General features: G+C 45.3%; 8 protein-coding genes across 26 annotated transcripts; 3 read left to right on the forward strand and 5 right to left on the reverse strand.

Annotated features, from left to right (window-relative positions):
- The first annotated feature begins 763 nt into the window (after positions 1-763).
- Positions 764-7,447, forward strand: Idnk (IDNK gluconokinase). Of its 4 annotated transcripts, none has more exons than XM_013119272.3 (5): positions 764-867; positions 3,857-3,887; positions 4,082-4,168; positions 6,465-6,508; positions 6,867-7,447. In XM_013119272.3, the coding sequence occupies exons 1-5, from the start codon at positions 818-820 to the stop codon at positions 7,219-7,221; spliced, it is 567 nt and encodes a 188-aa protein (XP_012974726.1). In that variant the 5' UTR covers positions 764-817; the 3' UTR covers positions 7,222-7,447. The 4 variants fall into 4 exon arrangements, with proteins under 4 accessions (XP_012974726.1, XP_040612012.1, XP_040612013.1 ...); XM_040756078.1 differs by having other exon boundaries at positions 773-867; positions 4,001-4,168; XM_040756079.1 differs by having other exon boundaries at positions 773-867; positions 4,001-4,168; positions 6,870-7,447.
- Positions 7,448-16,184: 8,737 nt separating this feature from the next.
- On the reverse strand, positions 16,185-46,849 carry Ubqln1 (ubiquilin 1). Of its 2 annotated transcripts, XM_005078401.4 has the most exons (11): positions 46,526-46,849; positions 34,248-34,399; positions 33,097-33,212; positions 30,259-30,521; positions 28,917-29,075; positions 28,595-28,829; positions 23,180-23,322; positions 21,059-21,142; positions 19,841-19,956; positions 19,513-19,681; positions 16,185-18,013 (listed from the first exon to the last, which is right to left on the reverse strand). In XM_005078401.4, the coding sequence occupies exons 1-11, from the start codon at positions 46,676-46,678 to the stop codon at positions 17,861-17,863; spliced, it is 1,743 nt and encodes a 580-aa protein (XP_005078458.1). In that variant the 5' UTR covers positions 46,679-46,849; the 3' UTR covers positions 16,185-17,860. The 2 variants fall into 2 exon arrangements, with proteins under 2 accessions (XP_005078458.1, XP_005078459.1); XM_005078402.4 differs by lacking the exon at positions 21,059-21,142.
- A 12,260-nt stretch (positions 46,850-59,109) lies between these two features.
- Positions 59,110-94,117, reverse strand: Gkap1 (G kinase anchoring protein 1). Of its 5 annotated transcripts, none has more exons than XM_040756085.1 (12): positions 93,987-94,117; positions 86,722-86,976; positions 86,164-86,307; positions 83,801-83,878; positions 80,105-80,228; positions 75,256-75,278; positions 67,688-67,840; positions 64,802-64,903; positions 63,537-63,600; positions 62,366-62,436; positions 61,927-62,004; positions 59,110-59,413 (listed from the first exon to the last, which is right to left on the reverse strand). In XM_040756085.1, exons 2-12 carry the CDS (start codon positions 86,935-86,937, stop codon positions 59,366-59,368), a joined length of 1,101 nt encoding a protein of 366 aa, XP_040612019.1. In that variant the 5' UTR covers positions 86,938-86,976; positions 93,987-94,117; the 3' UTR covers positions 59,110-59,365. The 5 variants fall into 5 exon arrangements, with proteins under 5 accessions (XP_040612019.1, XP_040612017.1, XP_040612018.1 ...); XM_040756083.1 differs by having other exon boundaries at positions 93,871-94,008; XM_040756084.1 differs by lacking the exon at positions 93,987-94,117 and adding an exon at positions 93,257-93,359.
- Positions 93,691-112,602, forward strand: LOC106021801. The gene is made up of 3 exons (XM_040756087.1): positions 93,691-94,130; positions 101,147-101,260; positions 107,842-112,602. The coding sequence occupies exons 1-3, from the start codon at positions 93,818-93,820 to the stop codon at positions 107,862-107,864; spliced, it is 450 nt and encodes a 149-aa protein (XP_040612021.1). The 5' UTR covers positions 93,691-93,817; the 3' UTR covers positions 107,865-112,602.
- Positions 105,354-180,266, reverse strand: Kif27 (kinesin family member 27). 2 transcript variants are annotated; one of them, XM_040756081.1, is made up of 18 exons: positions 180,022-180,266; positions 176,280-176,663; positions 173,960-174,160; positions 172,108-173,066; positions 164,569-164,712; positions 149,365-149,571; positions 147,313-147,482; positions 145,838-145,941; positions 143,886-144,041; positions 140,222-140,427; positions 137,796-137,993; positions 129,396-129,509; positions 127,449-127,625; positions 121,590-121,805; positions 115,480-115,686; positions 113,799-113,997; positions 111,823-111,987; positions 105,354-109,223 (listed from the first exon to the last, which is right to left on the reverse strand). In XM_040756081.1, exons 2-18 carry the CDS (start codon positions 176,575-176,577, stop codon positions 108,757-108,759), a joined length of 4,188 nt encoding a protein of 1,395 aa, XP_040612015.1. In that variant the 5' UTR covers positions 176,578-176,663; positions 180,022-180,266; the 3' UTR covers positions 105,354-108,756. The 2 variants fall into 2 exon arrangements, with proteins under 2 accessions (XP_040612015.1, XP_040612016.1); XM_040756082.1 differs by having other exon boundaries at positions 179,957-180,266.
- Positions 180,267-196,654: 16,388 nt separating this feature from the next.
- Positions 196,655-204,250, reverse strand: CUNH9orf64 (chromosome unknown C9orf64 homolog). 3 transcript variants are annotated; one of them, XM_005078404.4, is made up of 4 exons: positions 203,891-204,250; positions 202,873-203,132; positions 200,368-200,563; positions 196,655-196,994 (listed from the first exon to the last, which is right to left on the reverse strand). In XM_005078404.4, exons 1-4 carry the CDS (start codon positions 204,222-204,224, stop codon positions 196,762-196,764), a joined length of 1,023 nt encoding a protein of 340 aa, XP_005078461.3. In that variant the 5' UTR covers positions 204,225-204,250; the 3' UTR covers positions 196,655-196,761. The 3 variants fall into 3 exon arrangements, with proteins under 3 accessions (XP_005078461.3, XP_040612023.1, XP_040612022.1); XM_040756089.1 differs by lacking the exon at positions 203,891-204,250 and adding an exon at positions 203,644-203,853; XM_040756088.1 differs by lacking the exon at positions 203,891-204,250 and adding an exon at positions 203,625-203,852.
- A 5,613-nt stretch (positions 204,251-209,863) lies between these two features.
- Positions 209,864-220,779, reverse strand: Hnrnpk (heterogeneous nuclear ribonucleoprotein K). 6 transcript variants are annotated; one of them, XM_040756097.1, is made up of 16 exons: positions 220,643-220,779; positions 218,665-218,749; positions 218,277-218,374; positions 217,694-217,750; positions 216,301-216,344; positions 215,387-215,459; positions 214,665-214,736; positions 214,054-214,167; positions 213,639-213,767; positions 213,012-213,319; positions 212,849-212,903; positions 212,645-212,728; positions 212,424-212,439; positions 212,262-212,344; positions 211,816-211,985; positions 209,864-211,046 (listed from the first exon to the last, which is right to left on the reverse strand). In XM_040756097.1, the coding sequence occupies exons 2-16, from the start codon at positions 218,720-218,722 to the stop codon at positions 211,016-211,018; spliced, it is 1,392 nt and encodes a 463-aa protein (XP_040612031.1). In that variant the 5' UTR covers positions 218,723-218,749; positions 220,643-220,779; the 3' UTR covers positions 209,864-211,015. The 6 variants fall into 6 exon arrangements, with proteins under 6 accessions (XP_040612031.1, XP_040612028.1, XP_040612029.1 ...); XM_040756094.1 differs by having other exon boundaries at positions 209,864-211,106; XM_040756095.1 differs by lacking the exon at positions 220,643-220,779 and adding an exon at positions 220,289-220,388 and having other exon boundaries at positions 209,864-211,106.
- On the forward strand, positions 219,488-229,987 carry Rmi1 (RecQ mediated genome instability 1). 3 transcript variants are annotated; one of them, XM_040756093.1, is made up of 3 exons: positions 219,488-219,590; positions 225,460-225,548; positions 227,796-229,987. In XM_040756093.1, exon 3 carries the CDS (start codon positions 227,823-227,825, stop codon positions 229,680-229,682), a length of 1,860 nt encoding a protein of 619 aa, XP_040612027.1. In that variant the 5' UTR covers positions 219,488-219,590; positions 225,460-225,548; positions 227,796-227,822; the 3' UTR covers positions 229,683-229,987. The 3 variants fall into 3 exon arrangements, with proteins under 3 accessions (XP_040612027.1, XP_040612025.1, XP_040612026.1); XM_040756091.1 differs by lacking the exon at positions 219,488-219,590 and adding an exon at positions 220,869-220,978; XM_040756092.1 differs by lacking the exon at positions 219,488-219,590 and adding an exon at positions 221,303-222,102.
- The last annotated feature ends 57,349 nt before the right edge of the window (positions 229,988-287,336 follow it).

Consider the following 287,336-nt stretch of genomic DNA (forward strand, 5'->3'; position numbering starts at 1 on the left):
GAGAGAGAGACAGAGAGAGAGAGAGACAGAGAGAGAGAGACAGAGAGAGAGAGACAGAGAGAGAGACAGAGAGAGAGAGAGACAGAAGAGAGAGAGGGAGGGAGGGAGGGAGGAGAGAGGGGGAGAGGGAGAGAGAGAGAGAGAGAGAGAGAGAGACAGAGAGACAGAGAGAGAGACAGAGAGAGAGACAGAGAGAGAGACAGAGAGAGACAGAGAGAGAGAGAGACAGAGAGAGAGAGAGAGAGAGAGAGAGAGACAGAGAGAGAGACAGAGAGAGAGAGACAGAGAGAGAGAGAGACAGAAGAGAGAGAGGGAGGGAGGGAGGGAGGAGAGAGGGGGAGAGGGAGAGAGAGAGAGAGAGAGAGAGAGAGAGAGACAGAGACAGAGAGAGAGACAGAGAGAGAGACAGAGAGAGAGACAGAGAGAGAGACAGAGAGAGAGACAGAGAGAGAGACAGAGAGAGAGAGAGACAGAGAGAGAGACAGAGAGAGAGAGAGACAGAAGAGAGAGAGAGAGAGAGGAGGAGAGGAGAGAGGGAGAGAGAGAGAGAGAGAGAGAGAGAGAGAGAGATCTCCCTGGCTCCACGTCGCTGTCCGTCACTGCCGTCCTTGTTAGTACAATGTTTCTACCGCTGTCCCCGGGTCCCAGGTGGCTCCCGCGTTGCAGAGCCCACGCCCCTGGAGACAGACGCCAGCAGCGGCTCCCGGGCCGCTCCACCCAGCAGTCTGCACGGGAGCCGGCGAGGGCGTGGCCCGTGACGTCAGGGCCGGGCGGGCCCTGTCCCGGAAGAGGGCGCTGAGGACCGAGGACCCGGGAGATGGAGGCGCCCGCGGTGCTGCTGGTGATGGGCGTGAGCGGCTCCGGGAAGTAGGTCTCGCGGGCGTGCGGGCGGGAACCGGGAGGCAGTGGGGCGGCCCGAGCCCTGGCGGCCCTGCCTTTGCCGCCCCTGCCGAGGTCCCCTGCTCCCCTGCCCCGCTGGCCGCTCCCCCGGGTCACCACGCCGAGGTCCTGCAGATGGTGCCTGGCATTCGGCCGGGCGCAGAGGGGCAGCTGGAGCGCAGGGCGGAAGGTTATAGCGGGGAAGACGCAGCCCGCCACAGCTTCCAGCTCAGCCTCACAAACCTGGGCCTGGCGGCACCTTGCAAGGCAAGGTGGAAGAGTGCCAAGTCCCAACCAAGAGGCGAACCTTGTCCTGGGTCTTGGCAAAGCTTTGTCTGGTTGGGCAGATGGTCTCCCTCTGCCCTGGATGAGTTTCTGGATTTTTCTGAATAGAGTTTGAAAAGTGGAGATCACCCTGCAAGGTATCCCCCCCCCCCACCCTCGACCGTGTTCCTGCTTACGCTGGAATGTTTTATATGGAAAATGCCAGAACTCTGCAAAATAGACAGTTTCTTCCCAGCCCAGCGCAGCCAGTTTGGAACTAAGCAAGCAGCAGCATTTGGTTTGATAGACACTACCAGTCTGCACCGGTATAACTCCAAAGACACCAAGCTGCAACACGAAACTACAGGAGACAAAATAGATGTTAACTTATGAACCAGAGCCTTTTAAATGTAACTGTGTCTGTCCTTCTAGGGACTCTCTTTCAAAACGAAAGTTTTATTTTTGTTATTTCCAAGTGTGTGTGGGTCCGTGTGTATGCCCACACCCGAACACAGGAGTGCAGGTGTCTTCAGACTTTTTTTTTGTCCTCTGGAGCTGGGTGGCAGTCAGCCAATTCATGTCGGTTCTGGGACCTGACCTCATGCCCTCTGCAAGAGCAGTATGCACGCTTAAGCAGTGAGCCATCTCCCCAGTCCTAGAAGGTAGCTTTATGTCCCCCAAATTACTGTTTTAGCCCCCACAGCAGGGTGTCTAAGTAGCATTTAATTTGAGATAGGATTTTTGATGTGCAGCCTTTCAAACCCAGGGATCTACCTGCCTCAGTGTTAACCTAACTTGATTATATATATTTTTTATTTAACTTTATTTTATGTATATTGGTGTGAAGATGTCAGATCCCCCTGGAACTGAAGTTACAGACAGTTGTGAGCTGCCATTTGGGTGCTGGGAATTGAACCCAGGTCCTCTGTAAGAACAGCCAGTGTTCTTAACCTCTGAGCCATCTCTCCAGCCTCACCTAACTTGATCTTAAGTATGATTTTTTTTTCTGTGCAAAACTCTGATTTGGATCAGGTATGGTGGCACTCACCTTTAATCCCAGTGGTTTCGTGTCTTTGTCTTCTGGGAACTACTAGGTGATATATTCAATTAAAAGCTGGCTGAGTTGGGACTGAAGAGATGGCTCAGTGGTTAAGAGCACTGGCTGCTCTTGCAGAGGACCTGGGTTCAATTCCCAGTAACCACATGGTGGTTCGCAATGGTCAGAACTTGTGACCTGAATGGGCACAGCACACATGTGGGTCACTAACTTTTTTTGTTTTTTCAAGACAGTGTTTCTCTGTGTAGACCAGGCTGGCCTCAAACTTACAGAGATCCACCTTCCTCTGCCTCTGGAGTGCTGGGGTTAAAGGCGTGTGCCACCAACGCCTGGCTGGTACACTAACTTACATGCAAACAAAACACACACACATACATAAAAATAAAGTTCTTCTAAATGTCTGAATAAACTGGAGGTTAATGCACAGACAGCTTGTGGTTCCGTTCCCCTGAGCAAACTGAGGATTTGAAACAGTCATTTAGTGACAGAATGATGAATGGGGCCCAGATCCCCCTCTTTGAGGCTCCAGCCCTCTCTAGCATACTTTGTGGGACCCCTGTCCTAACAGGTGTTGGCCATTCTTGAGTCACTGACCTTGTCCTTTAGGTGTGTCTTATGTGTGGGTTTTTTTGTTTTGTTTTGTTTTTGGGTTTTTTTTTTTTTTTTTTTTTTTTGGCCTGCATGTATAGCTGAGCATCATGTGGGTGCAGTACACAAGGAAGCCAGCAGAGGGCATTGGATCTGCAACTGGAGTTACAGATGATTGCAACCTGCCACGTGGGTTTTGGGAACCTAACCCAGGGCCCCCAGAGGAGCAGTCAGGGCTCTAACTGCTGAGCCTCCTCTCTGGCCCCTTACTTAAGTGTATCTCGGAAACTAAGAACTCTTTGATGTCTTTGTGGGCCCTGAACTTTACACAGTGCTGCTGGGGATTAAGTTAAGCGATAACTCTCTTACTGGGTGTACCAACCACACTTTAGGGCAGGCCCTGGAGTAGTTGGCCAGCAGAAAACAAAACCAACACTCTCTTGAATCTTTGGTAAGACTACCATTTTATTCATTTGGTATTCTCAATAGATGACCATCTATCTACACAATAGGAACTAAATGATTCTCTGGGTTTTTGTTTTGTTTTTTTGGGTTTTTTTTTTTTTTTTTTGGTTTTTACGAGACAGGGTTTCTCTGTATTGTTTTGGAGGCTGTTGGTCCAGCCTGGCCTCAAACTCACAGAGATCCGCCTGCCTCTGCCTCCCGAGTGCTTGTTTTTTCTTTTTTTTTGAGTCAGTGTCTTAGTGTGACATTCAAACTGGCCTAAACCAACTATCTTCCTGCCCCACCTCTCATATCCTGGAATTATAGGTGTGTGCCACCACAAAGAGCTGCGAAACACTGATTGTTGAGAAAAACCTCTGTGGTTAGTTGTTTGTTGGTTTCGTGGGCTCCAAGTGTTGGGATTACAGGCATGCCCCACCACACCTGGCTCAGTGGTCTAATGAGATCACTGCTTTCTGTCTTAGGGCAGTGAAGGCTGCCTCTGGACTCCAGGGTTAAGGACATCTCTGCTTTTAGGACCACAGAGGGACCTGGATTTTAATGTGGCAGCTGTCAGGCATCTTCTCAGAACGGCTAGCACTTACATCTGTATTCTTTCTCCAGATCTACCGTGGGCGCACTGCTGGCCTCCAAGGTAATTTCCCTCATCCACTGTGCTCTCGTCCGCCCCTCTCTCCTTTTCTTACGACCTCGGGTCTGCGCAGACGCCTTAGCGTGGCACTCCGGGTTTCTTCTTGGTCATGATAGGTGAAGAGGGAGGGGCAGGCTCAGACCCAGGATTTCTATAGCCTGCCTGCCAGTAAACCTCGCCTTCCCTTCATTCCTAAGCTGGGATGGAAATTCTATGATGCTGACGATTACCACTCCGAAGAGAATCGGATGAAGATGGGCAGAGGGGTACCGCTGAGCGACCAGGTAACGGTGGCTGTGGGTGTCCAGTACCTCAGTTTCATGCCTCCTTATCTATGAGCCTTGAACCTGAACTTTCCCATGAACTCAGCTCCAGGAGTGAGCCACAGCTTCGTTGCAGGATTTGAACCTCTAACCCCCAAGTGAGCAGAGGCGCCTTTGTGCTCACACAGGGAAGTTGGTGTCTCCCAGGTCCTCTCACCGCCCCCGACACCATCAAGTTCTGGTGAACTCCAAGGCCACAGTGATCATGCAAACTCAGATGTGGCCACGCATCTTAATTACTTTTCTATGGCTGTGCTAAAACATGGTGACCAAGGCATCTTGTAAAAGAAAGCATTTAATTGGGTTGACAGTTTCAGAGGGCACTGGGAATGCACAAATTGTTTGAAACCTCAGAGCCTGCCCTCAATGACACACCCCCAAGGAGGCCACACCTTTTTTTTTTTTGTGGTTTTTCGAGACAGGGTTTCTCTGTAGCTTTGGAGGCTGTCCTGGAACTCACTTTGGAGACTAGGCTGGCCTCGAACTCAGAGATCCGCCTGCCTCTGCCTCCCGAGTGCTGGGATTAAAGGCGTGCGCCACCAACGCCCGGAGGCCACACCTTTTAATGCCCCCCCACCCTCAACTGGGGACTAAGTAGTATTCTAACATCCGAGCCCATGGGGGCCGCTCTCACTCAAACGACCTCACCGGGCAGCACTGTGTCTGAGACCTTCTCGGCTTTTAACTGATCTCAAGTTTGCTGGGTCTCTTTTAGAAATATTGGGAACTCCTCCATTGCCACAGGAGCCTCTCACCTCCTTAGCCCCTCCCTCCCATGGCCATGTTCCTCCTCATAGGGCTTTTGTGTCCTCTGTGCCACCACTATCTGGAATGTCTCCTCCTTCACCGGGTGACCCCCGTTCATCTTTAATATCCCAGCTCCTAGGCCACTCCTTGGGGAAGCCCACTCAAAGGCCATACTTTCCCTGCTGAGCTGAAGGTCTTGATAATCTACCGCAGGAAGGCTTCCCCAGAAGTAAATCTGGGCCGTTTACATGCAGAAAGAGGGGGGTATATAGGTGGTGGGGTATGGCGGGTGTGGGTGACAACACTGTACAGAATCCCAGAGAAGGAGGTAGAACTTTCTTGGGTGGCGTTGGGACTTCCAGGCTGAAACACCTCCTGTTACACAGGCCGAGGGGCTGCTTCAGAGAACGTACCCAAGAGGCCCCAGTGGTTAACAGCACTTGCTGCTCTTGCAGAGATCTGGGGTTCTATTCCCAGCAGCCACCTGACGGCTCACAGTTGCCTGTGACTCCAGTTCCAGGGGACCCCCTCACCCTCTTCCTGCTTCTGTGGGTGCTGCATGCACTCAGTGGGCTTCTATACATACGGCAAAACACTCACATAGAGTAACTAATACTTAAAAAAAGAAAATATATCCAAGAAGCTAAAATTTAAAAACTTATAAATAATAGTATCTTCTTCATCTCCATTAGTGCTGGAATGTGGTAGGAAACCTTGGCTAACCACAAGGCATTATTGCAGGAGTCATTTTGAAAGACAAGTTCAAGTGTTAGATTAAGAAATTAACTCCGTGGGGCGGTGGTGGCGCTCGCCTCTAATCCCAGCACTCAGGAGGCAGAGGCAGCGGATCTCTGTGAGTTGGAGGCCAGCCTGGTCTACAAGAGCTAGTTCCAGGACAGCCTCCAAAGCTACACAGAAAAACCCTGTCTTGAAAAACCAAAAAAAAAAAAAAAAAAAAAAAAAAGAAAAAGAAAGAAAGAAAGAAAAAGAAATTAACTCAGTGGGGCGTTGGTGGCACATGACTTCAACCCCAGCACTCGGGAGGCAGAGGCAGGAAGATCTCTTGAGTTTGAGTCCAGCCTGGTCTACAGAGGGAGTTCCAGGACAGCCAGGACTACACAGAGAAACTGTCAGAGCTGGGGGGGGGTTAACTCAAGGGCTGGGATGAGCTCAACCTTAGCGCACGTGCTTGGCTGTAGGTTCGGGTCAGATGCACGGAGAACATGTTAGCTTCAGTACGAGGTGTATGAGTGTCAAACCCAGGGAGACATTGACACTGGGGAGGGTGGAGGGGTTAGGGTTATGCAGCTTAAGGGGACATAAAGAGCCACTGACACCAGAACCAGGGAACCGTTTCTGCGGCTGTAGGCCCTGGGTGTGGCCCTTGGCCTGCCTGTGCCCAGTTCCCACAACCACTAAGGTCTCACTGGAGTTGACGTTTGTGTCCACGGTACCACTGTGTCTGTACAAGCAACACTGGGACAGCTTCTAATTCCTGTTCTAATCTCAGGACAGGATTCCATGGCTCTGCAGCTTGCACGACATTTTGCTAAGGTAAGAAGTCACCTGGCCCTGGTATAATTCAGTAAATTTAAAAAAAAAAAGTCTGAAATTACAACTCGCTGCACCCATGGGGTGGAGCCAAACAGCTGTGCACACCAGGTACTCCGTGAGCTCTGTCCTCTGCATAGCTCTGAGGGGACATTTAACCAGTGAGCCCAAGATGATTAGTCCACCGATGAAAGACCCTCCACTTAAGGCTGAGGTGTGACACTTTACATTGGCAGAGACTAGTGTCGTCGTCGTCGTGTCGTGCCCCCCCCCCCCCCCCCGCCTAGGGTTGGCACGCGGTATCCCCATTCTGCAGCCTCATCTTTTTTTTTTTATGGGGGTGTTTCTTAAATTTTGGAAGCAGAGCTGTGGCCTCGGGACAGCGTGTTGTTCTAGCCTGCTCAGCCCTGAAGAAAACGTACAGAGACATCCTGACGCGAGGGAGGGGTGCCGTGCCCGTGAAAGGTGATGAGTCAGCAAAGGAAAGGCTGGCTGGCGAACAGCTCTTGGTGGTCTACCTCTGTGGGTCGTTTGAGACCATTTCCAGACGCCTGTCCCAACGAAAAGGACATTTTATGCCGCCCGAGTTACTGCAGTCCCAGTTCGGTGTTCTGGAGCCCCCGTCAGGCCCTGAGAACTTCCTCCAAGTCAGCGTGGACCAGAAGAGTCCCGCGGAGATCGCCGACGCCGTTATGGAAGCTCTGCAGAGGAAGTAATCTTCCGTCTCGCGCCTGCGGTTTACAGTGCGCTCTGGTTCCAAGCTCCTCACCGGTGGTGCACTCTAAATTCTTAATTGGGAGCAAACCACAGTGTGTGGAGACCATTGTCTGACGGTGGGTAGGAGTTTGTGGTGCGATCGGCATCCTGCTGGTGTGCCAGAAGAAGGGGGAAAGATGTTAGAAGTTAAGCTGAAATTTAAGCTTAAATTTGTGCATAATGCAACCAGACTGTGGTGACTTGTTCATGCTGTGACAGATAAAGCTTTCCTGAAGGTCAGGGTGCAGAACTAAGCCACACTAGTTAGCAACAGAGGCCAAGCCGTGGTGGCGCACACCTTTAATCCCAGCATTCGGGTCCTGACAGAGGCAGACGGATCTCTGTGAGCTCAAGGCCACCCTGGGATACACAAGACTGAATCTGCCTAAAAGAGACATAGCTCATGCAAAGGCGATCCCAGCACTAGGGAGGGGGGAGACGGGAGTGATACGGCTGGGTGGGAGAGAGGAATACAAGGTGGGAAGAGACAGGAGCTGAGGGGAGTCTGAGGACTGGACCTTTGGTCTGCGCATTGGTAGAGGTGAGGACTCTAGTGGATGCTGCTCTGCCTCTCTGATCCTTCAGCTTCCACCCCCCCCCCCCCCATAGCTGACTCCCGAGTTTCTGTTATCAAGACCAAAGAGAATCCGTGCTGCACCAGATGGTCAGCGGAGATTCTGTAATCCAAGCTAGAAATTACTAGTTTAAAAGAGCACCGCCTCGTGCCTATGTTTGTACAAATGAATGAAACATGCTATCCTGGAAATTAGTCTCAGCAATAGAAACCTGAACAAAAACCAGCCACCCACTGCAAGCCATTTTATACTGCCTTCGGTTTTTCGAGACAGGGCTTCTCTGTGTGACAGCTCTGGCTGACCTGTAACTCGCTCTGCAGACCATCCTCAAGCTTACAGAGATCCACCTGCCTCTGCCCCCTGAGTGCCAGGATTAAAGGCTGGCTTGGTTTCCTGAGAGGGTTGCAAGTAGCTGACTTGCTAACAGCATCAAAGGACTCCTTTGGTTGAGTAATGTGATGGGTCATCTTGGCTGTCAACTCGATGGGACTTAGAATGGCCATGGGGAAAGACCTAGGAGGGGCTTTTACAACCTTTTCGTACACTATGGATATGTGTTGCTCTCATTTACTAATAGGAAGCTGATTTGCCAATAGCTAGGCAGGAAGAGATTGAACACAAGAACCAGAGTAGAATTCTGGGGAGAGGGAGGGCGAAGTCAGAGTCACCGCCCAACCCAAAGGAGCAAGATGAGAATGCAGTCCTGAGAAAAGCCATGTAGCAGTGAATAAATGGAAATATGGATTAATTTAAGTGTAAGAACTAGCTAGTAACAAGCCTGAGCTATCGGCCAAGCATTTATAAGTGATACTCACCTTCTGAGCTGGTTATTTGGGACTGGGTGGTCAGAAGAGAAATGTTCAGTTACAGATTTTCTTTCTTCATCTTTTTTTCCCCAAGACAGGGTTTCTCTGTTTCTCTGGAGGCTGTCCTGGAACTAGCTCTTGTAGACCAGGCTGGCCTTGAACACACAGAGATCCGCCTGCCTCTGCCTCCTTAGTGCTGGGATTAAAGATGTGCGCCACCAACGCCCCGCCATCTTTTTTTTATCACATTTTTGTTTGTTTTTTTGAGACAGTGTCTTTCTATATAGCCCTGGCTGTCGTGAAGCTCCCTACATCCACCAGGCTGGCCTCAAAATCGGAGTGCTGAGACTAAAGGTGCGAGGGACTTTTTTAGATGAGTCTGACGGATGTGGGAAGACCCACCCCAGTATGGGCAGCACTAACCCATGGGCTTGGGTCCCACACTGAATAAAAAGGCTTCACCACTCTGCTTCCTGATCAGATACAGTCCTGGCTGTTCTGGACTGTGTCCTGTCAAATCATGAAGCTGTATGATCCCAGGCCCACTGGACAGGTCACGCAAACCCCCAGACACACTGGACAGGTCACGCAAACCCCCAGGCCCATGGACAGGTCGCGCGAACCCCCAGACTCTGGGTGAGAGCCCACCTCTGCAGCCATGCTTCAAGCTGGTGGTCAGGTGAAATCTGCCGAGTAGCTGCTTTTTGGCCGAGAACAAGATAGAAGGGAGCACAGAAAAGAGTGGGGTGAGTTGGGCTTGGAACAGGGTAGGCTGGGCTGGCGAGACAGTCTTCCCACAAGAGAAGGACACTGTCTGTCTCATGCCATCTTAGGAGGTCTTGGGCCACCCTACTCTCAAGTGGCAAAACAGCAGAGAGAAACAGTGAGGTTGAGAGTCGGAGTAACAAAGGGGAGATTGCATCCCGAGAGAGAGAAGGAGAGAGGGAGAGGGAGAGGGAGAGGGAGAGGGAGAGAGAGAGAGAGAGAGAGAGAGAGAGAGAGAGAGAGAGAGAGAGAGAGAGAGAGAGAGAGAGAGAGAAAGCGAGCACATTGGGAACCAGGCAGGTGGCAGAACCTGAGCTATCCAGGCTAGACTTTGTCCTAGTCAAAAAACATAACACTGTTTTTTTTCAAGACAGGGTTTCTCTGTGGCTTTGGAGGCTGTCCTGGCACTCACTCTGTAGACCAAGCTGGCCTCGAACTCACAGAGATCTGCCTGCCTCTGCCTCCTGAGTGCCGGGATAAAAGGCGTGCGCCACCACTGCCCGGCAAGACCACACTTCTGACAGGCCTTAAACCTCTGGCAGGCGAGCTGAGACATAATGAATCTTGTCACCCCCTATATTTCAGAGTGCAATACAGTCAGTGAGCTGCCATATTTAAAGGGGTCACTTACTGCTTGGGGCTCAAGCACTCTGGGGTGCAGAAAGCAAGCAGCAATCAACATCAGGGATCCTGGGACTCTGCCATTGGGTTGCTATGGAGACGGCCACAAAGGCAGGAAAGGGGGAGGACCAGAAGCAGACAGAGAGAGAGGCTGGAGTGCACTGGAGAGGGGAGCCTGGACTATAGAATGCAGGGCTCGTCCGCCTCCGTGGCCAGGGGCGAGCCCTCAGCTTGCACATCACCATGGAAACAGAGAGCTCTGAGTCCAGGTCTAGGATCCCGCATCTCTCCAGCCTCCTCCCGCCCAGGGCAGCTTGCTGCAGGCAGGGTCTCTAAGTGCTCAAACCAACAGGCAGAGTGTAAAGCCCCCTTCTCCCCTTCCTGCACGCAGAACTCAGTGTTCAGTTTGCAGACCCTAACTTCCAACACACTTCAGTTGGGACGTCTATGACCTCTGGGTGCAGAGGATGCTCTGAGGGAACGGGAGCCTGAACAACAGGGTACAGGCTACAAAGCCCACTGGAGCCAGCTGCTGATGCACGGAGACTGGAGAGCCATACAATTCCATCAGTGCTGATGCTGGTGGCTTCACACTGACCCGCCCAGGCCTCAGCCCTGCGGGAGCCAAGAGGGACTGCAGCAAACTCCATCTGCAGATGGGTAATAGATCTCTCTCTCTCTCCCTCTCCCTCCCTCTCTCTCTCTCTCTCTCTCTCTCTCTCTCTCTCTCTCTCTCTCTCTCTCTCTCTCTCTCTCTCTCACACACTCAACATTTTATCTTTTTATTATATTTTACGAGACAGGGTTTCTCTGTGGCTTTGGAGGCTGTCCTGGACTAGCTCTTGTAGACCAGGCTGGTCTCGAACTCACAGAGATTCGCCTGCCTCTGCCTTCCGAGTGCTGGAATTAAAGGTGTGCGCCACCACGCCTGACTACTGTTTTCTTTTTAATCATTTTTATTTTGTTTTGCTCTTGACACTCCAATAGCTGAATTCAATGATAATAAAAAGATTGAAATGCTACATAAAAAACTGGCAAGCCAAGCCGGGCATTGGTGGCGCACCACGACTTTAATCCCGGCACTCGGGAGGCGGGTGGATCTCCCAGAGTAGCAGGTCAGCCTGGTCTACACTGAAAGTTCCAGGTCACTCACTCAGAGCTACATAGTGAGACCTGTCTCCACAAAAAGGAAAAAACAAAGTCTGGGTGGATTTCTCAGGAGCTAAGAGTGTCGCCTGAAGAGGGCCTGCATTTGGTTCCCAGCACCCACAGTGGCTCACAGCCATCTGCACCTCCAGACCCAGCACCTCCAATTCCTCTTCTACCTCTGAAGGCCTCTGCACACACACGTACATGAACATACTTTCAGAAACACACACACATCGAATTATTTTGTTTGAAGGACGAGTGACCTCAGGAGACTTCGGATGAAGTCAATTTACAATTTGGATGAAAAACTCAACTTCAATGAGAAATCCAGAAAAAAGGATTCCACAAAAAAATTAAAATACTGGAACATAAAGTTCAATAAATCAACTCCATGGAGATCATTACCAACAGACTAGCTTCTTCTATACATGAGGCACGCATAATAAAGACCCAGAGACAGATACTGGGGTTAAGTTTCAAGCTGAAGATCAGGGAAGCATGAAGCAGCCAGCCACTAGCTCTTACCTCTACCTCAGACTGAAAGGCGATCCTGGCTCTACCAGGAGCGCTCTTCAAGGTGGCCGGAGAATCCCGAGACTGAATGCCAACTCTGAGAAAACTCCAAGTATACAAGACAGAGTCCTGTAGCCTCTGTTCCTCCATAACACAGGATGTCCCTGGAATGGGCTTCTGGGCCCCTCCCAGGTGTAGCAAATCAGTCCGGGTCTGCTTCAGATTACATGTCGCTGCTTTTGCTACAGATGACATTTCCAAGAATGGGTTGTCCTCGTGATGTATACAGCTGAACTTCCCTGTGTGACCCGGCCTAGCCCTCAGAATATAAATTGCTTGATTCCCTGAATACTATAGGCTATTGTATGACATCAGTCTCCCTGTGGGGCATGTAGGGACCACAGACGTTGTGAAACAGCCTCTGAAACACCTCGGACCCTGTATGTTAAGGATGGCAGAAGGAAGTATAGGGGAAATGGAGGAGGAAGAGGAGGAGGAGGGTCTAAATCTCACATGCTACTTCAAGCTCCAGTATCATTCCAAGTGTTCCCCAGTGTTGCCCAGATCATTCCTGGTCATCACGGGGTCCCCTGGGTTTACCATAACTACAATCTAACCCCGCCATGGCAAACTCCTTATCGTAGCCACTGTGACAACGCCATTCTTAGGCAGGTGGTCCCGATTACGAACTGGCCAGTGAGCCAGCCGTGTTTCTTCATGGTTTCGGCTGCACTTCCTTGATCTGAGGCGACGTCCGTCATTGATGGGTCCTGACCTGGCACTGTCAACTCAGCAGACACATCCTCCCCTCAGGTGCTCTTGATCTCACAGCGTCAGGAATGAATCTAGGATACGTGCTAGACAGCCCCTGTGCCTGGGACCTCTCAGCCTGGACTGCCACTCGCTACCTCTCCTGCTCCCACCCTGTTTTCTCTAAACCCTTGGCTCTCAGATACAGGCTGGGGAGGTGGCTCAGTGCAGGGTCTCCACCCAACCACGGAAGGTTGAGCTGGGTCCAAGGAAGGGTAAGTGAGCTGCTCGCCCCTTCCCCAGCCTCCCAGGATCCCGGAGACAATCAGACGCAGCAGGGAGTCTAGTCAAGCAGGAACTCATTTATTGTCCCACAGCAAGCATCTTCTAAAGGAAAAAACCACGGGGGGGGGGGGGGACACACAGCCAGCCAATGGTTTTAAAGGTCAGCCTATTGCATTCCTAGTCGCCTTATACTTTACCTAGGGAACACGAGCTGTTCATTCAGTGACCTCATGTGGTTCAGTCTAGGCAACCAATCATCTTTTTATTTCAAATTTATTTATTATGCACATATCATTCTACCTGAATATATACCTGCAGGCCAGAAGAGGGCACCAGATCTCATTACAGATGGTTGTGAGCCATCATGTAGTTGCTGGAAGAGCACTCAGTGCTCTTAACCTCTGAGCCATCTCTCCAGCCCACCAATCATCTTTTTTTGTAAACAGTTCAGGACTCAGCCAAGCTGACTTCCTCTCAGCGCCACCTTTGACTGGCTCATGTGCCCTACAGTTCAGCTGACAAAGTACCTGACACACAAGCATGAGGACCTGCATGCAGAGCCACGTGAAAACCGGGTGTGGCTCCCCAGCCTGTAATCGACGTGAAAAGTCTGCTGTGGCTACATGGCCTGTAATCCACGTGAAAAGCCTGCTGTGGCTACGTGGCCTGTAATCGACGTGAAAAGTCTGCTGTGGCTACGTGGCCTGTAATCCCAGGGCTGGGAAAGTGGAGACAGCCAGACCAGCCTCATCAATGAGTCCCAGGTTCAGTGAGGCTCTGCCTCAGCAAAGAAAGTGATCAGGGAAAGAAACAGACATTGGTCTTTGGCTTCTACACACAAGCCCATAGATACACACGCCCTTAACACAATTATAAACCCCAGAGATAGATATTGGGGTTCAAGCTGAGGATCAGAGAAGCAGATGGCCACTAGCTCTTACCTCTACCTCAGACAGAAACGGGTGATCCTGTCTCAATGAATCCTCAGAGTACAGTGCAGACTGCCCTGCTCTCCAGCAAGCCTCAGACTGAAATTCCAGACTGCTGCTTCTCCTCAACATGGCTGGAGACTAATTCTCAGACTGACTTTGCTTCTTTCTTATATACCTCAAGTTCTGGGATTAAAGGCCTGGGATCATCTTTGTGTGAGATCTGTTTCTCTTTAAGACAGGATCAGTTTCATGTAACTCAGTGTGGTCTTGAACTAACAGAGATCTTATCTGTCTGCCTGTCTCCCGAGTGTTGGGATTAAAAGTGCGTGCATGGAACCCAGAGGGACCTGTGCTACAACAGCCTTCCACGTATGTTCATTGGACAGCGCAGTAGGAACAGCCAGGGCAGGGGTGCCTGGCACCAGTAAAGAGGGCGTCTATTAAACAAGTCTTACCAGTGGGCTTAGCACACTTAATATTACTCCAGGAAGAATGTATAATATGCAGTTACTTCTCTGCCTTATAACCACTTTTTTTGATCATGCACACTTTTGTCAAATTGTTTAGTCAACTGTGCTACATTTTACTTTGTTTTTTCTATTAAATTCAAATAGCTGTCATGTTTCCTTTAAATTAAAAGTCCCCAGAGAAGTGCACAGGTCAGACAGTTGGGAATCCCTAACGTGAAAATCAGAAATCAGAAACCTCGAGAGTCAGCATACAACTTGCCCTCATGTTACAGACTGCTGTCAAGACACGGGTACAGTTTACCCAGCACCATCCCCAAAAGTCCCCTCTAGCCCTCTTCAGCTGTGACGGGCCTTTGTAGCAGATGCCCAGCTCCATGGAACCCAAACATGGTCCCAATATGCAGTAAAACGGCAGGCATACAGGTCCAACACATTAACAGTCTCCCTGCCACCCGCACAGCATCGAAACTTACAAGCACTCTTACTTTTTCTTTCTTGCTTTCTGCTCTGTGGTATAATGCTTTTGTTTAAAATGTCAGAAAGACCAGCAGATAGGACAAGATAAAGAAGAAGCATGTTATGTTCATCCACGGCACAGAAAGTCAGCCTTGTGGAAAAACTAGACAGCGCTGTGGTGTAAACCATCTTATTAAAGAGCACGGTCCGAGAATAGGGCCAGATGCGAGCTGAAGAGACAGAGACGGCTGAAGGTCTGTGCTGCCCGTGAGCCAGAATCAACAAAGATAAGGAAGCCATGGCGTAAGGTCTAAGAATGAAGTCCCCTGGGCAAGGGTCAGCGATGGGCACATGCCGATGGACGGTGTGCTGCCCGTCAGATACCAACGGCGTGTCACTGCTATCTCAGACGGAAGGGAGCTGGGAGTCAAAGGCAGACTGCAGAAGCTCAAAAGAAGGAATGGGCCAGCATTTTTTAAAATTTTTATTATTTATTTTTTGGGTCAGCATTTTAAAGGGAGTAGCCAAACAGCACCTGCAGCAAACAGCTCCACGGAGAACATGACTATTGAGGGTGTTCCGGACACTAGCGCCCGGCCAAGCACCAGGTTTCCCTTCATTTCACTCCCTAGGCCATGGCAAATAAAGCAGAGAGGCCGGTCCTGCATCAAGATGACCGCAGCCGCGATGAAGACAACGCTGTCAAACCAGTGCCTCCAGACACCATGGTGCAACCACCCGTGCGGTGGGCTTACTGAAGGCCGCGTGCATTCCTACCAGATGTCAAGTCGGTCACAAGAGAATTCTGAGACAACATCTGAAAAAGCCAGTCAGCAACATATTCCCACACCCCTCTAGAAGACCCACTTCCCAGCTCCTGGGCCGTTTTGGACGTTTCTCACCTAAAATAATAACCCAATGCCTAGTAACACTACTGAGAAACAGTACTGCAGCTGAGAACCGCAGGTTGCTGTTAAACGGCTGATCTGGCAAGTCTAGCCTGAGCATGTGGTTTTTCTCCTACTGTATTAGTATGTCATATTTTTTTCACTGCTTATGCGTTTAAAGAAATGGTTGCTCACTGGTAGCATGATGTCAAACAGCCAGACTGTCCACATAGGTCAGTGGACACAAACTATTTCATCCAGTGATTTAAGATACTGTGTAAGGTATGTGTGAAACATTCGTGAATTTTATATCTGGACTAGGGGAGTATTCCTTAATATCTCATTAGATACAAGTACTCTAAAACCCCAAACTGAAACTTTCGGCCTAGAGCATTTCAGACAAGAGATACTTACAATGTAACGGATTTCTGTTGGCTGTAGTGAATGTTTGTGCGAGCACACACACACACACGCGCGCGTGCGCGCACGCACGCACACACACACACACGCATGCACGCACACTGCGGACTTCAGGAGTGGGCTAGGTTCCCAGCACACTTTTATGACCTAGTGTGCAGACAGATAAACTGTTCTGAGGATGTTTCTGCTCCCTGTCACCTTGTAAAAAAATCCAAGATAAATCAGGCCAAATAGCCTTTGACGTTTTGAGAAAAGACAAAGACATCTTTCTACAAAAGAGGCAGGACAACAGTGTGAAAGCTGGGGATTTATTGTAATTTGTGATTCATAAATCAAACTGGTTATGACACAGCCCCTCCTGTGGTCCCTTCACCAGTACAGAAGTCTTTAACTCGGCAGACTGAGCGTGAGGCAGAGCAGAGACGCAGCACACCCTCGCCAGCCTCCTCAGCCTCGCTGCACCCCACCTTTGTACACGCTCTCTTCTTGGGGCAGTGTCAGAGCAGGGCAGTCTGGGGTCAACCTGGCCTCGCAACCTTTTAATAGCAAGCAAGTTACAGAAGTTACAGAATTCACCATCTATTTCCCTTGATTTTATTTGTCTGAACTCATTTTAGATTATTTATTTCAACATTATAATTTTGGGTAACTGTACAAGAGAGAATACAATGACCTAAGAGAATACTGAACCAGAGTCAGCCGCATATCTCACTGACCCTAAAGTTATATTTTAATTGGTCCCGAAGGAATGTATCACCCCAACAGTGTGAGAGTGAGGCAAACAGAACTTCTTTGGGAAGGAAGAAAGAGGCTGTCAGACAGCCAAACTTACTCAAAACTGTGAAAACGGCTCTTTGTCTCACCAGACTGACACTGCTTTACGCATGGAATCTTCACAGACCTTGGTTGCCAGTATCAGTTCAGGCTGGCCCAATCCAGAATAGATTCTGTCTTGTCCCTCCCCCACCCCCCTTCTGAGGCTCTGAACAGCACAACAGTCAACTATTTCTTAATAGAACTAGGAAAACACTTCAGAAACAAGTGGCTTACTAATCATTTTAAATGTGGGTATTGCCTATGAATGAGAGAGCTGATAAACCCAAGAGATAGCTCTACTTTTAATGGCAATTAAGACGGAAACGCCAGCACTTTGAGGGAAAACAACATTTCAATCCCACTCGATGCTGCTTGGACACCTCCGTGGGGCAGGAAGCCCAGCAAATGCACTGGAGCAGTTACAGCTGAACAAACACAGGTCATTTCCAGCCATTATGTCAATGCTGAGATATTGTTACATTATATTGTCTGTACAATTACATGTCCCTAAAGAGATAACCAGAATCAGCTTTTCTTTATTTTCAACAAACCTGACTAAACGGCACTTCTGCTGAGAGGTGTTTATCAAAGATGCTGTAAGATTCTACACAATTAGGAATCCTTATTTTACTTTTTTTGGTTACAGGAATTTTGCTTAGATGACCTAGAAATGTGCAGTAATTTGTACTGTATACAAATAAGCAAAATTGTCAGTAGTATAAACCTTACAGCATTATTTGCAAAAGTACATGCCAAAGTCACAGTAAGCAATATTGTACCACAAATCATGGAGCGCAAATGATCTGCTTTTAATGCCTTTATTCTACATAAATTACTACCATGGGGTTATGTTTAAAAAGCAAGTTAGACAGATGCAGGACAAAAATTTGTTCACCCAATTAGAAAAGGTGATATTTAAAAAAAAATTACAATAAATGCCAAGTGTTTGATGCATGCAGCAGCCTTAACTGAAAACATTGATTCCCACTGTTCCAAAGAACCCGCACGTGTGTCTCACTGCACCCCCTCAGGCGCTTCCTTCCTATCGGTCTCCTATAACAGCACAGAATCCCAATGAAATAAAGCAGGTTATTTAAAGATTTAAGAGCCGTTATCAAAAATAAATTACATTTTTTCAGGATACAGAAATGCTGCTATGATGGCTGGGAGCCCAGCAACCGCTCAATCGCTGCGTTGATGTCACCCCCAGTCGCTATGAGAGCTTGCAAGTTTGCTTCACGGTTCAAGAATCCCATGGCACTGAGCTGTTCCAGTTGTTGTTGGAACCTGACTTCTGGGCTCTGCAGCTGTTGAGAAGAACACAGAAGCACACTCTAAGGAGAGGTAGTCCACGCTAAACCCAAGTCCCTCTTCAAACACTTCAACTGCGTTTTAAATGGTGTATGCTGGTCGGCCAAGCTTTCTTTTTTTCTTTTTCTTTTTTTTTTTTGGTTTTACGAGACAGGGTTTCTCTGTATTGTTTTGGAGGCTGTCGGTCAAGCCTCGAACTCACAGAGATCCACCTGCCTCTGCCTCCCAAGTGCTGGGATTAAAGGTGTACGCCACCAACGCCCGGCGGGCCAAGCTTTCTTTAAATTGCTACCTGTGCCTTGAGATATGATATATCCACCATATTTGGTTATTTATTAAAGAGAATAAACTTACTCAACTAAAACATACAAGATCATCTACAATTATTTTATAAAGAAAGTGGACATTTCCAGGTACTATTTACTATGTACATAACATTTATCCTTACATATGCATGTGCTTTTACTTCAAATGAGTAAAATATGATTTAAAATAATTTAGTTATAATTTATAAGTACCATCATATTTAAAAGTCATTTAGCATTTTATTTTAGAATAGTTCATTCCTAAGCTATATAATTCTGCCTTAAAAAACTCTTATTTGGGGCCTTGGATATGATTCCCTGAGGCCCTCCCTCTCTCCTGCTCTCACAAAGGGTAAAACATGCTTAATAAATCCACTACTTCAGAGGCTTATGAACAAGCAGAAACTCTTTTGAAAGCCCATGTAAGGAGTAAGGACAGCTGACACCTTCTCTTGTACTGATGCCGAGTGTACTTCTATTACAACACACTAACTAACCTGGTGGCAGTTTATTTTGACTTTATCTTACGTGTTTGTGTGTGTTTCGCCTGTGTGTGCACCACGTGCATGCCTGATGCCCGCAGAAGTGAGAAGACCCCCGAGACTGGAGGTACAGACACTGTGAGCCGCCCGCCATGTGGGTGCTGGGAACTGGATCTGGGTCCTCTGGAAGCACAGCCAATGCTCGTAACCACTGAACAAGTCATTTCTCCAGGCCTCCTTAACTGTAAGTCTTGGTAAAGACAATAAATGCTCACAGCTGCAAGACCATGACTAAGGAGCCCACATGCATTCAGTTACTACAGGGTGTGCTGGGGGAGAGGACAGCCTACAGTTGGAAGCCTAGATATAGCTGTTCTGTATCACTGACAATGTTTTTAGGTTTTCTAGGATAAACCCTTAGAAAATAAAACTTATTTCAAATGACTTTGAAGAAAGAACTTAAAAACTCATATTTTATAAGGCTATTTCTAAACACTATGGCATTAGATTGAAGCATTCTTTCCTTTGGTATCTAATAAGCAGCAAAATTAACAATTCTGTAACACCTATTTTTAGATTTAATAGCCTTGAATAGCACTTTTCATTACCTGAACACTAAATGGCTGTTGCCTTCTTTTCGCCTTTTTTTTTTTTTAAATTCTATACTTAAGTTAAGAGTGCAAAATCTTTAAAGAAAAGCAATGTCACCTGAGGATTCACCCCAGCAAGAGCTTGTAGCATTTGCTGGATAAACTGCTGGTGGCCCGGCTCAGTAGCGCCCCCTGTGGGGCTCGTGTTTTCAGCAGGTGCAGTGTTGGGCGCATTGTTTGCCGAAGAGCCTCCCGAATTGCCTGCGGCCCCCACGCCAGGAGTAAACCTAGAGGAAGCACCCACAACCCATCAGCAGATGAACCCGTTACATTTTAAGTTATTTTCTTAAAAGTTACCAGATGTAACTTTGAAAACTGACCAAGAAATAACCCAACAACCCCAATAAAAGGCAGACCGGTATCAAATCTTTCCCAAATAAGCCTACCCTGGGATGAGGCCAGGGGCTTCTGTCGCCAACGTCTGCAAGCCCTGCTGGATCTGCAACAGCGCCTGCATAGCTCTAGGGTTTGACATTGCTGAGAGCGTGTCAGGACTCTGCATCTGAGGAAGAAGGAAAAACTGTGGTTACCAAAGGTTAAAGCAAGGTAGACACATTTTTTTCCAACTCTGCCACATTTTCGAAGAAAATCTAAAACTTCATTCCCAGACAGCAGTATCCCATTATTTCTTCCCCAAATACACACAAACCATCCTCTTTGGTAGTAAATTCCATACAGAAATCATTACTTGACTCAGTTGCAAGCCTACCATAAAAGCTGTTTTCAGAATGAAGACAGAATCCACATTTCCCCCTTCTCCAAAAGGAAGGAAAAAAAAAAAAGCGTTTCTAAACAAGTCCAAAAGCACACTTTATTGGATGGTGGTAATCTGGTGAAAGCTGTGTGTATCTCCTGACCATGCACTGTCTGCTGCTAATCTAACAATGTTACAGTTTACCATCTCAAACAATTGTTCCAAAGTTGAATCAACAGTGTCCCAAGCTTAATTTGTTACTTTCGAACACCCACGCCTGACTGACACGAGGGAGCTTAGACCACTCCAGCAGACCAAGGACAACCACTGACAGTGGATACCGACTGGCTGGCCTAGCAATCATTTCAGATATGACCCTGCAGCTTCAAGAGCACCAACACCACTCTCTTTTAAATAATAGTATGACAATCTTTGGGCACCACCTTTTTTAAAAACCTCCCCGATATGACAACACTGACGACTTTAACTTACTATTTCGGGTTTGGAGGAAATGAGGTCTACTCCTGGAGAACAAGCATTCTACTAACTTGGAAGAAACTGAGACATCACAACAAAACCCAACCTGTGAAGCAGAGAGGGCAGCGCTTCCTTCCCTGTCCCTCAAAACTAGTGCAGACTCTGGAGTGTGTGTGCTACGAGGCACTGTGCGGCTAGCGGAGGGAAGGGAGTCATCTGTGACCTCAACGCGGCACTCCAAACCCTAAATCCTCACGAGCAAAGACAACACGGTTCTCTCCTCACAGCAGAAGCACAGCCAGGAGCGACACGGGCTGGGAAGGTCGGCTCAGTGTCCGCAAGTGGGCAGAGTCACGCGTTCCTGCACACTGGACACGCTCACCGTCAGACCCTCCAAGCAGACCATTGCAGACAGCAGCGTCTTCTTACTCACTTGTTGGAGGAAAGTTGGGAGCTGTTGTCTCATTTGTTCTTGAAGCTGAGGGTTTCCAGCAAATAGGGGGTTATTCAGCATCATCTATGGGGCAAGGGTTCAAACAATTTTAACTGGAAATATCTGAAACAAGTAATGTACCTGGGTTAATATTCTACCTTCCTCCAAGTGCCTAAATTGGCACTTAAAGGGGAGGAAGGGAGAACATAAATAAAAAGGGGGCAGGGAAGTTCTATCCACAAGGAGCTGGGGAGAAAGAAAGGAAGAAGGTAGGCAGGAAGGAGGGAGGAAGGGAGGGAGGGTAGCTTCTCTTTCACCCAGAGTGGTGGATGATAGATGCCATGCTGGGTCCTAAAAAATAAAAGCAATTGTTTCGTCGCCTTTTCCTTGAAAGAAGGTGACCCTCTGCCTTTGAGGGGGGTGTGGGAAACCGGGCTCTCAGGAAGGTAGCGCTTTTGGCTACACTACAGAGTAAAAGACCATCAATATGTAAAAGCTTAAATGCAGACGGCTTGCTCAGAAACCTCAACACACAGACAGCAAGCAGAGAAAACGCACATCTGGAGCCACCATTACCTACCTGCCCACTACTAACACTTGATATTAGGTCCAGAATAACCACAAAACAGCAACCAATTGACCAGAGAAATGGAGCTGCTAGGTGAAATCAGCCCAAACTAGCACCAACAGCCCTCTGGGATAGTGCTAAAATACCCAAGACCCAAAGATGTAATGAGATCACCAAGATTAACATCTGGATTCCACCTCACTAGCACCACAGGTAGAAACTGGGGTACCACCTAAACTTCAAACTACGGTGTGACCGCCTGAAGGTAAGATCAGCATACACAGCCAGCAAACCAGAGACTGCTAAATTCAAGAGAGACAGATTGTGTATCACTCTCCAATGCTGGACTGACAGCCTGTTTACTGTCCAAAGTCTAGGGAGGAAATAAATGATCTTTGTCCTCAATTAGGTAACCACGCTGAAGAACAAATGCATGAAAATCCTGAAAAAAAAAAAAAGTGCTCCCCTCCCTCCTTCAACACCGTCAAAGCAGGAGACAGTTCATGTTTCATGGACACTGAGTGAGTGTTGCAGGGCGAGCAGTGAATAGAGCAGGAGCTGCTCCAGGCCAGGACGGCCTCTTCATTGTCCCAGACAAACACTGCTTAGCTGTGAGGTTGTTAGCCACTATCACACTCACTTTTCATTTTAAATTATTCAAAAACAGCCTGTCACAGAAAAATTACCTTTTCACTTATTATTTCTCCTAACTTACCTGAACCTTCATACCACAATTAAGCTTTCACATTTAAGATATTTTAAATACTGAAGCTTCAAAAGATCAACTATAAACCACCGGATGCCGGAGCACACTGTAAAAGTTGTAAAATATTCTCCCACGAGAGACACCACCTAGCATTGTCAGTGTTTTTGCTTAGCAGTTAGAAAACAGGTGTGTGAAGCCGCCAAGTCCTTGATAAACATAATCCCACATGGAATATGCTTGCTGAGGGTGAATTTTAAGAATGACATACACATCTAGTGTTGTCACTATATACTTGGAAAGACGGGAAAGGGTCACTTACACATTTCTACATCTTAGCTACCTAAGTGACACAAGCGGCTCAGGATGCATTCACATCAAGCACTTAGTCATAAACTCACACAGCCAGCATTCACAAGAACTACCCATACACACACATTTTAAGATAAAATTATCCAAGAGCCTTTACAAGTAAGTGAGAGGAGCTATAAAGGAAAGCACCCTAAACTCATAACAAGCAGGAGCCCTGGACAATCAGTCCGTGGCACACCCTCCAGGTGTTCAAGCCCAGCAGCAAGTGCTGCTCTGGGTGGTAGTCATGTACCAAATGACAAACAGGAGGAGTGCGATTACAGCAAATTCTCTAAAAGCTTCAGTGTGGCTTTTAAAGCACATCGCAGCAGCAAATAGCAGAAGTGAGACTGTTCGAGTATACAGAGTAAACACCCCAAAGCTGGAGGTGCAGTCTGTCCACTCCAGGATGCTGAGAGAGCACAGGACAATGTGCCAAGACAGACAGAGTCATGGGCTGTGCGGGTCACAATGCGCTGGCACACAGCTACCAGCTTACCTGTGCAGCAAGGTCAGGGTTCTGGCTCAGTGACTGCATCATGCTCCTCATGTACGGGGCAGACAGCATGTTCTGCATAAGCTGCGGGTTCTCAGTTATCTGCTGCAGCAAGCTTTGCATTCCTGGTGTGTTGAACATGCTAGCTACAATTTTATTTACAAAAAACAAACAAAACCCAGATTAACACATATTAACATTTTAACTGTATATTGTACTTAAATTTTAGCTACTTAAAGTGGCATATGGCCATTACCCCTTAGCAGTAAGTTCACTTTATGCAGTTTGGTTGCCCACAATCAACTATGGTCCCCAAATATGAAATGACAACCTTTACAAGTAGCTAAACAGCTAAGTTTCAAATTGCACGGTTTCTGAAGCATGAGAAAATGCCATTACACCCTAGCCACCCCTTCCTCCAGCATACCCTAGCCTAATAAGGGTCATCAACCCTCATTTTACTCAGCAATGTCTCCAAGGCACAAGAATTCTGACACTTGTGAGACCAGCCTAGTCTATAGAGAGAGTTCCAGGACAACCAGGACTGTTTCACAGAGAAACCCTGTTGTAGGGAGAGATCAGGTACCCTCGCCACTGACCACGCCCATTCTGGGTGAGGCTACAGGTGCGCGGGAGATAGGGATAAAAGAATGAGGAGAGGCGCAGGCCTGGCTGGGTCTCGGAAGCTGCTGAGACGAACCTGGGTTGCCGTTTCTCTTGTAAGTACCTTCCCACAGTAAATAATCTCTTATACCCTCACCAAGCGTGTGATTCTTATTTCCTTTTCACCCCGTCTCGACAAACAAGAAGAAAAAACAAAAAGAATTCTGACACTGGCACTCAGAGGCACCAGAAAGAAGTGAGCATGCTTCCCTCAGGTAAAGAGCAGTCCTAACATAACTGGAGGAAAGATAATGATAACAGAACTATTTAATTCTTCACTTCCATTCGAGGTTTTGAACTAATGTCCCTTTATCTGGCTTAAAGCACTTTACTTTTTCCAGTTACCCTTCTAATTTGCCCCAAGTCTTGTGTTTGTGGTGTACCTACACTATCAAGTTTCAAGTTGGCTTTCACAGCCTGTTTTTCATAGAGCCCACAAAGCGACCATCGTAGAAATGTGGAAGCTACTGAAAGCCACATTCAGTGACTTGTGTCATTTTGCAGGAACAGTTATGCTGACTCTTTGCTGTGTGCTCTTACACTACAAAGGCAGAGGACACCTAAAGGGATTATGGTGTCACAATGCTCCATATGGCTTTGTAGTGTGCCACAAGAAACCTCTCTAGCGCCCTATTTTTCTTAATTATAAGTGCAAATTAATTATATAAGTAAAATAAGAGAGGCAAACCATTTTAAGGCACAGCGGAGTATGCATTACTTTACCAATGAAATGGCTGTTACATATCAAAGAATAAAGCATACATAGACATGACCAGACTAAACATGTATCGAAACATTCCAGCCAGGCAGGAGATCACTCAGGAGGCCCAGGTAGGACGCTAAGTTCCAAGCTGCTCTGTGGCACAAGAGACTCAGTCTCAAAAAATGAAACGGGGATGAGAAATGACTCAGCGGTTAGAGTTGGTCCCGGTTTCAGAGGACCTAGGCTCCAGTCCCAGGACCCACATAACAGCTCACAACAGTCTATAACTCCTCCAGGGCTACATTGTATACACATGGCACAGACACACGTGCAGGCAAACCACCCATCCACATAAAATAATCTTTAAAAAATGATATTAGCTCAGGGATGCGATTAATTTTCTTTTAAATGAGAACACCCAGTCAATGTTATGAAACCTTAGATAGCTTCAGAAATTAGCTTTTACCAGAAACTGAAGTTTCTCCATGGACTTAGCATGCTAACTTACACTGACTAAAACTATGGCTGGCCTCAAACAAAAAAATCGCAAATCACTGACTCAGCAAGTCCACCCAATAATAAGCTAAGTAGACAGTTCACAAAAGACAAACAAATACTTGAAAAGTTGAACATCCTTGGGCATCAGGGAAATGCAAATTAAAACTGCTTTGGGATTCCATCTTGTTCCAGCTAGAATGCTTAGAAAAACACTGGCAAGAAGGATAGGTAAGATGAGACCTACGCCACTGCACATGGGCTATAAACTTATGCAGCCCCTATGGAAATCAATATGGAGCATCCTAGCCCAGACACAATCCATTCTTGGGTACAGACCTAAAGGACTCTTACGTGACATATTGTTGTGTTATTCACAACAGTCAGGCTAAAGGGCCAGCCTAGATGTCCACCAATCGACAAACAATGTGAGTTATATATACAACGCAAGTTTATGCAACTGTAAAAAATTACAATTTGCAGGAACATGTATGAAAGCAACTAGAAATCCTTATGCTGAGTAAAACAAGCCAAACTAAGATACATTTTCTCTCACATATGGAACTAGATATAAGGTTGTTTAAACCATGAAAAGGTGATCAAAGAGGGGAGAAAGATCTTAACAGAAGTGGTAAACAGCTGAACACATGCAATACATAAGCAGATGTTGGGATTAACAGGGAGAAGAAAGAAAATCAGTTTGGGAAAATGGACACGGGGAGGACAGAAGGAAAGGGGAGCATATAAGAAAAATGTATAAAGATTTATACAAAGCTGCCACTGTGAAACCCAATGCTATTTTTCAAAAGTTTTTCCAGACAGAGTTTCTCTGTGTAGCCTTGGCTGTTCTGGAACTCAATGATCTGCCTGCACCTGCCTCCTTGCCCAGCAACCCAATGCTTTTTATGCTAATCTAAAAATAGTAACTTCCTTCTGCCACAGATCTCATATCTTCCCATCGAAGATTCTGGTTCATGAGGTCTGACATCAAGACCCTAGAACTTGGCTTTTGGGGTGGGAATCAGTCACTGTTACCTCGCCTGGTCTCCCCACCTCAGTAGTGTCCCTGTTAGTTGGATTACGGACCAGAGTCTGGCTGCGAAAGCCTGCAGGTTAGCACTGCAGCCGCTCTGCACTCCAATTTGGTGGGACCTGGCCTTTGGACTGATATTGAGAATCCGTAGGTATAGATCATAAGACCAACTGAAGCCCAGGAAATAAAAACAACTTCTCTTGACACTATCTTATTAGGATGTGTGATTACAAAACTGCTTTAGAAATCCTCAGTAACAACACTCTTACTGACAATGTGCAATTAATCATCAGGTATACAAAGTTTCCCTCAGGAAAACAACAACAGCAAAACCTTTCATGTAACAATGGGAATGAACCCAGGAAGAAAAATTAAAAGACTTACAAACAAAATGTTAAGTGAAAAACAACCAGAAACCTGAACACCTCAATTCCCAGATTCTAGCCTTCATGGAATATTGCTAGACTCAAAAACAGATTCACATACCAACAGTACTGAAAATTCAGTTAAAAGAGCACAGAGGGAAAGGATCCCATCAACAGCAATGATCTAAAGGTGTGAAGTCAGGACCAATCTTTTCAGAGTACCACAGACATATCCTAATCTCCGACTATGCTAACACTGGAGCGGTAGTTCACACACATCATCCCACACACTCATTCCAACTCAGCAGAGGTCACAATTTTCAAGTCTATTCTGGCCTCTGCTAAGATTCAACTCTGCTAAGGTGCTTTCATTTTATCTGAGTCTCAATTCTGTTTTCCAGGCTCCATGCTTGTTGGGCCTAAAAAAGGCTCGGATGCGAGGCCCAGTGTAACCTCCTGAGCCTGGCTAGAGTGTGGCGACCTGTCACCTCCTTTGGGGGTGACTCAGCCAGACCTGATGTAAGACTGCCCCCTGCCTAGCTACCTGCCACCTTGGGGGGAGGGTCTGAATTGTCGATACTCACCATCCTGCTCATCAGCCCCAGAAAGAGACTGGCTGGACCAGCCGCCCCCCTGCCGGAGGACCCGGCACATGCCTAATCCTTATGCTTTACATATAGGAAAACTAGGCTGAAAGGACACACGCACGCACACACACACGCACGCACGCACGCACACACGGTAATGAAGGACGCTTATACCCCCAAAGGAAATACTTGTCAGCAAAACAAACATACACAGCATAAATGGATTTCAAAATGATTGCAAACAGACAAAAGAACTACACTCTGTGTAGTCTATGTCTATGAATACCTAGGACTAAACATTGCTTGCTGACTGAGAGAAAGAATGAATGAATGAAGCAAAAGATGGAAAAGTCTGAATTAGTGTGGCAACAACTTAGGAAAATGCAGATTTAGATGTCCATCGCCTATCTCACACCTTGTATCTAACAATTACAGTATAATCATGGTAATAATTAATGAGGGCAATTTGTTTTACTCCTCCATCAGTAAGCGGGTATGTGGCTTATTTTTATATTTTTGGTTGTGAGCCTAGCCTTTAACGACCGAGCCATCTCTTCAGCCCAAATTTTTTTTTTTTATGTGTATTGGTATGAGGGTGTCAGATTCCCTGGAACTGACTTAGAGGCAGTTGTGAGCTGCCATGTGGGAGCTGGGAATTGAACCCAGGTTCTTCCAGAGAGCAGTCAGTGCTCTTAACCACTGAGTCATCTCTCCAGCCCCCCATGGCTTATTTTTAGTCAGTCATATTTCATGTCCTGGGTCACCCAAATGACCTCAGAATCAAGTTCCTTTCATTAATTCTGACTCTCTCAACACATTAGTACTTTACATAACTGTGACAAAATATTGGACTTAAGACAATTGAAAAGGAGGGTTTATTGTGGCTCATGGTTTTGATGACAGTCCACAAAGCATGGAGATTGTAGCAAAGATGACAGTTCATATCATGGCAGCCAGGAAGCAGGGAAGGGGCATCCTACGACCCACCTCTAGTGACCTACCTATGCATCGCCTAAAGTTTCCAATACCTTCCAAAATAGTGCCCACAGCTGAGGTTCTAACACATGAACCTGTGAGGGGCATTCCATTCCAAACCACAACACCCAATACCTGGTCTCTGAAAAGTAGCCAGGTGATTTCATTATCATCTTAAAATGTCATGCCTGTTTAAAATTTTCCCAGGAATGAGCTCTGGAGATCTTCTGTGTAGCACGGTGACTACATACATTTAACCATTTCACAACAAATATGCAGATCAGAACATGCTGTAGGGGCTAGAGACAGAGCAGCAAGTAAGAGGGAGAGCTGACTGGTCTTATGGAGAACCTGGCTTAATTCTCAGCACCCACATGATGGTTTGCAACCAGCTAGAACTCCAGTTCTAGAAGGATCCAACATCCCTCCCTGATTTCCATGGACTCTTGTACATACTCAACAGAAATTTAAGGCACGTATGTTATACCCCACAGCTATATACAAAAGCCTGCAACAAAGAGTCTTCATGAAAGAGATGCACAGGAATGGGTAGGTAGCATCAGCAACAGTTTCATTAGCAATGCAAGGCACACACACCTCCCGCTCCGGGCACCAAGCCTGGTCCTGAGGTACTCTGCCCAGCTGGGGTACTGGTGGCACCCCCAGCAGAGCCGCTCACAGTGCTAGTGGTGCTACCAGAGGCTGGTGAACTCTGGGAAGTCTGCGGAGCCCACGGGTTGGGTAGTGGATCCCTATTTTCTGTTCGAGAGGGCTGACTTCCTTCACCGGAGGAAGTACTGCTCACTAAGGAAGCAAATGGATTACCACCAAACTGAAAGAAAAGAAAAACAGATTAACAGATATGGTGTCACTTTCCAGGGAAACAACTCTCCAGCCTGTGCCTTGGAACACTGGTCACCTGCTCCTGAGCAGCATTCAGCATGGGCTCCTGGATGTCTGTGTACATGCGTCGTAAGGCATTGTAGCCCCCAGGAATACTCTCTAGGTTGCTCAAGGCTCGGTCCTGGTTTCTCATCATTTCCTGCATCATTGCTGGATTTCTGGCAAGTTCCAGAGTCTAAGAAAGAAATCTCATTTTAAAAAAGATCACTGAAATAAGCAAGGAATTCCTTCAGGGTTTAACTAGCTAAAGTTTATGAAAGCCAATGACTTGGACTAGCATCTGCACCAGGCCCCAGAAAACTGAAAGGAGTCACTGGTGCTAAGTACCAGGTAGTCAAACTAAACTTTTAAACAGCCATTTTGAAAAATATAAAGCAGAGGATTCCAGTCAAGTCAAGTCAGCATCCTAGCTCTACCAGGAAAGTGACTGCTTCCCCACCTGGCTCTGCCTGCTAGAAATCCGGACTCATTTGCTTAGTTCTATGCCATCCAACTTTAGAACCATAAAAACCAATTAAGAATTTTAAACCAAATTTGTTATAATATTTAAATTAAGAAAGTACTTCTTAAAATTCCTGGTGGATTTCATCTCTAAAAACAATATATATTGCCAGACGGTGGTGGCGCACGCCTTTAATCCCAGCACTTGGGAGGCAGAGGCAGGCGGATCTCTGTGAGTTCGAGGCCAGGCTGGACCGACAGCCTCCAAAACAATACAGAGAAACCCTGTCTCGTAAAACCAAAAACAAAAAAAAAAACAATATATATTTATGGGATATCACAAAGCAGTTTGAGTGAATGGTCCATCTCCACAAATGGACTTTTGTTTGTTTCTTAAACCCTTACACCCTCCCCATTTTTTGATTCCTCTATGTAGTCCCTGCTGGCCTCAAACTCACAAGAGATCCTCCTGCCTCTGTCTCCCAGGTACTGATATTAAAGCTGGGCACCATCATGCCCAATCTAAACGTTTTTATTGAAAATTTTTTCATATAATATATTTTGACAGTGTTCCCCCTCCCCCCAAACTGTGTGTGTGTGTGTGTGTGTGTGTGTGTTTTTTAATGTATGAGGCAGGAGCAGGCCACTGACACCACTTCTCCACTCTGTACTCTAAGACCCTTCTCCCAGACCCACAGCACAGAGCAGAAATGGGCAATGAAGGTTTGACCTCTAATGAGTGTTTTTAAAATAATTTCCAAGCATTGCAGAAAGGTCAGAGTTCAAACAGACCAAATTAATATTAGTGTTTTGCTGACTTTCCTTAAACAACGTCTGGCATTCTCTTTAACTCTGTGATGCACACAGGTAATTTCTGAACCACAGAAAGTGACACATAGAAGTATTTTTCCATGTACCTGTCTCATTATGTCTGGGTTATTGAGCATGTGGCTAATCTCTGGGTTCCTCTGTACCAACTGCTGCATCTGTGGGTTGGCCATAATCAGCTGTCGCATCAGGTCAGGGTTGGAGAGCATGCTCTGGACGAAGGGGTTTTCCATGATCTGCACCATCATCTCAGGGTTGGACAAAAGCTGACGCTGCATTTGGCTCTGTAGTTCAGAGAAGTTGGTGGTGTTTAAACCCAAACTACTCAGACCTGCAAGTCCTCCAAGTCCACCTTATAGGATAAGAGGAGAAAACAAAAATGAAAATCAAAAGCTTGTGCTAAACACGAAGAATTATTAACTCAATAATATATAAATCATTTAAAACAAAGCAACTTCTCTCATTCATGTTTATGATATTAGATTATACTTACTATTATACTATTCAGCTTTAATTCCTATGCTATGGCTTAGATATGAAGTGTTGCCCCAAAGCCTTGATCCTCAGCTGGTGACACTGATGAAGGTGACTGTGGCGCTAATGAGTTCGTAGCTCAATAGACTATGCAGTGCAGTACATTTGAAGGGACCTCCTGCTGCTATGGATAGAGGACTTCTACATCTGTGTTATAAAGACACACTTGTACTCCACACTGGAGAGAAAAATCTGCAGAATACTCAACACCACCATACAGCACTCACTGCTAATGGTTTGTCCCAAGCTAATCTCACCCACAGCAGACCAGATGTACCTGTCATTACAGCACTGACACCAAGCAGACACTAATTACTTTCAGGGTTTCAAGACCTTCCTGAACCCAGGCACCCAAGGAATGAGAGGAACGAAAGAAAGGTGTGACACGGAAGACACAGACACTACCCGTCTCATGGCTGACTGTCTGACCCGAGAGCCAACCCTGAGCTCTGAAATGATCAACTACCTTGTTTCTGTCCTCCCCACACCACACCATCTGCTGGCAGAAGAGGAGACGCGGCCTCCCCAAACTACCAGCTCTGAAATGAAGCACAGCTCAATCTGCCTCTTCTCATTCATCTTTGCGGTGACAGGCAGAAGCCCCCAAGCTGCCGCTACACTTCCTTACCACACCACAGGTCTTAATGCAGCCGCTGCCCATCAGCTGAAACCATGTGCCAAAATCTTTTCCTCTTCTGAACTCTTCTTCCCTGAGTTTGCCACAGTGGACCCCACCTCCCACCCCACATACATCCTACAGTCGAACTTAGCAGATTTTCAACTCTGAGACTGAACAGAGCCAACTAGACATAATTTTTAACCTGCCTGTTATTAGACAACGTATTTGTTCCCTCACAGGGTTCCTAAAGGCCTAGGCATTTTGAAGCCTTTTGTTCTGACAGCAGGCCCTGCAGATGGTCCCACTGATGGAGGCTAAGGTGCAGGGTGATGGAGCTGGTTATCAGGAAGCCTGGGGATGAAAGACGGTGCTTACAGCCTCACCAATCAGTCCTGGAAGGAGAAGAGCAGCAGCTGGAGACTCCTCCCTGTGTGAACCTAAAAAAGCTCCTATTTATTACTAGTGTTGTGTGTTATGCAACCGTCTGCGCCATGTGCATACATGGCGCACTGTAATCGAGCTACCCAAAACTTCTCATGAAAAGGGCCAAGGGTAGGACGTATGGCTCCCAACGTGAAAAGGACCCTAAGAAAAACTCCAAAGCACTGTACAAGCTGTGGCCTTTGGGGGCTGATACTGACATTTAAGCAACTCTTCTATTTAGCCCAACTTTTGTTTGTTAGCTTCAGAAGGTTTTTCCTCACCAAAATCTCAACATATGCAACTGAATGAAGAATAGCAGTGTGGGCTGGAGAAGTGAGGGTGAGGTGCTTGCACAGCGTACAGGGACCCGGCAGGAGAGGAGGGCAAAGGCGCTGAGGTGAGGACCACGGGAGGCAGAAGGAAGGTTTGGGCTCAAGTATTAGATTTAACTATTTTTTATGTGCATGCGTGTTTTGCTTGCATATATGTATGCATGTGCACCATGTGCATGCCTAGTGTCCACAGGGGTCGGAAGACGGTGTTAGATCCCTGGGAACTGGAGTTACGGATGGGTGTGAGCCACAGTGTGGGTGCTGGGAACTGAACTGAACTGAAGAGCATTGAGTCATCTCTTAAACACAGAGCTATCGCTCCAGCCCCTAGGGCAGTTTCAAGTAACCAATGTAGGTCCAGAGTGATTTTTGTATGCCTGCAATCTCCACACCAGGAAAGCCAGCATAGAAAGACCCAAGTTCAAGGCAAAACAAAGATAACAAGTAACTAGTGTCCACCCAATACCTCTCTTGTACAAGAGAAAAATGATCAATCACTTGATCATACCGTATCATCTACTAACTATATCCTCATAGGCAATTATGTGGCAGTCCGAATACTAGGTACACATAGCATACATTTCTTGCATATAAAACAGAGGTATGTCATTTACTAAATACAAATGTAAGCCAATCAAACATATTGTATCCCAAGCTACTTTTTTTTTTTAACACAATTGAAGAAATAAACTATGAAAAGTTTTAAAAATTGTTTAAGTGAGCTGGGCGTTGGTGGCACACAACTTTAATCCCAACACTTGGGAGGCAGAGGCAGGCGGATCTCTGTGAGTTCGAGGCCAGCCTGATCTACCGAGCGAGTTCCAGGACAGTCTCCAAAACAATACAGAGAAACCCTGTCTCGAAAAACCAAAAAAAAAAAAAAAAAGTTTAAGTGATTTATGTTTTATCCTGTCATTTTATCTAAAACTATCCCTTGAAGAAAAGAACCTTTTACCCCATCCCTATTAAAAAAAAAAAAGAATAACAATAACAATATGAACCACCAGAACAGCACTCACCTAAGCCAAAAGGGCTGTTAGCAGCAGGACTAGATGTGGAGTTACTGTTAGGAGATGATGTATTGGTCCCATTGCTTCCAGTGGTATTTGTTTGCTGAGCTGGATTATCTTGTGGCCTAATGAAAATAATTAAATCACAATATAAGATGCAGAACTCATTATTTTTGAAGGAATTTCTAAAATTCCATAGCCAGAAACAAAGGGTAAGCTCTCATAACAGAACTGTCATCAGCACCCTGTCTAAAATGACTAAGCATCAGGAACAAATACTGGAAGCAGTAAACTTTATAAAATTACTACTGTCTGTCCTCTTTGAATATAACACACAGATGAGTGTTCCATTACTTTCATGGTGACTATGAGAAAGAACCAACAAGTCACCTCATAGAAGATAATCCATGGTCACTAACCCACAAAACTCGCCATTTTCTAGTTCCACAGGCAATTTAATTTCAGCCCACGACACTGTTAAAAGCAAAAAAACAAAAAACAAAAACAAAAAAAAAACCCCTTAAGAAGACACTTTAAGGGGCTGGAGAGATGCTCAGTGGTTAAGAGCACTGGCTGCTCTTCCAGAGGACCAAGTTCAAGTCCCAGCACCCACACCAGGAGGCTCACAACTATTTGCAACTCTAGTTCCAAAGGCATTGCACTCATGTACACGCACCCATGTACAGACAAACACGCAATTGTAAAGGTAACAATAAAGTCTCAAAAAGGACACTTTAATTATTTTAAAAGCTGGCAGCATGCCAAGGCATAGGCTGTGCTAAAGGAGAGCTCATGAGGGGTTGGTTCTGCAACCCTGTCCCAAGCGGCTCTCTTCGGCTGTCAGGCTCCTGTCGGTCCAAGGCATTGGCGTTTCCCAGGACCCCATGCTGGGAGAAGGAAAGGCTGGAGGCCTGTTGTCAACCAGAGGGAGAGCCTGTCTCCTGGGATGCAATTTCATCACAGTTTTGACAACTGGAACTGCCCTGGGTTTGCACCCAACTCTCCATAAAACATTCACCTAGCGAACACGACGGCACCAGTGCTGGTATGGAGTCACACTGCCACTTTTCACCTAAACGCTCTGCTATCAACATAAAGAAAAACACTAATGATAAGGAAAGCCCCTTAAAGCCGAAACTGGTGATTTTAAGAAAACATACCTGTTCTGTGTTTTGATGACAAGATGAACTGTAAGTCCGTCATGAATTCCATGCTGACTCAAAGTATCTTGATCTTTTAGAATTTTCCCAGCAAATATCAACACAAGTTGGTCAGTATGAGAATTGAAACGTTTAGAGATTTCTTCTTTGAACTGAGTGAGATAAAATAACATATGTATGTTTAGTAATAGGTGTTTGTGCAGCCAAGTCCCAACACTGTATAGAACTGCAGTATTTTCTTTGGTTGGTTTGGTTCTGAGACAGGATATGTCACTTGTAGCAAACTGCCTCCCAAGTCCTGGCCTCATAGGCTCAAGAGCACCTCCTCACCCAACAACCTGGATTTTACAACCTGCTTTCTCAACTCAGGCACACATACAACCGTCTGAGAAAGTCCAAGAAAACACGAAGATGCTACAGTAAATCTTCTGGACCTTTACCACCTGAAACTATACAATACATAGTCTTTTTTTGTCATTGTCTCAAAAATCAACTGTTTTAATCTTAAGCTCAGAAAGTCCTTTTAGTTTTATCTCCCTCACATTCTGAAGTAAATAATCTAAAATAAACAAACAATAAAATCTTTGGGCTGGGAAGATGGCTCAGTGGGTAAACACGCTCACTGCCAAGCCTAACAATCTGAGATCTACCCCTGGGACCTACATGTTGCAGGAGAGAACTGGCCTGACTTTCACATGTGCTGTGGTATGCAGCCATGCACGCATGCATGCACGCACACAATTAATAAATACAATCATATAGCATTCTACAGGGTTTGAAGATTTGAAGGTAGGATGCTAGATCTAAGGTGTGCTCCTACGTTTGCCTCCAAATTCCCATTAACATAAAAGGGTATCTTTAAGCTTTACTGAATTATAACTATGAAATTTGAAGCCAGCCTGGTCCACATATAGGGAATTCCAGAATAGCCAAGACTACATAGTGAGACCCTTTCTCCAAATATATATATCTCACATCCCATATAATGTGGCCACTTAAGTGTATAACTCAAAGACCTCTACAGTCTATTCAGAAAGGGATTGCAATGACTGCAATTTCACAACATCCTCATTAAGTCAAAGAGAAATCTGTACCCATAGAGCTGTCACCTCCCAATAAACTCACCACTTCATACCCATTTCCCAGAAAGCATCACTAATTTACTTCCAGTGTCTATAAACTTGCCTATTTGGGATCATTCATTCCTGTATGTAACCTACTGAACCACAAGTCCTTGGGTACTGACATCTTCCAGCACACCTGTACTCTATTGTAGATAATCATCTTTACATTTTTACTTTCTTTAAAAGTTATTCACTGACTAGCTTATCCAATTAAAAAACTAAGAAAGCATTATACAGTATCTGAAACCAAACGCAATTTCCCGAAAGATGAACACTAGCAAAACAGCCAATCTCTTATAGAAAACTCATTTCACAAGGCCCTTATTACCAGAGACAAAACTAGTAAAGGCAGTGAAGAAAGCCAGTACTTCTCCAGGACAGACCGACACCATCAGATCTAATTCAACTGTGAGCGCCAGGGCCTGGGGGCAGGGTGATGACATGATTGAATACATACATAAACACACAAAATATATAAAAATAAAAACTGTTACTTAAAAAGTTTCAGTGACCTACAATTGAGCTCAGTCTATAAATGGGAGGTTGGATCAACACGAGGGGGAAAGTCAGGTGGATCAATAGTGCTGCAGACGCATCACTTCATAGCAAAATTCGGCAAATTAAGAATTAAAAAAGCATCTTAGACTAGACAGAAGTATCCCTGCAAAATAATGGCAAGCGTATACTCAACTATGAACCACGAGCTGGCAAGGACGGGGAGCAGCCAAAGGCCTCGGCTGAGGTGAGAGTGCGGGATGACGGCACTGCAGAAGGCAGCCTAGCGTCTCTCAGGAAACCAAACATACACTCAGCATGAGGTTCAGTAACTACCCCTTTATCGTTACCACAAAGAACTGAAAGCTGTCACAATAAAACCTTCATGTAGATCTACAAAGGTTTCATTCATAATCTCCAAAATTTGGAAGTATCTAAGATGTTCTTCGGTAGATAAACTGTGGTGCATTCAGATAACAAAATGTTCAGCACTAGAAGTGAGCTCTCAGATCATGAAAGGATACGGAGAAACTTTCCATGTATGTGTGACTACAACTCACTGATGAAGGACCCTAGGCAAGTTCTCTACCACCGAGTAGCAGTAGCGTCACCTCCTAGTCTCCACCTACTTAACTGTAAACTCTGCTTTCAAAGAGAAAGAGAACTAGTGACCTAGAATTTTATGTTCAGTAAAAGCTCCTCAAAATTAAACTGAAATGTAAAGACAAACAAAACAGCCCACAGGATCTTTTTCATGCTCACACGAACAAAGAATGTGACACCTAACAGGCAAACAGGTTAGGAAATGTAATAAGTTCTCTCAGGCACAAGAAAATGACCATGGATGAAGGAATAAAAATGAAAAACTCTACAGACAACTCTTAAAGCCAATTTTACAAAGCCCTTATAAATCTTGGGTCATTTGACAGGGACCACAAGAGGCAATGGGAAATCCGGGGTTCTAGGATCTATGCATTCATTATTTTAGAAGTAGCGAGGACTTCCTGATTTGAACAATTTATAAAATTCATGGGGAAATCTCCAGAGGATATAAAAACAGTATACACCTGTCAACCTAATAAAAGGAGGCAAAGGGAATAAAGCAAAATACTTGATCAGAAAGGAAAAAGGAAAAGAAAAAAAAGAGTGCACAGAAAAGGCAGGATAAACAAAAAACAAATGTGCCTGGGATCACACAGCAGACTGTGTATACAAAGACTGACCACCAGACTGGTGTTAAAATTACCAGAGAGAAAATCAGGGCTGTGGATGCAGCTCACAGTTGGCAGAGCACTTGCCCAGCACACAGGGGGTCCTCAGCATCACCCAGCAGGCGATGATGGAGGGACGGAGCTGCTAATATGGACATGGCCAGCAGGTGTGGGGACACACCCCTTTAAGCTCAGCACTTGGGAGGTATCGTGGCCAGCCAGATGTACATAGTAAGACCCAGTCTCAAAACAATGCAAGTGACCTGCCCACTTCCACAAAAAGCATCTTTTGAAGCACATTTAACAAAATAGGTCAAACACCAGGTCACAGCTTGCTGACACATTTCAAAAATTGAATCTCACCAAGTATGTACTCTCTCTCTCTCTCTCTCTCTCTCTCTCTCTCTCTCTCTCTCTCTCTCTCTCTCTCTCACACACACACACACACACACACACACACACACACAACTATCAATCGTAAAGAGTGAAAAAGAAAGTTATAGGTAAAACAGGCCAGCAGAGGGGGTTGAGAGACCATGAGCACCCATGCACTAGGGGACCTGAGTTTGGTTCCTCATAAGCAACAAGGCAGCTTACAGCCATCTCTAACTCTGGTCCAGAGAGTGCAGCCCTCTGTCTGGGTTCCATCGTCAGCATGCACATGGTGTATACACACACGCCGGCAAAACATTCACACATATAAATTAATAGCAGTAAATCTTTTAAAAATAGCCAACAGAGAGCACAAACTCAGATTCGATAAAAGTGTCCTATAAATCAGCAAGATGCACAACCCAAATGAAGGATGATGAGAGGGATCCCTCTACGGCGGGAGAAGGTGCTCTTCCTCATCCACATCAGACAACTATAATCACAGCCAGAAACCATCATTAAATGATGCAGGGTTTGCAGAGGGTGTGCAGTAACTGGACACCACATAAACTCCAGGCTGAAGTGTAAGTCAGTCAGTTTTATAAACACATTTCATGATACATACTGGATTTGATTACCAAGACCTTACAGGTTCTATGGTCATGGTTTCACCAAGTTACATTCAAGGAAGTTCCAAACACATTAACCAAATAGTGAAAACAACTAAAAAGTGCCTCGATTGTACATTTACTTAGTAGAATACAGTACTCAAGAACAAATGAACAACAGCCACGTGTCATTATGGATATCTCAAAAGAAATTAATTACATGTGAAGATAAACTCTGGTTTTACTTATATAAAATTGAAGAGAAGGCACAAGGAATAAAATCTAGTGCTTGCCTAACCCTGCATGCACTAGACCCTACATTCAAAACTTAGCACCACACAAACTGGGCACACTACTTGCAATGCCAGCACTCAAGAGGTCTAAAGCAGGAGGACCAGTCATCTTTGGCTATTCAGAGTTCAAGGTCAGACAGTGTAGACAAACCTTGAGCCCCTCGTGCAGGAAGAGACCACATCGCAAAAAACTAAGAGAGAGCAACAAAGGATGTCAGTCTCAAGCCCTCACATGCACATACACACATGTACGTGTGCCTGTACACACATGTACGTGTGCCTGCACACACACACAATCCTTTATGTTAACCATCATTTTATTGCACAGCTAGTATTATTTTCATTCACCCCATTCAATGTTTATAACAAAATCTTGAAAACAACAACAACAAAAGCAGAGTCCTGGCAGACACATATGGAGTCACCTTCTCTCAATAAGTAAAGGGCTGGTGGGCGGGGAGAGGCAGAGGCAGGTGGATCTCTGTGAGTTCGAGGCCAGCCTGGGCTACAGAGTGAGTGCCAGGATAGGCTCCAAAGCTACACGGAGAAACCCTGTCTGGAGCCCTCCCTCCCCCCCCAAAAACGGGCTGTTAACAATTAGTGTTAGACAACAGAGTCGTGTCGTGTCCCCTCCCCCCCCCGGGCCTCTTGGTTTTGAGAGGACCCCTAGCTGTGAAGTATAGGCTCATGACACTTCATGCTGACAGTCAGAAGAGGGGCAGCTGTGGCTAAGAGCATTGTTTGCATTCTTCTCAAAGGGAAACCACTGGCTGACTCCCAGGACTCAGCTCTCAGAGAAGCTTCAGTGTGGGGCTGCACCCTCACAGCAGCCTGCAAGTCCAGCTCCAGGGGAATCAGACACCCTCTGTGGACACCCACACACTCACATTCACACATACACAATAAAGCACATCTTTAAGAAAAAAAACCACATTGCCAGGCTGTGGTGTAGCACATCTCTAATCCCAGCACCCGGGAGGTGGGTGGATCTCTGAGTTCGAGGGTGGCGTGCTCTAAGTTTCAGCCGGGGTGGGTGGGGGTCATCTATTTGTAAACTTGGTTTTAAAGCCTCTGGATACTGAACCAAAGAGAATGAAGGAAAATAAACTACCCCTGTGGGTTCAGGGGACAGAAGCACTTGTCATGCAAGTCTAAAGACCTGAGTTCAATTCCTGGGACTCACAGTGGCAGGAGAGAACTGTGTCTCAAAGTTGTCCCTTGCCCTACACACACTGCCTTGTATGCGCGCAGGAAGGACCCTGTGAGCAGCCAGCTCACACGTGCCTGCAACCCCAGCTCTAAGGGCTCCTACACCTCTGGCGCCTCATTCAGGTGCACACGCTGCAGACCTACCCACATGCATGCACATATTCGCACAATTTCAAAGTTAAAGAATGAAATCCAAAACTTTTAACCTTAACAAATTTTAAAAGTTCAGCTTTATTGTTTGCTAAGAAAATTTATTTGTTCCTTACACTGTTCTTTTAAAGAACTATTTCTTTTATTTTCTGTGCATGGTGTTTGCCTGCATGTAATTCTGTGTATCACGTGTACCTGGTGCCTGTAGAGGCCAGAAAAGGCTGTTGATCTTTTGAGAATAGTTACAAAAGGTGGTAAACCAGTGTGGTTGCTAGCCCACACAGCTCTTCCAGGTTAAATCCCCCTTCCAATTTCCTCACTGTTTCTACTAGGTCACTCTGCTACATAGTAAAAGATTTCCAGTGGACATTGTAACAAGCTGCACGAGCTTGCAGTTTCTGGAAAGGGTTACATAAAGTCTATCTTGTTTCTAGAGGCCAGACTGCTCTGCTGTGAAAGGAGCCAGCCATACCCAGTACAAAGGCAGGCAGGAATTGCCCCACCGTGGGTGCAGACCTCTGCCCAAGAAGCCCACTTAAGTAATAGCTTCTTGATTTTTAGGAATTTTTGAAGCAGTTTAATACTGGTGGCTTGAAATCTACCACTGTGAGAATATTTACTACATATAATCAAGTAAACACTTCAAGTCTGTGTGTGTGTTGTCCCCCCCCCCAGAAAACTGATTGATAATTATTTACCAGCTTAACACAGCTGTACTCAGGAAAAAAAAGTTTCTCTCCACATCTGAAAATTTATCAGGGGCCAGTGAGATGGCTCAGCAAGAGCTTGCAGTCAGGCCCAATGACCTGAATTGGAACAGGTCTGACATGGAGGACAAAAGGATAGAAGCAATTCCCATAGGTTGTCTTCTGAATTCCACGTGTGCCCTGTCCTGGTATACATGCCCAGACACAAAATGTAGTAAAATTATCACACACACACACACAAATATGATTTGTTTTCTCCAGACAGGGTTTCTCTGTGTAATAGACTTATCTGTCCTGGCACTCGCTCTGTAGATCAGGCTGACCTCCAACTCAGATATCCACCTGCCTTTGCTTCTTCAATGCTGGGATTAAAGACATGCGCCATCACCACTGCCCAGCTCACATGTAAAATAAGTTAAAAAGTTGAGCTGGGCTGGATATGGTGGTTCACACCTTAAAATCCCAGCACCTGAGGTAGAGATAGAAGGATCTTTTCTGTGTTTGAGGTCAGCCTGGTCTACATAGAGACCACATTTCAAAGAAAGAGTTCTGAGCTAGGAGAATTGGTTAATTAAGGGAGAAAAGCTTAAGATGAGTTTTCCAGGCGATGGCTGCCATTTGTATATGCTTCACTTAGTACAAGTTCTACAATGGATATTTAATATTAAATACACATTTCTGTGAAAAATGTTCAAAATTCATCCACAAACACAATGTTTATGGAGTTTATACTATGTACCAGGTTCTAGGAACAAAACAGTAAAAAATCACAGTCCTTTCCTAGCAGAGAAGCATTAAATAATCATAACTATGTAATTCTGAACTGTGCTGGCTGGCGCGCGCGCGCACAGACACACAGACACACAGACACACAGACACACAGACACACACACACACACACACTAATGGCATCTAGCCTGGGCAATTGGGGATACTTTGAGAGACTGACCTCTGTTCTGCAATTCAAAGGGTTGGTGGGAGCCAACAAAGAGTAGGAAGCTGGCTAGAGCAAGGAGGGAGGGAGCAAATGTAACAGGTCAGGGCATTCCTAAGACAGCAGGGCTGAAGGTCAAGGAGCCCTGCCATTAACTTAGACTTCAAGACAAGTAAGTTTAATTTTGGTGAGGAATTTTCAGACTGTACTCTGGGAATAAATGGGAGGGGAGAAATAAAGAGAAGTCAGAGACTACCAGTAAACTACAATGTAATTTCCAGAGAAGAAGCAATGGCAACTTGAGGGGGAGGGGCAGTCCTCCTATGCTTTAAGCAACTACCTGTCACTTAATTACACTGCTCATCAAAACACCATTTCACCCAAGAGCTGTTTATGCACAGCTCAGCTATTGGTATTATACTGGAAATTAAAACTTAAAAATCTAAAATGTCAATTCAAAAACTCTTTCCAATGACTAGTCTTCAGAAAGACAGTTGCAATTTCCTAGCAGAGAAAGCTGCACCAGAGGAGAGGAGAGAGCTCATTGCTGAGAGCAAGGGCTCTCTTATGGGGTCTGGGTTCTCAGAACCCATATAGTTCACAACCATCCAGAACTCCAGTTTTAGAGGACCCAGCACCTTTCCTGGCCTCCACAGGCACCAGGCACACGTGGCAGGTGCATCGACATACAAGCACAAAACACCCACATACATATATACATACATACATACATACATACATACATACAAAACACCCACATACATACATACATACATACATACATTTTTTTTGTTGTTGTTGTTGTTTTGAGACAGGGTTTCTCTGTGTAGCTTTGGAGGCTGTTCTGGAACTTTCTCTGTAGACCAGGCTTGCCTGAATTCACAGAGATCCGCTTGCCTCTGCCTCCCGAGTGCTGGGATTAAAGGCGTGCGCCACCAATGCCCGGCACATACATTTTTTAAAAAGCTGGATTTTGGGTTTTTTTGCACTGTTTTTGGTTCTACATTCACGAGGTGCAGGGAGGACACACGGCACAAGATGCACAAGGTGGAGATCAGAGAACAACTTGTGAGAGTCAGTTCTCTGCTTCCACCACCAGTAGCTGGGACTCAAGACTCTGGTTGTCAGTCAGGGCTGACAACAAGCACCTACCCACTGAACCATCGAGCCAGTCAACGCGTAACTTTAACAGGTGATAGCTGGGTTTTCCTGTGAGGCACTGAAACAGTCTGTTCAGAAACCACTTTGGCAACTACTCAGAGTCAAACATACAGTTACCATGTGACCCAGCAACTCTACTAGGTCTACAACCAAGAAAAATGAAACCATATGTCTACAAAAAAGCACAAGTATCATGAGGGTTCATAGAGACATTACTATTCATAACAAAACCAGAGACTTACATGTCCAACAGGTAATGAAGAAAACAAGATGTGGCGCACATCCACACAGTGGCATATAGGAAACGCGTGGGCAATTCTGAGATAGTTCACAGGTAAGGAAAGGTATTGGCCATCACATCTGGTGCCATGACTTCAACCCTTAGGACCCACACATTACCTTCTGATCGCCACACACACATTCACATGTGCAGAATAAACAAATGCCTTGTTGAAGGCCAGCCTGGGCTCTACAGGGAGAACTTGCTGCAAAAACTAAAACAAGGATGCTGGCGGCGGTGGCAAGGCATACTTTTAATCCCAGCACTCAAGAGGTGGAGGCAGGCGAATCTCAGTGAGTTGGAGGCCAACTTGGTCTACAAAGTGAGCTCCAAGACAGTCAGAACTATACAGAGAAACCATGTCTCAAAAAAAAAAAAAAAAAGCCCCAACCTAAAACAAGGAAGAGTATAGGTCTTTGTTTTTTTTTTTCTTGTGTGTGTGTGTGTGTGGGGGGTGTTACACAAGTCTATGAATGTTTTATGTATGAGACTTTTTCTGCTACTTATGAGCTCCTACAAGCAGCTTTGAGAATTCCAGAATTCTCAGAGAGAGAGAGAGAGACAGAGAGAGAGAGAGAGAGAGGAGAAGAGAAGGGAGGGAACTTGTGTACAACTTGTGAATGTGGGCCTTCTCTGATGAGGGAGGTTACAGTACTTCTAGGTCAGCATAACACTGACATAAGTCATGCAGGTATTGAACTCCCAGGCTCGTCTTGATACTAAGTGACACATGTGGGTGTTGTTTTTTTAAATATGATTTGCAGTGTGGGGGTGGGGTGGCAAACACCTGTAATCCAAGCACTCTGGCGCAGAGGCAGACGGATTTGAGTTTGAGGCCAGCCTGGTCTACAGAGGGAGCTCCACTCAGGACAGCCAGGCAACACAGAGAAACAAACCCCAACAAAAAATGTTATTTGCCTAACAGCATAAGCGTTCAGTATTCTTTCCCTTCCCTGCCCCACAAGTTAAGATTTTTCAGAATTAAATACTTCCCAACATCAACCTGCCATTTGAGAGGATGTGGGGTGCACTGGGGACTCAGCCAGGGCCTCCTGCATCTGAATCACAGGCTCCAACCCTGACCCCTGACCCCAGCCCCACTCACAATCACCAAGCATTTTTAAAGGAGATCCTACTGCTACCAAATACTACTCATTGACAAACTTTCATCTATAGCAAATATCAAACCTACTAAGTTCTATAAGAAAAAGTTACACAATGTAGACCTTGTCTTGTGCTACAAAGAATTTTACAAATAGAGCCCCTGGATGTGCTTTATCTTTTTCTTGTACATGTCTCTAAGTGTGCTCCCCTGGCTCACTCAGCAGTTTGATGTGTTTTCCGTTTGTGGTGCAGGGGTAAGCTTTCAACTTTTAGCACATTTTCAGTTTCCACAGAAAACAGGCAAAACTACAAACATTAAGCAATATCAGAACAAGTTACTCTAGGAAGCTTTACTTCTACCCATCAAATCATTTTTAGTTACAGCACAGTAAAATATATACTTCCATGGAATTTAAAATTTTAGTGTCACTCTTACAAAAAAAAACTTACGGATCTTCACATAAATACTTCTTTCATTTATAATATATATTTCTAATGTCCTGAAGTAAAATGTGGAAGCTGATGATGGACATCTAAACTGAGGGTCTTAGAAAGACTCAAGAGCTTCATAATTTAATATTGCTACACATTCATTAAACAGCTACAATAAAAAAACCCTGTTCACAGAAAATATTAGCAAGGATACAATACAAGAGAAACACACACCCATATGCTGTTGGTTGTTTCTTATAAAACTAGACAGAACAGGCTAGAAAAGGTGGCGTAGGCCTTTAATCCCAGCACTTGGGAGGCAGAGGCAGATGAATCTGTGAGTTCGAAGCCAGCCTGGTCTACCAAGTAAGTCCCAGGACAGCTGGGGCTACATGATGACACAGTCTCAAAGTAAAACAAAGTAAAGCAGGGCATGTTGGCGCAGCCTTCAATCCCAGCACCAAGGAGGCAGTTGCGAGCTGGAGGCCAAGCTAGTCGATGCGAAGAGTTCCAGGACAGCCATGGCTGTTTCACACAGAAACCCTTGCTCTGGAAAAACAAAAACAAAACACCACCACAAACAAAACAAAAACCCAAAAGTAAACAGAACTATTCTAATGCAGGTAAAGGCATACAGTCTCAAAATGACTTACATGAGGAACTACTGAAAAAGACCCTGGCATATTCACGCTATGGAAAACCACAGAGCAGTTAGGTACCGAGCTGGAGACATGGTTCGGTGGTGACTGGAGTCTGTGCCTAGTATGCGAATATCTGGGGTGGGAGGGGCACAAACATCCACAAGGATGAATCTCAAAAAAATGCTGAGTGAGGGAAAGAAATAGTCTTCCCCAAAAGACTGCATTACACACGGCTCTGCTTATGTGAACTTCTGGGCAGGCAAACTCAATCTCTGTTGGAGAACAAAATACCCCACAGAGGTGACAAAAAAGCCACACCAAAGTTTTCAAGTCAACTATAACAGGCTACACCTAGTTGTGTGCTGGCTGGGACAGGTGGACTTGTGAAAACGGGCTAGGGCAACCATGTGCACCTCATTGCACCTCAAATTTATGTGGAATAAGTTTTTTACAACAGCTGCTCTCAAGTTAACTAACGTGCACACACCTTACCAATATTAATATTTACACCTCAAAACTGTATTTCAGAAATAAGAGACGCACAACCCAGCAAGTGCAGGGAAATGTCAATTGTGGGTGATGTACACACAAGCGGGGACAGATGTTTTCAACTTTTTACAGCCGCGTGAACACGGAACGATGATTCAGTCAACAGTAGTTTCTCTCAGCTGATGCCACACACCCTCCTGTTTCACAAAACACGACTTCACCCTTGGAACTAGATACACGTTCAGAGACCCTAAAGGCACGTTCCAGTGCTTGTTAATTGCGTCCTCATAAAACTGTTCACAACGTTTGGGACTTGTCAACAATTCGAGCGCTCCAGAATGTGTTGGACTGATACATTTGGTAAATTCTACCAAGGCTTTTACTTAGTTGCAAAATTTGTCTTACTGAACCCGGTTTAAAGCAATTATTCGTTTAGTAAGATTTCCCATTAAAACCCATTTTGTTTGTCTTGCGTTCGGTAGCAACCACTAACTCCCAGCCAGGTACGGCTCTCGTCCCCCTGAAACCAAACAATAACCTGCGCAATGACCGGCAGCCGGGCGGCGACGACGACGACTGTGTTGAAACAGAAAGCAGCGAGTCGCCGGTGAGAATCAAAGCCATTTACTCGTCTCCGTCAGGCGCGAGCTACGACAACGTTGGCTGGAAACGACCTCCCCACGTCATAGTCTTTTTCATACATGTATTATGTATATACGTATAAAAGGGCTGAAAGGTGGGAAAGACTTCAGCGCTCACGGCCCAGAACCGGGCCTGCACGCGCTGCTCGCCCCAAACCTCTGCGGTTCCGAGCAGGTGAAACAATGCCCCCACCCCCCACCGCGCCGGGCCAAAGGACGGGCGAGCGCCGCCCTGCTCGCCCCGCTCGCCCGCAGCAGCGCCCGGCTCCTTTGTCAGCAGCCGGGTCCCGAGGCCCGGAGCTCGGCGGCCGCGGCGCAGCCCAGCCCAGGCCCGCGAGGCCCGGCCCGGCCCAGCCTAACCCAGGCCCCGCAGAGCTCCCGGGGGCCGCCCGCCCGCCCGGCCTCCCTTCCCGGCCCGGGGCCTCACCTGCTGGACCGAGCTGTCCTCGGGCACAGCGAACTCCTCCTTCTCCTTCGGCGTCTTCACCGTGACCTTCATGATCTTGGGCTCCGCGGGGCCGCCGTCGGCCGCGCCGTCCTGCGCGCCCGGGGGGCCGCCGCTCTCCGCGCTCTCGGCCATGGCGGTGACTCAGGCGACCGGGACGCTGGGGGCTGCGGCCGGGCCGGCGGGGCGGGGCGGGGCGCGGCGGGGCGGAGCCGCCGAGGGCTGCGGCTGCGGGCCCGGGTGAGCGAATGAGCGAGCGAGCGATCGGCCGGGGGCCGTGTGGACGCGAGCGAGCGAGCGAGCGGGGAGGGGTGGGAACTCTCCGCGCCGCCGCCGCCGCCGCCGCTTCCTCCTGCCGCACCTCCCCCACGCCCGTCGCCGGCGCCGCGCGGGGCACGCTGGGTAACGCGCTGGCCGCGGCGCCGACGCCAGGCGGCCGGCCGCGCGAGGCACGCCGGGTAGCGCGTCGGCGAGGGAGCCGACTCATCGTCGCCCGGCCCCTGCCTCTCTCTCTCTCCCGGCCGGTGGGCGGGCAGGCGGGCAGGAGCCCTGGGCCCGGCGGCGGGGGCGGGACACTCGTTTCGCTGCTTCCCCGGCTTCGTCACGGGGAGCAGCTAACCGGGGGACGGGGGGGATTTCGCTGGCCGGGCACCGCCGTGGCGCACGAGGATGACGTCACGGCCGGCGAACTTGCTAGAAGCGGCCTGGCTTCCCCTGGACGCCCACGGTCCCGGCGTCTCCCCCATGCCTCCCGCTCCCGGGCCTGGCCCCCTGGTTCTCGTAAGCGCGGTGTGGGCCCGGGACCGGGTCTGGGAAGGAACCACGGGACCCGGGACAGGACGCCGCCGCCCGCCCGCCCGCCCTGCTGGTGTCAGTGAGGCCGCAGCTCGCAGCTTCCCCTCCCCCGAGTGGAACCGGCTCGGGCAGAAGATTAGGGCCGCCCTCGTGTGTCCTCGGCGCTCCGTGTGCGCGCGCGTGTGTGAGTGTGCATGTGTGTGTGACACAGGGGGACCGCCCGCCCGGGCTCGGGGGGCCACCAGGCATAGTCGAGGCGAAGGCATTTCCAACGCCGCGTAGGCACAAATCAGCTCTTTTTACAAGTCAGCTCTCGATCTGTCTTTTTTTTTTTTTTTTTTAACGTGTGAGTCCCACGTCGCTTATCCGTAAAGGTGACTCGTCATACCTCCTGGCACTTTACGTCGACTGGTGTTGCACAGACGTGAGCTCTTGACAGCCTGCCGTGACCGACCCAAGTAACGCGCAGACATAAATAATTACGATTTTTGCTCTCAGGCCGTCGAACCCTGTTCCGTGACTCACCGCTGTTGCATAAGCCCTTCCTAGCAGAGCCCTTTGAAATCCGGGTCAGAGTTGCGAAGGTGCAAATCGCGAGGCAGCTATCGTTCGATATCCCCTCGTGCCTGCTGGCATTGTTCTGCAACAGGGAGAGGTTACACGGCTCATGTCCAGGTGTGAGAAGATGGTCGCTTCTTGGGGTAGGAAGTTCCACCATTGGGCGGCGAGCAAGCATTTTTGGACATTTCTTGTGTATATTTCAGTGAAATCTCTTCCCAATTGGATTAGCTCCCTGTTCCCGTCTGGTTTTCCTTCGGGCAGTATTTTCCCTGTGTTTTTCCCCTAGGCTGCCTCTCATGCCTACAGTGACCTCCGTTCCCTTCCCCTGCCCAAGTTTCTTTATTCTCACATCACATTTCCCTTGAAGTCTTTACTCCCCTGCCCTTTGGAAGCCTGACCTGTAGCTGTGTACACGTGGAACGGCCTTATAATTGTCTATATTGATTTTCCTATGCTCTGTATGAAAGTACAATAAACTCATGGCTTCTCCCAAGAGAACTTTGGTGGAATCATGCCTCGGTTTGTTGTTGAGACCTTGGAGGGGGTAGCCACTGCTGATGTTGTCCACTGGGAAGGAACATTAGCAAGACGGCACACTTTGTGGAGTATTTAGTGTATCAGTTGCTTCCTTCATTGCTTTAAGCAAAAGGCAGGAACAGCCAAGGATGAGAGCCTCATGGATGCCTTGGGTGTATGTAATCAGGCTGACAGTTAACCATCACAGGCGAGGTAGATCGCCATTAACTGTCCATCCTCCTGGTGTTAACCTGGCAGAACCATAAACTATGAAGAACCACTGGCAGTGTGGACAGGGTCTTTCTAGATAGATCTGTAAACTTGCTCCAAGGATTTGGGTCCAGTGGGCCATGCAGTCTCTGTCCAAAATACTCAATGTGGATACATTGCTGATCTTTGCTCCAGATGTCTATTTGAACCTTTTTTTCGTAGTGTGGGGGTAGCTTTTATTAAGTTGTTGGTCTGGAGGCAATTATAAGAATATACAAGGTCATTTGGGTCATAAAATACCTGGAATTTGACCATTCAGCTCTCACAACCTAGTTTGAGCAGCTCCAACAAGATAATGGCTCATGGCTTCAGTCCCAGCACGTGGGAGGCAGAGGCAGGCAGATGATCTCTGATGTCAAGGGCAGTTTGGCCTACAGAACAAGTTCTAGGACAGCTAGGGCTACACAGAAAAACCTTGCGTTGTGGGGGAGTATTCCTTGACAACATGAGTTAACAAGAATTTATTGAACACCATTTAGCAAGTTTATTCTAAGCCTGTGTATAAGAATTAATGTAACAAATACAATGTCATACATATGTCAGATAGGAGATAAAAGTATTATGTTACTCCCTGTGCTAGTTGTATGTCAGCTTGGCACAAGCTGGAGTCATCAGAGAGGAGGGAGCCTCGATTGAGGAAATGCCTCCATAAGATCAGGCTGTAGTAGGCAAGCCTGTGGGACACTACCTTTTCTTAGTGACTGATGTGGGAGGGCCCAGCCCACTGGGTGGGGCAACCCCTGAGCTGGTGATCCTGGGTTCTATAAGAAAGCAGGTTGAGCAAGCCATGAGGAGCAAGCCAATAAGCAGCTCCCGTCCATGGCCTCTGCAACAGCTCCTGCCTCCAGGTTCCTGCCCTGACTTCCTTTGATGATGAACAGTGATATGTAAATGTAACCAAATTAACCCTTTCCTCCCCACACTACTTTGGTCATGTGTCACTACAGCAGTAGTACCACTAACTAGGACACTTCTCTATTGTACAGTCTGTATAAAACAAACCCAAGAGCTTCAGGAGAGGCAGGAGGATCTTAAGTTCCAGATAGATCATCTTCAGATACATAATTTGAGGCCTACCTTAAAAGGAAAAAAGCAAAAAAAGAAATGACATTTTATGAAAACTTTTAGTTCCTTATCTGTGTAACACTCAAAATAAATCTTAGTGTGGTTTCCCCAGTCTGTGGTGGTGCCAAGATCCCATTATAAACTTACATTTAATTTCAGTTGTATTTCATGATCTTCTTTCTTATCTGGCTGGGATTTACTTGAGATGTGGGAAGAGGCCTAAGACTATCCCAGTGAGTCTTCCTGTGGCACCTTCTATTGCACACAGTGCTGCTGATTATGGGAACAAGACTGTAGGTGCTGCCCATCTCAGAAGTTGTCAGACTGGTTCTCCTGGAAACTGCTCTGTTAGATAGGCTCTGGCTCCAGTCTTTTTGGTTTTCAAAACTGCAAGCCTAGTAATTGCTTTGTAGATGACAGCTTTATTCCAAACAACTGGATTTAAAATGTGTTTCCTGATCTCCTCTACGTAAAGATTTTGCTGCTCTATTTGTGGAAACCATAAGCAGATAAGCTGTATGGAAATGGTAAATGCTCTGCAGTAACAAGTTTTCAAACGGGTTCATGAAGCAAATCTAGGATAACGAGGCGTCTTAGGGAAAACACATTTTCAGGACTGAAATCAGGTTTGTAAGGAAAGGAAGGCCTTTACCTCTCCCTGCAGCATGCTGGAGGATACCCACGTTCTAAGGAAAGAAAGGCCTTTACCTCTCTCTGCAGCATGCTGGAGGATACCCACGTTCTGCGACTTCTTGGCTACATCACTTAACCTCTACTTCAGTTACCACTTTCTGCTCTATTTGCTCTTTCTCTTCATAAGGGTGGTCGCCCACCTACATAAGCAGGCCTCTTCGCATGCAACAATGTAGCCAAGAATTCTGTAGACTAGAGTTGCACAGGTGTTGTGAAATAGTTTCCTCTGAGATTGAAACATTCCATCCTGAGGGGAAACTCCTTAATTAGGAAAGTAAACAACTCAAGATAGCTTGAGGAAGTCCCTGAAACAGACCAGATTCTCAGATCCCCTCCCTGCCAGAGTAAGCAATAGGAACAGTTGCAAAAAAGATTCTCAGACAAGCCAGGCTACAAAAAAGACCACCCTAGCCCAGCTGCCTGGAAGACGCCAAAACAGCTGGACTGCCTGGAAGACAACAGTTATTGTCATGACAACAGTCATGTCTACTGAGGCACCAAGAACACTCTCCAACATGTTGACATGCCTGTAGTCTGTGCAGTGAGCTTCAGGTTCCAGCTTTGTGAGCTGTCACCCGTGCTGAGGTGGGTGCTGATGCAGCTATCTGAGTCATTTCTGCTGCCATAAGTAACATCTCACACATATTCCTGTAAGTAACCCCAATAAAACTCATTGACTTACCAAATTGAACTTTGGTGGTATCCCTACTTTGATCTCTCCTGGGATCCCTATCTGGGGTGAGTAGATGTGTGTGTTGTGTCTCCCCAGGAAAGTTTTGTCACACAACAACATGCAAACAGGAGGACCCCATAAAGACGGATCTGTGTGAGTTCAAGGCCACCCAGGGATACATGAGATTGGATCAGTCTAAAAGTAACAGATCACACACCTTTAATCCCAGCACTAGAAGGGTATAAAAGATAGAAGCAGGGTCCTTCAGTATTCGGTAGGAGGCATTCATTCTCCAGCCACACATATTCCTACATCAATCGTGGATAAAGAAAATGTACCATAGGCCAACCTGGTGGGGGCATTTTCTTAATTGAAGTTCCCTCTTCCAAAATGACTAGCTCGGTAAAATTGACATAAAATTAACCATCACAATTGGTTAGAGATAATAAGTAAACCTTAAATCCTGCTCATAAGTGTAATGGTGGATATTTTTGGTTCTGTGTGTCAGCATTGAGACTGAACTGGCCCAGCAGATCAGACTTTCCATAAGGTTTCACCTTAGCTGAACCCTTTGAGTGAGACCAAGGACACATGGACACTGTCAAGTGACGGTCCTGCTGAACAAACAGCTTGCTTTGGGAGAAACATCAAAAGGACAGGGAGGAGAGAGATGAATTTTACTGATGACAACCCCCTTATGAAATCACTTTTGTCTGTAACAGCTTTGTACATATATATTATACAACACAATCACACTCCTCCCTGTCATCCTCCTTTTGGCTGTACTTCCTGCTTCAAGTCCCCATTCCATTTTGATGTCTTCGGTTTTGCTCTGTGACCCATAGCTTTAACCAGTGTCACTTATATGGGCATTGGTATAAGTTATCCACTGAAACATGAGTAAATCACCAACAACTACATCACTGAAGACAATTAATTCCTCTTCCCCTATGGTTGCCATTAGATGGGACCCCATGAGCCCCTACCCTTCTAGATTGTTTAGGGGCTCAGTCTTTTTTTTTTTTTTTTTTTTGGTTTTTCGAGACAGGGTTTGGAGGCCACCCTAAAACTCGCTCTGTAGACCAGGCTGGCCTCGAACTCACCGAGATCCGCCTGCCTCTGCCTCCCGAGTGCTGGGATTAAAGGCGTGCGCCACCAACGCCCAGCCGGGGCTCAGTCTTGTACAGGCTCTTATGCCGACAACCGAAGCTGTTTGGGTTCATACATGCCACAGACATGTCATGTGGTCAAGACCTTTCATAGCCCTGATCCTTATCATCTGGCTCTTACATCCACTGATTTTGCCTCTTCAGTGTTCCCTGGGCCCTGGTGTGGGAAGGTATGATACGGGTATGGGCTTAGCACCCAGCAGTCACTTGATCTCAATATCTCAACCAGCCATGAGTCTTTGATCAAAACTGAGGACTGTACCAGTCAAAAGGTTTGACAACATAACCATTTAGCAAAATAAAAGTGCTTCTGATCTCCCTAGCAAGGGTCTTTGATAAGATCCACAGTACCAGGCACAAATTCCCTCAAATGGAATGGGCCTCAAGAACCAATCAGAAACCACCTGGTCGCCCCGAAACAGCTGTGCCACTGTTATTTCAGTAAGCATCCCTTTTCTGGCAACTTGATATTGCAGTTTGCAAGGTTTGAAGCTGGGCAATACTGTTTCTGACTCCCCACTCCCCAAACTGCCTACATAGCAACTTCTGGTACCATAAATGCCTCCTAGCAGTGAAGCAGCCTCCTGCTTGGTTTCAACATGGCTTCTCTACATTCTGAATCCAAGATGTGTGGTTGTCATCAACAAGAGGGGTGTCTTACCGTGCAGTTCTGGTGGCAAGCAGGTGCAATGGCCATAGCCTTGCTTAATTTAGGAGGTACTTGGGACCTTCCTGACCAATAATTCCTGGCCAGGCATCTCATACTCAGGACTGGGAGTTTTGCTTAGTAACTCAGGGCTTTGGACTGGGAAATGCAACCTTTAAGAAATTATTTGACAATTTCATATGTTCTGATCACTCTCTCCTTTCATCCTCTCTTATCTTGCTTCCACCCCCGATGTCCCTTACTCTAGCAGTTATTCCTACATTCTTCACTTTGGCTGTTAGTGACCTATGCGATTCCACCAGGGCCACCTGTGTGGTAACTGGGTCCTGTGTGGTCATTGACAGGCATGCATGGTTCCTCCTCTCCCTCATCTCCCGGTGACGGTACTGCAGCTGTGGTGACGGTTCTTCGGCTGTGAAGAGTGGGGCCCTTCTTGTGCAGATCCATCTTGTGTCTTGCCCAGATGATAACACTTTGCTGTCCTCTCCCTGTCTTTTCTCTCTCCACCCACTCTTCTCCAGTGTCCCCTGCGCCTTAGAGAAGATTGTATGAATGTTGTCCAGGGCTGGCTCCATGTCACTTACTCTTAACGCTTCGAGTCTTTGCATTCACCACCAGTCACTGGAAACAACTTTTCTAATTAAGGTTGAAAGCAGCATTTGTCCATGGGTGGAAGCATAACTATTTAGAAGACAGCTTGCTGATATGTCAATTTGCCAAGCTATGGCATACATCATCTCCTAGGGCCTATAATTTCTTCCACCATGGATTTTTGACTAGGTTTACAGTCCTAAGCTGTTGATTCTCTCCTTGTTTCAAATCTAATCAGAGAGCAGAAAGCTGCTGGTTACCATCCTAACACTAGTGCACTATTTCATTTTTAAACTATCCTGGGGGTAGTGAGTGCACCACAGTGCACATGAACAGGAGACTGTAGGCAGAGGTTTCTGTTCTGCCTGGTCCCACTGCCCCTCAGCCCCAAATAAACACACAGAGACATATATTAAATATAAACTGTTTGGCCAATGGCTTAGACATCTTACTAGCTCTCTCTTAGTTATTAACCCATTTCTATTAAACTATTAAACGCATTTCCACGTGGTCTTATCTTACCAGAGAATGTCCAGAGTCCTGTCTTCCTGGTATTATATAGCCTCTCCTCTCTCCTCTACCCAGAATTCTCCTCATCTCATAAGCCCTGCCTACTCTTCCTGCCTGCCTATCTAATCAGTGTTTTATTCATCAACCAATAAGAGAAACATACATACAGAAGGACTTCCCCCATCAGAGGACAATAATCCCCTTTTGATGTTTTTGTTTTCAGACACAGTGTTTCTCTGTATAACATCCTTAGCTGACCTGGGACTCACTCTGTAGACAGTCTGGCCTTGAACTCAAAGATCTGCCTGCCTCTGCCTCCCGAGTGCTGGGATTAAATGCCTGGCTTAAGCTTTCCTTTTTTGTAGTTTTTTCCTTTAAAGATTTTTCATTGTATAAATGAATTGTTCATAGTATTAAAAAGAACATTTTCATACAATTATATAATGAACTTTGAGCACACCTAACCTTGGCTTTCATCTTCCTGTTTCTCATCTACCTGGAAGTCCCTTTTGCTCTAGACATTTTTCACTCCATATTCATGCCATACGCACAGGGTTTTAGACATCTAAAATCTAGGAATGAAAAAGGAATACACACACTACTTGCCATTCTGAGACTGGCTTAATTTATGATTATTTTGGGTTACAACCATTTTTCTGAAAACGTGACTTCATTCTGCTTTGTGGCTGAACACACATGACTATCTCGCACTGCTCTGCTGTTGGGAACCCAGGTTGGTTCCTAATTAGATGCTGTGGTGCTGCAATAGGCATTGACTCTCAAGTACCTGGTGAGATCCTGCCTTGGGGCCCCAGGGGTGCTGTTAGCTGTGTCATACAGTAGATGACTATTCTCAGGTTTCTGAGTAACCTCTATAATCATGTCCATGGGGGCTATACTGTTCACATTCCCACCGGCATCGTGTAAGGGTTCCCTTGGTCCACATTATCGCCAGTATTTATTTTTTGTTTTTGGTCTAGTTTTTACTCTTGGATAATGTGTATTACATTAACATCATTTAACCCCCCTCCTTCCCCCAAGTTCTGTCCTCTTGTTTTTTTTTTTTAATCCATGCAACAAAACCTTTATTAACAGTTCTAACAGAGGTTCAGCTATTACTGAAAGTTGTAATTTCTAAACTTAAATCGGGGTAAAAGGTTATAGTGTGGAGTAATGCCATGCTTGCACACTGGGAATGCAGAATGAAGAATAGCAAACACTCAGGTGGAGGACCAGGTGTCTCTTTCTGGATGTTGTAATCAGAAAGAGTGCAGCCAACTTCCGGCCACTAACCTGCAGAGATGAGTCGATGCTGGTTTGGGGGGCAGGGATGCCCTCTTTATCCTGGATCTTGTCCTTCACTTGGGGTCACTGGGTTTCATGAAGATTTGCATTTTGTTAATGTGATGAACCCACACACCCACAGGAGTGTAAAAGCACCTAGACACAAGGACCACGGATTGAGAAAAAGCTTCTCATCGCTTTTTGTTTTCTTAATGACCGCCATGACTGGGATGAAATGACAATTCAATGTAGCTTAATTTGCCTTAAGGTATTTTTTTAACTTTTTAAAAATTATTTTTATTTATTTATTTATTTTTTACGAGACAGGGTTTCTCTGTATTGTTTTGGAGGCTGTCGGTCCAGCCTGGCCTCGAACTCACAGAGATCCGCCTGCCTCTGCCTCTGCCTCCCGAGTGCTGGGATTAAAGGCGTGCGCCACCAATGCCCGGCAGAATTATTTTTAATTATGTGTATTTGTGTGTCTGCATCTGGCCATTTGAATTTCTTTGAAAAACTGTTCACTAGTCCATTTCTTTTAAGTGGTTGTATTTCTTTAGATTTGTGAGTTCTGTGACTATATATATTAAACAAATATATTCTCACTCAGTAGGCTGTCCCTTTTCTGTGCAGATTTTAACGCATGAGGCCCTGTTTGCCAGTAGATGGGCTCATTTCCTGAACAACTGAAATACTGTCCAGAAAGTCCTTGCCTTTGATTCTGTCTTTCGGTTTTGTTTTTTTTTTTCCTGTAACAGTTTCAAATTAAGGACTTAACATTCAGGTTTCCGAAGCATTTGGAGTTGAATTTTTTAGATGGGGTAAGAGGTAGGGACCTAGTTTTGTTTCATTTGTGGGCATCCAGTTTTCTCAGCAATGCTTGTTGAAAAGGCTGTCTTTTCTCTAATGTCTGTTTTAGCATCTTTCTCAAAACACAGTGTGAGTTGATACCTGCCTCCCGCTTTACTCTGCAGACCCAGCTGTCTGTTTTGGTAGTCTCACGCCCTTGCTGCTGCGGCTACCGTACGATAAGGAGTCAAAGAAGAGGACGCCTGCACAATCAGGACTGCTTTGGCCAATCCAGGGTTTTCTGTACTTCCATGTGAAACATGGTTCTTTGCTTTTGTCAAGAACGGCACTGCAATCTTCATGGGATCACACTGGATCTGCAGGTAGTTTAGCCTTTTCACACTATTCATAATCAAACTCTTGAACATGGGAGGTACTTCAAGTCTTTCACATTCTTGGTTAGGTTTATTTCTAGGTGTGTGTTGTTTCTTCAGTTGTGAAGAGATCCCCTCCCTGACTGCTTTCTCAGCATGGTTGCTACTAGTATACAGGAAGGCTACTGATTTTTGTGCCCACTTTCTCCTGTGTGTTCTGGGGGTTGAGTTCAGGAAGCAGATTTGACAGCAAGTCCCTTTCCTGCTGCGCCATCTCACTGGTCCACAATTCTGTCTTCTCCCACTCTGCTGGTGAGCATCCCTTTATCAACTCTGTCTTCTCTCTGCTAGTGAGTATCTACTTATCAACTCTGTCTTCTCCCACTCTGCTAGTGAGTATCTACTTATCAACTCTGTCTTCTCTCTGCTGGTGAGCATCTATTTATCAACTCTCTCTTCTCTCACTCTGCTGGTGAAAATCTATTTATCAAAGGGTCGGCTCATTCTCACTTAGGCCGGAGATCTTTTTTATTTCTGAAACATTTTTTTTCTTTCTGGCTATTCATTTCCCCTCCTTGAGGCAGGAGAAAGCAATATGGTGGGTGGAGACAGGAACTCAGTCTCTTTTCGGCTAGGACGTAGAGAAGGTAAAGGCTTGCTCTTTTATCTCTCTCAGCTTCCACTCCTAATATCTGACTCTGGGTTTATATTATTAAGACCTATTAGAACTCATGCTATGTTTTGGCGCCCAATGTGGGTCAGGAATCCACGAAAAAGCAGCTTGCCTGTTGCTTTGCAGTCACTGGCACAGGCCGGGCTGCATATGGGTCCTGCCTTGTCACTTCCTCTCTCCACCCAGCCACCTCACTTCCTGTCTGCCTGTACAGACCTCCAGACCTCTGAGGTTAACTAGTGGCTAACTCGGCATTCTGATCTTCAGGCAGGCTTTATTTGTTAGAGTATAAACAAGATGTCACCACATTTTTCTTCACTTATCAAATTCTGTTGATTTCTTAGTTTGAAGCTCAAGATGGACTGCCAGCTATCCACACACTGCCTCCTCCCTTTCTAATTACTATCCTGTGCAAACATCCACGCTGCAGTTAAAATGAAGGCCATCTGGGCACAGTCAGTGTAACTCAGTACAGTGTTCCCTGTTCACCCGGTGTGTGTAGGAGGCCCTGGGCTAGACCCTAGCATGAAATAACTTCTACCGCCTTTTACTCTCACCATACTTTGTTTATCGTTTCTTCTTTTATCCTGCTTTATTTCCCCTTTTCCCCTGAATATCTTCTCTATCAATTAAACACTGCTTTAGCACCTACTCTGTGCCGCACAACAGACCAGCACCAGGGATACAGGGAATGGTAAATCTCAGTTCTTTGCAAGGTTCATATAACCTGATGGAAGAAGTCAGAGAGAAACAATGACGACAGCTCATCTCCTTTCCTTTAACACTGCTTTTGTTGTTGTTGTTTCTCAAAAACTGTCCAGAAACAGAGCTAGTAAGTGGTTTAGGGCTGAGGGCGCTTGCCTTCAAGCTTGGCACCCTGAGCCTGAGAGCCAGGACCCGATGGGGGCGGGGAGGGAAGAGTCACTGTCTGTGCTCTCTAACCCTTCACATGCGCTGTGTGACATGCGCCACCCAAGCGCATTAGAAAAAGAAAAGAAAAACACTGTCAAGAAAAGGAACCTTGGAGGTCAGAGAGACGACTCTGTGATTAACAGCACTTGTGGCTCTTGCAGAAAAACTGGATTCTGTTCCCAGGACCCACATGGTGGCTTACAAGCATCCCTATTTCCGGTTTCAGGGGATTGGGTGCTCTCTCTGCCCTCCGCACGTACATATGGAGCAGTTCAGTAATACTGGCTCAAGAGGCCAAGGTCAGTGTTCATGGATTCACTTTTTTTAAAAAAAGGTTTATTTATTTCGTATACAGTGTTCTGTCTGCATGTCAGAAGAGGGCACCAGATCTCATAACTGATGGTTGTGAGCCACTATGTGGTTGCTGGGAATTGAACTCAGAACCTCTGGAAGAACAGTCACTGCTCTTAACCCCTGAGCCATCTCTCCAGTCCCCTCATGTATTCACTGAGATATTACACACTGCTTCTACCACTCAGCGATCTATTTCAAAGGGCAAAGACTATTTAATGACTCATACTTGTGTATCATTGAAAATACTAAAGACGACGCAGTCCCCATTTGCAGCTAATGACTCTAGTCATTTCACAGCAATGAAGACTCATCAAGACCCTCAGTGTGGCTGTGTCTGTCTAACTCTCACTGTGCTAGGCCAGGCTGCTATTTAGCAAATCTAGTGCAGATTTTACTCCCTCTTCCAGAATGCTTCTCATCAAATACACAGGAAAAGTTCTCTCTCAATGTCAGCTCTTGTAAGCTTCCTTAGCTAACACTGAGGCACACACGATGCCGTGACTACTCTTGGGAGAGCCGTGGTGATTGTTTTTGGCTCTTAATTTGCTCTCCACCACCTAAGGACCGGGGGCTTCCTTTCTTCCTGCCCTGGAAGGCTCACACACAGAGGTGCTGAGAGCTGAGCAACAGCAAAGCCACCCTGCTCAGGGCCTTTACAGACCAGGCGGGTGAGTGGAAGAGTAAATTAATTTTATTGACTGATGAAAAACTAAAGTCATAAGAAGTCTGGACAGAAAACAATAATCAAGTTCTGCTGGTATTCTATATTTTCTTTTAAGCCAAAAGAACATAAAACTGTAGACTATGAGTGAGCTAATTGCTTTTAGTCCCTTCCACAAACACCGCCCAGTGTAGCAGCTGCACAGCATCAAATGTTCACATTCCCGCACAACCCTGAAAGCGCTGTGTGCGATCTCAAGGCACCGTAATCACCTACACTGCTCAGACTCAGCGTTCCTCTTCCCTTTTCTGCCGCCCTGCAAGGAAAAACAGCACATTATTTTAGACACACCAGCTCAGCATTTTTAGTTTACAAGTACACAAAAGCAAAAACATAGCTAGGTATTCTACCCAGCTGCTTGCACAGTTACGTTTACAAATGCTACATAAAGTAATAATATTTCTGTATAGATCTGTTTAGGCTGATTATGTAAGATCACAAATATATCTCATTTTTCAGAGTTCACTTTGTCTTTTTTTTTCCTTGTATGAACGTGCATCTTTTTTTTTTTAAAGATTTATTTATTTATTATGTATACAGTGTTCTGCCTGCACATATGCCTGCAGTTCCGAAGAGGGCACCAGATCTCATTACAGATGGTTGTGAGCCACCATGTGGTTGCTGGGAATTGAACTCAGGACCTCTGGAAGAGCAGCAGCGAGTGCTCTTAACCTCTGAGCCATCTCTCTAGCCTTGCATCTTTTTTTTTTATTGTTACATTTTTTAAAATTAGAAACAAGCTTGCTTCACATGTCAATCCCAGCTCCCTCTCCCTCCCCTCCTCCTGTACCCCCCCTGCCCCCAGCCTCCCATCTAATCCCCACAGGGGATATCCAGAGTCTGTCATTTCATTCAGGGCAGGGCTGGCTACTTTAAAAAGTAAAAAATGAAGTTCATTCATTTCATATAATCAGAAAATTTGGAAATTAAATTTGCAGTTTATGTGTTTTAGGATTTAACACTTTAAATTTACTTTATTTTCTGTCTACGGGCGTTTGCCTGCACACATGTCTGTGCACTGCTTTAACGCCTGGTCCCCAGGGAGGACACAGGGCAGTGTCAGGTCTCTAGAGCTAAAGGTACAGAAGGCTGTGAGCTGCTGTGTGGGGGCTGGGAACTGAACCCAGGTCTTCTGGAGGAGCAGTTGGTGCTCTTACCTGTTGAGCCAGCCCTTTAGCCCTGGCATTAAAAATGTGATTTTCAGGTTGGGGCTAAGGACAAAACACCCACACACATAAAAATAAACCCTTCAAAGTCTAAGCATACGCTAGCAGTATATTTCTCAGCTGCATCAGGGCGTGTGAGGCTCGGCTGAGGGGCAGCAGCCTCTCTTCACCTCATGCACCCCTGGCCTACAGCTCCCTGTGAAGTCACATATATACATCAATCTTCTAAATGACTGAAAACCCCAAACCCTTGAGTCTATGAATCTGTGAAGTCACATATATACATCAATCTTCTAAATGACTAAAAACCCCAAACCCTTGAGTCTATGAATCTGTGAAGTCACACACATCAATCTTCTAAATGACTGAAAACCCGACACTCTTGAGTCTATAAACACTGCTCTCACTACTCATCACACACAAGGGCCAAAAAGATTTATTCATTTAGGGAAAAATGTACTGAATTTGTGGGAAACGATATGTGTAATCGCACATATTTAAAAAGAGATTTATTTCCTGTTAGTAGGAAAATAAAAATATGTTTAGAAAACATTCTTTTAAGGTAAACAGCCACTATTGTGTATCAAGCTTCTCAATGATAAGAATTACCAATAATACAGCTGGAATATAAGCATCACTGGCTATGATACTGCCAATGTGAAAAATTCAATGAGATTAAAACAAAGAATCCAAATAACGGACATACAAGGACTGCTTTCAACATCTCATTATGATCAGCTTAGCCTCCAACTCAGAGATCCGCCTGCCTCTGCCTCCCAAGTGCAGGGATTAAAGGCCTGTGCCACCATGCCTGGCTGGATTAAACAGCTCTTATATTCTCTATGCCACCAGTGGCTTTTAAGTCTTTTTTTTTTTAACCATGATTTCACATTGATGATTTCATGTATATGTGTAAGTATGTAAAAACAATCTGACACATTAATTAATGAAAATACTAATTATTCTCAATTGTTTCATACAGGAAAAAAAGAGCTATATCATCTTCTGAAGCCTAGCAAAATCCGAAATATCATCAAAATAATAATGAACGCAAAGAACATCAATGAACAGAAAAATCACATAATCTCACAGGGCCAGTGTGTATATCCAAGTCATCAAATGCATGATGCTGTGGTGTGTGTCATCTGAGCCTTCCCGCTACATTATCTACAGGGCTCTAGTGCTTTTCCTGAATCACTTCAGTTATTGTGCATAGCAATATCTAGAATTACTTTTATATTTTTGAAAATGTACATTATCTGGCCAACAACAGAAGCATTAACACGGGGCTGGAGAGAAGGCTCGGTGGTGAAGAGCACTTGCTGCTTCCAGAGGACCCGAGCTCAGTTTCCAGCCCCAGGCAGGAGGCTCACACGTGTTGCTAACACCAGCTTCAGGGGATCCAACACTCTCAGGTAGCTGCCCCCCATACACAAACTCAAACACATAAGTAAAATAAAAATAAATTTATTAATTTTTTACTAAACCATTAATATATCTGGCAAATAACATTTTGCTTAAAAACAGAATAGCATATTTATTTTTACATTGTATCTAATCGAAATGTAGCTATAAAGACAACTTCAAAATTATAAAAACATACCTGGTATTTGGCTAATTCTGCCTGCAATACTTTCACTTTAGATCTTTCTTGTTCCAATGCAGCGTGAAGTGACGTCACCTATAACCAAATGACGAGTAAGAAAACCCTTTCTGACTTTTTAGGCATGCATGTTAATTCTGAGCATACCCTGCATGATAACGTCTGATAATTGTCAGCATCAGACATGCCCTTCCCATGGTTCCCATCAGACTTCAGGCCAGGAACAGGGTAAGCTCTGCCCGCTGCTGGTGTTCATGTTACCTTTTCAAACTCTTTAGGACACACCCACCATCTTAATAGACACAAACTGTCTCTGCTGGTACACAATAGTAATGAGGACTTTCTGCTGCTGCCTTGCCTGCTTAGTGGGCAGTGTTTCTCTTTTGTGACCTCAGAATAGATATGGAGAGTGGCCCACAGGCAGCCCCACGCTCCTCACCTGGACCGTCAGCTCATTCTTGATGCTCTGCGACTCATCCACCTGCAGAAGGATCTCTGCCTTGTCTTTCACTAAGGGAAGGAAACAGCAGTCACTACTGCAGGCACTCCAGTGCTGAGCGAGGCAGACTTCAGGACAGTGCAGTCACAACAATGCACACCCTCTGCAGCCTGACCCGTCTTCTTCCTCACTAGTAAACTCTGGTCATTATTACAGCAACACTTTTTTTAAAGTAACTTAAATTTTTCCGTGGTGTTGAAATACTAGCGGCATAGATATGACCATTAATTTTCCAATTTATAGTACTAGGACAGGCATATAAGCAAGCAAAAAATTACAAGGAAAAAGGTAATATATTGAATATTTATCTATTTATTAGATCATGTTACATCTTATTTTTTTGTTACACTTACTCATTTACGTTTGTGTGTGCATGTGTGCACACACCACATTCTGAGCGTGTCAGGGTAACTTGTGAAAGTCCTTGTTTCATTTCACCATACAAGTTCCAGGGCTCAAACTGAGGGTTATCATATTTGGCAGCTCAGCTTTACCTGCTCTTTACTTGTAGCCCAGGCTGGCCCCTGGACTTCTGATCCTCTTGCCTCAGTTCCCAAGGTTCTGGGATTACAGACACAAACCATTACACCTGGCTTCTTGGCATAAAGCCAGATGCTGTAAGAGGCCGTACAGGGACAATAGTACAGGAAACTATCCAATTTGTATCATTCTGGGAAATTGTGTGTGTGTTGATAAAACATGTAACTTGATTATTTCTCTTCAGATATGAAGACTGTCTTTAATTCTAAGACACACACAAAGGCTGACTGGGGTGCATACCCAAGTACTTGAAGGCAGACACAACTCTGGTAAACACAGCAACTTTCAGGCCAACCAGAGCTACACTTATCCCTAACAAACAAACAAAACCAGGGAGCAGTGGCTGCTGTCATGGGAACCAGGTTCAGCTTCCAGCACCACATGGTGGCTCACAGCTACTGCGACCCCAGTTCCTGGGTTTCTGGCGCCCTCTTCTGGTGTCTGTGGGCACCAGGCACACTCGCAATGCACATACATACACGCAGGTACAACACCCACACACACGCAGGCAAAACACCCACACACATACAATAATTTCAAAAAAACCCCTAAGAGCACATGAATCACTTACTTTCTCCTTCCTGAAGCATTTTCAATAATTGTCCATTTCTGGCTTTTACTTCTTTATACTTTGCCTAATAATCAAAGAAAAGAGATTTTAACTTTTTAAGAGTAATTTATAAATTATGGTATACTTTTAATTTATTGGGCTGTATATTCTATACTTGCTTAAAAACATGAATCATTTATGAAATAAACAGAATAAAGGCAGATGTAATCAGGCCTACTTAACTAGACCTTGGAAAACTTAAAGGGGAGTTAGCAAGGGTTAGAGGGTAGAACCTGCTAACATGAGTTTGATCCCTGAACCGACACAAAGGTAGAAGGACAAACTGACCCCACAGAGCTGAAATCTACATGCATTATGGTATTTGCACACATACAAGCAATAAAATTAAATATAAAAATTCAAAGTAGTGGGAGATTTAAAAAGTCAAGAAAATATTAAAATTTCCAGACAGATTTCTCTTTCTTCCCAAATAAAAACTTTAATTCCAATTAAAAAAAAAACAAAAAAAGGCTCCCAGAGTTTTACAGGACTGCCCTGCAAGTTTTATCAGAGCTCCCGTGTCTGGAACTACTGGATTTTTTCAGTTCCTTTTCCCAAATTCCTTGGTTCTGTCTAGTCCTGAGAAGAGCTGTGCTTCCAAATGGACCATTTGAATTTTTGATAATTATTTCCCCAAACAGTCTTCACTGAGCATTTCTTTTAGTACTCTGAAATACTTTCAAACACTAATAAGCAATTAGTGAAAACAATATACATTAAATGTTGTAAAATGGTAAAAGCCTAAAAATGTCTGTGTAAAAAAGTTGTCATTTTTCCTCTCAGCATGTACCAGATTTCATTTTTATTTCTACAGTGCTGGGGACCAACTTAGGGCCTTACCAAACATACAAAGCAAGGAGCTACCACTGACGATGCCAGAGCCCACTGGATTTAAATATATTTTATTTTTTTGGGGGGGGGGCAGGGGTTGAGACAGGGTTTCTCTGTGTAACAGTTCTGGCTGTCTGTAGGCCAGGCCGACCTTGAACTCACAGAGATCCACATGCCTATGCCTCCCAAGTGCTGAGATTAAAGGTGTGCAACTCCACCTGGCTCACTGAATTTTACAGTATGTATTTTATGACAAAATTTATGCCACTATTTAGACTGTAAGTGAACAGTCAGTTTAAAAGACTGAATAACAATGACTATTCCTGGTAACTGAGTAGTAAACATATATAAAACCAGAAAAGGTAAGTCTTCTGTAGAAGTGAGTAGACACACACCTCCCACTGGGTGATCACAGCTTTGAGCTTCTGAATTTCAGCGTCTTTCCTTTCGAGTTCGAGCTTCAGCCTCTCAATTCTCCCGTCTTTCAGACCCACTTCCTAAAAAAGAAAAACACTGCTTTTGACCAAGACCGTTCCACCTGTCATTGTTCACAAATCTTGTGAAAAGAGCAAGAGAAAAGTAGACTTTATTTCTTCAACAATTTTGAATTACTGTATTTCTACCTTCGTTGGATTACATGATCCTAGTTATATATAGTGATAGCAAGTAAGATTTTTAAGATAAGCTATAAGAATACTCTAGAACAATATCCAAAAACGTAATTCTATCCTCGAGTAAACACATGCAGAGGTTCCCTGACAGGGCCTCTACACAGCCCTGGCTGTCCTGGAACTCATTTGTAGACCATGCTGACCTTGAATTCAAGAGACTCCTGTCTCTGTCTCCCGAGCACTGGGATTAAAGGTGTGGCCATCCATTTTGATGAATGTAAACTGGTTATATTTTCCAAAAAGTGGTGCGCACAGCTGCTCAATGAGTAGTTTCTAAGTGCAGGGAAAGGGGACTAGAACGTTTTTGTACGTGTCAAACTTGTCCAGCACCACATGGGGATTTCACATAGCGTGCACACGACAGAGGAGCCAAGGTTTAAGCTGGGGGGTAAACTGCTGTGCAATGTTATGAGGGAGACGGTACAAAAAGACTTCAAGCTGATTATGGTGACATGCTGCGGTTCTCGTGCCCAGCAGGCTAACGCCAGAGAATTGCTTGAGCCCATGAGTTACATCCAAGCAGGATAAAGGTCAGTCAGTCCTCACTTTCTGAAAACATCTGTTTAGGTGTCAGGCTTGGTGCTCTCTGTGGAAGGGTCTCATGTGCTGTGACTTTCCCACCCGGTGGTTTCAGTATCTTCCCATCTTGGGTAGGGGGATGGGATCCTTTTCTTGCCCAGGCTTGATCCTGGTACACTTACCAAAGCAAAATAAGTTGCCTCTGGGAGTGGCTTCTCTCCTCCCTGACAGGGCTAAGTGGGACGCTGTCCTGGCCCCCTGTGCTGCCTGTCTGTGTTCCAGTGCTTTCTAGTCTCCTTTTCTCTCTTTTGTGGGTTTCCAAAGCTGTTCCTCTCTCTCCCTGCCCCCTCTGGAACAGAATCTATTTCTCCTTACTCTGCTTTTCTTAAAAGCTTCCTGGCTTTCGCAGAGGCACTGTCAAGTCTATCATCTTGTCTGTGAATCTGATGGTGTTACTTATTGCGTGTGTTCACACATGCCTATGCATACGGGAACACGCTGAGGTCAGACGAAACATCTCAGCCTCCCACACACTAGGGTTACAGACCTGAGACATACCTGGCTTATTTTTAATATACATAGTAATCTCACTGAACTATTACTTAATGACTTTTCTCAGTACATGGCATATTTTTTAAATTCACTATACCCCGTATTGTTATTTATAGGTACAATTCATTCATTTTGACTTACTTTGCTACTATACACTGACTTTTACACATAAAATCATGTGTAGAATTATTATTACAGCAGCCAGGCATGGTGGTACATGCATTTAATCCCAGTGCTTAGGAGGCAGAGGCAGAGGCAGAGGCAGAGGCAGAGGCAGAGGCAGAGGCAGAGGCAGAGGCAGGCAGGTCACCAGAGTGTTCCAGAACAGGGAGAGCTGTTGCACAGAGAAACCCTGTCTGGAAAAACATGGAAAAGAATTACTATAGCATACGTCATGCCCATCAGCTAGCTTCAGGGTTAGGATAGTGACACACTGTTCTTCAAACGGCTACACCAGTCTTCATTCTGCCTAGTATGCTACACTATCCTGTCTCCTTGTAATTGTTATCCAGCCCCATGCACACTCTTCGTGTTCCTACAATTTTTTCAGGCTCTGCAATAAAATTATTACTAAATAAGAGTTTATTTTGCTCAAAAATTTCTTTCCTGTCTATTGACTAAATTACAAATTAGTCTTTGAATATCCCACAATCCTTTCCAATCTAACTCATTAAACTTATACAACACTCTCTTTTAGTTATGCTGGTTTCTATTTCACTCTGTCCATATTTTGAGTGAAGAATTCTAGTTTCTTCATCATCATCTGTATGTTCAGATACCTCTCTCCTGTTATCTTCCAACTCAAATTTTAATTTCTCTCTAGAAATCCACCATAATGTCCATTCTTTATTAAACTAATGAGCCTATTTTTGTACTCACAACTCTATATAAAACAATTATTAAATATATATTGTGTAAATATACTGTTAAGTATTTTAAATTGTAATTTCTAAGTATTAATAATCATATAAGAAAGGAAACAATTATGTTCCAGTGCAGTAGAGCGGATGAGCTGCAACACTAACACTAACATTGTCACACTGTTTGATTTCAGCATCTGTTCTTTTTCCATTACATCTACTGCCATTCAGGTTTACGTAGCACTAATGCCGCTCACCACCTAGTTATGGTACATGCTAACCCCTCACGTAGCACTAATGCCGTTCACCACCTAGTTATGGTACATGCTAACCCCTCACGTAGCACTAATGCCGCTCACCACCTAGTTATGGTACATGCTAACCCCTCACGTAGCACTAATGCCACTCACCACCTCGTTATGGTACATGCTAACACGACCAAAAGTGCAGGGCCTGAGAGACAAGGGCCAGCCTCTGCAAAACACCAGTCCTTCAATACCCATGCAGTGTAGCACAAACTCCAGTCTCTAGAAAATCAACTGCACATACATACTCTTTGCAGAATGGTGACTAAGATAATGTCACTGTATACAATCAGAGTTGAAGCCTGCCATTTACATTCCTCTAAAAAGAAAAAGGAAACTTCACTGTGATTTTTGGGGAATTTTATGTTACGTGCCTGGTTGTGCTCGGGAGCAGGACAATGATCTGTTCCATTATATTCTGTAAGTTGGTCTCTTCTTTTTTCTCTAATAAGAATCTTGTGAACATCATCTTCCAGTCTATTGAAGAATCCCCCATCATGTGATAAAGTCTGAGAAGAATTCGATTCCTGTCAAAACAAACCATGACTTACTATCACACACACACACACACACACACACACACACACACACACACACACACACACACACACACACAATCCCGCGAGTCACTGACGGACACCGAAAGGGAAGGAGTGCTAAGAGACGGCCCACCCTCTACTCTGTCTTTAAGGAGAGCAGGAGACACACACTTGCAGGGTCTTTTTTCTTACCCCTCCATATTTAGGAGTGCCATATAATTGGCATTTTCAGAGGCAGAGTCTCACTACAGAGCCCAGACTGGTTTGGAACTTGTGACCCTCCTGCCTCAGCTTCGTGCGTGCTGAAACTAGGGCTCTGTAACATCATGACCGGGCACTGTTTGCCTTTTACATTTTTATTATGCACACACTACACAGTTCACCCGTTAGCATGTGAAGGTCCCAGGTTTAATGTACCCAAGAGCTGTCCAACCGTCATCACAGACAGCGTCACGCTCTCCTCATTCTGCCGCTCATCAGCCGCCGCGGTCCCTGACGCTCTTCTCCACCCTAGGCGACACCCATTTTCTGTTCCTGTGAACTTATCCATTCTGACGTTTCATATAAACAGAATAACTGTGTTTTCTGTCTCACACTCTGATCCATCAATATAAGATTCTTCTATGTGACGACAGGGATTATTGCTTTATTTTTATTACCAAGTAATACCCCATTTTACATTGTTTCTCTTGTCACTGGTAGATGAACATCATGTGCTTACTGGAAACCTTATGATCCTTTTTGAGAAATGTTAACTTAGAGCCCTTGCTCATTTTTAACTGAGTTACTTGCCTGCTCACTTTCCAGCTATAAGGATCTCTGTCTCCTGGCTAGAGCTTTGGCTCCACGGTTAAGAGTGTCTACTGATGCTGCAGATTTGAGTTCAGTTCCCAGAACCCGCTTTAGGTTACTCATAACAGCCTATAACTCGCCGGGCGGTGGTGGCGCACGCCTTTAATCCCAGCACTCGGGAGGCAGAGGCAGGCGGATCCCTGTGAGTTCGAGGCCAGGCTGGACCGATAGCCTCCAAAAAAATACAGAGAAACCCTGTCTCGTAAAACCAAACCAAACCAAAAAAAAAAAAAAAAAAAAAAAAAAAAAAACAAAAAACAAAACACAAAAAACAAAAAAACAGCCTATAACTCCAGCTCCGGGGGATCAGACACCATCTCCTGGCCTCTACAAGCATGTGCCATACCTGTTCCTTAGACATGTCCCCCAGACATATATATCTACAATAAATACAGATCCAAAAGAAAATAATCTATGTATTCTAAAAAGCTGAGCATGGTGACAAATGCCTGTAATCAGAAAGATCTGTCCTGCTGAGGACATGTGACTTTGTGAATCTCTTCCGTCCCCTCCCATTCTCAAGTCTGTGAATGAGATGGTCTGACACCCCCTCAATATGGTAATAAGGTGAAGAGCCACTGAGGAAGACACTGGACACTGGCTTCTGCCCCCCATGCACTAATACAGACATGTACACACACAAAAGCTCATGTTTTTTATTTACATAGACATCTCTCATCAAATAATATTTGCAAATATTTTCTCTCATTCTAAGGATTGCCTTAGCAAGTTTTTCATGTCCTCTACGTAACACATAAGTTTTAGTTGCTTTTTTTAACTAGGGATTGAGTTCAGGATCACATTAGAGGTGAGCACTTCACTGCTTTACTTCCTGTTTCCTTCTGAGAGTTTCTGGGTTCCAGCGCTAACATTTAACAGACCTTTCAACTGTGGTGCTGGGCCATGGCCTTGCTGATGTCAGCAGTGGGCCGTTGACCACAGGAGCTGCAACTCCAGCCTGCCGTTTCCAACTCTCTGTCCAAGCAACCTCCCAGCCTTCAGGTAGCTGGGACGCAGGTGCACACACTCCTGCTGTTCCAGCGTTCACACACACGGTCTGTGATCCACTTTGAGTTAGTTTCTGTGTGGTGCACAAGGCATCCAAATGTATCCCTCTGCTCAGAGGTGCCTAGCAATTATTCAGGGAGAAGACTATTTGTCCACACTGAATTATCTTGGCACTCATATGCAAAAAGTCAAGCAAATACAAATACCAGGGTTTATTTCCATACTCTTAATTCCACCAACCTCTATGTTCACTCCCAAGACTCAATTCTCAGTATAAACTTGACTTGATTACTATAGCTTTGTATCTGCACTGTTTCACATTACATTTAAGTCATTTTGACAATAGGCAGTGGTGGTGTACACCTTTAATCCCAGCACTCGGGAGGCAGGGGCAGGTGCATCTCTGAGTTCAAGGCTGGAGAAACCCTGTCTCAAATCCCACCCCCAAAATTAATTTTGACATAAAATGTGTGTTATGAGCACTCTTTCCCACCAGCCTGGTCCCACAGCCACATCAGTCCCAGATGGACACACAGATGCTATATAAATTATGAAACTGTCAGCCGGTGGCTTGGGCTTCTTATTGGCTAGCTCTGTCTTAATTACTAATCCATACCTGTAGGGAGAGGCCTAGGCGCCTGCCACTGACCACGCCTATCTTGATTTCATTATAATGGTTGTCAGCCACCATGTGGTTGCTGGGAACTGAACTCAGGACTTTTGGAAGAGCAAGCAGTGCTCCTACTGAGCCATCTCTCCAGGCCCCTTTATTCCACACACCTGTACTCACCTGTAGCCATGCCCAAGACAGGTGTGGTCAGCAGCACAGGTGCCTAGGTCTCTCCCTACACATACCTACTAATCTATGTATTTCTGCATGGTCTTACCTTACTGGAGAACGCCTTACTCAGGTCCTCTTGTCCCTGGCTCGCATGACGACTCCTTCCTGCCTATACCTCCCAGAATTTTCATCTCCTAGCCCCGCCTGTCTTCCTGCCTGGCCAATCAGTGTTTTAGTCATCAGCCAATAAGAGAAACGTATTCAGAATAACATCTCCCATCAACTGTGCATACAAATAAAGACACTATACTAGAGAGATGTGATATTAGCACCGACTATCGAATTACTTAGAGGTTTTATAATTCTCTATTAGAAATATAATTTTTTCCCTCTTGTTATTAAGCACAGAGACTGAAGGAAATTTTCCTCCTTTCCCCACAGGTCTCCCCTCCACCCCCACCCTTAGGTTACAGTACTGAGTTTGATCAAGTTCAACTGTATTTGTAAACAGTGATACACAGTAAAATGGCTGCTCACTGCTCTACCTCCATAACACTTAAGAAAGTGAAATGTCTGAATGAAGATTTACTTGTACATTGATACAAACTAGAGCGTTAACCAGCTGTGGGGAACTTCATGTCCTGCAGAGAACTAGACACCAGGAGAGGCTGACAGAGCAGTAAAGCCTTGGGGTGCCTGGCAGCCACCGCCAACATTATTCCAAGTGTTGCTTCCTGAGACCTTCCCATTGTCTTCTGGTAAAGTCCCATTTAAAGCACGAGACAGTGCTGAGCTTCCATGGAAGGAACAGCAGGCTGACGACAACTGACCAGCTTCTGGACTCCCAGCAGCCAGTGGCCCTGCTGACTGAGTTTTGAGACAGATCTCACTGTCCACTCTGCAGCTCTGGCAGCCCTTGGGTTCCCAGAGACCCACACCTCTGTGCTGAGATCAAGGGCATGCACACCATGCCGACCAGCTTCTGATTTCTGCTCCTGTTACCAGTGTCGAGTCTCTCCCCCAAAACAAGTTTAGCCCCCCAGTACTCTGAACGACATACCCATGAAGCACACTTAGAACTGGCAAGAGTTGGGAAGACTGTTCAAGGGTGATCACAGAATTTTGATAAACACAAGAAAATATATTCATTAGTCATCATGAAAATAAAACTGAAATTCAATAAGCTACACTACATTCCCACTAGAGACAGCATTGGGTGCTGGCAAGGACGTGTCAAACTAGAACCTTTCATACATCACTGGTGGGATTAGTAAATGGCACATCCACTCTTTAAACAACCTGACAGGCTCCTAACAGTTCAACAGTTTCAACCAGGTCTCCTGGTGCCGCTAAAGCAGGGGGAGCAGTAGATCAAGGCTTGCCTGGAATACAGAATTCAAAGCCAGCCTAAATAACGTAGTAAGATGGTGTTTGAAAAATTAAAGGCCTTCAAACATAAACTTAGTAAAATGCTTGCTTAGCTGCTCAAGGCCCTGGGCTCAATCCCCAGAACATTACAAAGAGGCAAAAAATTTCAATCCCTACATCTGCAAAAAAAAGAAAAAATACACTATACAACCTAGCCATCTCAGCCCCAGACAGAAGTTAAAAATACAGAACTGCATAAATATTATCAATAGATTATAACTGAATATAAAATATTTCCAGTGTTCAGCAATAAAGCTGAATGAACTATTACTTGCTTGTTTGAGACAGGGTCTCACTCTGTAGCCCAGGATGGCCTTGTCTCAGCAGTACTGGGTTACAGTGTGCAACTATGTTTAGCTGAATGCTCTACTGATACATGCTACAACATAATCAACCTAAAAGCACCATGCCAAGTGAAAAGGCCAATCATAAAAGATTGCACAAAGTCTGTTCATAGGTTACCAGAAAATACAAATCTGTAGAAAACAGAAACAAAATAGTCATTGCCAGGAACTCAATAGGGGAGTACAAAGGAACTCTGGGGGATTAATGGGCAATTCTAAGTCTAGACTGTGATTATGGTCATAAACTACAAAAGGGACTGGGAGTTTAGCTCAGTGGTGTCTTTGTATCTGAGCCCGGGTTTGATTATCTGTCCTTCTGTTTTCACACTTATACACATGCAATGGTAAATGGGATACAAAGTGTGTAACTCAATGAAGCTGCCATTTGAAATTGTGCTCTGTTTCCTGAGGGGGCAGGGGCAGAAGGCCCAGAACTTCTTTTCTGTGAGAGTTAGTGCTCTTCTGCCTCGTGGGTCCCAGGGATTGCACTAGGATCATCAGTCTTGGTAGCAAGTGCTTTCCCACGAGTCACATTACCAGTCAGAAAACTGCTTGTAAAAAAGCCACCTGTGACCTTGTTTCTCTTGAAAACTACAGCATGACCTACCTGTGCCTGCACTCTTTGTAATCTCCCACACTCAGCTTCCTGCCTCCACAAAGTAACGATGACTCCGACTTCAGTGTTTATCACCTCCATCGTGTTATTAAGCAAACAGCATTAAACAACACAACTTCATTCTGTTTGCCTCACCTGGCTTAGGTATTTTGCAATAGGGACACCATGCATGATCTGAATAAGGCCTGCACATTGCAGCTGGTGATCTCTCAAGTCTCTTCTAATCTAGAACACACTCTTTCCACAGCCCACTTTCTCTTCACACATCCTTGTTGGAGAGACAGGTGAGTTGTTGGACAAAACACCCACCTGCCAGATTTGCTGGGAGTCAACACAGGGCCTTGTTTACAGTGGGCAAATGCTCTACTGTCAGCACCGTCTGCGGCTGCTCAAAGGGTTCCTGTTGACAGGGTTTCGGGGCACTTGTGAGCCTAAGCCCCGTGCAGCACCTATGCCCTCTTAAGGCCGACTCACACTAAGGACAAACACTGTCTTGAGCACACTCAGTTTTCTTATCCTTACGCTGTATTATTACTCCATAAAGCTCTGTGTGATTACCCTAAAATAAGGATTCTACCAAAGACAGACAACTAGGTTTATTCTAGTCTTTTTGAGGGTAAGATAAAGAGTAAGCCTGGTCATTGTACACGAAAATACCAACATTTATGTAAATGGTACCCAGGTGGTCACACATGTGAGTTTCTCTAGAATAGGTGGATCTGTGATGACCTGAAATATTATCTTGTGTGTATCTGTGTCTGTGTGAGTACTGTATGTATTTGAGTACGCGTGTGTATCTGTGTCTGTGTGAGTACTGTATGTATTTGAGTACGCGTGTGTACCTGTGTCTGTGTGAGTACTGTATGTATTTGAGTACGCGTGTGTACCTGTGTCTGTGTGAGTACTGCAGCACACTTGTGCAGCGGCCAGGACTAGATCTCAAGCATCCCCCTTTTGTCACACCCTCCTATCCTATCCTCAAGGCAGGCTTTCTCTGACCTGGAGCTTGCACCACCTCTGCCAGGCTGTAACGTGGCCAGCACGCTCAGACTCTCCTGTTCCTACCCCTCTCAGAGCTGGGGTCACAGGGTAAGCACCATCATGACATATGAACTTAGGCCCCATGACTGAACCACAACACTCCACCACTGAGCATTCTCCAGCCTATCATTTCCTCATTTCTAAGGGTTCCATGTAATCTCTTAGTGTCCAGCTTTATAATTGAAACATCTCTTAATGCACTACAATACAGTCTTCACAATGATCCATCTCTACTTGCCAACCCCACGCCCGACTAGTCAAGTGTTTGTAACGTACTCCAAGAAGCCACCAAATAGTGTTCCTGCAATGAGCTACCACAGATCACCCTAGACGGTTCTTCCCTTACCACTTGGCAGCAAGGCTCCGATTCAGGCTGTCAGGCTTGGCAGCAAGCACCTTCATGTGCCAGCCTTTTTGGTTGCCCACCCCCCCCCCGGATTTTTCTGTTGTTTTGACTTTTAGTCACAGGGTCTTGCCCTGAACCAAAATCTCCTGTGTCTGCCTCCTAAGTGTGAGATTTATAAATATGTGTCATCACATCTAGAAGGATAAACATTTTTAAAGATTATTTTTTTTCTGTGTACCACAAGTAGGGTGGCATGTGAACCATGCAGAGGTCAGAAGAAAAACCAAAAATAGTAAGGGTGAGTTCTCCTCTACCACATGGGTCCACAAGGGTGGACAGCACCTAAGGAACAACATCTGCACTTGTTTCCTGTCCCCCACATGAAACTGTGCACACACATACATGATCACACATGAACAAGCACCTGTGCACACACAACCATGCTCACACATGCATGAACACACACAAATACCTATGCACACACACTTGTAAACACCCACCCCCACACACATGCCTTCCCCAACACAAACCAATGAACACATTATAAATACAAAAATTAGCACCAGGCAGTGGTATCGCACTACCTTTAATCCCAGCACCTGGGACACAGAGGTAGGTGGATCTCTGAATTTGAGGCCAGTCTGGTCTACAGAGTGAGTTCCAGAATAGTCAGAGATACACAGAGAAACCCTTTCTTGAAAAATAATGATACAAAAATTAAAATACAGATTTGGAGACTAAATCATGTCTTTGAATTTTAAGCTTATAAGACACAAATTAGTTTAGTAATGCCAAATGAAACTGTAGTTTATGCAAATAGTCACTTTTATTCTACTGTATTTAAATCCTTATAATATCAGAAACATAATGAGTTTAGTCCAAACAAACCTTTGAGTGCTGTGTCTCTAGAAAAAGACTTACTGCTAATCATTATAGTACTATTCTTCAGTGTTTTCTAGACTGTAGGACAATCACAGTAAAACTTACCTCTGTCTTTTTACTAGTATGATCTGTAAATGAAAAAAGAAAAGCTTTACTGGAAAGAATTAACAAGTAGAAATATTTAACATGTAAAAAAAGAATTATCTGAAAGAATGTTAAAATTGTCAAGAGTTACAAACATAATTTTCTAAGATTCACGCCTGATTTACTTTCGGGCTTAGGATGTTAAGATCCAGCCAGACAGGGTAGTTTGTCCAGCAGATGCCACCACACCGAGGGATGTTATTAAGTTTTAAACATGTGAGTTTTATATATGACTCAGTTACCTGGCTTCATTTATTTCCAGGGGACAGAAATTTGAGGAGATATATCTATGTCCAAAATCAAATCACAGAGGATTATATTGTTCTGATTACTGCCTTTGTCAAATACAATAAAAACTATGATAGCAATTTATGTCCTTAAAAGCTACTGGCTATATTATTTTTAAGATACACATAGTGATTTAATTGTACTGTAATACAATCCTTAGCATATATATGTATATATATTTATAGATGTGTATTTATAGAATTCAACAATGGAACAATAACAGATTATAGATAAAACAAACCGTGGACAAGAAACTCCCACGTGACCCTTCTAGTCTGGAGTGACTGAGAGCAGGACAAAGGAGGGAACAGTTGAATCTAAAGTGCAAGCAGACTAAATACTGGAATTCAGGGGTGATCGGCATGGCAAGTACTTGCATCTAAGTCAGGGTGATCAGGACATCTAATTACTCAACACCGCTCCTGTATACAAACAATTACCCCTCCAAAGAGCATGAGTGAATTTTTTCTTTTCTTTTCTTTTCTTTTTTTTATAGACAGGGTTTCTGTGGCTTTGGAGGTTGTCCTGGAACTCACTCTGTAGACCAGGCTGGCCCTGAACTCAGAGATCCGCCTGCCTCTGCCTCCCGAGTGCTGCGACTAAAGGCGTGCGCCACCATCACCCCACATTAACTTTCTCATAATAAGCAATTTGAAAGTTGGCATCATTTTCTATGTCATTTGTTCATCAGAACAAGTATAAGACATGGTCAATATCAAAGCCATTAATTAACATCAAACTACCAAATGACCATTCTTCTGGTCTGTTCTACTTAGTAGCACGATGCCATAATTCAAGGAAAGACCACACCTGTGACCATCACAAAGTACACGGCTTACCTTCGCCACACTCTCAGAGCAGTTAATAAGTGTGCTTACATCCTGAGACAGTAAGCACACGGAAGGACATGTATTCTGTCTCCTGCATCCTGGGCTGACTTCCAAATCATTATGCCATTGAGGATGAAACTCAACTTTTTACCTTCCTACCTCCATCTTTTCAATGCTAGAACTACAGGCCTGTCCTGCAGAGCTCAGTGTGTGGGGCCGGGAATCAAGTTCAGGGTTCCTGCATGGTAGATGAGTCTACTACCGGGTGACCGCTTCCCCAGCCCCTACTAGTATGCTTCTGCTTCTATTTTCATACAGTTTCTTTTCTTTCTTTTTAAATCTGGGCTGGAGCAATGGCCCATTAAGAGCACTGGTTACTCTTACAGAGGACCTGGGTTAGATTCCCAGCACTCACACGATAGCTCATAGCTGCCTGTAATGTCTGTTCCAGGGGTCTGATGCCCTTCTCTGACCTCCACAGGGACCAGCACACATGTGGTGAACAGATATACATCCAGGAAAAAAGCATTCTTACAATGAAAATAAAGATATTTATTACATATATCTTAAATTTACAAAGTTAAAAATTACTATCTTATTGCATGTGCATGGGTGGGTGTTTTGCCCGTATGTATGTCTGTGCACCATGTCTGAGTGGTGCTCAGTGAGGTCAAAAGAGGGCATCGGAGTTCCCTGAACTGTAGTGACAGACAGCTGTGGGTGCTACTTAACTGCTGAGCCATCCCCACAGACCCAAAATTTATTATGTACAAAATTCTTCTTGAGCCAGGCAGTGGTGGTGCACGCCTTTAATCCCAGCAACCAGGAAGCTGAGGCAGAGGATCTCCGTGAGTTCAGGGCCAGCCTGGTCTATAGAGTGAGTGCCAGGTCAGGTTCCAAGGCTACACAGAGAAACCCTGTCTGGATAAACAAACAAAAAATTAAGTTCTTTTTGGTAAACTTGGATATTTTACTGTAATGTGCATGGTTCATCCCTAAACCAGGAAGCCTTCCTTTTTAGTATGCGTGCGTGCGTGTAGGTGCCGGCAAAGACCACTAGAGGGAGTCAGACCTGGCACTGGAGATGGAGTAGTTGGGAGCTGGGGCTGCAGCTCAGCTGTTCCCTAAGAGGAGCAAGCATCCACTTCTGAGCCATCTCTCCAGCCCCAGAGAGAACTTTCTTCATCCTCAAACGAAAGCAAAACCCCTCCAAGTTTACTCTTAGCTTCATAGAAAAGTTACTTTCTCAAAACTATATTTAGATTTTTCATATTTACTTTGAGATTATTGCTATGGCAGCATTATCCTCACAGAACAATGCTCAAAGTCTAACATTAAGGCCAGTGCACAAACAGCTATGATTCTAATGAGTGCAGGCAGGCACTGGTTAATAAAATTCCTGTAGTGAAAGTGAGTTCCAATAGACAGGATAATACAAAAGACACTAGTCACGTGTAGCTACTGGGCACTTGGTATGTACCTCACACTACTAAGAATTTATATTTGTAGGGTATTCATCACCACACGTGGATAGTAGCTGCTGTACTGTATATTCGTTCCCATATAATAAACAGCTTTGAGATGTTTCATCTTCGAGGCCAGTATGATCTTTGCTATTTGACAGTGACTACAATACTATCTCACTCTAAAATTTATATTTTCATTTTCTAAAATATAACTTGAAGAGGTGACCAATAATTGCTAAAACCAAAAGGCTACTATAAACTCAACCAGGTACTATGGCAATTCATTTTCATTTGTTTTACTTGAAAGAAGGTGTGGAGCTCACCATCTTCCTACCTCAGCCTCCCATGATCTGGGTTACAGACTCGCACCACCACAGTTAGAAATACCGCACTTAATTCCTCAAAGAATAACAATGTCAAATTTTACTTTCAGTTTTTAGAAAAGGGACAAATTCAGAAGTATAAAAAGGTTAATTTTCACTAAGTTTTATAGAGTCTTACTGACTTGTTTATTTTTAAGCCCTCAAATAGTTATTTCCAAACAGATTTCTGCTTTAAATTTTTGCTACTGTAAATTTCATGTTGAAATGTAACTAGCACTGGGAAATTATTAAGCAATGGGACTTTGATTTTAGCTTCTGCCCTGCTTGAGAAACAATCTAACAACCCACCACGATCAATTCAAGCTCTGGGAACACATTGTACTTTGTGTTCCAAGAAACTTTCACCTAAAATCTGGAAAGATGGTGGTGAGTGTCTGGAGACCAGGAGTTTGGGTGCAGAATGGTTACAATACAGAGTGTCAAGAGAGAAATGAAAGAGCCCCAGAAACAGAAATGGGACAGCCAATCACAGCCAGCAGCACACGCCACGTGGCGTGGCCTCTGTGAGGGAAGCACCATGACGGCACCTGGGACAGTGAGCCTCAGAGTGAGGGTGTGCACGGCCAGAGCTCACAGGAGCAAAACTCAATGCCAAGGAAGAAAGGACACCACAGCAGACCTCAAGCATGTGCTACAATGGACACAGGCATCTGAAACTGGGAAACAGCCACAGTGCACAATTCCCTTCTCCATGATAGCGCCCTGAGGGCAGGCGGTCTGACCAAGAGCAGGGACTACGTAAGGGACTGGAATGCAGAGGCAGCACAAGGGAGACAGCCAGGAGAGCTGCACCACTCACCTTGTGAGGAGCTCGTCTCCCCATCACAACCCAAAGGAGACTCACAGAAAGCAAATGTTAAGCAATGTGGAGCACAGGACTAAAACCTGAGGACACACACAACAGTTGCACAAACACAACAAAGACTCTCAAAAGCCACAACAGAAGATCCTCTTGGACACCACCACAGTTTCTTGGTACCAGAGAACAAGGATGACCAGGTTCCTGAATTGCCAAAAATACCTCAGAACCCCTCTTTAAAAAAAAGCAACCACTAAAGAAAATCCAAACAAAGAGATAAAGGACTTGAAGATGAAACAATTCCCTAGAGGGAAGAGGGAGACTCCTATGGCTCTGGAAGCCCCACAAGGCCTGTCCCTGAGGTGACATGAGCAACAGAAGCGGTTTAGACAGAGTTGCCTGCAGGTGAGATAGTGATATTCAGGGTGCAGTGTTTATGAGCTATCAAAGAGTCACCTGTGCTCCTATAGGTGACCTCTCACCCATGCTTCTGTAAGAAAACCCAACGAACTCACTGGCTCAGCAAGCTAGGCTGGAAGGCAGCCATCTTTCTGGTCTGTTGCCGGTGCACTCTCCTGACTGAACCAACACTTGTCGTCAGCTCCTGAGGAGGTCACTTTCTTTCTGTCCCTTCTGTCTTTTATCATGTAAGCAGCAGGCACTGCCAGATTCTGACACCTCGACACTCAACTTCCTCACCTCCAGAACCGTGAGCCAGTGTACTTCCGATGGCTGGAAACTACCTGACAGCAGTACAAAGTGAACTAACAAAGGCTTATACTGTTTTCATACCCTACATGGTGAACAAAACAAAGCTCAGTTGATAGATCCTGGGGCAGCTTTCGCAAGCTTCCAGTCTGACCCCCAGCACCACATAAACTAGACGTGCTAACTCCTGTGCTTGTGGTCTTGAGGCAAAAGCAGGAGGACCCTCGGCTACACAGTGAGTATGAAGTCATCCTGGGCAGAAGAGTCCACATCTAAGAAGAGACAAAACAACATGTTAGCACAGCTCTGGTGTAGTAGGCATTGTACATACTTTACCTTCACACTGAAAATCTTTTAGGGACACTGTGAGAGGTTTGTCTTTTCCCTGCTGGTTCTTTCTTTTATCTTTTTTATTTATAACTTTTGACTGAGTTGAAGCATTTTCAGCATTTTCATAATCCTAAAAAGAATTACCAACAGTAATTAAGTTTGGTTTATAAAGCATAACATCAACTCCTTAATATGTTTCTTAATGTTTTACTTTTAAAGATTAAAAGCAAATAAAAAACTGAAAACTTAGGCCAGCCAAATTGTATGAAAAATTCCTATTTAGTTATTGTGTATCTTCTCAACTGAAAACATAAAAGTAAAAACAGAGACTGATTCATAAACCTCCCCCACTGACAACTTCTCATTCTTTTCTTCAAGGCTAAATTTAAGAGAATAATCTACAGTTTCTAGTCTCACTCCCTGAACTGGGGAATCTGTTGTTCTGATACTAACATCAAGATCAGTTTTATTCTAATGACCAAATCTAAAAGACAATACTTTTTAGCCAACTCTTGTTTTTTAAAAATATTTTTATTTTACATGTATGGGTATTTGCCTAAACCTATGTCTGGTGCCCAAGGAGGTCAGAAGGGGGCACTGGATCCCTGGGAGCTGGGTTACAGGCACTGTGAGCTGCCATGTGGGTGCCAGGAATGGAACACTGGTCCTCTGGAACAGCAGCCAGTGCTCTTAACCACTGAGCCAGCCCCTAACTCCACACATTTTTAAAAAAGGTTTTCTCCATACATTTGTAATGACTCAAGTCTCCATTGCTGCTTTCTTTTCCCAATCCTCCTAGTAAGAACATAGCTGTTATCCAGTACACCCATTCTTAACCTATTCTTACACGCTCTTCATTATTCAAGTTTCCACTTTTTCACTAATGATTTTTCTATGTGCAAACATCGGTGCAGTGCTCAACACCCTCTGCCACTCTGTGCTTATCCTTCAACCAGCGACCCTGGCTTCCCACTTGATCCTCTACTACGTGCTTGGTTATGCCACCCTCTGCGCAGCTATCAGTCATAAGTCACATCTTATAAGCAAATAGGTCATTCAAGTCTTGCTGAGTTTTATCTCCTAAGGATCTCTTTGCCCTTTGTATATTTTGTCATTTTCTTTCTCTTCTTTTGCTTGGACAGTGAGTCTCTAATTTCACCTTCTATCATACTATGGCACAAATTTCTAAAATAAAACCCTGAAATCAAAAAGAAACAGCAGTATTTTGGAAGGCAAGCCCACGTGTGTTTGGAAGCCTTTTCTACCTATCCGCATTGAAGCTGTCCTGGTCACTCACTCGCAGCCTCATACCCAGCAGTTCCCTCACACATTACCACATCTTCCCTGAGTGCACCTACGTCTCTCCAGTCTGCTCTGTGAACACTGCACATCCAGGAAGACTAAGAAACCCTCTGAGAGGCACTGAGAGGCTGCCAATGCTTGACTCTCAGAGCTAACGGGCTGATCATTTATTTGCCTGTCTCTTGCACTAAGCTCAAGGGCTGAGACCACCTTCCCGTGCTAGGCAGTGCGCTCGCCTATGGAATAAGCACCTGGTGAGTGCGTAATGGAAGAGGACAAAAACAGCATCCCTCATTTTCTCTTCTCTTTCTCTGTTTGAGATGTGAGTTCATTCCGTGGCCCAATCTGGATTAGGACACACTATGCAGTCCATGTGGACACAGCCCCAACTGGCCTGATGCTGTGACATCCTCCTGGCTTTGTTTCATCAGCGCTGGGATTATAGATGGGAGCCAACGAATGGCCCAAACTTTCGTTATTTGTTATACAAATTCACAGGTGAGGATAGTCATGAGGAGACAGGCATGGACCAGTCGGTGTTTGCTGGGCAAGCATGAAGACTGGCACTCAACCCCTAGCCTCACGTAAAATAAGAACAAGGGTACTGTAGTGAAGCGGTACTGCAGTGAGTTCCTGTGATCCCGGTGGGGGTAGGGGAACAGCCCTGGGGCTTGCGGGCCACCAATCTAGTTGAGCCTGTGAGCTCTAGCTTTAGTAGAGACCGTGTCTCAAAATAAAATGGAGAGAGACTGAAGGAGACACCCAAAACTGATTTCTGGCCTCCCCACATACTTGTGTATGGGCACCAACATACACATCATACATACATGTGCTTGCATTTGTGTGTATATATATATACACATACACACACACACACACACACACACAAACAATTACGGTTATTTGATTGAAATATTGACTTGTAAACTCTATAAACACACTAACACAATTATATAAAACTGCCTTTACATACAAAAGTAACACTTCCATTTTCTTAGAGCCATTATTATCTGATAAATTCAATACATTTGTTGGGTGCTGTGCCTGTGAATTTAGCAAGAAAACTGGCTCGGATCATGACATTTCATCCACACCATTTGTTCCACTCCTGAACCGCTAATCATTTTAGCTTCAGAACAACAATAAAATCTTATGCATAATTCAGAAATAAAGGAGGACCTTGCCAAATATAACCTCCAAGTCCATTTAAATGGTTCAGTCACAGTGAAGTGTGCTGCAATCACTTTAATACTAGCTTCATTTTTATCTAAGTGAACACCTAACCATTCGGGTTACAATCATTCTTTTATTTTTCTCCTAAAATGGTTGTTTTTATGTGTATGGGTATCTTGGCTACAAGTGCAAGTCTACCCGTTCTGTGTATGCAGTGCCTCCAGAGACCCGGGAGGGTGTCAGATCCCTGGGCCTGGAGCAGCAGGTGAGCGGCCCACCCTGTGGGCGCTGGGAACTGAACAGTGCGCATCCTCTGCAAGAGCAGCGGTGCTCCTGAACTCTGAGCGTTGCTGCAGACCTGACTTTGGTCATGACTGTTTCAATTATTTAGCACACAAGGAATAAGGGCACGGAAAAGAGAGCACACTGGGTACACAGACACCTGACTGGCTTTTTTTTTCTTTCAGAGAAACCGTCTGCTGTGGGTTTTAATTCCTGTCTCCTTTCTCCTGGGACAGAGGCGCCAGCAGACTGTGACACTGCAAACATGACTAATCACGAGAGGGGGCATTTTTGATCAACCATTAAGTTAGTTATAAGGTGAAAGAACTAGTGAAAAACAGAGCCCTAAAAAATGTTACCAGTTACGTTACATAAGTCAAATCTCACAATCAGGGAACCGGAACCCAGCATTACTTTCCCCTTACTCTCCTCTAATCAGAGCTGCACAACGGCCAGTGCTCACGGGGAAGCCTTTCAGGGGACTCCTGTGCCCTGCACTCTGTTTCCTTAACTGTTACATCTGCTTCTGAGGAGGGAGCAGTACTAAGGGCTGGACCAGGGTCTCCTGTGTCCTAATCATGTCCACTGAGCATCCCTCAGAGTTCCCTAAATGGGCCTATACTCCATGTTCATTTAAAATGAAAACAAATCATCTGGCATTCATTTCATTTGTTTGCTTCATCTTGGCTGGAGAAACTGGACATTCCACGTCATCAGACAAAGTGTGACCCACTTTTTCTGTCCCTCAGGATCTGAGGAGGGAATCCTTTCATGAGTTTTTAAGGCAAACTTTATTTTTTTGTAGTTCTAGGGAATGAATCCAGCGCCTAACACCAAGTTACATCCCAGACCTAAAGGAGAAATTTTATAAAGTCCAGGAAGGACTGACCTGAGCTTTGGTCACTTAAGAGCTGTAAATGTTTACACTGATAAACATCTAAGTACCTGTTTGTGCTCTTCATATTCTAATTTACTCAGCAACAACGCCTTCTCAAGATCAGCTTCAAACATTTCAGATGTCAGCTAAAAAAGTATCAGAATAAATAGTTTTACATCTCATGCTCAAAATAACCATGATATATGATACTACATACAAGAAAAGAAAAGCAATGTACTTTAAATGAAAAGTTATCACTTCTCCAAACTTATTTAACCATGCTATCCTAGGACCCTGTATTGTATAAAAGTGTAACTCCTATCTATGAAATTTCTGTTTCCTCTTTCATTGCTAATTTGAGTTCATATCTGTGTCTACATATGCTACAGACATCTTCTATTTCTTCTCTCCTAAACCCCTCACTTATTCCAACATCCTTTGATTCAGCAGGACACCTGAGCACCCCACCATTCTAACGCAGTGCCCGCTAACACCCGAGCTGAACCACAGTGACACAGGCAGGGGAGTGAGCCAGGTGTTTTCTGCTCTTCCAGGCCTTGCCTTCAGAAATCTCAAGAAAGGGTTAACCCCTGATATCACTCTGCAGCTTGGGGTCTGCTAGCTCTGGCCTCTGAGTGTTCCAGAACTACTTAGTTTCCATCTTTCCTATGACCTAAGCTTTCAGGTTTTAATCACTCTTCAATAAACTATGTTGCTTAATGTTTAAAAATATGTAGACGTAGGTGGTGAACTACATCACTAGCCAGGCCCACTTTTGGGCATGGCTAGGGGCATTACGGAGGAAGGAATAAAAGACTGAACAGCGGAAGTCTAGCTCTCTTTTTCCGGCTTTCTGGCTTCCAGTTCGGCTGCGGAAAACTACTCAGCTCATCTGGGTTACTTGTTTGTCTCTTGTGAGTAATTTCTACAATAAATACTTTACTTTCAGTAAGTGTGCCGTTTATCGTTGCAGCATCACACATGGCTGCTCCCAATCATCTACAACTCCAGTTCCAGGGGATTCACCCCCTCTTCTGACTTCTGCAGACAGGAGGTACACATGTGGTACACATATATACATGCAGGTTTAACTCCCATAAACATAAAAAAACCCCTAAATCATTATATAGTGAAAAATATAATAAAGTAAAACTAGAATTTATGTATGTTAGCCACATAAAAAGAAAGTATAAATCAATATCTACATCTAAGCTGAGTACAAACTGTTCATAAATTAAAAATATGATGATCTTAACAAAAAAGTAACAAATCTTAATTTACTCTGAACAAAGCTGGTCAATCTGCTATTAAAACCCTATTTTTAACATTTAACTATGGAAGAAAATTTGTGGTTATTTCTAATATGTCATATATTTGGTCTGATATCCCAATGACCCAGACAGCAAGAACAGGTTAGGAAGCTTTAAGTCTTGCAAGATACTGTGACTTTCCACATTAAGTTACAGGACTTAGGTGTTAGGGCATTCTGATATCAGAGCAACAACAACAAAATGGACGAAACCAGCATTTGTTATGTTTTGTTTTTTGGGATGGTCTCACTGTGTTGTAGAATATTCCTTTACCCTGTGTGCAGATGTGCCTCTGTGACTGGCTCACAGAAGGAAGGTGAGGCCCCAGGCAGCTGCAGAGGGAGGAAGACAAGCAGGAGGAGAGGGAAAAGCCGCAGCCACGTGGCCGCATGCCGATGGCTAGACAGGGGTTCACTTAGCACGCTCCAGTGTCGCAACTGTTAGCACGTGGCCCTTACACAGAATGGGTCAGTTTTAGTTATAAGAACTCACGAGGCTAGCCTAAGCTAAAGCCAAGCGTTCGCTATTAATAATAAGCCTCCATGACAGTTTTTGTAAGCCCGACTACACTATGTATAGCTTAGCTGTTCCAGAACTCACTACATAGACCAGATTGGTCTTGGCATAGAAATGAAACTTAAAAGTGAAGAACAAAGAAAACAAGACCACAGCTCTCCCTGAAATCTGCCTGACTTTCTCATGGTGTAGGCAACTGGCCTGAAGCATGGTAAGAAGCAAAGACAGCCCTCCAAAATTTGAAATAAGGTAATTATATTTCCCTCTGCACACTCTCTTCATTTGTAAACAGTAGAAGAATAAAAAACAAAACAAAGCAAGAAAACACAAAGACCAGGGCCAGGGTTGTAGCTCAAGAGCAGAGCACATGCCACGTACGCCCAAGGCCCTGGGTCCAATTCCCAGAGCCCACAACAAGAAACACTCAACTGCTTTGCATGGACAAACCTAACACACAACACACACCAGCCGCAGCTTCTCACCAAAGCCGCACAGACGAATCGTCCAGGACTAACTGCTCTTTAGACAACGGTGACAGGACTCAGGTGTGCTGCCATCCTAACACTCCACAAATGCAAGGGACAACGCGAGGACGTCTGACGTACCTGTTCGTCTTTCTGTCTCCACTCTTGCCAGTTTTCTTCCCGTGACTCCTTCTGTGCTGGGGTCGGCAAGGAAAGCTCAGGCTGAACATTGCAAATGGTATGGGAGGACTTCTGGGGAATTTTCTTAAAAGCAAGGTTCCTGAGCTACAAAATAAGCACAAGATATATTAAATTCAGTGCATCAATACTAATGATTTTAATTTGAAAATATTTCTCATCCAAATACTCATTGTATTAACAACTTATAAAACTTAAAGAAAAGTTATTTCTGGGTTTTATTTATCTGTACTTATAAACTTATTAATTTGTTCGTTTTACAAAGGCTCACTGTGCTTTCTAGGCTGGCTCAAGCAACCCCGTCAGCTCAGGCTCCTGAAAAGCTGGGGCTCCAGGCACGGGCTGCCCCCTTTGGAGGCTTGTCTGTTTTAACACACAAGCTGCCCCGGGTAAGTGTTCCCCACATGTGGGTCAGGGGGGCGTGTTCTCCAGGCAGCTCTGCTCCAGAGACCGGGCTCCCACCATGGCTCAGTCCCGGGAGACCAGGGCTCCAATAGCTACCTCGTTTGCCTCGCTCTGTTGCTGCTCCTTCTTTTTCCTTCTTTTCTCTCTCTTTTTCTCATTTGTAGTTGATTTGTTTCCCAAAGTCTGAGACTTCCCATTATTCCGACCTTTGCCTTTTCCGGGCTCAGAATCAGAACCACTGCCGCTGTCGACTTGTAACAGGGCAAACCGAGAGGCAGTAGTGAGAACAGAGCTGAGGACTGCTGAAGCCATGGCTCAGACTGCTTTCTAATCGCTCTGTCAGCAGCACTCCTGTGGCAGGGAGGAGAGGAGGCAGAGCACAAGACACTGAAGAGAATACAGAATACATTTCTCCCGACATCAGATTTGGCAGTATTTGTATTTGTACCCGCATTTCATTGGCATTAACATACTTTTAGCTTAAGTAAACAACATAAAGTTAAGAAGATGTGGGTTTTATTTATCTCACAGGTAACAATCGCACACGATGCTCATTCCCACATCTGATTTTAACATCCTTGACTTTGCTTCTCTGTAAATGCTTCTGTGGTGTGCATGCACACACACTCATGGGAAAGCCCTCTGTGGTGTGCACACACACACACACTCATGGGAAAGCCCTCTGTGGTGCACACACACACACACACACACACTCATGGGAAAGCCCTCTGTGGCATGCACACACATTCACTCACAGGAAATCCCTAAAACACGGTAGGCTGCCGTGGAAGGGGAGGAACAGAACATTCCATTATACAGAGAACTGTATGGCAGTCACATTTATCCCAGACTTCCAAGAGAACAAAACAATAGAAAAGAACATTCTTATATTCAAAATGTGCAAATTTGATTATAAAGACCGAGGCCTGACAACTAATTAAAAAATAAAGAGCCTACATTCCCTCAAACACAGAATCCATGCCTAGTACTGTCTGTCACCTTTGGTCAAAGACTATGGCTGATAAGATCATAGGCCCTAGGGGGTACTTACTACGGTTGTTTTGCTGAAAAGGCATGCCAGACCACCTTGATCAGTGCTGCTCTTAGCCTTGGTGAGGGAATCTTTTGTTTAGAATGGAGTACAGTTAATAATTGGCCAAAATGCTAAGAGTAAGTGACTTGTCTGCTCAATGCATGCAGGAGCCGAGCCTGCAGAGGCCAGAAAAGGTCACTGCACCCCCAAGAAGTGCTGTGCAGATGTTGTGAGCCCCCCAGTGTGGGGTGAACACCAATTCTGGGTCCTCTGCAAGGGCTGCAATACCAGCTTTAAGCGACTCCGTGTTCTCTCCCTTCTTCTAAATTCCCCAAAGCATATGCCACACTGGGATGGTGCTGGCTCTTTTAGCCAGATTTCCAGAATCTGAAGCCACAGTGAGTTAACCCTTTAGTAACCTGCATGAGGCATGTGGTGTGAACCAGACAGTTGTGCTGCTTTAAGCTCTTGGGATTTTCTGACTGTTACTGCAATATAACCTAGCCTCATGGTGACATGTTTTAAAGGCATTGCCTTTCCATTCTAGAACTGATAGTAAACCCACAAATTTTGTGCTTGGATTGTTCTATGAGTTAAGTGTTTACAAATGTTTATTCTAAAACATTTCTCCAAGGCTCAGAGAATTTTCTTTCTGTGGCATAAAGCAGTTTCCAGTTTATCTTCCGATAAAGTTTCTTTCAGATCTCTGAGAGACCCAGAAAGCCCCAGGGAAGTAACCACCTCTGGGGCGGTCACCTTCAGACACCGAGCCTCGTCCGCTCGGTGTTGGGTGGTTGGTGGTTGCTCCTACACATGCTGTCCTGTCTGTCACCTTGGACAGGCACCTGATCTGGCAGCTGGGATCACGGCAGGCCCTGAGCCTTGGGGCTACTAGAGTTGATGCTGCAGGTGCCCAAGGAACAGAGCACACAGCACAGGGAGGAGCGGCTCAGGGTGCAAGCCCCATTGTCTGTGAGCAGACTCTAAGAAATGGGCTAACCTCTACGTGGTGCTACGCTGTTTATGGTTCTATAAAGCTTGCCTGAGGGTTCAGAATGCAAAGCTAGCCACAAGTCATAGAGACCAGGCAGTGGCCGTCACACCTTTAATCCCAGGGCTCAGGAGATAGAGGTCTCTGTGAGTTCAAGGCCCCAGGGCTACAGTGACTCAGTCTAAAACGAGGAGCAGCTCACACAAAGGAGATCTCAGCACTTGGGATCACAGGCCTTTAATCCCAGCAGCACCAGGGAGGTATTAAAGGAAGAAGCAAAGGGTCTCATGTGAGATTTGCTTTCCAGACCGGAACTCAGGGTTACAGACTTGCTGGAGAGCAGGGCAGTCTGCACTGCACTCTGAGGATTCGTGGAGACAGGATCACCCGTTTCGGTCTGAGGTAGAGGTAAGAGCTAGCGGTCTGGCTGCTTTGCTTTTCTCATTTTCAGCTTGAACTCCAATATCTGTCTCTGGGTTTTTATTATCCGTGTTGCACATCTACACTGACATTTTCCCTCCTTTGCTATTACCATGCCCTTTTAATAGCACAGAAACCTACCTACAAGGTCATGCTTAGACAATACAAACATACTCTGTCAACCAGAGCTTTGTTATCAGTTTGAAACACTTGATGTTAGAAACTCTGATTAAATTTGAATAACTGAATTTATACACATTTAGCATTTAGTGCCTGTCCTAGTAACTTATTGTTCTATTTCTCCTGATAACATTCTTTAAAAAATGTGAATATATTCTTGTATTAGCTCTATATGTATCTCTTGCCAGTTTGGATAGTAAGATGTCTTTTTCCTTTGTGTTAGAAACACCGATGTCAGATAGCAGAGGGTACTAAGCCAAGAGCTCAGCCTGGAGGCCAGGGAGCTGAGTCAAACCCAATGTGTTCCTCAGTGTGCACCCAAGGCAACCGCTATCGTCCTCCTCTGTGAAGAGGGGAGAGCAGCACCGATTCATGGTGTTGCTGTGCAGTCTGAGTAGGTCAGCATGTGCGCACTGTGGACAGCACTTGAACGTCAGCACTTACTGTATGCTTAGCTGCAGTGTCTTGTAAGAGTTAATGCTCATAAATATCTATTCTGAAACACCCCTTGAAGAGGAGTTAAGATCTGGGACAACTAAAATGTGACTACACATGACAATTCCACTGCAAAATATGTTCTGAAATTCAAACCAACATTTGCCCTATGTAGAAACTAAGGCTTTAACCTTTGAAGTGAAGGAAAACAGGTGTTAGGTATTAAGTGGGAATTGGGTACTCAGCAAAGCTCCATCAAGACCTGTGGAGTGAGCTAGCGAGTGTGCCGTCCATGAGCACAGGTCTGCCTAAGACCAGCAGCTACAGCTGCACCGTCTTTTTTTTTTTTTTTCTGAAACAGGATTTCACCATGTAGCCCTGGATGTCCTAGAACTCATTTTGTAGACCAGGCTGACCTCAAACTCAGAGATCCACCTGCCTCTGCCTCCCGAGTGCTGGGATTAAAGACGTGCGCCACCACTGCCCAGTGGGACTAGGCCTTTACAACTGGACGAACAGAGGTATTTCCTGAACAAGGGACAATAACGAAAGGCAAAGCACAAAGGAACATTAAAATAAACTTTTCTACTAAGGAAAGCCAGCAGTAACTGCCAACAGACAAAGCACTGTGACTAAGGCGGCTATACCACAGCAACAGCTCTCATGTTAAAGTCATTTTAAGAGGGTAGGGTACGAAGAGAGAAAAGCTCATGAGTAACGGCGACTCCTTGTTTACTCAAGGTTCAGGGTGCAAAAAAGGACAGTGGCAGTCACCTGAGCAATAATAAATTACTTTAAATATGCTAAATATTTAATATAGTAAATATATTCAAGACAAAAAATGTTCTATTTAGTCTTCCCAAGCTAAGTTTATGTGGTCCTTGTTCTTTTTGAAAACCAGGATTCTCTAGGTAACTAACCCAGGCAAGCTGAGAGGTTACTCTGGCTCAGGTTGGCCTCCAGGCACTGGGATGGTAGGTGTGTTCTGTGACTGACTGTACTCAATATCAACAGTGGCATGTCCTCTACCCCAGCAGCTCCCACACACACATCCCAGGCTCCCACAGCTCCCCCCCCACACACCCCAGGCTCCCACAGCTCACACACACACACACACACACACACACACACACACCCCAGGCTCCCACAGCTCCCACACACAGACACATCCCAGGTTCCCACAGCTCACACACACACACACACACACACACACACACACCCCAGGCTCCCACAGCGCTCTCTCTCTCTCTCTCTCTCTCTCTCTCTCTCTCTCTCTCTCTCTCTCTCACACACACACACAGGCGCACACACAGGCGCACACAGACACACACACAGATAAATTTGTCAGTTGTAATGTGCATATCTGCAGTCTCAGCACTAGAAGGGATAAGGCAGGAAGGTGCTATGTTCAAGGCTAGCCTGGGGCTACACAGCAGGAAATCAGCTCAGCAAAAAGAAGCGATAATGACATCAAGCGTACTGGCTGGGCCTAATTACATTTTCCAGGTACCAAATGCTGCACCCAGGTGTGCACTGAAATGCGTGCTGAACTGGGAAGGGGAGGGTGCAAGTGCACGCACCGGAACAACCGTCAGGCCAAAAGTGTGCAGTAGAGGCGCCGTCACAACCAACTATCCCCAACTGGTTTCCCAGGAATCTTTTTTTTTTTTTTTGGTAGGAGGTTTTTGGCTTTGTGTCAAATGCTGATTTTTAAAAGGTGCGGGTTTGGGATAATCTAAGCTGCAACCGGCAAGACTGACATGCGTTCTGTCTTCTTGGTGTCTGTCTGGGAAGGGCCACAGCCATCATGGATGACCTCACTGGAGTCAGGAAAGAACTCGTCCAGGGGAACTCAATTACATAATTCCCACTCAGGAACCATCATTTTTATCCCTCGTGAAAATGACCAGTAGTTGCGTTACCGTCTATTAATGCTATCAGCCAGTTAGCCTGGTCCAAAAATAATTCGCAATGTAAATGCCTTCAGCGAGGGCGGCTGTATGCTTTGAGACAGGGTCTCACTGTGTAGCCTAGGCTGGGACCGAACTCTCAATCCTCCCGTCCCAGCCTCCCGAGTCCTAGGAATGCAGGCGCACACCACCACATGCAGCTAGAGGCCCTGCTGAAATCTAATGGATCAAAAACAACAAACGGTTGGATTAGACTATGAAAGGTCCTGGGTTTGATGACAAGCATCCCCTCCCCCAAATGACAAATGAGCATGAAATGAACTCTGTTTACCTATCATCTTTGACTTCTTAAAATGTAAGAGTCACAGGCACCAAGGGCCAAGTTTATTCTGAAGCTTTGCTTCCAACACTTACTGCATACCATGAACCCCCCCCATACACACACTTACTGCATACCACGAACCCCCCCCCCCATACACACACACTGATTAGTACCGCCTCCCCTCTTGGAGCTGTTGAAAAACAATCATTTTTATTTAAAAAAAAAAAAAACCAAACACTGTACTAAGGGATTCTGTCACGAAGAATTTTCACAACATCCCTCCGGCCCACGTGGAGGCCCTCGGTCTACCGTGTTTGCTAGAAGGCCCGGGGTTAGTACAAGCAAACTTACTCGGATCTTCAATGATAAATCTCACTACACGGGCTTTTAAGCGCCCACCGAGTGCGGCGGTAGAAACCCAGTGTAGGGAAACCCTAGAGTCCGGGAAAGTTTTTTATCACGAATTTTCAGAGTGTTCCCCAAATGTGTTTGGAGCTACAGGAGCTCCACGTCACTCGGGTCACCGGCGCCAAGGTGTGTCCCAGCGTGTGTGTGTGTGTGTGTGTGTGTGTGTGTGTGTGTGTGTGTGTGTGTGTGGTGGGGGAGCCGGTCTTTTCGCTACAACTCTCTCCAGCGACATCAACCGAGACACGCGGGCCGCGAGAGGGGGCGGGGCAGACAATGGAATAAACTTTGGTCCCAACTGATCGCGTCCGCCGAGCGCCCCAGGGCCGGCGACCCCCGCCGCCGAGGCGGCCGCGGCTCGGAGCATCGCCCGAGAGCCCTGCCCGTCCCGTCACCTCTGCCTGCCGGGGGGCCGGGGGAGGGGGCGACAGGGCGGCGTGCTGTCCCCTCGCTCTCCTCCTCCTCCTCCTCCTCCTCCTCCTCCTCCTCCTCCTCCTCCTCCTCCTCCTCCTCCTCCTCCTCCGGGGGACCAAAGCCAAATCCCACGCGCGAGCGAGCGAGCGAGCGAGCGGTTCCGGGTGCTCCAAAAATAAATAAATAAAAAACTTGTTCGCCGAGTACCCCGAGAACGAGCCCCCGCTGCAGCCGAGACGCGGCGTCCAAGCCTGCAAGCAACTCGGGGCGTCAGGTGGGCGCCCGGGAAACGGGCGAAGGAGCGGGCGAGCGGGCGAGCGAGCGGGCGGGCGGCCGCACCTGTCACTCCCGCGGCCCCGGCGGACGAGGCCTGCGGCCCGCACTCTCCCCGCACCTCCGCGGCCCTCTCACCTTCCCGCCGCCCGGCTCGGCCCGGCCCGGCCCGGCTCGGCCCCCGCCTCAGGCCGCACTCGGCCGCGTCGCCTCAGCCGCGAGCTGCGGGGCTCCGCGGACCGACTCACCGGGCCTCGCCGCGGCGCGGCCGCTCTCCTCTCCCCGCCGCTCCCGCGCAGCCCCGGGCGTTGGGCGCGGGGCGCCCGCAGTAACGGGCCCGCGGCCGGGCGGCGGGCGCGCGGAGGGCGGGCGGAGCGGAGCGGCAGGCCTGGCGCTCGCCCGCAGCGGCGCGCGGGACTTCTTTCCTGAGAGGGGGTCGCGGCGCGGCGGACGCGGACGCCGGACGCCGAGCAGCGAGGTCCGCGGGTGACGGGCGGACCGCGGAGGGCCAGAACCACCTGCTGGAGGAGCCGCGCGCTACGGGGGCCGCGCAGGGTCCAAACGGCTCGCGTAGGCGGCGGCGGCTCCGCGGTCCTCGGGGTCGCCCGGCCGGGAAGGCGGGAGGCCTTCCGGGACGGGATCGCGGGGCTCCCGGGAGGCCCGGGGGCGGGGGAAGGGGGGCGGAGGAGGACCTCCGGTCGCAGGCGGAGGGCGGTGTCGCGAGCCAGGATGCAAACAGCCGGGGCGGCCCGGGATTCCCGGGAAGGAGACCGGGCTGCGGCCCCGGACACTCACCGGCCCGGGGCGTTATGTGCGTGCGTGCGTGCGTGCGTTACTTTTGCAAAGTTAGGCGGCGGCTTACCCACACCCCGCGGCTAGCGGCGGAGCTGCAACCGACGCCGTCCCGCACGGCTCAACTTGGCACGGGTGAGATGCTGCGGGGACGCCGAGGGGAGCCCGAGTTACCCTCGCCCTCACCGGGGAAGGAGCGAAGCGGAGACGCGGGGGATAGGAGACGCCAAAGGCTCGGTAGGGGCCTGGTGGAAAAATACCGACTGCTCCACGGGGATCCGAGGACGGCGAGCATCCGCGGGGCAGCGCCGGGGATTGGCCTCGGAAGAGGTGGAGTTTTGCAGGGAGACCTGGGGCCTTTAGACCGAGGCCATTGGACGCTGCGCCCCGAGTGCAGGAGACGACAGAGGTTGGGGCGCGCTGGCAAGGGGCAGGGACAGCTGCAGACGGAGCACTGGTGGAAGGATCTGTAGTTATAAGGGAGCAGTGTTTTGGTTTTTAGAAGTTTGGAGAAGGAAAAGAAGGACTTTTTTTGCTTTGTGAGCCCTGTCTGCAGGGAAGCAAACATTAGGGACGGGAACCGGCCGGCCCTCTGTAGCCTGGGCAGGAGGCAGTGTCCAGCTGTGACAGCTGTAGAGGTGTGCACACACCTGTGGTCCCAGAGCCTGGGAGGCGGATCCAGAAAGTGAGTCCAAGGCCAAAGGTTACACAGAAAGATTGATCTGTGTTAGGGACCAAGGGGGGGCGCGTAAGACTGACATAAATGATTGAGAGATGATGTGGAGATACATTTTACAGGATTTGACAGCTTGATTAGGGAGAGAGAGAGAGAGAGAGAGAGGGAGGGAGGGAGAAACAGGGACTTGAGACTGGATGATTGTAAGAGTGAAAATAATACTTAGAAGAGAAAGGCAACAACTACTTTGAATTTATTTATTTATTTTACTAATTTATTTTTTACATTCAGGGCTTCCCCTCCTCTCCCCCAGCCCTCCCCATCACCACCACGCCCTGTGTCCCCAGCCCCCCAATCCACTCCTCCATTTCTGTTCAGCAAAGGTTACATCTTCCATGGATATCAAAACATTCCATATCAACTTGCCATAAGACTCTGCACCTCCCCATGTGTGAAAGCTGGGCAAGGTGACCCAGTATTCAGAGTAGGGTCCCAAGAGCCAGGGAAAGAGTCAGAGACAGTCCCCAGACAGCTACTTTTATTTAAAAATGGGCCTGCGTGCTTGTCTGTGTGAGGGTGCCGGGAGCCCAGGGACTGGAGTTACCACAGCTGTGAGCTGCCATGTGGGTGCTGGGAATTGAACCCTGGCCCCCTGGAAGAGCAGACAGTACTTGAAACTGCTGAGCCACCTCTCTAGCCCCCAGACAGCTGCCTTCTAAGATGATTCATTTAGATTTGGGCATTAGGAGGGGTTGGAAGCAGCCACATAGATAGGGTCACTAAGAAGTTAGAAAGAAACGTTCTGCAATAGGCAGAAGAGCTGAACCAGGAAATACACTGGGGGCCGGGGAAATAGTTCAGTGGATAGTTTGAATTCTCTTCCCCAGAGTGAATGCGAAATCTCCCAACACGCTAGCATGCTCTTGTCACAGTGTTCAGCAGGCAGGGACAGGAGAATCCCTGGGTCTTCCTAGCCAGCCTGTCTCAAAAAAACAAAACAAACAAAACCAAGGTGTACAGCTCGAGGAATAGTAAACACAGTTGTCCGTCTACCTCCACATACTCAGGTACACACAAGAAGTAGACTGGAGATTCCTCAGCCAGCAGTCTGTTGCTGTGAGGGAAGTGGGTAGACTCAGTCTTCAAATATATTGAGAGTCTTGCTACCTCAAGTGTGCTCATATCCGTGTCACCAGCAAGTCTGTTAGAAATGGGGGACTCTCAGGCCCCAACACAGACCTGCCAACTAACATCCTCAGCTTCAGAGAAATTCCAGGAGGTGACCAGCATCAGCATTTGGGGACCTCGGATGAGAAGAGCAGCAGAGGAGGAGGAAGGGGAGCACTTGAGTGGGCCAGAGCACCAAAGCAGGGGCCACCTCAGTCTCAGAAAGCTGGGCCTTGCCCGGCAGCAGCGGTGGTGGTGCATCCCTTTAATCCCAGCACTCGGGAGGCAGGTGGATCTCTGTGAGTTCGAGACCATCCTGGTGTACAAGAATTAGTTCCAGCCTCCAAAGCCACAGAGAAACCCTGTCTCGAAAAACCAAAAACAAACAGATAAAGCTGGGCCCGCAGGAGTGCAGGTCAGTGCCATAAACTGTAGAAGCTGAGAAGGACGAGGGACAGCGGTGAGGGACAGCGGTGAGGGACAGCGGTGAGGGACAGCGGTGTGTATGGTCCGAGATTCCATGCTGTGAGCACCCTGCCAGCCATATTCTCGATGGAAGCTTCCGGACTCTTACTTTCTGACTGGGGGATTGCCTAGAGACAGTCCTTGCCGTGGGCTCACCCTTGGGACGGGATGACGTAAGCGGGTGGACTGATGGGTGGATGGCCGAGCGTCTCTAAAGGTGGCTTCTGCTGTCTCAGCAGAGCGAGGAGCAAGGCCATCTTTCGTCTGTCACAATTCGTGTCCCTGGACGCAGGCAGCTTTTCTCCTCCTTTCAGTGAGTACCAGAGCAGTCCGTGCCTGCGCCGTCAGATTGGAGCCCTCACTAGAGATGGACTTCTGCAAGGTGTTTCCTCTTCTGCCAAGTGAACCCTGGACACAGCCGCTCTGCTCCCATCATCTAGATTTTCTCAGGCTCCTGGGGCTGGCAGAGCCACAAGAAGGCACCCAGATGAAGAACAGCTTCCGACTCAGAGCACTGATTCTGTGAATGATGGGGCATGGACTTGGCCTTTGGGGTCCTTTCATTGTAGCCATTTCTACTTAACATGGCACCACCTAAAACTCGTAAAAGAAGAACAGAATCCGGCGTGTCTGAGTGGAGAAAAGCGATCAGACTGAGCTTTCTGGACACCACTGAACCCTTTCGTGAAGGACCACGAATTTATACTGAGGCTACTCACCCAGTCGTACCCTCTCCTGCAGTCCTTGGCCAGGCACCGAGGAGACAGCAGGGCCGGGAGCTGGCCAGGGAGTGTAATAGGGAAGGACACAGTATTGGAAGGTCGACACAAAGGAAGCGTTATTATGTGGGGTAGGGTGGGAGGCAAGGTTGAGAGTAGAGTGAGGAGTGGCTAGAGATATGATAAGGTTGGGCTGGAGAGGTGGCTCAGTTGTTAAGAGCTCTGGCCGCTCTCCCAGAGGACCTGGGTGGGTCTGGTTCCCAGCATCCACAGGTGGCTCACTGGCGTCTAACTCCGATCCCAGGAGATCTTCTGGCCTCACAGGCACCACGCGTGGATGTGGTGCACAGATACACATGCAGGAAAACTTCTGAAAACATTAAGTAAAACAAGGTTTCTAAACTTGTGTGTTTGATCAGGTGAAATCGTTTTTAGAATTTGGGTGCTGTAGAACAGCCTTTGTGCACTGTAAATACGTGTTGCTCTCATTGTTAATAAAAAGCTGATTGGCCGATGGCTAGACAAGATTTAAGGGGCAGAGAGAATGCTGGGAAGAAAGAGGGTGGAGTTGGAGTCGCTGCCTGCCAGATGGAAAGGAAGGACAGGCAGGAGAGGTATGTCCTTGGGGCAGCACATAGACAGAAATGTGTTAACTTAGGCTATAAGAGCTAGTTAGTAATAAGCCTGAGCTATTGGCTGAGCCTTTATAATTAATAATATGTCTGAGTGGCTATTTGGGAAGTGGTAGCAGAACAGAGCTGTTTGTGGTCCCTATGCAAAGATCCTATGGGGCCAAACAGAACAGTCGAAGAGTAGAGTCTGCACATTAAAATGAAAAGGGGATCTGTGTCGAGTCCTTTGTACTGCCCACTCCCGAATAACGACATGACTTTCTAGTTATGAACTCTTAGGCTTGACCCCAACTAGCTCGTATAACTTAAAGTATCCTGCTCCTATTAACCTATGTTTTTCTATGTGGCCTTTGTTTGTCTGCTTGCCTCTCCTCTATTCTGTAGGTCTGATTTGGTCTGAGTGTCGCTGGGTCTCTCTTCTTCCCAGAGTTTTTTCTCTCCCCGTAAGTTCCACCTATTCTCTCCTGTCTAGCTATTGGCCATTCTGTGGTGATATATTACTTATGATCTAAAAAAGCAACTGGAGATCAAATTGCAAAACTATGCAGAGCCACAGAGGTCAGGCAGTGGCGGCACACATCTTTAATCCCAGGACTTGGGAGACAGAGGCAGATGGATCTCTGTGAGTTCAAGGCCACCCTGGGCTACATGAGAGTGAGCCAGCCTAAAAGAGAAACAGCTCACACCTTTGATCCCAGCACTTGGGAGGTGGAGACAGGAGTGATATGGCTGGGCAGACAGAGGAATATAAGGCTGGAGGAGACAGGAGCTCAGGATTACAGACTTGCTGGAGAGCAGTGCAGTCTGCACTGTACTCTGAGGATTCGTAGATACCCGTTTCAGTCTGAGGTAGAGGTAAGAGCTAGTGGCCTGACTGCTTTGCTCTTCTGATCTTCAGCTTGAACCCCAATATCTGTGTCTGGGTTTTTATTATCCATGTTACACCATTCAGCTCTTTATTTAGTCAATTGGAAGGTGCCTTAGGCAGAGACACATCTTTACAGCGTAAAAATGCTCTGTAACAGATCTGTAGTTAGTAATAGCAGGGTGTGGGGGATGGGCAGGCACTAGAGCACACAGAATGAACTAGTGCTAATATTTTCTCTTTAAAAGCTATCGGGTGGGGGCTGGAGAGATGGCTCAAGGTTGAGAGCACTGACTGCTCTTCCAGAGGTCCTGAGTTCAGTTCCCAGCAACGACATGGTGGCTCACAACCATCCATAATGAGATCTGGCGCCCTCTTCTGGTGCGCAGGCATACATGCAGGCAGAACACTGTATATATAATAAATAAATCTTTAAAAAAATAAAAGCTGTCAGGTATTTTATCATACTAGCTGGCCCAAGGTCCTTTGAAGAGATGAAAGGATCAAGGAATCAAGAGGCAGGAAGAGTGTAAAAAGCATTGTCTATTGTCAGTAGCAGGCTCTTTTGGATCACTAACCCCAAGTCATAACACAGAGACTTACATTAATTATGAAAGCTCAGCCTCTAGGTTAGTCTTGTTTCACACTAGCTCTTGTAACTTAAATTGATCCATTTTTATTCGTCTACATGTTGCCATAAGACTCGCTGTTTTGTTGTTGGTGGTTTTTTTTTTTTTTTTACCTTTCCTCCTGCATGTTTTGCATCCTCTGCGTCTGGCTGGCGCCTCCTTCTCTCTTGTTCATCGAGTTCTCTCTGACCAGATGTCCCACCAACACCTCCTGCCTAGCTAATGGCCATTCAGCTCCTCATTAAAGCAATGACGGTGACGCATCTGCACACGGCATAAAGGAATATTCCACAGCAAATACCCATGTGTTACTGTTCATATGTAGTCACGTGCTGTCTTGGTTATCCACATGCCTTTCTGTTCATATGTAGTCACGTGCTGTCTTGGTTATCCACATGCCTTTCTGTTCATATGTAGTCACGTGCTGTCTTGGTTATCCACATGCCTTTCTGTTCATATGTAGTCACGTGCTGTCTTGGTTAACAACATGCCTTACTGTTCATATGTAGTCACGTGCTGTCTTAGTTATCCACATGCCTTTCTGTTCATATGTAGTCACGTGCTGTCTTGGTTATCCACATGCCTTTCTGTTCATATGTAGTCACTGCTGTCTTGGTTAACAACACACCACACACAGCAGTTGCCTCATGAGATGAAGTGCACGGTGCTGTACAGCTGCAGTCCCAGTACTTGGGGGTGGAGGCAGGGAGATCATAACTTTGCTCCCAGCCTAAGCTTACACAGAGAGTTTGAGGCAAGCAGAACCCCATCTCAAAGAAATAAAAACACAACCAAACGACAGCCAACCAAGGTAATGTTGCCTAATGACATGTAGCTGTGCTCGTCTGTGTGAGGGCCCTTCGTGCTGTGCAACAACTAAAACACGTCTCCGTACTTTGTCAGAACATCCGTTACTATACAATATCGGACTTCCCCATACATGTCTGTATGAAAGGGCTCCTCTTTTTCCCCCAAAGTCCCCGTGTTAGAGGCTTGGTTGCCAAAGCAGTGCTGCCGGTGGGTGGTTGAGCCTTAAAGACATGGGGCTTTAGGTCGATGGGGGCAGCTCCTGAAGAGGTTGGTAGAACTCCACACCTTCCCTCATTTAATCCCTGGCAACGAAACAGGAGGTTTTACTTCCTAAATGCTCCTGTCCAAAGGCAGTAGGGCCAGTCACAGTCGGGGACCTCCAAACCCGGTCAGAAATCACTCTTCTCCCTGTAAGTTGTCTATGTTAGGTACTCACTGCCACAACTCAAGGCTGGTTAGCATGCTTTGGGAGCCAGCAATTCCAAGTGAAGAGATCTCTCAAATAGGAAGCTTGCCCACTGCAGTGAGAAGGTGTGACTTTTTAAAAAAGAAAATCTCTTATATAGTGAAGCTATCCACACTATATGAGATTTCTATCACTGACTCTTAAATGTAGGTAAAAGATTTAGGCTATGCATATGTTTGAAGACACCCTTTGCATTAAAGACCAGCCTAAGGGAACAAACATGAAAGTTTAGAAGAAAGAGATGGGAGGGTTGTTACACCAGTGCACAGATAACAAAAAGGTACCAGTTGTTTTTAATTGAAAAACCCAACACGATTTCATGTATATGGGTGGTTTGCTTGCATCGATGTCTGTGTACCATGCACAGCGTCCTCAGAGCCCAGAACAGGGCACTGGATCCCTGGAACTGGAGTTGGAGATGGTTGTGAGCTGCCGTGTGGGTGCTGGGAACCGACGCCTGCTCTGGTAGGCAGAGTCCTAGTTAGGCTTGCTGGGATGAAAACACCATGACCAAAGCTACTTGGGGAGGAAAGGGTTTATTTTACTTACACTTCCCTATCACTGGACAGGAACTCAAGCAGGGCAGGAACCTGGGTGCAGGAGCTGAAGCAGAGGCCATGGAGGGGCGCTGCTCACTGGCTTGTTCCTGATAGCTAGCTCCATCCACCTTCTTATAGAGCCCAGGATCATGAGCCCAAGGATGGCCCCATCTACCATATGCTGGGCCCTTCCCTATCAATCACTAATGAAGAAATGCCCTAAGGCTCATCTACAGCCCAGTCTCACTGGAGGCATGGCCTTAACTTGTGTCAAGCTGGCACAGACTAGCCCGCACGAGAGCACAAGTGTTTATAACTGCTGAGCCGTCTCCCCAGCCCCAAATCTTAGCTATTCTGATTCCTATCTGTTTTGTCCAGGAAACTGCCCGAGAGTACTCTCCACAAATAAGGACACAAATCAAGAAACAGAAACACGAGCATCTGATGAAAAGAAGCTAAAGAGAGGACGGGGCCGAAACTCCCCTGGCCTAGGTAAGAAGGTGCAGCCGGCTCCGGGAAGACCTGGCCAGGGCAGAGACCAGCTGGCCCGCCCTGATGCTGTGGCACAGAGGGCTCCAGAGAGCCTGCGTGGGGTAGCAGTGTGCTTGACCCATGTGAATGAGACTCTCTGACTCTGGTGGGACACACAGATGACTAGCTGACAGGAGGCGAGGAAACTAGGCAGACTAAAAAGGGGCGGTTATGAATGCCAAGGAAGCAGGCGTTCCCAGCAAGTCTCCTGCTCTAGGGTATCAGTTTCATCCATTAGCCAAGGGAGCTGAGGCACCGCTCCCCTGTCTGCTCTGCCACGGCTCTGCTGCTCAGGAATGGGGGTAGCACAGAGCAGACCTGCAGCTGTGCCGCTGCTGGCGTAAGGCATGACTGAAGGAATCCGTTATTGTGGAAAGCTAATCTAATAACAGTGTAGCTGGGGGGCTCTGTGGTTGTCAATATGGTGCAGAAATGGGTCGATGTACGTGAGTTCAAGGCCAGCCTGGTCTACAGAGCAAGTTCCAGGACAGCAAGAACCAAAACTTCAGCAGGGCACTGTCTCCATTCCTACAGAGTACGGGTTTGCTGTAACTTGGCCAATTAAAGTCAGTCATCCCTTTAATATCTAGTTTCCTTGCTCATGGGAGACACTGAACTTTGTACTTTTAGATACTGGGGATTTAACTTAGGGCCTTATACATGCGAGGCCAGCCCTCTGGCACTGAGCTATAGTCCCTCACCCAGGAAGTATCTAGAAGTCGTTCTCCCCCTGTTGGTTCACAATCCCACAGAACTCTTCAGACTGTAGGTTCTACAGCCTGTCTTGTCTTCCCTGTTTGTCTCCTCAGGTCACAGACACTCCAATCTAGAGATGAAGCATTTCTTAACGTTCTAGGTACGCATAAACTAACGGGAAGGAGCTCCCTCTGAACCCATGCCGGACAGGCTGACCTGGTAACGTCTAATTTGATCTGATTTCTTCTCTATCTGGTAGCATAGATCAGGACATACCAACTGAAGACAGGTCTGACTACCTGTCTGTGAAATGAGCTGCCAAATGAAGCAGGCTTCTTCAGCTTCAAGAAATGCCATTTTCCAGCTAGGGTTCAGTTATTCTGAAGCAACTATTGCTAAAGGAAGAAATACAGATAGCCAAAAATGCTGGTCACGATCCCAGTAAAAACATAGTTTTTCACTCATAAACCAAGGGTAGTCGCAAAGTATGACTTAATGCTTATGAAAATGGATTCAGCGAGTTTTAAAACTCCTTTCCTGACAGAAGTCACATGACAATGCAGAGAATATGGCAGCTACTGCTGTTAATATATCTGACTAAAGTGGACATGAACTCATTCAGAAAATGCTTTGCTACGACTTTGGGAAGCTGTGGAAAATCTCATCCTAAACACACAGTGTGCTACTTGTGAAAGTGCTTTTGTGTACTTATCTGGTAAAGCAATAGAGTGCTGTATATAATTTAAAATGGCCATTTTTCCTCTCAAAGTGATTAAAATGTTGTATTTGAAATAGCATTTAAGAGTAAAGGGGTGATAAGTGGCCCTTTTGTTTGCAGGCAGGCTCACTGGTGGCTTAGAAAATAGCACTAATGTCCTCTATTAAGATCATAACTGGGGTCTTGGTGACTGGTGATCCAGAGCCTACTGAAGAAGCGTCCAGTGAGAGGGGAGGCCCTGGTGCCGAGGCCCAGAACTAACAATCCAGACGCTGCTCCAGAGAGACTGGCTTCAGCACAAGAGGCTTCTAGTTCCCGTTCCTTCCAAACAGAGAATGCAACCACGCTAAAAAATAACAAAACTGACAAGTGCAAAACTTACCAAGAGTCCTCTAGTTTCCCATTCCTTCCAAACAGAGAATGCAGCCACATTAAAAAAAACAAAAACAAAAACAAAACTGACAAGTGCTAAACTTACCAAGAGTCCTCTAGTTTCCCATTCCTTCCAGAGAATGCAGCCACATTAAAAAAAACAAAAACAAAAACAAAACTGACAAGTGCTAAACTTACCAAGAGTCCTCTAGTTTCCCATTCCTTCCAGAAAATGCAGCCACGCTAAAAAATAACAAAACTGACAAGTGCAAAAGTTACAAATTAAGAGAACTAATAAATTCTGCTAGGTTCTCAGTCTTGCAGCGCTGGGAAATGCCACTGCAAGCAACAAACAAAAGTGGGCAGTGAGCTCAGCCTCTCAGGACAGACGGCTACTGGCTTTAGTTAGCTCCCAGTGAACCCCTTTCTCCACATGGGTATTTTAATGAAGGAAAAATTAAGCAAAATAGTTGGGATTACACTGGTTAGTAGAGATGAGTCATCGGTTGCCTAAGTCAGATATTTGATCGATCCTTTCTGCTTCTTCACTGTAAAATCACTTCAGTCTTAATGAACTGCATTAGTTTATATCCGACTGTTTCTTGTGTGTGAACTGAATGGCTTCCTGTTTCCCCCAGTTCTGCCTTATCGGGCTTTTTATATAATACTGAGCAAATGGTAACCACAGGAAAAGAAACAAGTATAAAAATGCACTGTGTATTTTCAAATGACAAGTTTAGTGCTCATTATGAGTCTTGAGAGGGGTGCTTGTGTCTGTCTTCTGCAGGAGGGGTACTGTGTGTCTGTCTGTCTTCTGCAGGAGGGGTGCTTGTGTCTTCTGCAGGAGAACCTTTCTGCAGGAGTCTTCTGTAGGCTTAGAAACACCTGGATGTTTTTACGTTTCTGTTCTTTTTGCCAGTGAATCTTTCTGTATTGTCCCTGCCGTTCCTGTCCCTAGTTACTTGTGTTCTCACTCAGCTGGGCCCCAGTGGAGGTCAGTCAGGGTAAAGCACCACAGGCCCCCAGTCTGCGGCTGATAACTGGGGGCATGGGGTCCACGTGGCGATCCTTTAAAACAACACAGAAGATGCTTCTTAGGCTGGTACAGTGACGACTGCCTGCACTCCCACCCCTCCAGAGGGCCTAGACAGCGGAGTTAAGAGCTTGAGGCAGAACTTGCCAGAAGAAGGAAAGAAGGGATGGGGGTAGAGAACAGGGATAGGGTAGGAGAGGAAAGGAGACGGGAGAGGAGAGAGGGGAGGGGATGGGAGGGGTGAGGGGAGAGGAGGAGAGAGGGGAGGGGAGGGGACGAGAGGAGAGCAGAAAGTGAGGGGAGGGGAGAGGGGAGAAGGAAAGGAGAGAGTGAAGGGGAGGAGTGGAGGGAGGAGGGAAAGGAAGAGAGGAGAGCTCTGGGGGAGGGGAGGGGAGGGTGGGGAGAGGAAGGGTGGGGAGAGCTCTGGGGGAGGGGAGGGGAGGGTGGGGAGAGGAAGGGTGGGGAGAGGAAGGGTGGGGAGAGCTCTGGGGGAAGGGAAGGTGAGGGTGGGGAGAGGAAGGGTGGGGAGAGCTCTGGGGGAAGGGTGGGGAGGGGAGGGGAGAGGAGAGCACTTGGGCACTTCTGGAACTGCAGAGATGGTTGGGCTGTTCCCAATGTCCCTGTCAGGCAGCTCACAACTGCCTGTAGCTGCAGAACCGTCTGGCCGACTTGGGCACCTGCAGTATTTGCCTATTCTCTCTCTTACACACATAAAAATTTAAAATCGTTAAAAAAGACACTTTAAGCTCTGTAGCACACACAAGGCCTTGGGTTTGATTCCCCTGCACTGTAAAAAGCAGACACCTCAAATCAAATGGACAATATTTACCTATCTGGGTTTGAAAAAGTCATACTTTATTTTGTATATACTGTAACAAGCTTAAAACATAAAAACATGAATAATTTTAAGGCAATTTCCTTTGTTCTGCTTTAATGACACAAGCATTTAAAAAAAGGTTTTAAACTTTTTACTATTTTCTGAGTGACTCTATTCCTTGAGCACAACGGATCTTATACATTAGAATGAAATCTATGAAATGGTTCTGTCTCTCTTAAAGCAATGTAGTGGTAACCGGGTAAAGCTCTCTGTGTTAAAATTAGTCGATAGAATATAGGACCAAGTCTGCTTTAGTATCTTTGGGTTCAGATTGCATTGCTTCCACTCCAGACAAAGGCAGTTCTGTGACTGAGGACTGCCGTGGGGATCCACCAGGGAAGACTGCTCAGACATGGGGTTAAGCCAATAGAAAGTCTTTATTAGCCAGCTGGTGACTACATGGGGTGTTTGAGATCCCAGTGTAACCCTGAGCCTTTCTCAGGGGGAGCTTTTAGGCACAAAAACCATATTCTGGGTTGTCATACTTCGTTAACAAGACGAGCTAGCCAGAAGCAGAACAGACTACAGAAGCCAAAAGCAAGGGTTAGTGCATTTAAAGACTTGCCACAACTGTGGACTTTGATAGTTTGACCCTGTGACAAAGTTTTGCTAGTGGTGCTGTCTACATGCGGAGTTTTACAGCCTGAATGGAGCTTCCATCATGGAGTCAGTTGTGCTAAGGTCTAATAAAACTGTCTGGAGTGGGGTCAAATGAAAACTACTGGAAACACGAAAAGCTGACATGGTAACCTGAGGTTTTCTTTTTTATAACTTCCCTTGTTCCGGAAGATTCCTCTCACGCTCACACCGGGTTCAACTCAAAGGATGGCATAACCATGAACACCATTTTCTAAGTATCTGGTGGGTGTGAGCAGCTCATCCTAAGAGAAGGCCATAAGCAGGGAGCCCTGTGCGGGTGAGCCATGCATTTCTGTAGGGCCCTTGAAAAGTCAGTTACTAGCAGCAGCAGCAGGGTAGCATGAGACACTGTCTGCCGGGTGGGCGGGGTAGATGTGCTCCTGCTTGTGATAAACTACAGCCCACACAGGCTCAAAACCAGTGCACCCTCAGTGTGCCAGGGACAGCCATCGGGATGGAGACGGCCCAGAGCGCGTTACAGTTTTAGATGTGAAACACACACGGTATCTTTAAAACACCAAAGGAGTGGGGAGAATTGCCACGACCAATGGACTTCTTCTCGGACCCCTGCATATCATCCCACATGTGATGTCTGAGGAGCCGTGCCACGACGGCCCCGCCTGCTGGTCTGGTTCCATTATAGCACCTGTTCTTACATAGAAGAATAACTTCATTGCTGTGGGTTATTATAAACGCAGCGATAGCTAAAGAAGAGAAAGTCTATGTCACTGAAAATCATGTTTCTGCTGACTCTTTGACTCCAAGTTTTTAAGGGTATGAATGAGTGAGCGACCCAAGAGCTTACATCAGAGAAGTCAAAGCAGAGCAGTCTGGGTGCAAAAGCCCCTCCCTCCACCACAAACCTCTCCTAGCAATACTCCAGTTAGGGAAGGGAAGAGCATTGTAAAGAGACGGACCTTTCCCCTTTAAATACTCTGTTACATGTAGGAAATATAAGAATAAAATGAACAACAACAAAAACCTGTTTTGTATAGATTGGGCAGTATTGGTGCACGCCTTTAATTCCAGCTAGGGAGGCAGGTGGATCCCCGAGTTTGAGGTCAGCTTGGTCTTTCCGGACAGCCAGGGCTGAACAGAGAGAAACCCTATCTTGAAAAAAACAAAACAAAACAAAATAAAAAACCCCATTTTCTACCGAGAAAGTCAGGCGGGGGAGATGCTCAGGGGTAAACAGCGCTTGCTGGGGAGATGCTCAGGGGTAAACAGCGCTTGCTGCTTCAGTGTGAGAACCTGGGAGGAGGCACCTTGTGTTCTGATTACTCTATAAGCCAATGACCCGGCTAGAATGGATTGCTCACACCTAAATTACCTGTCTGGGACATCAGCTATGTATGTTTGATTATGTGGATGAAATCTATCAAAGCATATACAAGATACAAATTAAATGTTTACCAAAAATGGGGAAAGCATACCTTTGTTACTTGACAATGAATTCACATTTGTATTATACGATGAAACCATTTTAGTTTTATGTAACTTCTGTTGCTTTGTTAGTGAAAACGAGTTTTATATTTCCATACGTAAAGTAAATGTTTTAATTTCTTGGGCAAGAAGGATTCTTGCATCAAAACACAATGGTATGAATTACTTAGTAAGGCATAGCACGCTACTTAATCTTAAAAGGATTTACAATTATGACCTTCATTAATAAAGATATTTACTAATACATAATTTTTGTTTGTTAATACAGGGTTTCTCTATGTAGTCCTGGTTGTCCTAGAGCTCACTATGTAGACCAGGTAGACAGAGATCCACCTGCCTCTGCCTCCAGAGTGCTGGGAGTAAAGGCATGTACCATACTCAGCTTAATATATAACTTATGGGTAATTGAAGGCACTGACTTTTTACCATGAGATTAATATATGATATAGGGTGTGTGTGTGTGTGCGTGCGTGTGTGTGTGTGCTTGTGCACGCACAGACATAGAGACACTTAAACCCTCAGCAAGGGAGAGGACTCCGCAGGAACTGAGCAAGCATCTGTAGGGTAGCTTTGCTACTGGTGCCACGCAACTTTAACTAATCCAAAACAAAACAACTTTGGCTTACACGTGAAAGTGTGGAAAAGAAATAATACTTCAGGGCAGCATAATGGGATGTTGCCTGTGATAAATATTGTAGGAAAGAATGAATTGCTCGTTTAATTGAAACGTAAAGGGTTAACTAGATTTCATGTCGTATTTGCAGCCCAGTGCCACCAAAGCCTGTGAAGCTGGACGCCAAGGGGGTCAAGTCTCAGCTCTCGCCTATCAGAGGGACATCACCCACGCACTCCACCGGCCACACCACTCGCAAGTGGCATCTTCCTGAGGATGCTGGGATGTTCTGTGCGGCTCTGTGGTCCTTCCCTGTCCCGTTCAGGAAACTGCAGCCACGTCTCACAATTCTGACTTCGTATGAGAGGGAATGTGAAATGCACAGGGCGGGATAAAGGTGGAGATTAGCGTTCTACTCTATTGTCCAACAATATAAGCTAACTATAAAAGCGAAGACACCATGCTAGAGTTAAGGCTGATGTGCCACCTCTGTGGATCCTAACAACTGTGACGCACCCTTGGCCCACAGGCTTAATTCCGGCAAACACACACAGTAGGAAGGTAACTCTTAATTCCGGCAAACACACACAGTAGGTAGGTAACTCTTAATTCCGGCAAACACACACAGTAGGTAGGTAACTCTGGCACAACCGGGATTTATCTGGAGCTTAAAAAATAGCAACATACGGATACTTTAACATTCCAATACTTAAGGATTATAATGTACTTCTATAATATGCCTTTATATTATATAGAACAATATACATTTGAAGAGTGTTTTAGTCTTTGGTTAGTTCTCCAAATGTACTTTAAAAAGTAAAGCAAACATGCCTAGGAAAGAACTTAAATACACTTATTAAGTAGTTCAATGTACCAAGCATTCAAAAATGCATTTATGAAATAGGAAAGCCCTAACATACACAAGAGTACCACCAAGCCCCCTTTCCTGGGTCTTGTGAAGAAGCTGCTGACTCTGGGCTCTCATTCTCCAAGTTAGTAAAAGGGATCTTTTCACATATGTACTAAATTAAAAGTTTTATTGTCCAATGTGTATACTTTGAAGTCACTAGGTTTCCTCAGGTACTTCAAGGGAATCAACAGTCACTGACCGGACCCCAGCTCCCAGACTGGAGCGTCGTAACGACAGCTCCAAGGCAGAAATCTGACGTAATTCTTTGCGACACAGTTTGACAGGTTTGACACCCTGCAGCGGCCCCGCAGTCTTCCCAGGCTGAACGTGGGATGGTGGTGGACTCTGAGATAGTATGAAGGGATGGGTCTCTGGTTTATCGGCGCTGCCCAACAGCTGGCCACTGGAGGGTGCCAATGAGCCCCGGACTGGAAGTGCCTCCGGGCTGCCTTCCAGAGTCTGTGGGGGCAGCGCTGTGGTTTTTAAGCTGCTTGAAGAATCGTCTGCTTCTCTTTCTCTTCCATTCAGCTTTGCATTTTCAGTTCCAGTCGCCCATTTTGGTTCTCCACAAAGCCCTGCCGCCTCTCCTGGGTTGTTCAGGGCTCCATCTCCAGCATCACCGGCTAAGGAGAATCCACATAGAACAAAGCAAAGCAAAGTCTTCTCAGAGCCAGGTACTTTTGCTACAACATCCTAACAAGCTACAGCATTTAACCGAGCATACACACTGCTTTCAGACTTTTGCTTAACGACTTCAGATAGATGTGTGACTACCAATCTTTACTCACTTATAAACATCTGGAAATGGGAATAATGGATTTTTTTTTTTAACTCACTAAAGTTGAAAACCATGTAGTGATTTTTGTACTCTCTAGAAACCTGAGTACTTTGTGCGTCTCTGAAATCTTTTTAAAGGAAGTTATTACTTTTTTAAGTTTAATGCAACGCAATTCAGTATTTTATTTCGTGTGTGCGGGTGTTTGCCTGCATGTGTGTCTCCATACCTAATGTGTATGTGTGACGCCTGTGGAGAGCAGATGTCACACCCTTTAGGACTAGAGTTAAAGTGACTGAGAGCCGCCATGTGGGTGCTGGACCCACACCTGAGTTCTTTGAAAGAGCAGGCAGTGCTTTTCACTGCCAACTCAGTTATTTATTTTTATGTTCGAGTGTTTTGCCTGCGTGTCTGTGTGGGCATCACGGAGTCCCAGGCGAGCCACCTGACACGGGTGCTGGGAGCTGAGCTTTGGGTCCTCTGCGAGACCAGAGAGCCGTCTCTCCACCCTTGACATCTCTCACGTCTGACCCCCGCTTGGCTTGGTACTGGGCAATTCCAAGTCCTGGCCAAGGCAAGCTTGGTGAGCCCCTGTGTTGGGGCATGCGTCATCACATGTATGGAAATCTGGTCTTGGTTGGTGCCCTAACATGATAACAATATTCTGTTATCCATCTGTAGTGTATGATATGCACCGCATCTCCCACTATGGGAATGGAGGTCAGGACATACACCTTCAGTGAGCATAGCCCCTTCAGTGGGCATGGAGAGTTGAAAAGTCTTCAATCGTAACACATCTAATATTAAAAAATTGTTTATGGGAGATCCACATAGTTAGTAGTGATAATAAGTGACATGTGCTGTCAAGTGCTTGGTGCACTTTTCTATCTAGCTTCTCCCTCAACCTGGAGCTTGCTTTAGAGTGACCCACACTATGGGAGGAGAGACCTGACTGCTGCAGGTTGTGTCTCTGCCCCCCCCCATGCTCACACACATGAATGCACACACTAAGTAACAATGGAAGCATCCACGTGGGCTTGCCCAAGTCTTAGTGTGTCTCTCTCTCTCATGTATGATTGCCTAGAGTAAGAGAGCTCGCTCTGTTCACCAGACTGCCTGGGGCAGGAGTGTTAAAGCTTACTGGTGACTAGAATGCTCACACTTTAGGAGCAACTACTTATTGTCAACTTTGTGTCTGTTCTAATTCCATGTGAAGATCTGTGTCAGCGGCTACTTCATAGTTTCTGGTTTGGAGAGATTAAAAGGTAGACAACAAATTCTGCAATGTTTCCTTAGTACCAGAGAAGATCAAAGCTTTGCAAAATCAGTTGTTTTAAACTCTGAATTACAAGATAGGTTATGGTTGTCTAATATCTCCTTTAGTCATAGAAATTATTGTTAAAAATCAGCCCAAGTGTTTCTTTTGTAAATTTCCTAACTTTGAAATCTGGGGTCAAGTTATTTCAGAAATATTGACTGCCCTCCTATTTTAAGGTCTTATAAAAAAAAACCAATATGTTACCTTCCAGGAGCTTTTGCCTTCTGTAGACTACTTTGTCATGTTAACTGTTGTGAAGAATTTAATTTTACATATGTAAATTTAATTATTATACAAGGAAATATCTTTGAATCTGGTCATGTTTTAAATGTCTGGAGGAAACGCCTTGGGACTGCCCTTAGGAACACACGATTTTATTTTTACTTGTATTATTCTCCTTTGGAAAATTCTTTACAATCTTGCTAAAAAGATTTAATTTTTCTTTAGTATGTGTTTGCATGTACTTAAATTGTTCACAATTTTTAAATGTTTCAGAGTCAAGTATATTCTGCACTGGTTAGTAAGAGAATGTTAAGTCTGTAGCTGCAATCATGACTAGAACTTGAAGTGAAATGAACAATTTTGTAGCTTCTCTTCATATTGATAAATGCAGGGCAGATTCATGAGTCTGAGCTGAGGCTAACCCTCAAGAGTGTATACTTGCTCGGTATATGTGAGGTGCAATACTCCTAATACAAGAGGGAAGACGTTTAATTCATTAATTCACTGCACAAGGAAGAATTAAGCCCAGCATTTATACTACCACAAGATATCATTTGAAGCAACCTTTATTTGTAGTTAATATATTCTTTTGAAACATTGAACATATTATACTCTCTGAGCATATTATACTTTCTTTTTCAAATTTGATTTCATATTTTCCATAATGAATAAAACCTTGACCATAAGAAAAAAAATGATCACCAGATATGGCGGTGGTGTACCTCTTCAATCCCAGCACTTGGGAGGCAGAGGCAGGTGGATCTCAGTGAGTTCAAGGCCAGCCTGGTCTACAGGTGAGTTCAAGGACAGCCTGGTCTACAGAGCCAGTTCTAGAACAGCCAAGACTACACTAGGCAGACGTCTGGGAAGGGAGCAAGTTAAGATGGCAGGTGACACAAAGCCTTACGATCTGCTAATGACAGCTGCCATGGCGATGCTCCTCGGGCAGTCTCTTTCAGTTTCTTCTTAAGATCTCTGCTGGTTTTCTTATAGAAGTAAAGATCTTTTTCCAGCTGCTGGATTTTATCTTCATATTTTTTTAAGGTTTCTATAATGCCTTCTCCATCTTGCTCTACAAAGCAAGAATTTACATTTAACCTTAGCTTTAAGCAAATGATTCAAAATTATAGTTTAACATAGCTCCAGACTCACTTTAAAGGGTCACAAGTATGTTACACATATCTGTTACCTGAAGGGGTTTGTTCAGCCACAATATAGATTCTTTTGGCTATAAAACTTTTCCCAAAGGATCAACCCCTTCATTTCCTTTTCTACCTACTCTTGACCAGCCACTTCCTGCTCACAACTCAGCATCTGTGCCATTGCTCCTGAGAAGGCTCATCAAGAAAATAGAAATGGGCGTCTCCTCTTACAAACAACTCTACCAGCCATGTGTGATACATTACTTCAAGCTTGCATTAGGGTCTGTGGATATATGGAACGTTATATGCCAGGGTTTATAGGCCCAAGAAACTAGGAAGAGTAAATAACGAGGAAAAACTCTATGCAATGGGGGTGGGGAGCTTTGGTGGTTGTTCCAGGTAACTTAAGACTTGTAATTATTATTTGTGAATGTGTACCATTGTTCTATAACGGTAAAGTCCAGCTTTCTGAGCTTCAGAAAACACATTCAGACCATGCCCTCCTTTGTACAGCACATATAAACAATAGCTCTATTGGTTTTCAATCTTTTGCTGTTCTTATATCTTATTTAACCCATCGTCTAGCTTTAAGAATTACTTAAAATCGACAACATTCCAATAGTAGAATGCATGACTCACATGCAAAGCCTCAGGCTCTGGTCTTCAGCACCAAAACCAAAAAGCCAACCAATCAAAAGCCACACAGCTTATTGCCTTTATTTCCCATATGAATACAGCTGAAATTAGAAAATTCTCACAAATTGTTAATAATTTTAATTATAGCTATTGTATATAATCTGCATGAGTTACTATAGAAACAATTTGATTTTTATTAGTTTTTTTGTGACATAGTGTCATGAGAATAAGAGGTGCTAAGAATGGAACCCAAGGCTTCATGCATGGTCTGCAAGCATTCTACCCACTGAGCTACGAACTTGCTATATAATCCTGGTCATCTCAAAAAAGCACACAAAAATCCCATTCGGTTACAACTACAGAAAGAACAGGACATGTTTGGATGCAGTGCTATGTGGGATCCTGCCGAGGGAAATCCTGTTCATTAGGTAAAGTGGTTGTTAATTAACATTGTAGAGTTAATGTACCGTCATTTCCTCAAGACACAAATTTGTTTTCCAATTTTCTGTTTCTCTCAAACCCCTTCAGCCCATTGCAGCTCTGTGCTCGTGAGCGTCAGGGCTAAGCAGTCTGATTGGAGCTGCCGCAGGTTCAGCTAGGAAGGACTGTGTTGCCACAGTCCCTGTTCAGACACCAGCTGCGTACACAGGGAATGGGCAGCCAGGCACCACGGCAGCTCTCTCTGCACCAGAGCCTCCTGCTGAACTGCTGCTGGCCACTAATATATTATATCATGAACCCATCAACTGTGGCCTATGATGTAACCCTCATGTATCCAATTTTATAACCAACTAAAACTGTAACAAGAGATATAACCAGGATGACAACAGGATCCATCCCTTCATCTGCACATGAAACAGCCACAAGTTGTCTTACATTTCCACAAAAAACCAGACCAGCAACAAACCAACAGGATGACAGGAGTTCTTGAGTGCCAGGAAGCAGGCACAGGGACAGCACCTCAAGCATGAGTCATCTTGCACCACAACTCCACAAACGAGGCAGCCACACATGTAAGGAGTAACTGTGCACACACACTAGATCCCATTCTGGACTGGCTTCCTGCCTCAGCACTTCCCCTACCCCAGCTGCCACCCACGGTCACCTTTGAAATGATGCAACAGCAGCTGCATCTTCTGCTCATGCTCCTTCTGCTGCAGGGTCAGTCTCCGGTCACACTGCAGTCTCAGGTGCTCCAGGGCAGATTCTAACTCGTGGACCATAGTATCCCGCTCCAGAACCTTCATTTTCATCTCTTTGTTCTGCAACTCTTGTTTGCGTTCAGCTTCTCGCAAATTAATCACCTACCAAAGACTTTTTTTTTTACTTTTAAGTATATTTTACATAGCCTAACACAATAGATCAGTCCAGTTTTCTTGGACTACATGAAGATGTTAACATCGGTATCATCTTCAGTGCCTTTAAAAAATGTTGGATGCCTGGGCAAATGCGTCAAAACATAGCTATAAAGTAGCCTAACAACGTTTTGAATTTGTTGAAGTTCTGAATTGGTATTTTCATTTTCAGTACAATATTGAACTAATGGTTACCCCTCTAAAACTTCTTAGATAAGATCTCTGCAGTTCAGGTTTTATGATTCTCTTGCTTTTTCTTTTGGAGAAATGATTTTTACTCTATAGGTCTGGAGGGCCTTGAACTTGACTCTTGAGTGCTGGCAATGTATACACATGTGCCACCATGCCTGGCTACAATCTAACTCGGTTTCTCTCGTCCACATGGATACTGGGGGTGTTTTCACTTTCGCAACATCTGCTCTGTTTTAAGCTAAAGAATATCAGACCGTGCCTGTGTCTGTCAGGTCTGCTGTGTTGCTGGAAGCAGAGCACTGTGGACAGTGTCTGTGCAGTAGAACTAACAGCACTCTCTAGGACTCCACAAGCAAAGCCCACTTCTACACGGCGGCTTTGGCTACAGCTCCAGATGCCATCAGAGACTCTATCTCCAAGCCTAGGCTACATGCCACCAAAATCCAGCCTTATCAGAAGTAGCTCCTGACTGCTGACTCCTTACATAAGCCTCGGGGGACTGTGCTTAGTATTTTCATTCACTTTTGTTTTTGAAACAGGGGCTCACTGTGTAGCTCTGGCTGGCCTCAAACTCACAGAGATCTACCTGCCTCTGTCTCCCGAGTGCTAGGATTAAAGGTGTGCACCACTATGCAGAGCTTTCATTTACTTTTTGTGTCATACAATTAGACCTTGAAAAAGTCTTTGTTTTACTTCGTATCAACTATTGAACACTCTCGTTAATTCAATTTTTTTAGGGGAAAGCCATTCTTCATGATATATATTTTAAGTGAAAAATATTAGAGAAAATATGAACACAGTTCCCTATGATACAAAAATGTCTGTAACTGCCAATTTTCGGTATGGTGATCTAATTAAAGTACATTCAGATTAGCAAAACTGTCACTGCCACCAGTGCAGCACTCCATCTCCACTTAACTAGTATGTCACGGGGAGAAGTGCACAACTTCAGTCTATTCACAGCAATGGAGGAAAGAAAACTTGAGGACCCTAGACTTTTCATGAATAGCATTTAAATTTAGAATGGATATAAATTAAACTGTCTAAAACAAGACCTCCTATCAAGAGGACCTGCAGTTTTAACCACCTCATAAAGTTGGGCTTATTTGGATAATTCACGAGACTTTTTGATAAACAGTGCTTAAATTTAGACCACCAAATCTTTCAGCCTTTCACTGAGTATAAATAAGGATACCTTGACCCTTTTTGTAAGAAAAGTGTTGTTCCTTGGAAACATACCTTATTGAAATATTTGAAAAGAATAGCTCTAATCTCGGTAAGATTCAGGCAAACTAGTTTTCCCAGAACTTCTGCTTCACTCTGGGAGAGACTCTGCAGCGACGCTCTGAGTGAGTCCTGGCGGCTCCGGATGCTTTCGCTCTTGAATTCAATCGCAGCTTCCAAAGCTTCTATTCCTTCTTCAAGTTGGAAAAGAAGATGCTCTTCCTAGGAGACCATAGAGAGCATTCATCTTTAGAAAATCATAATCTGAACTCTATTGCATGCTCATCTCCCATCTTAGCATGTGATGGAGTCTCTGTCTAAGGGACTAGTCCCGTAGACGCTCACTAATGTTAAGGGTGCAGTGTTTGGGATTTGGCTAAGCTGTACGATGTATCACGTGTCAGTATAAAGCAGGATCATCGAGTCTTCACCATAAACGTTACATAACAAAATGGTAGCTGTAGAAGCTAAGTGAGTTCCATGATGTTCCAAGGTTACACAGCAAACACTGACTACCTAATCCAAAGGGTACACCTCAACATGGCCTCAGCTCTCAGGCTACAATCTGTCATCTCCCTCCAATATTTCTAAAGTGCATTTAAATGTAGACTCCCCACTGACGAGACCTCATGGAGCTGATGTACCTCCAGAGACCTAGCAAAGCCGCCCAGTGCTAGGATACAAGAAAGGGACTCCTGTACTTGGAATCAGCAACTAAGAACTAGTGATGAGAATCGAGTCTCTGGAGAAAACTGCAGCATGGGTGACCAAAGTAGACAGGACTCAAGGGACTGGAGCACTCCCTAAGATCCCTATGAAATGAAACAGCCATCGAAGCGGATGCCTGAAATTCTACTACTTGGAAGGCTGAGGCAGGAAATCATGAGCTTAGCAAGGCTGTATAATGAGACCCTGTTTTAACCCCCCTTCAGAAAAAGAAAAAAAAGATCCCTATGAAATGTTATTTAAATGGTGGCACTATAATATCAGTTAATGTACTATTTGTGTTCCAAGACAAACTAGTTCTTTGAGTTGTCCAAATCAATGCTATCTGGGAGAATGTGTGTGTGTGTGTGTGTGTGTGTGTGTGTGCGTGTGTGCGTGTGTGCGTGTGTGTGTGTGTGTGTGTGTGTTGGGGGGCTCAGATTCTTGGCAACCAAGATGTGGATGTATCTCTGCTCCTATGTCTGTGCTGAGGTCACCCAGAGCAAGTTTCTCCAGGAAGACACGTTACCCGTACTCTCATCCTTGCTGCTGAGCACACTGTTTATCAGGAAATTTAAACCTAGTATTTGTTTAATGAGTTAATGAAAACTATTTTTCCACCACTCCTAAGAGTTGTTAGTGATTCCGAGACCTCCGTTTTTGCAGCCCAAGAATCAGATAATGACCTCATCTAGTAGGAAGTCCAATACTTACTTTAGAAAGCCAAACATTCAATGGCATTTCTCTGTGCAGTAACCATCTTTTGATTATATAATTGTTCTAAAATAAGCAAAATAATATTTTGAAATATTTTTATAATTTTAACATTATGTATGTATGTATATTGTCTGTGCATGTGAGTGCATGTGTCCTGCAGAATCTAGAAGAGGATAATGGATGTCTTGGAGCTAGAGTTACAGGTTGCTGTGAACTGCCCAATGTGGGTGCTGGGAACTGAACTCAGTCCTAATCACTGAAGCTATTTTTTAAACCCCAATAATCACATTTTTAAGGGGAAAAATAAAACCACCTTTAAAGGCACTTAAGTGAATGAATAAAAGGAATCCAGATATACTAGTGAGTTGTCTAAAAAGAATATATCTTTCAATTGATACTCTGATTTATTTGATCAAAAATAAATATGAAAGGTTTGCTGAGAACTATTTAGTGTAATTTTAGTTTCCATAGTTTTGGATATAAGTTGAGGAACTGCTAAGAAAGTATGACACCTAACTGTAGGACGCGGAGGATTACCCATCACTGTTACTTTTAAACTCTGATTTGAACTGAGGCTGCTGATACACTCTTAGATAGCAGGTCTGGCTGAGTCCTGAGGGTCTACTTTTCTAACGGGTGTCCCAGAGGACAAGAGCCTAAAGCAGTGGTCTCTAGTAAAGAAGTAAGACAAAGACCAACAAAGACTCTCATGCAAGTACTGAGTTGTGTACGTTTTGGGTAAATGAATGTTTAAACATAAAAGCAGGAACTAAAATATAAGAGATGGAAGAGACACAGAGGTTTTTATATTTTCTTCCTGTGCACCACTTACTAGAGAACAACTCTGAATTAACAAACTACAGTGTTTGCCGTGTGATCTGCAGCAACATGGATAGAAATGGGAAGAATCAAGTTAATAAAATGAGACAAAACTGGTACGTGGAGAGGACGGTGAGAGGCTAACAGGCACCCACTACAGTTGGCGAGATCTAGTCCTCCCTCATGCTCACAGCAGAGTAGGTGTCCCAGTTAGGTTTAACTGTCAGCTTGACGCAGCTAGTCACTTGAGAAGGGCATCCCAATGGAGGGGTTTCCCAGGCCAGACTGACCTGTGGACAGATCTGTGTGGAACTGTCTTGGCGGCTAATTGGCTGGCACAGGAAGGCTCAGCGGACTGCTGTTCTGGGACGTATACAAAAGCAGGCTAAGTGTCATTCCAGCAAGCAGTGTTCCTTCATGGTTTCTGTGTCACGTCCTTGCTCATATTCCTGCCCTGACTTCCTGCAGTGAGGACTGTGGCCTGTTAGCTGAAATAAACCCTTTCCTTCCCTGAGTTACTTTCGATCAGAGTGTTTCATCAGCAACCAGAGACGTGGGCTGTTGCTGTGGTGACCTGACGGCACAGTGTGAGAAGAATGTACATCTTCCACTGTGGGCTAAAAGCTGCTGGGCACTCAGAGCTTAAGTGTGTGCTGCAGGCAAGGAAGACGTGTGTTATGAGAGATGCAGGGGATGGAGGCCAGAGGGAGCACGGACTCTGCTCAGCCTGGGGATGAGGTCATTGTGGGGCTGGGAACCAGCTATGGTTAACGAGATCACGCCACGGAGTGAAGTATGTCCCGTGGGAGAAGCAGGAAGAAGCATCTGCACAGGGTCACCACACACAAGCTGCAGCCCAAGGGGGCCAACACTGTGTCTCAATTGGCAGCCAAACCTAGCAGTTTGCAAGAGTTCCACAGAGTACTGGTTTGGAAAGCATGAAAGATGCAAGCAAGCCTGCGGGACTCAGAGTGGATGAAGCCTGGTGCCGCGTGGCAGGGACAGAAGGGCCAGGAGAGCCCATCACTGAAGCTGCATCCTCAGTGTTGTAGTGGAGAATAGTAAGAGATGCCAGGACTGCGAATGTCTGCCAAGGAGAGTGGCAGGTGCATAGTGGTTAAGTCACACTGTGTGCCGTGGGTGGCAGAGATGATGAAATGAGACTGCGCAAGCCTTTTGGAGCTGGAAAATGGCAGTGAGTGAGTCCCAGGGGCCACAGGCCAAGCTACAGGATCTCATTTACACTGCTGACTGTTGATATGCCCTACTTCTCTCCTGGGGTAAGAAAGTGTATAACTTTATTCCCCAGGAGCCCACAGTTAAGAGACTGGGCTTCGTATTTTCATTTTAACTTATATGTACATGTATGTGTGTGTGTGCGCGTGCCACGTGTACAGGTGCTCACAGAGGCTAGAAGATGACACAGGTTCCCCAGCAGCTGGAGTTACAAGTGGTTGTGAGCCACTTGAAATGGGTGCTGGGAACTGAACTCGGGTCCTCTGGAAGAGCAGCAAGTGCTCTTAGCCGTCGAGCCATCTCTCCAGTCCTAAGAGAGTTTTAACTTCATTTTTTCCTTTGGCTTTTCAAGGCAGGGTTTCTCTGTGTAGCCCTGGCTGTCCTGGAACTCGCTCTGTAGACCAGGCTGGGTTCAAACTCAGAGAGACCCAACTGCTTCTGCCTCCCAAGTGCTGGGATTAAAGACATGCACCACCACTGCCCAGACTCAAATATATAATTTTTAATTTTTGGAGTTCATCAAAAAATGGAAGTGTTGTTTTCAGTGAATTGTTGGGCAATCTGCTACTAACATGATCTAAAGTCTATTACTTCTTGAAATAATGTAATTAGAAAAATACTGTAAAGTTTAAAGATATCAAAATAGCAAGTTATCCCATACATAGCCATGTCTTGGGCCGCTTTAGAGTCTCCTTCCATTAACTGGCTACCTGCAGACCTATTTGAGAACATTAATCTTGGCTTTAAGAAACACAGCACTGAGGGCAGAGTGCACTTCAAAACTAAAGAAAGCCAAAGAGGAGCTTACAAGGCCAAATGGAACACTACTGTGTTCCACCTGGGACGGTGGTGTTCAGGGAGTGTTGTTGATGTTATCTGCCACAGACCTCCACATCACCATGCAGCTGGCCTTGAACTTGTAGCCATCTGTCCACCTCAGCCTCCCAAGTGCCAGAATACAGGTGTATACTACCATGGCTTCGCTGTTCACTAATAATGGGCTTCTCACTCTTCCATCTGTTCTACCTGATAATGTCCTATCAAAATGTTTACCATGTTTTTCAAAATCTAACTTCTGCTTGCAATCCACCCTGGCAGCATTGACACAGCTTTCCCCAGATGACCTCTGCACTGTTTTGTGCAAAGTATTATTTTGTAGTAAGTACAGCTTTACTGCATCACCTGTAATAGTCTTTTTACTGTTCTTTAGGATTCAGTTTCCTTGTATTTCCATTTTCCTGTTAATACATAACTTAGTGGTTTGTTGACTTCTTTGTTCCCTCTATATGGCTACAGACAGTCCCGGGCAGACAGAACCCATCCCTTAATGTTTACGCTTCCTGTGTTTAGGTGCCTGTCCCTTCCTAGAGGTTCAGGGCTCTGGGGCCTCTGCAGAGTTATCCAAGCTAAGTCATAAAATAGGGCAACCGATGTGGGAAATGTCCCTTCAGCCGCCAGCTAAGACAGCTATCTAATGCAGTCCTAATTCCTCAGTTCATTCAATAGCAGACTCACAGCAGACTCACAGGACACCCTTTCTACTGTCTCTAACATGTCACTCAGTCTAAAACACAAGATCAGCAAGGCACAAGACCCCTACAGTTCACTGTCTTTCAGCACTTGACCCTGCTTTGGAATGATAGGCCCTAATGATAAATATGTGGAGAGAAATTTCAGGTTCAGAACCTAACATGAAATAGGGCATTGGGATCAAATAAAATGTGTTTGAAAAGGCTAAGTCTGGGTACTTTAAAAGCCAATGAATGAATCATCACTTACACATTAAAAACCAGAAAAACAGAAACAGGCCAGGTGGCGATGATGTATGTCTTTAATCCTGGAACTTGGGAGAATGTCTGCGAGTTCAAGGATAGCCTGGCCTATAGCACTAGTTCCAGGATAGCCAAGGCTACACAAAGAAACCCTGTCTTGAAAAACAAAAACAAAAACAAACAAACAAAACAGCAATATGCCCTCTCAAATGGAAACTGTAACTAAAAAGGTATTTTATTGGAAGTTGTATTTTGTTTGAATGGTGGAGAATTTTCTCTGAAAAACCAGCCCTTTCTCAGTCAAATTTCCATGGAAAGAATCAACTCTTAATGTCATAGGCATGTTTTATGTAGTGAACACCTAGCAAAATTATCAAAGGTGACAGATGAGCTGAGGGTCAAATATGACCCATTAGGACCACAAGGTAAAGGGGGAGAGCCAACTCCTCCATGTTGTCCTCTTACTTTACAAACACACCATGGCATGTGCACGTGTACACATGTGCACACCCCTCAAAGTGTGAGAAAGAAAAAACATGTTATCTGCTCTCCTTGAAAGATAAAAGTTTTCAAATTATTTTCTGTGATCAGTGGTATCAGATGAGAAACAGCTGAGGACACCCTCAAGGGCTGTGTTGGTTCCCTAGTGCCTGGCGATGCCAGGAAGAGTCCATCCATGCAGGTGCTGTTCTGTGAAGACATCTATCTCTCATCAAAGCATGGCTTATAGAGTACCAAAAAGATGTCAGATGAACTCATTAGCAGACACAGTCTTGAAACGGTTTATCAGGTTTATGATCATATGACAGGAGTCCAAGAAAATCACCCACATCAGCCATCATACAGCAACTCCAGTTCCAAAGAATACTGACTTACTTTGGGGGACAGCACTCTACCATTCTTAAGCTTTTCGTCCACAATGTTTCTCTGTCTCTGCAGCTGATCCTTTTCTTTCTGGAGAGCCTGAACCTGTTCTGAGATCTTCATTTTATCCTCGGTTGTGCTGCTCTCAAGCTGCAAACTTTTTTCCGACAACTCTTGCTCCAACAAGTTCAGGCGAGCTGATATTTTCAGACTGTCTGTGCTTAAGTCCTAAAAGAAACCCCACCAGATAAAAAAGTGACAAGAAACTCAGACAGCTTAAAAAACAGGAAAAACATCATTAGGATACTAAATGGTTCTATTTTTATCTTTAATTTTCTTCCATAAACTTTCTAAAGGGGTACATCCACTAAAATCGTAAATTTAATGGTTCTTTAAAAATATACATGTCTGAAGTATGAGGTTACGGGAGCTAGAGAGGTGGCTTGGTGGTGAAGAGCACTGGCTGCTCTTGCAGAGGATCAGGGTTCGGCTCCCAGTACTTACTTGGTGGTTAACAATGTCTGTAACTCCAGGTTCAGGGGATCCAGTGCCCTCTTCTGGCCTCCCTGGGCACTGCACACACATTATGCACTATACATACAGGCAAAAACTCAGGCTCATTTAAAAAAAAAAATCAAAGGTTTTGAGAGGCAGTGTTTTCTTTTTATTTCATTATTTTATTCCTTAGCTCGTGACTGTTACAGTTTCTTAAGAGATTTATATTTGGTGTGTTTCAGCATACTCTTTATTCTTATTTCATTACGGTCAGAAAAATTAAGAATCTGGTCACGTTTATGGAGATGTCCATTATTAAAATGATTTGTAAAGATACTGTATTATATACTTTCATATGGTTTCTAACATACATATAAACCTTCATAAAGTTTAATTACCATATCATAATAAAAAGCAGAACCATTTTCCAATAAGTCTCCTTAAGTTCTTTTAGTCTGAACAACCAATGTCTGACACTGTCTGTATACTGCAGGAGTAAGAATTTAGCACTCACACCTCCCCTGCTGTGTGCCATCCCTCTTCTATTTTCCCACTCTAAGTTATATTAGAGCCTCATGAACCCATTATGAATTTGTCACTATTAACTATAGCTGATAGGTCTGTAAAAATCCTACTTCGCCTTGATTTTTTTTGTACAACTCTCCAACAAATATTATGTATTGTTTTATTTTTACATTTATTTTTATTTACCATGTGCATGCACACACATGTTCATGTGTGTGTGTACGTGCATGCGTGTGTGTATGCATGTGTACATGCATGCGCGTGCGCGTGCAACAGCACAAGTATAAGAGTCAGAGGACAACTGAAGGGAATGGTTTCTTTCCTTTGATCCCGTGAGCTCTGGGAATAGCGTTCCTTCTTGAATGCCCACATTGAGTAATGTCCTCAGACACTGCACACTTCAGCAGCTTCCTGAGGCAGGGTTGACGGGAGACACTCTACCTTCAAACTCATTAGGAAATTAGACTAAGAAGAGGGATAGTTGGGATTGTTTTCCTCATGGAAGACTGCTTCAGATGTTTTAACTTCCAATGAAGAAAGTGGAGAAGCCAGTGCCATTCTGGCTTCTAAGATTGACAAGTGACTAGATTTTTCTAGTTGGAGTGCTGAAGATTTGTTTTTCCTCAGTTCACCTAACGCTTTGCTTTGGACACTTTTGTACTGGGTCCTTGATGAGCTTTTTCATTCTAGACTCTCACATTACATTGGGAAGCTTTTCTTTTTAATTTACAATTTATTTTTATTTTTATATGGATGTTTTGACTGTACGTATATATATGCACTGTCTTAGGGTTTCTATTGCTGTGAAGAGGCGCCATAACCATGGAGACTCTCAAAGGAAAAGATTTAATTGAGTTGGTGGTTTATAGAGTCAGAGGTTCGACAGTTATCATGGCGGGGAGCATGGCAGCAGGCAGCTGCAGAATTCCCCATCTCCATCCAAAGGCAACAGGAAGTGAACTGTGACACTAGGAGTAGGTGGAGCAAAGGAGACCTCACAGCCCACCCACCCACCCCCGTGACACACTTCCTCTAGCAAGGCCACACCTACTAACAGTGCCCCTCCCTTTGGGGTCACTTTCTTTCAAACCACTGCATGTACCAGGAAGTACCTGAGGGTTAGACAAAGGCACAGGATCCTGGAAGTGAAGTCACGGATGGTTTGTGAGCTGCCATGTGGCTGCGGGGATGGAACCTGAGTCCCTGCTGGAGGAGCCAGGGCTCTGACCCACTGGGCCAACTCTCTTTGAGGCTGTGTGTTTTCTGATTCATTTGGATTTCCTATTACTTCAGTGCTGGGCTGCCTATATTTATCTGAAAATTTCCCCTCTTCATTTTCTAATGATTCTTTTAATTCACTTTCAAATATTTCAGCTTTTTGTTTACCTTTTCAATTCCTAATGGTTCCTTCATGTCTTTAATGACCTGTACTTCCTGTTTAAAGCTACAGTGTTTTTGTTTTTGGTTTTTTTTTTTTTTTTTTGGTTTTACGAGACAGCGTTTCTCTGTATTGTTTTGGAGGCTGTCGGTCCAGTCTGGCCTTGAACTCACAGAGATCCACCTGCCTCTGCCTCCCGAGTGCTGGGATTAAAGGCATGCGCCACCACCGCCCGGCCTACAGTGTTCTTTTTTTAACCACACTGAAGACATGAAAGTCATTCCTGAAGTTTTTCAGCTTTTAGTTCTATTCCTAGTTCCCCCAAGTTCCCCTTTCCTTCAATTCTAGTGCTTGCATAGCAGGCAGGCAACCCTTTTATTATCAAAGTTTATGTCTCTCTCAATCTCTTACCAGATAGCGAATTTGCAAATGCTTTCCTATATTCTGTAAGCTTTCCTACTTTCTCAGTTGTCTTTTAAACCTCAAATATCTTTATTATTAATTCCAGTTTATTAGTTTTTTTTTCTTTTTCTGTTGTGTTTTAGGTGTAATATCCAAGAAAACACTACTCAAAAGTCACTGAGAGGGCCCAAGAGATGGCTCAGCAGTTAGAGCATTGGCTGCTGCTGCAGAGGATCCCACATGGCTCCCAGCACCACATGGTGCTCCGGACATCTGTGACTCTACTCCAGGGGTCTAACGCCCTCTTCTTGTTTCTGTGGGCACATACATGTAGAAACACACACATAACTAAAAATAAATTATTTTTAAAGATTTATTTACTTATTATGTATTCAGTGTTCTGCCTGCATGGATCCCTGCAGGCCAGAAGAGGGCACCAGATCTCATTACAGATGGTTGTGAGCCACCACGTGGTTGCTGGGAATTGAACTCAGGACCTCTGTAAGAGCAGCCAGTACTCTTAACCTCTGAGCCATCTTTCTAAGCTCCTAAAAATAAATCTTAAAAAAATGCTATAAAATGGTTGCAGTCTAGACTGTGTGTTGTTCTAACAGTTTTATAATTTTAGCTCTTATTTACAGGTCAGTGATATATTTTAATTTTTTGTTTTGTGGCAGGGTATTCTTGTATAGCTCAGGTTAGCCTCAAACATGATATGTAACCCATGTGGGCCCAGAATTCGTAATCTTCTTACCTCAGGAATACTAGGTTTACAGGTGCTAAAACCATGCTTGGCTTGAGTTAGCTATATACAATGCATTTTTCTTTTTCTATCATTTTAGATAAGTATTCAACCTACCATGAACCTTGTATGAAATGCATAATTCAAAGCCTTGTAAATATTTCTCAAACACTAGAAAAATGAAACATTTTAATGTTTTTTTCTTCTGAAAAGAATCAAGTGGGATAGTGTATTATATTAAAAATTTCAAAGAATCAAGATGGTTTTCATTCATTTATACTTCCTGTTTATCTCAGTGAGTCCTTACTTTTTAAAATTATATCTTTAAAGTCTGGAGAGATGCTCAGTAGTTAACAGCATGTGCTGTTCTTGCAGAAGAACCAAGTGAGGTTCTGACACCCAGATGACAGTCGCCTGTAACTCCAGCTCCAGGGGCTCTAACACCCTTTTCTGCAGGACACCTGCATTACCCCTCACACAGACACACATATGCACCTAATTTAAAAAAAATTTAAATTACAGTGCTTTTCCTTTCCCATCTCCTAAAGTAAACTTATTTAAGAAGATATTTCCCCATCTTCCTTTACTTTCTTCTCTTTTCTGAGAATAGAGCATATCTTAAAGACGCAGGTAGTTTTCTCCTATCATTCACTTACATTTTTAATCTTTTGCTGTTGTCTTACATATTCTGAGGGACTGGTTTTATAACTTGACCCTGACAGTTTAAGCGAGTTTCCTGGATGTGCCATCTGGAATCACGTTTGTCAGAGGGGCCAGCCAAGCCCTGTATTCAGTGACCAACTGGACTGAGAAATGGGTGACACAGCAGAGTCAGATATGGGTCCTGATGCGGCAATGCTAGGAACACAGCACCATCAGCTCAGACCCTCAGTCTACATGCTTACTGACAAGTGGTCACTGACCCTGTGTTCTGTGACACGGGTATAGATCCATCTGGACCCAATACCAACTCTAGGTTAAATTATATTTTCAAATCTGAGCAAGTCAGCTTCATTTTTAGATGCTATTAAGTGAAAATGCATGCAGGTAAGTCAAGAAATAGTTCCTGCTGCTTTTACTTCTACAATCATTCCTTCTTGAAAATCTGGGACTGAGGCAGACCTGTACATATAACTACTAAGTCACATAGGAAAAGTATGACATTTCTCAAGTCTTTATAAGTAATAAAATACAAGCTATCATTCTATAATCCCTTTTCTCTTTTATATGAATTTTGTAGCCCCCTAATGTTGATTGGTAGTGACGAAAACATTTTCCAAATTACCAATGTCCACTATAAAATACCATATAGTTGAATTTATCTAAAATGTCTGCTGGCATTACTAACAGAGGGCGACAAGGGAGGAAAGAGGTTACTGTGGAAGGTTGCAGAGCTTCTGCCTTGGAGAAGGAAAAAGTTTTGGAAATATATAGTTGTGACAGTTAAACATTGTACGTATTAATGTCACTGAATTGTAAACTCAAAACGTGGATTTTAAAGTAAATTTTAAGCCAACCATGACCATAGGCACATTCCTATAATCCTAGCACCAGACACTCAGGCAGAAGCTCATGACCCAACCAGGCTACACTGGTAAAGGACAAAACAAAAAAGGTAACCTTTATGTTCTGCATATTTTACCACCGTATGGAAGTCAATGATAAGTCATACTTGAAGAATATTGACCATGTCACTTTTGAGCAGCAACGTTTTGATGACTATCACTTGATAAAGTAACAATGCACTGGGAATAATAACCTTCCTTTGGCTTTGAACTACAGTTCATCTTTATGTGTCTGTGTGTACACGCGTGTGAACATGTGTTTCAAGGCCAAAGGTCAGCATCAGGTGTCTTCCTAAATGACCTTTTCATATTGTGTTTAAGACAGGGTCTTTCAGTGGGCCTGGAACTCAGTGATCCAGCCAGCCCACCCCAGGAACCCCGCCTCTCCCCACCTCCCCAGCACAGAAATTACAAGTGAATGCTTCCATCCCCACTTTTTATGTGGCTTCTAGATATCTGAACTCAGGTCCTCACCCTTGAATGGAAAGCAAATTACTGACTAAGTTTGTGTTTATGTTTATGGGTGTAATAATGTATGTCTGTGTTCCATTTTCATGCCTTGTGCCCAAAGAGGCCAGAAGAGGGCCCCCAGGACAGGAGGTGGATATAAATGGTTGTAAACTATCAGCGGTGTGCTGGGATTAAACCTAGGACCTTTGGAGGGGCAGCCAGTGCTCTTAATCACTTAGCCATTTATCCATCTCTGGGTTTACCTTTCAGAGAGAAAATATCCTAGAAGTGGAATAAAACGACAAACAGGGTACCTGACTAGACCGCAGCTTCTTATTCTCTAGGTGACTCTTCTCCTGTAGCAGGGCTTCCTTCTTGGAGACGATGGCTTCCCGCTTCTTCAGGTCTTCTTCCAACATCTCTAGTTCTTGGCGTTGGTTCAGAACTTTCTCTACTTCTTCATCTAACCATTTCTTTTGCTCATCCAATTTCTATATTAAAAGAAATACTATGGTTTGTTTCTCCTCCCTACCATAAAAGTATATCATTTTAAGTGTCTGAAACCTTTAAAATGAACATTAAAATTATAAGAGCAACTCATACTCCCATTTGGCTCTGGAGATTCTGGTTAACATGTTGCTCTTGCTGTTTTGTATGGAGAAAATTTATTACCCTGCAGTGTTACGCTCAAGTTATTGCTGCCTGACAAAGGCATCACAGTTTACATCTACTGAAATCAGACTGTGTTTTCATGTGTCGTAGAGGTCACGCTCCACCATGCCTCCAGGGGCGGCTGTCCTGACCTGCCGTCCTCTACCCGAGCTACCGACAGGCTGCAAGAGCGGTGCTTTTCAGCTTCCGCCTTGGCCTGCAGATAGCTTCAGATACAAGATCAAACGAGTAAATAAATGTAGTCAGCCAACGGAATACATATTCCATGAAAAACAAATCTGCACTGTCGATTGTCAACTTTAAATACTGCAAGATACAGTGAAAGGGTGGAAGGATATACAAAGTGTGTTAATACTCTGCTAAACACAGCCAGAAGCAAGTACAAACACAAATGAAATGTGACTAAAACATATTCTATCGCAGGCACACTGAAATGCCATTAAGGCCACTAAAACAACAAATAAATTTAGAATAGTCTGACTAGTACTAGTTTCCAGTCCATCATGGGCCCCAGAGAAAACCTAGACATCTATAGTAAGACAGTGAGAAACCAGACATGGTGTCCCGAGCCTGTAAAGCCAGCCAGCACTCTAGAGGTGGAAGCTCGACGATCAGAAGTTTAGCGTCACCCAACTACACAGGACAGGTTTAGAGTAGCCTGGGTTTACCCGAGACCCTGTTACAAAACAACAGCCACAAGATGAGGTGATAAAAATACACGAGAAAAGAGAGCCAAGGCAACAAAGACGCAAAGCCAGATGACCTACAGCAGACCTATGAAGTATGACCTTGTAGGCACTATCAACCCATGCTACAGTGAAGTCCACAGTAGCAGCAGGCCCGCAATTATCAGCAGCGGGAAGGCAAATGTTCAAATACTTCAGTTTAGCTAGACCCAGGAGGCAGCCTTAGGAAGTCCACAAATAAGTTCATATTTACAGTGAATGGTGTGTCCAGGTAAAAAAAAAGACAATTACAATTGTTGAAGATGTTTCTGAGTGCAAATGGTATGTGTGGGAATACATCCATACTCTAAATGTCTCTATTAAAATATGTAAAATGTAAATATTTTTCAAAATTTAAATAAATATATTTGTATTCTGAATATGATTGCAATTTTAAATACACTGTTTTTCTTAGATATCTGCAATTTATTTGACCTTTGAAATTAATTTATGGGTTGTGTTTTTATTTATTAAAATATGACATTAGAATACTCTTGAGTATGCTTAGTACATACACAATATGGTTCTGTTTGAATGTAGAGCTCTGAATTTTAGAAATATACCTGTCTCTCTGCGAATAAATCTCTCTGTAATGGGAATAAGTACTGTTTAGTGAATGTGGATTTTACACAATATTCAAATAAATAATTTCTGCCAACATAAGAAGATAACACATTTCACATTTCTGGATAAGAAATCATTTAATAAAAATTTTTGAAAGAAATACAGGGCATTTTACAAACAAGCAGCAAAAAAATAATGTTTTAAGATTTTATTCAGAATCTGCTATTTTTTAACCTATACTTACTTAAGACTGTCATAAAAACTGAAGAGAATTAGAAACAGTGAACAGAGCTGACCGACCTGGAGTTGGTCCACACTTCTGAAAGGACCTGTTCTTCTGTCCGAGTTAAACCTATCCAGGTCCTCAGCCTTTGAGTTCAGACCATCTCCTTGACCTGTTTTTAACTGCAGCTCCTGTACAGAGAAATTAAAAACGCCTTATTCACTCGTACTACCCATCTCTCACTTAATACACAGACAGACACTCTTTCTTCCCTCCTCCCGCTGTCCTGATCCTTTTCAACGCTAGGTTAGACCCGAGTCACACATGCGCCACGAGCTGCTGATTTCACAACAGGGTTAGAGCGATTTTCTTAGCATTCACACTCCCTGTTACAAGAGTGAAAATAAGATGAAGAGTGAGGTCATTTTAACTTTAAGGCAAAAAGGTCAGGGTTTACTAACAAAACTGATGCTTCTCATTCTTGGTGTTACTAATTTCCACGTGTTTTTCTGCCTTTCTGAGACTGTGGCCCTCACAGGCACCCATGATACCTACCTGCCATGGGTGTGTCTGCACTTACAGTGGAAGTGCAGGCTTCCAGTGCAGAGCAACTCTCGGCCTGGAGCAGTGGTCTGGTAGTTAGGAGTGGGTGCTCGTCTTGCCGAAGTTCCCAGAACCCATGTCAGGTGGCTCACAACCACTGTAACTCAAGCTCTGGGGGTCAGGTGTCTCTGACCTCTGTAGGAACTGTGCTCATATGTACCTATACACCCACATATGCAAAATTAAAAATAAGAGCTATTTTTAAAATGGGGGCCTGTGGCTTAAGAATAAGTCTTATGAGATCAGGCAGAACAAAGCCTTGAAAAGAGCAGTCTCCAACTCCTTTAGCTTCCCTTTATATCTTAAGGACCAAATCAAGAAGCCCAGTGCTCACGGTGTCCCCACAACTGACCCTGGAGTCAGGAAGGAAATACAGGGAGGAGAGACTAAGGGACCTGGCCTTCTAATTCAGAGACCTATGGATCATTTAAACGTTCAGGGTAAGGTCTGAGCAGGTGCTTGATAAATATGGGTTTGTTACTGACCTATGACAGTAATTATCAAGGTTGAAAGTGTTTAGTTACTTTAACAGCAATCCCACCTCACCAGTTAAACCTTGTGCTTAGTTGAGCATAACTTATGCCTACAGTCTTACTACTTGGGAGGTTGAACTAGGAGACTCACATGTTTGAGGCCAACCTGAACAATACATACATACATACATACATACATACAGAGTGTGTGTGTATTCAGTTTTTTAAGTGAACCTTTAATCCCAGCTCTGGGGAGGCAGAGGTGGGCAGATCTCAGTGAGTGAATTCAACCTGGTTTTATACATATCGAGTTCCAGGACAGTCAGGGCTACATAGTGAGATACTGTATTTAAAAAGGCACTGGGCATAACAGCAGCACACACCTGTCACCTGACCCTCAGCCATGAATTTGAGATCAGTCTGAGGTCCTGTTGCAAAAACAGACAAGTAGGGCAAGCAATTGAAAGTAGGGGGGGCTTTTATTAGTATAATTTTACTTTAGTTTTCTGTTAATTTATGTTTTACAAAGTGTTGGGCTGTGACAAATGTATAAGGAAGTAAAAACTGCTTCTCAAAGATAATTTCAGAGTGTTATCAGAAATGAAGTAAACGAAAAGATCAAAACTTCTGAGTCTGAGCTCTGAGAATGAAATGATCAAACAGAAACAACAAAGATCTGTGCTGTGACTTTGTCTCCTGAGTTCTGGCACAACAGGGTAGGAAAGGGATCAGGGGAGCAGAAAGGTGTAACCCCGGGTGACAGCACAGGATGCAGCCCACATGGGGCGCTCAGCCTCAGGGAAGGAGAAGACCCTGACAGACTTCTTGGCAGCGTGGCACAGATTCTGAGTGGAGAAGCATGAGGCCAATCATTAGGGACAAACAAGGACACAAGATTGAAGGCAAGCAAAGACTACTGGGCTAACTAGATAAAAAGACTCAGTGGCTTCAACACAGCTTACAGTGCCTTTGCAGAGAAGAAGAAATAAAGGCGTGGTCTAAAGCAGAGGCCAGAGCTGTCTGTAAGTTATTCCAGCAAGGGCCCCACCATCAGGAGCCAGGGCTAACAAGGCCCGGTGGGCCAGATCCTAGCCAGAAACAGCCTCAACTCTGTGGGTTGCAGCCTGGGAGATCCATACAGTCCGCTACCAGATAAGAAGACACCATCAAGGGCAAGAAATACAGGGCAGCTAATGGACTGGACCTCCTTACTCAAGAGAACTAAGAATTAAAGGAAATGCTTGTGTTTCAGTGCACGCTCTGAGTTCATGGTGTGTGTAAGTTCTTATCTTGTTTCCAGCATTAGCGTGGCATCGAGGGCGCTGCAACACTGAGCTCACAGAGAACCTCCCCTTTGGTTCTGGTTCCCAGTGTTAATTTACCGTCATACCCCAGGAATTGCAGAACTCTGAAAGAGGCGTCTTTTGAGCAAAAGCATCTTCACCAGGAAGTGAACCTCTACCCCTATTCACCTCTCCCAAGTGATACTTTAGAAATGACTTTTTCTTTTCTCTCTTTTAAAAGATTTACTTATTTTGTATACAGTGCTCTGTCGGCATGCATGCCTATAGGTCAGAAGAGGGCACCAGATCTTATTACAGATGGTTGTGAGCCACCATGTGGTTACTGGGAATTGAACCCAGGTCCTCTGGAAGATCAGCCAGAGCTCTTAACTTCTGAGCCATCTCTCCAGCCCCTACTGCATTTTTTGTGATAACTGTAATTCCTGTCACAATACAAAATAATGATGAGATTGGTGCCTGTGACAGACTTGAAAAACCAACCACCGCATTATAGTATTTTAACTGTTGCATAATATTTGTACACTGTGTGGAGACGTATTGCTGTGATTGGTGTGATGAAAGTTGAATGGCCAGTAGCTCGGCAGGTGGTATAACTGGGATTTCCAGGCAGAGAGAAACTGGGAAGAAGAATCTAGGCACTCAGAAGACACCAGGAGACACAGAACAAGTCAGACACACAGAAATGGTAAAGAGGCTAAAAACTCTACATGGTAGAAGACAGATTAAGTTATAAGCGCTTGTTGAGGGCAAGCCTAAGGTAAAGGGAAAGTTTTCATAAAAGTCTCCGTGTTATTATTTACAGGCTGCAGTCCAAAGATAGTCCAACAAGAAAGTTTGCTATAGCTAACCCTTGCAACGGCAGCATGAGAACAGGGCCACTGTAAGCCCTATGTAAGAAGGGACAGATGCTTATAAACAAAAGCCAGGGTCACAACACAACACAAGCTTTTACAGACTCCCTTACCTCACTGCATGAGCTCAGTATGCTGCCCTCTGGAGGCTGGGGCAGAAGGAACGATGCTCTCGGCCAGCCTGAGTGAAGAGACACACTCTGTCTCAAAGCCAAACATGGGACACATCTTAGCCATGGGGATGTGGCTCAGGCACTGAGTGCCTGCCTCATACACCAAAGACCCTGGGCTCCAGCTCTAGTGAGGACAAGACAAAACACAGACTAAAGGCTATCTCCAACAATTGTCAAGGAATTCTTTGGGACTGAGCATGATTCTTTGTTTTACAGGAATGAATGAAATGTTACTACACTTGGAGCAATCTGTTTCTTACCTACAATGAACAATTGCTGTGAGTGTGAAAGTTTAAATTATAGGTAGGTTGCATTTCAGCAGGTTATAGCATGGAGTTGACAGCACTATGTCTGAGGTAAGCCATGGCCTGAGTTACATGAGATCACCAAACCACAGTCTGGACATAGGCAGGCCTGATCCTTATACTGATGGAAGAACGTAGAGCAAGATCCTGAGTTGCTCACAACAGAGACAGAATTAGAAATGCTACAAACGAGCAACTGACATTCCGGAAGACGGAGGATGGCAGCTAACACCCACTCAAAGCTACATCATTCTTGAGTCCACCACAGGGACAGTTGGAGAGCAGCTGCCCTCTGAGGTGGTGTGTAATGCAAACATGGGTTTCAGTAGCAAAAGAAGAATGGAAGGGACTAGAAAACAGAACAGAGGAGAAAGTGTTGAGTGTCCTAGGGGGCTTGTCCCTGACTGGGTGCTGTCTTTCTGGTTAAGGACAAGCACAGGCCACAGAACACAGAGCAGGACAAAAGGAAAAGCCCCAGAGACTGAACACAGATAATCCTAAAGGAGAGGGTGGGGAGGAGGGAGGAGGAAAGGAGGGAAGGAGAGGGGGAGGAAGAGAGGCACTTGCAGGAGCCACAGTGGCAGCGGGAAGGATGCCAGGAAAACCCTCTGCTCTCGGCACCCAAACCGCATTGGCACGCAGCAAGTTGGCTGTCAGGCACATTAAGTGGCAAAGGTCCCTCCTAGGATGCCTCACCCTGAAAACCCAAAGCAAATGTCACAGGACTGTATTCTGGGACTTGAGCTGGAGAACGCCTCTAACTAAAGAGGGAAACTGAACCATGGTGTTCCATGAGGTGGGGATCTGACCCAATGGCATCCAGAGAGAGGTGCGGCACCCATGCTCACATGAAGAATTAGTCAGGGCCAGCACCTGAGCACAGCAGGGGACAAGTACAGACTTCGCAGCACGGCATGCGCTTCCCATTCCTTCATGCTCGCACCTCCCACCTTTAACATGGAGCTGTGAGGCAGCACGCCAGTGTGTAACCGCACAGGGGCTGCTGCTGTGTCTCTCCCCTCTGCCTTCCACCTCTAGCCACCTCGTCGTGTCACAGACCTGCTTTTCTCTTATGTCCTAACACCGACCCTGAGCTCTGTCTTCCGGCCCTCCTAACCCTGGGAACCAGGATGAGTACACTGTGCTACCTTGTTCCCTTACTCTTCCAAATCACTGGAATTGGACAGCCAAGCTTTTAAAAGCAGGATCTCAATCTGTAGCCCCTTTTGACCTTGAACTTGCAATCCTCCTGCCTCAGACCCTTGGATATGGGGATTCCAAGTCTGAGCCATCAGATCCAGCTTACGTTAAAGACAACACTCTGACTGTCGTCAGTAGTCTACCCACTGGATGTCTAGATTTATAATCCAGCCTTTTACTCTTTAACCAGCATTCCCCATTTACCAATCCAAACTCAGTTCCGATAACGCCCTTGTCAGTTGCATCAGGAAGAAAGAGCAGTGTCCCCAAGAGGTGGAGCTGGTACAACTACGTCTACATGCAAAAGAACGAAGCCAACCTGTGTGCCACATCACACGTAAGAACGGACACCAAGGAGATTAGCAATCTGACATATAAACTACAACCAGACAACTCCTGTGAGCAGAGACAGGCTAACTTCTTCACCACCTTGGACTTGACACCAAAACCAAAAGCAATTTATAAAGTGAACTTCAAGATGTAAAGTTTTTGTGCATCAAAAACATTACAGGGATGTAGTGAGGATGTAGTCAATTGGTAGAAGTCATGCCTAGGCTGCAGGACGTCCTGGGTTCAGCCCCCAGAACCACATAACTGGTCATGGCTGCACATACTTGTAATCCCAGTACTCAGGGAGTGGAGCCTATATGATCAGAAGTTCATCAGGGCTGTCTTTGGTTACATAGTGAGTTGGAGGCCTTGTCTTAAAAAAAAAGTGACATTATACCCCATATGATTGGGCCTTTCAGCACCCTCCCATGGAAAGGGAAGGTACTCATGGACCCTACTCCCAACAAAGATTTATAAGCGGCTAACAGTTGACGGTCCTTCAGTGGTGTAGCCACTGGTAATAAGTACATGCTCCTGCATACAACCCAATGAGTCACTGAGTAACAACAAGAAAAAGAAGAGACATGAAAACGGCGGTGGAGTGAGGTGAGGTTGGAAGGGGATTAATGGAGTGAGACGGGGTAAAACAGGGTAGCAGCGGGGAAGGGGGAAGACATTCAGATACAGTAGGTTCATGTGTGAGAGTGTCAAAACACTCACCAAACCCACATCTGAAAGAGGGCCGTCTCCAAAATATATAAAGAACTCAAGAAACTAGACATCAACAAACCAAATAATTCAATTAAAAAAATGGGGTACAGATCTAAACAGAGAATTCTCAACAGAGGAATCTCAAAATGGCACGAAACACTTAAATGTTCAACATCCCTAGTCACCAAGTAATACAAATCAAAACAACTCTGAGATTCCATCTTATACCTGTCAGAATGGCTGAGCTCAAAAACACAGTGACAGCTCATGCTGGAGAGGATGTGGAGCAAAGGGAACACTCCTCCATTGCTGGCGGGAGTGCAAACTTGCACTGCCACTTTGGAAGTCAATATGGTGGTTCCTCAGAAAATTGGTAATCAGTCTACCTCAAGACTCAGCTACCCTATTCTTGGGCATATACTCAAAGGGATGGAGGAAGAGAGTACTGAGAGAGACAACTGGAACTAGGGTGGGGGGCACTTGGGAGGACAGTGTTGAAACCTAGAGCAGTGGAAACTCCTCAGAAGGCTAAAAGAGCGCCAACACTTGTAAACTGAAAAGACAGCAAATGCCATGTCAATGATCTTAGCAGCACTGTGTGCCACAGTAGAAGGCACAACCTAGCATTCACTGATGGATAAAAATAAAACATGAATCAAAAGGCTGGGCACAGTGGCGCACACCTTTAATTCCTGCCCTCGGGAAGCAGGGGCAGCCTGGTCTACAGAGCAAGTTCCAGGACAGCCAGGGCTACACAGAGAAACCCTATCGGGGAAAAAAGATGGAGTCTTGCTATGTTGCCAAGGCTGCCTTCAAACTGGCAAGGAACCACCCTGTGTCAGTCAGCTTCAGAAGCTGGCACCACACACAGATGCTACTGCAACCAGTGTCACAGGGAAAGTGAGGCTCTGACAGACCCTACAGCACCAATGAACACAGAAAACATGCTGCGTAAGCAAGCCAGATGCCAAGGGACCAATTATCCCACATGGATAATGCAAATTCACAGAGATAAGATATATCAGAGCTTATCAGAAGATGAAGGAAAGTGGGGACATAGAATTATTATTAATAGTTACAGTTTCTCTTTGAAGTCCTGAAAACATTCTAAAACAACTATGACAGCTTGTACCTCACTGTGAATATAATTAATACCACAGAATTAAACATTTATAAGGGTAGGATGGTAAGTTTTATATTATATGTATTTTGTCATACTTCATTAAAATTGACAGGGCTAAGAAGCTGGCTCAGTAAGTAAGGTCCTGTCATTAAGGAGAAGCAGAAGGAAAGAGCAGACTTCTGGGCCTTGTCCTCTGACCTCCACTCATGCACTGTGCCACACGCTCACACGCTCACTCTCTCTCTCTCTCTCTCTCTCTCTCTCTCTCTCTCTCTCTCTCTCTCTCTCACACACACACACACACACACACACATACAGAAAAATACGCGCAAAAATATCATTTAAAATTATAATAAAATTAAATACAATAACAAAAAATTTAAGAATGAGCAAATACTTTCCAAATTCCATAACTAGGTTGTGTGCTGGGTTTTAAATGGTCTAAAAGCAGATTAAAACTACTGTTAAAATATCTCTAATCTGGGAATGCTGATAATGGAAAAAACTGTGTTTCAGGAACAGATGGCATCTTTTGTTTCCAAAGACTCTAAAACCAATCTAAAAAGAAGTCTTAATTAAAAAAAAATCCTAGGGAGTTTCTAAATGTGTTGTAAACTTGGGTTCTGCTTGCTGTTTAAATGGAACAAAACTGGGCACAGAGTTAGGAAGTATTTTTAGGATTGTCTACTTCTTATCCAGAGAGTCCCACAGCTAAGTATAATGAAGGCAACTTTAGATAAGAATAAACAAACTCAAAGAGGGCTAATACATCTCCTGCAGAAACAGAGGAAGCCGGGCTTGAACACAATGCCAGCCTGGCTCCAGACCCCAGGCTGACCATGCTCCTCTCCGCTACCCACGCTGTGGAACCACTGGGTGCACAGACTAGATCACTCGCACTCTGACGGGGTGCTAGCACTCCATGTGGAACTTCTCCCATACAGCATCAGGAACAATGAGCAACCCTCTACAAATGATACTGTGTAGAAAGTAACCTTTATAAGCTTAACTCTTGCCGGGCGGAGGTGGATCACGCCTAGGCAGAGGCAGGCGGATCTCTGTGAGTTTGAGGCCAGCCTGGTCTACAAAGTGAGTTCCAAACAGCCTCCAAAGCCATAGAGAAACCCTGTCTCGAAAAAACCAAAAATAATAATAATAATAATAATAATAAGCCTAACTCTTTGACATCTGTGATCAAAGATCTGAGGTTTTGCCACTGTAACTTATTTGTGATGTCATAACCTTCAAGAAAGTGCTCAGAATTGAGAAAACAGGTTTTACTATGTGGCCCAGCAAAGCTTGACAGGGATAAAGACAGCACTGAGACACTACTCAGAATGGCTGAGTGAGCCCGAGCCTGCACAGTTTCACACAATGCTAAGCAGGAAGTATGGACAGGATTACTTTGATTTTTTGCTGCTCTCTCTTAACCTCTGCATCCAGGTGCTGCTTCTTCTCGCTCTCTTCTCGAAGCCGTCTCTGCAGCTGCGCTTTCTGGTGTTTGAGGTGGCCCACGCTCTGCTCCAGCTCGCTGGCACGCTTCTCGCTCTGGATGGACAGTGATGCCAACTTCTTACTATCTTGCTGCTTTTTCTGTAAGACCTGGGATCACATGGAATATTCCAGAGTGAGAAGGAGTTTTCTCTCATTTCCTAATGACAGTGGTGAGGGTGGCCATCTTCTTGGATTTACTTTAATTTTTTGACAGGCTCATCAACGCATGCTTACTTTTGTACACTTTTTAAAACTTTTTGTGATAGCATCTCTCAGAACCTCATTTTTGTAACTGAAGAAAACATTGTACTTATTATCAGACTCACAAAGAATGATGAGATTTTTGTTGCCAGAGGAAACAACCACTTTCACTTTTTTATGAAGAATTTTAATCTAAAATATATATAGCATGAAGTGTTTAGTTACTGCCTGATCTACAAGCTCTTGGAATGTATTTACTAAACTATATCATACACATATATGCACACACGCACACATGCACACACGCATACACACACATACTATACACACACACAGAGACAGAGGTATACACACACATATTACCACACACACACACATACACACACATACTATACACACATACACACAGAGACAGAGGTATACACACACACACACACCACACATATATATACCACACACACACACACACACACACACATACTATACACACACACACAGAGACAGAGGTACACACACACACACACATACTATACACACACAGAGACAGAGGTACACACACACACACACACACACACATACTATACACACACACACAGAGACAGAGGTATACACACACACACACACATACTATACACACACACAGAGACAGAGGTACACACACACACACACATACTATACACACACAGAGACAGAGGTACACACACACACACACACACATATATACACCACACGCACAGCAGTTCACAGGTATAATCTCAACACTGAAAAAGCTGAGCCATCCTAGCTTCAGAAGGCAAAAACAAAAGGATGACCACAAGTTCAAATCCAGCCTGTCCTACCCAGCAAGTTCCAGGCTACCCAAGGCTACAAAGCAAAACTCTATCTCATAACCAAACCAACAAAAATTAAGGAAATTATTAATAAATTATGCAAGTCATGAGTAATTATTATCTTTATTATAGAATAGATTGTTAACAAACATTTTGTTCTGATTTAAATATTCATGAAAATAATGAAGCTCATAGCAGTGCTATTCAAAGTCAATCAATGGACCAGCATTAGTCAGACTGTTGCCAACACTGCAAAGTATACTATTAGACTTAGACAATATTATTTCCATGCAAGATATGTTGTTTACTTCAGATAGAGAATAGTCCAGGTTGGGCTTGAACCCATAACCCTCAGCATCTGAATGCTGAGGTATAGCAGTGTGCCATCTGATCACTCTTTTAAAGACTTTTTCTTATATAGTTTTTAAATTAAAACCTAATCGCATCATTTCCTTCCTCACCTCCTCTGTACTCCCCTGATCTCTCTCAAATTAATTGTCTCTATTTCTTTAAGTGCTGGTGTGTGTGTGTGTGTGTGTGTGTGTGTGTGTGTGTGTGTGTTACTCTCGGAACTGAACTTAGAGCCTTGCACATACTCACTAAGCAACACACCTAACCCTAGAAAAGAAGGTTTTAACTCTTCCTAAAGTTGTAGCTAACTACAAAGAATTTGGAAATGAAATCTGAGTTGTAGTACTCCAAGTTATTAACCTTTTAAAACCAATCAACTATACTGAAATAGTTCATATTTGCAGACTATCTACAAAGTACACTGGTACCTGATCAGCACTTAACTTAATCTTTTGTTTTGCCCTTCAGAAAAGAATACAATTTCTGTTACCTTCATGTCTCATTCTATACAATTTTATGTCAATATTTAATGTTTACAGAAATACACTACCCAGACTGTAAATACAGAAAGGACACACTAGGCAATAGGAAATGTCATACAGCTCTGATGACTGAAAAGTGAATCCCGTTTCTCTCAATACACGAATCAATTCCTTTTGTGATGCTGGGAATCAAAACCAGGGTCTCACACATACTAGGTAAGGACTCTACCCCTGAGCTTCATCCCCAGCCCAGAAGGATTCAGAGTTAAGAAAAGATGGTTTGGCCAGGCATGGTGGTGCACGCCTTTAACCACAGCACTCAGGAACCAGGCAGGCAAATCTCTGAGTTCCAGGCAAGCCTGGTATATACAAAGTGAGCTCCAGGACAGCCAGGGCTACACATGAGACTGTTTCAGAAACACAAACTAGACAAAGAAAAGGAAGGATGGCTTTATGAAGTTTTGTGACTTACCTGGGCTCGCAGCTTTGCAGCATCCATCTTTCTCCGGAACTCTTTCTGTAGTTTGACCTTCAATGCAACGTCAGAAAGGTCTTTGCTCTCTAGCTCCTGCAGCTGCTTTCGGGTTTCTGTGAGCTCCACTCTAGCCTGCTCAGCTTCATGTTCCAGTTTCGTTACCTTCAAAGAGTACTGTCTGCTCACAGACTTGGCATTGTTACCTTCACCGAAGCACAGCAGTAACAACAGTTACAAATGACAATTCCAACCGTCTACTCTACACGGCGGGCACTTACAACTAAGGTGTAACATTAAACACCCCGCTTGACCTCAAGCACTCCAGCAAACCCAGACTGCGAGCATCCCTCTAGATGACTGCTCCCATGTGGTTCTAGCTGATCTCTTCACTGGTTTACCCTTCGTGGTTTAACGCTCTATGTGAGATCCATTCCCTAATGAACGAGTGTGTGTATCTGTATATGTAGATGCCCATGTCTGTGGCACCCACTGGGGGACAGGAGAGGTCATCTGCAGCTGGAGTTACAAACGGTTGTGAGCCACCCAGTGTGAGTGCTGGGAAGCACACCCAGGCCTCCAGCCCCAGCGAGCTGCTTTTATCTTCCGCATCTGCAGTTGAGGTTTGTTTGTATCAAGCTTCAATTAAGAAATGAAAAGGCCAGAAAGGTGGTTCAGAAGTTAAGGGCACTGGCTGCTTTTCTAGAAGACCTGAGTTCATTTTCCAGCACCCATGTGGAGGTTCACAAAAATCCACAACTGCAGTCCCAGGAGACGGAGGCGCGCTCGTGGCACGCGCATGCGCGCAGCTGAAACGCCTCACACAGTGAAATAAAGGCTATCAGATGGAGGCGCACTCGTGGCACCGCATGCGCGCTGAAACGCCTCATACAGTAAAATAAAGCTATCAGAAGGCGCATTTGTGGCACGCGCATGCGCGCAGCTGAAACGCCTCACACAGTGAAATAAAGCTATCGGGAGATGCTTGTCCTCTCACTCAGGACACCTGAGCTTCTTTGCCGTCCATGATCTGTGTTCTTATTTTAAAAACAATTACTATGAAATATTTTTCTTAAGAAACTTTTTTACGCCAGGTAGGATGGCAAACACTTCAAACCCAGCCAGCCTGGTCTACAGAGCAAGCTCCAGGATAGCCAAGGCTGTTATCTAGGGAAATCTTGTCTCGGAGGAAACAAAAAAATCCCGGCTGTTGCTTAAATTAGCAGAAACAATTCAATAGACTTTAGAATCTTGTTTTTTTTTAATAAAATGGACTTCTTAATCTAAATGCACAGTGAAACATCTCACTCTAAAATTCTATAAATATATAACAATAATATACACAATTAGAGAGCTAGCAGTCTCGCTTAGAGATAGAGCATGTACCTATCGTGTATGAGGCTCTAGGTTTAAGCACCACATGGCCCCAATAAAGAAACTATACACAGCTACTGCATATTTTACCAAACTGATTGGTTGTCCATTAATCAGTTATTAAAAGGCTAATATTTTATGAACTACTCATCAAAACAGTCATAGGGCCGATTCTCTCATGAACCATGCTGAGCTGCTATGAATTATGGCACACTGGCCACGCATGGGGGTGTACGCCTTTACTCCTTGCACTGCCTTTACTGTCTGCACTGCGCACTCCTGACTGGGGACATCTGAATAAGCGGTCCCCACAGGCGCATGTATTTGAATGTTGCTTTGCAGTTGGTGAAACTGGGAAGAATAAGGAGGTGTGACTTTATGGAGGAGTTGTGTCTCTGGGGGTGGGCTTTGAGGTTTCTTGTGCTTGTGAATCGAGATGTGAGCTCTCAGCTACTAGTTCAGCGCCATGAGTGCCTAAATGCTGCTATGGTCCCTGCCTTGACAGTCATGGACTCATCATCTGAAAGCATAAGCCTCCATTAAACACTTTCTTCTGAGTTAACTTGGCCATGGTGTCTCTTCAGAAAAGTAACTAAGACAGCTGGGAAGGCAGTAGATCTCTATGAGTCTACATAGTGAGACCTTGCTCAAAACGGAGAGACACACACTGATTTCATAAGATACCAAGGCATAAAAAGCATATTGGAGTAGATGAGGTACAGTACCCGTGTCCCTGTCATTACTAATGACTAGCGCCGGTGCTGTTTGGGAGAAGTCTTCACTGGGAATACTAAGAGTAAGCATGCACCATTGATTTTCCTAATTTCCATCTCTGAAGATCTTTAGGGCTATAAAAGCACGGTGAGCTCCAGGGTGAGTCCCCTCTCTAGAGATCATTTATTCCGGGAGGTAGTAATTGTCTCAGGCTCCCCACACTCCTGAGGGGTGTGGCTGCACATCACGAGGGAACAGTCCCTTAGTGAGACATCTGTGACCATGGAGTGAGGGTGACACAGAGCGTGGCTGTCACTAACAATGAGGGAGGAAACAGACTTTGGAAAGCAGAAGGAGGACCAATTGCTAGACAAGCTTACAAGGAAGAACATGGAAATGGGGAAGCCACACTTTCCCTGCTGGAACACATCTGTGATTCAGCATAACTTACGCAGTTGATAAAAGTGCTGGCCTTGCACGGAGGACCTCAGTCTCCAGAGCCCTGTAATGAGAGCTGGTATAATGGCATTCACTTGTGCCAGACTAGCCTACTTGTGTGTTTCAACAGTGAGAGACTCTCAAAAACTAGGCAGAAATGCCTCAAGAACGCCATGGTTGTCCTCTGGCCACCAGAGTTAGTTTGCATCACAACTAGGAATAAGTGCTGGTGTCTCTTACACCTCCAATTCTTTACTGAAGTTCAAAGTAGTCATAGCTGATTGTTTAGACTACCGGGAAGAAAAAGACCAAAGAGCCTGAGTTGTCCTTCTTTAAGGCAAATGTAAGCTGCCTGATGATGGACATGGTATCCACCCTAACCTGACAAAGGTCACACAGTGGACAAGAGCTAAAAGCTTGGCTCACTAAAGAAAATAACTCTTAAGAACAAATCTTTACATTTCAGATAAATAAAAATCATCTATATTCAAAGTATAATATTTAATGTTAACAGTAAACTATCAGGCTAGGGATACAGCTCATTGGTAGAATACTTGTGTAGTGTGTTCAAAGCCCCAGGTTCAACCCCCAATTCAAAAAAAAAAAGAAATTAAAAGTGAACTATGTAAGTCAATGGTGACTAATAATTAAAAATAATTGTTGTTAAGGCATAGCTTATTTGACAGTTGCCAGTGCATGCAAACACCTAGGCTGCTTTTGCTTTGGTTTTGTTTTTACTGTTGTTTTATTTTATAGGGAATGTCACTCTGTAGCCCAGGCTGGCCTGGAATTCACTACCTAAGCCAGAGTGGCCTTGAACTCATCTTCGAAAGTGCCAGGGTTACAGAAGTGAGGCCCTACTAAGATCCTGGGTTTAATCCCCTGCGCTATAGGAAGAAAAGAAAAGTAAGGTAAATTGTTCCTTTTCAGTACACACATTAAGTACCATAAAGTTTCATCCAACACAGAGCTAACACTAGCTGGAATAATTCAAAGGTGAGTCCCAGCCTCACAAAAGAGCGCACGCTGGCTCTGAGACACAGCAGAGCTGCCGAGGACAGCTGGGAGCTGTGGACCGCCACATCATGGGCAGTATCAGGCGCTTTTCTTTCTCATAAGTACAAGCCACTATTATTACCTGTTTTTATTAACTCTTTGATCAGATCTTCTTTCATCCTGATGTTAATTGTAAGTTCTCTCACTTTTTGTTTAGCTTTATTAAGTATGAGTTCCGAAGTCCTTAATTTTTGCAAATTTAACTCCTGACTCTCCTGGAGACATTCCATCTTCAAATCTTTAAAAACAAAGACACAAAAATTCAACTGAAGTAGAATTTTAAAACAAAACAGAAAAGCAATTAGGCTGTCCTAGCTACTTTTCTATTGCTGTGAAAAACATCATGACCAAGGCAGCTTATAAAAGATAGCACTTAATTTGGCTAACAGTTCCAGAGGGCTCCAGCTATGACGTAGAGCAGAGGCATGGTGGAGGACGGCTGAGAGCTCACTCTGACCAGAGCAACAGGCAGGGAGAGCAACGCGGATGGTGGAAGTCTTCTGAAACCTCAAAACCTGTCCCCAGTGACACACCTCCTAATCCTTCCCAAAGAGTTCCACCCATGGGGACACCAAGTGTTCAAATAAGCCTATGGGGGTTGTTCTCATCTATACCATCGCATGGAGGAAGCAGAAGAGCAAACAAAAAGAGAATGAAAACAGGAACAATGTACAGCAATTGAGGTCTAAGCTGTGGCTTACAGGAAGTTTGTAGTTTAGAAGTTTTTAAGTTATGATATACACCCTTACACACACATACACACAGCTATGCATGTTTTTATCATAAGCCACTAGGGTGAAAGATAGTTTTCATCCCCTTTACTCAAAGTTATTTGAGTTAGAGATGAGACCTCCAGGTGAGTAGAAAGGTGAGCGTTGTCCTATTAATCTCTTTTGCTGTAAGCAGAGAATGTTGCCTTTAGTTTGCTCTGTCATGGAACAATCTTTTTGTACACTACGAGGATTGGTTTAATAAAAAGCTAAATGATCAATCACTAGGCCGGATTTAGGGGGCAGAGAGGATGCTGTAAAGAAGAAGGGCAGAGACACGGAGAGTCACCAGCCAGAGACGGAGGAGGCAGGGAAGCAGGATGGGCCATACAGAGTAAAGGGAATAAAGCCATGAGTTGGAAAGTCAATGAATAGAAATGAGTTCACTTAAGTTATAAGAGCTAGTTAGAAACAAGCTTAATCTATTGGCTGAGCTTTCATAATTAATAAGAAGTCTCCATGTCATGATTTGGGAACTGGCAGAGGGACAGAGAAAAGCCAACATTGCTCTTCAAGAGTGTGCTCCAGTACAGTATGCTAGCGTCCTGAGCAGAATACAGAACATGTTGTCTTTGTCTGGGTTACTTCATATTCATAACCTGACTTTCAAAGAAGAACCTAGTACATGCACTCATGTACATTCTGGCCTGAGTTTCTTTTGTTGCTGTAGACCAGGGGCAAACAACTCAAGGATGGGTACTTGACTAGGACTTATCTTTACAGTTTCCACATTTTAATTAAACTCTTAATCCTCCTGCCTCAGGGGCCTGAGTGCTGAGACTTCAGGTGTACTAGTACATCTATGCTTAAAAAATTATTAAGGTACCAGGCAGTGATGGCACACATGTTTAATCCCAGCACTTGGGAGGCAGAGGCAGCGGATCTCTGTGAGTTGGAGACCAGCCTAGTCTACAAGAGCGAGTTCCAGGACAGCCTCCAAAGTGAAACCCTGTCTCGAAAAATCAAATATATATATATATATATATATATATATATATATATATATATATATCCCAACAATCAAGAGGCAGGCGGACCTCTGTGAGTTCAAGGCCAGCCTAGTCTACAGGGTGAGTCTAGAAAAGCCAAAACTAAAAAATTATTAAGGAATAAATATCTTGAAAAGACAGATGCTGACTGAGAATGTAGAATTAGCTCTACCAGCACAGAGAGCTCTGCTACCTGCTGGTCCTGAGGCACAGATGCTTCTAAATGACCTGGAAAAAGCACCACCATATCTACCCCGTCTGAGGAAAACACACACCTCCATTTTCCAAATAGGACTTCTGTGTTTCATCTGTAGTATCGGTTAGTTCAACAAGAGAGCAAACAGAGCCTGGCTCTTTGACCCATGAGTGACTTCTAGATCTAAAAGAGAGAATTTTTAAACAATTAGGATTAAAGGCAACTTCCTTGTCGGCATATCCTAGGCTCTCAAATCCTCCAAAAGGTAACCCAATATTCTAAAAAGGTAATTGTATGGAACAAGCAGATTTTTTAAAAGAGATTCATCTCCCTTTCTTTCTTTTTTTTTTTTTTTTAAGATTTATTTATTATGAATACAACATCCTGCCTCCATGTATGCCTGCACGCCAGAAGAGGGCACCAGATCTCATTATGGATGGTTGTAAGCCACCATGTGGTTGCTGGGAATTGAACTCAGGACCTCTGGAAGAGCAGTTGGTGCTCTTAACCTCTGAGCCATCTCTCCAGCCCGGAACAAGCAGATTTTACTAATATTCTTTAAAATAGAGATCACCTCCCATCTTGGATCCAATGTTTGCAGCCACTGTAACAGAATACAGAAATTTAAGGAAAAAACTCCAAATGCTTAAATCTAGGGGCTCAGATGCTGAGAGCCCTTGTTGCTCTTGCAGAGGATCCAGGCTCTGCAAGATTCCCCCACCAACATGGCTGTTAGCAATCGCTGGCATCGCAACTCTAGGCCCAGGGAGTCTGAAGCCCTCTTGTGACCTCCTTAGGCACCAAGCAAAAACACTCACACACACATAGAACAATAAGAGTAAATAAACACTCACACAATAGAACAATGAGTAAATAACTCACACACATAGAACAATGAGTAAATAAACACATACATAGAACAACAGAGTAAATAAACACACAATAGAACAATGAGTAAATAACTCACACAATAGAACAATGAGTAAATAACTAACACACATAGAACAATGAGTAAATAACTAACACACATAGAACAGAGTAAATAAAACTCACACACATAGAACAGAGTAAATAACACTCACACATAGAACAATGAGTAAATAACCCACACACATAGAACAATGAGTAAATAAACACACACATAGAACAATGAGTGAATAACTCACACACATAGAACAATGAGTAAATAAACACACACATAGAACAATGAGTAAATAACTCACACACATAGAACAACAGAGTAAATAAACACACAATAGAACAATGAGTAAATAACTCACACAATAGAACAATGAGTAAATAACTCACACACATAGAACAATGAGTAAATAAACACACACATAGAACAATGAGTAAAACACACACATAGAACAATAAAGTAAATACATTTTTAAAAATTAAAAACATGACTTCTGTTCAAATACTAGTTTCTTAATAAATTAGACAGCAGATTTAGCAGAAACTACCCACCGTTTTATTAAATGGAAAACACTACAATGAATCAAACCATTAGCAATTATAATAATGGTTACTAAGGATTTCTATACAACATACCTAATTCTAGATTTATCTTGGCCTTCTGACTCTTCATCATCACTGTTGTCAGAAAACTGGCAGTGGACAACTTCATCTTGTTCTTCTAAGTGACCCATGAGCATCTGGCTTCGTGTCCGGAACCCATCGAATACTTGGTCCAGAGTGTATATAGGAGGACTTGAGTAGACCTTGCAAGTGACCCCACCCAACAACAAAAGAGGTGACTCTTTAAGCCGACTTTTATCCTAGGACTCAAAATGGTTTAGAGGAGATATAGGTAGGTACTCTTGGGTAGCCAGTACTGAAAATATGCTCCCTGCAAACACCAAAATTAATTCTACAATACTATCATGTTTCACAGACACACATTTCTTTTAGATACTATACAGTTCCTTCTTCTATTTTCAGTGCTGGTTTTATGGAGAATAGTATTCAAAAATAAAGTCGAAGAGAAACATGATCACATTCTCTGGCATAGCAGAGAAGGGGTATCATTATATTCATGTATGAAAATTCAAATAGTAAGTGAAAATTTAAAAATTCAGTTAGCTGACAGTAGAGCCCTCATGGACCTCATTCCTAGGGTACGTACTTGTCACTTGTCACTGATTTTTGTGTTCCTGTGGTTGGTCACCTAATGGGACTATCAACAATGAGGTGGACAGGAAAGAGAGTTTGCTGAGGCACAAGAGAGGGCACCTGGCCCTTCCCTACAGTTCCCTCCTCACACCCCTCCCACTGTGGCCTGCAAACATCAAGCCAAGCAAGGACTAGAGCCCAGACAGAGCGAGGCAGAAGCCCGGCACTCTTCTGTAAGAGCCCATGGAGACTGTCACATATCCAACCACAAGGCAAATGCAAATTGCAATCAGTAACTAACGTGGTTCACAAGACATAGCCCATCAACTTAAACCCGAGATGCTACAGGCAAAGATAACATTTGCCCTGCAGCAGCACAAGCCTGGGACGTGTGTGGTGCTGGTAGAGCGTAGCAGCACTGTCAGAGTCACACTCCCATAAACTCTGTACCCACCAGGGTCCCCATGCTGGCTCTAAGGAAGCTGCCATCACTTAGGTTTATCACATCCACACCTGCCTGACACAAAGTCCATCCCTCACTTACTCCTTGCTGCTTCACCTATTTCTTATCCTGCTGACTAACTTACTATACAGATCTCAAACAAGTTATTTCCATTCATAAAATTCAATCAGATAATTGCATCTTCTTCATAATAAATTCTTTGATGCTTTAGTCAAGGTAAATCTGCGCTGGTGCTGGAGATATGCTCAGTGGTTAGAGCAGTGGCTGCTCTTGCAGAGGACCTGGATTTGGCTCCCAGCACCTACATTGCAGCTCACAAGCAACACAACTCCAGCTTCAGGGGCTCTGATACCCTTTTCCAGCCCATGCAACACCAAGCAAGCATGTGATGCACATACACGTATGTAGGCAAAAACACCCATACACACAAAATACAAACTTTAAAAGATAATTAATTCTGCCAGGTGTTGGTGGCACACACCTTTAATCCCAGCACCCAGGAGGTAGAGGCAGGCAGATCTCTGTGAGTTCGAGGCCAGCCTGGTCTACCAAGCGAGTTCCAGGACAGCCTCCAAAACAATACAGAGACACTCTGTCTCGAAAAAACAAAACAAAAACAAAAACAAAGATAATTAATTCTACATAGACATAAATTTGGTACCTATATCTTTACAAATAAAAATTAAAACTAAGTTTCATGTGATGCTTATGCCATCTTATCTTGACTCTCAACTTTACAATGCCGAATGACACAAAAGTTTAGCTTTGAAAACAAAGGCAGACAAATTCAATAAAACAAACAAGCAAAACTGCTGGAAGCCATAATGTCATAAAAACAGGAGGTTATTCAAGGTGTCAACCCACCAGGCACCCTCTTATTTACTAATTTTTATCTGAAAAAGAAATGTACATACAGAAGTGTCCATGAAAACAAAAGGAGAGAGTAAAAAAAGACCTCCCAAGACTTCACACTCTGATATGATAAGTAACTTGCAGACCTCAGCAGGACTGATGAAGGCTTGACTCACCTGCTTGGAATCCTGCCTTGGTGGGATGTAAACACGGTGTCCCCAGTGACTATCAAATGGTACTGTGTGAGGTCTGTTTTCAGAGATTCTGGCATCAGGCCCGTCTCCACAGCTCTCTTTAACTGACGACGTCATCGACAAGTTAAATTTTGCTAGTTCTTCACTCAGCTGACTGACAAGAAGTTGCTGTTTTATTATCTTTTCATTCTTTGTAGATGAGAGATAATAAGAAACAGAGATCCTCAGTATCCATGCAATGGCGAATAAGAACTAAGTTCACGGGTCAGAACCACGGCTGCCCAAACGGCACCTTACCACGTCCCTCTGTACCCATCAGTAACAAGTGCTGGTATCAAACGCAGTCTCTTGTGCACACCAGGCAAGGCAAGGACCCTGCCACTGAGCTGTAGTCCCACCCATAGAAACTTACTGGATAGTAAGCAGAAATAGGCAAAAAAAAAAAAAAAACCCCAAAAAACTACAGAATAATAATGTTCCATTAACTGTGATTGCATATTTGGACAATGTGACTTTAAGCATCTACTTAATTAGCCATTTTTACAAAAGTCTGAACTTTCTGGGTGAAATACAAGATGTAGCAGACAAAGCTGAGAAGCACAAAAGTATTGCACACAGGAGATTACAGCAAAGGAGACAGAAAATGGTAAGTTCAGCAAAGTGAAACTATGTGGCAAATGAAGCCCGATGCACAGAGGCAGGAGACAGTGAGCTGACAGCACAGCCGGGAGAGACTGGACTGTGACAGGAGTGTGCCTCCGGCCTATGGACAGTTTGGGTTTGAAGCATGGCCAACGCAGAGACTCTAATGTTGTGTGAGATTTTGTTTGTGTTCTTACAAATAAAGCTTGCCTGTAGATCAAAGGGCGGAGCTAGCTAACCACAGCAGTCTGCAGGTCTGTACAGACAGGAGGCAGGAAGTGATAAGGCTGGGTGGAGAGACGTGGTGATAAGGTAGGCTGTAGACATGACCTCGACCCCTTTTCGAAGGAAGGATTCAGAGCGGTTGAGGGGTGACTGTGGCTGCTCCTCCTTTGTTTCTCTGATCTTTCGGCTTTTACCCTGATATCTGACTCTGGGTTTTTATTGCTGTCATTTCTGGGGTCCCATGGCCACCCACATTGCCATCACCATTCAGGTAAGATGCCCAGTCATCCCAGGTGTTAGTATTTCTGGGTTGGCCGTGCAGGCATTTTGGACTGATCCGATGGGACAGGTATTCTAGCACTTGTGAGTCACAGAATACTGAGTGCTACACAGCTCAGGTGGAAAGGTATCCTGAGCTCGGGAGCCAAGGACTACCACAGGCCACAGTAAGCGTAGCAGTTTACAGCCCTGCTTCAGGGAAAGGCTTCCCCAGTGTATCGGCTCCTTCCAGCTGGGGATGTTTGCCCAGTGTAGCAGTTTTGCTCCAGCAGGAGAAGGCCTCCCAGCAAAGTTGCTACAGGAGAGTGGAGTCTGGAGTTCAAAACTCCGCTCTGTCAGGGGAAGGCTTCCCCAGCAAAAGTGTTACAGCTCTGCTCGCTCTGCTCTGCCCAGGGTCGAAAAGAAGGTCTTCACCCAAAGCTCATCAATGGGGTTTATTGGGAGGGAAGGATCCAGGAGAGTGGCTGCCTCTGCCAGAGGACAACCAGGCAGCGCAAACAGCTGCAAGCTGAACAGACACAGGGTTTATATAGGGCTTCTTAGGGGACAGAGTTTTCCAGGGTGGAGACTGGTCAGAATGCAATCCCTGAGTTTAGATCTCCTGCTCAGGGATTGGTTAGTTTTCTGCACAGAGTTAGGATCAGATTTGGCTCTGATTCCAGGGACAAAGTGTGTTCTTTTGGCACTGGTTTCAGTGTCAGGGTACATTTCTTTGGTTCTGGTTGCAGGGCAAAGTGTGTCTCTTTGGCTCTACTCAGGGTGTGTTTCTTTGGCTCTACTCAGGGTGTGTTTCTTTGGCTGGACCCTTTTCCCTACAGGCCAAGCATGTGCTATTAACATTCAGGCAAAATGCCTAGCCATTGCAGCATTTTAAGCCCATGCCCAGTATGGCCGTGCAATTCATGTGCATGTGTGAGGTAGCTATGTAAACCCCTGTATGCATGCGCTAAGTGACCTTTAAAAGAAGATATGCCCCACCCACTTCCTCTCTCCTGCCACATTTCTCCAGACAGGCCTGTGCACACCCCCTGTCCCCACTCTTTACTAATAAAACTCTAAAGTGGGTTTGTGTATCTGGTGGTCTGCTCTCGTACATGGTAAATAGTTACTAAGACTAATTAGGGTCACACTTCCATCTAACTTCAGTATTTCTCACAACCATAGAAACTGCACCAGTGGTGGCACGTGTCTTTAGTCCCAGTGCTCCGCAGGCACAGGTAGCTGCATATCTGTGCGTCTGAGGCCAGCCTGGCCTACAGAGCAAATTTCTGGTCAGCTATAGCTACATGAGACCCTTTCTTAAAAACAACAAAACCACAGAAAGTATGTGAACAAAAACTTATTAGACAAGGCTGGGAACGTAGCTCAGTGATGGGACTTTCTGAGCACATACAAAGCCCTGGATTCGATCCCAGGGCCACATAAACCAGGCCCAGTTGCTCCTGCCTACAATCCCCACACATGGGACATTGAAACAGAAGTTCAAGGTCATCCTTGACTATGTCATGAGTATGAGGCCAGTCCAGGCTACATGAGACCCAGTCTCAAACAACTGAAGCAAAGGTCTGCTAGGTGTGGTGGGTCCTGCTGTCTGAGAAAAAGGAAGCACATGTTCGAAGTCAGCCTCTCACTGTGTGATCTAGTCGAAAAGAGCGAAACAAATAGATAAAAAAAATGTCACTCATCTCAACTTCACAGAGAGACATTGAAACTTCATTTTGTTGCTATAGAATAATAAAATACAATCTTTATTTTATTTTAAAATCTCCTTGTAGGATCATTGAACTATGCAATATGAGGGCTGGGAGTGGTGGCTCACACCTTTAATCCCAGCACTTGAGAGGCAGAGGCAGGTGGAGCTCTCAAGTTAGAGGCTGGCCTGGTCTGCATCTGGTCTACATAGCAGGTTTCAAGTCAGCCAGAGCTATAGAGTGAGATTCTGTCTCAAAATCCAATAAACAATGAAAGGACTGGGGACAGCTGGATCTATGTGGTGGTGCAGGAGACGGAGACAGGAAGACTGATTCCGAGCGCAAGGCCTCTCTGCATATAAATGAATTCAAGATTGATCTTGGTGATGTAATAAAGTCATGGCTCAAAATAAAAAGTACGGTGTTAGAGAGATGGTCACCCAGTTAAGAGCAGCGGCTATTCTTCAGGTGAATAAGTTCCATCCCCAGTGTCCAAATGGCCGCTTACAACTGTCTATAACTGTGCTCTCCTGGGGTCTGATGCCTCTTCTGATATGCACACATGCATGCAGACAAAACACCTACACACATAAAACACATAATTTACTAAAGTAAAAAGTAAAAAGATGATTGAAGAGTATAGCTTAGTAGTAGTGTTTTTCTAGCATGTAAACATGCTAGGTTTAGGTTCAGTTCCCAGTAACACACACACACACACACACACACACACACACACACACACACACACACACACACACAGAGAGAGAGGGCAGGGGAGGGAGAGATGAAAAGAGGAAGCTGCGGACTCATGTACAAACGTAGAGAGTGTTTGTCTAGCGTTCATGAGGCCCTGTTCAGGTTGCTGGGTATGTATAAATGTATGATAATCAACACAGTTCCACATACCAATAAATAATCAGAAAGATGAAATTTTTGTAAGGCTGCATTGGCAGTTACACTTTCAAAAAGCACTTAAGAATAAATCTAGCAAGGCACGGTAGGTCACATCTCTAACACCAGTACTCAGAAGTCAGAGGCAAGGAGATGTCTTGAGTTCCAAACCAGCCTGGTCTGCACAGTACATTCTAGGATAGCCAGGGCTACATAGTTAGGTCCCATCTCAAAGAACAGAAACCATCAAAATGAGACTAAAACTAACAAAATATGTATAATACTTACACAAAATAAATTATTGGGAAGAGAGGAAACATAATATAAATAAATGGAATAAGATGCTTATTCTTGCCAGGCATGGCAGCCCAGGCCTTCAATCCCAGCAGAGGCAGGCAGGCAACCTCCCACATACATGAATAAAAATGAGTCTTTCTGTAAAATGATAATTATAATCAATTTCCTTGATGAATATAGTCTTAGTTAGGGTTTCTATTATTGTAAAGAGACACCATAACTATGGCAACTCTTCTAAAGGAAAACATTTAATTGTGTAGCTTAAGGTTCAGTGGTTCAGTCCATTATCATCATGGTGGGACACTGCATCTTGCAGGTAGACATGGTTCTGGAGAGGCAGCAGAGAGTCCTATATCTTGTGCAGGCAACAAGAAATGGTCCCACACTGGAAGTAGCTTGAGCATAGGAGACCTCAAAGCCCACTCCCACAGTGACACACACTTCCTCCATCAAGGCCACACCTACTCCAACAAAGCCACTCCTAATAGTGGCACCCCCTTTGGGTGGCATTTTCTTTCAAACCACCAAACACAGACACAAAAACACTCAATAAAATATTTGCAAACAATTCAAGAACACAGAAAAGGAGTATCAAATCCACATATAATTCCACCACCACCAACCATTCCAAAACAAACAAGAATGAACAATTAATGGTCATAAATATCCCTCAATATTAATGGCCTTTTTTTTTTTTTGGTTTTTCGAGACAAGGTTTCTCTGTATTGTTTTGGAGGCTGTCCTGGAACTTGCTCTGAAGACCAGGCTGGCCTGAAGACCAGGCTGGCCTCGAACTCAGAGATCTGCCTGCCTCTGCCTCCCAAGTGCTGATTAAAGGTGTGCACCACCAACGCCCGGCTAATATTAATGGTCTTAACTCATCAATAAAAAGACACAGGCTAACAGAATGGATTCGAAGACAGAATCCATCCTTCTACTGCATACAAGAAATACACCTCAGCTTCAAAGACAGACATTACCTCAGAGTTAAGGGTTGGGAAAAGATTTTCCAATCAAATGGACCCAAGAAACAAGCAGGGGTAGCAATCCTAGTATCTATCAAACTAGACTTTAAACTGAAATCAATCAAAAGAGATGAAGGAGGTCATTTCGTACTCATCACAGGAGAAATCCACCAAGATGAAGTCTCAATTATGAACATCTATGCCCCAAACACAAAGGCACCCACGTTCGTAAAAGAAACACTACTAAAACTCAAACCACACATAAAACCTCACACTATAGTGGGAGACTTCAACACCCAGCTCTCACCACTAGACAGGACTACCAGACAGAAGCTTAACAAAGAAACAAAGGAACTAATAGAAGTTATGACCCAATTTGGTTTAATAGACATCTATAGAACATTCCATCCAAACACAAAAGAATATACCTTATTCTCAGCACCACATGGAACCTTCTCAAAAATCAACCACATACTTGCCAACATAGCAAACCTCAACAGGTACAAAAAAAACTGGAATAACTCCATGTATCTTATCAGACCACTATGCTTTAAAGTTAGAATTCAACAGCAACACAAATTGCAAAAACCTTAAAAACTCAGAGAAATTGAATAATGCATAATTGCACCACTCCTGAGTCAAAGAAGAAATAAAAGAAATTAAAGACTTCCTAGAATTCAATGAGAAGGAAGACACAACATACCCAAACTTGTGGGACACTTTGAAACCAGTGCTAAGAGGAAAGTTCATAGCACTAAGTGCCCACATGAAGAAACTGGAGAACAGTCACACTAGAGAATCAATAGCACAGCTGAATGCTCTACAACAAAAAGAAGAAAACTCCCCCAGGAGGAGTAGATATCAGGAAATAATCAAATTGAGGGCTGAACTCAATAAAGTAGAAGCTAGGAAAACAACACAAAGAATCAATGTAAACAAGAGTTGGTTCTTTGAGAAAATCGACAGGACAGACAAGCCTTTATCCAAACTTGTGAAATGGCAGAGTGTGAACATGCAAATTAACAAAATCAGAAATGAAAAGGGGGACATAACAACAGACACTGAGGAAATCCAGAGGATCTTCAGGCCATACTTTGAAAACCTGTACTCCACAAAATTTGAAAGTTTAAAGGAAATGGACAATTTTCTGGATAGATATCACTTGCTGAAATTAAATCAAGAACAGATAAGAAATTTAAATAGACCTATAACCCCTAAGGAAACAAAAACAGTCATCAAAAGTCTCCGAACAAAAAAAAGCCCAGGTCCAGAAGGCCTGAGCGCAGAATTCTACCAGAAATTCAAAGGTCAGCTTACACCCATTCTCCTCAAAGTATTACATGAAATAGAAGCAGAAGGGTCTTTGTCAAACTCTTTTTACGAGGCTTCAATAACCTTGATACCCAAGTCACACAAAGACATAACTAAGGAAGAGAACTTCAGACCAATATCCCTCATGAACACTGATGCAAAAATATTCAATAAAATACTTGCAAATTGGATCCAAGAACACATCAGAAAACTCATCCACCATGATCAAGTAGGTTTCATCCCAGGGATGCAGGGATGGTTCAACATACAAAAATCCAACAATGTAATCCACCATATAAACAAACTGAGAAACAAAAATCACATTATCATCTCACTAGATACTGAAAAAGCCTTTGACAAAATCCAACTCCCCTTTATGATAAAGGTCTTGGAGAGATCTGGGATAACAGGAACATATCTAAACATGATAAAAGCTATATACAGCAAACCAATAGCTAACATCAAACTAAATGGAGAAAAACTCAACATGATTCCTCTAAAATCAGAAACAAGACAAGGCTGTCCACTTTCTCCATACCTCTTCAATACTGTACTTGAAGTTCTAGCCAGAGCAATAAAACAACAAAGGAGATCAAGGGGATACAAATTGGAAAGGAAGAAGTCAAGCTTTCACTATTTGCAGATGATATGCTAGTTTACATAAGTGACCCGAAAAACTCTGCCAGGGAACTCCTGCAACTGATAAACACCTTCAGCAGAGTGGCAGGATACAAGGTTAACTCAAAAAAAAATCATTAGCCCTACTATATTGAAAAACCTCCATACACCCCCCCCTTTTTTTTGAGACTCAGAAGGTTGCCTCAGTGAAAAATTCCCCAAGGTCCCCTCCCCTAGGCAGGGAACAAGGTCTGATTAGAAAGAACATCGGGTCCAGAGTGCTAACGAAGGAAACCGGCAGGCTGTAGAGATAAGTGTACATCTGACCTTGTGGTTTCTCCAGGGAGGATGAGTTATGCCCGCGCTTCTCACAATCCCCTAGTGCTTGCCCAGATCTGCATCTGCAGTGGCTCCGCTTTTTACAATACCCCTATTGCTTTGCTTGCCAAAATTATGTACATAAAAAGAAAACTGTCCTAAAACCTGGGGCTCTCAGCTTGCTAAAGTGGCTGGAGTGCCCACAGACACCTGTGTAAACAATAAAACCTCTTGCAGATTGCATCCAACTGTCTGGTTTTTGAGCCCGGGATGTCACGAGGCATTCAGCCTGACAACTTCAGGTCTTTCAATATACAGACGATAAAAGGGCTGAGAAAAAAAAATCAGAGAAACATTACCCTTTACAATTGCCACAAACAACATAAAAAACCTTGGGGTAACACACTAACCAAACAAGTGAAAGTCCTGTATTGTAAGAACTTTGAGTCTTTAAAGAAAGAAATTAAAGAAGACACCAGAAAATGGAAAGATCTCCCATGCTCTTGGATAGGTAGGATCAACATAGTAAAAATGGCAATCCTGCCAAAAGCTGTTGGGCCCCAGTCCCACAGGGGTCTCTGTAAGTTGCTGGTCAGCCTACAAGTGCATCCTGTTTTCCAGTCCAAGTGCATCCTGTTTTCTAGTCCTGGCTTACTGCTCCGGCCTTGACCCACTGACATCAACATCTAGCAGGAGGAAAACACACGCTCTACCTCCCGGGGTTTTTCCACTGTGCTGTAAGCCTGTATATAAAGACTGCTCCCTCCTTACAAGAGAGAGACCTCTTAGCACTTGCAATAAAGACACACACACACACACACACACACACACACACACACACACACACACACACACACACACACACACACACACACACACACAGTGTTCTCCTGGCAATAAAGACAGCATATGCATTCTCTTAATACAAACAGCTGGACGTCTTGTCTTTCTTTTCCTGATCCCGTGGACTTGCTTGTGGCACAGGCGCCACAAAAAGCAATCTACAGATTCAATGCAATCCCCATCGAAATCCCAGCACAATTCTTCACAGACCTTGAAAGAACAATTCTCAACTTTATATGGAAGAACAAAAGACCCAGGATAGCCAAAACAACCCTGTTCAACAAAGGAACATCCGGAGGCATCACCATCCCTGACATCAAGCTCTCTTATAGAGCTATAGTCCTGAAAACAGCTTGGTATTGGCACAAAAATAAAGAGGCAGACCAATGGAATCACATTGAATACTCCAATATTAAGCCACACACATATGAATACTTGGTTTTTGACAAAGAAGCTAAAATTATACAATGGAATAAAGAAAGCATTTTCAACAAATGGTGCTGGCATAACTGGATGCTGGCATGTAGAAGACTACAGATAGATACATGTCTATCACCATGCACTAAACTGACGTCCAAATGGGTCAAAGACCTCAACATAAATCCAGTCACACTGAACCTCTTAGAAGAGAAAGTGGGGGGTACCCTTGAAGGAATTGCTACAGGAGACTGCTTCCTGAACATAACACCAGTAGCACAGACTGAGTTTGAGGTCAGCCTGGTCTACAGAGTGACTGCCAGAATAGGCTCGAAAGTTACACAGAGACCCTGTTTCGAAAAACATAAATCTCCAACCCAGGGTACCACTAGTACCCGAGTGACCCTTGCCTTTCCCAAAAGCCCCACAGTGCAAGTCAGACCAGCCTGGCCCTCCGCTTGCGTTTGTCTTGCTTCTTCAGGGAAGACAAAGACCACGACATCAAGGACCACCATCTTCCGGTGGGCCCTAGGTCCACCCAGAAGCACACAGTGGCACGTGTGCGCACATACACACAGTGTGGGGGTGGGTAGGGATAAACAAACGCGAAAGAAAAGGAAAGGGCAGCAGTGGTGACAAGAACATGGGCAAAGGGCAAGTCTTACAGCGTGGAGCACATCAGGGTGGAGATGTCTCAGAAGGGATAGCAGAGCCACTGTGTGGCCCAGCCCTACTACTCCTGAGTGTTCATCAAGAGGAACTGTAGGAGGAAAACAATGCCGCCATTAACCATGTGACTTATTAGAGGCGCACACAGATGAGGTAATAAAAGAGCGGTTTACCACACCGCTAACCACACCCACTTTAGGCGTGACTAAAGACATATATGGACGGACATAAAGACGTATACGTATGTAGGCGATGAACTATGTCACTAGCCAGGCCCACTTTTGGGCATAGCTAGGGGGCGTTACGGGGGAAGGTATAAAAGACTGAACAACAGAAGTCTTGGTCTCTTTTTCCAGCTTTTGGCTTCCAGTTCGGCGGCGGAAAACTACTCGGCTCATCTGGGTTACTTGTTTGTCTCTTGTGAGTAATTTCTACAAGAAATACTTAGTTTTATTTTCAGTAAGTGTGCCGTTTATAGTTACAGCATCAAGGAGCCAAACTACAGGACGGAGATACTTACACATCCATGCTCGCTGCTATGCTGTTCACAATACCTGGGAAACAGAATCATCCTCCACACCCATTAACTGGTGAGTGGGTAAGCAAAATGTGGGGCACATACACAATTGGCTGGAAGGAAAGGTGAGCTTTCTCAGGAAAATGGATCCAACTGGAAAATATTACACTGAATGAGGTACCCAAGGCCCAGTAAGGCAAAGTCCAGACATTCTTATACGTGGATCCTAACTTCAAAACCTTCAGACGTATGTGGTCCATTTGGAATGAGTACTTGCACAGGCCAAGTATCAAGAAAGATCCATTAGAGGTGGGCAAGAAGGTAAGCTCTTCATGGGGGTGGGAGGAGCAAAATCATCTGCTGTCAGGAGAAGGGAGGAGTATTAGGGGTAGAAAGACTGAAACAGGGATGAGGGTATAGAGATGGGGAGAGGGTAGGGCTGGAGAAAGGGGCAAGCAAAGCTAAAGATGTATGGAAAGTCACTGTATACACTAACCAAGGATGTAATGTAAGAAGCTTGAATGCAGGAACGACCCTGCAGAGGTGGAACTGCGACCCTAGGAAGCCATGGCTCTGTCAGCAGACATCCCTGTGCGATACTGCACCCTGCCCTTGGAGGGCTCTCTACCACACAGCTCACCGCTACTGCTCTTGGTTACTTGGTTACTAGATGAAGACCCTAAAGCTGAAGGCACCACACTTGGGTTGCAAAACAGAGAAATCGAGCTAGAACTGAAGTGGACCTTCGCCCCTGTGGCCTCGTTCTCATAGTGTCACAAGTGCCCGGCATGCTGCTAGGAGAGAAGAGGGAACACTGGTCTTTCCTGGCTGCGAGCCATTGGTGCTACAATCTGACTTTCCTGGCAAGTATGTTTTGGGTTAACCAGTTGTTCACAAGTGGATTTGAGGCACACCCCATAGGAAGAAATTCACTTACTATTGACAACTTGGTCAAAGCCTATGGCTGGGGAGGTTAAATGCCTTAGGAGAGAATATGCTGCTGACACTCTCTCTTCCCAACAGTAGCTCCTTTCAGCAGAAGAGACAGCCAATGCAGAGGCTCACAGTGCTCAAAGTGACGAGAATTAGTGATTGCTGAGTGCTCAGCCCTACACGTGGAATCTTTATCACACCCTCCATAGCTCAGGGACATCACAGATGAGGGGTGAGAAAGATTACAAGAACCAGAGAATGGAGAAGAGTGCTATCAAATACTGTGTCACATTAAAGCCACAAACTCATAGCAGCTGTGGCTACCTGCACAAGTGCAGTATACACACACACACACACACACACACACACACACACACACACACACACGGGAGAGAGAGAGGGAGACAGAGGGAGAGAGTAGGAGGGAGGCTAGTTGAGAGGAAGGTATCAAGAAGAGTGGGAAAGTGGCAAGAGGGTGATGGATATAATATGATCACAATACATTCTATACCTATAAAATAACAAAAAAATTAAAAATTTTTACAGAAAATGGAGAAATCAAATTAGTCATGCTTGTAAATACTGTGATCTTTTAAAGATTTATATGCATATATGTGTTCTTGCATGCATTTATGTACTGTGTACACAGGTATCTGTGGAGGCTAGAGGGTGTCAGATTCCCTGGAACTGGAGTTACAAACAGCTGTGAGCTGCCCTGTGGATGCTGGGAACCAAACCCAGATCTTCAGCAAGAGTAGTAAGCACTCTTAACTAATGAGCCATCTCTCCAGCCCTAATGTGATCTTATTCTTATATTTTTGGCCTGGAAAAACTAATACTCCACAGTACCCTAAGCAGTCTATAGATTCACTGTAGTTCCAATCCCAATAGCAGTAGTATCCTTCACAGAGTTAGAAGAAACACTACTAACCTGTACAGGACGACAAAGACTGTGTAACCAAAGTAATTCTGAGCATAGGGTCGAAGATAGGGACATTAAACAACCCTGACTTCAATCCAGCCAGCATGCTACATGCATAAAAACTGAATGTACGTCTATTTAAACCATGGGGTGGGGTGTGTAAGCTACACAGAACAATGGGACAGAGTTCTTACAGCCAGGGTGTTTACAGACAAGTGATTTTTTACAAAGATAGTGTGCTGGCTAATCTTATGCCAACTTGACATAAGCTAAAGTTACCTTTTAGGAAGTAAACTCAATTGAGAAAATGCCATTATATTTATAGCATTTATGCCATCTATCTGTAGGTCATTTTTCTTAGTGATTCATGCCAGCCAGGCGTTGGTGACTCAAGCCTTTAATCACAGCCCTCGGGAGACAGAGGCAGGAAGATCTCTGTGAGTTCAAGGCTAGCCTGGTCTACAAAGTGAGTTCCAGGACAGTCAGGGTTACACAGAAAAACCTTGTCTACAAAAACAAAAGCAAAAAAATAAACAAACAAAAAATTAGGGATTGATGAAGGGCCCAGCCCATGGTGGGTGGGGCCATCCCTGGGCTGAGGGTCCTGGGTTGTATAAGAAAGCAGGCTGAGCAAGCCATGAGGAGCAAGTCAGTAAGAAGCACCCCTCCATGGCCTGATGCAGGATATTTGATCACACTATAAACATGAAGGTTTTGTTATTTGCTGAAAAAAAAAACTTTTTCTAGTTGTGATATGGTTCAACCCTAACACACACCTTTAATCCTAGAGCTTTATGCTTGAATACTGTAAACAGGATTAAATAAAGTCAACTACAGGTCAAGAGGCAGAATAAGCAACCAGCTGACAGCAAGTGAACACAGGATTGTAATTGGAGATTTTTCTCCTGCCCTCTGAATAATTACCCAGAGGCTTAATATTAATTATAATTGTTCGGCTAATGGCTCAGGCATATTACTGACTAGCTCTCACAGTTAAATCAACCCATTTCTATTATTCTATATTTTACCACGAGGCTTGTGGCTTGTTACCTCACATCTTGCTTCCACATCATTTGCTTGGCATCTTCCTGACTCCATCTTCTTTCTTTCTCTATCTGTTTGGATTTCCTGCCTAACTATAGTCTGCCCTGTCATGGGCCAAAACAGCTTTATTTATCAACCAATAAAAGCAACACATATTCACAGCATACAGAAGGACATCCCACATCATAGGATGGTTAAGGAAAAAAAAAAACTATAGCGAGTAAGGGGGAGTCAGGAGGCCAGATGAAGATACATGGGAAGTAGAAGTGGGGGACACTGAGTTTGAGAAGACTTGTGTGAGACAGTAGGAGAGAGGAGAAGTCCCTGGGATGAAGAGGAAGGTCAGCTGCGTGTTTCCTTGCCTCTCTGGGCTAACAGGCTTTCACCCCAGCATCTGGCTCCTAATTGTTTATTGGTAAAATTGAACAATTGAGATTTTGTTAAAAAGAACACACCTTTAATCCCAGCACATGGGAGGCAGAGGCAGGCAGATCTCTGAGTTCAAGACCAGCCTGGTCTACAAGAGCTTGTTCCAGGACAGCCTCAAAAGCCACAGAGAAACCCTGTCTCGAAAAAACAAAACAAAAACAAGAAGAAAGAAAGAAGGAAAGAAAGAAAGAAAGAAAGAGAGAAAGAGAGAAAGAGAGAAAGAAAGGAAAAAAAGAAACCCTAAGATAGAAGTTGATATCAGTAGTGGGTATCTGTGACAGACCTGACCATGTTTTTGGGAGGACTGTGGATGGACTTTGGAACTTGGGGCTAGAAAAGCCATTAAATGTTAAGAGCAATGCAGACAATGGAAGCCTGGCTTATGAAGTTTCAGAGAGAAATTTAAATACTCTATCAGGGCCTTTTTCTATTTTGAATTAAGGGTCTATTACGCTGGTCAGTTGGAGCTGAAGAGTCTGCGGTGATTATCTAAAACAGAACCTTAAGTTACTGGGACAACTGATGTTGTTCAGCTGGAGTTAAGAGACCAGGGGTGATTAAAAAGAGACCATCATCAATCATTGAGGGGAGATCTTCCGGGAAGTGTGTTTTCAGAGTCAGCACACAGAAGCTGTGTTACAAAAAGGTGGCCAGGGTTGTACCTCATGCTGGCAGCCGAACTTAGGTATTGTTAAGAGTCACCCATGTGGTCCTGGTTTTGAAGGCATGAAGGGGTCATGGAGAGCAGCTGAGGCTTGGCACTGTGAGGGGTCAGGAGAGGCTACTGGTGAAGCTGCAGCCTCAGTGGCAGTTGAAGACCCAGGACTGAAGGAGTCACGCAGAGACACTGAGGCCTGGCCCCATGAGGAGAGCCTAGGGGGGTCTATTAGTGAAGTGCGGCCCAGTTGCCCCAGATGACCCCAGCAGTCTGAAGACGCCAGGACCAGGGGACAACCACCAAGAACAGCAGCAGCAGTGGAGTGGAGCCAGGGGAGCCTAGAAGACAGCTGTGTGTGCTGCAGAGGGCAGAGCCAGAGAGGTGACCCAGAGCCCCTTGAAGGAGCCCAGATGATTGTGAGTGAATCTAGATATTGGATGCTGAGTTATTCACACTTTTGGAGTTTGTGTTTTGCTTTGATTTGATTTTAATTGTGCCTGGTTCTTTGCTGTGGAATATTTGTTTACAATGTGAAGATGTGTCTCTACCTAAGGTGCCTTCTGACTGGTTTAATAAAGGGCTAAATGGCCAATAGCTAGGCAGGAAGCCTGGGGAGAGAGCGCTCTGGGAAGAAGAGAGGCGGAGAGATGCCATCGAGACTTGCAACAGGCTGAATGTGCTGTACTGAGAAGGTAAAAGCCACATGGTAGAACCTAGATTAATAAAAGCAGGTTAATTACGTTATCAGAGCTAGTTGGGGAAAAGCCTAAGCTACAGGCCAAGCTTTCATAATTAGCAAGAAATATTTCAGTACACTCACTAGTCTGAGCAAAATATTGTGTTTTGTTTTTGAGACAGGATCTCACTGTGTAGTCCTGGATGGCCTAGAACTTCGTATGAAGACCAGGCTGGCGTCTAACTCACAGAGACGACTTGCATCTGCCTCCTGAGTGCTGGGGTTAAAGGCATGAGCCATCATACTTGGCTTTAAACAGGTATATCTGTGTTATACTCATAGGAATTCCAAGATAGAGAATTTGAAAGACTTAACTAAAAGAGCAAATCACCCGTGTAGTGTAAGAGGATAACATCACAAATTATGAAAGTTTAAATTTTGTGATTACCTTGTGCTTTGGGGTTTGAGGAGAGGAGAGAGAGTATGTGTCACGAGAGACTGAACCCATGGTCTCACATAAACTAGGTAAGATGTTTACACTGCTTTCCACCACCAGTCCTGCCTTGCAGTTCGCAGTTCCTAATATCACATTGCCTAATAATTTGACAAAAGTGAATGGCAAGGTCTGAAGACAAGACAATGCATGAATCGTAAATCAAGTCCACAGGTAGTATTTTCTTTGTCTATGAAACAGACGCCAGGCTAACAACAGAAATGGTTTCCCTTACGGTTTTTCAGCTGCCAGTGTCCACAGCTACCTACCTGAGGCCCCCCTCTGTAAAGTTACACGCTTTTCCCTTCGCCCAGGTGCTCAGCACAGAGGCGGTGCACTGGGCCCTACCTGCAGTCGGTTGGCTTTCTGTGCTTCTTTCAGGGACACCACGTGCCCCTTGTTCTCCTGCACCATGAGCTGCACCTGGCCCCTCAGCTCCTCCACCTCCAGCTCCTTCTGTGTGAGCAGCACTTGGTCGGCAGCCAGGGCACACTGCGCGGGAAGGAAGGGAGGCAGAACTCAGTTACTCGCAGAACTCCATGATGTGAAACTCAGAACGACAGCTTGACGGTGTCATTGGTGTTTGCTTAGCCTTTTCCCTTCACTTTTCTAGATTTCTTTCTGAGGAAGGCAGAAATAGAGGGGCTTCTCACTGTGATTCCATGAGAATTAATTACCATGAAAACAAGATTTTCTTGGTAATTTTTGTCTGTATATAAAAATTAGTTATCTAGGTTCTAGAGTATAATCAGTAAGATTTTGTAACTTTGCTAGACTTGTCATGAGATTTTAATGTGTTTTTAATAATCAAAGTTCTCATGTTTTCCTATAGGACCCATAAGATAAAAACTTACTTTGGACATTTAAATAAAGTTTCCTTGTAGAATTTTTTTAACACTTTCACTAGCAAGAGCAGATACTAAAACCTGGAAATAAAGTTTAATGTCTTTATTTCTTAGGCTTAACATAAACTTAAGATATATAGTAAACACATTTTAAACTAAATAAACACAAAGAAATCTGTCAGCCAGGCTGGTTGGTTTTAAAACGTGGGTGGGTCTTGAAGGTTGTTTGTATGAAGGCCTGAGGAAACCCACTCTAAAGGTGGATGGTACCATTGCATGGGGATAAAAACAAGGAAACCCTTGGAACACCAGAATTCATTTGTGTTCCTCCAGATAGCAGGTGCAACATGACTTGTAGCTATATGCTCCTGCCACCACGGCTGCTGTGCCGTAATGGGCTGCGCCCTGCAACCGTGAGCAGAGAGAACCCTTCTTTCCTTAGGCGGCTTGCCACAGGTATTTTGTCACAGCAACAAGAAAAGTTTAACAGAAAAAAACTGTTACTAAGAAGTGGGACCAAGCTGGGTGTTGGTGGCTCACCCCTTTAATCCCAGCACTCGGATGTAGAGGCAGGAGGATCTCTGTGAGTTTGAGGCCAGCCTGGTCTAAAAGCGCAAGTTCCAGGACGGCCTCCAAAATCACAGAGAAACCCTGTCTTGAAAACAAACAAACAAACAAAAAAGAAGTGGGACCACTGCTGTGTTGAACCTCATCACATGACCTGGCTTGCCAGAGGACTATGAAAGAGTTTTGAAAATTAATGTAGAAAAACAGTAGAATAAGCCGAGCAATAGTAGCACACACCTTTAATCTCAGGAGGCAGAGGCCGGTGGATCCCTGTGAGTTCGAGGCCAGCCTGGGCTACAGTGTGAGTTCCAGGACAGCCTCCAAAGCAATACAGAGAAACCCTGTCTTGAAAAACAAAAAAAGAAAAAAGAAAAGCCCTAGAATGCTGTATGTAGAGCTTAAGGGGCCATTCTGCGGCAGTTTGGTAGACCAGAACACCAAAACAAATGTGGACAGTGGAGACTCAGTCAACGAAACTTCCGAGGGAAACAAGGACTCCAATGGGAACTGTTACAGGCTGACAAAGACTTAGGGTGCAGTCTGTCCATGAGAACTTGCATGAAGCAGAACACAAAGCATTCTGAACTAATTTGACTGGTGAAGAAAACTTCAAAACAGGCTAGCATTCAGGATATGGAGTAGTTACTACTCACTGCTCTTACCCAGGTCTATAGTAAGAGAGGAAACAACAAGAACATATACTCATCAGAAAAGTGCATTGTTTGGCAGGTGAAAAATGGGAGAAAGTTATTGATGGGGTGGCTACAAGAAGAGCTGTAACTGTTGGAGAGGTTGGCACCATCAAAACCAGTTCTCTGCACTAAGGCAACAGGAAATGTGCATGGATGGCAAGATTATACACAAGAAAAGCTCCATCTTTTAAGAAAGAAAATTCATTTGAAAGAGAGAACCTAAACTGATATTGCTCTTGAAGGGGTTCCCTTCTAAAACCAGCTGCCTGGGACAGTGTTTCATCAGAAGGTGAACACAGCTGCAATACAAAGGAGCCAGGCTCCACTCTCAAGCTAGCAGCAGCATTGGTGGCATTATCCAGGAGAGACTGATGCCATATGCAAGACAGATGCAAGAGTGAGGAGGTCCTGGAGGAGGTCAAAGTTTCTAGAAGGCTACCGGGGCTAGTCAATGTATTGCAGTGTGGAATTCCCTGCAAGGAATCCCAGAGAGGCTGGCAATGCCTAAATTGTAATAGAATCCCAGCATATCGGAGATGCCAGGACCATGGAACACTGATTAAGGAAAGCTATAAACAAGGAGTAGCATGCCAGGAGCCATAGAAATGAAATTCCTTCATCTTAAAATCTGAGAGTTCAAACCCACTACTGCTCTCTCAAGGTTAGGCCACAAAATGTTTGAGCTAAGGTGTGGCTACTGTGTGTCTTGCCTTGACAACAGGATATTTGGCCTAAGGAGTAACTAATGGATGTCTTACCTTAACAACAGGATATTTAGTTTAGGGTGTGGTTGCTTGATGTTTTGGGTACTGAGAAGATAATTATGTTTGCTTGTTCTTTGTATCTTGGTAAGGAACTCTTGCCTTCCCCCACTTTTGATTGGGGTACATAAGGACTGTGTGTAATAAACTTGGGGCTTTTCCCAGGATTCACTGGAGTGCCCTTCTAAGTCTATCCTATGTCTCTGTCTTTTTAAGATCAATAATTTTTCTACTTGCCATTTCTTAATCCATACGCTTCCATCCAAGCACGGACTAGATGAACAAGCTGGGTAGGGCCTGGCTGCTATTGTCTCCCGGACTCTGGATACTGCAGTAGGACAAGTCCAAGACACACTATCTGTACTAAAGCAGGAGGGTTGCAGAGGTGTGGTGACCCAAGCCAAAAGCCCCAGATGCTGGACATGAAGCTGCACGATTTGGTGTTCTCCCTGCTGGGTCTCAGCCCTGCTCTGGATGAAGCTGCACGATTTGGTGTTCTCCCTGCTGGGTCTCAGCCCTGCTCTGGATGAAGCTGCACGATTTGGTGTTCTCCCTGCTGGGTCTCAGCCCTGCTCTGGATGAAGCTGCACGATTTGGTGTTCTCCCTGCTGGGTCTCAGCCCTGCTCTGGATGAAGCTGCACGATTTGGTGTTCTCCCTGCTGGGTCTCAGCCCTGCTCTGGATGAAGCTGCACGATTTGGTGTTCTCCTTGCTGGGTCTCAGCCCTGCTCTGGATGAAGCTGCACGATTTGGTGTTCTCCCTGCTGGGTCTCAGCCCTGCTCTGGATGAAGCTGCACGATTTGGTGTTCTCCTTGCTGGGTCTCAGCCCTGCTCTGGATGAAGCTGCACGATTTGGTGTTCTCCTTGCTGGGTCTCAGCCCTGCTCTGGTCCCACTCGCTTGCATGTACCATTACTCCCTCCTGTAATGCACCATTGTGAGCCTAACAGCTCCACATCAATGCTAAAGACTCTGCTAGTGAGATCACTGGTGGCATTAAGAAATGTAAAATAAAAATGTTTAAACACTAAATTATTTTCCAAATGACCACTGTATAGTCATTAAACTCATAAGCAGAAAAAAGATTCACTTAAAGGTCAAGGCAGAGACCAGTAAGTTCTAAATTATAAATCATAATATAACAAAATAATTTCAAATCACTCCTTGTAATCAACGGATAATTTTCACTAAGTTTTGGTGTAGTTTCAAAGAATGTCCACAATTATCTCAAAAGTTATTGAAATGCTCATCCCTGCCAATTATAAATCTACATAAGGATATATTTTAACTTAGACGAAATCTTGCTAATCACAAGAAAATGCAAGTATCTTCTACTAAGTCACATATCAGAGACACCTACCAAAATGCAAAGAGTTCTGCTGAGCTGTCCCCAAGTGCTGGGGATCAAACCCAGGGCTTCACAAGTCACAGGCAAGTGCTCTACCACTAAGTCACACACCATCCATGTTTGCAAACATTTATGGGGAGATTACAGACTTTAGTAGTGGAAAAAACCTCTGAATTCCAAAAATTTGAGAAGAGCTTTTTTGTTTATTTTCGGACAGGGCTCAGTTTCCACCTCTGGATCCTCCTGCTTCAGCCTCCTGAGTCCTGAGACATCAGCATGTGCCATGGGTCCAGCTTGAAATAGCTTCTTCCTAGCACATGTAAAAAGGTATTTTGCTGAAATCTCTAATTAAAAAGACGGTTTTTCATTATGTTTTCCTGCTTTAAAAAAAAAGGAATGGGCATGGTGGCACATGCCTGTAATTCTAGGACTCGGGAGGTGGAGGCAGGAGGATCCATCCTCAGCTACAAGTCCAAGGCTACCTTGGGCTACCAGAGATCCCTCATCAGAAAAAACAAAAACAGGGCCGGAGAGACAGGGCTCAGAGGGTTAAGAACACTGCCTGCTCTCCTAGAGGACATGGGTTTGATACCCAGAACCCAGGCAGTCCAGAACTGTTTGTAACTCCAGTTCCAGGGGATCCGATGCCCTCTTCTGACCTCTGTGGGCATCAGGTACACATACACACATGCTTGGGTCACCACACCTCTGCAACCCTCCTGCTTTAGTACAGATAGTGTGTCTTGGGCTTGTCCTACTGCAGTATCCAGAGTCCGGGAGACAATAGCAGCCAGGCCCTACCCAGCTTGTTCATCTAGTCCGTGCTTGGATGGAAGCGTATGGATTAAGAAATGGCAGGTAGAAAAATTATTGATCCTAAAAAGACACATACACACATGCAGGCAAAAACACTCATATACATAAAAGGATAATTATTGATCCTAAAAAGACACATACACACATGCAGGCAAAAACACTCATATACATAAAAGGATAAAATAATAAAAAATTAAATACCTCAAAAAACTTTAAAAAACAGCAATACCATGAAGTTGGGCTCCATGTTACTTAAGGAACAGCTGAAGGCTCCCCTGGCTGGCATGTGCTTGTCACCTCCACAAAAGCAGAACTGATTTTATCTTGTTCTCCGCTAGCTCCTATACATAATCTTCATTGAAAAAGACGGGGAGCTGGGCGTTGGTGGCACACGCTTTAATCCCAGCACTCGGGAAGCAGAGGCAGGCGGATCTCTGTGAGTTCGAGGCCAGCCTGGTCTACAGTGCGATTTCCAGGACAGGTTCCAAAACTCTGTCTTGGAAAAAGAGAGAGAGAGAGAGGTGGGAGTGAGATGGCTCAGAGGGTAAAGGTGCCACTAAGCCTGATGACGTGAGTCAAGCCCTCAGATCTACACGGTGGAAGAAGAAAACTGATTCCTGCAAACCTTCCTCTAAGCACACACACACACACACACACACACACACACTGTACATACCCACCCACAGTTTAAAAATCAGTATGTAGACAGGTAAGGTGGCACATACCACACCTTTAATCCCAGCACCCAGGAGGCAGAGGCACACAGATTATTGTGGGTTCAAGGTCATTCTGGTGTCATTCTGGTCTACAGAGTGAGTTCCAGGACAGTCAGGACTTTACAGAGAAACCCTGTCTCAAAAGAGAAATGTGTAATCCAAACTCAAGGGATAAAGTATTTTCTTCTTTCAAGAACCACGGTGGGAACACTAGGGATGTAATTCAATTGATAGAGTGATTGCCTAGCATGCATAAAACCCTGAATTTGATTTCCAGCAATGAATAAAACTTGTTGGGGGGAAGTCCTGTGCATTTGTCAATAAAGCACTGCTGGCCAATAGGAATCTAGATAGGTGGGACTAGGAGTCCAGGAGGACTCTGGGAAGGAGAAACACAGAGAGTCGAGATGTAATGCCATGGGGTAGGAAGCCCAGAAACTTCTCCGGTAAGAGACATACTTAGATTAACAATTATGGGGTAATTACTTAAGTCAGAGCTAGCTAGTAAGAAACAAGCAAGGCCAACAGCTTCATAATTAATATAGCCTCCTGTGTGTTTATTTGGGACTGATGCGGCTCTAGAACCAGGCTGGCGGGAAGGCTTCTCTCAAGGAAAAAGCTTCTCTTTACAAAAACTAAGTGTGGTTGACATACTCCTACAATCTCAACAATGGGAGGTAGACGAAGAAAGACTAGAAGTTCAAGACCATCCTTAGCTAACAAGATGGAAGCCAACCTGGGCTACTCCATACCCTGTCTAAAAACCAAAAAGAAACCACAGACCCAGCAACCCAGCCATTGTGACTCATATCTGTAATTCCAACACTTGGGAGACTGAGGCAGAAGATTACTCCAAGTTCCAGAAAAGGCTAGACTATCAAGGGAGTTTCTGGCAAGTCTAGGCTATCATATGAGACTGTCTCAAAGATAAGGAAACAAAAAATGACTTGAGGATGCAGCTTAGTGATACAGAGAGTTCAAGACCCGGGTTGAAGTTTGCAAACATACACACCCAAAGGAGAAAAACTCAGTGCAATGTAACTTAATTTTGTGTCTAAAAATGTTTCTTTGATCCTCTAAGTTGCTATGGAAGCTCACAAGGTTCTATTTAATTACATAATACCTTAAAATGTACTTTAATCACATCCCAGGAAAGAGAAGGAAACTAATAAAGAATAAATTGCCGGGCGTTGGTGGCGCACGCCATTAATCCCAGCACTCGGGAGGCAGAGGCACGTGGATCTCTGTGAGTTCGAGACCAAGCCTGGTCTACAAAGCGAGTTCCAGGACAGCCTCCAAAGCCACAGAGAAACCCTGTCTCGAAAAACCAAAAAAAAAAAAAAAAGAATAAATTAAGGAGGAATAGGAAATGAGTCACAATGAGATGACAAGGAAGAATGAGACGTTTATATTATCCCCCCCCTTTTTTTAAAGACAGGATCTTACTATGTAGCTCTGGCTGGCCTAGATCTCACTGTATAGACCAGGATGGACTAGATCTCACAGAGGTTGACCTGCTTCTGCCTCCTGAGTGGTGGGATTAAAGAAGTCTACCAACATGCCCAGCTAATTTTTACATAACTCTTAAAAAAGAAAAACACCCCCAAAAGTTGTCCTGACTTCCACAAATATATGTCTGCACTCCTCACTCACCATTCACAAACCACCCACACAGTAATAATAATTTTTTTAAAAAATGTAGAACTTCTGATTCCAAAATGGCTTTTAGAATTTACTTGTCCAAATAAGTGAAGTCCTTAAATAAATTCTGTCTATGATCCAGGTGTGAGAGCTCATACTCACAACCCCAGTACTTAGGAAGCAGAGGCAAGAGAACTGCCCTGAGTTCAAGGCCAGCCTGGATAATCAAGTAAGACCTTATTTCAAAGAAGATAAAATAGATCTGGGAATGTATCTCAGAAGGTACAGTACTTTTCTAGTATATGCAAGGCTGTATTCAATTCCCATTATCACTAGAGTGGGGAAGAGCAAGTCAGGTAGGACCACATACTCCCATAATCCCAGAAACAAGGCAAGAGCTCAGGCCAGCCTGGCTGGTCTATATACTGACTTCCAGCCAGGGTTACAAAGCAAGACACCATCTCAAAAATCGCATTAATTAATCTACGTAATGTGAAGTACCTGGTATTTCTTAAGCTCTCTCTTCAGTTGGAGAACTGTCACATTCTGGGGTCCTTCTTCGAGGTTCCCAACACCCTGGTGTCCTGGAAATGGGGTGACGACAGCCTTCCTGACTTCCTGGGTCCTGCTAAACCATTCCTGTAGCTTGTGCTGCTGTTTCTGGTTTAGCCTGACAGCATCTTTTAAGTCCACTAGGAAGGCGAATGCTTGCTCTATGCAGTCCTGGTAGCCCAGACATTCCTCCTGGAGCTGAGCTACCTGTTCCTCTAGAGAATGGATCCGATTGTGGTCAGAAGCACCCTCTGAGGGGGTCTGGCTAGTTTGACTGATACTGGCCTGATGGCTCTGCAAAGCTTCTCGAAGCAACTTAATCTCAAATTCCATCTCATCCATCCGGTCTGACTCAGGGCTAAAGTTTAGAGTAGGCTTGTTTCTAATGTTCCGTGCTCTGTTGGCATATTTGAGAGAATTTAAGGACTCATCAAAGTCTGAGGAGGATGGGCTGACGCACGTGATCATGACAGTCTTGGCACTGCCTCCCAGGGAATCTTTCAGAAGACGGGTAATTTTAGCATCCCTGTATGGAATATGAGAGCTCTTCCTGCGCGGGTCCCCAAGGGCACTTATTACGTTTCCTAAGGCAAGCAGCCCACTGTTGATTTGAATGGACTCTTTGAATCGTTCACCAGTATTCCCAGTTTTGGTCACTCTTTCTGATCCAGCCAAATCCACAAAATGGAATTTGGAGACAATATGCCGATGTGAATACCACTCTCCATTCTCAGCTGCTTCTGTGTTTTTCTCAACTTGGCAAATGCTTATTGTGAAAATTGCATGGGATCTGCTGGAGTGCTCGTTCATCTGGGTGGTGCTGGTGTGCCTGGCAGCATTCCCTGCCTCCAGGAGACTCATCACTTCATCCGCGCTCTCCACTTGGCATTCTTTGGCCCCAACAATCACTTAAAATACAAAGTTTTAAAACCATGTTTTCATCAAAATCCAGCACAATTAAATTAACCACACAACAATTACCCTTTGCTAAGCAACACAAATAGTCCCTTAAAGAAAGCAGCAATGTTGTTTCAAATACCAGCATCAGTCAGTATCATTAGATAATTTCACAGTCAGGTGGTGGCGCACGCCTTTAATCCCAGCACTTGGGAGGCAGAGGCAGGCGGATCTCTGTGAGTTCGAGACCAACCTGGTTTACAGAGTGAGTTACAAGACAGCCTCCACCGCTACAGAAAAACCTTGTCTCAGAAAAAGAAAACAAAAACAAACAAAAAAACAGTATTAAGTGTAAGCTCTAAAAGATGTATTTTATTTGTTAAGATCCAATTGGTGCTTTTAGTCAAACATCATGCTTAGGTCTTTAAAATGACTAACAATCAAAACCTCTGGGGCTGGGATTATACAGCTCAGCAGGAGAGTTGTACAAAGAGCATTGAAGGCCCTGGCTTCAAGCTCTACAGTTATAAAAAAATAAAAAAAATAACAAAAAGCAGACAGAATATTTTGTTTCAATATTTTGATTGTAATTATTACAAGAAAGCAGGAGCCATGTCTGGTGACACAAACCTGTGACCCCATTTACTACTCATGAGGCTGAGGCAGAAGGGTTAAAGTTCAAAGCCAGCATAGGTGAATTATAGTGAGACTCTGTCCCAAAATCTTTTAAATTTAAAAATGAAAAAAGAAGGCTGCTGGCACAGCACTTCCTTAGCTAGATGATTTCCAGCATGGCAAAGCAAGTATATGAATAAAGAGTAAAAGCAAATTTATTGTGCACATATTTTTAATTCTTGGAATACTGCCACTGAAGGCATTCAATAATTTCACTGAGTTAATTCACCTGTGTTTCCCTTGTCATCTTCTCGGATGTGAAGGTCCTTCATGGACGTCTCCAACTCTAGAAGATCTCTTAGGTCTTCCTTATACACTTCTATATATGACACTTTGATTTTAAAGTCAATGCTAGGGTTTTCAGAGATGCTTTGAAATATCTCTTGGATAGCTCGAGGAATGATACCCTTTTGGCCCTCCACAACTGATGCTGAAAATTTAGAAACAGAAAGAATATCTGAGACTTGAAATATAGGAAAAACTATAATCCAAAATTTATGCTTAACATATTTTTCTTACATTTCTATTATAAAAATTTAAAACTGGGCAAGCATGGTGGCTCACACCTTTAATCCCAGAACTCCAGGGGCAGAGACAGCCTGGCTGACCTACATACAGAATTCCAGCCAGGGTTACATAGCAAGACACAGTCTCAAAATGTATGGGAATTAATTGAATTAATGAATGCAAGGTCAGCCTGGTCTACATGGCAAGTTCAAGGCCTGCCAGGGCTAACCCATACAACCATAAAACTCAAGGGAAAGGGCCGGGGCATGACTCATTGGGTAAGAGAGCATCTGCTGCATAGGCACAGGAACCTGGGGTGACAGCCCCAGCACCCATGTAAAAAGTCAGGCATGGCACAAGTGTGTCTGTAACTCCAGAGGGCACAGGCAGGAGGATCACTCCAGATTCAGTGAAAGACCCTGTCTCAAGGGACTAGAGTTGAGAGTGATACACGTGTGTATACATACCATGTACACTATACCAAACACATATGTATCCCTCATGCAGAATGTATTCATTTAACAAATTTAGTATCTGCTACATACCATGCAATATTCTAGGGCTCTGGGAAGAATCAATCCCCCCAAAAAAACAGAGGACAAATTCTCTAATACTGTGGGGGTACTCTGAGAAGGAGAATCAGTAGGAATAAAGAACTGTAGGCTGAATGGTGTATTAAAATGCTGGTCGCACACAGTGGTGCACACCTCAGGTTCCATTGGGGTGCTGAGCTAGGAGTATTGAGAGTTCACAGTCAACCTGGGCTATAGAGCAAGGCTATCTCAAAAGTAAATAAACCAGCCAATCCAAATAAATGGAAACTGGAAGTGTTTGGAGGGCAGGGTAGAGAGACTGGAGTGAGACCTAATTGCAATTTTAAATAAGAAGATCATGAGCAAACCCTGAGAGTGGAAGGACAAGTGTTGAAGGCACTGCCTGATGTGATCACAGAGTCAGCATGGCCAGAGCGCAGGGAGCGAGCAGAGAGGAGGAGAGATGAGGTCAGAGGGATCGCACACTCCATCATGGGAGTCCTTGTAGAGACTGCGGCACACATGAAGTCATGCTGGCAGAGGCCAGAGCCACCAGGGTAGAACAGTAGCATTATTGTCTGAATTTGTGTTTGTTTGTTTTTTCAAGACAGGGTTTCTCTGTGTAGCTTTGGAGGCTGTCCTGGAACTCACACTGTAGACCAGGCTGGCCTGGAACTCACAGAGATCCACCTGCCTCTGCCTCCTGAGTGCATGTGCCACCACTGCCTGGTCTACTGTCTGAAATTTTACACAGACTATTCTCATTGCTGTTTTTTTTGCAAGAGTATGAGTGGACACACACACACACACACACACACATAAAATACATGTACAAATGTGTGCTCACAAAACCAGAAAAGGGATCATGAGAAGGGAGAGATCTAACAGGAGTTGGGAAACAATGTAATGGAACATGAAATAAGAGCAGAAATGGGAACTAACTAAGGAAGAAAGAGATCAGCTAGAGAGAACGGGGCAGTGAGAGGGTAGGTGACTGAGGCCAGTGACTGAGAAGAAAATATGCCCTTTCTATACAAAGATGCCTGAGGAAACCTATGAATTTGTATATTAACCTCCAAAGCTAATTTTAAAAGGCTATGGCAGGGTAGGGCCTGGTGACATATCCTTGCAAACCCAACTCTAGTGAGGGCTAAGGCAAGGAAATAATTTCAGGGACTACTTCTTGAGCTGCAGAGTGAATTTAAGGCCAGCATGGGCAACCGTGGCCCCTTGAAACAAAGAAGTAAAAGGAAGGCTTAGGGACGTATAGCACGGCGCTGACCCAGCAAGCACAGCAGCCCAGCTCTAGCTCCAGTCCTGTAGACACAAAACAAAACTTAAAATTTAAGGTCTATTGCGGACTCAAACAGATGGCTGTACCCCAGTGTTTGCAGCATCTGAACTAGGAGACAAGCCAAGGTTCATCACACCCAATAAAACAGTGCTCAGTCACCAAAAGAAACAAAGTCTTCATACATGCTGTAAAACGCTAAGTGAGAGTAATCTTACCCACATGGCCTCCTCCAATGGTGTACGTCTTCCCAGATCCAGTTTGTCCATACGCAAAAACCGTTGCATTATAGCCCTCAATGAGTGACAACACTAGGGGCTTTATGCATGTATTATAAACTTCATCTTGAGTGGAATTTTTGCCAAAAACAAAATCAAAAGTAAAAACTCTGTCTCTCCCAATGATAATCTGCTGGGTGTTTGGAACATCCCTCACACACACTTGATGGTTATGAAGAACTTCCTTGCAAAGCAGAGGTCTAATTCTTACAGCGACTTTTACTGGTATTTCTTCCATGGCAGCTTGGATTTTACTGAATAGATTATATACTTAATTTTCAGTAACAGTGTAAGAAACACCCATTTTATGTAAGATCTGGACTCCTGCATATCAAAGAAAGATATAATTTAATTACTGGCTCCATTTATGAAAATAAAACCACACATGTTTCAAAGTAAAGTCATTTAGAACAGATTCTTTACCAGTAAAAATTAAATTACAAAGAGCTTATCTGACTTGTAAGGTGCTCAATTTAATAATGAAACAATTCAGCATTTAGGTTTGCCTCAAAGTAACTGAGGGGACTGGGGACCATGCACCCGTTAATTACAAAGTTAAGAGGTAAATACAAAGGATTCCATTTACAGAGTGACATTGCTTTCTAGTTCACTAATCTAAATAGTGAATAATTTCTAACAGAGTTAGAAAATTCAGGCAAGGGGCTGGAGAGATGGCTCAGCAGTTAAGAGCACTGGCTGCTCTTCCGCAGGACCAGGGTTCAATTCCCAGCACCCTCATAGCAGTACACAAGTGTCTACAGCTCCAGTTCCAGAGGACCTGACAGCCATGGTAAAACATCAATGTACATAAGATAAAAATAAAAGTTAAAAAAAATTCAGGCAAGGAGGTAACTGAAGAGCTCTAAAAATATTAAAAACAGATATTTGGGAAAGCATTGAAATGGCACTGAGAACATTTACTGCTCTTCCAGAAGACGTGATTTAATTCCCAGCACCCACATCAGAGAACTCACACCTGCCTGTAACTCCAGTTCCTGCACACACGTGGTACACATAAACTCATGAAGGCACACACACATCCACATAAACAAACACATAAATAAAATTTAGCCAGGTGGCGGTGGCACACCACTAGCACTAAGGAGACAGAGGCAGGCAGAATTCTAAGTTCGAGGTCAGCCTGTTCTACAGAGTGAGTTTCAAGACAGCCAGGCCTATGCAGAAAAACTGCTGTCCTGAAAAACCAAAATAAGCAAATCAATTTAAAATAAATTATTTGTATTATATTTGCAGGTATTAAAAATAGCATTTCATCTCACGAACATCAGGATTAAACCATGAACGTGGTTTAAGGGTTACTCTGTGTCGGTATGATTTAAACTAATTGGTCCAAAAACAATCAAACCTATGGGCTATGGCAATGACTCAGCAGGTGAGCACTCCACACACAAGCCTTGGAACACGTGCACAGGTGAAGCCGCACAGAGCTGCCCTCTCGCTCCCACTGTGCTCCATGACTCTCCCCACCCCAACACACACAATGAGAAACTTTGAGAAGTCCTAACAAATAGGAAAGTGTCTTCCCATCTCCAAACATCGCCTTGGTTACTTCTCCTGCGCCGTGGTGAAAACCTCCCATCAACAGCAGCAGTAACGGTACAAACTGCTGGCAGGGAAGTCTAGGCAGCAGCTGAAGACAATAATCACGTGATTCCATGCCTGCTGGTGCTTGGCTTGCCTTCTCCATTTTCTTTGGAGTCCCTGCCCAGGAAATGGTCTTTCCCAAAATTAAGATGGGTCTCCCAGGACAGCAAAATGGTTCAGCTCTAAAGGTACTTGCCACCAAGCCTCACAAACTGAGTTTGATCCCTGAACCCACATGGGGAAGAATGGGCTTCCGCAGGTGTCCTGATTGTCATAAACGTGTCCACACATGCACACGATGTGAAAAAGTAATTAAAGGAGTCTTCCTACACCAACTAACATCGGATAACCTCCTACAGGCATACCCAGTGGCCCAGACTCTGCAACTCCACCATGGTCACACGTATTTTGGCTTCAGAATAAACTATTTGTTACTCCTTTCTGAGGTGGCAGCCTTGTTTGTATTAACAGTTTCTGATGCCTTAGTACGGGGTCCCTAAGAATGATCCACTTTCACGGGAAGAGTCACCCAGTTTGGCGTTGGGTGCCTCTTTCGCCCAATGTACAGGCAGTGCCTCCTCAAGTGTGTCAGGGAGTTCTTTCTGGGGCGCCTGTTTTGGCCATTGGTGCACTGGTTTGCTCTGAGCTGGTTGTTTGGTTTGGGCATCTCTTTTGCTTTCCAGAGCAGTTGTTTGAGGAGTGTGAGGCAGTCGCCTGTTGGGAATGGGGCATATTCTTTGGAAAAATGGTTTTTAAGATTATCACCAACCTAGAAGACCGCCAGACAACAAATGATATGAATACTTGGAGTGGAAATACTCATTTTGATTTTACACAGGTTCCACTCTGTAGCCAAGGCTGCTTTGGAACTCACAGCAATCCTGTTGCCCCCACCTCTCCGGCTCGGGCATTACAGGGGTGAGCTACAACAGGTCACAGCTATGGAAATGTTAACAACGATAAATTAATACTAATCCTTAAAAGACAAACTGAGCAATGGTACAAATGGACACCCCAAGAGGATCACAACAGAGACCTTTCACGTCACACTGCTAACTAAACACTTGGTCTGCAACATCCCAGAGTCAGCAAACCAGTGCGGTGGAGTGGATAGCATATAGTATGACATTTTCAGTAACTCTAACCAAATCTTGAACACAAAGCAGCACTCATACATTTGGTAAAACCCGTGTATCCTAAAGCACTGTAAAACCTCAGGGGTACAGTGCTTGTGACTCTTCCAACAGTCATCACGCAAATTAGATTACTTTTTTTTTTCAAAAGTCATTTCGATATGGCGAAAGTCAAGGTCTGGGCCCGTGCAATGGCTCAGCTGGCAGAGGCAGTTGTGGCCACGGGCCTAACAACCTGAATCAGATCTCTGGAAGCCACATGCAAGAAGTAAAGAACTCACCTCCATATGCTCACATTCACCCACACATAAAAAATTGTTTAAAAAAAATGAAACTTCTCATAAAAAAAATCTACTGTATTTTTTTAACTGTGCCCTAGTGGTACACGGCTTTAATCCCAGCACCTAGGAGGCAGGGGCAGGCGGATCTCCAAGTTAGAGGCCAGCCTGGTCTAGAGTCAGTTCCAGGTCATCAGGAGACACCGAGAATCAATCAATCTCTCTGTCTCTCTGTCTCTGTGTCTCTGTCTCTGTCTCTGTCTCTGTCTCTGTCTCTGTCTCTCTCTCTCTCTCAAAGCCAACCAACCAACCAAAACAAAACACCAACTGTAACTGGAGTACTTTCAGCTCACTGGTTTTTCGGAAGGCAACGCAGACAAGTGTGGCCACGTGCGGCTGAAACTCACTCAACGGGGATCATTTTAAAAAAGATGCATAAGCAAAGGGCTCATAAACAATATTCAGTCAGGTTTTATAACATAGCCTGTACCTAACAGTCATTTTTTCAGATTCAGTTTAGTCCTCGGAAACCTCCACACCGTGAGATTAAAAATAAATAAATAAATAAACAAACAGCAGGGAACTCTAGCTGGCTGCTCACATTTAGGGACAGCCACTGGGCTTTTGAAAAGTGACCAAACGCGAGGTCAGCACTGGGCGTCTTGCCTTGTCATTTGCCAGGAACAGGGTCTCAACACCGGCGTCCCCGGACGCGGCGCCACGCTCGGGAGGGTAGGGGCTGTGGACGGTGGGCTATCGGCTCTCCCAGGGAAGCGTCCCAGCCGATGACGAGGCTCGCAGCATCTCACGACGGCATAAAGGAGCCTGAGCGTGAGCGCGGACCCGGCTCCGGGCGAGCGGCGGGCACCGGCCCTCGGCGCCCCGCCGCGCCCCGCCGCCGCTCCTCCGAGGCTGCCCCCGCGAGGGCAGAGCACACGGGACGCCCACCTCGCGCGCCCCGCCGCCCCTCCGGCCCGCGCCCTGGCCGGGCTGCTCCCTCAGGACCCCGCTCTGCCCGCCCGCCGCTCGCCCGCCGCTCGCCCGCGGCTCTCAGAGGGGCCGCCGCAGGCAGGCGCGCTGCCCGCTTCGCGCCCGTCGGGCCCGCGGCGCACCGTCCGGCTCCGGACAGCCCCGGGAGGTCTCCGCAGGCCCGCGCCCCACAGAGCGGCCTCCTCCGCCCCGCCGCGCCCACGCCTTTTGTTGTCAACAGTTCTCACAGCAACGGCGCAGCACGCCTCCCCGACGCCCCCCGAGGCCCCGCCCCAAGCCGCCCCCGCCCCGCGTAGGCCCCGCCCCACGAAGGCCCAGGTTCACCCAAGAGGCCCCGCCCCTCACCCACGGGCCCCGCCCCAAGCCGTCCCTGCCCTACGAAAGCCCAGGTTCACCCAGGAGGCCCCGCCCCCACCCGCCGGCCCCGCCCCAAGCCGCCCCTGCCCTACGAAAGCCCAGGTTCACACAAGAGGCCCCGCCCCCACCCGCGGGCCCCGCCCCAAGCCGTCCCTGCCCTACGAAGACCCAGGTTCACCCAGGAGGCCCCGCCCCCACCCGCGGGCCCCGCCCCAAGCCGTCCCTGCCCTACGAAGACCCAGGTTCACCCAGGAGGCCCCGCCCCCACCCACGGGCCCCGCCCCAAGCCGCCCCTGCCCTACGAAAGCCCAGGTTCACACGAGAGGCCCCGCCCCGAGGCCCTGCCCCCTAGGCCCCGCCCTCGAGGGTCCCCACCTTTGCCCCTGCCCCAGGAGCGCGCTCCGAGCATCCCAGAGAGCGCCCCCGCTGTGCGGTAGGGCTGTAAATGAGTAAACCTAACTCCAGCTACTCTCGCCGTAGTTTGTTTTTGAGACTCCGCCTCACACAGCTTGTGGAGAGCGAGGACGGCTTACGGGGTGCAGGGAACTGACCCCGAGGGCCCTGTCCACGCTAGGCGGGAGGGATCCCAGACCCTGACCCGGGAGGGGTGCGCCCCAGTAACTCTCAGCGCTTTGGAGACCTGGGCGAGGAGACTTGAGTTCTGCTTCAGCCTGATCTCCGTAATGATGCCCCCTCAGGAATTAAAAAAAAGGGAAGAGAGAGCAATGGCTTTCAACTTTGGCCTTGCTCCATTAATGGAGATAAATTTGAGAACCCAACACACTGGAAGCAGTATGGAAAAAAAAAAGGAAATTTGCCATGTGACTCAACACACATGGGTAAGTACACGGACGAAAACAGGTTTCGTGAAACAAGAGTTAGCTCTGATCGTTTTCTAACTTTTCTAAATTTTATTTTAATTATATGTGCTTTGGTATTTTGTCTTCATGTGTGTCTGTGTGAGAATGTTGTTCCCCCGGAGATGGAGTTACAGACAATTGTCAAAAAATTAGCAATTCATAGGTGTGTGGGTTGATATCAGGGTCTTCGATTGCATTCCATTGGTCTACCTGTCTGTGTTTATGCCAATACCAACCTGTTTTCATTATTACAGCTCTATAGTAGAGCTTGAAGTCAGGAATGGTGATGCCTCCGGAAGCCCCTTTATTGTTACAGGCTTTTTTGTTGTTGTTGTTGGCTTTTTGTTTTTTTGTTATCTCGGCTTCTTGTTTTTCCTATAAAGTTGAGAATTGTTCTTTCAAGGTCTGTGAAGAATTGTGCTGGGATTGCACTGAATCTGTAGATTACATTTGGTAGGATTGCCATTTTTACTATGTTGAAGCTACCTATCTAAGAGCATGGGAGATCTTACCATTTTCTGGTATATCCTTTAATATCTTTCTTTAAAGACTTGAAGTTCTTGTCATACAGGTTTTTGACTTGTTTGGTTAAAGTAACTATGATATTTTATGTTATTTGTGGCTGTTGTAAAGGGTGTTCTTTCCCTGATTTCTTTCTCAGACCGTTTATCATATGATTTTTTTTAAGTTGATCTTGTATCCTGCTACATTACTGAAGGTGTTTATCAGTTGTAGGAGTTCTCTGGCAGAATTTTTGGGGGTCACTTATGTAAACTACCGTATCAGCAGCAAATAGTGAGAGTTTGACTTCTTTTTTTCCAATTTGTATCCCTTGATCTCCTTTTGTTGTCTTACTGCTCTTTCTAGAATTTCGAGTGCTATCTTGAATAGATATGGAGAGAGTGGACAGCCTTGTCTAGTTCCTGATTTTGGTGAGATTGCTTTGAGTTTCTCTCCATTTAGTTTGATGTTGGATGTTGGGTTACTGTATATTGCCTTATTATGTTTAGATATGTTCCTTAAGACTTTTATTATGAAGGACTTAATGAGATGATGATGTGGGTTTTTTTCTCTCAGTTTATATGGTAATTACATTAATCGATTTTTGTAGGTTGAACCATGCCTGCATCTTTGGGATCAATCCTACTTGGTTATGGTGGATGGCTTTTCTTATTTGCCAGTATTTTACTATTTTTGCATCTATCTATGTTCATGAGGGAAATTGGTCTGTAATTCTCTTTCTTAGTTGTGTCTTTGTGTGGCTTGGGTATCAGGGTAACTATAGCCTCATAAAAAGAGTTTGGCAATGTTCCTTCTTTTTCTGTTGTGTGGAATAATTTGAGGAGCATTGGTATTAGCTCTTCTTTGAACATCTGGTAGAATTCCGCACTAAAACCATCTGGGCCTGGACTTTTTTTTTTGGTTAGGAGACTATTGATAACTTTCTATTTCCTTAGGGGGTTTGGTGTGTTTAAGTTGTTTACCTGTTCTTGATTTAATTTTGGTATGTGATGGGAGAGGTCATCCTGTAAATCTCTCTCTCTTATTGGTTGTTGAATAAAGCACTGTTGGCTAATAGGGAAACAAGATAGGTGGGACTAGGAGTCAAGGAGGATTCTGGGAAAGAGAGGCAGAGAGAGACACCATGTAGCCTGCCAGAGTAAGAGGTCCGGACCCTTTTCTCCGGTAAGAGAAACACTTAGATTAACAATTATGGGTTAAGCCAGGCAGTGGTGGCGCACACCTTTAATCCCAGCACTCGGGGGGGGCAGAAGCAGGCGGATCTCTGTGAGTTCAAGGCTGGGCTGGACCCACAGCCTCAAAAACAATACAGAAAAACCCTGTCTCGTAAAAAAAAAAAAATATGGGTTAAATACTTAAGTCAGAGATAGCCAGTAAGAAACCAAGCAAACAGTCAGCAGCTTTATAATTAATATGGTGTCCTGTGTGTTATTTGGGGGTTCAGGCAGAGCGGCAGGGCCCAGGCCAATGGTGGGTAAAACTACACTCTACTGGTATGTGGTACTTATCTAGAAAATTGTCCATCTCCTCAAAGTTTTCCAATTTTGTGGAGTACAGGTTTTTGAAGTATGACCTGAGGATTCTCTGGATTTTCTCAGTGTCTGTTGCTATGTCCCCCTTTTTCTTTCTGATTTTGTTAATTTGGGTATCTTCTCTCTGTGTTTTTGGTTCCTTTGGATAAAGGTTTGTCTAGTTTGTTGAATTTCTCAAAGAACCAACTCTTTGTCCTGTGCCACAGTCTCGCCAGCAAGAACGACACAGGACACTCGGATCCTTCTGCAGTAAAGCTTTAATGCATCTTGAGAGACAGATGATCAGCTTCTGAGGGGGAGACCCCAAGCTAAGAAACCCAGCCCCTTATATAAGCCTAGGAGCTCCGAGTGAGACGTGTAGAGCCAGGATTGGTGGTTTGCTCATCACCCCAGATGACGCCACGGGAGAGGCAGAGCTTAAGCAGTGGAAAAACACCTAGCACATGCGCACCAAGGTTGTTTACTCCAACTGACAACGGATGTCGGCGCCATCTTGTAATGGCGATAGTGATAGCGAGGGCGGCTCCTCACATCTCCCCCTAGTCATTTATTTTTGAAGCCATAGGACACCCACAACTTTGGAGTGGAGATAGAGGTCAAATCCCCATGTGCAAATTTGGAACATGTACAAAGCTCCTCTCCAGGGTCTTACCCCCAGAGGCAGCCCTGACCAGTCCCGATGTCGTTTTTCTGGGGGAAGGAGATCATGACATAGAACCTTCATGCAAGATGACTTATCTCCCAGGAGAAAGTCGTTATACCGCAGACCTCTCCTGTGCAGTGCTTAGCCTTGCAACTCCCTGGGCTGCTGAAGCTTACCCACTCTATCCCGTGCAATGAGACTAGCCTCGTGGGGTGCAAGAGCCGGGAGGCCAGCGACCTATTGCTTTAACATGGTTAACCAAATGTCAGGGGAGGCTCCGTGTTCTAAGGCAGCAAGTGCTTGTGCCACCACCACTTTGTCTCTTTTTGTTTGGGCTCTGAGCTTACACACCATCCAAAGCATCAACACTATTCCACAGCAGAGAACTAGGCTAAATGATCCCACCCCCACCCATTCCTTAAAATAAGAAAATGCAGATGAAATCCAGGAGGAGAGGCCTTCCGTCAGAGAAAGATCCAGACGCGTCGAATTCACTTGCAGGATCGCCACTCTCAACTCACGGAGTATCTGCTCAAACTCAAAAGTCCAATTCTGTAATAAATGTTGAGACAGAGCTTTTGACAGGTTAGCTGCTCTTGTAAAATTCTCATATTGTACTGAAGTGACACAAAGGCCAGGCAACTTTTGTTCACATCCCAATTGGGCCATCTGCCATAATATATCCAATTGTTCCTGAACCAAATTAATCCGTTGGTTTACCAACATCAGGCCTCCTTGTATCTGAGAATTGGCAGTGGCCTGTTTATCTAGGGCCATGGTCATAGTGGCCGATAGTTCATTAATGGTTTGAGCTGTCTGCAAAGTGGCGGAAAGTGCAAGGGCCGAGGCGGTAACCGAAGCAGTAACCGCGGCGGCGGCTATCAGGCCCACAATAATAGCAGAGATCCCAAAATCTCGCTTTTCCCTAAACAAACTCAAATTACTTGGCCTCTCAACAGGAACTGGAACAAATCGAGGCATGCGCATTGCCAAAGCAAAAGGGTGCTTAATAGCATCCCAGCATAATGCATAAAAACAATTCTAAGCAGAGCAATTTATTTCTTTCTGATTCTTACCTAAGGTATCATTACTCACAACCCAAATAAAGGGCAGCCAAACACAAACCGGAGCAGCTGAATAATTAGTTCTCTTAAAAGGGGTATACTTAACATTGGAGGAGGACCAATCAGATGATCCAGAGCTCTGTCCCTTACTCAGACTGTTGCCTAATGCCCCTTTCCAATCAAAAGTAATCTGTCCCTTCTCACTATATCCTCCAGCAATCATTGCCATAGGAGAAAGATCAGTACAGCTTCCATTAATCCCGCAAAGCAACCATTGATCAAAAGGATTAGCATTAGATCTTTCTGGATCCATATGGGTAAAATTATATCCAGGGAAGGTTTCATTAAATTCATGACTAATGTAAGGAGAAAAGGAAAAATACCCATCCACTGCCCAGGTTGGATATCTGGCTTGACATCCCGTCCAGGGGAGTGTCAGCTCTTCCTCAAGGGTACCTTTACAAAAGGGTGCCATCCTTGACTGCTGCGGCAGTAAGTCCTTGCTAGCCTGACTAGGCCACCATCCATATAGGATGGAGGCATTTGTGGCTATATCAGTAGTGATACCAAAACTGGCTTTTCCCAGCCAAGCTGCTGATTGATTATATAGCATGACACAATTATTCTTTTCCTTTAGTGAAGAAATCACAGTAAAGCACAAGCTTCCTACCAATGACAAGGTTCTCTCATTCTGAAAACTCTGTATCTGAGGATCCAAAGGCAAAAAGGCAAGCCCCAACTCTTTATTAGTTGTAGAAAAATCTAGGGAACACCTGGGCATTATGCATCACTGGCATCGGTAGGGGGAAGGTAGACATGATGGCCCACCGTAACTCGCCCATCATACTAGGAACCATCATCCCGAGTAGGAGAGTCTTCATCATCCACTTGGCCTCCATCCTTCTTATTCTAGAGTAGTGAAGGAGCTCTTCCAGTGAGTCTTTCAGGGATCCACAGGGGATTTTCTTCCTCCTGTGGAAAACACACACAGCTCCCCTGGATCTTATAAGAATAGGATCCGGGCCTTTCCAGAGACCAGTCAAGACATCTTTCCATTTTACCATTTCTTTTGGCCTATCAGGCTCTAAACTGTGACGATCGGCCGCAGTGTGGCCTTGGGCATCAGAGTTCAAGAAATTAAGGGTAAAAAGTGCAATGGACACAGCAACTCTTGGTTCCGAGAGTAGAACATCCTCAATACTCCCCTTTTGTTTAATCAGATATGATTTGAGTGTACGATGGGCACGTTCCACAATGCCCTGTCCTTGAGGGTTATAAGGTAGGCCAGTTAGATGGGTAACATCCATTTGCCGACAAAACTGTTGGAATTTTTGAGAGGTATATGCTGGTCCATTATCTGTTTTTAAAATTCTGGGTTTTCCCCAAGCACTCCAGGCCTCAAGGCAATGTTGAATCACATGTGAGGCCTTTTCCCCTGTAGGGGCGTGGCGAACATTACGCCAGAACAGGTGTCAACAGAAACATGAACATATTGAAGCCTTCCTAAAGAGGGAATATGAGTAACATCCATCTGCCACATCTGCAATGGTCTAATGCCACGTGGGTTTATTCCCACGTGGGGAGCAGGTAAGAATTCGCAGCAATTCTGGCATTGAGTAACAATTTCCCTAGCCTCTTTCCTGGATAGAGCAAAACGACGGCGCAAGGTCTCAGCCGTCACATGAAAGCGCTGATGGAATTCTTTTGCTGCTTGTGCATGGGTAGACAAGGCAGCGGCCACCAGCTTTGTAGCCTTGTCTGCTAAGTCATTCCCTAAGGACATGGGACCTGGGAGTCCAGAATGTGCTCGGACATGGGTAATGAAAACAGGAAATCTCCTATTTAACAAGGCAGCTTGTATCTTCTGAAAGATGTTAGCAACTCTGCTGGAGGATCTTATTATTCCAGCTATCTCAAGGAGATTAACTGCATTAACCACATAAGAGGAATCTGATACAATATTGAGGGGTCCTGGAAAGGCCTCAAGAACCTCCAGTACTATCAGACATTCTACAACTTGAGGTGAAGTTTCATTATATTGTTTAGATATAACCCTATCCTTGACCACATAAGCTCCCATACCAGTTTTCGATCCATCAGTGTACACCACAGTCCCATCTGGGAGTGGGTCTTTAGCTGTCACTTGTGGAAACACTATAGCCTGGTTTAGGGCAAACTGTAAAATTGGATGCTTTGGAAAATGATTATCAATTTGTCCTGAAAAGGAAGTAACTAAAACTGCCCAATCACTAGATGTGGCTGCCAAGGTCTGAACTTGTGCAGCAGTATAAGGCACAATCAAGGAATCAGGATCCCTGCCAAAATGCGTAACAGCTGCTTTTATTCCGCGAAGCACGAGCTGTGCAACAGCATCAGGGTACCAGTCAATAATCTTAGCAGGGGAAGCATTTGGATGAATCCAAAGTAATGGTCCATGTTGCCACAGGACTGCAGTTGGCAATTGAGCTGTCTTAAAAACACACAGATTAAAAGGTAGTGACTCCTCAATACGTTGTAATTGTGCTTCCTGTAAGGCCTCTTCCACCATCTGTAAGGCTTGGTCGGCGGCAGGGGTAAATATTCTGGGTGAGGAGATATGAGGCTCACCCTCCAGGAGATCAAAGAGGGGTTTTAGATCAGCAGATGGAATTTTTAAAAAGGGCCTCAACCAATTTATATCTCCCAGAAGTTTCTGAAAACTATATTTTTGGGAGTAATCATTGAGCCCAAAAAGAGGCCTGTATCTGCAATTTGAACCTTTTCTGAGGCAATCTCTAATCCCCACTGTTTTAATTCAGCCACCAGCATAGGAAAAGCCTTTTGTAAAACATCTAACTCTTTGCGACAAATAAGAATATCGTCCATATAATGGATCATGATTAAAGATGTAAATTGCTTCCTAATTGGCTCCAAAGCCTCTTGCACATACAGCTGACATATCGCTGGGCTATTGGCCATGCCTTGCGGCAGTACCTTCCACTGAAATCTCTTGTCTGGTTCCATATGATTAAGAGAAAGGATAGTGAAGGCAAACCTTGGTCTATCCCGTGGGTAAAGTGGAATAGAGAAGAAACAATCCTTAATATCTATAATAATAAGCTTCCAATCTTGAGGAAGCACAGAAAGCAAAGGAAGGCCTCTTTGAACAGGGCCAAAAAGATGCATCTGATTGTTAATGGCCCGCAGGTCGTGGAGTAATCTCCACTTCCCAGATTTCTTCTTAATAACAAAAATTGGTGTATTCCATGGGGAGGTAGAAGGCTCTAGATGCCCCAGCCGTTCCTGTTCTTGCACTAATCTTATGACAGCCTCTAATTTTTCAGAGGATAGAGGCCATTGAGAGACCCACACCGGCTCCTTTGTTTTCCATGGTATGGGTCGTGAAGCCTCAATGGCCCCTAAATAAAACCCAGTCCTTTTCTACCCCGATTTCCGTGTTGCATAATGGGTTCTATTCTGCCTTGTTCTTGCCTACCCAAGCCTCTACCCTTTGTATACCCCATCTTTGCCATAATGGCTGATGCCTGGGGGGAGTATTCATTAGTTAGGGTCATGCCCATGGCTTGTAACACATCCCATCCCCATAAATTTACAGGGAGTGGCAACACATAGGGGGTAAAACAGCCCGGTTTGCCCTCAGCGTTCCGACAGGTTAAGGCTGAGGCACTGATGGCAGGAGAGGACTGGTATCCAAGACCTTGTAGAGAATGAGATGAAACAGTGGGCCAAGACTTCGGCCACCAATGGAGTGAAATAATGCTTTTGTCTGCTCCCGTATCCATTATCCCTTCAAATTCTTTTCCATTAATTAACAATTTTATTGTAGGTCTCTCATTTAGGGGTATAGCCAGATAGGCTGAATCACTTCCAGAAGATCCCATAGCCCTTTTTTGTAAAGTGTAGGTTTCTCCATCCCCGAGGGAGGGCAGCAACACCAGTTGTGCAATTCTATCTCCCTGCTTTATAGAAAATACGCCCCGAGGGCTAGAACAGAGAACTTGAATCTCCTCTTTATGATACGGGTCAAGAATCCCAGGATATATAATGAGTCCCTGTAAAGTTAAGAAGCCTCGGCCCAGAATAAGCCCAATGGTGGCAGGGGGCAAAGGTCCAGGGGAACGGACTGGGACCGGTTGAACATTCATTTGGGGCATGAGTAAGAAGTCGGAGGCGGCACGCAAGTCCATTCTGGGGGTTCCTCGGAAGCCTCTACCTTCTCTTGATTGCTTTTCTGAAATCGGTTCTCATATTTCTGAGGGCCCTGGGACTGACCTGCATTTGCTAGCCTTATGATAACCTTTACCACAATGACGGCAAAGCTCCAGTTCTCTTGTTCTTTCAGGGGCTTGACAATCTTAAGGTGCCCCATTTTCCCACAATTAAAACAAGCTTTTCAATTTGATAAATCTCTACGCCTGTGCGTTTGTAAAATGGCGGCAGCTAGTCCTGCATTGGTTAGGGGTCCCCCCAGCTCCCTGCACACTCTGAGCCAATCTTGTAAACCTTTGCTTTTGCCAGGGGCAATAGCCGCTCGACATTCCTGGGTTGCTTGTTCATAGACAAGTTGCTCAATCAGCATAGCTTGTTCTGAATCACCAAAGCGGCCTTGGTCATTCTGGCCACAAAGTCTGAAAATGGCTCTTGGGGTCCTTGGACAATCTTTGTAAGGTGTCCGCCGGATTCTCCCCTTTTTGTGAGGGCCTTCCATGCTTTAATAGCGGCGGCCGACACCTGAGCATAGACGCCCCAGATGTAGTTGGTTTGATTAAGGGCATGTTGACCCTGACCTGTCAGCATTTCAAATGTCCACTGCCTCTGAGTCTCATCTCCAGCCGTGGCATTAACTCTAGCTTGCGCCTGGTTGCATCATACCAGAGAGCCTTCCATTCCATGTATTGTCCCATGTTGGGAAGCACTGCTTTCACTGTCGTCTGCCAGTCAGTGGGAGTCATGGCAAAATTAGCAAGCCTTTCCACCTGTATTGTGATAAAGTTAGCATTGACCCCATAATTACGAACGGATTCGGCCAATTCTTTGATTTGATTGTAATCTACGGGGGTATGTACTCTTCCGCCTTCTCGAATACTGGAAAAGCCACTTGTATTTTTCTCCATTCCTCGAAAGGTAAATAGGAGTCAGTACCAGTATTCAGCCGGAGCTCATACGGCGGAGGCGCCGAGGGGCGCCATCCCGCTGGATTTATAGGCGGTGGCCTCACATTCATTTTTGTTTTCAGCGGCCAGTGTCTATCAGGGTGATATCTTTCTTCCTCATACCGTGCCGCCTCCTCCTCTAGATCAGCTTCTTCACTAGAATCCAGAGTGTCAGAATCGGAATTATCTAGCTCTAACGCTTCTAGCTCTACCGTAGGGTATAGGCTAGATTCTGGCTTTTTCTTTTCCTTAGATTTGTTAGGGGGTGGATGATCACTCCCTTCTTTCTCTCCCTTTCTTAACTTCTTGAGGAGGGCCTTTTTTCTTAGACATGTCTTTTCTTTTGTGAGCTCCCATTCTCTCACTCCGTTCAGTTTCTGACATGCTATCCTGAACTTCCTCTAGAGTCCCCTGACTTTCTACTATAGCAGGGTGACAGGCCTCATCCTCCAAGAAGTTTTTAACTAGCTTCCAAATGGCTTTGGTACCTAAGCGGAGATCTCCTTCTACATGCTTCCTGTTTAGGTCTTTACCTAGCTTGTTCCACGAGGCCACAGTGAGAGACCCGGAACAAGCATACCATGGTGCCACTCTATCTACCTCCTTCACAAAATTTTGAAGTGTTCGTGGTGCAATTTTAAGATCTCTTTGTTTTAGCACAGTCTGTAGGGCAGTAACCACTGACTGTGACGACCCCATCGCGCTGGCGGCTTATCTACGTGTCTGTCTAATGGCGCGGCTGGAGGCAAAGCAAAAGTAAAAAAACGGCGCTCGACTCCTTTATCTACAGGAGATTTAACAAACGCTAAGATGCTGCTGCTTATCTACGTCAGACTGACCACACCGTTCTATTAGCCCCAGCCACGATGAACACAGTATGAAATCAAAATGAATAGAAGAAGGACAAACAAGACTAGCACCAAAGCCTCCACTGACTCGTCCCACGGTGGTGACAAATTAAGGCCAAAGTCGAGAAAGGGGGTGTTCAGGATCAAGCATACCTCTCCAAACTTACCTCCCTGCAGTTCTGAATCCGCCCCGTCTTCCGAGGGGTCTCCCGCGGCGCCGGCGATGTTGAAGAGTTCCCGGGTTTTGGCACCAGATGTCCCGCGCCACAGTCTCGCCAGCAAGAACGACACAGGACACTCGGATCCTTCTGCAGTAAAGCTTTAATGCATCTTGAGAGACAGATGATCAGCTTCTGAGGGGGAGACCCCAAGCTAAGAAACCCAGCCCCTTATATAAGCCTAGGAGCTCCGAGTGAGACGTGTAGAGCCAGGATTGGTGGTTTGCTCATCACCCCAGATGACGCCACGGGAGAGGCAGAGCTTAAGCAGTGGAAAAACACCTAGCACATGCGCACCAAGGTTGTTTACTCCAACTGACAACGGATGTCGGCGCCATCTTGTAATGGCGATAGTGATAGCGAGGGCGGCTCCTCACATTTGTCTCATTGATTCTTCGTATTGTTTGTTTCTATTTTATTGATTTCAGCCCTCAATTTGACTGTTTCTTGCCATCTACTCCTTCTGGGTGAGTTTGCTTCTTTTTTTTTCTAGCACTTTCGGTTGTTCTGTTAATTCACTAGGGTGGGATTTTTCCAGCTTCTTTATGTCGGCATTTAGTGCTGTGAACTTTCCTCTCAGCACTGCTTTCATTGTGTCCCATGAGTTTGGGTATGCTGTGCGGTCATTTTCATTAAATTTTAGGAAGTCTCGGATTTCTTTCTTCCTTGACCCAGTGGTGATTCAGCTGATCATTGTTCAATTTCCATGCTGTTTGTGGACTTTCTGAGGTTAATGTTGCTGTTGAATTCTAACTTTAAGCTGTGGAGAGCTGATAGGATACAGGGGACTGTTTCTTTTCTTTTTTAAAATCTGTTGAGGTTTGCTTTGTTACTGAGTATGTGGTCTATTTTTGAGAAGGTCCCATGAGGTTTTGAGAAGAAGGTGTATTATTTTGTGTTTGGGTGGAATGTTCTATAGGTGTGTGTTAAGTCCATTTGAGTCATAACATCTGTTAGTTCCCTTATTCCTCTGTTATGCTGTATGGCAGACCTGTCCAATGGTGAGAGTGGGGTGTTGAAGTCTCCCACTATTAGTGTGTGGGGCTTGATTTGTGACTTAAGCTTTAGTAATGTTTCTTTTTTTTTTCTTTTGGTTTTTTGAGACAGGGTTTCAGTAGTGTTTCTTTTACAAATGTGGGCACCCTTGTGTTTGGGGCATAGATGTTCAGAATTGAGATTTCCTCTTGGTGAATTTTTCCTGTGATGAATATGAAATGCCATTCTTTATCTTTTTTGATTGATATTAGTTTGAAGTCCATTTTGTTAGATATTAGAATAGTTACACCAGCTTGTTTTTTAGGTTCATTTAATTGGAAAACTTTTTCCCGACACTTTACTCTGATGTAATGTCTGTCTGTGAGGCTGAGGTGTGTTTTTCAGTAGCAGAATGTTGGATTCTATTTTCATATCCAATCTGTTAGCCTGTGCCTTTTTATAGGTGAATCGAGATAATTTATATTAATGGATATTAATGACCAGTGATTGCTGCTTCCTGCTATTTTTGTTTTTGTTGGTGATGGCTTTGTGTATTCAATTCCCTTCTTTGGGATTTGCTGCTGTAAGCTCATCTATTGCCTAGGTTCTTGTGGATGTAGTCTAACTTTCTTGGGTTGGGGATTTTCTTCTAGTACTTTCTGTAGGGCTGGGTTTATGGATAGGTATTGTTTAAATCTGGTTTTATCGTGGAATATCTTGTTTTCTTCATCTATGGTTATTGAAAACTTTGCTGGGTATAGTAGTCTGGGCTGGCATCCGTGGTTCATTGGTGTCTGCATAACGTTTGTCCAGGACCTTCTGGCTGTCATTGTTTCCACTGAGAAGTCAGGTGTAATTATGATAGGTCTGCCTTTATATGTTACCTGACCTTTCTCCTTTGCAGCTCTTAATATTCTTTCTATAGTCTGTGTGTTTATTGTGGTGAGGGGACTTTTTTTTTTTTTTGCCCAGTTTATTTGGTACTCTGTAAGCCTCTTGTACTTTCATAGGCATGTCCTTTAGGTTGGGGAAGTTTTCTTCTATGATTTCGTTGAATATATTTTCTGTGCTTTTGAGTTAGATTTCTTCTATCCCTGTTATTCTTAGGTTCTGTCTTTTCATGGGGTCCAAGATTTCCTGCGTGTTTTGTGTCAAAGATTTGTTGGATTTAAATTTTTCTTTGGCCAGGAGATGGGGAGGTTTCAGGAGGAGGGGAGGGGCAGGGAGCTGGGGTTGACATGTGCAGCAAGCTCTTTTCTAAAACAATGTACTAGAATTCATCATATAGCACAGACTGGCCTCAAACTCCTCCGCCTCTCGAGTTCTGGGACTACAAGCACAACCCACCATGGCTCCCTCAGAGGCTCCTGTTGGTGGGCTTTGAGCTCTGCCACAGGAAATGTGTAAAGCTACTCGCGACCTACGGTGGCCTGGCTTCCAAATGCACACCTGCATTTGTGGCCTAGAGAAAACAGTTTCTGGAAGCAGCCTAAAGACAGCGCACCCCGTGCTTTGATGGAGCAGCATCATGAGCGAGTGGTACCATGCAGGCAGACCCGTGAGTAGAGCGTTCGAGAAAACTGCTTTCCGCAAGGGGCTGGCTGGAGCAGCGAAGAGCGCTCACTCCTGTTAGAGGGCCTTGGTTTGGTTCTGGGCACCTGCAGTGTATAACCCCCCTGTGACTTAAGCCTTCAGCTACACAGCTGACAGCTCTGGTCTCTACAGGCACCTGCATACACATGGCACACACAAACCTATCCAGACGTGTACACACACACACACACACACACACACACACACACACACACACACCGCACACACACACACACACAGTCCCATTAAGTCTTTTAAAGAATTTATACCGGGTGTGATGGTTCACACCTTTTACCTAGCACTCAGAGGGCAGAGGCAGGTGGGTCTCTGTGAGTCTGAAGCCAGCCTGGTCTACATGGGTTACCAGCCCAGGCTGAATAGAGATCCTGTCTCAGAGGTGTTCAGGTCCTTTCTGTACGGAAGGAGGCAAGAGTACAAAGGCTAGGTTGAACACTATCAGTTACAATGTTTTTGAGTGTAAGTCACGGAAAACTAATTGAGGGTGGGTGAGACGGCTCAGCCCCTAAAGGTGCTGTTACCCAGCCTGATGGCTGCCATCGGACCACGAGGACCCCGTGTGGTGGTAGACACTTAACACCTGCCAGTCACCCTCTAAACTCCACACACGTGCCATGGCAAGCACATGCATGTGCACACACAGCAGCGGCAAAACAAAAGTGAAAATGTGATGTGTTTTTCTTATCTTAAGCAGGAAGCTCACAGACAGGACAGGCTCCAGAGGTCCAGCAGAGCTCTGGGTCTTCAGACTGGCTGCAGTAGGGGAGGGTGTGGCTCTGTCGTAGCGTGCTTGCCTACAGAAGGTCAGAGGCCCTGGGCTCCATACCTAACACTGAATGGAATAAAAGCAAAGGCTACTATGGTCTCCGCTGCCATGCTCTGGACAGACCATCCCTCAAAGAGGAGGGGCTCCCCTGCACCCCTTCCTGATCACAAGCAAGGAGACAGGGTGACCGAGACTCACTGAAAATGCACCACACCTTCCTCTGGATGGGCAACAAGATCACCTGCCCTCAGTCACACAAGGAGGGAGGGGCAGATACCAGCTACTCAGAGTAAGCTGTGCACCGCTCAAGTCAGGAGACCTTCCGCGTGCAGTCACCGTGTCCAGCAGATGGCAGTAAGGTGCCCAGAGTATCCCTGGTTATGTGTGGTTACAGTAAGGAGGTAGGGTTGGGGGCGTGATGGGGGGAATGAGAGGATGGGAGGGGGAGAGGGAACTGGGGTTGGTATGTAAAATACCATTGCTTTTAATTTGGATAAAAGTTAATTTAAAAAAGAACGTAGGGTTGAGGAGAGTGAGGGCAGTCACCTCCCATGCTAACCAGCTGCACCAGAGCTTCAGCGCTCATGTCTGGGACAGGAAAGCATCCCACCGTAAGTCTCCTAAAAGTATACCTGGAAAAGTCTATCTTAATGATAATATGCCACTCCAGGTTTAAGAAAAGTTTCAAAGGTCTTAATTCCAGTGAACTCTTAAAAACAATCACTTAGGCAAACAGATATTCAGAACTGAAAAACTTCTATGTTCAAAACTCACTATTATTACCAATACAAAGCCCAAAATAAAAAGCTAAGCTTGACCTTTGTATTTTTTTCCCTAAGACAAGGTCTTGGGGGGGGGGGGGGGGGTGAGGTGACAGAGAATGTGGGAGGTGTTGGGAGCGGATTGAGGGGATAAATATGATCAAAGTACGATATGAAATTCTTAAAGAATCAATTAAAATGCCCTATTAAAAATAACAGAAGTTCTTAAGTATTCAAGGTTAGGCTGAGGCCAATGACCTTGAATGTCCATCTCCTCAGTGCTGGGACTACAGGTTTGCAACAGCACACACTTGGCTTTATAGAGTGCTGGGAACTGAACTCAGGGCCTTGTTCATGGTAGGCACTACCAACTGTACTGCAGTCATAGCCCTATATATATATTTTTTTTTTTGGTTACTTTATATATGTACGTGTCACACATCTGTGGGTAACAGTATAGGCCAGCAGAGGGTACTGGATCTCTTAGAACTAGAGTTCCCAGTAGTTGTTAGTGTCCCAAACTCAGGTCCTCTAGAAGGGACACAAATGTCCTTACCTGGGGTGCTGTCTCTTTAGCGCTTACTTTTGATTCTTCAGATAGTCCAGGGTTGGCCTAGAACTCACGATTCCTCAGCTTCCACCTTCTGAGAACTGGGTTTACATGCATGTGCAGCCACACCAAGCACAGTAAGTTATCTTAATAAAAGCAATATACCAAAGACTATCTCCAATAGTAAATCATTACAGCAAGCACATAGAAAAACAACCAAGCTGGGTGTGTGACTCAGTGGTAGATCACTTGCCTAGCACACACAGTGTCATAGGTTTGATCCCCAGGCCCATAAAAACACAAAAAATGGGAAAGAGGAAGAAAATGACAAGTAGATAAAAGCTACCAACTAAAGATATTCTCACTGAAGATTATGCAAGACGATTATGGGATTGTGGGAATACACAAAGATATACCAAGGGGGAAAAAAAAGAGAACTAAAGACTGGATAATCAATCATCTATTCCTATAATTTTTATCTTTCTATTAAATAAAAATCGTGCAAGTGACTATGATCTAAAGGTGCAGTATTCCACTGGATCATTTACATTCAGCGTCAGTAATAAATGCAGCGTGTGCGATGAAATGGGATTCCTCTCATGGCTTCCCTGTGGTCTCGAGCGTAGTCCCACAGGTGATAATCCAGAAGAATAGAGTTGATCTCACTCTGAGGTTTCTCTCCCCTTTCTTCAAGAAGCTCCAGAAGACAATCCCGGATCAGCTCGACACACCAAATTGAGCAGCCTCTAATTTCCACCTCTTGTTTCTCTCCATTTGAGAGCATTTCTCCTGCAAGAATTAAGTGAGGGAAAGAAAAAAATCATTTATAAACCTAGGCACTAATGTAAGACTACAAGTTAAATTCACAGTGACAGAGGCAGTGTCTGGCTTGGCTGTATCAATACCCGCAGGACCTAGCATTTGCACATACTAGCTCCTCAAGTAAATTTGTTAAAGGAAGATATGGTAGTCCTAAATTTAAAGGACTTCTGTGTTTTTGTTTTTGTTTTTTGAGACAGTGTCTCTCTCTGTATAGCTCTGGCTGTCCTGGAACTCAACTCTGTAGACAAGGCTGGCCTCCAACTCACAGAGATCCGCTTGCCTCTGCCTCCCGAGTGCTGGGATTAAAGGCGTGCGCCACCACCGCCTGGCATAATCTAATGGTTTTTATCAAGGGGGAAAGAGTAAAAGGTAAAACCTGCTGGCATCATGTGCGCCACGTTTGCCATGCTTGGGCCTGCTGGAGTCCTTCATAGACCGTAAGCATGATAGTGAACCTAGAGGTACTACCACATTGCCATGAACAAGTTGTCTCTGAGTAAACTGACCTCAGCAGGGAAAGATGGGGAAATGAGTCAATCTCTATGCAGCTTGCTGGTCCAGCTGAGACCTCTCCATTCTGTAGGGCTCCATCAGGGTCAATGACTGAACTGCTCTGAGTGAGGCTCAATATAGCCCTGACTAAGTCACTCTGTTCATCTTTTCTCTTAAGAGCAAGTGGTGGCATTGAAGCCGGGCATTGGTGGCGCATGCCTTTAATCCCAGCACTCGGGAGGCAGAGGCAGGCAGATCTCTGTGAGTTCGAGACCAGCCTGGTCTACAAGAGCTAGTTCCAGGAAAGCCTCCAAAGCCACAGAGAAACCCTGTCTCAAAAAACAAAACAAACAAACAAAAAGAGGTGGCATTGATAGAAATTAATTTCTGTTTTTGTTCTTCAGCTGAATTTGGAAGCAGCTTTATTGAGGACTGTTTATCAAGACTTGTGGATCATTCTTTAAACCAAATGAAACACTTTTTTTTTTTGGCTAGTTTTAAAGTTAACTTAATCATCCTTTCGGAGTATTTTCTATTCTGGAATGAATAAACTATATTCTTGCCAAAAGTTTTGCAAAGTTCCTGCAAGATTTCTTGGCCACCTCCTTTGGCTCATATTTCTGGCTTATTGTTTTAGAGATTCATCAAAAAGTGAGTTTGTGGGATTTTGTTTTTGTTTTAGAACTCGGCTCCTTCTCTTCAAAACTATGATGAAGAGCACCATCCTCTCCCTCTCAGAGCCTCCGGCATCTTGTCCTCCTTCAATCTGTTTATTCACCATGGCTGTCCTTTCATGGTGCTTAATGACGACACAGCAGGCAAGCCTGGGCTCAGCAGGAAGTGTAGGCAGGCTGCCCTGACACCACTAAAGCCCGGATGGATGCTGCTCGGTCCCTGGGCTCTGGGCAGGACCATTCAGGGTACCTGGAGGCCAGCTGGGGGCTGGGAAGAGGCCTGGCAGGCTGCATCCAACCTCTAACCTCAAGTAATGCTGCTCTCTCTCCAACAGCCTCGCTGCCTGACTCTAACGGAGTTTCTTCAGCTTCCTTCGCCTCAGACGCTGGCACAGAAGCCCATGCCTTCCTTTTCTGTTTATCACTTCCTTTCCAACCTAACTCTCATTTGCTAAAACCATCTAGCCAACCAGGAGAGTGACCTAAGGCAGAAGACACCACCAAAGAGGAGGCCTAGCTCAGACTGCTGCTCTAACTGACCACAACCTTGACTCAACAGGGGAGCCTAGCTATGCAGAACCCAAATTCCCAAACCACAGAAACTGCAAGACAGTAAATGTTTCTTGTTTTAGCCACAAAAATGTTAACATAATTTGTTACACAATGCATTCAGTAACTCTGGAAAGACAACACTGGAGCCCTAACTTTTGCCTCCTGTGAATGTGACTTTATTTGGAAACAGGAATGGGCTAGACATGGTGCACGTCTGTAGTCCTGGCTGTCTGGGAAGCTGAGGCAGAAGGCTGAAAATCTGAGGCCACCTGGGCTACACATGAGGCCTTGTCTCACAACAGAGGGGCCGAATTTAGGTGAAATGCCCACACACCTACACACACACACACACACAGACACACACACACACACACACACACACACACACATGCTCATACAGAGACACACACCATAAAAAACGCCATAAAACTTAAGGTGCCCAATCATTAGTCACTTATTGGTCATGAGCATTACAATTTTTTTTCCAGACAGGGTTTCTCTGTGCAGCTTTGGAGCCTGTCCTGGAACTCGCTCTGTAGACCAGGCTGGCCTCAGACTCACAGAGATCTGCCTGTCTCCCAAGTGTTGGGATTAAAGGTGTGCCTACCAACACCCAGCTGGGTATTACAATGTAACAACTTGTTACTGTGAAAATGAAAAAAGAGAAAGAAAGGACTGTTCAAGGCATCACAAAACCCGGTGAACTTTAGATGGATAATAACTACATTTATTTCACAAGAAAAAAAAGTGATTCAATCATAAAAACTTTCTCTTAAAAATAAAAAAGCAAGCCAGTATAGAGGAACCCTGTCTCGAAAAACAAAATAAATAAATAAATAAATAAGCAATAGAAACTCCTCCACCTAAGAAATAAATTCACACCAAATAGTCATTTTTCTTATAAGTCACTTTCATAGGAATGTTTTGGTCTACCTTACCTATTCTAACACCTGAGACACCCAGTCCTATGTCTGTAACCGTGTCCAGTCATGAGGAGCAGGAAGCCTGGGAAAGGTAACTCGATGGCCAGCCTCAACTCTCTCTGACTGAGAATCCTGTACTGGCCACCTCTCTGACGCCACCTCTGTACGACCTTTGTATCAGAGCATAAGTCACTCAGCTCGGCGGGCACACATTGGTTACCACACCCATTCCACACAGCTCCATGTAACAAACTTAGGTTTCTTTTACCAAGCTCTGAAATTGCAATGTCCAGGTAAACACAATTTCAATAATGTCCACACTCCACAGTGTAAACAAGGAAAGCCATTTTCTTTACACTTCAGTTGCTCGACACAGTTTCATTCTTCTTTGTCTGTTTATTTTGTTTTGGTTTTTTTAAGACAGGGTCTCTCTGTAGCCCTAGCTGTCCTGGAACTCACTCCTGTAGACCACGCTGGCCTTGAATTCACAGAGATCTGCCTGCCTCTGCCCACTGAGTGCTGGGATTAAAGGTGCCTGTTACAATGCCCCACTCAACAAAGGGTCTCCCCACGTAGCCCCCACCCCCACCGTGAGCTTCTACCCCAGAAGCACAGCAAGCCTCCACCTCACCAGGCACATGAGGCCGAGGAGAGCTGTTTGTAAACAAACCCAAGCGGACAAGGGCGTGGGCTGCAAACCTCTGAGGAGCCTCTTCAGCAGTTCATCCGAGTATTTCAGGGCGCCCAGGTACACGAGAGTCTGAGGCACTCTGTAGTCAGCAAACATGGTGATGCTGGAGATGTCCTCAAAGCAGCCGTCACCCCTTCCTTCCAACACACTCCACGTGTCTGCCACAAGGATCTGGGCTCGTTTGTAAAAGGAAATCCTTTTCCCCTGGCGATTGGAGAATATGTATGTGTCACTGGTGGTACCTTCTGAGATCTTAGCGTGTACTATTTGAAAAGGGCGCTCGACGGAGACACACACTGTCTCAAATAAACAAATCAAGGGTGCACCGAACGATCCTATTCTGTTGGTAAGATTTTACAAGCTTTTTACAGAAGATAAAAGGACCTGACAGCAAGATGGTTCAGCAAGCTAAGGTCTGTGCTGCCTGACCACCTGAGTTCAACTCCTGGGACCGCCATGGTAAAACCAACTCCCAAATGTTGTTCTCTGACCTCTCCGTACTCACTGTGATTACAGCACACAACCCTGACCCGAAAACAACAAATACATAGACCTCACAGTTTACCTACTTTTTTTTTTTTTTTTTTTTTTTTTTTGGTTTTTACGAGACAGGGTTTCTCTGTATTGTTTCGGAGGCTATTGGTCCAGCCCGGCCTCGAACTCACAGAGATCTGCCTGCCTCTGCCTCCCGAGTGCTGGGATTAAAGGCGTGCGCCACCAACGCCCGGCTACAGTTTACCTACTTTTATGAAGTGATCATTTCCTTTTTTTTTGCAGATGGTCACATTTCTTTATGCTGATTCAATGTCTTGCTCATCGCCTACACAAACTTTTTAAAAGGATTTTTATTATTTTTAATTACATGTGTGACAGTGTGGGAATGTGTATGTGAAATGCTAGTGCCTGCAGAGGGTTATGGGATCACCTGGATTGCAATTCCAGGCAGTTGTGAGCTTCCAATCACAGGTGCTGGGAACCTAACTCGGGTCATCTGCAAGGGCAGAATATGCTCCTAGCCACTGAGTCATCTCTCCAGCCCTATCCTGCTTTAAAACAGAAAAATCGTTTCTTTTTGCATTTTTAGTATAAAGCATGGACCCCAGGGCCTCACTAATGTGAACAAATGCCCTAATGATAAAGATCTATCCCAACCCACCCTCATTGTTCTTAACATGAAGTGATCATTTCTAAAGCCCCTATTAAGGACTTTGGGGCGGGAGGAGGCTGGTTCCCTGCACCCAGGTTGTGGTTCACAACCATTCCCAAAACCTGTTCCTGGGGACCCAACAGCCTCTTCTGAATTCCCTGGATACTAGGAACTGTTCCTGGGGACCCAACAGCCTCTTCTGAACTCCCTGGATACTAGGACCTGCTCCTGGGGACCCAACAGCCTCTTCTGAACTCCCTGGATACTAGGACCTGCTCCTGGGGACCCAACACCCTCTTCTGAACTGCCTGAATACAAGGCATGCACACGGCACACACAAACACTGGCAAGCCAAACACTCAGCTCAGAATAAACACATTTAAAACAGAGAAGACACTCATGGGGGGAGGGAGAGCTAAATGTGTGTGTGTGTGTGTGTGTGTGTGTGTGTGTGTGTGTGTGTGTGTGTGTGTGTGGCTGTGATACAGCACCCTGCCCTGAAGCAGTTTAGAAAAGGAAGAGCTTATTTGGGTTTACAGCCCAAGACAGAAAGTCTCTGGGGGAAGAGGGGAGTGGACATGGCGGATGGCACAGCACAGGAAGCTCACAGCTCACGCACGTAAAGAATACATCAGAGAGCGCTCAGTGACAGGGATTCCAAAGGAATTTCACAAAAACGAAACCTAGGTGTGTACTGGGAGCATAGAACAAACGAGAACCGTTTAAAAAGCACACCCATTTAGTTGTTTTGTATCACATAACATTATTATACAAAAAAAACTGTGTAAGAAAACAAATGCACACCAAGCTTTTCAAGAAATACTATTTTTTCCCCCAGAGAAAAGCCTATACATTCTACATTCTGATTTTTGTTCAGCTCTGAGAACTCTGTGAAGAACTTAAAGTGCTTCTTTACCCTCAGGCCACAGCGTTATGTTAAGGGTTGGAACTTTTGTTTGTTTCTTTGCTTTTTCTGAGGCAGGGTTTCCCTGTGTAGCTTTGGAGGCTGTCCTGGAACTTGCTGTCTGGCCTCCAACTCACAGAGATCGGCCTGCCTCTGCCTCCCTAGTGCTGGGATTAGAGGCGTGCACCACCATGCCAGGCTGAGGGTTGAAACATCTTAAAAGAATAAAGGACAATTCTATGACTGGAAAACATAGTGATTTGAAAGGCAAATTTTGTTACTTCTTCTGGTCCACAGGAACCAAGCTTCAAATTTTAAGTTGCTGGCCTTAAAAAACAAAACAGACAAAAAAACTCTGGACACAAGAGAAACCCTGTCTCAACAAAACAAAACAGGTCTAGAGAAAAAAAGCATTAACTCGGAATTATTATGAATCCTAAAATCCACCAGCAACAAACTCACCTCAAACTGTGTCTCGTCTCTGTAAGAAGGAAAATTTTCAACGACCAGGTGCATTAGCTTCTGTGCGCTTTTCTCACTCCTTTGGACACAATTAAGAAAAGAGCCTCCAAACTTCTCCAGCAGAATCTTCCCGGTTTCGTTGAGAATGCGATGCCTCTCTTCTAGTAAAGGCATGGGCACGGCTGTGTCAGAACGAAATATGTCCCGAACTTGGTCAAGAGTCACCGTGGCGTAGTAGGAGGCGCTGGTTATTGGTATCCCTTTTAAGAGAAAGTTCAGAGACTTTTAGAAGTTGCAAATAACATGGAGGAGGGAGTGTGGTCGTGCTGGCCTAATCCGAGCATTCGGAGGGAGAGGCAGCATGATGGGATCCCTGTGAGTTCGAGGTCAGGGTAGTGTATTCACTACACAGGCCAGGGCTACTCAGTGAGACCGTCTGTCTTTCGGGAGGACCAGAGTTCAATTCCCAGGCACCCACATGGTGCTTCACCACCCTCTGTAACTGCAGTTCAAGGGGATCGAGGTCCTCTGTGGCCTCCCAGGGCACTGCATACACGCTGTGCACAGACGAGCATGCGGGCAAAAAATAAAAAAAATAAAAATAAAAAAACACAAATAAAAACCCTAAAATAAATAACCAAGCTAGCGCTCCAGACACGCATCAGAGTTGCACCAATAGCGATCTGACGTGGCCCCCGCCCCTGTGTGCGTGTGTGCTTACAACAGCAAAGTGACAGGTGCATTTGCCTTACACAAAACGCTCTATATAACCTGTCCTTTTCTTCTCCGGGCGGCGTTCATTTCTCGTCTGCCTTTCTGCGACAGGGTGTCGCTCCCCCTGAGACTGGCCTGCAACTACGTTAGCTCAGGCCGGCTAGGACACGGTAGCGACGCTCGTGCGGTGGCCTGGAGGACTGGGGATGCAGACGGGAGCGCCCAAGCCCAACGCAGAGTGGCTTTTTTTCTTTTTCCTAGAAAGCCGGCTTTGCCACCTCTGCTGGCCGGCTGACGCACGCACCTCGGTCGAGCGCCCGGTTGACGGCGGCGCACAGGGCCCAGTAGCCGGTGTAGGCGGCGCCGCCGTAGCGCACCTCGCACCGGCGCTCCTCGCGCTCCGCCCAGAAGGAGAAGTTGAGCGAGTCCACCACGAAGACCCAGGCGAGCGCCGCCTCGTCCGCCCCGCGCGGGTTGAGCTCGTGCAGGTCCTTCCACTGCCGCACGCGCCACGCCGCGGCCGCGGGCAGCAGCAGCTCGGCCGCCCGGCGCACGCCCTCGGGGTCCACGCGCACGTCCCGGCTGCGCTCCGCCACGAGCCGCGCCGACTCGCGCGGCGGCAGCGGCGCCTCCTCCATGCCGCGGGGAACCGGGAGCCGCTCGCCCCGCCCCCGAGCCGCGACCACGCCCACCGCCCGGCGGGCCACGCCCACACGGGCCCCGCTTCCGGGTCTGAAGTCCAGGAAGTCGCCCTGCGGGGGACGCGAGCTGCTGCTGCCCGGCGCCGCCTGGTGGCGGGATGTAGACAGACCTCCGGCGGGAGCCGGCGAGCGGGCTCCCGGGCTGCACCGCACGCACGACCCCCGGGACGGCCTCTGACCCCGCACGCTTAGGGTCAGTTGGAGCACCGAGCTGATGATGAGGGGCCAGCACCGTTCGGCCTCGCGTCTGACTTTGCTGCGGGGAGTGCGGGGACTCAATGAGGTTCCCCACCCCAAGCAGAGGCCTAGGCCGCCACTGCCGCCTTCTCCCTGCCATCGGGCTTCAGGAAGGGAACTGTGTGGCCGACGCCAGCCATTGTGGCCTTCAGGTTGGGACGGGGGCGACAGCGCAAGAGTTCGTCCATCGTGAATGCCCGCAGGAGATCACTCGGACTCTACTCCAGAACCCAGGGGCCCGCAGCCTTAGCTTGCAGAGACCCCGCCCGCTAACGGCTTTCCTTCCTGCTTCCTCAAAACTTCCCAGGAACTGCTGAGCGAGGAGGTGCCAGGATGTGGTTTCTGCCTTTAAAATACTGGTCATCTCCAGTGAGGTGGCCAGAACAAAGCCGCAACTATCAATAATAAATGAAATAGCACCCCAAATTCCACCAAATTTTAGCAGACTTACTAGTAGATACATTGGTCAATGTAAAAGTGGTCCAAAATTACCTGGGAATGCTTTTTTTTTTTTTTTTGAAGCAAGACTGGAATTTATGAAGGCATGTATGGGCCACCGTGACTGGCTTTGTCTTGTTCTTCTAAATATCGATTTTGTTGAGTTAATTTAAAATGTGTTACATTTGTTTATGCCATGAAATGTTTATTGATGCAAATTTGTGTTACATTCTTTTATGTTGCATTTGTTTAATTCTGCAAGGGTGTGTTCCTTTGCTTGTCTAAAACACCTGATTGGTCTAATAAAGAGCTGAACGGTCAGTAGCTAGGCAGGAGAGAGAAATAGGGGGGCTGCCAGGCCGAGAGAATAAATAGGAGAAATCTAGGCTAGAGAAAGAGCAAGCAAGGATTGAGAAAAATAGGAGAGGGCGACGCCAGGGGCCAGCCAAGGACTATAGTGTGACTCAGTCTATCTATTCCTAACATCGCCAGGACAAAGGCACGTTGAACTTTTTCAGTCTTTTTGACATTATGTGGTTTCTGCCTTTAAGTTAGTTTATATAGTGTACTACATTTTTGATTATCTATGTTGAGGTAAACTTGTCTCTCCAGAATGAAGCCTAGTTGTTCATAATGTATGATCTTAATGTGTTCCTAAATTTAGTTTGCAAGTTTTTTAATACAGTGTTCTGCCTGAATGTATCACTGCAGGCCAGAAGAGGGCACCAGATCTCACTACAGATGGTTGTGAGCCACTATGTGGTGGCTGGAACTTGAACTCAGGACCTCTGGAAGACCAGCTCATGTTCTTACCCAATGAACCATCTCTCTAGACCCCAGTTTGCAAGGATTTTGTTGAATTTTTTTTTGTCTATAGTCATTAAAAAGAAGAAATTACTCTGTAGTTTACTTTTTAGTTGTTGTGCTTCTCCGTGATTTTGGTATGAAATGTTCTTTCCCTTTCTGTTTTGTGGAACAAGTTATGAATTGGTATGAGATCTTCCTTGAAAGTTTGATAGAATTCAGTAGTGACTACAAGAGCCAATAATATGGTGTCTCCTAAAACCCATTTAGCTAGCAAAGGAAAAAAAATCAAAAAACAAAAAAATTTACCAAGCAAATATCACATAAAGTAAATGTCATGCCAAAGCCAATTAGAAAATATAGAAGGGGTGTTGAAGAAATGGCTCGGAGGTTAAGAGCACTGGCTGCTCTTCCAGAGGATCTGAGTTCAATTCCCAGCAACCACAGTCTATAGTGGATTCTGATGCTCTGTTCTGTCATGTATTTATATTCATAAATAAATATGAAAAGAAAATATAAAAAGAATGCTACATATTATGAAGGGAATAATTCATCAAGAAAAATATTTCATACACTGGATATTGGAGTCCCTAATTTCATTAAACACAATAATTTGAGGCATACAATGTTTCATAGGTCCTCGTACAGCAATAGTGGGGGCTTGAATACTCTACTTTTATATTTAAGTAGCTCTCCAAAATTAAAAAATAAGAATCAGAGCTAAAATACATTATGGATCAACTAGACAGACATATACAGAACATTCTATCCAACAGATATTGAATACACTTTTTTTTTAAATCTCATTGGAACTTGAAATCTCCTCCAAAACTAGTATCACAGGACACAGACTCACACATGACAACAAAATCAAGATTACACAATACATTTTGAACAGGGAATCATCCGAGAAATCAAAGGAAGTTTTAAAAAGAGACAAATGAGGATGACAAGCCTGTTAGAAACTCTGGGATACAGCTACGACAGTCCTCCTAAGTCTATAGCAACAAGAGTCTACATTAAAATAATCTGAGACCAGGCGTTGGTGGTGCACGCCTTTAATCCCAGCACTCGGGAGGCAGAGGCAGGCGAATCTCTGTGAGTTCGAGGCCAGCCTGGTCTACAGAGCGGATTCCAGGACAGCCTCCAAAACAATACAGAGAAACCCTGTCTCGAAAAAACCAAAATAAATAAATAAAATAATCTGAGAGGTGACTGGAGAGATGGCACAGCAAGTCGTTAAGAGCACTGGCTGCTCTTCTAGAGGACCTAGGTTCATTTCCCAGCATCCACATGGCGGCTCACAATTGTCTGGATGCCCTCTCCTGGCTCCAGATGGAGGGCACCAGGTGCACACAGTACTACAGTTCATCAAGATTTATCTGCATAGATGACTTGGCTTTTGAGAAAGGGCCTTTATTTAGCTCAGCTGACAGTTCTCAGTGACTTGAGTGTCTTGAGCTTTTCCTTGCACCAGATCTTTCTCAAATGGAAATTACTCAACCTGGAGGAATCTTAGCCATTTGTGCACACAAACTGACAGTGCTGCCTTTTATGGACGTGCTAAGAGGAGACCACAGCCTGGGGTCCCGTCACGCTTGAGAATGCATCTACACATGTAACTGGTCCCCAGGAGACCTTTCCTCAAAAACAAGGTGAAAGGAGAGAATGACCCCACATATTTGGAGCCCCAAGCACCTACACTTATTCCCGCAGAGGACAGGGGTTGTCAGTTACTTGTCCTGTTGTGATTGTGGTTTGTTTGCTGTATGTAAGACAGGCTAACTGTGTCTCCTGTAGGCTGACTAGCCTTCAAGAAAACTTGAGAGCTGTTTGAAGTCTCACCCTGACAGCAGGAGCTTGAGCTAGCCACTCCCAGTTTGCAGTCAGGAAGCAGATCGAGGAATGGTCACGCTTAGCTCACTTTCTTTACTTACTGGGTCTCAGGCCCTCGTCACAAAGGTGGCACCTACATTTTACGTCTCTCCCACCTCAATTACGGAATCTAGATTCTTAGGCAATTCATCACCTGGGAGCATGCTGATTGCAGGTCCCTCCATCGAGACAGGTTTAGTTGTTGAGGTATGACTTATTTCCTTTTTTTCTGTCTCAATAGGGTCTCCTGCAGCCATGTCTGGCCTTTTCGTTACTTCCTGTTCCAGCCTCTCCCCTGTGCTGGGAATTTGCATTACAATCTTGGATTCTCCAGACTGGGTTTTCCTGTGTTGCTCTGCCAGCCCTCTAACTCACATCCACCTGCCTCTGCCTCTCAAGTGCTAGGGTTAAAGGAATGCACTATCACCACCCCAGGCTTAAACCCTTCTTAAGTGGACATTAAAATTTCAATATTGCTTTCTAAGAATTCTGCTATGCCAGGCTTGGTGTGGTGGTTCAAGATTATAATCTCTACGTTGGGGGAGGGCACTCAGGAAGAACCACAGTTGAAGGCTAGTCAGCCTGCAGGAGACACAGTTAGCCTGTCTTACATACAGCAAACAAACCACAATCACATTAAAAGTTCATTTTGGAGGTGGGGGTGGTGGCGCACGCCTTTAATCCCAGCACTCTGAGTTCAAGGCCAGCCTGGTCTACAGAGTAAGTGCCAGGACAGGTTCCAAAGAACCCCCCCCAAAAAAAAACCAAAAAGTAAAATAAAAATGCTCATTTGTGCTCTTGGGTTAAAGATGCCACTTCTGACCAGTTTCATCCATGGACTCCCATAGAATATTGTCTTCCAATTTGTTCTGACCTCCATACACACATAGCAGCCCCCTCTCCAAAACTTGTGATTTCATTTCTGAGTTTTTGGGAAAATCTTATTTTCAAAATTCCGATAGACATCTAAGACTTTGAAAAAAGCCATATTAGGCATTATTTTTGAGGGGCTAGACAAATAGCTCAGTTGGTCAAAAGTGCTTGTTGTTGTACAACCCTGAGTTAGGATTCCCAAAACACCACAGAAAACCAGGGCAGAAGCCTGAAACTGCGAGGGAGGGAGGGAATAAAGGCACCTGGTGAACTAATTCAGTGGATAACCAGTCTCAAGCAAGGTGAAGAAAACCCTCTGGCCTACAACCATGTCTTAACCCTCATGAACAGACACGTGCACAAACTCCAACAAATCTTACATGCCAGTTCCTCCCTGGAAAATTGTTTCATATAGTACATTTTAAGGGACTATCTTTTCATTTGTTTCAAGTCTTGCTATGCAACCCTTGGCTGACCTAACCCTTCAGCAATCCATCTACCTCTGCTGTCCTGGGACTGCGCAATCCTGCCTAGCTGAATTGATACTGGAGACAGAGCTGCAAAGCACTCCAACTAAGCCTGTGGACTTCCCAGTTCTTAGGTCTGTCCATGGGGTAAAATGCCTGTCCTTTCCAAAACTATTCCAATCAGTGTCACTCTCCAGGGCTTCCAGGTAGTGATGTCATCTATGCTGTTATTATTTCAGTGACTTTGTGAGCACAGAAATGCAGTCTTGGGGATGCTCCCTCTAGCAGGACTAGCAATGTTACTCACTTTCCTCTTGGGAGGTCTTGTCCCACCCAAAAACTAAACCTCAATTCTCTTAAATGCCTAGGCAATGTAGTCAATCAAGCCTTAACCTTCTGGAAAAACCTCAGGTTGCTGGTTTTGAAAAGGGATTCATTTAATGGCTCCCTAGCAAAACTGTATGTCCTTCTACAAACTAAGCACGTCACCCCTCTAAAAAGCCCTTGGCAAGCACTACTTAACTTGTGTCACAATCCAAAGCTGCCCATTTCACATTCTTACACCAACATTTTCAAACTCACTGGGGCTGAAATAATTCTGATATATATGAACCAGCTAATCTTTACTACTGCAGCTATTTTATAGCTTTTCCAGTAAGTTCCACATTTGAGGCTCTATTCATTTGAAACTCCTGAGCACCGAGGTCCAATTAGCATCAGCAGTTTCCTGACTTTTCCATGTGCTACCCTTAACCAGAGTTTGTTCCTATATACCAGAAAACATTCCACACAAAAAAACCCATGTAATTTAAGATTACTGTATTTCCTTACAAGAGGAACATGTCAGCAAACTTTACATGTACCAATCAATCCCCTTTCAAATTGGGCAGACATCATGGAAGTTTTATTTAGATGTGTATTTTGAACTATCAATACAGATGCCAAATTTAACTACACAAAACATCCACAGGAACTTTTTCCATTTTTTGAATCGTTCACAAACATTTCCTACATAATTCAACACAAAACAGAGAAATGGTACATCTTTTTTCTTTCATTGTGCATACAATGGAAAAAACAAGTATATATATATTTTTACAAAGTTCAACTAACAAGACACTAGCAGGTTGACAGTTTGTCTATAAGTGAGAAATTATCTAACAAAAATATCCAGGATTTACTCAGCATCAGCCACTTCCATAACCAAGTGTTATTCTGATTAATAATAAGCTCATTGCCCATCAGGATTCTGGCATATGGTTGGTTATCTCTTCTAATATTGCTCCCCACCTTAGTTCTCCACAACAAACATAGAAAACTATTAGAAAGTAGTGGCAAACATTTGCAAAAACAAACAAAATCCCAAGCTTATTATAAGCATGAATGTGATGGAAATTTATCAAGCCCCATCTTTCCAACCATAAAGAAACCACCCTAACTGAAATTGTCAATGTGTTTTGCCTATGTCCAAGAGGTGTACTCATATCCAACAGAGGAGCTGAAAATCAAACTTAGTGTTTAGTTTAGGGGTGGGCTGGAAAATTCAACCACCATTTGAAAATTGCCTTAAAAAAAAAAAAAGACCACCAAAAATAGATTCACTAAATTTATTTTAAAAATCATAAAACGTTTCTTACAAAAGAGCGTTACATTCTGCACACTGCTCTGAACAAATGCCAGGGACATGTGGACTATTACTTTCCTCCCTGTCCCACCCCCCAATGTTACAGTGACCACAAAGCAAGGTGTTCACAATAATTACACGGGGGGAATTTTTTTTTAAAACCACCAACAATGAACAAAAAATAAAATCCACTCACTCTGCTGCTGTTTCAAAATTTCAATGTTTGTTAGTTTTTGCATGCCCTCCCCCCCAACCCTGTTTGTAAGGAACTAAAACATTACATCTGGTGAACAGCAAAGATTTCACTACACCTCAAATGCAGAACACCTATGAAGCAGAGGAATGTTGGCTTTTTAAACAGAAGCAGATAAAAAAAAAAGATGCAGGACTCCTTCAGTTCTTCACTAGTCTTAGAAAAACTTTCCAGAATACTGCTTCACACTATAAAAAAGAAAAAATATCTTGCATTAGAATCCTTCAACATCTGCATACTGCTTCACACTATAAAAGAAAAGAAAAAAAAAGTACGAATTAGAATTTTTATTCAAAACAACTTAATCAACATTAAGACAATTTCAATGCTAAATTAAAATGATAAACACGTCCATTACAATTAGAAGAACTTTAAAGAGCACTAGCAACTATAAATTAGAGCAATGTAAAACTCAAGAAGTGTTAAGGCAGCAGAGTTAAGGAAATGAAACTAGAGGCTGTTACTCTTTGGTAGGAAAGACAGGAATGCCAGGAAGGTGTGAAACGCTGCGTGTTACAGCACCATCATTATCTGTCCTGTAGAGGTGGCCTGTGCCATATGGCAGACTGTGATTTGTTGTCGTTTTAGTTATCTAAAAACAACAAAATCACTAGTCTTCCACACAGAACTAGACCAACATCCAATGACTCTTCTACATTTTCTACAGGCTTTGTATAATTTATTACAAGTGGTGGTTTTGGCAGCAGTTTTCACCAGAGAAATGAGAAGTTTGCTTGGTTAAGGCTTCTTCCAGCAAGATTAGTATTGAATGTCTTCATTTTTAGTAAGAAAACAGAAGAAAATCAAGGCAGAGCTATTAATTAGGATGTTTAAGAAGTTAGGAGTCCCCAAGTGGACGGAAACACCATGGTTTCTAAAAGAAAAATCAATTGGGAAGAAAGGGCTTTAAAAGGTTTTAGTACATATATGCCAACACAAAGCTAAGCTTAAACTGACCTGTTCTGCAGCAAATACTGTGCATTCTGTATCTGGTCCTGTGTTCCTGTAATTGTGATGATCCGATCTTCGGACCCTTCTAAGGGCTCATCAATTTTGATTGATGCTCCCGACTCATGACGGATTTGTTTGATCCGCTGACCACCTTTGCCAATAATAGATCCAGCCAACTGAAAAGATTTTTAAATACAAGCTTAATGACTTCTTGAAGGAAAACTTAGTGTCAATGACCACGAGTTGTAACTTTATACTAGTTTATTTAGAGCAGCAGTTTCCTTAACAAACTAATCAAGAACCCCAAACCACCTTTTTATTGAAGTCACCATCTGATGTGAGATTTAACACACTCCCCATAAGTCCTTAAACATCTCAATCATAATTAGAAGTCTGCCAAATTTACAGAAGCAGCAATTAACAACAAAAATCCCTGAATTAAAAATACTTACATCTTTGGGAATAGTTACTTGTGTAGTAATAATAGGTCCACCAAGATCACCATATGAGCCACGACCCCCTGCATAGGAATAATCTGAATTAAATAATGAGCAATAAAGTTCATGTAAAAATATGTAAGAAATAATGTTTGATTTCATAAAGAAGAAACTTACCATATCCAGAACCACCCTAAAAACAAAGAAAAACAAAATTACTCATTTTAATATTCCAAAGGAAAACAAAAAAAAATCCCAGAGCCTAGTGGAAAACAATAGCTCCCTGCCCATCCACACCCAGTTTATTCCAGTAAGCAAACTGAAGATTTGGGTGAGACCAATTATTAGCAGGCCAAGTTAGATTCCTGATAGTTACATTAACACCATTAATACTCAACCTGTGGTTCATAAGCCATCTGCCATTCTGATGGACTCCATGTGTCAATAGCAGAGTCCCAAGTTTCATCAGCACTGAACCCAACCTGCATTAGAGACAGAAACAAAAAAATATTCAGATGGCTGTGTAAACCTTGCACAAAATGCTTGATTATAAGGTCTCTTACAACACCCCACCACCCCTGCTTATAAATTAAAATTCTTACCATGCCATCATAGCGGTCCCCAGGCCTTCCTCTTCGGTCATAAGCCATTAGATCTCTGCAAGCATAACACGTGTTGTAATGTTTATATACTCGCATCAAGACCACACAGTACCGACTGCTAAATGCACCCTCTTTTAATGTGAATGTTTGGCTAAAAGCTTACCCCCCTCTGGGTGGTGGTGGTGGTGGAAGAGGAAGATTCCGGGCTCTGCTGCCACCCCGGCCACCTCGACCAGGAGGTGGTGGTGGAGGTCCTCGACGGGGGCTCATATCATCATAATCTCTTCTAGCAGGAGGCATGGGACGCCCAGCTCGACCAGGAGGCATTCTGTCAAAACCACCTCTTCCTCGCATGGGAAATCCCACAGGACGTCCACGGCGATCATCAAACATCATTGTAAAACCACCATAATCATAGGTTTCATCATAAAAGTTGGGATCATAAGGTTGTGCACGTCCTTTGATGGGAGACTAAAAACAGAAATACAGTACTTTAAAGAACAAAGTAAAATAGCTTTAGTCTGATCAACCCATTCCAACAATTACTAATTAATCTCAAAAGGTAACAGAGGCGGAGACAGAAGAGGCAATGGTGGGAAGAAAGGATTTACAAACATTGACTAAGCTTAGAGACCATTACCCCAGGCAGTCTGAAAGAAGCAGGCAATGAAAAACTGTAAGACCTTTGCATAAAGGACCAAGGGCTCTTAATATCAAATATCAAAGCAGACAACGCAAAACTCCCAGGGAGATTATCAAAATTAAATATAGTCATATTTGTTTGAGATACCTCGGAAATAAGGTCAAGGATGATCTTGATGCACTCTACAACCCTGTCAGGCTTTCCTCCAATAAGAACGACTCTGTCAGTGGAGTGAGGGCAGCACTCCTGGAAAAGCTTGATTGTTGTCTGAGTGTTCTGCAACATTCACAACAAGAACATTCATCAAAGGACGCTAACACTTTAAATACAATCAGGCTCCCTAGTTCAGACATACAAATCCAATTATTCCCAGTACAAAAAAGTGGCCACTATAAGGCCTAGAAATGGTATTAAGTTAAACAAAAACAACTCAGTTTTCTTACTTCAAGACCCAAATATATAGTGATAGGTTTATCTATCTTAGGGACTAGCCCAGAGTCAGCTCTGTATAGAAAAATATTAAATCCAGCAAGGAACAAAATATAACAAAATAATGCCTTACTTCTCGAAGCTCTTTAATTTTAGCACCTTTGACACCAATAATTCCTCCTGCCAGACTTTGATGAATCAACAGTCTCAACTCGCAGTCAAAGTCACTTCCTTTATAGTGTTGGTACTGTGGAGGGGAAAATACACAATCTTACTCTCTTGTAAGCATCTTCCCAACACACTATTAGCTTATGTTTAAGCACAACATAATGCACTGTTGCAGTAAGCAACCTGAATTTATCTCAATAACTTTACCAGTTATGTGCTTATTATCCTCAATAGCCAGGCCCAAAAAGGACAATCTGCACCACCTTAAAAAACTATTTTATTTTCAGGTCCTGCAACACCATACCCACACTGCAGCCATTTAGCATGTCGCTGTTACCACAAAATTATTAACATTCAAATAACACCATAATAAAAATGACTGCAAAGCACTTTGCAAATGTAGTTAATTCCCACTGCAGCATGGAGCAGGGTCAACAGTGAGTTGTAAGACCATTCATGTATCATATTTTTAAGCCTTTTTCTATAGAGATGGGAAAAGCACACTATGTTAAAAATGAATCGATCCTATGGGCCAGGCTCCATACTTCAGTGGGGTTCAATGGCACTATGACATACATTTAAGCATTCCACAGCATCAGATTCGAGCGGGAGCTGGCTGGTTGCAGTGGGTGATGGCAACTGCAGGCCCTGAAAGTAGAAAAATAAGAATAATAGGTTAAGTGTCTAGCGTGATCAGGCTATTGTCGCATATATTGGTAAAGCTACTACAACATTTTAAAATCTATTAATACAGAAAACAGCTTATTTAACATTAAAATCAACATAAAATCCTTTTCCATATACCCAGAAAATCCATGTTTCCGTAGACCCTCACTGTCAATAGTACAGAGCGAGCCACACAGCAGCACCCATACGTCGCTTGCTTCCTTTCTACAGAAGCAGCACTATGACAAGGTCCTGCAGCTGTGACTTCCTTAAGACGACTACAACCTGGAAATGAACCCATTCTCCCTACTTGGAAAAAAAGTAAAATTTTAACCTGTCCTAATTATATCTAAATTATCCCTTATATAATCAACACTGTTAGGGTTTAAGAAAGCAGACTCTTAAAACTAAGACCTTTAAGATGTATGCCAAATCATGACATATGACCAGATCTTTACTATTCCAGAAGTGGTCAGCCTGAATTTTAAAAATACATGATGCTATACACCATGAAGATTTTGCTGCTACAAAACTGTCTCATTTCTTTTCCCTTCCCCAACACCCCCCAATAAAACTTAAAACATCCTCCTCTTGACAATTTTTTATTACAAAACAAACAAAAAGAAACCTACCTCTTCCAATGTAGGGATGATTTTCTTCAGAATCTCCCCAATCGTTTCAATGTCAGCACTGATGCTCAGTATGCTGCCAAACATCAAATACCACACAATACAAAAGGTGGAAATACAAATGAGTTTTGTCATCAGCCACCATCAACTTTTAGAGAAGTAACATCACATTCACTTAACAGTCCCCATGTAAAGTATCCTATGTATGGATTTTATACATGCATTTTATTTTATGCCCAATACAGACATAACAGTATTAGAAGACTTTGAGAGAGACAGAGAGAATGGGCTGTTGGAAGGGCTCAGATTAAGTGGCAATAATCGACCAGAATTGAAGCAGAGTTGAATTCTCATGTCCCCGCCACCAAGTTAAGGACACCCTGGCTGTTACACTGGCAATACTGGCACACCTTCTCTTGGGTACAGTGGGTATGCAAGTGGTGAACACCGTATCTGGAGTAAGGTTATGGATACCAGTTAGAAATTAGACTACTAATGGGCTCTGCAAGAAAACAAATACAAATGCAAGACAAAACAAAGACAATACAAATGAGTGAAGGAAAGTGAACCAGTTAGCGTTTCTCAGAAAAAATTATGAACAGACAATGTTGGGAAGCAAGGTGGGCCACAAAGACAGAGCGAGAGACTATTTGGGTAACAGTCTGATTTACAATGCAGCAAATATGCAACACTTGAAGCTGTGCTCCTTCCATTGAAATAAAATTAGTGGATCGTTTGGGTGGGCAACTCACGGTCAAAGTTCAGTGACAAAAGGACTTAATGGGGAAAATAAGACAGAAACTTGAAAAACAATACACCGTCTAAAGGGGATACTATTTAATTATATAAAAGGCAGGTAATAAAATACATTTCTCTCTTTCTAATCAGGCAGTGAGGCATAAACTGTTGGGACATACCGCTCGGGGCCACTGCTGTCTGGGACTGAAACACTGGCATTGTACTGCATTGGTCATTGGCGTTCGTGGATGTTGGCATTGGGCATGGGCATTCAATCAGAAGTTGTCAAGTATTGTACCCGTTTGGCAACGAGCACATTTTTGGGCATAGCCAACCAGGGTTTTCACATGGGCGTTCAGGGGCGGATGGGCCAACGTCATGGTGGGCAACGCAGGGGTAAGTCGATCCAGTACATGGGCAACGGAGATATATGGCCAAAAAAACAAGGAGAGGGAAAAGGGGGAAAAGCAATAAATTTTAATTTAATACAAACTATACTCATACTCTCAATTAATGAAACAAGATTAAGTTGTTCTGAAGACTAACACAATAATGGACTTCTCTATACCTGACTGTGGCTTAACATTTAAGGACCTTAAATGATGGTTCTAGTTTTGTTTTTTTGTTGTTTTTTAATGTTTCAGTAGCAGGCTGGCTCGTGAGGGTAGACACAAAACCTGTCGTGATTCAAAAGTTTACTGAAATTCTTGAGGAAAATGGGGAAATAACCCAGATAATTATACAGAACATCTGGATTAAGAGGAAAAAGAGGTTCAAAGACAAAACAAAAATTCCCACACCAAACCCAACTAGTAAGACTGTTTTGGCTTCATGAGGTGTAAAACACATTCCTGTATCTCATAAGCAGGTTTGTAAAAATTAAAATTTAAAGTTTATAGCAATCAAGAGAAACACAAAGATCTGTTACCGAGAGAAATGAAATACTGTTAGGTACTTAACACAGTTATTTGACTCAATTTTACCAAGATAAACATTAAGAAATTTTGGGGTAGTCAAGTACTAGAAATAACACACACACTTCTGGCACTGCCAACATTTAATGTGTCTAATCACAAGAGTCAACCCACTATAAATTATGAAGACTCAAATTCTAGACAGATAGTCCCGCTCGCCAAGATTAAGCTATCCTTTATCCACGTTTAAAAGTCCATGTTGCAAGCTGTGGAACAGGCTTTTGTATTGTTTTAAAGAAAATAAAGGTTGACTTTTAAATCAGCCATCCTCAGTGGCTGGCAGTAAATGCCGATTCCCTCTCACACATACACAGAAGAGGAATGATGCAATTATGGGTTTTTACACTTTGTCTCTATTTCTAATTAAGATGTTTTATCTTATTTGAAGTGAGTTAATTTGAAGGGCTTTATCGGAGAATGAAAAAAATTTAATTATGTAAGTTCCACCTTGATCAGGGCTTAAAAAAGCAGGAACCATCTATATAACCATTAATTATTACAAATGGTTTGTAGCTATACTCAGTGATTTCTAAGATGCGAACCTTTAAAAACCTAGAAACATACAACGAATTCACTTGTTTAGTAGTTTAATACTTACGTCTGTACGGAGAGCCTTAATATTCTTGCCTCCTTTTCCAATCACTGCCCCAGCATTCTGGAATAGACAAAAAATTACTTTGCATTTCCATGTAAAATTAACATTTCTGCCTGTATTTTTAAACCTTTAACAACAAATCTGCACAGGAGTGGGAATCTACTTGAGAATGAGGGGGAAAGCAAGATTCTACTTAGTGAGTATGAATGATTTTATAATGATCTTTAAGAAAGTATAGATTACTTCTACAAGTATCCTCTTGTGAAAACCAAGCAAAAAATTTTATATTGTGATGGGAAATAAAACTGTAACCAAGACCTAAAACCCATCAATGCCCTAGAGCCCTGCTCACTCTTCAAACTCCTCTTTGGTGGACCTTGGTTAACAGGCTTTCACACCTTCCAACTCCAGTGCTACCCAGAGTTCAGGAGTCTGTTTATAAAGAATCAAACCAACTAAATGGCATAAGGCGGAGGACAGATGATGTAGAGTTCAAGCCAACCTCACCTATGGGAGAGACTCTGTCTTAACCCTTTTATAAAACTCTGAATTAGTTTAACCTAAGGACAAAAAGTTGCATTTGTACCTTGCTCTGAAGCAGAATGCGCAGCTCAACCATCTCATCTGTGTTTCTAGATCTTTTAAAGGCTTGCTCCTCTTCCATATCTTCTGCAGGGCGTTTGCCTAGAAATTAAATTATTTTAAATTAGAAATATCCTTAAAACGGGGAAGTTTAAATTAATTTTATGTTCCTGTCATTTTCTTGGTCTTTTCCCTTTGTAACAAAGATCATATTATAATAAATACTTCAAGGGATTAAACATTTGTACTGGTTACCTGTGCAAACACGTTACTTCTTGTCCATAAAATCCAAGAAGTAACACAATCTCAAAAGGCTATAGAATTATAATTATGAAAGAGGTAACCACAACACATAGATGAAGCTATTATAATGAAATTAAATATCTTCTCACCAAATTCACCATTGGTTTCGGTGTTGGGGAAGGTTTCTTCTGGCTGCTCGGTCTCCATTTTCTTGAATTAAATGGATACACCAATCTGTAAAATAAACAGATAAATAAAGAAGCTGGTATATTTGGCTTATTAAAAAAGCAAACACCATTTTTACTTAAAATCTTTAAAGAGACTCTGCTTCCAGAACACACACCTTGCAGAGAGCATAACTGACACAGTAATGCTACAGTAGTCTATAAAACCCACCATAAATCAGTTTTGGTTTTTCCTACTAATGGGTCCCAGTTCCGCTGTGAGGTAACGGGCTGTTTTTTTTTTTTAAGACACTACAAATTCAGCAGGAAAACCAGATGTAGCGGACTGCTTTTAGACCGAGACTGTCTCAACGAAACACAACGGCCCAACAAACTACTATGAAGAGGAGCCCATTTTCCCAAGGACAACCCCATCCTCAACTTCCTTTAATCACAACTGAAAAAAAGCCCAGCCGACCGTAAAGTGTTCACAAAATTAGCGTCATCGTGCAGACCGGTAGTTGATCGAAATTGTTTCCCGGTCGCTCGAGACCTGACAACAACATTTCAACGGAAGCTGCCCCGCTAGCAAAACACCGTGGCAAACACAAGCCGCTTTCAACGCCCGCGGGGAGAAAACCCAAACCCCCGCCCGAGGCGCGGACTCCAGCGACCGCCATTGTCCAGCCGCAGCGGCAGAGCCCACGGCTTCGGGGCCTTCGGCCGCCAACACCGCCGTTACAACTTTAAATGGTGCTGGGGGGGGAAGGAGACAAAACCCGCTCCAACTCCCCGAAACTCGCCCTCGAAAGCACCCAACGACACAACTGGTCCAGACAACTCGCGGCCGCCCCGGGCCAAAGGCTCCGTCCGCGCACGGAGTCCGGGCGGGCATCGCACCGGGCGTCACGGTAAGGACGATCCCTCCCCCGCTTCCCCCGGGGACGAGCGGACCGAGGCGCGCCAGCCCCCGAGCCCCCTCCCCGGCCCCCAGGCCCCGCCGGCCCGGGCCGTCTCCTAGCGGCGCCGCCTCTGCTCACCCGGATCCGACAGGAAATGGCGGCCCGCGTAATGGCGACTGCGTGCGACTAGGCGGAGTCGCGCGAGACCGCCCCCTCCCCCACCCCGCCAGCCACCCCAGCACGCGGGCCCGCGAGCTCGGCCCCCGCACCTCCCCCACCGCCCAGACAAAGCCGCCGCGGCCCCCGCCCGCCCGCGCCGCTCCAGCGGCCCTGCCCGGGAGGCCCGCGCCGGGGCGGGCGGGAGGGACAAAGAGGGCGGGCGGGCGAGCACGCGACCCCCGCGACCCCGACAAGCGCGGGCGGGCGGGCCCCGCGCTCCTCCTTCCCGCACCGGACGCGCCCCCCGGCACGGCCCGGCTCTCACGGGTCGCCCCCGGCACGGCAACCGCAGCGGCCACGCTCGGGGAAATGGCGGCTGTGGGGGGAAGGGGAAGGCCGGGCAACGTCCCCGGGCGGCGGGCGATGGCGGCCTCGGGGGACGCCCTCCCGTCCTCCCCTCTCCCTCCCCGCCCGGCGCCCTAGCGCGCGGGCCTCGGCTTCCCGCGTCCCCGGCGCGCGGCCCGCCCGCCCGCCCGCCCTCCGCTCACCGCGCTCCCCGCCGTTGCCTTCCCGGCCGCCGCGCCGCCTCCGACGGTCGGTCAACTGCGAGAGTCGGGGACGAGGGCCCACCCCCTCCTTTCCGGCCGCCCTCCCTCCCTCCCGGCCGCCGCGCCCCATTGGCCGCCCGGGCGCCGGCGGTGGTGCGAGGGCCGGGCGATTGGCCCGAGGCCGCGTCAGTGACGGCGCCGGGGACCCCGCCTTCCGCCGGCGACTCCCTTCGGCCCGGGCCGTCAGGCCGCGGCGCCGCCTGAGGAAGCCCCGGGCTTGGGGGCCGGCCCCGAGCCGCCGCCCCGCTCCCCGGGGCCCGCACAGCCGAGCCCCGGCCGACCCCGGATACCTACACGGCCGCGACCGAGCGCGAGGCGAGCACGACGGCGACGTCCGTGCAGCGGGGAAACAGAGGATAATGGCGTCTGCAGCGCTGTCGCCTGGAGCGCCCTCCTCTCTCTCTCTCTCTCTCTCTCTCTCTCTCGCTCGCTCTCCCTCACTCGCTCGCTCCCTCTCCCTCCCTCCCTCACGCTCGTTCGCGCACTCTGGAACGACGGGAGGGGGAGGGGAGCGCGGACGCTGCTCTCGCGAGATCTGAGGCGGGCGCTCACGTGCGGCGGGAGGGGGGCGGCTCCAGGGTCTCTGCGAGCCCCGGGGGAGCCCCGCGGGGGTTGGAGCCCGGGACCCCGGTGAGCGAAGTGTGGGGCGTGGGGACGGGGGGGAAGAAAGCCGCTGTCACCCGGGGGGAGGGAGCCCCGAGGCGCGCGCGGCGGCGGAGAGCCGCGTCCTCCCGGTCGCGCGGCCCCTGGATCGCACCGCGGCGACACGAGGCGGGAAGGCCAGGTCGGTGCCCGGCCGGGGTTCCTCCGGCGGCCGTCGCGCCTCGCTCGCTCGCTCGCTCCCAGCGCAGCGGGGGCCGCGCGCCCCTCCGCGGGGCCCGGGAAACCCGCTGTGCTAACTAGCGGCGCGCGCGGGAGGGCGGGGAGGACGCAGCGGCCTGGGAACGGCGCCCCCGAGAGGCTCCCGCTCCCCTCAGACCTCAGCCGAGCCCCTCAGAGCCTCAGGACCCTCGGCGCGGCCGCCTAGCGGGGCCTTGACGTCGTTGTAATCTATTCTGATTGAAATCTGAAGTCACTTTTCTTGTTGGTCCCGTATAAAGTGCAGACCGCAGAACTCGACGTAGGGCCCCGCGCGTCAGGGTAGCGCTCCTTCAAGAGCACCCCGCGACCTTGGATCATCCACCCCGACCCCAGCCCCCGCCGCCGGGAAGCTCGAAGGCTGCGTGGCTGACCCCTTCCCTCCCCCTTCCCCTCTCACTCTTGCCGAAGCGTCAAGATGTGGGTCTGTGGAAGGAGTCTTAGTTAGGGAGGTTCATGTGCTGGTCCGCGTGTGTCCTACCTCGTGGATGATTTCAAGACGTAAACCAGCGTCCTTTTAAGTGGCTCTGTTGCTTAGCGGTTGCGTTATCTTTTACTTGTCAGAAGAAAACTGGGAACTGAGGACGGGATGAGGCACGGAGTGAGGGTAGACGTAAGGATGGTTCCATTAGAGATAGTCTGCGTAGTTTGCTCTGTAGATGAGCCTGGCCTCAAAGCCGCAGATGTGCACCTGCCCCTGCCTCCCAGATGCAGAGATAAAGGCGTGAGCCACCATGCCTGGCCCGGAGTTTTAATTCTTCTGGTGCTTTTGAAGCGGGGTCTACTATGTAACAAACTTCTGCCTGCCTGCGACACGGACTCCCGAGGGCTGGGCTCAAAGGTGTGTGCCACCACACCAGCTAAAGTTAGTATTTCTGTTGCAACTTTCTCCCCTGGTAAGTAGAGGTGAGTGGGAGTCCAAGGGAAACTATACAGGAGCTGTCTTGACTAGTGAAAAGTTACTTTCTCTCGACTTGATTATGGGATTGTTAACACCCCCAGCTACACCCTTTAGGTTTCCTCGGAGTAACTGAAAGTTTGTCTCTTCTCCGTCCTTCATTTTCTTTTTGAAGTTGGACGTTTTTAATTCATTACCAAAACCTCTGCTCAGGGCTTAGGCTACGGATGCCATGGATTTGGGTCCACCACAGGTTAATGGTTAAATTTCATAGTATGATGTGGTGGTGTCAATTTGGAGCCAGTATCACTTAACCGGGATTTACTGTAATTGCAACTGAACAGTAGCTAGCTGGAGGGATATTTAAAACACTGTAGGTGCCCCAGAGTCCTACCACACGCCAGACTTGGTGCTGGCAGCTCAATGCTTACTGCAGTTCTTTGAATAAGTTGGGGTTATCTTTGTTTTGTGGGTGTGGTTGTTCATGGGAGGCAGAAGCAGGTGGATTTGTGAGTTCAAAGTCAGCCACGGGCTGCTGTATAGTGAAACTGTTTGAAGAAACAAAACAAACACAAAAAAACATGAGGCCGGGTAGGTGGGGTGGATCAGTGGGTAAAGGTGCTTGCTGCCAAGGCCAGGCTTGATGTAAACTCCATCCCTGGGATCCCTGTGTTGGAAGGAGAGAACCGACCCTCAGACCGACCTCTAGTCTCCACATATCCTCAGCCAAACAGCTCCTATTATTCTTATTTTATGTCAGCTATAATGTAACTTTTTTTTCTTCCTTTTTTTTTTTTTGAGACAAGATTTCTCTGCGTTAGAACTCGCTCTGTAGACCAGGCTGGCCTTGAACTGACAGAGATCCTCCTGCCTCTGCCTCCCAAGCCTTGGGATTAAAGGTGTGCGCCACCAACGCCTGGCTAAATAACATTTTTTCATCTCTGATTTTTTTTTTTTGGAATACCTTCTTAAAATTCTGAAATGACCTTGGAATTGAACTTAAAAAAATAAAATGCTTTTATTACATTTTGTGTGTGTGAGTGTGTACCCATGTGCACACATATCACACAAGTGGAAATCAGAAGGCAGCCTTGTGGAGTTGATTCCCTTGTAGCATGTGAGACTGTAGTGTTATACTCATTCACTGCACTTAGTAGCAGGCACCTTTATCTGCTGAGCCATCTTGCTGGCCCAGCTTTTATTCCTAGATGAAAATAATATACATAAAATGGATGTAAATTTTTGTCAGTGCTTTAGAACTCAGCTATTAGTTGGATGTCACAGACACTATCTAGGGATGGTACTTCTCTATTAAAACATTTGAGGCTGATTGAAAATTAGTCACTGAGCCAGATATGCCTGAACCCTAGTGACAAGCGATAGAATGTTTCCACATCGTTCTCTTCTGTTTGTTTGTAAGTAGCCGGGACTTAGAATTAAGATCTATGTGAATAGCCAAATCTGCCAGGCACAAAGGCTAATGAAAATATTTTTTCTTACCATAAAAGCAGTTCATGCTAAGAAAACATGGACATATTTTCCCGTCATTAAATAGTCCCTAAAAACCTCTTCTCAGCTGAGTGTTGTGGCGCACACCTTAAATCCCAGCACTTGGGAGGCAGAAGCAGGAGAATCTCTGTGAATTCAAGGTCAGCCTGGTCTACAAAGAGAGTTCTAAAACAGCCAGGGAACTGTTACACAAAGGAACCCCTGTCACAAAAAAACAAAAATCAAAAAAAAAAATGAAAAAGGAAAATCAAAACAAAAAGCCCTTCAAGCCGGGCGTTGGTGGCACACGCCTTTAATCCCAGCACTCGGGAGGCAGAGGCAGGCGGATCTCTGTGAGTTCGAGGCCAGCCTGGTCTACAGAGTGAGTTCCAGGACAGAGAAACCCTGTCTCGAAAAACAAAAACAAAAAAAACCAAAGCAAAACAAAAAGAAAAGCTCTTCAAGGTCTGGAGGGATGTTTATATATTGCTCTTCCAGAGGACTGGCGTTTAACTCATAACTAAGTGTAACTCCAACTCCAGGGGATCTGACACTTTGCCTCCTTGGGCACCTGCACTCGTGCATATACCCAGACACATGTAAAATTAAATCTTTTTTTTTTTTTTTTTTTTTTTTTTGGTTTTTATGAGACAGGGTTTCTCTGTATTGTTTTGGAGGCTGTCGGTCCAGCCCAGCCTCGAACTCAGAGATCCGCCTGCCTCTGCCTTCTGAGTGCTGGGATTAAAGGTGTATGCCACCACCGCCCAGCTAAAATTAAATCTTTGAGGATGACACAACCTTCTATTTCACGGGCATGATGTAGATCTGTTTTTCTAGATAACATTTAAAACCCCTCATAAAAACAAAGATAAACATTGACTGGGTATTCTGATATCTTTTCTCTTTTTCCTCTTGCCTTCCCTTTTCCCCTTAAGTCATAGATTTCACTCAGGGCCTCAGGGCTACACTTGTTCTTATACTGTTTCTCTGTTAGAGCCCTGGCTGTCCTGGATCTCAGAGAACCGCCTGCCCCTGCCTCCCAAGTACTGGGATTAAAGATGTGCACCACCATGCCTGGCTTCTGATTATTCTTTTACTGTTGGGTCTAGAAAGTAAAACTGTGCGTCACAGGTTAATGTAAAGTTGTTTTTCTTCCTGTACTGAGGAGTTCCTGAGACGCCAAGGCTGTTATTTGTCTATCAACAAATGGGATATTGTTCTGTCCTAGCTAACCTTTCCTTCTGCACCGTTGTTATCTGCTGTGACTGTGATAATACCACTCTACAAGAGCAAGTGGGTTCCCAAGCTAAGCCGTCTCCTCTGCTTGCCCTCCTCAGGGTGGCTCGGAAGATAGGGCACTTGAACCAACCCCTGCAAGCTGTGCCTTGGCTTCTGCATGGTGCTGTGGTATACATGCGCTTCCTCCAAACACACACAGTAATGGTGAACTGTGCCATTCCACACTGCATTAATACCTTTATTAATTCTGTCTACCTTAATTTTCATAGTAGCACAGTGAGTTTAGTAATGAAATAAGGAAACTGGTTTAGAAAATAACTTTCAACAGTTTGTTTCTATTTATCTCACCCTATGCTGCCCTCCTCCTACACACACAGGGATTCTCTGTAGCCCTGGCTGTCCTGGCACTCACTCTGTAGACCAGGCTGGCCTTGAACTCATGGAGATCCGCTTGCCTCCCAGAGTGCTGCTTAGCTGCACTCCTGTTTTTAGCCTATGTTGTTTCCGTTTTACCTTGACTGTTAAGGAGTCCCCAGAACCATACTCTCAGGTTTGTGGAAAGAGGCCAATAAGTCTTCCTGTGGCTTCATTTTAGAATCCTTACTTGCTGTTTGTCTTACCTCTCAAGGTCATTTCTCTGCAGTAGAGGCTTTCAGTATTCCACTGACCGCCCAGCTGGAGACAGTGTCATCAGATCTCATGCTGCCCTGAGGAGCGGTAAGTCCTCACAGACGTGTCAAACTTTGAGTAAGTTCTGCCCCTTCAGTATCTTCATAATGCTTGCTATTGCTTTACTATATTGAGAACGTCAGACTTAAGTATTCCTGACAGCACCGTTGAGAATGTCTAGGCAAACAATAAGACTTCTCAATATCAGCCCAGAACTAGGTGGCCAACCATAGTCATGTAAATTTTAAAAGAGTTAAAATATGAAGCTAATTATAGATCTCCAAGAAACTAGTGAACATTATTTAAGTAAAATTTAAATTAATAGAATCTGATTGTTTGGAGAATCAAGATAGCACTGGTGGCCACTACAACCTGAGTGTCAGGCTCCTTAGGCTCCAGGCTCTCGGCACTGGCTGAGGCTGCTGTAGCTTCAGCCAAGGCCTTGCAGTCTCCAAAGAATGAGAGCTCTGGTCCTCTCCATCCTGGTCAGGCGAGACCTGGCTGTGAGGAACAATGAGAGCCGTGCTAGCTCCCGGCAGGCACCATGACTGGGATCATCCTGGATGCTGGGAAGCACTGTGACAACGCGGAGGCCCCACGAGGTGGGAAGTGAGGGAGTAGATGGTGGCGTGATGGGAGAGAAAGACGTGAGCAAAAGTGAGGCTGGCAGGAGACTTGAAGGTAGATGTTCTTCTTCCCCTTGGGAAGAGATGGATTTCACTGCCCGTCGACAGGGCCAGTAACAAACACAAGGGCCTATGCCTTCGTCCTTTGAGAAAACTGACCACTGTATGAGTCACTGTGACTCCCAGAGCTGCGTCCTAGCCCAGGCAGAAGAGCAGCACCTGCAGAACGGAGACCCACAAATGACGGGACACACCCTGCTGTGCTTGCTTCTCATTGGTGGTGGTGGTGGTGGTTCAGCTGTAAGACTGGAAAACTCTATATTGAATTACAGTTCTGCTGTGCTGCGTCTGACTAGCCAGAGATTTATTTCCTTGGAAGCTTTGGGTTGGACAAACACTTGAAGACACCCAGAGCCCATCCCACCGCCGTGCACAGTAGGCAGGAAGAAGACACGCCTGGAGACCTTGCTCAACACAGCTACTGCAGTGTGCAAGCATGGGGTGGACACAGGGAGGGGAAGAGAAACGACCAGCTTGAGCACTACGAAGAGAGGCAGATCAGGAGATGTGCGGGTGGAGAGGAGTAGCCTGTGAAGCCACCTGAGGCCATGGTGAAGTCCTGGCCCGTGCTGCTCCTGAGGGCCGTGTCCGGGTGTGTGGCCATGCAGCAGCAGGGGTCTGTGTCAGTGTCCATGGCCCATGTCACCCCGATGGTGACGGGACTGCTGCCTGGGCCCATGTCGCTATCCAAGGACTGCACAGGGCTGGCTCTGCCCCACACCACCGCCTGGGCATCGCAGTAGGACAGACCTTGTTGGTGTGGCGGGCAGTGTGCACATGGTTGAGCTGGCCCTGCTGCTCGTTTGTCATGCAGTGGTGTGGGCAAGGGCGAGAGGCTCCTCCCTTCACTCCTTGCCGCTGTGTCAGGCAGGAGAAGTGGTCCTGCAGTCATAAGATGGAGAATGGGCCCTCGCCTCACCTGGGCAACACGGTAGAGCTGGCACTGGCCGTGTGAGCATCGGTTAGCCTCCCTGAGGGCAGATCTGGCATTGCCCCTGTTGCCTGCATTGGGTGAGCTAGCTGGGGCAGTGAGGATGTGGGAGAGTTGTGAGCTAAGCAACTAAGCTACCACCCAGGTGTGGATCCAGGGCTGAGTTAGCCCATCCCAACATCCACCTCATCTGTGAACTGCAGACCCAAAGCTGGAGGCCTCCAAGAGACAGCAAGAAGAGCATCTGAGATGAGTCTGAGTGAAGACCCAGTATTGATAGTATAGCAGAGCCTCAGGCCTTGAACCAGCCATTGCAATGAACACTTTCAAGTAAAGATGTATAGACTAAAGCAGGAATAAGAAAAGAATCTGATCATCGTTTTGAGAAAATACTAAGATACAGTCATGACGGAGTGTCTCTCAAAGATGTGACATTTCAACAGCCCCTTCAGATAAGTGGTGATGCTGACATTAGGCTATGTAGCCTGTACCTTGACAGAGCTAGCTCTTCAACATCCTGCTAAGGGTTAAATATCAGCTGGGTAGAAAGTCAAGGGTTTTTAATGCTGGAGAAGGAAAAGTGTAAAGGGTGTAGCATGGAATTAGGCCTGTCTGTATTTGAAAGTTATAGGTGCTGTATTCAAGTATATTTAATCACTCTTTTCTTTTTGTTTTCAGGTGGATGTGTGTGCTCTTATTTTGAAAATGAGTGTAAATAGTGCTGTATTAAGAGTTGAAACCTGGCTCTTGGCAACATGGCATGTTAAAGTGCCTCTACCCTGGCTGGAAGCATGTGTTAACTGGATCCAAGAAGAAAATGAAAATACTAATTTGAGCCAAGCACAAGTAAATAAACAGGTGTTGGAGCAATGGCTTCTTACTGACCTGAGAGACTTGGAACATCCTCTCTTACCTGATAACATTTTAGAAATCCCAAAGGGAGAACTGAATGGATTTTATGCTCTGCAGATCAATTCCTTGGTTGACGTAAGTCAGCCTGCATATTCCCAGATACAAAAGCTGAGAGGAAAGAATACAACCAATGATCTAGTTTCAGCTGAAACACAGGTTACCCCAAAACCGTGGGAAGCAAGGCCTTCACGGATGCTCATGCTGCAGCTCACCGATGGTGTCACACAAATCCAAGGGATGGAATATCAGTCTGTTCCAGCTCTCCATGGTGGTCTTCCTCCAGGTACAAAAATTTTGGTTCATGGACGAATTTCCTTTCGTCTTGGTGTTCTCTTGTTGAAACCGGAAAATGTGAGGGTATTAGGGGGTGAGGTAGATGGTCTTTCAGAAGAATATGCTCAGGAAAAAGTACTTGGAAGACTGATTGGTGAGCTAGACCCTGCAGTCTCAGTTGTACCAAATGACTCTGCTCACAGTGTGCCCAGAGTTTCGGGGTTGGGATCAGACCCTGCTTTAGGACCTTCAGATGAAGAGCTCTTGGCAAGTCTTTATGAAAGTGAGGGACCTGCAGCAAACGATGATGCATCCATGGGAGCAAGCGGCTTCAGCGCAGGCAGTTCCTTAAACACTACTCCCACAGGCCAGTCTGATTTTGAGCCAGGATGGAATATTTCTTCAAGGCAAAAGGAGAAACCAAACCAATCTGTGCATTTCTCTAATGGAGAGTTTGATGACTTTTCACTGGAAGAGGCCTTGCTTTTAGAAGAAACTGTCCAGAAAGAACAGATGGAAACCAAAGCATTGCAGCCACCAACTTTGAAGAAAAACACAGATAGATGTGTAGAGACATTTTCACATAAACCTAATACTCAGAACCACACTGATTTGATTCATAAACATGGAAACAACAATTGCAATGAAAAAAAATTATCTGAACAAATAATTCATGAAGACAAATTTTTTGACTGTCCATCTGCTAGAGACCATCATAAGAAACTCCTAGCCCATGACTTCACAAATGACAGTGAGACTTTGGGAGTAGATAATACGACAAAAGAAAACAACGACAGTTCACGTGAACATTGCTCAAGTAATAAAATGTTAAAGAGAAAACAAGGAACCTGTCTATCAGAAAAGAGTTCAGAGATCTCTGATGAAAATAGCTACCCTTTTCAGACTTGTTCTTCAGAATCACTTGAGAATAATACTGATCTTTCCGTCAGCATGGACTTAAATTCTCCACCTTTTATCTATTTGGCTGTTCTAATGGCCAGAAAGCCAAAGGAAGTTACCACTGTGAAAGTCAAAGCCTTTATTGTCACTTTAACTGGGAATCTCTCAAGCTCTGGTGGCTGTTGGTGTGTAACTGCAAAGGTTTCTGATGGCACCGCATATCTAGATGTAAATTTTATAGATGAAATACTTACCAGTATGATAGGGTTTTCAGTAGCAGAAATGAAACAATTAAAAAAAGACCCTCTTAAATATCAGACCTTCCTAAAAGGGTTACAAAAATGTCAGCGAGATCTGATAGATTTGTGTTGCCTAATGACTATTTCATTTAATCCTTCTTCAGGTAAAGCCATGGTACTTGAATTACAAGATGTCAGTGTGGAGCACCTTGAGAACCTAAAGAAGCGGCTGAAAAAATAATTGGCCAAAATGCCATTGGAGTATACCTTAAGATATGCAAATATTTGTAATCAAATTTGTTCATAGTCTTATTTTTTAAATTCTGTAAAAGAAGAAAAAGCTTCAGAGCTTAAAAAGGATGATATTGCTCTGTTCAAGAGGCTTTCTGCCAAGCCTGCGTTTGATCCTCTGGTCCCTTGTAGATTAAAAGAGGAGCCAACTCCCAGAATCTGTTGATCATCCTCCACACATGCAGCATGGAATTCATACAGATACCCACACATATATACTAAATGACATTTAAAAATAAAGATATTTAATTAAAATGCATGTGTAAGGGTATTTTTGTTTGGTTTTGTGATGCTAGGCCAGGGCCTTGTAATGCTAGCAAGCCTCTGTCATGAAGCCACATTTCTTGATTGTTGGTATTTTCCCCTTCCTGGAAACAGAATCTCATATTCCCAGGGTGGCCTCAAGCTCTCAAACTCATGAGGCTTCTGGTCCTCTCCATTAGCTGTGCATATAAGCTATTTAATTTTGTTGTGGTTGTTTAAAAGAGATAGAGCTCTTTCACTTTGCTGTTAGAAGATTATGTTGGAAGGGTGACATTATTTTTATTAATCTTCTATCTTAAATTTGTAAAATGGAGTGCTAGATTTCTTTTTTTTTTTTTTTAAACAGGTCTTGCCTCACGTTTATTTGTAAGAACAGCACAGGGCACGAACACCTGCAGATAGGTGTGTCATACCAGCCCATCTGTGTGCACAGTGCCAGAAACTTTTCCTGTGGGGCCTTCACAGGGTTCTGGGCACCTTGACAGCCTGAGCTGAAGCCTGGGCCTTAGCTGGAGCTGAGGACTCTGCCTCGGTTTGCACCCTTGGCCACGTGGCTTCTAATCCGCTTCCCAGACTTGGGGTGAGCGATAAAAGCAAGGCAGCTGAGTTTGCTGCTGCGGCCCTTTGTCATTTTGGGCTTAACTGCCTTGATGGCCTCTGCACATGCGCTCATTGCCTCCGCATTGTTTGTCTGCATCTTTTTTTTATTTTTGGTTTTTCGAGACAGGGTTTCTCTGTATTGCTTTGGAGGCTGTCCTGGCACTCACTCTGTAGACCAGGCTGGTCTCAAACTGACAGAAATCCACCTGCCTCTGCCTCCCGAGTGCTGGGATTAAAGGCGTGCGCCACTCCACCCGGCCATGCCTGCGTCTTCTTCAGGTGTTTCTTGGCAAAGCGCATGTTCCTCGGGAACTTGGGGTCGACCCCCTTGAGAGATTCGTATCTTTGTGACCGGGGTTTCTTTTTTTATTTTTTATTTTTGGAGACTGTTGGTCCAGCCTGGCCTCGAACTCACAGATTCGCCTGCCTTTACCTCCCGAGTGCTGGGATTAAAGGCGTGTGCCACCACTGCCTGGCCGTGATCGGGGTTTCTTGATGCCATTTCTGTGCTATTTTCTGAACTGGTTATGTATGGTGTGGTTCTTGGACTTGGTCGTGTCTGAACGGTATCATTCGGCTTCCCGGAGTGCTAGATTTCTTTAGTGGTCAAGAGCTGATTGCTACCCTCGAAGGGAACTCAAGTGTGGTCCCCAAGATGGGCTGCCAAGCTGCCAGTAACTTCATGTCCAGGGGATTTGACACTCTCTTATGGCTTGCCCAGGTGTGACTATGGGCACAGTGTATACATACACATACTGTGTGGTCCTGGCTGCCCTGGTGATTGCCCTGTAGCCTAGGCTGGCCTTGGAGACTGACCTGCCTCTGGGATTAAAGGTGTATGCCACCATGCCTGGCTTCATAGTTGACAAATCAGCATGGTGGTGGAGACGAGAGGATCAAAAGTTCATCATTCTTGGCTACATAGAGGAGGCCTGCTTGGACTACGTGAGACTGTCTCAAAATAAAAAAAAGTTAAATAAGACGTAAAATGTTTTTCATTGGAAAAAAACAGTTCAAAGCACAAAATACAAATTATATGTGATTTTTAGCACATATGTGTATGTGCCATGTGTGTTTAGGTGCCCTCAGAAGCCAGAAGAAGGCTTCAGATCACCTGGAGCTGGAGTTGTAGGTGTGTGTAAGCTGCCCAATGTAGTGTTTGGAACTGCACTTAGATCCTCTAGAAGAGCAGCAAATACTCTTAACCACTGAGCCTTCTCTCCAGCTCCAAGAATACAGATGCTGTTGGTACATGCTTTCATTGTGTGTGTGTGTGTCTGTAGATTGTGATACCTATTCTTGGTTGTCAAATTGAACTACAATCCAAAAATGGTGAGTGATTATTTCTGCTTGGTTCGAACTGGGTGAATCCACTCCTAGTCAGGACTTTTGAGGAAGGAAGACACACACCACCTTTAATTGGGGCATGCAAGTCTATACAAGGACGTGGAAGAAGGAAGCTTTTACTTTTTGCCAAGTTTCTGGCACATCCATTTCTTCACTGGCATTGAAGCCTACTTCTTTGGGGTTCCAGCATACACTGAACACCAGCCAAGTCATCCAGCCTTGTGGACTGAGAAACTACTAGACGTTCTATTCACAGCAAGCCCTTGTTGGATTAGCTGGAGCACTGCCTGTAAGTCATTCAGTAAGCCCCCTTTATGTATATAGAGAGATCCATTCTCTAAGTTCTGTTACTCTAGAGAACCCTGACTAATGCATGGATCGTGCTTAAAAATATGTAATTAGATCTTCATATTGCATCACTGAATAGAAGTACCAATCTACTGTTGTATATTCATTTCTGGTGTTTGTATTGGGATTCTTTAGAGGAACAGAACCAACAGAAAGAATGTGTTACAAAAGCGACTTATTAAATTGTATCACACCACATCGGCAGAGGCGTGCATCAGTGGTCACAGGCATACTGGGGAGGCTGGGGCCTGGCTCAGTCTGGCTCCATGAGGCTTGATGTTCCAGCTATCCCAGTCTGCTGCTGGAAGTCTGAGGGGCCACAGAAGACGGTTCCTGTGTTATCGAAGGATGGTGGTGGCAGCTCAGAAAGCCACTATACCTGGGCAGCTGCCAGAAAGCGCCACTCATCCGGGGGAGGGGCTTCCCTCAGTCCTTCCAGGAAATACCCTGTCTTATTTGATTCTAGATCCAGTCAGTTGGCAACTAAGATCACTGCGATTTGGCTCTGAGTCTAATCTGGTCTGGATTATGTTCAGTGGGTTATTAATTGGTCTTTATTTTGTTGTCAAAACCATTTTTCATAATGTTGCAAGAGTAACTTTTTACTTTCTTCCTGAGACAAGGTATCCCTGGTACTGTGTATCTCTGGCTGTCCTGGAACTCACTCTGTAGACCAGGCTGGCCTGGAACTCAGAGATCCCTTTGCCTCTGCCTTCTGAGCGCTGGGACTAAAGGTGTGTGCCACCAACGCCCGGCTGACCTTTTTTTTAAAATTAGTTTTCTTTCCTTAAAATATATTTTACCATATTTTTCCTGCCCTCAAATTTTCAGAACCTCTCTACTTACCTACCCACCCAACTTCTCTCTCTCAAAAAATGTCAAAACAATAAGAAAAAGTACACACACACCAGAACAAAAAGCCATGGTGTCCATTTCATGTTGGCAAACAATTCCTCGGCATGGAGCCTACTCTGGGGTGTGTTTGATATACCCAGAAATCCTCAGTTGGAGAAAACTGACTTCCCTCCCCCTCAGGGTTAGAGATGGGCCTCTGTGTCCACTTTTCCCTCTCTGTGCTCGGGCTGCGTCTGATTGAACCTGCGCATGCCTCGTGTGTGCTGCCGCGATCCCTACGAGTTCAGATTGAGCCTGCGCGCGCCTTGTGCACAGTAGGCTGTTAGGAGCATCTCTCGTGTGTACGCACCATGCCAATAGCATCCTTCTAGTTGTGATATTACTAAATAAATCCTCGGTGGGGGGGAGTCTCCCCATTTAAGAACTGTTGACCTGCTGGGACGTACGTAAGCTGTGGGGCTGAGCGATTGGCCCGCGCGAATGCACTGATGGTCCCATGAGACCAGCCGTCTAACCCCTTGCTCAACACCTATCTTAGCTGCTTTTCCTGGTACTGACAAAATAACCGTGACGAAAACAACTGTCGGGGCCCTCCAGCTAATCTGGGTTCATACCTGAGAAGGGAAGTTTGAATTGAGAAAAGGAATAGGCAAGAGAGTTGGGAGGGCACCAGGAATACCAGGATCACCCCAGTTTATTGTTTAAAGTCTTTTTATATCCCCATCGAAAGAGGGGAAGAAGACCTCCTCACCAAGATACAAAAAACAAGCAGGCACTGTTACCTTTTCAATAGCCAAAACATCAAGTAACCATATCCTGCGTTAAGTATTCTGTTGTTTGGGCAGGACATGCAGGGACCACATCGTAGCCCAAACATCCTGTTGCATTCACATCTTAGGTCAGACAGCCCATCGTCAAAGTAAGACACACAATAGCCACACTTTGGGCCAAACATCTGCTGTGTCACCAGGGAGGACAAGGGCAGGCACTTAGGGGAGAAAGCGACATTTCATTGCCATATATGTACAAACAGTAAAGGAGCGTATGAAGACTCGGGATATTATCAGCTGATAAGAAAATACACATTGGGGCCTGGAGAGACGTCTCAGTGGTTAAGAGCTCTCACTGCTCCTGTAGAAGATCTGGGTTTAATTCCCAGCACCATGACAGGCAGCTGAGAACTCCAGGGAATCTGACATCTCTGGCCTCCTCTGACACACAATTATAAACCTTTCAGTTTTAATTTTTGTTTTGCAATGGGCTCTCTATGTAGTGCTGGTGGCTATCCTAGAACTCTCTGTGTAGACCAGTCCGGCCTTGAACTCACCGAAACCCTCCTATCCACCATACCCAGCCCATCGGGGTTATCTGCAAGCTCCTTTATAACTTCGCACCAGAGCACTTTAGCAAGCTTTCTTGGTCTATCTTTGGATTGCCAGCCCCCAAATATTGACATGGAAACATTCTATTAATTGAAAGGTTGGCCATTAGCTTAGGCTTGTCCTACTAGCTCTTATAACTTAAATTAACCTGCTCTTATTAATCACCTTCTGCCACATGGCTCAGTTACCTCTACTCTGACCCATGTGTCCAATCTCTTTAGTGTCTCCCTGACTTCTCACTGACATAACTGGCAAGCCTAGATTCCTCCTCCTCTTCTCTCTTCCCAGAAATCCCGCCTGTCCTCTCCTGCCTAGCTATTGGCCATTCAGCTCTTTATTAAACCAATCATAAGGCACCTTGGCAAAGACATGTCTTCATAATGTACAAAAAAATTATCCCGCAGAGTGCACTTTAAACACCTCTTTGTCGGGAGTATTGCCTGGCCTGAGTAACTTCCTGGCACTTTTCTGAAAGCCCCCATGACTCTGTAACTCAGATTCTGCATGTCTGATAAGAAGCAAACTGAGGAGGACAAATTCAACTTGTCCCATGGCTTGATGAGATAGTCACAGTGGTGTCAGTGTGTTGTTGCTGACATCTGGGCACATCAGAAATGGATTTTCACACTTGAATGCTTGCTTTCTTATAGGCAAAATACATTTTTTTCCTTCCTTTTTCTCTTGGTGTTATCAATTTTCACCGCAAGGAGTTTGAGTACAAGAGATTTAAAACAGTATCTGTTTGGCAGCTGACAATTTAAATGAAAGGATTCAAAATGTCTCTTTAGCCATGCCTAACTCAATCTCACCTGGAATCTCAAAGCACTTCCCTCCCTAGTCAAATCTCTATCTGGTTTTTGTACATGTGTTCAGGTTTCTATTGATGTGAAGAGGCAGCAGGACCATGACAACTCCTATAGAGGAAAACATTTAATTGGGGTGACTCGGTTACAATTCAGAGGTTCAGTCCATTATGATCATGACTGGGAGCCCCCACAGTGACACACTTCCTCCAACAAAACCACACCTCCTAATAGTGCCACTCCCTATGAGATTATAGGGGCCAGTTACATTCAAACTACCACATTGTGGTTTTTGTTGTTGTTGTTTTAACACAGTGCTGGGTCTTCTAAAGTCCATTGTTTATACAATGACTGAAGTTCTCTTGAAAAACCTCTTCATGGCTTTAGAAAAGTAACAAGACAGGGTCTTGGGGGCTGGAGAGATGGCTCAGAGGTTAAGAGCACTGCATGTTCTTCCAGAAGTCCTGAGTTCAGTTCCCAGCAACCACATGGTGGCTCACAGCCATCTATAATGAGATCTGATGCCTTCTCCTGGCATATAAGCATGTACACAGATAAAAAACTGTATGCATAATTCATAAATATTAAAAAAAGACAGGGTCTCACTATGTAACCTTGATTGGCCTAGAATTCTCTATGTAGATCAGGCTGTTCTTAAACTTGTGTCTGCCTCCAGAGTGCTGGGGTTAAAGGTGTGAACCCATCCCCAACTCTATGGACTCCAGAGTGCTAGGGTTAAAGGTGTGAACCCCTTTCCAGCTATATGGACTCCAGAGTGCTGGGGTTAAAGGTGTGAACCCATCCCCCACTCTACAGACTTTTGTGCCTCTTCTCATCTCATCAGCCCCTTCCATTTTTGAATAAACAGTCTTAGTTTCTATTATCATCAAACAGAGCTCTGTGGACTGAGGGGTTATCCTCCAGAGTCACCACCATCCCCTCCTCAGTGTCACCACCATCCCCTCCTACACACACACACACACACACACACACACACATACACACACACACACACACACACACACACACTTCCTTTTGGTTCAGGGTTTCGATCCCAGGGTGGCCTCTAATTCACTGCACAGGTGAGGATGAGCTTACACTCTGATCCCCCTGCCTCCACCTCATAAATGCTAGCACCATAGGCCTAAGCCTGTACACCTAGTTTTATGCAGGGTGAGGAATCCAACTCAGGGCCTCCTGCATGCTCAGCTGTCTCCTCAGGCCCAGCAAAACCATTCTGAAACAGTCTTTCGACAGTCTTCTGATTTATTGTGAGACCTCAGATATTTCATTTGTAAATATTTCCTCAAACAAAACTATGTATTTCTCCAAAAGATACTCTTTAATTTCATGCATGCATACATACATACTTACATATCCTAAGTACATAAACACAACTTGTTCAACAACTTAAGAAAAAGAACCCATCACTATGACAGAGACCAGGGTGTTGGGTATATGGGAGGACTTAGAGGGAGGAGAGGGAAGGGGGAGTGATATGATCTCTAAAACTCTAAGAACTAAAAGCACACTCTTACCGGGCGGTGGTGGCACATGCCTTTAATCCCAGCACTTGGGAGGCAGAGGTAGGCAGATCTCTGTGAGTTTGAGGCCTGGCTGGTCTGCCAGCCTCCAAAACAATACAGAGAAACCCTGTCTGGTAACAATAAAATAAACAAATAAAATAAAAGCACACTCTTTAAAACTATACAGCTTAGTGTATCTAGAAAGACGGTTCCGCAGGTAAGAGTTCATGCTGCTCTTAGAGAAGACCTGAGTTCGATTTCTAGCACCCACATCAGGCGCTCACAACTGTCTCTACCTCCAGCTCCACGGCATCCGCTGTCCTTTTCTGGCCTTTTTACACCTTCTTTGCTTTGTTTTGCCTCGGTTGTGGTGATAGGGTTGACCTGAGGCTTTGGGCAGGGCAGCGCTGCTTCTCTGAGCTGTATCCAAGGCCTCTGTCTTACTTTGCTGTTGGGGGGGGTCATCTTACTTTGTCGTGGGGAGGGTCCCTTCCCTGTGAGCCTGGAAGTCCAAACTGTCCTGCAGCTTCAGCAATCTCAGGCATGCTCAGCATCAGAGGTGGGCCCTCCTCCGCACTCGCATCCATTTAAAGGAACACTGCAGCTGTTTGTCTGTCCACACGACTAGGACTTTCTCCACATCTGTGTTTCTTTTCCTTTCTTTCTGTTTTCAAGACAGGGTCTTGTTACATAGCCCAGATCTGTGGGAACACCAGACCTTGAGCAGAGACCCACTTCCCCTTCTGCCTGGGAGTAGGCAGCTGTAAGACAATGTTTAGTAAAAACATGTTTACTAAAAACGATACAGTAAGTTCCTGGCCACTTCCCCTTCTGCCTGGGAATAGGCAGCTGTAAGACAATGTTTAGTAAAAACATGTTTACTAAAAATGATACAATAAGTTCCTGGGAAAGGCCTTCCCACAAAAACCGCCCTGACCTCAACCTTGTCCAAAGACTAACCGCACCTTCAAAAACCCACACACATCCACCTCTGGGTCAGAGCAGAACCAGCGAGGGTAGAGGAGAGAGCAGAAGCTTCTCTGGTGGGAGCTTTTCTTAGGAGGTTTTCTTGAACCTTTTTGGAGCCTGTTTAAAGTTCTCTTTATATCATTGAACGAGTCTCGGTGTTTTCAATACCCGACACCCTCCGCACGTTCTCGGACACAGGCCGCGCAGCAGACGGAACAATTGGAGGTCCCACCGAGATCGTGAAAGCGAGGTAAGTGGACGGGGTTAAGAAACTATGGGGAATAGTTCCGGGAAGCTAGAATCATTACAGTATCAACTAAAAAAGTTACTTAAAGAACATGGGACTGCAGTCAAGTCTAAAACCCTAGAAGGCTTTCTAAAATCGATCGAACGAGCCAGTCCATGGTTCATTACTGGGGGAAGCTTAAATATTCCAGATTGGGAGGAGGTTCGCCGTGATCTTCATAGACTTTTACGAAAAGAGGGATCTGAGTCCTTGCCCCCTACGACATTCTCCTTATGGAGATTAGTGAGGGGAGCACTTTTGACAGATAAGGTTCGTCACCGCCAGGTAGTTCAGGACACAAAAGAGGCTTTTTAGAGTTACAAGAGACTGAGACTCAAGCCTCCTTGAGTTCAGGGGCAGAGAGTGATGATGAAGAGACCGTGATTGAAACTAGAGGCTCCATTGTTAGTGAGGATGAGGAGGAGTCTCTTAGTAACAACAAAAAACGGGTAGACATCTCCGGGCACGACCCAAAAGAAGGACTCCGGTCAGAATCGGTTATATCCTTCTCTATCAGACCTAGAAAATGGAAGTAGCTCAGACTCAGACTCGTCACAGTCTGAAAAGGAACGGTTACTTGCTGAGATCACGGCCCTTAAAAAAGAACTAAAAAAGATTCTAATTAAGGAAAGACAGGACAGGGAGAGAAACCCTTCCCCATACTCTGAAAAAAGGGACTCCTCCTATGAGATAACCCAGTCCTTCTTGGACCTGGAGGGAAGACCCAGAGGAGGGGTCCAATGCTGCCCGGTGGTGGCCCCGGTAATGGAAGTTCCAGACCCGAACAATTCTCGACAGGTCATTCGGCGCCATGACCCTTTAAGTTTCAAAGATATAAAACAACTGAAAGAGGCAACTTTAAATTATGGAGCACAGGCTCCCTTTACACTTTCCTTAATGGAATCTTTTGCGTCTCTTAATTTGACACCTGGCGATTGGCAGCAGCTTTGCAGAGCAGCTCTGTCGGGGGGAGATTATTTGATTTGGAGAGGTGAGTTTCAGGAAAGATGCAGCCAGACAGCCCAAAGGAATGCACAGGCCGGACAGCCCCAGAGAAATGTGGAGATGCTTACCGGAAGTGGTCAATACGCCACCATTCAGCAGCAAATGCAATATGACATCGCAGTCTATGCCCAAGTGGCAGCAGCGGCCCAAGGGGCTTGGAAAGCATTGCCTTCCAAGGAAGGAGGAGATCATCTGTCCAAAGTCCTTCAAGGACCTTCCGAACCTTTTCAAGACTTCGTAGACCGTCTCAGTCAGGTAGCAGAAAGAATATTTGGGGGCATTGGGCCTGCGATGCCAGTCATAAAGCAGATGGCATTTGAAAATGCAAATAAATATTGTAAGGAAGCCCTTCGCCCCTATCGCAATAAAAGTCTAAATGACTATATCTGGATCTGTAGGGACATTGATGGAAACTTCATCCAGGGCCAAGTGTTAGCTGCTGCCATTCGGCCCCAAGTGGGGAAAGAAAGACCTACTCTGGGAGGGAGAAAAACATGTTTCAGCTGCGGTAGGGAGGGACACTTCCGTAGAGAGTGCCCTCAAAATAGTACTACGGGTCTCAAGAGACCTGGTTTATGCCCCGTTGTCGAAGGGGATATCATTGGGCCAATAACTGCTACTCTAAAACTGACAGGGAGGGAAATTTCCTTTCTGCTAATAATAATCAGGGAAACGGGAGGAGGGCCCCGCCCCAGGGCCCCAAAACCAATGTGTACGGGGCAATGACCCCTGCTCTGGGCAGTGGCAGGACTCATTTTCTCCCCCAGAGCAACCCCTTCATATCTCAGACCTCCTTAGAGCCACCTCGGGAGTGCAGGATTGGACCTCGCTCCCTCTGCCCGGGCAATCCTAACACCGGAAATGGGGATCCAGGCCCTCCCTACTGGGGTGCATGGGCCATTGCCCCCAGGCACGGTTGGACTACTCTTGGGACGGTCCAGTACTATTCTTCGAGGCATCCAGGTACACCCCGGTGTTATAGACCAGGATAGTGAGGGGGAGATTAAAATAATGACATCAGTGGGCAGTGGGGTTGTTGCCATCCCTGCAGGAGAACGGATTGCTCAGTTACTCCTTCTCCCTACAGCTCCTTGTGAGGCTAGAAAAATTAAAGAGAAAAGGGGCAACCAAGGTTTTGGAAGTACCGGCCCGGCAGCATTTTGGGTAGCCACTATGGAGAACCGCCCCCAGCTTACATTAAAGATAGAAGGCAAGTCCTTTAGGGGCGTCTTAGATTCTGGGGCAGATTTCTCTGTCCTCTCAGATAAATTCTGGCCCCCGCCTGGCCGAAAGAGGAAGGAACAGTGACCCTCCAGGGAATAGGACAGGCTGTGCCCCAAAAAGCCTCAGAATCTTAAAGTGGCAAGACTCTGAAGGCCACACAGGGCTTTTCCAGCCATATGTTTTGCCTGGCCTCCCTATTAACCTCTGGGGACGGGACCTCATGCAAGAAATGGGAGTGGTCCTCACCACCCAGGCACCCAAGTCCAAAAGCAGGGGCCCCCAGATGACGCAAGGGAGGGGCTGGAGCCCGGGGAGGGAACTAGGTAAACTAGAACAGGGAGAGGTTTGCCCTGTGGCATCCCTCCCTTTGGAGACCAGGGCCCCAGGGGATAGGAAGGGTTTTGGTCATTTTTGAGGGAACCTGAGAGATCTAAAAGGCTGGCCAGTAAGGCTATGCGGATGTGTTAAAAAGGGGTACCAAGCTAGGGGTACCTGATTAAATCTCCAGGCCTTCGCCTGACACCAAGGTCAGGAAAGTAAGGGGACCCTGAGAGATTGCCCTCAGATGGGGGGTGGATTGGATTAAATCTCCAGGCCTTCACCTGACACCAAGGTCAGGAAAGAAAGGGGAACCTGAGAGATCACCCTCAGTTGGAGGATGGATTAAAAGTGAGTAAATTGAAAATTGGTAACGGTTAATAAAGGAGGTACTGGTATTAAGTAAAAGAAAAAGAAAAAGACAAAGGTATATGGAATGGAAAATTTTGTTTATATTTAAGTTCTATTTTGTGAGTCATCTCCAAAAACTTTTGGCCAAAAGCCTGGCCTCTCCACCTTGCATCTACAGAGTTACAAGGAGTAGGTATGGCTGTATCCCATGACTGTAGCTCAAATGGAGGAATGATAAAAACATATAGGAGTTTTTAACCTTTTTAGTTCAAGGATTGACTGGAGTTGTTCTTTTACGTAGATTTCAATTAAGGGAGCTTCATTGCAACAGACTAATCATGACCTAGGGAAAAAGGATGACTGAAAGATGCATGTATGTTCTGAATGTATGGTGTGGCCACACCGGTATGTATGAAATGTGATTGTTAATGTGTGAGTGTGAACTGCTTATATGATTAAAAGGATACTTAAATCCCTTCAAAAATAGTTCAGAAGCTACCTAGATTGCTTTATATATAGCCAAAAGGAACATCCAGCCAGTCTGTTAATGTTTTAACAGAAAAATTTAAGATGCAAATGAGGCCTTGTCAGCTAGTGAGAGCTCTACAGGTTAGATTGGGAAAGACTGCTCAAATAATCTAAGTAGTAATCCCAATTCTAGATAGTCAACCAAGGAGGGTAGACAAATCCTTCTACTGTTATGGTCCAGCTTCAACAGTTCAAAAAAAATTTTTTTTAGAAAATAAAAAAGGGGGAATAATGTCCCCAGTCCCCACATGACTCATCAAATAATACACTCCTCATTTAAAAATTTTATAATGTGAACGCCAGTGAGCTTCAGACAGATTCTGGCATGATGGAACTTGAGCAACCATTGCTCAGGTCAAATGGAGACATCCATGCACTAGACAGTGGAGAAGACCCTAATTTGGGGTCGAGGGCATGTTTGTGTTTTCTTGCAGGAAAAGAATAAAGCTTTGGCAACTGTCAGACCATTTAGTGAGATGCATGGAGCAGAGAAAAACTGGACCTGAGACCATGGGAGCCTACCTAAGCCAGTTTGAGTGAGATCTCCTAAATCAATGTTCCTGACCATTGATGTCATCGAATCTACAGCCCAAGAAAGAAAGAAAACAGTCGGTTCAAGATTTCCAGTTTCTCAACAGACCTGCTGCATCAACCTTCCGGACCCATGAGTTTTCATCGTAAAGCCAACAGAGAAAAAAGGACCCATTTAAAGCATTTGGACATTGGTATGGACTATGATGAGTGGCAAAAGCCTCTTTTCAGTATTTGAACAGGACATGGTCACTTGATGGTTCCTGTTTCTGGAATCACGACTAGGCCAGTGTATTTTTCTGGAGAAATGCAACTTGTCCTAATGTGACAACTATTGTTCATATTTTTCATAATGCTACATGTGTAACATCAATGATTGTACCTAATGTATCTGTGCAAGTGCACTTTCTAAATGCTTTCCTGAGCAGATCTTGAAACGATTGGAAACTTTATCAAATTGTAAATGTAAATCACATGCGGGTTACCCTTGTAAGAGACGAAGGCTGGTAGAATGTTATGGCCCAGATCTGGTGATGGGTATGGTAATGGAGAGGCGCTATGTCAATGGGGGTCCTGGAAATGGTGGCAGTGGCGGTAGGCATTCTGGCTTTATGCCGAGCTCAAACGTGCCTTGTTCCAGAGACAAGAGATCCGTAACCAAGTATTGCTTAGCTTAGCCCATGGCAATCCCGATAGCCATGAAGGTTGGTTACAGATGATTTAAGGTTGGGGTATCTCCGATGACGGGCAACCTGTGGGGAAGACCCTTCCCACCTAAAACAGGGGTTCAAGGTCCCCCAAAGACGGGAAAGGGAGGGTGACCCTACTTGACCTAAGCCAGGAGTGCCTCATTTGAAAATAAAAAGGGGTGAATTGTGGGAACACCAGACCTTGAGCAGAGACCCACTTCCCCTTCTGCCTGGGAGTAGGCAGCTGTAAGACAATGTTTAGTAAAAACATGTTTACTAAAAACGATACAGTAAGTTCCTGGCCACTTCCCCTTCTGCCTGGGAATAGGCAGCTGTAAGACAATGTTTAGTAAAAACATGTTTACTAAAAATGATACAATAAGTTCCTGGGAAAGGCCTTCCCACAAAAACCGCCCTGACCTCGACCTTGTCCAAAGACTAACCGCACCTTCAAAAACCCACACACATCCACCTCTGGGTCAGAGCAGAACCAGCGAGGGTAGAGGAGAGAGCAGAAGCTTCTCTGGTGGGAGCTTTTCTTAGGAGGTTTTCTTGAACCTTTTTGGAGCCTGTTTAAAGTTCTCTTTATATCATTGAACGAGTCTCGGTGTTTTCAATACCCGACACCCTCCGCACGTTCTCGGACACAGGCCGCGCAGCAGACGGAACACAGATCGACCTTGAACTCACGGTTGCCCAACCTACCTAAAGAACTTTTCCTTCATATTTTCCACTTGGCTAAATGTTTGGCTTAAGGGGCCCAGCTTTTGGGCTGTCTCGGCTTTTAGCATACCTTCCTCATAAAGTCATAATCATCTGTATATTTTGTAGTTCGTTTTGTGGAGGTTTTTTTTGTTTGCGTTTTTCTTGAGATATGTCACTGGAGCCCAGAATGTGTGAACCTACAAGTGTCTCCCTGCCTCAGCCTACAGAAAGCTGGGATTATGGGTGCAATGCCTGGCACCTAATTTTGGTGTAAACTAAGAAACATGCAAGTCTTTTTTTTTTCGTCTGAACAGTTAGAGGCCGTTGTGGGGTTGTTAATGAACTATATCCTAATATTGTGTTGCAAGTAGTAGGGTAGTCCACAGAGAGAAAAAGAGGCAGAGAAATAACTGGCCAGTGGGCAGATAAGATACACACAGAGCTTAGTCTGCTGTCTTTCCTAGGCACGATTTGTGATGCCTCTAAATGACTGCAGCAGTGATGTCAGAGACCCCTGGTGGACAGGTCACCGTGAGAGACACAATGACAACACCTGTGATGCCGGGAGAGCAATCAGAATGTGACAGAGACAGCCAGCCTCCGGCCTGTAAGCAGTGACCTATCCGCCAAGCACAGAATGAGGTCGGCCCACACCAGGACTGTACGGTGGACGTCTCTCCATTCTTCCCTTCTCTTCAGGCAGATGCACATTAACAATGTGGCCTTGGATCAATAAGGCTTAGGTGGGTCCCGCGCCTAGGATGGCATAAACACCTTCCTGTCACAGCGGGCAGCAGGGACTCTTTCACACGAGTGACCTCTTAGATCATCCGCTAAGCTGATCTCTTTTCCACAAGGACTGATCTATTACCTGGTTGTTACTTGCCTGTGAGTTATAGCATTTTCTTATTTATTTATTTATTTTATGCTCATGGCTGTTTTGCCTGCATGCATATGTCCGTGTGAGGTGTCAGAAGCCCCGGAACTGCAGTTACAGACAGCTGCGAGCTGCCGGTGGGTGCTGGAAATTGAAGCCAGGTTCTCTGAAAGAGTAGCCAGGGCTCTTAACCATTGAGCCACCTCTCCAGTCCCCAATTATAGCATTTTCGTGGGCACAGGAATGTCCCAGTTGGCTGTATTGCGAAGCTGCCCTTTACTCTGCCTTTCCTCAGAGTAAAGTTGGGAAGGACAGACACCTGAAAGAAGCCACCCCAAAGCCATCGCCTAAACAACCAGCTAAGACAGTCGGCAGATGCCAAGATAGACTCACGGTCACCAAACGCCTTCTTCAGGAACTTCACGATTCTGTCAGGGTAGATGCAGACCTGCAATGAACTTGCCTCGAATTCACCGGCAGCGTTTGCTTGGCACAGCGGTCTGGCAGGAAGGACAGAGAACAGAGAAACGCTCCCGCGGTTCTTTGCATTTTTCTGTGTAATCGTTCCCTGCTAAACACCATTTATCATTTATCCTGGGTCTGGTGAAATAGTTACATCTTGGCCTTCAGCACAGAGCCTGGCACAGGGTGAGCTCTTGCGACCCCCGGGAAGGGACCCCCGACCCGCGGGGGTGAGGTGATGAGGGTCACTACTAATTTAGTGGGCCTTCACGAGCAGATCCGATCTGGAAAGTGAACTTCAAGAGGTTAATGGAAACAGGCTCAAGACAACGTTCGCTGATCAAGAGCCTTTATTTTTTGGGGCGCGCTGGAATTTATAGAGGAAGGACCTCAGGGGGTGGTACAAGCATGTCAATCAAGTCTCAATTCAAATATACACCAAATACGGTAAAGACAAAGCTGTAATTTTCCATCAGTCATTAGTTACATTCCACAAATGCTTGTCAGTGTAAGTCAGGTGCAAGAATTAGGGAGGGGTAGGAAGTGTACAGCAGAACGCTATAATCTTGTTAACAAAGACAATTGCTCTGTAAGGGTATTTCCCCTGGCTAGGTGGGTGGGCTGCCCTGTGTAAATTTAACTTTAATGGTTAGCCTTTTCCTTTGTCTCAAGGGCATGTGTGCTCGCAGTCACATAGGCGGAAGGCCAAGAAACGGTTGACAGACTCCATTTTGTTCAAGGTTCTAGCAGTCCCCAACAAGCTCTTATTTCGCTGTTGTATTATTTGGAGTCCATGCCGTCCTCCCTCTTCCCCGCTTTCTTTCTTTCCAGTGCTGGGAAGGGGAACATCCATTCTTGCTCCCGAGGACCAGCTACTCTGGGGTTGGAGGTGTCAGAGCGGCCACCAGCCCTGGGAACTTCATTTCAGATTCTGTGCAATTTTGCTGGGTCAGCATAGCCCAGCAAACTGGTAGCTGCTGGGAGATTGAGGTCATGTTCTAATTGCCATGCACAGCCCAAAGTCTCCCCTGGCAGTAAGGAGCAGAGGGCAGCCTGAGCTCTGTTCCCCAGCTCTCCTGATGATGTACGCCAGAACTCAAACGCCTGCACTGATAAGGGCACTCAGTTCTGGATATGTAAGGGCTTTTTAAAAAAATCAATTAAAGATTATTATCCAGGCCAAGGTAGACTTTCTGCATTTACACCTCTGTTCAGTTCACCTTGTAGATAGGAGGATTTGGATCTATCAGAGGCTTCACATCAACCCTTGTCCCATGCAGATGGCTCCTTGTCCCAAATATCTCTGGTTTTGGTGTTTCTAGCTTCCTGATAGACATTTCCACCTGGATTTCCAACTATGAACACCTGTTCCCGACTTCTTCTATCTGTGTGTTTTCATCTATGTGTGTATGCAGCAACCAAGAGTGAGGGACTTGGGGGCTGACTGCTGGATTCAAACCCTTGCTGTGCTACTCACTCACTAGGTATGCAGACTTGAAGTTATTTGACTTCTGGAGGCCTTAATTATACAATCTGTATAATGGGATAATGATTATATATCCTTCATCCAGTTGTAAACATTTGGATCTATGCCTAGCACATAGACACTGTTTGTTTAATTAGTTGGGTTATATTGGGCTTCACACGACAGAATATCAGTCAAGAGTGTGCCGGAGAGGATGTGGAGAAAGAGGAACGCTTCTCCATTGCTGGTGGGAGTGCAAACTCGTACAGTCACTTTGGAAATCAGTATGTGGTTCCTCCTGAAAATGGAAACCAGTCTACCTCAAGATCCAGCAATTCCACTCTTAGGCATATACTCAAAAGATGCACACTCATACAACAAGGGCATCTGCTCCACTATGTTCATAGCAGCATTATTTGTAATAGCCAGAACCTGGAAGCAACCTAGATGCTCCTCAACTGAAGAGTGGATAGAGAAAATGTGGTACATTTACACAATGGAGTACTACTCAGTGGAAAAACTAATGGAATCTTGAAATTTGCAGGCAAATGGGTGGAACTAGAAGACACCATCCTGAGTGAGGTAACCCAGTCACAAAAAGACAAACGTGGTATGTACTCACTCATATATGGATTGTAGACATGGAGCAGGGGAGTGCCAGCCTACACTCCACACCTCCAGAGAAGCTAGATAACAAGGAGGGCTATAAGAGAGACACACATGGTCCCCCAATGAAGGGGGAAGGGACAAGAGAGACCCTGAACAAATGGGGGGCATGGGGGGAGGGAGGTAGCAGAAAGAGGAGGGGAGAAGGGAAGCGGTGAGGAGAACCTGAGGGATCAGGAAGATTGGGTGGGGAGAGGAATAGAGGAGGGCAAGAAAAGAGACACATCAATAGAGGGAGCCACTATAGGTTTAAAGAGAAATCTGACACTAGGGAATTGTACAGAGATCCACAAGGATGATCCCAACTAGGACTCTAAGCAATAGTGGAGAGGCTACCTTAAATGCCCTTCCCCGATAATGAGAATGATGACTACCTTATATGCCATCCTAGAGCCTTCATCCAGTAGCTGATGGAAGCAGAAGCAGAGACCCACAGCTAAACACTGAGCTAAACTCCTGGAATCCAGTTTCAGAGAGGGAGGATTGATGAACAAAGGGGTCAAGACCATGCTGGGAAAACCCACAAAAATAGCTGACCTGAGTAAGTGGGAACTCATGGACCCCAGTCTGACAGCTGGGGAACCAACATAGAACCAAACCAGGCCCCCTGAACGTGGATGTCAGCTAGGAGCACTGGGCAGTCTATGGGGCCTCTGGCAGTGGAACCAGGATGTCTCCCTAGTGCAGGAATGGACTTCCGGGGGCCCATTACCCATGGAGGGATACTCTCTTAGCGTAGACACAGAGGGAGGACATAGGCCCTGCCCCAAATGACTTGACAGATTTTGATGATCTCTCATGGAAGACCTCACTCTCCCTGGGGAGTGCATGGGGGATGGGATGGGGAGGGACCAATGGGGGGCATGGAAGGATGGGAGGGAGAGGGAACTGGGATTGTTATGTAAAGTAAGATTGTTTCCAATGTAAATAAAATAAAATAAAAGAGTAGTGACTCATGCCTTTAATTCCAGCACTAGGAAGAAGAGGCAGGTGGATCCATGTGAGTTCGGGTCTATACAGTAAGTTCCAGTACACAGAGAAACCCTGTCTGTAACAAACAAAAAGAAAAGTAACCTGGATTTTATTTTTTTAATTTATTTTTTATTTTTATTTTTTGGTTTTTTATGAGACAGAGTTTCTCTGTATTGTTTTGGAGGCTGTCGGTCCAGCCCGGCCTTGAACTCACAGAGATCCGCCTGCCTCTGCCTCCCGAGTGCTGGGATTAAAGGCGTGCGCCACCACTGCCCGGCATAACCTGGATTTTAAAAAGTATAAAATTGCTCAACATATATAGAATTCTGGAGATAGTGAACTTTTAATCTGAAGCAGTAGTTTAGTATTGCCAAAGGATCGATTAAATTATGTATTATTAATATTTTAAAATTAGGGTACAAAGTAGTGGGCTTCATTATGACCTTCTTCCCGCCCTCCCTCCCTCCCTCCTTCCTTCCATCCTTCCTTCCTAAGACAGGGTTTCACTGCCATGTGGTGATGGAACTCATCTTTAATCCCAGATCTAAGAGGCAGAGGCAGAGGCAGGCAAATCTCTGTTAGTTCCAGACCAGTCTGGTCACAGGACAACCGAGAGATACACAGAGAAACCCCGTCTCAAAAAACACACAAACAAAAATAAATAAATAAGACAGAGTATCTCTATGTAGCCTTGGCTGGCCTAGAATTCACAGAGATCCGCCTGCCTCTGCCTCCTCAGTGCTGGGATTAAAGGTGTGCGCCACCACCACGCCCAGCATTTTTATGCATTTTTAAAATTAAGTATAACTTCTTTGACAATTTCATACTTGCATCTGATTGCAACTTCCTGTCTGCTCTTAGCCCCTTCTCACCATTGTTAACCTCCATCTCCTCCTACAATTCCCCCCTGCCACTTTCACACCTTTTAAAAAGTTGCATGCCCCAGGCCGTGGTGGCGCACACCTTTAATCCCAGCACTCCAGAGGCAGAGGCAGGCGGATCTCCATGAGTTTGAGGCCAGCCTGGTCTACAGAGTGAGTTCCAGGGCAACCTCCAAAGCAATACAGAGAAACCCTGTCTTGAAAAACCAAAAAAAAACCCCAAAAAGTTGCATGCATGTATGTATGTATGTATGTATGTATGTATGTATGTATGTATGTACGCATGCATGCATGTATCCACCTGTGTGGGTGTGCACATGTGGAGGTCAGAGGACAACTCTCTGGAAGAGTCCATTCCCTCCTTCTGCCATGTGGTGGCTGGGGATCAAGTTCAGGTCTTCAGCTTGGTAGCAAGCACAGCCTTAGTCAAGGTTTCCGTTGCTGTGATGAAACATCATGACCAAGGCAACTTGGGGAGGACAGGGTTCGTTTAGTTTATGAGTTTACATCACAGTTCATCACTGAAGGAAGTCAGGACAGGAACTCAAACAGGGCTGGAACCTGGAGACAAGAGAGGCCATGGAGGGGCGCTGCTTGCTGGCTTGCTCCTCACGCTTTCTTTTCTTTTCTTTCTCCTTCTTTCTTTCTTTCTTTCTTTTCTTTTCTTTTTTTGGTTTGTGTTTTGAATCACAGTTTCTCTGTAAAACAGTCCTGGCTATCTTGGAACTCGTTTTATAGACCAGACTGGCTTTGAACTCACAGAGAAGCTCCTGCCTCTGCCTCCTTAGTGCTGGGATTAAAGGCGTGCGCTGCCACTGCCCAGCTCAACCTGCTTTCTTATAGAATCTATGCCCACCAGCCTAGGGATGGCACACCCCCACAATGACTGAGTCCTCCTGTATCATTAACTAAGAAAATGCCCACAGGCTTGGCTGCAGCCTGCTTTCATGGAGGCACTTTCTCCATTGGGGTTCCCTCCTGTCAGATGACTCTAGCTGGTGTCAGGTTGGCATAACAGTCACCAGCACAAGCACCTTGTCTTTCAATTTTGCTTTTCAACCCACTGAGTTTAACCAAGGCTGTCGTGTGAGTACAGTCACCCGCCGGGGCGGAGGGGACCCACCAGAGGCTTTATTACCAAAGACAGTCGCTCTCCTTTCCTTAGAAGCCATCAAGACACGGTTACCCTCCCCGGGGAGGGGTCGGGCCCTCATGAGAGCATCTCCATCCATGACTGATTGTTGATAGACCCAGGCTTACACGACCCAATGTTGACAGCCACAGCTGCCGTGAGTTACAATGGCCGTATCATACCCAGGAGGTAGCGTTTCCCAGCTTTCTTCCCCGTCATTCGGCTCTTACACGATTTCCGTCCTGTCTTCCACAATGCTCTCTGAGCCTTGGAAGGATGCTCCAGGGCTGTACACTCAGTGCTCACTTTCGCGTAGCACCAAGTGCAGCCCGACTCTCTGCTTTCACCGTTGACGGCAAAGGAAGCTCCTCTGATCAAGCCCAAAGCAACTCTTGTGTTTGGTCTGAAGGCAAATATTTAGAGGGCACTTTGACGCCATGCCCATGTAGCCAAGTAACTTCTTCCCTAGGGACCGTGGCGGCCTCCTCAATTATGGGCCTCTGACCAGATTTACAGATTCCCTCTGGTGGAGGAGGGCTCAAATTCAGGCCGAAAGCAGTTGGTAACCCCCATAGTGGTCATGCCAACATTATACCAGTGGGCACACCTCGTCTGGTAAGTTAGTATTTCAGTACTGCGATCCATCACTGGGCAAGATTGTTCATGACCGTTCTCGTTCAGCTGCCTTCATAGAACCTTCTAGAAGCTAGCCATCAGGGAGGGATCTTCCAGTTCAGTTCCAGATTGATTTCTTTTCTTCTTGTTTTTTTTGTTTTGTTTTGTTTTGTTTTGTTTTTGTTTTTGTTTTTTCCGAGACAGGGTTTCTCTGTATTGTTTTAGAGGCTGTTCTGGAACTTGCTCTGTAGACCAGGCTGGCCTTGAAGTCACAGAGATCCGCCTGCCTCTGCCTCCCGAGTGCTGGGATTAAAGGCGTGCAGCACCCACGCCCGGCTTTTCCTGCAAATTTTATAATTTCAGTTTTCTTTACAGCTAAATAAAAGTTCATTGTGTAAATTCATATGTTGATGGACATCAGGCTGAATCCATTTCCTAATCATTGTGACTAGAGCAGCAATGAGCATAGATGAGCATCCTGTCTGTAGTGGGTTACAGACCCTTTACATATAAGCCCAACCTTTTGGAGAAACTGTCACACCGATTTTTGTAGACGCAGCATCAACCTGTGTTCCCGCCAATAGTGAGCAAGGGCTCCCCTCCATACATCCTTGCCATCGTGTCTTGTGATTCGTTTTCTTGATGATAGCCATTCTGACAGGGGTGGGATGGAGTCATAAAGTGGTTTTACTTTGCATTTCGCTGATGGCCGATGATGTTGAACACTTTTGTTTTTTTGGTTTTTTTTTTTTTTTTCGAGACAGGGTTTCTCTGTATTGTCTTGGAAGCTGTCCTGGAACTCGCTTTGTAGACCAGGTTGGCCTTGAACTCACAGAGATCCACCCGTCTCTGCCTCCCGAGTGCTGGGATTAAAGGCATGCGCCACCAACGCCCGGCGATGTTGAACACTTTAAAAAAATGTTTATTAGCTATTTGTCTTAGTCAGTGCCCTGTTGCTGTGAAAAGATTCCACAACTATGTCAGTTCTTAAAAAGGAAAACATTTAACTGGGGTTGGCTTACTGGTTCACAAGTTTAGACCATTATTGTCATGTCTAGATGCGTGTAGGCAGACATGGTACTGGAGAGGGGGCCAAGAGTTCTACATCTGGGTTAGCAGGAGCAGGAAGAGAGAGACACACACTAAACCTGGCTTGAGTGAGCATTTGAAACCCCAAAGCTTATCTCCATCGAAATACTTCATCCAACAAGACCACACCTCTTGTTAGTTAGTGCCACTCTCTGGTGACCAAGCATTCAAATCTCTGAGCCTATTGAGACCAGCATTCCTATTCAACCCCCACACCATTCATTTGTATTTCTTCTTCATCTTTTCTTCCTCCCTCCCTCCCTCCCTTCCTTCTTTTTTTTTCTTTCTTTCTCTTTTTCATTTTTCGAGACAGGGTTTCTCTGTGGCTTTGGAGGCTGTCCTGGAACTTGCTCTGTAGACCAGGCTGGCCTCAAACTCAGAGATCTGCCAGTCCCTGTTTCCGGGTTGCTGGGAGTAAAGGCGTGCGTCACCACACCTGGCTTCTGTAGGTCTTCTTTTGAGACGCAGTTCAGTTCAATGGCCTATGCTTTAATTTTTTTTCAAGGAGTTTATTTCTTTGAAATTAAAAAAACTTATTAATATTTTAAAAAATAAATCACCAATTCCAACCCCACTCTCATCCCTTCAGTTCCTTCCTTATCCTCCACCACTATTCTCTCCCAAGTTCATGTACTTTTTTTCCCTAAACCCACTGAGTCTGCTTGGTGCTGGCCGTATGTACCTGGATGTAAGGCCATCTCCTGTAGTACAGGGAGCCTCTGAGGGGGCTGCATTCTTTTTTTGGAGGTGGGGGTTGAGTCAGGGTTTCTCTGTGGCTTTGGAGGCTGTCTTGGAAGTAGCTCTTGTAGACCAGGCTGACCTAGAACTCACAGCCTGCCTCTGCCTCCTGAGTGCTGGGATTAAAGGCATGCGCCACCACTGCCCCCAGTGGGGGCTGCATTCTTGAATAAAACTGACTCCCCCCCTACCAGCAACTGCCAGTTGCCAATAGCTCTTCAGCTAGGGGTGGTACTGCATGCTGCCCTCCCCATCTGTCCTGGATTTTTGTCTGGCTTGATCTTGTGCCGCGTTTGCTCAGCAGTCACAGCCCGCTCGCTCGCTGTGAGTTCGTGTGTGCAGCAGAAAGCACCGCTCACTGTAGTCACCCAGCAATGAAGAGGCTGCAACAGCCCTTCTGCCTCCTCTTCTGAGACGAGCCGTCTGTGCGGTTCCTTCCGTTAACATAGGAAGAGGTGAACTCAGTTGGGGATCGCCTCCATGGCACTCGCCTGGGGGCATTGTCTTGGTTCTTGACTGATGTTAGAGGGTCCAGGGCCAGGCACCCTGTGGGTGGTTCCACCCCTGGCAGACGATCATGGATTGCATAAGAAAGCATGCTTAGTAATAGTAAGAAACGAGCCAGTCAGGGTGTCCCCTGTGACCTCTGCATCATCTGTATCTAGGTTTCTGTCTCGTCTTCCCTAATGAGGGTGGCCTGGGCTTCCCTGGTGAGGGACTGTGGCCTGGGCTTCCCTGATGAAGGGACTGTAACCTGGATGACAGACTGTAGCCTCAGCTTCCCTGATGATGAACTGTAACCTGCAAGTCCAATAAACCCTTCCCTTACCCAGATTGGTTTGGGTCAGTGTTTTTATCACAGCAACAGTAAAAAAAATGTGTAAGCAAAAAAGAAGACAGGGTGTGATATAGCTATTCCAATTAGCACTGAGCCCTTGGTAGTCTCCTACTCCCTTCATGCTGGCCCGTTGTGGGTCTCTGCATTAATTGTCATCTACAGCAAGAAGAAACGTCTCTAATGAAGGCTGGGGTGTGGTGCCATAGCTCATGGGGCAGAAAGATAAGCACTCAGGGGCAGGTTTCATGCTGTGCCCATTTAGCAAGATGTTAGGTTCTAATTGGATCCCTTCTAGAGGCTATGGCCTGCTCAGTTACAGGTTCTTGGCTCAGGTAGTGATACCAGTCATGATTTTCATCTTATGGAGGAGGCCTTAAGTCCAGCTGAAGGGAGTCGGATACTCCCATAACATTCATGCTATTTCACCAGTGGGTGTGTCCCGACAGATCGGTCATTATTTAGCTCACTGGCCGAGACTGCTGGTCACTGTCTACCCCGGCAGCATGGATAGCACGTTCCAGCCGGGCTGAAGGGATGCAGTTTTCAGGGTCTGTGCCAGTTTGGTTTCTTGTTTTCCTGTGACTCAGATGCCTGGTGTCTTTGGTAACAGGGTCTTACCACCCAGTTCTAAAGACAGCCAAGAGCAGTGGCAATAGCCCTATAATGTTTATGGGGGTGGGGTCTATAGGACCTCACTGACTGATACCACACCTGGCATTTTTGATGCCTATTTGGATAGAATGCTGGTATTGGTATAAAAATACATAGCTAATGATTAAAAAATAGAAAATTTTCACAATCTGTTTATCTGGTCAGCCAGTAATCAGTAAATATTTTACTACATTGAGGTCTTCATTGATGAGTGAGATAGAGGCTTCTGGAGGAAGCTGGTGTCTAGTAAGGAAAGAAATGTAAAAAAGTTCCATATTTTTTTTTCTGACGAAGCTGTAAGAGAATGAGGTGTGTTATTTTCTCAGCATGGCATGGTGGGGCACCCTTTAACCCCAGCGCTCAGGGGGCAGACAGATCTATGTGAGTTCAAGGCCATGCTGGCCTACAGGGTGAGTTCTAGGACATCCAGGGCTGTTACACAGAAAAACCCTGCCTTGAAAAAAACCACAAAAACAAAAACAAAAACAAAACAAACAAAAAACAAGTTATCTCTCACCTTCTATTATATTCCACGTGGCTTCTCAGAATCTTGATAGAGTGAATATTTGGTGTCTCTTTCTTACCAACTCCCAGATTTCAGAGTTAAACATCCATGCACTAATTAAACTGGAAACAGTCTCAGAAATCATCGCTTTTCAATGTAGCCCAAGCAATAAAAGGGTTATCAGTTTCCATTGTTCTCCTACCTCCACCCAACCCCTCGACCATGAGGGACTTGGGGCCACCAGCCGTTCCATCGCCGCTGGGAATGAAGAGTGTCCTAGGACAACAGCTTTCAGAGCAGCAACAGTCCATCCTGGAAAGATTAGCGTGGCCTTGCCCGTTCGGAATCAAGGGACTCGGATTCATCTAGGTTAAATTCTTGACTAAATGCAGCAATGCCGTGTCTCTTGTGACACAGACACTTGAGTGTGTCCTAGGAGCCCATTTGCTCGGGTCTGGGAACGTGGTTTCTCACAACAGCCTGCTAGGCTTCATTTGCACACTGGTTGGGGCTGCTTTAGAAGCAACGTGTTATGGGTAAACATTTGGCGTAAGTTCCTTGGAATTTTCCATTATCTCAAATTCTCATGGTCTCAAAATAAAATTGCATCAGCCCAAAATAGAAAGACTATGTTTAACTACTACCGGGGTGAGAGCTGTGGCTTGGGCGGTGGAACGCTTTCTTAGCGTGGGGCCCTGGCTTTGACCCCCAGCACTGTAAAGAATTGGGTGTGGTGGCACACGCCTAGAACTCCACACTTGGGGAGCACAGGCAGGGAGGTCAGGAGTTCAAAACCATACTCTCCTTCATAGCAAATCTGAGGCCTAGCCTGTGCCACACGGGACCCTATCTCAAAACAGCAACTATGGCTACTTTTATACTAACTCCTGACTTTTGTTGGCTGTAGGAGACTGATTCCAATCGAGAAACAGTGGCAATTCAGAGGAAAGACAAGTATCTGCTTAGAGAAATTTCCCACTGTGGAAGCACGGCCATGGCGGACATTCTGGAAACGTACTTTCTGTTGCCTAGACACCCTCGTCTATGGACAGAGACGTGGATTATGTCTTCCAGATACACGGGAGGATTTAACTCCCGTGGGAGATGGGCTCTCGGGAAGCCCTGCATGGGAGAGAGGGAGGAAAGGGAAAGGGAACCAGTCCAGAGTGACCACAGTGGGAGCGTCGGAGCGCCAGCGAGTCCCACTTTGTGCCTCTGACGACTGAGGTGTGTCCCATGCTGTGCTAACACACGGGCAGTGTTAGCGTTTGCGTGTCTGTGTGTGTGTCGATGGGGAGTGCTCTACTGTGTGTGTTTGTGTTGTTGGTTAATGAATAAAATACCGATTGGCTGATTGGCCAGACAGGAAGTGACATAGCTGGGCAGAAACTTGCTACTAGGTAACCATAGAGGCCTGGAGGTCTGTGCAGACTGACAGGAAGTGACATAGCTGGGCAGAATCAGGATATAAGCAGGGAGAAACAGGAAATTGCTCTCTTCTCTGCCACGATACTTGGGAGTCTCCTTATAGGATACCAGAGGAGTAACAGGTCTGGACCCTTCTCCAGTAAGATAAGACCACGTGGAAACACTTAGATGAATAGAAATGGGTTAATAATTAAGACAGAGCTAGCCAATAAGAAACCCAAGACAATGGCCAACAGTTTTATAACTAATATAAGTCTTGTGTGTTCATTTGGGGCTCAAGGGCCGAGGGATGTGCCGGGTCAGGAAACTCCTGTAACAGTGTGTCTGTGTGTGGGGTGCGTGCAGTAAAAAATGATAAAGATTTAAAATCAACAAAGTGACTATTATTGGGACCAGTTTTAACTTTAGTATTAGAAACAAATGATTACCAGATTCAGACTATGAAACTTGGTCTTCAGATAAAAGTAGCCTTTTTGAGAGGGAAGGAGCCTATAAAATAATAGTAAGGATGTCATAAAAAATCATAAGGACTCATAACATCTGTTTATCTAAAATTATGTATAATACATATAAGTCAGTGTGCATGCATACATACATATATAATTTAAAAGAAAACCTTCTCTCTGGGATAACAATTCCCCCTGCCTATCAAGAGTCACAAAAACCCCAGTAACAGGCATGAGAAGCCCCCTTTCTAGTTGTTGGTCAGGGGCGTCTAAGAGACCCCAAAACATTTATGGGCTATTGCTTTTGTCTTTGGTTGCCTCCAGATGTTGAAAGTAAGTCCCCACTGCTAAAGACACCTTGTACTTTGGACACAGAACCTAGGGAATCTGAGTTGGTTTGACCTAAAATCCTCCTTCCTGAGGACTTAGCTTTCATGATACCAGAGGGTGAGAAGCCACCAACTGTCCTATCCAAGTATGAGTTACTTCGAGAACCAGCATGGTGTATGCAATAGTGGCACTCATACCTTGGTGGTGACAACGACTCTCCAACTGGACTGAAGTCCGGCTCAACAAGAGGAAAACTATGCCTGGTTCTGGCAACTTAGCCGGCTGCTTCCTGGGGGCAGTGAGGTCATGGGTCCTGGAGGAGAACCTACAGCTGTCTCTTTACTAAACCAGCGTAGTTCCAAGCTGCAGGCTAAATACTGATCTTTTCACCCACAGGTAAGTTTAGCCCTCATCCTTATTTAAAGAAAGCTCTCTAGCCGGGCGTTGGTGGCGCACGCCTTTAATCCCAGCACTCGGGAGGCAGAGGCAGGCGGATCTCTGTGAGTTCGAGGCCAGCCTGGTCTACAGAGCGAGTTCCAGGACAGCCTCCAAAGCCACAGAGAAACCCTGTCTCGAAAAACCAAAATAAATAAATAAATAAATAAATAAATAAATAAATAAATAAAGCTCTCTTTGGAACAGACCACGGCAGGAAACCACAGCTGATCAGAGTGCAGAGGACAGGTGATCACGGGCACCTCACCTGCAATGACACATTTACAGCACAGTCTCTGCAGCCAAGGCTCAGGCAACATCTTGTGGAAAGATTGCAAGAGCCAGGGGAGCAGGAAGTTGGCTGTGAGACTGTGTCTTCTAGAAAAGTCAGGGAAGCCGCGCTCAGGAAATCTCTGCTGTGGTTGCCAAAGGAAGACCTGGACAAAGAGGACATGAGCAGACGTGTAACGTGGAAGGGGGACCCTCACGGGGTTCCAACCCTACATAAAGAATTACAACAGACATGCCGACGTGGAAAAGAGAAATCTAATGGGCTCCAACCCCAAACAAAGAGCTAAGAAATGAGAATGAGAGAAAAAAGTCTTTTCCCGGGGAAGAACCCTCATTGGTTATCAAGTACCAAGTGATCAGCCCTGAGTCATATCGTACACATGCAAGTAGCGTCATATGGACAGAATAGGTTGGATTATGTATTTAGGAATTTATATGTATACGTGATATGTGACAACGAAGAAAAAGAGGCCATGGTCATGAACTTAGAGACAGAGAGACAGAGAAATAGCAAGGGTATAGACCCAAGGGGTTGGAGGAAGGTGTAGAGGAAACCTGTGTAGTTGTATTTTAGTTTGTAAAAGCTGTTTTGTCAGGCATGCTGGTGCACGCCTTTAATCCCAGCCCTCGGGAGCAGAGGCAGACAGAGCTCTGCGAGTTCAACGTCAGCCTGGTTCACATAGCAAGCTCCAGGACAGCTAAGACTGTTACACAGAGAAACCCTGTCACAAAAATGAAAACAAACAAACAAAAAAGCTGTTTAAGCCAGGAGTGACGGCACATGCCTTTCATCTTAGCACTCAGGAGGCAGAGGCAGGCAGATCTCTGTGAGTTTGAGGCCAGCCTGGTCTGCATAGTATGTTTTGGAACCGCTAGGACTACACTGCCTCAAAAAGCAAAAACAAATAAAAAAAACCAAACAATAAAAATTAATTAATTAAAGTTGCATTTAATAAAAGAGAGATAAAAAGGTTCCTCCAGGTAAAGTGTGCCGGGATGCAGGTTTCCTGCTTTCGACGCCCTGGTGACATTGTGTGTTTGTGCCCACAAGCATCACTTTCATTGCCATGTGTGAATTCCTAGGAATTAGACTTCAGTGATGCTGGAGGTTTCTGAAGTACCATAAAAATCAAGTAATACATAAATTAAAATAAGAAGCATAAGCCGGCTCTCTTTGCGCCGTTTCTCTGAGGAGGCAGGTCTCTCTCTCTCTCTCTCTCTCTCTCTCTCTCTCTCTCTCTCTCTCTCTCTCTCTCTCTCTCTCTCTCTCTCTCTCTCTCTCTCTCTTTCTCTCTCCCCCTCTCCCTTCCTTTCTCCCAATAGCCTTTCTACATTAAAAAAAAAAAAAAGAAAAGAAAAAGCAAAAAGCTGGGTGTAGTGGTTCGAACCTGTCATCCCAACATTTAGGAAGCGGAGGCAGAAGGGGGTGAATCAAAGCCAGTCTGGACTGCTTTGAGAATTGGTTTCAAAAAGGGATGGGGGTGGGGTTGAAGACAACAAGCCAGCGAACAAAAACAAAGAGGAGACACGGTTCTTATTTAAGCTGGCTAACGCCGAGCGGCCAATTTGTTTTCCTCGTACCAAAATTAAAACAGAGCCTGAGTACTACTTCGCCGTCCGAAGACAAGTTGCTACCCCGCGTGCCCCTCTCCTGGCCTTCCTGGTGCCCAATGAGACAGTGGCTGGGTACTGCTTCTCCTGGGGACCTGCGTAGGTAGCACAGGTTCGGTTCCCAGGCAAGGGTCACACTTGTGACTGCGTGTGCATGTCGTAGCACTCCCAGTGTCTGTCCAAATGAGTTCTCTGCTCAGATGCTGCCGGCGCGAGGCTGCCTGCCGCGGATTTCTGCAGATGACGGGCAGGTCTTCAATCCACTGTGGTACAGGGAAAAGAGGTGGCGGTGGCCTTCCCGCCACGAGGCAAAGGGAACCGGCAAGGGCTGGTTTACCATGCCTGACACCAGCTGGATTCCCAGCAAACGCCCAGAGGAAGGATGTGTGCGGATGGAGAGCAGGAGCAGGGGGGCGTGGATAGGTCTGAGAGGTGGTGGCAGTCTGGGGCCAGGCAGATTTTGTCGGCGCCGGTGGGACAGCACGTGCGTGCGTTGCTGGCTCCTGTGTGACTTGCATGGGCCCGTGTCAAAGCAGACAACCTTGAGCCCCTTTGCGGCTGAACGACTGAAGAATAACTGAGATATTCCGTAAGTTGCTATTACGGCCGTCTCGTCTGCCACCGTGTATACACCAAACACTTAAGTGCAAGTGTGTAATTCTCACTGTCAATGTTTCCTCACACGTGCCCACCTGGTGCCTCCATCTACACAGTTTGGGGGATGGGCGGTGCATCCTGATAACTCATTAGAACACCCGGCTGGAAAATTCCCATTCTAAAATAGGATCATTCTAAGCAACATTAAAATTTAATTAGAAGTCTTCACTGCATTTCATTATGAGGTTATTCTGTAATTACTCAGCAGGTCCTGGTGTTTACTAATGGAGAAGTGACGGTACATGGTGATACTAAATTATTGTTGTGTTGTTGTAAAAGGTAATTAGAGGGGGGTGGGGGCAGGGGAGCCCGGCATTGTTTGAAGAGCCCTAGGAGGAAACAGTCACAAGGCAGTAGCTGTCCTTGTTTCCATTTGCTGGCTTGGCCCTCACCTGCCGCAGGTGAAGCTGCCCTAACTGCAATTCTCTTGTTTAGCATGAGACTCTTTCCTTGTTAGGGTGGTGTGAGGTGGAGTCTGCAGTCCTGGGTGCGAGTGTGTGTGTGTGTGTGTGTGTGTGTGTGTGTCTGTGTATGTGTGTGTGTGTGTGTGTCTGTCTGTGTGTGTGTGTCTGTGTATGTGTGTGTGTCTGTCTGTCTGTGTGTGTGTGTCTGTGTATGTGTGTGTGTGTGTGTGTGTGTGTGTGTGTGTGTGTGTGTGTAGGGAATACATCTCCAGATGACTTGCAGTTGAGGGTGCTGAGACGTGTTCTGCATTTTAATCACATTTTATCCCCTTTCCTTAGGGTGGGGGTAATATATTATAACTAGAGAGCATAATGGGGTTAGAAAGCTCCATTCCCTGAACCCTGGGCCTTAGAACATGACGGTAATGTTCACATGAGTTCACGGAAATCCTTTTTCTTTTTAAATTTTGTTTCATGCAGGTCTCGTATTCTTGGGGTGAACCTGGTTCCCTGCCTCTTCCCCCATTATGCTCAAACAGCCTTTGTATGTGTCTAGCGAACTCAGGAACAGTTTGGGTAATGTAGGTGAAAGGGTTTTAATGGAGACCTTTAGGGAATGGAGAGATGGCTCAGTGGTTAAAAAAAATGGTTACCATTTGGATAACAGGTGTGTGGGGTGTGTGTGAGTTGGGGGTATTAAGGTGTAGGAATACCGTCTATGGAATGGATTGTCTGGCTAAGTCACCTTTTTGTGCTAACTGATGTCTACAGACAGCCATTTTTGCTTTGTTCTTAGAAGGGAAAGCTGTCAGGCTTGCCCCTTAGTTAGGTGTGAGGTCAGCTAAAGCTAGCTTGTAGGTATCTCTGCCAGGTACAGCTAACACAGTTAGGAAACAAAGCTTACAGACTGAGTGCTTAAATAAGTCTCTCTCTCTCTCTCTCTCTCTCTCTCTCTCTCTCTCTCTCTCTCTCTCTCTCTCTCTGCTGCAACGATAAACGGCACACTTACTGAAAGTAAAAATAAGTGTTTATTGTAGAAATTACTCACAAGTGACAAACAAGTAACCCAGATGAGCCGAGTAGTTTTCCCGCAGCCGAACTGGAAGCCGGAAAGCCGGAAAAAGAGAGCTAGACTTCCGCTGTTCAGTCTTTTATACCTTTCTCCGTAATGCCCCTAGCCATGCCCAAAAGTGGGCCTGGCTAGAGATGTAGTTCACCGCCTACGTTCGTATTCTTCTTTAGTCATGCCTAAAGTGGGTGTGGTTAGCAGTGTGGTAAACCGCTCTTTTATTACCTCATCTGTATGCGCCTCTAGTAAGTCACATGGTTAATGGCGGAGCACTGTTTCTTCCTACACACACACATTCTCTCTCTCTCTCTGTCTCTCTCTCTCTCTCTGTGAGTGTGTGTTGTATTGAGTTTTGAACGTGCTAGGCAAGTGCTCTGCCATTGAGCTACACCAAAAATTTTAAATATATGTTTTAAACCAGGCGGTGGTGGTGCACGCCTTTAATCCCAGCACTCGGGAGGCAGATCTCTGTGAGTTCCAGGCCAGCCTGGTCTACAGAGTGAGTTCCAGGACAGGGTCCAAAACAATACAGAGAAACCCTGTCTCGAAAAACAAAACAAAAAACAAACACGTGGGAGCTAGAGAGAAGGATTAGCAATGAGGAGCCCTCGCTGTTCTTGCAGAGGACCCGCCTATATGGCAGGTCACAACCGTCTGTAACCAGTCCTCCTCACATGTACATGCAAGCAAAACACCCAATACATACACTTTAAAAAGTGTGTGTGTGTGTGTGTGTGTGTGCGCGCGCGCGCGCGAGCGTGTGTGTGAGGTCACAACCATCTGTAACCAGTCCTCCTCACATGGTGAGCAGACGTACATGCAAGCAAAACACCTCCGTGAGTCTATTTAACTTGAGGTGCTTGTATACATGTGTGTATGTGTGTACATGTGCACATGTGTGTGCATGTATGTGAGATAGAGACTGAGGTGCATGTGCACATGTGTGTGTATGTGTGTTCATGTGCACATGTGTGTGCATGTATGTGAGATAGAGACTGAGGTGCATGTGCACATGTGTGTGTATGTGTACATGTGCACATGTATGTGCATGTGTGTGAGATAGACACTGAGGTGCATGTGCAGAGGCTGGAAGACAAGCAGCATTTGATGAGAATTTTCTTCAGACAACATAACTTCTCATGTTTATATTCATTTCTAAATTATCTGTGTCCTTCCCAATTTCTGTTTTTTAATTGGTATATTTAAAATGTTTATACTTAATTCAATATTTGCATTTAGTAGGTGATATATTTGGATTTAGGATTAATTTTTTATTTGTTTTTTGTTTTTTTTCCCTCTGACTTTCAGTTCTATTTTCGTTTCTTTTTTTTTTCTTTAGGGTTATTTGAATACATTTTATTATTGTACTTAATTTACACAACATGGACTTGACTACTTAAGTTTTATTGCATCTATTTATTTCATGTGTGTGTACTCATATGGAGGTCATAGAATAACTTATGGGAATTGGTTCTCTGCTTCTGCTGTGTGGATTCCAGGGACTGAGCCCAGGTCCTCAGGCCTGGCAGTTAGGGCTTGTCACTGTTGAACCATCTTACAAGCTCCCCTTTCTTTTTTATTATTAGTTAGCATATAAAGTAATAGATTTTACTGGTGTATTCTAGCCGCCCCCAAATATACACCCACTTTTTGGTGGTTAGCATCCCTTGCCCAAGGGGTTTGGAACCATAAATGTTTCAGATCTCAGATTTTCTTTTTCATTTTAGAACATTTGTACAAGATATATTAGAATGAAACCCAAGTATAAAGGCAAAATTCTTTCATGGTTCAAATATACCTTGTGCTTCTAGCTGAATGTAATTTTATACAGAGTTTTTAGTATGCTGTGCTTTCACTGTGGCCTGTTATACGAGATGAGATGCAGAGTTTTCCATCTTTGGCATCACACTGGGGGCTCAGAGAATTCTGAATGCTTTGGGCTCGGGATTTAGGCATGAAGGAGATGTGTTCTCTGTGTGTGTGTGTGTTTTTGCAGTACTCTTATTAGGAATTGTAAACTATTTACATAACATCTTCCCGCCAGCCCGGTTCTAGAGCCGCATCAGTCCCAAATAAACACACAGGAGGCTATATTAATTATGAAGCTGTTGGCCTTGCCTGTTTCTTACTGGCTAGCTCTGACTTAAGTATTTATCCCATAATTGTTAATCTAAGTATTTCTCTTACCGGAGAATAGTTCCGGGCTTCCTACCCCATGGCGTTACATCTTGACTCTCTGTGTTTCTCCTTCCCAGAGTCCTCCTGGACTCCTAGTCCCTCCTATCTTGGTTCCCTATTGGCCCAACAGTGCTTCATTGACATAATCACAGGACTTCCCCCATCACCCTCCATTGTTCTTGTTCCGGGGTGTCAGCCAGGGTTCATGTTTTTCTAGGGTTGTGGGGTGGAAGCCTGTAGAGAATCATTGGGTATTCGTCCGCATTAAAAGGCCCGACTTTTCTTGGGTGGGGCAAAGAGCCATCATGTTTCTCATGCTACAAATAAATTAATTTCCTGTCAAGCCAGGTGGTGGTGGCACACGCCTTTAATCCCAGCACTCGAGAGGCAGAGGCAGGCGGATCTCTGTGAGTTCGAGACCAGCCTGGTCTACAAGAGCTAGTTCCAGGACAGCCTCCAAGGCCACAGAGAAACCCTGCCTCGAAAAAAAAACCCAAAAATAAAAAAAATTCTCGTTAAATATTACCAGAGATAACAATTATCTGCTTTTTTCTTTTTGGCAAATGCTATGATATTCAGAACAACTTTTATTTGTAAATATCTTTAAAACAAAAAGTTCATATAAGCAAATGCTAATATTTCAAGAAATTTCTTGGAACAGTCCATTGACATCTGACAATGTTGTGATATGATTTCCATTTAAATAGGCATTTAAGACATTTCGGTCTGCATTGCATTCTCTCCTGTAAGGCTGAAAAGTGAGTCCTTTTCATCCATGCGGTGCCTGTTAGAGTTGGAGGGTAAGAGACAGTTCATCTCTTTTCTTTCGCTTCTCCCACTCAGCAGAGCAGGACGAAGGGAACTATGGAAACACTGGGTTTTCTAAAACTGCGTCCTGCAGAGGATTGGCCGGTGACTTGACAAAAACTACATCAGCCTGACACTCTGGAGAAATGCACAAGGCCACACAGAGAAATCCCGCCTACTTCCAAGACCTCCTTATGAGATGCTGGAAGGACGAATTTTCCTTGCTTGTTTTTTGGACAGGATTTCTCTGTGTAGTATCCACTGTCCTAGCGTTCACCGTGTAGACCAGCCTTGCCTCCCGAGGGCTGGCGTTATTAGATGTGCACCACCAAGTCCAGCTTGCCTTTCTAACTTTTAAAAAGTCAGGACATGAGAATTCTCTAAAAGAGTCCTCAGAACTGCAGTTTTTTTTTAAAAAAAAAGCAAGTTCAACAATATCTTTTTTTACATTTATTTATTTTCATGTGTGTAAGTGTCTTGTTCTCACATGTGTATGTGTACCATGGGCATGCCTGGCGCCCTTGGAAGTCAGAAGAGGTCATGGCTGTGAGCCACCATGTAGGTGTTGGGAATTGAGCTCGGGTCCTCTATAAGAGCAGCAAATGCTCTTAGCTGCTGGGCCATCTCTCCAGCCACAACGGTGAATTTTAAAAACATTTTTTTGACAGTACTATGATCACATTTACCTTCCATCTTCTTATCCCCCCCTCCCACTTCCCCAGCCCCAGCCTGGCGTGACTGTCACAGCTGCTGTGTTCGTGACTGTGGTGCTCAAGTCATATCTAGGTGACAGAGCCCCACCGCACTCTTCCACAGCCTTCCCATCTCCTCTTCCGCAGTGTTCCCTGGGCCTCGGAGGGGGTGACATAGATGTCCTGTTTGGGACCGAACTCTGGCTCAGCAGTCACTTCATCTCAGCACTTTGGTCCCTTTTGGTTCCTTTATGAGTCCCTACATTATCCACGCCACTGAAAGGGGCGTCTCTGGTCAGCCCTGAGCGCCTCAGCCGTCCACGGCTGCGAGCAGGAATGATGGATGCAGAGGAGGTAGTTGAACTGCATGCAACTCCTTGGTGTAGCATCAGTAGAAGCCCCTCCTAAGGGGCCCGAGACCTCCCTAGCTCCAGCTCTGCAGCACGGAGTCTGTACTGCCTCCCATGACGGAGGCCTTAAATCCAAGCTGGAAATGGTTGGTTCCCCACAGAACATTCATGCCACCATTGTACCGCTGGGCACCTCTTGCTGGGCAGATCAGTACCTGCAGAATGCTGGGTGGGCGTGTTACTGGCGTGTCTCCCCCAGCAGCCTGCTTAGCTCCTTCCAGCTCTGTGAATGCGAGACAGAGGGGAAGGAGCTCAGCTCCAGCTTGGTCTCTGTGTCCTGTATCCAGAGTGTGGGTGTCTTCAGCAGTGAGCTCTTACTGTCTAGTTCTGCAGGGCATCCGGGAGCAATGGCGATGGACTGTCTTGTATTAGGGACTGTCTGCAGGCAGGCTCCCTCGCCAACAGCCCGTGGGGCTGTATCCTATTGTTGTTGTCTTTTTTTTTACTCTGTGTTCTTTGGGCTCTTTAGGGGGGTCTGCCACGCAGCTACCAAATAAATCACACAAGGATACTTAAATTCTTACTTACGAATGCCGCTTGGCTTGTTCCCAGACAGCTTTTCTTAACTTATTATCTCATCTACCTTTCGCCTCTGGGCTTTTACTCTTCTCTATTTCTGTAATCCTCCCTTTCTTTCTTATTCTGTGGCTGGCTGTGTGTCTGTGACTGTGTGTCTGTGTGACTGTGGCTGTGGCTGTATGTCTGTGTGGCTGTGTGGCTGTGTCTGTGTGACTGTGTGTCTGTGTCTGTGTGTCTGTGTGTGTGTGTGTCTGTGTGCCTGTGTGTCTGTGTGACTGTGTGTCTATGTCTGTGTGTCTATGTGTCTGTGTGTCTGGGGTGACTGTGTGACTGTGTGTCTGTGTGTCTGTCTATGTGTCTGTGTGTCTGGCCCTTGCAGCCCTCACCGTCCTCTCACTCCTTGATCTTCTCTTGCTTTCCCAGCATTCCTTTCCTCCGTCTATTCTCTCTCCTTGCCTGTCCTTTCTCCTGCTTTGCTATTGGCCGTTCAGCACTTTATTAGACCAATCAGGTGTTTTAGACAGACTAACACAGCTTTGCAGAGTTAAACAAATGGCAACATAAAAGAATGCCACACATCTTTGCATCATTAAAACAAATACTCTGCAGCATAAACAAATGTAACACGTCTTAAAATAACTGTTCTACAACAGTAACCCTCACTTGACATGATGATTTTGAACACCAGTGACTTCTGGAAGACATGGAAATGGGTTTCTGTATGAAGTTTCAGCACCTGAGAAGGTAAACCGCAGTCTGAATCTTGGAATTCACTGAAATCTTTCTTTAGCTCTCTCTTCTGGTCCACAAATGGTCTGTGGTAAGAGACCCTGGAGGCTCACCAGGGTCCGCGGTCTCCTGCCCTCCTTTTCCTTTGGTTTGGTCACATGCTTGGGAGTTGTTTTTTAGTTTGAGATGGGCTCACTAGACCGCCTTGACTGGTTTGGAACTTTCTACATAGAATGGGATGGCCCCAAACCCACAGAGATCCACCTGCCTCTGCATCCTGATTACTGGAATTAACAGGCGTGCGCCACTGTGCCTGGCCTTACTTGGGTTTTATTCAAAACGGATACGGTACTACTTCCAGTATGATCTGTAAAACCTCTGCCGCCTACGGCGTTCTCTTTTCTTCCAGGCCAGCTGGGGAGATGACTCCCAGGAGAAGCGTGGAAACCCCATGTGCGTTGCATCAGGGCAGGGTTAGGGTTCCCCGTCCCCGACCGGCTGTTCCGCCAGCTTGTTCTGTACTGCGCTATGAGCAAGAAACAAACTCCTGCTGGGTCTGTTGGCACATTTTTCACGTATCTGTGGGCCATTTGGACCTCTTGTATTCTGTAGTAGTACTTCCTTGAATATTTATAGTCGTACTCTCTAAATGATTTCTTAATATATTTGAAACTTTTAAGATGGGTGTCTTTTGTGATTTTTTTTTTTACCTTTGTGAAGCACCTGCCAATCTTTCTTTTTCAGCCTAAGACAGATCTTCTTCACGTCAGTCTTGGAAATACAGCCTCTTCATGCTCTCCTGCCCTCCCTCAGCCCCCCCTCAGCACCCAGCCAGACTTGAAACCCAGCTTGCCTTGGGATGGAGTGCAGCCGGGCTTTTTTAACAGAGCTCTGCCCGATGGAGTGTGGCGAGAGAGAAAAGGCAATGTTCCGGGGGGCTGGCCTGGCTTTCATACTCTTCTCTGTCGTCTGACAGGGAGGCTGACGGAGCCGTCTGCTGAAGATGGAGGGACCGCGATACAGAAGCAACAGTAGCAGACATCTGTGCGGTGCACACGGTGGTGGAGGAGAACGGTAGCCATTGCTGCTCTCAGCACACCTTGTTTTATCGCCAATTCTGAAAGCGACACAGAGGATGACAAAAAAGCTAGGATCGCGGAAGATGGATGGAAGCCGTTTTAACCAGCCCAACAGCTCGCAGCTAGGAGAACAGTTCCGCGAGTGTTATTAGGCAGCCCTCACCAACCACGCGGTCACAATGCATCTAACAAGTCTGGGCACTAATGGCCTCGGGAACAATGAGGCAAATTACTAAGTTCCACTAAAATGTTTCTCCACTTATCTTCAATTATTCAGACCCAATCTAATTTCCTTCAAAATTAAATGCTGTGGCTCCAGTTAACTTGTGTTACTTAACATTTAACAACAGATGCCTACTGTCCCTGCACGTGACGGGGCAGGCTTCTGCACATCGTCTCTGAAATGTGACTGTTTCCTGGACGTGTTAAGACAGCGTGCTACCGAAGGCGCGTAGCTGGGGGCGTTGTCCCTGAGGGCTAAGACTTAGGGAGTCTCCAAACTACCCTCTTCCCAGCTGTGCCGCCCTCCACCCGTCTAACTGCTTCTTCAGCAGCGGCCCCAAGCTCTTGGTCATGTTTGTCTGTAAACCAGGACACAAGATTGCCTTTGGTTCAGACCCAGCCGTGTCAGCCTACTGAGCCCCAGCAAGGGCTGCACAGCAAGACCTCATCTGAGAAAAACCAGAGGAAACAGCAGCAAGAGTTGGGGAGGGCCAGAGCCCTGGCTCCTGGCTGGGCGTACTGTGCCTTTTGATGACCGAATGCCCTTTTCCCAGCGGGGAACTTTGTCGACCACAGTCACCGATGTGGATGGCTCACGGTGTGCCAAGAACAATACTTAAGACTCTACAGGGTTCATCTCATTTAACGCCCGTGGTGCTTGCTGTCTGTGTTTTAAGATGAGGTTCAGAGAGGTTGGTTCTCCCACCCAAAGTCACACAACCTCTCTCAACCTCAGCTCTGAAGATCTGCCGTCTCCTTCTTCCTCTTCCACTGTTTTTGTTTTCCTGAGACAAGGTCTTACCATGTAGCCCATGCTGTCCTGGAACTCACTATGTAGACCAGGTTGGCCGCGAACTCTCCTGGGTGATGGAATCAAAGGTGCTCGCCACCATGCCCAGCTGCTTGCAGCTTGTGTTCCTAAATCACGCGCCCCCCCGTTGCCTCTGGTGAAGACAGACTGTCAAGCAACGACTTCTTCGTAGAAAAATAAACTGGGAACATCTGGGCATTTAAAAGGCGGATCTGAGGGCTCAGAGCACTATGTTGGATGTGAAGAAAGCAGGCGTTGTTGTGGTTCCCCCACCTGAGGAATGAACTGGCTTGTTTCACCAGCGCCGTCTGAGCCAACAAGCGAAGCTACCAATGGTAAGGACTGCTCAGACCGGACGCATGTAAACATAGCTTTCATTTGTTTTTTCTTTCATGAGAGCCTCACACTGTAGATCTGGACTGGGTCTCACTGCATAGCCCAGGCTGGCCTTAGACTCTTGAAAAATTCTCCCACCACAGCCTCCCAGACAGGGAGGCTAAGTATAAAAGGCAGGATAACTTCGTGTGGCTATGATCTGATCCCAGGACCTGGCTGTGGGTCTAATGCTCTGGGGTTGCATATCCCCTTTGCCCATACCTCCTCCTCCCCCTCCTCCTTGTCTCTCTCTCTCTCTCTGTCTCTGTCTCTCTCTGTCTCTCTCTCTCTCTCGCTCTCTCTTATTTATGTTTATGTGTATGGATGTTTTTGCCAGCATGTGTGTGGTGCACTACTTCACGTATTGCCTATCTGGGACAAGGGTTTACCCATGGTTGTGAGCCATCGTGTGGGCATTAGGGATCCAACCAGGGTCCTCTGGAAGAGCAGCCCTTAGCCGCTCTTAGCCACTGAGGCGACTCTTCAGCCCCACTGATGTGTTTCTTGTCCCGTGTCTCTGCTAAGAGATTGCTCTGGCTATCATCCCTGCAGCCTTCAGTCAGCTGCCCGTGCCTAGGTCCCAAGACAGGAAGCTGTAGTTGGGCTTTCTAGACATCGGAACCGTTTTTGTTTTTGTCTCCTGAGTTCATTCAATGCCCTGCGCTTAGTAGGCACTCTGTTCTCTTGCCCTCCGGGTGCATTGCCAAAAACTCCGTGTCGTTTTTTTTTACCCCATCTGTGACCTTTGGCACACCCCGGTTTGTGTCCTCAGAGGGAAACTACTCGATACAAATTTTTTGTTTTATTCTAGTGTCTGCCCTGTTTCTCACTGTTGTGCCCAGGATACAGTCCCCAGAGACCACCAGGAAGACAGACCCCACCAAAATGCAAAAGCAAGGTTTTAATTGTTCATCCACCCATGACAGGGACCCCGTCTAGCAAGCTGCCACAGCAGCCTCCAGAGGGAGTGAAGTTCCCTGTCTACTGCTAGGTTTTAAAGACAAAAGCTACAGGATTACATCAGTAGGTATGGGTTGGTTTCTGATTGGCTGACATTTGGGGACAATCAGGAGAATTTCTCAAAGTCATATTTTGGCATGAAATACCTGTGTACCAATTATTCTCATTGGTCAGTGCTGAGAGGGAACATTCTGTGGTTTCTATGGCATTGTCTTGTTACTTACATGAGGCCTGTTGTACATAGATACCAATAGTTTTCAGAACTATATCCTGGAGACTACAGGGGAGGTTTTGGTCCCCCCTGGAGTTTCTTTTGTGGCCAAACAGTTCCCAGGAACCAAATATCTAGGAGGCTTGGGGGTGAGGCGGGGTCTGGAGTTTCTTTGTGCTCAGTTTTGGCCCTAGACTCTGGGAGGCCAGAGGATCTGGAGTTTCCTTCTGTCAGAGGCCTACGTGTCTTTTCTGTAGCCTGTCATGGCTGCTAAAGCAGGGGCTGAGTGAGGTCTGCTCCCTTTATTTCTAAATTATTAGAAGAGAAGCCCTTGAGTTTAGTTTACCCTTTCACTCACTGCCTTCATGCCACCGTATTTTTTTTTTTTGAGACAGGGTTTCTCTGTGTAGCTTTGGAGCCTATCCTGTCCCTCGCTCTGTAGACCAGCCTGGCCTCGAACTCATGGAGATCCGCCTGCCTCTGCCTCCCGAGTGCTGGGATTAAAGGCGTGCGCCGCCACTGTCTGGCTGAACATCATTTGAGTAAAAAGAATTTGTTTTTATGAGTCAGGATCTTAGTGTACAGCCCTGGCTGGTCTGGAACTTGTTAATATAGACCAGGCTGGCCTCAGAGTCAGAGATCTGCTTGCACTTGCCTCCTGAATGCTAGAACTAAAATGGGAAGAAAAAAAAAGTGCGCCCTCAGTAATGTGACTCTTCCTAAGAATAATGTCCCCTGCCTTGTGGACATTATTCTTTTTAAAAAATTGTTCTAGTGGTTTTTAGAGACAAGTTTCTCTGTGTAGCTTTGTAGACCAGGCTGGCCTCGAACTCACAGAGATCCCCCTGCCTCTGCCTCCTGAGTGCTGGGATCGAAGGCGTGCGCCACCACTGCCCAGTTACTTATTTTGCTCTTGAAAATACCTTTGTTAAAGTATTAAGAATGCAGCTGGCTGTGTTTTTCAGGTGGGCTCTATCATTAAGGAGCAAGGGGGACCGGTGGGGTGACTCAGGGGGTAAAGGTGACCACTGCCAAGTCTGACAACCTGGGTTAGGTCCCTAGAACTCACAGCAGGAAGGAGAGAACCAGCTCCCTCTTGCTGTCCTCTGACCTCCACACAGGTACCCTGGCATGCATGCACACAAAATAAGTAACACAAAAATAAAAAGGAAGCGAGGTTGGTATTCTCCTCACCCTTGAGCTTGGTGGTTTGTCTGGCCCTTAGGTTTATGTTACAGTTTTTCCTGGCACAATTTTTTTTTCTTTTGCTGGAGTAGCATAAGCAAACAGCAAATTAAGAGGGGCAAACTGTTTAGTGATCGGAAAGCAGTCTCCAAGGACCATGCTCTCCTTCTGCGGCTCTGCACAGTTTGCAGCTGAAGGCTGGTGGCTTGTGCAACCAGCCTCCGGATTCAGCACAGAAGTGAACGATTTGGCTTCAAAGCGGCGTTGATGAGTTATTGCAGAAATTTCAATCAGAGACAGCAGTCTGAATTTCCCTTCGCTACTTCTGTTTCAGAGCCCCCCCCCCTCCTCCCCGGCCCTTTGAGATCCAAGATGAAAGGAAAACTGACTTTGGTTAGTTTCAAAGCGTTGCTCTGTGTCTTCTCCACACCCTCCAAGTCCAGGGCCTGGGAAACATCCTTCATTCAACAAACATTTATGGGCTGTCAGCCCTGTTCCCGTGCTGGGCAGGACAGCGGGTGAAGAGCAGAGAGTAGCTCTTTCTTTAAGTTGATGCGAACTTGCCATGGACTCCTGACCCTACCTGGACAGTATTTTGTAACACGAAAAATAAAAGACCCAGAGACTGACACTGGGGTTCAAGCTTCAGGCTGAAGATCAGAAAAGCAAAGCAGCCGGCCACTAGCTCTCACCTCAAGCTCAGGCTGAAAGGGCCGATCCACAAACAAGCTCTTCACCAAGTCTCAAGCTGCTGCCTCTCCTCAGCGTGACTGGAGAATGAATGCCTCTCTGAGACCTTGCTTCTGTCTCACACACTTCCCTGATGTTGGTGTTAAAGGTGTGCGCTGTCATTCTCTTTTAGACTGATTCACTCTTGCGTGGATCTGGATGACCCTGGACTCACAGAGATCCGTCTACCTCCTAACCCTGAGTCCTAGGATTAAAGGTGTGTGCCACCACCTCCTAGCTTCTGGCTGCTGGGATTAAAGGTGTGTCCCTGGCTTCTCTAGCTTGTGTCTGACTTTGCTTTCTGAATCCCCAGGCAAGTTTTAATAAACCATAAACAATATCTCACCACAGCATTTCCTTTTTTCTCTCGTATAAAATGCACAACAATGGGGTTCATGTCGTTTTCAGAGAGCTGGTATGGTTCCTGTTGGAGATAAGAGTCCAATGGCTGAGAGGAGGAGCCATCCCGCTTCTACCCCCCCCCCCAACCCTGGTAAGAAAGACATGCATTTCTGAGAGCATTGTGAAATGATTTAGTTTCCCAATACATTATCATGAATTAGTGAAATTGGTTATGGACTTAATTATGCTTTTCTAAAAAAAAATGTTTTTAGTCTGCTCTCAAACATTTTGAAGTAGACCTTGATTATAGTTGCCAAATTGTATGTAAGTGCCCTGCGCTCATCACGGAGAGGGCCACAGGTGGAACGTAGCGGGGCTGGGAAGGAGGGTAATGGAAAAAGCCACTGCTTGCATTTGCTGCTTAAATGTCATGGTCTGGTAAATGGATTTCTCTACTTCCTGGGCCTCGCTCCTACTGCATTAGCCCGGCAGCAATTAGCGGGACGAGATCGCCCTGGAAATGGGCTTGCTCGACCGCATGGTTCATCTTTTTATTGTGCAAAACAGAAAAAATTGCTTCTAATCAATCCACTTCAACTTTTAGTCGGAAAATTATTTACCATCCCATCAGCTGAAGTACCGAAGAAATGTTCTATTTGAATTAACCGAGGGGAACAGGGATTCGTGTCAATCAGCGGGCTGCGATGATGGTGGCGCGCGCTTGTCTCACCACGCAGACAAGAAAGAGACCGGCATTATCCCTGGTGTCCTTGCCCGACTGATGCTTTTAGGGTAATTAATCCTCGTTTCAAGTATAATTGGACTCCTATTGATCGAAGCAGCAACGTACAAGGTGGCCGCTGGAACACAGAAAGGTAGACTTCCTTCCGAGCAGAACACGGTTAATTTTGAACTCCAAATCTTTCGCATTTTATTCACGCACTTGATCAACCCCCCTGCTTTGCAACTGATTTAGGATGTAACACTTTGTGAGCTTAGATGAGAACTTATCGTTTGTTTCCTTCAGATGCATAGATTATCAGGGAATTTTCGCTGATTTCCGCTTTGCTTATCAGTTCAGGCACCGGCTTTCCAAAGCCGAGTGAGTCACACGGCACTGTTCTAATGAATTCCAGACAGTGTGAATTAAACATTGACAAAAATCTGAGAAAACAAAACTACGTGTGAATTGCAAGGGTAGACACATTACAATTGTGCTTTAACACAGCTACCTTAATTAAGGAAAACAAAAAACAACCCAAAACCAGCTCAGGCGGAGCAGCGAGAGATGCTGTGCGAGCAGGAGCGGATGGACCAGCAAAGGGGGCTTGTGGGAGGTGGCCCCTGCGGTTCCGAGTCTCTTCTAGGATCTGGTGCTGTGCCTTTGTGTGAGAAACTGTGCCTTCATGTCAGGGAAAGAGGCCTTGGCCGCAGCTCCTGACGAGATACGCAGTGTTTTCCTCTTCAAAGGCTGGAGATTACCACCGCAGCAAGAATGCAAATTTCTAAACAGATGATCGTGACAGACGAGAACAAGAAGTCTGTTGAGATAAAAATTTTCAAGTTCTAATTACTCTTATCGGCTAAACCCAAATCATCTCAGTTATGTGAGACAGATACACACAAGCACACACACATGTACATACACACACACACATACACACACAAACGCACATACATACACAAACATATACACACATGATTTTTTTATCAGTTTTGAGACTGTACATGAATTTACTGATATTTTAACTATCCTCTGTCAGTCCCTCAGTCAACACTCTGCTGGCCACTTAGGCTGAAACCCCGTGGGACTCTGGTCCAGGGGCCCTGGGTCTGCCATGGCTGCGATATGTAGGTTTAAATTAAGTCTATCAATATTCTATATATTGATAAGACTCAGAGGCCAAAGGCTGGGGTGAAGACCTGCTTGCTCAGAGAGGCTGAGTAGCAACTGATTTGGCTTTTTTGGCTGGACACAGCACGAGACATGTCTCTTTCCTCTCTCCAGAGCCGAGAGAGCTCAAACTCTAGTCCCCAAAATTTCCTTCTTGTGTATCTTTTCTACGCAAATTGTTGGCTTCTCTGTGTCCAATTCAGGTCAGCTAATCAGTGGCTCTGTCCCCTGAGTCAAGTTGTAATTTTATTGGGAAGTCTTGGGAGTATCAGAGTGGGATCAAAATATCCCACAACACACACATACATACATGCATATATACATATATATGTGTGTATATATTATTTAAAAGAGATAGATCACCTCTTTTAAACCAATGTTGGTTAACAACGGTGGTATCAGACCATATCTGACGACGGTGTCCTGTCTTATTTAAGCAGAGGTCTAAATTCTAGGCACCCATTTAAAAGGAAGCCTCTTAACCTTTGTAAAAAATAAGTAGAATCTCAATGGGGATGTTGCCTTCCCGCCTCTGAGGCCACTCTAAGTGCTGGTTTTCCACTCAGAGAGAGGAAGGGTCCTCTGGCTCTTGCTCAGCACGCTGACGGCAGCTCCCTCTCATTCTCAGGGCCACACACCGAGTTAACAATGCTCACAGAGCTCCCACCCCTTACAGGAGGGTTTAGCTGAAGTGGACCAGCGCTCGTGGTACACGGGGCACTGCCCGGACCAGGGCATCCTATCGCTTCCACCTCCTGCTTCTAGGGTTTTGTCAGAAAGCAGACACAAAGCGTTCCAAGAGGAGCAACACGAAAGACCTCCAGATGCTCAGTGTAGACGTGACCATTGCTCTTGGATGTGGGTGGATGGTGGCCTAGAGATGTTTACATGGAGTTTTGTGCTTGCTGGTTATGCAAATGGAGTTCTTTTTTTTTTTTCCTCAAGACAGGGTTTCTTTGTATTGTTTTGGAGGCTGTCCTGGAACTTGCTCTGTAGACCAGGCTGGCCTCAAACTCACAGAGATCCGCTTGCCTCTGCCTCCTGAGTGCTGGGATTAAGGGTGTGTGCCACCAACGCCCGGTTGTAAATGTAGCTCTTAATTGGTCTAAATAATAAAAACCCAGAGTCAGATACAGAGGAAAATGCTGAGAGATCAGAGAAGAGGAGGAGCAAGCCATGGCCACACCTTACCCTTAGCGTCTAAGCAGACAGGAGAGCGAGTTCCTGTTTTCACCCTGCTTATATCCTGTTTCTACCTAGCTTCCTTACTTCCTGTCTGTCTGTACAGTCCTTCAGACCTCTATGGTTTCCTAGTGGTAAGCTCCATTCTCTGACCTTCAGTCAGGCTTTATTTGATCTAAAATTTAGAAAAGTTTATAACGAATATAAGAAAAACTACATACAATAAGTGTAATAACTGCATACAATATATACAGGTAATAAGTACATCAAATGCATATGTCTAGTCCATAAGCATTTGACAAATTCAGAAAAAATAATCCTTTATCTATTTTTTTCTTGATGAGTCCAAAGTCTTGTACCTAATTTACTTTGTATTCTAATTTGCGTTAGCAAATTATCTTTTAATGTCTTTTAAACCCTTACACTTACACTTGCATCTTTAGTGAGTTTCTTTACTGAGTCTGGTAAACAAGGAAAAGTATGACTATGCTATCTAGTCTTTAACTCCCTCAGAGACCTGAGAAGGAGATAATATTAATTGAATAAACAGGAAGTCCAAGCAAGCAACTTCCAAAGCATGTGAGAAATGACAGAAACAGCTGTCTGTCTGGACAGTCACCCAAGATTGCCCTGCAACTCTGGGGGCATCCATCTTCAGTCTATAGGCCTAGAGTATCTGACAAACATTTCTGAGAAGCAGGATATTCTGAAGGACTGCCTTGTCTTGGCAAGGTTTATAGTCACTATTTTTGGTGTCCGGTTTGTCCAATTTAGACAGCATATTGTCAGCAGTCAAGGCAAGGGCATTTGCTTGCCCAGTGGCTTACCTTTGCCACAAAGAAAGTAAACTCCATGTGGAGTTTCTTCAATGCCCATCATCTTCTCTGAAGTAGATTGGTGCTGCCAGGAGCAGGCATGTCTCGATGTCATTAAAAAAAAACTATCTTATTTAAACATGTCAAATGCCATATTCTGTAGATCTCTGAAGCGTTTGAAGATGATCTGTCTTTCTAAAATATCTGTTTAACTTTGTAAACATACCTAGTGTGACTATAAGTTTGATTGTAATAGTTGACTAATTACTAAAATACATTTCCTTATTATCCCATGCAGTTGATAATAATAACATTCAAGGACTAGGAATTTGTATTACATTGTTAAATGAGCTGTATAGGTACAATACCTTGAACAATATTAGTAATGTATTACAGTATGTTTTAGCAAAACTAATCTCAAATTTGTATTAATATATATTTGTATATAATATATAAAAATCCAATCCAGTGTAAAATATTTAAAACTACTAGTTGCCTTTTAAAGAGTAGATTCAATAAATTTACCTTTTTATCTTATCATTTCTATCCTCCCTTTATTCTTTTCAGAGTAGATTCAATAATCTAGCCTTTTTATACTATTATGCCTGGATTCCTCTTTTCTTTTTTTCAAAACAAAAACCTTGAATATAATTCCCTTTGTTCAACTTTCTTCCTGATCATAAGCAACAATATTTTGTAATCAATCCTCCTAAACAAAGACAAATACCCGAAACCCAGTGAGTGACCAAAGACCACCCATCCCACCTCTTGGGAATGTGGGCACAGTGTTCTTAAAGTTACTTCCTGCTGTCTGGGGGTGACGACATTTTTAGGGGGCCCTGGAAAGATAATTTTGGTTAATTGTCAAGCTGTATCATTTGTCGTCCAGTCTCTGTATAATGGGCAAGTACAGGACTTCTTTCAAATGTTAGCTAAAGTAGTCTGTGAGGCTGGATCACCTTAGCTAGGCACCTCAAAATTGTTCTAAGCAGTATCTGTAAGGCTGCATCATCTCAGCAAATCACCTCAAAATTGTTATGACCAGTTTTTAGCCCAGAGCTGGTCTTTCGTTGGTGTTGTGACAGTCCTTGTGAAAGTCTCTTTTGGAGACTTCAAAGGCTGCTGTTAGGCATGGTCATGGTTCACTGTAGAAAATTAATGGAGACTCAAACAAGAAATCATGCACATGAAGGTAGACAAAAAAACCTCATTCTAGAATTGGTTAGTACTCGATATGACCATTAACATCATGACAAAAATTATGAGATTAGTATCAATACAATAGTCCTAAATATTTGTTTTCCTTCTGTTCTGTGTCAGATGGCTCTCCTGACGTGAGGCAGAGATGTGTATGTTTTTATGTTAACAAGCATGCTTGGGTTTAGAGAAGGAGAGAACCATTCTCCAACTCCAAAGTCAGTTTTAATCATTAATCGGACTGAGATTACAAAAAACCATTCACATATATGTCTGTAGGGAAAAAAGATGCAAACATCTGGGGAGATTTATGAAATTGTATCCTGTTGTAAATGTGGTATACAAATAGGTGGATTTACTCTTTTTCTTGGGACAATTATTCTAGATGATTTCTCCTTTTCCTTCAGATGTCTCACTTGCCCAGCGTTCTCCAGATACCTTAGCTAGATACCTTTATTCTCCTGAAAAGACAAAGAATAAAACCCTTCCCCAACTCTCAATTTTGGAGAGGTTCTCCTTGGCAAGTTATATTTGATCAAATACAAAACATTTGTTAGTTTTACAGGTTAGTTTAGATTAAACACCCATGCTGCTCTTCTAATTAAGGGGTGTCATGTTCAAATCAAATTTTTGTCAATTTCGATGGCATCCATAGCTTTTCATCACCTGTGGAAACAAAAGCAAAACCTCTTTCTCAATGTAACATGTGTTCTGCTTTTCATTAGGAGCTCAGTGCATCTTTGAAGCTCACTGGTTGGTGTAATTCCATGGTTTTCCCTCTTATCTGGCGACTCTCTGCAGCTCTGGTTCCCTTCTCATTAGCATTCAGAAAATTCAAAGTTAATAAAGGCACTGTGCAATCTGTTTCGGAGGTTCTTTATCATCCCTTTCTGTTTATTTAGCATATCCTTTAGAGTTTGATTTGATTTCTATAACAGCCTGCTCTGTAGGATTGTGGGGGTATACGGTAACATCCTTATATTATAATAAGAAAGAAACTTTCATTTTCTTAGAGACATATGCTGGGGCATTGTCTGTCTTTATTTGTGCCATGATGGCCATGACTTCTAGCAAACTTGTAATTACCAAATCAGCCTTTTTGGAACTCAAAGCTGTTGCCCATTGAAAACCTGAATTGGTATCAACGGTGTGGTGTATGTATTTTAATTTAGGCTTGAATGTTTGCTCCTGGGCCCTCCTGTCTCCAAGACTTGTCTGTGTCCTTTAGAGCTGGCCCCTTGTCACTATCTCTGTAGAGTCTTTCTCTTCGCTTGCAAAGATGAGTTTGCTGGCTCACTGGAGGCTGTGCTAGCATCACTGGAGGCTGTGCTAGCATCTGAAATCACCTTTCATTTGTCTCCCTCCGGTCTTCATATCAAGCACATTCCAGAATACACAAGGTATGGATAATTATGAGTGAAGTAAGATCCTCAATCTACGCGGAACACAATGGGGATTTTCGAAAAGGAAAATCCTGCATAGGAAACTCAGGTGTCACGTGTGTCCGAGTCAGACCTGCAAAAGACATCAGGAGGTGACAGGTCCTGCAATCACCGCACCCACCCTGCCTAGCCCCTCTAGTGAAGAAGTCGCTGCCTCAAAAGATGACCGGGGAAGCGCGTTTATGGGGATGGTGTCACCTGATCAGTTCTCATCACACAGATCCAGGGCAAGAATGTACACACATAAACAAATCAGTGTCTCACATGAAAAAGACACGTGTTGTTTGCTGAGAAGTCAGGCTCTGGGTAGGTTCCCCAGAAAATGCAAAAAACTGAAATTCTGTGCCATTCGCTTTACAAGATAACCGCCCCCACCCCCACGCGCGCCCTTTTCTTCTTTCCATAAGGTATGTATCCCTGGCCGCAAATACTGGGACACCCGCAGGGGTGGCTACGTGTGTCACTGGCAAAAGGGCAGATGAACAACTCCACCCGACCCTACCCTGCCCCAGAGCCTCGTTTCGCATTTCTGTTGGCTTACTGCGGAGCGCTAAAACTCAAGTTTTTCTCTGCTACTCCTTGGCACCGAACGGAGTCAGTGTCTAAGGTGGCTGGATGCGGGTGCCCGCGGGGTTACTGTCTGGGTCGGGAGCAGCCGGGCTTGGCTTGGTAAGGCTTGGCTTGACGCTGGTGGCTTGTGGGAGAAACAAGCCAGGAGCCCTTGGCGATGGGAACTGCTGCTCTCCAGCCTGGTTATGCTGAGTACCTGCAGCCTCGGGAGGGATGAAGTCAGGGGGCAACAGGAGACTCCCAGGGAGTGCTGTTGTCAGGGATTCAGGGAGATGGTGAAAGAAAACTGGAGAGAGAGAGAGAGAGAGAGAGAGAGAGAGAGAGAGGGAGGGAGGGAGGGAGGGAGGGAGGGAGGGAGGGAGGGAGGGAGGGAGGGAGGGAGGGAGGGAGGGAGGGAGGGAGGGAGGGAGAGAGAGAGCAGATTTCCTGTGTGGGTTTAGAAAGACATTTCTCGTTCAACACACGCACATATCTAAACCAAATGTCACTTTTCAAGTTTCGGAGTGGCACCACTTGGAGTGTATTTATCTAGTACTTAACCTAACGAAATCCTGAATATACCTCCCGGAGCAGTGGTTCTCAACCTTCCTAACGCTGGGACCCTTTGATAGATTTATTTCCTCGTGTTGTGGTGACCCCAGGCATGAAATTATTTTGTTGCTGCTTCATAACTGTAATTTTGTTACTGTTATGAAATGTTATGTAAGCATCAGGATGTGTGATGTGCCACCCCGAGGGGTCGCGACCCACAGACTGAGAACCACTGTTCTGGAGGTTATTTTTCTTTTGGAAAAATAGCAATTCCTTTTCTGTTTGGTAGGGATTTTATGAACAAGCTTCCTGCAGAGGAAAGGGAATTCTGAGTGTTTAAACAATATCATATGGGCTGGAGAGGTACCTCCCTGCATAAGAGCACTGGCTGTTCTTCCAGAGGACCTGGGTTCAATTCCCAGCCCCCACATGGCAGCTCATAGCTGCATCTAACTCCAGTTTCAAGGGGAGTGGACACCTTCATACAAACATATATATGGGCAAAACACAAGTGCACATGAAATAAAAATTATTTTAAAAAACTGGCATCATGCTACTCTGCCACAAACAAGAAATTTTATACACACAGGGACACAGAAAGGTGACAAAGCAATTGTAGCCTCTGTGCCAGTGAGCAACCAGATCCCCTCACTCCACAGACAGCCAGGTTTCGCAATCATTCCTTTTTCCTTTTAAGGAGTGCTCTTGCTGAGCGGTGGCTTCTAAGAATTGCCACTCCTGGCAAGTGGCAGTATGCAGAGTTTAGGAGTCTTCAGGTCCCATTTTGTCAGCATGGAAGATTAACTTTCTCATTCTTTTGTGTCCAAGGAAGCAATACTCGCTACAAATCCTACATTTCTAACTTGTTTATAGAGAGTTAACCAAATGAGCAAGTCTGGGGGTTCTGGACTCCCCGTGTCTGAGCCTGGTGCCTGCAACCGTGCTCTAAAGTTGTAGGAGGTGTTTCTAGAATACATGGGTTTGCAATGGGGCTTTCCTGAGAGTCTCTTATTTCTCGGCGATAGCCAAACAGACAACAATGGCCTTGTCTGCCTTTGCTCTGGAGAGCAGCTGTGTCCCGCCTTTCATTTCCCAGTCGTTAGGTAGGTCTAGGTACTCGAATTCACGTGTGTGCAGGCGATTATGATGAGCACTCCGGAAGCTTAAGCTGCACAATACTCTCAACTTGTTTCTGCCTACAGGTCCTCCGCTTCAACAGGGAGGGCAGCGACAACTGGGCAGAGTCTGTTCTCGTTCTGTTGTGGGCATGAGCGAGGCTCAGGGCTTCGGTCGCGCCGTTCCATTTAGTGTTAATCACAGTCCTTCTCAGTAGATGCTTTGTTCACAAACGAGTCAGTCGAGACTCAGAGAAGTGAAACTAATTGCTCACAAGCACGCACAGAATCAGACACAGCGTTGGGTACCACACTTAAGCCTATCCAACAACAGACACTGAGTTCTTACTCTTCTCTGGATCACCGAGGTCAGAGAAACTGTTGCTTTCACTTCCCTGGCCAAACGGGAGCACAGCTTTTAGTTTTGAAGTTAAGTTTGAACATGGCTTCATCTTTCATTGGATATAACTCTAACACGCGAGGCAAAACAGTTTTTTTTCCACGATACAACAGGCTTCATTTCCAAACTCATCTTACACCTGCTCCCATTTTCTCTGATGCCCATCCTGCATGACGTAACCCCCCAGGTCTTCAGCAGTGGCTGGGAATTCTGTGGTATTGCTGTGCTGAGATGCAGGCTTCTTGGTCCCTGTGTAGACAAGGGTTAAAATTTGGAACCTGAGAAAAAATTTTAAAGTACATTATAAAAATGAAAGATTAATGATAAAAAGTCTATTAATGTAACTGTCCAGCTTCATAACTCTATGGAAAAATCTATAATCATTGAGGGTAATTATTGGGAACATTGAGAATGTGTATTGGAAAATATCATCTGAAATTTAATAAGGACTTCCAATCAAGTAGAATTCAGGGAATTCTTGTCTAATATGATAAAATGTATATATCTGGGCCCAACATGAGCATTATAGTTAAAGGGAAAATACTGAGACATAGATGTTATTCTATTACAGTTATTGTTTTTTCACATTGACGAATGGTTTGTTTCTGGAATTTTCCACTTAATATTTTCAGACAGCAGTTGACAGCTGGTAACCAAGGGAAGCAAATCTGTCGTTAAAGGGTGATGGACACCAACACATCCCACCTGGGTTTTAATCCAGTCTCTGCTGCATTGGAGAAGCCACCTTTTAACAAAGAATCAAGCTTATGAATGAGCTAGGAAGACAAATAGGAATTTTGGAATAAAACCTTGGCGTTTACTGCAATTTTAGCTCTTTTTAATTGCATGACTCTGGGCAAGCTGTTTGGAGGGCTGTAGTGAAGTCCAAACTATCTATCTATCTATCTATCTATCTATCTATCTATCTATCTATTCATTTTCTTTTTTTTTTTTTCTTCTTCTTCTTTTTTTTTCTTTTTTTGGTTTTTTTGAGACAGGGTTTCTCTGTGGCTTTGGAGGCTGTCCTGGAACTCACTCTGTAGACCAGGCCTCGAACTCACAGAGATCCGCCTGCCTCTGCCTCCCAAGTGCTGGGATTAAAGGCGTGCGCCACCAACGCCCGGCTGTAGAGTATCTTTTAATACAGTCAAGGTCCTGAATTCAATCCAGCAGCAGCACAGTTAGATAACTAAGTAAATGCATAAGTGACTACAGAATAAACAGGGACAGAAGGCTGCACACGATAATGTGTAGGTCTGTTAAGACTTGAGCCTCGTCCTGCAGGGCTTGGTCATGGAAACCTGACTGGGGAATCCTATATATTCATTTTCAAAAGTGCCAGTGAGGCAGTGAGAGTGAGGGGCTGGAGAGATGGCTCAGGGGGTAAAAACACCTAAGTTCAGAGATTCCCAGAATGCATGGTGGAAGGAGAGAACTGAGTCTAATCTCTGTAGGGAGAGAGCTTACGTACCCACAGTGCCGACCACGCCTGCTTGGGCGTGGTCACATGTACATAGAACATATGGGGGGTAAAAGAGCTGGGGGAAGGAGACACCCTCTTTGGGTTCTGGTTGAGTCTCGGAGAGCAGCGTGGGGACCTCTGGTTCTCGGCTTTGGCTTCTCATGTGAGTGACTTCTCCCTCAATAAAATATCATAGGACGTCCTTACTTTGTGTAGCCTAGTATTTCCACGATAAATCTCCACACACGTGCCCGCACTTGCATACACACAGAGACATAATAATAATAATACCAAATCAAATGAAAACAAAGCTTAAGAAAGTACCAGTGATGCTGAAGGCTAAGTTTCCCTGAACACTTGCTGCTGGCCACGTAGACACTGCGTAAACATTGCGTGTGCAAACTTGTTGAAGCATCCTAGAACATTTGCAAAGGAAGGCTGCCCTCACCTTAGGCTTACCAAGAGGAGGCTGGAGCACAGAGAATAAGACGAGCCAGGATTTGTCAGGGAGTCTGACCCTGTGTTGGGCTCACCATAGCACCTGGCTGACTTCCCTAGTGGACAGTAGCTGCTTAAGACAACAGTAGTTGGCTGGAGAGATGGTCCATGGGTTAGGAACACGTGCTCTTGCAGAATGCCAGGATTTGGTTCCCAGCACCCACATTGCGAGGCTCACAACCATCTGTCACCCTCTTCTGGACCCCACAGGCACTTGCACACTTGGTGCACTCACATACATTTGGGAACATACACATAAAATAATAAATATTAAAGAATAATAACAAGAAAAACTGATGATAGAAAACAGCAAGGATGTTTTCTTTCACAAAGCAAGGACCTACAAAGCACTAAATTCCTTCTTGAGATAAGTTAGTCTGGTAGCAGAAGTATATGCACGATAAGATAGCAGCTATCTGTCTGGGTTAGCCTGTGGTCCTATGGTGCACCTTGGACAGCTAGCCTGTGGTCTATGGTAAACTTTGGACAGATAGCCTGTGGCCCTATAGTATACTTTGGACAGCTACACCAACTTGCAGTCAGGACAGTCAGAGTCAACAGTAAGGCAACTTCTTAGAAATTGATATACAATAATTATTGAAGATAATGGGTTTCATCTTGGTATTTTTATGTGTGCACATTTGGACTTTGATGTTACTCATCTGTGATTCAGATTTATCTCCCCTCTCCCTCTCCCATCCGCTTTCTCTTTCCTAAAAAATCTCCCTTTTATGTGTTTAAAATATAAATCCTACACGTGAAAGAAAGTGTCTTGCTTCCCTTTCTGTATCTGTTTGATTTGTTTAACTTTCGGTCTCTGGTTCAGTCCATTTTTCTGAAAATGACATTGTTTGTTCTCTGTGCAGAATAGATTTTCACCATGCATAAATGCATTCTTTTCTTTGTAACACAGTCGTCAATGGACACCTAGCTAGGCTGATTCTCTGTTTGGCTCTTCTGACTAATGTCGTAGGGGACATGGGTGTACAGCGGAAGCCACTGAGTGCCTGCCGACAGCTTCTGCCCCTTCTGTGAGATGGGAAATGTCGAGCCTTGCCCCATGAAATCAAACTCATCTGAGATTCAATTTGAAGAACTGTAATTTCCTGGAAATAGAGTTGGTACTGTTTAAATGTAAATCTCATCCAAAAGTTATTTCATGAGAACTGTGAGGGTTAAACATGTCTACCCATTTCCCTCCACGACTCTCATCATCAGGGCATTTAGCAGGTCACATGGGTAACGCACCCAGGACAATGGATGCTGACAATGGATGCTCAGCCTCTGTCAGGTAATGCACCCACGACAATGGATGCTCAGCCTCCGTGGTCTCTGAGAAGGAAACTGCAGTCTTGGTCACTGGGCAGCTTCCCTGCTTGCCTTCCCTCCCAGATGGGAACAAGGGGAAAGTAAGTGACAGGAGAGGCTACGAGGGTGTTGTTAGGAAAGGTTGAAAACAGGCAAGCAAAGAACTGTCGAAGGAGAATATAATAGTTGAGTTTAAGGGTATTTGTTCCCTTCACTTTGTGACCGTGGAGTCCTTAGGCAAAGCTTCATTTTGTAAGCAAGTGTAAATGTTCCATGAAAACAGAAGGGTAGAAGGGGAGCTATCTGAGAGGGGGAGGGAGACCTTTAAGAGAGGGCACAGGGGATGAGAGAGTAGGGGGGGCAGGGGGAGGGATGGATGAGTAAGAGAAACGTACAGTCACGTGCCTGAAAATGCAAAGGGTGAGTTAATACTCAGGAGGTTTTGTTTGGGGTCTGAGATTCTGTTTGTGGAGAAAAGACAACAGAACAGCAGGGACAGACTTTTAACACCATTTTACCGATCGATCTAACTTCCTTCCTCCACCTTTACAGAGTGATCTTGTTGGTGTTTGCTTGGTTTTAATGACAGTGTTTCTGGGAACCTGATGACTCCAGGAGGCCTGGAGTTCCTGGAGAGCTATTGCTGGGTTGGGTGGGCAGAGAGTTTCAGAAGAGGCTGCACTGTTAGATTTTGAGAGTAGATTTTTTTTTCTTGAGAAAGGGAAAAGAATGTCATGTCATTAGTTCAAATGTAGGATCAAAGGGGTGAGGAGGTAAGGAGAGGGAACTAGAATATGGGATTTGTATCAGTAAGTGTGTGTGTGTGTGTGTGTGTGTTGTGTGTGTGTGTGTGTGTGTGCGTGTATGTGATTCAACCCCAAGTCTCATACATGTTAGGTAAGTGCTCTACCACTGAGTGCTGTATCTCGAGCCCGTATTCCTTTAAAAATTGTAGGAAATTCACACCACGAAGCATCTTCACTGCTCCCAACTGCACATCTTAGTTTGAGGAGTACGCTCACGGCCATGCAGTTTAATGGGACTTCACTCCCTCATGCCATGCAGTTGGGTGGGACTTCACTCCCTCCTGGTCATGCAGTTGGGCGGGACTTCTAGGTGGCATGGATTACAGAGGAAGGCGAGGTGTTCGGGCCACTTTTGCAGTGTGCTGCAGGATGCCACATTTTGGTGGGCGTGGCAGCTATGTGTGTCCTGACATTCCCGGGGATTCCGTGCCCACCACAAATATTCCAAGACCTTTATGTAAGGCTAAAAGTAAACTTGTGAGGCAAGAAAGAAATTTCCTTGGAATGCTTATCAGATAACTCTGGGACATTTAAAAAACCTTTTAAATTTGAGATAATCTTAGATTCGCAGAAAAAGTTGCAGAGACAGCAGAGTTCCTGGTGTCCTCTGTCCAGCCTTGGAAATTTACATGGTAACTGTCATATGTTAGCCAAAGGGAGACATGGAGCGATGATACTGTTCCCGGTTGTTCACAGTTCATTTCCTTAACTCCTCACTGACTCCAGCCATGGTTCCCAGGCTTCAGTTCACTCTAGTTCAGCCAACCGGCTTTCTAAGCCCCGCCCCCTAGGAAGCTCCGCCTTTCCGAGCTCAGCAAGCTCCCCCACAACCCCATACACCTCGGAGACCCTGAGCTTCCGCACAGCCCTCTTCTTGAGAAGCTTTCCCACATGCTCAGAGTTCTTTTCCTCAGCTCGCACCACCCTGTCCTGAAGCATCACATAAAGGCTGTGGTTTTTACAGCCTGACTCTCTCTGTTGGGTGGACACAAATTCCCTGTGACGTTGCTGTGGGTCTCAGTGGAGTGGGGTGAGTAGCAGGGACTGAGGAGAGGGTGAGACTCCTCCACATTTTGTTCATATATATATATATATATTTTTTTCCCTCTGTGAAAACAACCCAAACCACCCCAAACAGCTGAGCAACCAAAAACACAAACAAAAGAAATCCTCTGCTTTTGGAATAGCTGATAAAATAATTATTTCTCAATGCCAGGGGGTGGTGGCGCGCACCTTTAATCATAGCACTTGGGAGGCAGAGGCAGGTGCATCTCTGATTTTTAGACCAGCCTGGTCTACAGAGTGAGTTCTAGGACAGCCGGAGCTACACAGAGAAGTCCTGTCTAGAAAAACAGACAAGCAAACAAAAAGGAAAATTTTAGTTTTCTTTCTAATAGGGGCACCTGATGGGGGAAGTCCTGTGTGTATGTTGTCTTGTTGGTTTGTTGAATAAAGCACTGTTGGCCAATAGGGAAGCAAGATAGGTGGGAATAGGAGCCAAGGAGGATTCTGGGAAACAGAGGCACAGTCAGTCACGTTGTAGGACACCAGAGGAGTAAGAGGTCCGGACCCTTCTCTCCGGTTAGAGAAGACCACGTGAAATACTCGGATTATCAGTTATGGGTTAATAATTAAGTCAGAGCTAGCCGATAAGAAGCCAAGCAACTCCAAAACAATACAGAGAAACCCTGTCTCGAAAAAAAAAAAAAAAAAGAAGCCAAGCAAATAGCCAACAGCTTCATAATTAAGATGGTGTCTCGTGTGTTATCTGGGAGTTCAGACAGCTTGTCAGGGCCCAGGCGGCTGGCGGGAAGAGTACACGGTACAGACACCTGAGTTCTA

The sequence above is a fragment of the Mesocricetus auratus genome, unplaced genomic scaffold (genome assembly GCF_017639785.1).
Source record: "Mesocricetus auratus isolate SY011 unplaced genomic scaffold, BCM_Maur_2.0 Super-Scaffold_100013, whole genome shotgun sequence".
NCBI classification, from domain to species: Eukaryota; Metazoa; Chordata; class Mammalia; order Rodentia; family Cricetidae; genus Mesocricetus; species Mesocricetus auratus.

What these genes read in the sequence shown, in the direction of transcription:
- Idnk (XM_040756078.1), top strand. Translation starts at nt 818, where the DNA reads ATGGAGGCGCCCGCGGTGCTGCTGGTGATGGGCGTGAGCGGCTCCGGG. An exon ending in GGCGTGAGCGGCTCCGGGAA is followed by an intron (nt 868 to 3,856) that starts GTAGGTCTCGCG and finishes TTCTTTCTCCAG; the next exon opens with ATCTACCGTGGGCGCACTGC. An exon ending in TTGCACGACATTTTGCTAAG is followed by an intron (nt 6,509 to 6,866) that starts GTAAGAAGTCAC and finishes AAATTTTGGAAG; the next exon opens with CAGAGCTGTGGCCTCGGGAC.
- Ubqln1 (XM_005078401.4), bottom strand. Translation starts at nt 46,678, where the DNA reads ATGGCCGAGAGCGCGGAGAGCGGCGGCCCCCCGGGCGCGCAGGACGGC. An exon ending in TCCCAACTTTCCTCCAACAA is followed by an intron (nt 19,957 to 21,058) that starts GTGAGTAAGAAG and finishes CTTCTTCCTCAG; the next exon opens with ATGCAGAGTCCTGACACGCT. An exon ending in GCCCCTGGCCTCATCCCAGG is followed by an intron (nt 19,682 to 19,840) that starts GTAGGCTTATTT and finishes TGCTTCCTCTAG; the next exon opens with GTTTACTCCTGGCGTGGGGG.
- Gkap1 (XM_040756085.1), bottom strand. Translation starts at nt 86,937, where the DNA reads ATGGCTTCAGCAGTCCTCAGCTCTGTTCTCACTACTGCCTCTCGGTTT. An exon ending in AACAGAGCGAGGCAAACGAG is followed by an intron (nt 86,308 to 86,721) that starts GTAGCTATTGGA and finishes CTTATTTTGTAG; the next exon opens with CTCAGGAACCTTGCTTTTAA. An exon ending in CTGCTCCCGAGCACAACCAG is followed by an intron (nt 64,904 to 67,687) that starts GCACGTAACATA and finishes TTTCTTTTTTAG; the next exon opens with GAAGTGGGTCTGAAAGACGG.
- LOC106021801 (XM_040756087.1), top strand. Translation starts at nt 93,818, where the DNA reads ATGTGCGTGCGTGCGTGCGTGCGTTACTTTTGCAAAGTTAGGCGGCGG. An exon ending in GGGGATTGGCCTCGGAAGAG is followed by an intron (nt 94,131 to 101,146) that starts GTGGAGTTTTGC and finishes TGTTTTGTCCAG; the next exon opens with GAAACTGCCCGAGAGTACTC. An exon ending in CCGAAACTCCCCTGGCCTAG is followed by an intron (nt 101,261 to 107,841) that starts GTAAGAAGGTGC and finishes TCGTATTTGCAG; the next exon opens with CCCAGTGCCACCAAAGCCTG.
- Kif27 (XM_040756081.1), bottom strand. Translation starts at nt 176,577, where the DNA reads ATGGAAGAAATACCAGTAAAAGTCGCTGTAAGAATTAGACCTCTGCTT. An exon ending in AGAAAGCCAACCGACTGCAG is followed by an intron (nt 149,572 to 164,568) that starts GTAGGGCCCAGT and finishes TCATCTACAAAG; the next exon opens with AATGAAAAGATAATAAAACA. An exon ending in GCTGTTGCATCATTTCAAAG is followed by an intron (nt 111,988 to 113,798) that starts GTGACCGTGGGT and finishes CTTGCTTTGTAG; the next exon opens with AGCAAGATGGAGAAGGCATT.
- CUNH9orf64 (XM_005078404.4), bottom strand. Translation starts at nt 204,224, where the DNA reads ATGGAGGAGGCGCCGCTGCCGCCGCGCGAGTCGGCGCGGCTCGTGGCG. An exon ending in CAACCGGGCGCTCGACCGAG is followed by an intron (nt 203,133 to 203,890) that starts GTGCGTGCGTCA and finishes TTCTCTTAAAAG; the next exon opens with GGATACCAATAACCAGCGCC. An exon ending in GCTGAAGAGGCTCCTCAGAG is followed by an intron (nt 196,995 to 200,367) that starts GTTTGCAGCCCA and finishes TAATTCTTGCAG; the next exon opens with GAGAAATGCTCTCAAATGGA.
- Hnrnpk (XM_040756094.1), bottom strand. Translation starts at nt 218,722, where the DNA reads ATGGAGACCGAGCAGCCAGAAGAAACCTTCCCCAACACCGAAACCAAT. An exon ending in CGAAACCAATGGTGAATTTG is followed by an intron (nt 218,375 to 218,664) that starts GTGAGAAGATAT and finishes TTTAATTTCTAG; the next exon opens with GCAAACGCCCTGCAGAAGAT. An exon ending in GACAGCAGTGGCCCCGAGCG is followed by an intron (nt 215,460 to 216,300) that starts GTATGTCCCAAC and finishes GATGTTTGGCAG; the next exon opens with CATACTGAGCATCAGTGCTG.
- Rmi1 (XM_040756093.1), top strand. Translation starts at nt 227,823, where the DNA reads ATGAGTGTAAATAGTGCTGTATTAAGAGTTGAAACCTGGCTCTTGGCA.